Source organism: Parasteatoda tepidariorum, chromosome 10, assembly GCF_982258835.1.
Source record: "Parasteatoda tepidariorum strain Cologne lab strain chromosome 10, Ptep-v5.0, whole genome shotgun sequence".
NCBI classification, from domain to species: domain Eukaryota; kingdom Metazoa; phylum Arthropoda; class Arachnida; order Araneae; family Theridiidae; genus Parasteatoda; species Parasteatoda tepidariorum.
The window spans coordinates 71,136,732-71,388,568 of record NC_141764.1 but is presented as its reverse complement, the minus strand read 5'-3'; the positions used below and the strand labels follow the sequence as shown (position 1 = coordinate 71,388,568).

The 251,837-nt window shown below is 29.7% G+C and overlaps 8 protein-coding genes and 1 long non-coding RNA gene across 10 annotated transcripts; 5 read left to right on the top strand and 4 right to left on the bottom strand.

Annotated features, from left to right (window-relative positions):
• Positions 1 to 2,485: 2,485 nt before the first annotated feature.
• CRIF (growth arrest and DNA damage-inducible proteins-interacting protein CRIF) lies at positions 2,486 to 3,597 on the top strand. The gene has a single exon (XM_016052330.5). The coding sequence runs from the start codon at positions 2,708 to 2,710 to the stop codon at positions 3,500 to 3,502; it is 795 nt and encodes a 264-aa protein (XP_015907816.2). The 5' UTR covers positions 2,486 to 2,707; the 3' UTR covers positions 3,503 to 3,597.
• Positions 3,598 to 14,008: 10,411 nt separating this feature from the next.
• aph-1 (gamma-secretase subunit Aph-1) lies at positions 14,009 to 32,047 on the bottom strand. The gene is made up of 6 exons (XM_021146416.4): positions 31,709 to 32,047; positions 28,364 to 28,507; positions 26,725 to 26,810; positions 25,448 to 25,570; positions 22,323 to 22,450; positions 14,009 to 15,166 (listed from the first exon to the last, which is right to left on the bottom strand). Exons 1-6 carry the CDS (start codon positions 31,819 to 31,821, stop codon positions 15,020 to 15,022), a joined length of 741 nt encoding a protein of 246 aa, XP_021002075.2. The 5' UTR covers positions 31,822 to 32,047; the 3' UTR covers positions 14,009 to 15,019.
• A 24,132-nt stretch (positions 32,048 to 56,179) lies between these two features.
• Positions 56,180 to 56,479, bottom strand: LOC147803019 (notch-regulated ankyrin repeat-containing protein-like). Its single transcript, XM_087152839.1, has one exon. It carries the CDS (start codon positions 56,477 to 56,479, stop codon positions 56,180 to 56,182), a length of 300 nt encoding a protein of 99 aa, XP_087008965.1.
• Positions 56,480 to 92,567: 36,088 nt separating this feature from the next.
• On the top strand, positions 92,568 to 116,448 carry LOC107439658 (uncharacterized). 2 transcript variants are annotated; one of them, XM_043052138.3, is made up of 14 exons: positions 92,568 to 92,655; positions 94,249 to 94,332; positions 96,731 to 96,940; positions 98,588 to 98,776; positions 98,876 to 99,085; positions 99,200 to 99,427; positions 99,567 to 99,776; positions 99,871 to 100,080; positions 100,204 to 100,407; positions 104,229 to 104,447; positions 107,891 to 107,926; positions 110,902 to 111,102; positions 113,055 to 113,267; positions 115,699 to 116,448. In XM_043052138.3, exons 1-14 carry the CDS (start codon positions 92,628 to 92,630, stop codon positions 116,412 to 116,414), a joined length of 2,958 nt encoding a protein of 985 aa, XP_042908072.2. In that variant the 5' UTR covers positions 92,568 to 92,627; the 3' UTR covers positions 116,415 to 116,448. The 2 variants fall into 2 exon arrangements, with proteins under 2 accessions (XP_042908072.2, XP_042908069.2); XM_043052135.3 differs by having other exon boundaries at positions 104,226 to 104,447.
• A 6,801-nt stretch (positions 116,449 to 123,249) lies between these two features.
• On the top strand, positions 123,250 to 138,740 carry LOC122271293 (uncharacterized). Its single transcript, XM_087152673.1, has 8 exons — positions 123,250 to 123,333; positions 125,590 to 125,670; positions 126,947 to 127,156; positions 130,687 to 130,917; positions 133,967 to 134,140; positions 134,242 to 134,442; positions 135,495 to 135,704; positions 137,979 to 138,740. Exons 1-8 carry the CDS (start codon positions 123,306 to 123,308, stop codon positions 138,707 to 138,709), a joined length of 1,866 nt encoding a protein of 621 aa, XP_087008799.1. The 5' UTR covers positions 123,250 to 123,305; the 3' UTR covers positions 138,710 to 138,740.
• Positions 138,741 to 140,849: 2,109 nt separating this feature from the next.
• On the top strand, positions 140,850 to 152,841 carry Tgt (tRNA-guanine transglycosylase). The gene is made up of 8 exons (XM_087152672.1): positions 140,850 to 141,112; positions 141,353 to 141,421; positions 143,725 to 143,942; positions 145,236 to 145,351; positions 146,824 to 146,962; positions 148,356 to 148,431; positions 150,147 to 150,341; positions 152,496 to 152,841. The coding sequence occupies exons 1-8, from the start codon at positions 140,888 to 140,890 to the stop codon at positions 152,646 to 152,648; spliced, it is 1,191 nt and encodes a 396-aa protein (XP_087008798.1). The 5' UTR covers positions 140,850 to 140,887; the 3' UTR covers positions 152,649 to 152,841.
• Positions 152,842 to 159,352: 6,511 nt separating this feature from the next.
• LOC107450520 (uncharacterized) lies at positions 159,353 to 178,080 on the top strand. The gene is made up of 7 exons (XM_016066332.5): positions 159,353 to 159,960; positions 163,314 to 163,397; positions 166,312 to 166,453; positions 170,278 to 170,393; positions 173,036 to 174,205; positions 175,740 to 175,999; positions 177,735 to 178,080. The coding sequence occupies exons 1-7, from the start codon at positions 159,808 to 159,810 to the stop codon at positions 177,736 to 177,738; spliced, it is 1,929 nt and encodes a 642-aa protein (XP_015921818.2). The 5' UTR covers positions 159,353 to 159,807; the 3' UTR covers positions 177,739 to 178,080.
• Positions 178,081 to 184,534: 6,454 nt separating this feature from the next.
• Positions 184,535 to 251,557, bottom strand: N (neurogenic locus Notch protein). Its single transcript, XM_016066331.4, has 32 exons — positions 251,153 to 251,557; positions 239,239 to 239,317; positions 207,408 to 207,682; positions 206,528 to 206,723; positions 206,316 to 206,449; positions 206,005 to 206,127; positions 205,683 to 205,916; positions 205,378 to 205,533; positions 204,845 to 205,027; positions 201,621 to 201,848; positions 199,918 to 200,265; positions 199,565 to 199,783; positions 198,875 to 199,231; positions 198,157 to 198,312; positions 197,808 to 198,036; positions 196,690 to 196,891; positions 196,433 to 196,586; positions 195,649 to 195,852; positions 195,289 to 195,523; positions 194,281 to 194,500; positions 193,190 to 193,394; positions 192,262 to 192,489; positions 191,059 to 191,197; positions 190,774 to 190,933; positions 190,492 to 190,652; positions 190,305 to 190,383; positions 189,883 to 190,184; positions 188,425 to 188,747; positions 187,759 to 187,914; positions 187,497 to 187,648; positions 186,670 to 186,817; positions 184,535 to 186,550 (listed from the first exon to the last, which is right to left on the bottom strand). The coding sequence occupies exons 1-32, from the start codon at positions 251,220 to 251,222 to the stop codon at positions 185,151 to 185,153; spliced, it is 7,455 nt and encodes a 2,484-aa protein (XP_015921817.1). The 5' UTR covers positions 251,223 to 251,557; the 3' UTR covers positions 184,535 to 185,150.
• LOC147803018 (uncharacterized) lies at positions 224,066 to 226,665 on the bottom strand. The gene is made up of 2 exons (XR_015429563.1): positions 224,915 to 226,665; positions 224,066 to 224,879 (listed from the first exon to the last, which is right to left on the bottom strand). It is a non-coding gene; the product is annotated as an uncharacterized LOC147803018 (long non-coding RNA).
• Positions 251,558 to 251,837: the final 280 nt, after the last annotated feature.

Sequence of the window (251,837 nt, the reverse complement as noted above, 5' to 3'; positions counted from 1 at the left end):
GGTTGATGTTTACGAAGTGAACAGTAAATAAAATTTATTACACTGATCAGAAATAATTATATATATATATATATAAATTCATGTAAAAATGGAAAAAATATTCGTGATCGCAACGTTAAAATGCTCTATCTGGGGAGTATTGACCCTCCCTCTCCTCCTCTTCTCAGTTGTAAATGAATGTTAACTGCGATATTTTACCCTTTCTTAATATTTTAATATTTAATTGTGAAAAATATTTTTTTTAAATTTCCATAATGCTTTTTCTTTGAACTATGTTCAATGCAGTTTTCAGTTCCACATAGTTTCCTTCCTTAAACGTTTTTAATCTATTTGAAAATCAAGACAGAATCTAACGTTCTTCCTCCTAATGGTGTAACTGCGAAGTGCTGCCAGAGGTAGAGTGTTCTGCTCATGGATCCTGGTTCTGCTCTACGCCACCTACAGCCCATTTCGATCGCCAATCTTTCTCGTACCGTGAACTTTCACTAACCGAAAAAAAGTATAATTGCAAATATTTCGACAACTCTTTTAAATATTTACTATAAATTATTTTATTTTCTGTTTGAAGATTTAATATAGAATAACTTCTTTTCACCATAAAGGTTTACAACTTCTAGTGTTTAAAAAAATGTCTGATCTCTTTATTATTATTATTACTATTATTATTCTGCTCCATTCCTCTCTTTCTTTTCCAAAAAATGCTAACTTAATGATTAGTGAGTTGCATAAAAAGTAATAATCTTTAAAGTGAAAACAAGAAACTTTTAGATTTCTAAACTATCACTAGATGGCAGCAACAGTTGACTCGGCTCTTTTCTTTCAAACTAACATTCATCTTCAAACCCCAACTATAGTTAACTATATACTATAGTTATAACTCCCAACTACAGTTATAATTCCCTGTAAACACCTTAATTAAAAATACGTAGCATCATAAATATGCAATTCACTCATCATTTTAATAGTTTTACTTTTCTGTGAGAAAGATTAAAAAAATAGAATATTAAAAAAAAAAGTTTCAATATTTTTTACAAATTAGAAAGATTAAAATAAATCTGTTATGATAAACAGAAGTTACTCTCTGCTAAATCTTCAAACATAAGAAAAGGTACCTAGGGTAACTACTTAAAACCTTTGTCGGAATATTTATAACTACATATTTTCCAGAAGTAATTATAATTGCACGCCAAAAATCCTTTTTTTATTTCAATTTAAATTTGCTTTTTATAAAAAAAATAGATTTGTGCTTAGCAAAAAAAGTTTTACTTACTCTTCTACTTTTGATTATAAGCCTGCATTATTCGAAAAACAAAAAGTATAAGATATGAAATAAAATTTTGATTTTACAAAAATTTAAAAAAACAAAAATAGTTAACAACTAATTATTTTTGCATCATTTTTTTAAATACCTCAATCTCCGTTTTATCATCCCATTAAAAATCACATTTAAAGCGAGTTTTACATTATTAAGACTAGATTCCATGGTCAAAAAAATAAATAAAATAAAAACATGATAGTTAGAGTACGAAGTCGCAATATATTACCATTAGGGAGTTCTATTTGAATAAATCATTTTTAAATTTTATAAATCAATTTTTATTGATTTTTTTTTGATTTTTTAAAATTTTTAAAATAAAGAATAACTTATGAAAGTGCAAAAATACATCATAAGTACTAAATATAGATCAAAAAGTGCTTCATTTAAAAATATTTCGCTTATCTTCAATTTAAATTAAAAGTACTTTTTCAAATAAATAGCTAAATACAAATTGCAATAAAAAAAATTTAAATAAATAAATATAAAATAAGTGTTTAATGCATGAATTATAAGTTTAAAGTATGATTTAAAAGAGCGTACGAAATAAATGTTCCCGGCTCACCACTGAGGGGTCCCACAGTGGACTGATCGTTGAGACACGGTTCCCAGCAGATCACCGAAGTCAAGCATCACTGGATGCGGTCAGTCAGCGGGTGGGTGACCACTTATATCACTCTGCGTATGGACCGAGGGTGTGCTGTATTGGTCCTCGTTAAACTGTGCTACCGTAAAGTGCTCGACTTCGCTCGCAGGTCGTCGGACTACCGAAGCGGGGGTGTCATCCCCTCCGCAGAGGATCAAAATTGTGATGGCATGTCTTCGGATCATCCTCCGGGATATTTCCCAGACAGTCGCCAATAGCTCATGGTGCAGCTCTAGTGCAACGTAAAGGAACTAGAACTGCAACAACTCACCACTGAGGGTCGAACAACTGACCTCCAGATCAGGAGGTTCGATTTTAATTAGTTTTGAATTACTTGTACTATCTCAAAAAAATACTTTATATGGTATTTTTAGAAAAGGCATACTACTCGTAACTTGCGCATTTAAATATTCAACTCAAATATTATTTACTTAATTTTTAAATGAAGATATTAGGCAGTACAAGTCTAATTGCTACGTTAAGAATATGAAAATTCCGCGAAAACTCAGCCTGCTCCTACCATTAGCGCCACCACTGGAGGAGTGTAGCAATGGCGCATCACGTTTTGGAACTATTTTGGCGCGAGTAGTTTGCTGCTCTCAGCCAGTCTATTTTATTTCATCAATCAAACAATTTTTTTTGATATATTGATATTTAACCCGACTGTGTTTACCTTTTGTTTTGAAGGTAAAAAAAAAAAACTTTAAATACTGTGTTTTGCCCAAATTGTTTTAATTAATTGAACTATGAATTATTTGAAATTGCACTCCGTTCCTGCTTCTAAAATTTTTATCAGAAATACCTTGAAAATATATATATCTGAACCTTTTCAACAAGAATTTCATTCTTCAACATCAAAATTCGACGAATCCACATCCAAAGAAAAAGCTCCCGAAGACATTCGTGTTCTGGATGTGTTGGATGATTTGAAAGAACCAGAATTAACTGAAGAAGAGATACTGCAGAAACGTTTTAAATCTCGCCTCCCTGAAAGAATACATAAAATGTTCATTCAGAAACAATCTCTTCCCTTAGAAAACAAATCTGATTTTCAGATGTATCGACTACGTTCGCAATGGGCCAAATTTGGTAGCCAAACTAATATAAATCCCGGCATATGCTGGCCAACAAGAAAGCAAATAATGGAGACCATTGACTACGACAAAACTTTTGAACCATCCCTTCAAGAACGTTTGCGAAGAGTGAATGAAGAACGTATGGCAAAAGAGAAAGAAAAGCAGGAATATGAAGCAGAAGTTGATCAAAACATGGCCAATTTAGACAAATGGATTGCAGAATATCATGGCAGAATTGTTAAACAAGAAGAGAAGGTACGTCAGTTGAGGGATAAGAGGGAAAAACTTGTTGAAGAAATAAGTGAGTATCTAGGATACGAAATTGATCCTAAAGATCCAAGATTTAAAGAAGCTGTTGAACAAAGAGATAAAGCGAAGAAGAAAGAGATGAAAGCACAGAAACAAAAAGAAAGCTATGATAAAATGCTTGAGAAATTAAAAAAGATTGCTCAGCAAAAAACATGAATGTTATGAAATTATTTAATGTAACACATGCTTGTTCGAAATGTTGAAAAAAACTTTTCCCGATTTTACTACGATTAAATCATTGTTTCATGCTAGATTCATTTTTTTAATTTCAAATATTAATGACTAATGTCAATAAATTTACAAGATAGGTGGAATCTAGAGATTGTGTCTCCAATTCCAGGAAATGAGTAATATTAGTTTTGAATAATGATTTTAAATAAGGTGACATTCCCATATATCTATCCCTGTTTGTGTATATGAAGTTGACCTGTGCAACTGCTTAGTTTTTGTATTAGCATTAAAGTAAATATATATATATACATAATGAAACGTTACAAATTTTACACTTCAAATTTTAATGACATTTTGAGATTACCTAAATTTTGCCTTAAAATAATTTTAATTTTCCATTTTGTGATAAGAATGTGTGTGATTATGCCATATTAAATTCAATTTGAGTATAAAAGATGTTTAATACAAAATGTATATATTAATAACTGAATAAGTTTTTAATATTAAAGCAAAATCCAAAAGTCCTGCATCTTGGCTTTAATCTAAAGATTATAATAATTCTCCCTGTGTTAGAATCGTGGCGACATTGTCGTAGAACGTTACAAAGTTCTTTCAGGAATAAAAAAATTAGGTTTTCTTTTCTGCTTAAATTTACACGTAAAATTTGAATTTCTCATTTAAATAATCCCATTTTCTCACGTTCAATTTACGCCCGTGGTATCGTTTATTCATATAGTGTTTCTATTGTATTTTCTGCAGTTATTGAATTTCATGCGGTTTTTAATTATTCCGACATATTTCAGGCGATATAGGAAATTCGAATAGAGTATTTACTTTTTAAGGCAACAATTCTGTCTTCTTTTTTTTTTTTTGGCAATTATTGCTTTACTTTTTGCTATTATTGCTACAGTTTTTAAAATCCAACATTTATTACAGCTGTCAAATCTTGAAATGAAACACGCATTTGAGTAACCCTTTTAAGAGTCAGATTTACTTGATTTTGTCATTCGTCTGTTTTCCGGTAACTAATGCTATGGGTTTCATTATTTTTAATTATTTTTTTTTAATGTAATGATGATTTACAAAATGCAATAGGTAATGATTAGTGTGTTTTTATCCCAAACAAATGCCAGAATATCTCCTATAATATGAGAATAAAAAAATATTAGGTACATGTTCAATAAAAATAATAATGTTTCTTTTTTTTTGTAAATACAGTGTTTCTGTTACTTTAAATCAGTAACATGCATCTTTGTTATTATTGAAAGTACCTTGCCGAAAGATATTAGTGCTAGAGTTTTGTTGCAGAAAGCCCGAAAAAATTCTGCCAAAAAGGCAGTTCTATGTGGAATATCTTTCCGATAACTCCTTAATGTATGTGCTCTTAAGTTAATTCATCTATACTAAACAGGACGAACTGTGCGCACTCGATAATTCGAGAAGAGCTGTATTTTATGCTTTGGTAATTTTCACATTCAAATTTAATCAATAATCAAAATTAACAATATGGAAGCTAATAAAAAAATCATTATATATTGATATTTATCGTTTACATAGGATTTATAGAAATTGTAACATTGCAAAGGCAAGTTGCAACTGTTTTGAAGGCCAAAGGGAATGAATGCGTTATTGAGTAGATGGTCATGTTTTGGCTTTTCAATGTATAATCACTCTTTATCCAAAGAAATGTCATAATTTGTACTTAGTTTCAAACACACCTCTGTCTATATGGAAATATTTTTATTTAGTGTTTTATTAAATATAAATTGATTTAAAGTAATATAACATGCGATTCTCGCAGACAATATCTGTCATGCACCTACCATATGTTAACCATCTCTGATGTAGGCTGTTTTATATAATGGAAATTATGCTTATTAATATGTTAACTAATTAATTAAAACATTGTACACACATCATATGACTCCCAAATGCAACAATTTTACCTTTTAGTGGGGAATTAGATAAAAACCTAAAAAATCTGAAAATAGAAATCCGAAAATGTCACATGCAAAGCATATTTTAAATGACAAAAAATACCTAAAATTTGTTCAAGAGAAAAGTGTATGCTGGAAGCATATATCCATAGAATATTATCAACCTTTTAAGAAAAATATCTATGTGAGATATTTTTCTTTTAAATTGTTTGAATACGAATCTGGATGTATGATTTTTTAAGTAAGGTGAATAAGAGTCCCAATGTGAGATTTTTGTGAATTACGACATGTAGTTGTAAATAGCATGAATATAGATCACAATGTGTAATTTTAAATAACGTGAGTAAAGATCACAATGTTTGATTTAAAATTGTGTGAATACGAATCCCGATGTTAGACTTTAAGTTTTGTGAATGTCATCGTGTGAATCAAATCGCCTTTGCATATGGTTTATCCTCGTGCAAAAAATACATTTCTTTTTGGGGGAATTCAGAAAAAACAAACTTGAAAGGGACATAATTTTATTTTTATTAAATTGAAAAGTAGATAAAACTCATTCCTGTCAATCATAACAATCAATACATAAAAGCCCTGCAGCTATTCCATGCATAGAATTTTATTTTAATGCTCAATATATTGAGAGAATTTTCTATTGTTGCGTCCAAGCTTAATTTCTGATATTTCTACCCTTCTGAAATGGAAAAAAAATATTTAATAATGAGCAATATAAAATGACTCATTTTTAATAATCAGTCATTTTATATTGCTTTTGTTCAAAGAAATTTTTTAGGCCACTATTTAGTTTGATGTTACGAACTCAATGAACTCGAAAAATCTTATTTACTCTTTAAATAAAGGTAATGTGGCCTACTTTTACAGTTGAACTTCATTTTCCCTCATGTATCTTCTTGTTTTACCAGTCCCTTTACGAATGCTGTCCAAATAATGGTAATAGTGTTCCAACCTTGTTTAGATTCTTTCTGAAACTAAAAGATTCTTGCCTCTATTGTACAGAAAATTTACGGACATTAGAAAAAATGAAGTTATTTCATTTTGATAACTTCTGATGCTGATAATGAAGAAATAGAGGTTTTTTCACAGTTTAGAGAAAACACCTCAAATATCACATTTATTTATTATATGTTTATGAAAATGTTATTACGTATGGTATGACATTGGTTGAAAAAAAAATAGTTGTAAAGGTAAACAAGTGCTAAGTGATACCGATGAAACTCTACGGAAACCAGTGCCGAAATTTGTAGAAGTCTTCAAAGCCTTTCAAAAAAATTTTCTCTATTGTCACTAAGTTACAGAAAAAGAATAGTTACAAATGTTGAAAAATTATTGTATGGGTTTTAACGAAAGGAGTGTTTTCAAACTAAAATTTTTATGCATTTTGCTTAAATAAATGTGTTTATTAATATTTCATTTGCATTGTAAATGTTGCAGGAAATAGATATTTTTTTCATTGAAACTTTCTTATACTCAATGTAAATTTATTAATTTTGAAGTTTAATACCTCCTTATTACTTTTCATATATTTTTCAAGTAATTATTTGATATTTTACGTTGACCCGTATTCATCACATTCCCTTATCTATCGTACGCAACAAACGGTCCCTTAAAAAACTATTCATCGAAATTCTACTACATATTATTGATAAAAATAATATAGATAAGAATATCAATTGCAAGGTATACAGGGTTGGGTTTTTGACACGATACAAAGAAATCTGAAAAAAACCTCAGACAAGTTCATTTTTTGTCATTGGGAGCATTTTATAAGATATTAATCAGGATCAGGCACAATACTTACATGAAATATTACTACTGAAATTATGATTTGTATTTATGGCGCAACTCGGATAGTCAAAGACAGAATCCTGACTGTCTTAGTGTGCATCAAAAAGAGCTTCTTATGTTAAAAAAGAACAGTTTGAGGAAGATCATTGGTCTTCTCACTGGACACAGCACCCTCAGGAGACACCTATGCATAATGGGTGTTGTATCTTGAGAAGGAGACTTCACGACATATACTTAGTGATTGAGAGGTCTATTCTGCTCAAAAGATTTTAGCATTTAGGGTAACATTGTATTAAGGCATGGGAATTACAAGATATTCCTGTCAGGTGTTTGCTGAACTTTATTTCAGCTATAAAGCTTTGTTGTTAATCATGATTTAGGGTTTGGGTAGAACAGATCTCTGGTAGATGTGCCCTGTTCTTTGGAGCTGCCCAACCTCTAGGTCTAGGTTTATGATTTGTATTATGTATCATACATAAAATATATAGCCAAAATTATTGTAACTATTAATTGGTTTTTCTAAAAATATGGTACTTGTAATACTTCAAGATTAATATTTTTTTTTCAATGCCCACCTGTGTTAACATCCGTCAATTCAGACATATATAGGGCGATTTTGTCGGTCTTTCAGGAGCACGATATTAGGTGGGCCAACGTTGCTCCCACAGTGAGGACAGAGAAGGAAAGAACATCCATGCCTTGCCCGAGATTTGAACCCAGAATCAAGATCAATATTATTTGCTATAATTTAGCAATTCAGTTTATATTGTAGATGACTATGAGTTGTTTATTGTCAATCTAAATATTGATTTTAATTCTTTAATTGATCAATTTAGGTAGAGTTTTTAGATTAAGTAAAACTAAAGTGGTTAACAATAATTGTCTAATCTCAAATTTTTTTTTTAATTAATATTTGTTATTGCTTATATTCAGGGAAGCAGGATATGTTTGACCGCACGAACAAGGCTTTGGAGGAAATTCAGGCAGCATGGGTAAATTTTTGATCTTAAAGACTTCCTACAAAATTTTTTGTCAAAAAATGTGTCCCTTTGCAAAACTTTTTCTTGTTAAAAAAACGAATGTCAATTTGTGTATTTATTAGTTGCAATTCCTTCAGTTAATGATCCAGGAGTTTCTTTGTCTTCTGGATTGATTTAAAGTTACAAGACTACAGAGTTGAACATTAGTAGTCGTAAACCCAAAATTAGGTCGGCTGTTCAATGACGGTTATAAAAAATAACATATCCTTTTTACCTATTTTTTTGGAAGTAAATTACTTTTAAATGTAATAAGCGAGTGATAAAATCTGTGGCGTAAGTCATGTGTAGGCTGTAAGGTGCTTAAACTCGGCTGATGTTAAAATTATTGGATATAAATCAATATGACTTGGTTAAAATTAGAACTAAATTGAATTTCAAAACTTGGTATCTTTGAACTTATTAAAAAAAAGGCACAATTTTTACATAAAAGCTAGTTTTAAATCATGGAATAACATCATGTCCTGTAGAAAAGAGAAGATATTTGTAAGGAGTTTGTCCCCTTTCAAATTTGATAAAATTTGCATTTTGGCTTTTAGCCAAAATAGATTTGCTAAGTTTGCATTTTGGCTGCGCAAAAATGTTTCTTGAGTTCAAATTTTTGCACCACTGTCAGTCTCATTATGAGTTAAGCATATTGAAACTGGTTCTTTTAATAGATGTAAACTTGTTAAATTTTAGTACTCTATCATTACTAATGAAATTGTGCACATAAAAAAATAGCCGTATAAAAAAATATTTTAACTTTTTCAAAAAGAAAGTCATATAAATCATTTTAAGTCCATGTCAGAATTAAGGGGGGATGTCTTTGAAAAATACATGATGTTAGACTTAGATTAAAGCATTTCATGAACAACGCTTAGATTGAGTATTTCCATTAGTTGTTCTAATTATGGAGAAAGGACATCAAATTTTCTTCTTCCTTGAGCGGTGATTACATGATAAACTAAATTATTGAGCTTAAAAATATAAATGATTATTAAGTTTTCCAATGTTTGGCTCCGCTAAAGGAATTGGCATGATTAAAATTAAAATATTTTTCTTCTGATGTAGAAGAATGTTACTCTAACCCCATATTGCAGATAAAACTGCATGCAGTAGCAACAATGAAAAAAAGTTGCACAAATAAAAATATAAGATTTTCGTCTCATTTTTAAAGGCTTCCCAGCAAAAAATACATGTTTAATAATCCCTTAGTTTAAATATGTATAAGTTCATATAAAACAAGAATTAACGATAAACCAATCCAATTTTGTTAAAACCTAACGGAGCTGAAACTTTCTCCTCCTTTGACCAGGCTAAAACTGGGTCTAATTGATCATAGTGAATTAAATACTTAAGCCTACAATCCACCTTATTATCCAGGCTATAACCCTTAATCTTAGAAAATATCTGTGTAGGGAATATTAGGCAATAACAAATGCATACCTGCCAACTTTTAATCCTTTGAAGGGTGATTTTCCCCAGTGGTAGTAAAATGGAATTTAAATTACAATTTTAGGCAGAACCATGCGCTATATTTTGGACAAGCTCATACGGAGTATGAAACAGTATTACATATTAATATATATGCTTTATTTCTTTTAAAATAGTGGTGAATCAAAGAGATTATAAATTAAGTTTATAAATGCAAGGAATATATAGAAATCATACATTTTACTACCACTTTAAATATAGAAATAAAATTTTACGCCAAATGCGTAAAATTTGGCAGGTATGCAAATGAGACGTGTTGGCACTATATTGGGAAAGTCCAATGATATAATACTCAATTATATACTGCTTTACCAACATATATTATGAAACTTAGGGCTTTAATGGAGTTAAATCAATAGACCTAACCTTTGAAGGTAAAAATTTTGAAGACTCTGCAAAGTTTAACCAAAAACAATTGGTCAACCCTCCTCCATTAACACAAAGGTTTATCCTTTCATTTTCAATTAAGTGCTTATGCATATATATAGATGTATAATATAAGGCTTTTTGAAAATGCGTAATGGAAACCAGAGATCAAAAAAACTTATAAATTTTTTCATAATGTACTACATTTCCTTTTAACAAACAAAAAAGATTTATTTTCTTTTTTTCAAAATCTTTATTGATTTTAAAAGTATCAAGATGTTTTATTTTATAAATTCATAAACATAAATCACATGAATACATAAAAATTGCATAAATAATACATTATGAAACACACTATGTAATTGTATATAAATTTAAATCATTACATTTATGACAAGAAACACTTATGTAGCTCACGATAAAATAACCAAATTTAAGACAGTTCATTCTCACTTGTCTAAAAAATGTTTTGGGCAAAAAAAATCAGAATCTCTAGAACTTTATTATTTTAGACATAAAAATAGGATTTTAAAGTGGCAATCATACTAAAATTTGATATAAGCGTTTCAAAAATCATAAGAACAGTGACATGCTTTTTTTTCCCTTTTTTTTTTCATGGCGCATGCCTTCTCATCTGTCAAAGTAATTTCATAAGTGATTTTGTTTCATAATTTTTAAACAAGGTAAAGCAATAGTAAACTTTAATTATTATCCAATGGTAGGATTACTAATTCCTTTTAGTACTTCTCTAAGTAATAGAACACAGTAATAATTATGAAACTTAGAAACAATCTTTTAGTTATAATAGAAAAATAATAAAAATTACACCGGTGAATTTAAATGGAATAACAATAGTTACAAGAATTTATATAACCAAATAATGTTCTGTACAGATACCACAATGAAGACACAAAGTTATAGAGAATATAAATTAAGAAAATAAATTGAGTAAATAAGAAACTCTCATACTATATTCATCTGTTATTTTAGTATTGATTTGATTTCTATATGTTAATAATATAAAATAAAAGAAAAATTAATATGGCAATTAGTTTTTCTTATACAAGGAACTGATTTTTAATGACAAAAATTTTAAAAAAGCTTTGAGTTCATGAAAATTTTTTCCTTCAACAAAATTTAGTAGTCCATAAAGTTTAATTTTTTTTAACTTATAAATTTTTATTTTAAATGCATGTTAATAAGCAAAAATAATAATTTATTCAGAAAAAGTGCAATCCAATTGTTAAGAGAATGTTGGGGAAAAAAAGATTAATTTCTCTAATATCATAATCTTCTAGTCATTAATCCCGCCTTTACAACATAAAACTGCTCCCATTTTGTATTTTCAAAATTTTTGAGACGATCGTTTAGTTTTCCTTGTCCTTCAGCTAAACTGAGTTATGCAGGGGGGAAAATCCAAGAATGATCCTAATAGAAATTACGAAAAAAAAATTTTAATTTTAGTTTTGTTAACATTAATCTGATTCTTTTTCTATGTTTATTATATTCTATTAAAATATACAAGGGAATAAAAAAATTTAGTGGTATCAATATTAAAGAAATTTCATTTCCAGGAATGCATGAACTGAAACTACTTGACATTTCCTATTTTAAATGTACTGATCATGGTTGGTAACAATTTATAGTTTTTATCAAAATTTTCTAACTTAATTCAAAACTTGAAATGCTGCTAACTAGATACTGCAACAAATAATGTAAACAAGCTTGTAGAAATACTTATCGAATAATACCAATTTACTCCTTTGAGGTATAATGAAATTTAAAGAATGACAAAAATAACTCTAATATTGTCAGAGAAACAAACATTTTCAAATACTTTTATGGCAGTGGCATAAATAAACCCTGTAGAATGAAGGGTGTCTCCGTGGGGTTAAATGTTGGTGTGTAGAACGGAAGGGCACACAAGGTTTGAGGGTACACACTTTAAGAAAAAAAAAATATTGAGTTATCTTAAAAACATTTTTTAAATAATAACCTTTATACAAACAGTGATAATTGTTATTGTAATTAATGGTTACTTATTTTTCTCATTTTAATGAAAAAAGTTAAATTTTAATGTAGTAAGTGTACAATGTTTGAATTCAGTACCTTTTTATTACAAATGAGATTTTTCTTATCTTAAATTATTAATGATTACAAATATCTCTTCATTATAGTATTTCTTATAATTATTTAAATTTCTTGAGGTAAATATAGAATTTATAAATCTTACGGGGAAGGGACAACCTAAGTCTTTGTACGTCACTGCTACATGATATGCTATACCTCGTTTTTATGTGTTAAAATAAAATATTCAATATTTAATTTCAGGTAGTTTTAAAAAATTTAAGTAATCCCAATCTAAATTTGATTGCAATGAATTACAAACTTTCTAATATATAGAAGAAATTATTCAAGAGTAATTTTGTTTGTAGCATTGAAGAAAAAAAATTTTTAATAACTTTTTGGTTGATAGAAGAAAAACATTTTAATACAACTTTAACTAAACATTCCATATCTTTTAATAGAATCAATTTTGAAGACATGAATATTTTTGTTAAAAATTTTGTAACTAAGTAAATATAATAGATACATGCATTACAAAATATAAAATGCTAGTCATTATTATTTCCAGATTACCAATTACTTATTAAATTAATTATTAAGCTCTTTATTACTATACGCCGGAACTGTTAAATAATATCTCTGAATTTTTTTAATTTCAACTTGAAGTTATTTTTATCATTACAGCTATGTGCATTACTATTTGTCATTTCTTTTTTGTTTGCATGCAGAATTAAACTGTAAAACTTACATTTACCTAAATGTAATTTTTAAATTACTTTATTCTAAATTCCTTTATGATATACTAATACACTTTATATAAAAGTACAGTATGAATCTAAGTCCCAATTACATTCTAATGATTGTCCACTTATACTCATATTTTTAAACATTACATTTAATTTTATGGACTTAAAAATATTGGTAACTTTTTTAAACATATAAGCAACAACTTTTTTCTAGCTGCAAAAAAAATTAATCTATTTACAGATGAAGCACTCAGTTAATTTAAAAACAAAATTTTTCTATCTCAAAAAAAAAAATTTAAAAAAATCTAAAATGTTGAATTTTGTTCAATCTTTTTGCGATTGTCATGTCTAATAAATTATGAGTTTTAAACATTTGCAAAAAATAAAAAATGACATTTTTGAATTAATGTAGCAAAAATTTTTTAATTTTTTTTAAACTTAATTTAGATAAAAACCTTAAAACTAATAATAAGATTCAATAATTATAAACTATTTTTTCCTCTTGACATAATTTTTTTTTGGTCATTAGATTGAATGAAACACAAATACAACACTGAATACTTCAAAAAAAAAAAAAAAAATACATAATCGATCATACATTAAAATGGAATAAATCTTGTATGTTCTCCATAGTATAATAAAAATTCTAATTATACTATATACTAAAAAAAACTGTTACCAATGAAATTCGGTTAAAATATAATTATTTCAGTGCAAACCAATAAAGATATGTAATTGAATACTTATTTGTACACCTATGACATTTTGTAGATTTTACATGTTAATCGCTAACACCATTGAATAAAAATTCTTTAGTAACTTTAAAAACGAGAAAACTGTCCGAAATGTAAAGTCTAAAATTAATTTTTTATAATTTAAAATAATTAGTATAATATTTCAGTTATTAAATGTTACAAGCTATTTTATTTTAATGCGTGCAGTCAGTCAATTATTATTTGATTTTCGTTCAAAATTATGTATTAATCTAACTACAGATTTATTAATATTACACATAATGTACTTAGACATTTATTGCAAATTTATTAATCTTTGATACAATTTATTATTTTTTTTAAAAAAAATAAGTTGTCTTATCTAAATAAAAACTTTAAGCAGTTTCATTCCAAGAGCCATCTTTGATACACAATGAAAAAAAAAAAAAAGAGAGATAGCTAGTTTGGATTTAATTGCTCAAAACTAGATGTAATATTCATTAAGAGAGTTAAGCACTCCAGCAAAGGCCAATTCAACAACAGCTCAAGGTTATTACCACTGTGCCTTTGTAGCATTTAAGTATGTTGTTTTTAACTTATGTATTAAATATATAATATTAACACGTTGAATGCCATGGGGGTCACCGGTGACCGGCACTGAGTTTGTTCGTAGTGCCACAGGGGTCGCCGGCGAAGCCAAGATTATTAGAAACAAATAATTTGAGTAAATTTTTAATGCTTTTAATTTTTTTATATTATTATGGTTACTAAAATGGTTTGAAGAAATTAATGCAATACATACGGCAAGCCATGTAATATTATCGTGGCATTCAACGTGTTAAAAATACAATAATTGCTGAATGTCACTTGTTATAAATTTTGATAACTTTTCCTCAATTTAGGACATTAAAATGTCAACTCAACCCTGATTTCTAAGCAAATGTCAAAGGTCTACTAAGTATGCATTTATATATCAAATTAACACATTGGAGTCAATTCAGACCACTCTGAAACAAGCATTTTATCTTATCTTATGGTGCTCAACACCTAAAAGCTACAACTCTGCACACAAAAAGTAAAACAGTCACACAAGACACTTTTACAATGTCAGCCTTTGAGCCCAGCTCAGCGCAAACTTGCAAATGTGGCAGGAATACAAAAATTGTGAATGGGAGACTCCATTCTTCTATGAATCATCGGTTTGATGTCTCACTTCCATTTTATCTTTTAAAAAATAAGTTTCTGACCTAAATGAAACACTAGAAAATATGAGCTTAGTGATGATTAATCCCAATGTCACATTGGAAATTTTTTAAGTTTGGCTCGAACATTATCATAAATAAAGAGAGGATAAACATCAATTGTTATTGCGGGCAGATAATGAGGTCATTAGGCTCTGCCAACTTCCACCTGCTGACTGGTAGGCTAAAATTGCACTCACGATGGTAATGACGTAAGCTGGAATGATCGAAACGAGATAAAGACGCAGAGGGTTCAGCAAAGTCTGAAATATAAAAATAGTTTTAAATCAAAACCTAGGAAAAATAATTAAAGCATGCTTTACAAAATAAATTCAAACAGCCAAACCGCTTCGACTTATCGCAATTGTTTCTTCAACTAGAGTGGGAATTTTGATCACAAAATATTACTAAATTTTAACTCTGCACCAGAAAAAGAAAGCTAACTACTTAAAAGACTTCATAAAAATTTATAAGAAAGAATTTATATTGAAGAATTTATAGAAAAAAAAGACACACTTTTATGGCTTGTTGGGCTGAAAAAGACAAAGGTCTTCCAAAAAGTAAGTTTCCCAAAGAAATAAATGACAATTAGCTGGAAAGATACAGCAACATTTCAGCTGCTTCTCGCAGAGTTCCCACTTAATTTTAAGAATAAAAAATTACAGAGTTCCCACCTAATTTAAGAATAAAGTCTAGACATTTCAGAAAAATTTCAATGTAAATCCAGATCATATTTTATCTATACCATGCAATTTTTCGCTGAAAAACTTATATCTTTTTTGTGAGCAAAAAAAATATCATTGAATGAGGATGGAAACATGGAAAAGTTTCACTAAAATTTGAATTTTTTATAACAAATAATTATGATAGTGTAAATCGGAACTCAATAACTGACTACTGTTACTGGTTATTTTTCAGGTATAATGTAGAAATTTCCAGATTTTAGTACAGTAGGGAACCGAGGACCATCGCTATTCCGGATAACTGATTTTTCCTGTTTTCTGAATCGCTACAAAAAGCCGTTTTTTTTTTAATTGTCAAACCCAACTACGGGTTCTGTACTGGTAGGGAACTGATTATCCGGAATGATCAGGACCATCGCTATTCCGGATAACTAATTTTTCCGGTTTTCTGAATCGCTACAAAAAGCTGTTTTTCTATTGTTAAACTCAACTAAAAAAAAATATTTGGAAATAATCTTAAAACGAAGAAAAAACGAAGTAATACACTAATGATTATTTCCAAAATGATGGTGAGGTAAAAAAATTTTCAAAAAAGAGCGAAAAATCCTGAAATCTTATGAGGAAAATTTTTTTTCTTTTTAAAAAATGGCGGGAAAATTTATCAAATTTCGTTCCGGTTTTCCGATTTCCGGATGTATTAATATGTAGTTGATGCAACTTTCCCTGACTGTTCCCTGTTTTCTTAGAGGCAAAATAAAATTCCCTAAAAATTCCAGGTTTCACTTGTTTTCCCCACAGAAATTGGAACACTTATCATGCTAATTTTAAAAAGGCAAATTTTATAACAGAAGAATAATAAAATATACTACTTAAAATTTCAAAGTTAGTTTTCAAAACAGAAAATTCTAACAGTTTACAGTATAAGTGCACTGATCAACTTGTAATAGCTTAAGATTAATATATAGAATATTTTAGTACTTTTATGTTAAAAAAACTAACTTTCCAATTACTTAATATTCCCTCACCTTAATATTTCATCCAGTTCAAGAGTTCCATAATCAAATCATTTTAGATTTAGGTTTCAATAACCTTGAAATGACAACATGGTAAATATGCCTTTTAACACCTTTTTTATTTAGTGGATGATACTACAATTCACCATTTAAACATTCTATAATATATTACCATATTGTTGATTAAAATAGATCATTTTAAAAATCAGATAAATGAGAAGAATCAATAATTTTGAAACCACGAAAAGTCTACCCTCAATATTTATTACTGCATTGCTGAAAATAATAAAATAAATAAGCAACCCCTAAAAAGCATCTATATAAAATTGCTTTTTGCCTGAACAGAGATTTTGGTGTCAATTTTTGAGCAAAACTTTTTCTTAAAGAATATTCTGTAGTTATTTTTTATTTTGTTTTTCAAGATAAGCAACTCAAACCTTTATTTAGAAACTGCTCTTAAGTTTAAGAACATGTATGTGCTTAGGTACGCACAAATGCCTGCTAAAGGATTACCATACATATTCAAATGTATGTATGAAACCTTGCAGATACAAGTAAAAGGTATATTGATTAGTATCATCTGTTCTGATACATCAAACCCAATCAATTATAGAAACTGTACAAAAAGTTATTTAGTTTTATGCAAACGATAAATAGAGCAATAAATTTACCATTAGATATAAGAATTAAGTATGAGTTGTACTTACATTGTTATTAATTTTTAATGCCATATTTACATTATAATTAAAATGAGTGATTTTTAACTCACAATGGCAAGTTCAAAAATGTGACAAAAGACACTGATCTCCCCGTTCCAAGCGGAAACAGAGAACAATTTAAATTTAAAGAAGCTACTTAATGAAAAACAAAATCCTTATTTTATTATTGTATAATTTATAAGTTTCAGTATTTATAATTGTTATCATTAACAAATATATATTCATCCTGAAGAATTAATGTCTGACTGACACCCAAGTAAAAAAATGCAAGTTAATTTTACATCATATTTTACTAATTAAGAACAGTCTAGAATGTTTTATTAAAATGACAGCTTTTAAATTCAATCAAATTTACATTAAATTACAAACAAATTCAGAGTTTAGACAATTTGTAAATGAGTAATTATTTTTTGCTTTTGTGTGATTCACGTCCGACACAAACAATTTAGTCTATTTAATTTTAACTTATCATTAGTTTTTATAAAACAGTGTTTTTTTTTATTGATCATGATGTACTAAATATTTGATATAAAAAGTTGATAATTTCAAATTTAACTTAAATTTTTTGAGATGTTGTTACTGAGATAGTTATGTTCATTTTTTACATCTAACACCAAGGAATTGCTCAATTCCATTGTCTTTAAAAAAAAACTTTAACAGGGTTCCCACTCTATGATGAGATTGAAATTCAAGGACTTTCCAAGGACCTCAACAAAATTTTCAAGGACCTTAATCTAAGACCAATTTTAAAAATTATTCTCTTCTATTTTACTAGAAGCAACAATGCTTGTTGTGGCAATAATTAATTTCAAATATAATACCTAAATGCTTTGCCTATATAGAGAGAAGAGAGTATATGTATTATGGACTAAAATTTATATTTTTTTAAAAACAACCCTACTGATTTTACATATTAATTCACAAAATCATTTTCAGCACAATCTATAACTAATGGTAATGAGGTGTTAATGGTGAAATCCTTTAATCCTGTGTATTTCCATGTGAAGGCTGCATGAAAGACAGAGCTAAATCTTAGGCATTCCATATTCCATGACTATTCCATAACCCCCTCCTCTCCTCTATTAAACATCGTTTTTGAAATTATTCATCCATAATTTACACAACCTTCTCTAAATGTTATGCAGCAACAATTCTTTCTGAAAATAAAAATTAGAAGGAACATATCCCATTTTCATCATGTTTAAAAGCATTATTCGTTATGTGTAATCCACAACTGCCAATGAATATGACCTGGTGGGAATATTTCTCTTTTAATTCACACTGAAGCTTCTAATAGAATTTCCAATTGACATAGGGTCCATCCATGGATAATTGAAGTATTTTAGAGAGCTTTTAACCATCATCCATGCATTTGTAAAAAGAGGACAAAATATTTTCTGCAGTTCCATGACCCATAAATTGGGAGGTAAGATACTTAGTGCAAACTTTATTATCAATTCCTTACCATAATGTCCATCTGCTTAGATTGTAGAGACTGATTTAACGTCTCATCAAAGAGTACAGTGTAGCAATCAACATTCTTCAGCTCATTTATAAGAATCCCTTTGAAGTATAGTGCCAATCCAAAGGAGCCCAAATAGGCTCACTTTGCGGCACTACAAAAAAATTGTCTCGCTATACAGCTATCAGCAAACATTTTGGAGAACAATTTACTAATCCCTTCACAGGAGTTACATGAATAATTACTAATGATGCACTTCAGACTCCAGAGAATTTCAGCATCAAGCACATTCCTTTTGAGCAGATAAGAAGACAATTTTACCTCGGCCACTAGTTTCTGTTTCACATGCGGCACACGATGTTGAAGGAGTATTTACACCAGATTAATTAGATGTTGATGTCTTTGGAAAAAGAGAACTCAGGGCATGAGACTGCTTTTTTGTTTCACCTTTCTTTGATGCGTGATTTCAGAGCAGATTCTTCCATTTTCGCGATATCGATCTCCTTCATGCATAATCGGCACTTGGCTCTGAACTTCTTTTCGGGCATCGATAAAATCCATTCTTTATAAGCTTGATTATCCATCCATTGGGGATTAAAATAGCACTTCCCACGCATAACTAGTCTAAACTACATCACACAAATACGAAGCCGTGCCTTTGCGAATACGCTTTACAATAAAGTTTTGAAATGATGCAAACGTAAGGACAAGTGCGGATGGTAAAACGGGAAATTTATTGAAAACTACAAGGTACATATTGTTACGAAATTCGAGAGTATTCCAGTTTTGATAAGAAAAAAGAAGATCTAAGCATATGCGACAGAAGATGAAGTGGAGTCTCGCCCCGAACGCATTGATTGTCTGCTGTGCTCCGCGCGCTTGGCAGACACCAAGACGCTAGGCCCGGTTAGAAACGGTGGCGTTAAAAACCACGTGATAGAGCTCGGGAACAAAACAGAAAGAACGAGAAAGATCCGCGGGTGTTTTATAAAAAGGGCCGTCGGCAGTATTGGACAAATTCAAGGACCTATCAAGTTTTTCAAGGACCTAAGACGTTTTTCAAGCACTTTCAAGGACCTAAATTTAGCAAAAAAAAATTCAAGGACTTTCAAGGACTCTCAAGGACCGTGGGAACCCTGTTTAATATTCACAAGTTTCTTTTTAAAAAATCTATATCAGATTTTATATCTTTTGAACTATTTTATGATTAATTTTTGCACATCCATTTACATATAATGATCTATAATTTAATAACAGAATGATTAGTAAATAATTCAATTTAGCACTTCAAAATCTCTACACTTGGTAGAATAAAATAAATCATGAATTTTTTTTCTCCACTATGGATAGACTTTACCTTTAATTTAATCTTTTCATAGGGTGAGAAAAAAAATAGAATATTATAGACTTAGCTGGGCAGAATATAAATGGAGTAAGTAATGTTCTTTGGTCATTATAAAGTTTAAAAACAGGAAAACCTGTCAATACTTTTCTATATAAAAGTTTCCCTGAAAGAAAAAGCTTTGGTCTTGTTTCCATAGAAACTGAAAACATGAGATCTCAGTCTGGAGGAATTCTAGTGATAGCAAAACAATGACACTCATTCAAATCAGGGTTGGCAGGTTTTTGACATGTGACAGTTTTTGACAGTTTAAACCGTCCATGGTTTAAACCGTCACGTCAAAAACCTCACTGTCAAAAATGTCGAAAATGTCAAAAACCTATATTCATATGTGAAATTTAATTAATACATAAAATTTATACATTTTTTTTATAAAGGATAGTGTTTCTAAATATGTTCTAGAAAAAATAATTTTAAAATTTTGAAGAACCATTTATATTTTGAAAAGTAACCAAAATCTTGTACTTTTGAAAGCTCACATCTTTTGTAATATTATGTTTTCATTTTCACATGTTATTGAAAATCTGCAGTGATATTATTAAGAAATTTATTTAAAACCAAATTTAGTGTATAATATAGATTATACTAAAAATTAGACATTTTTAAAGATAAACATTAGCAGTTTTGTACATTAAAAGATTTTTCAAACAGGTTGGGCACATGCAACATTCACAATCAGGGAATTTTTAGCTCTTCTAAAGTAAACTGGGGGGAGGGGGATTAGTGAACCGCTTTCAACATACTTTGTTTGGTGGTGGAAAAATTTTTAAAACTAGTTATGTGCTTCCGTATGCTGCGAGGAGCAAATGAACTAGACTATTGAATTTTGAATTAAATTTCTACTTCCATCATTTTCATTTTGATTATGTAGTGTGATGGATGTTCTAATTTTTAAAATTTTGTATTTAATTAGGGATTAGGGTAATTAAAAAATTTCCATAATAATTTGTTTACATATTTCATGGATCAGTGACTGTAATGTTCTTCTGTTTCGTTTGACTTTTGTGATTGGTTGTTAGTTTTTCAGAAAAATCAGTAATTCTGAATTTTAAATCTTAAATTTTTTTTAATTCATAGTTAACATAAGACAATACAAGTTTAAGTGCTTTCTGTTAAATACACAGAGCAGTTAGCGTCGATTTACAGTATATTCAGCCTATTCATTTACTATACTGAAAATTTAGTTTATCCAAATACTTGTGAATTTCATTTTGCTGAATACTATATAGTTTTGTTGAATATCTAAATGTTCAGCAGTTGAATAATTACTTCTTACTTTCAAGATATACATTATTTGTATTCTTAATACAAGTGGAGAAAAAAAAATTAAGAGATGAAAATTGTTTTAAAATGATAAGTGTAATAATTATAAATAAATATAATAAGCAATATGAATTATATTTATCATTATTCATAAATATAACTACTTTTAAATTCAAATTAACATACTGGATAATAAAGATATTCAGTCTAACATTAAAAAAAAATTTTATACACTTGTATCAAGTTTGTATTTATACAACATAACTTGTAAGTTCCTTATAAATATAAATATTAGTTAAATGTTCCTTATATGTCAAAAATGCATGGTAATAAACTTTTAATTTTCTTAAATATCAAAAAAAAATTTTTTTTTCAAAATATAAATATTTAAACAATTTTTGTGCAAAATTTTTCTGCACATGCATTTGAATATAAATTTCTGAGATTTTAAATCTGTTATTTTACCTTAATTTTAATAAAAAAATATTTTAAAACCTGCTGATTACCTATAGTATAATTAAATTTCCATATAATGCATGGCAACTGTTGGTAGTTTTGAAGTTTATATATTTTCTTGGCAAACTTCAGTTTTTGACGTTTTCGACGGGTTTTTGACGGTTTAAACCAGTATTATACCCTTGTCATGTCAAAAACCACTTTTTGACGTCAAAAACCCAACCCTGATTCAAATACATAAACATTAATTCATTTATCCGTACAATATCGCTTTTTTAGTTTCATGAAAACTGGAATATATCGTAATATAGAATATTGGCCATGTTCAGATGCTACAAATGGCAAACTTTATTAGAGAAGTGGAACTTATGAGATAAAAATAAACTTTAAGACAGTTGATAATTAAATAAAATAAACATACCAAAGAAGATACTATGAGATGAGACAAGCAGACAAAGGCAATCTTTAAGTAACTATTGTTATCCAGAGCATGGAAAAAAATCACTCCCCAAAATGTATGGAGCAAAGTAAAAGCAAGAGTAGTAAATGCTGCAAGAAAAATATAATTTTTATAAAAAAAAAGTTAATAAATACTCTAAAGCATACATGGTGGTCATAAAATAAATTGCCCCGTACATGAATCGTTCGAAGCCAATTGAAATAAATTTTTAGATTATATTAACTAAAGAAAAGTATGGACTCGAGATCAGGATGATTTATAATGATATAGTTCTTAGAGACATCGTGAACAAATTTCGGAATTTTGAAAAGGCAAAACTCTTTTTTGCAGTTCATCTAAACCTAATACTCAGATTAACAACAAACTTAAAATGGAGTTGGAAGTTATTTTTACCATCAAAAATGGCAATAAGAATTAGAAGCACAATACAAATGTACATGCTTCCATTTTTTATCTCATTGTCATAGTGTATTCAATAGAAGTTAATAGCTGACAGGGTTCAGCCTACCATTTTTAATGCAAAACACATGATTTCAACTCCATTTTATGTTTTTTATAATGAGGATCATATTTGACAATGGGGATATAAGAAAAAAGTGGATGTTGCCATTAAAAAAAATCACACTAACTGCAAACTTTGTTCACTCTAACTAAACATAGAAGAGCTTTATTGTTAGAAATCATCATCATCTGAAGCCTGTATTTTCTAACAAAACAATCTGAAGTTTGTTTTTTTTATTTTGATTGATTACATGAATAGGTCAATAGGGATTAATAAATCAATTGAAATATTTTTATGATCACCCGTTACTAAGAAATCGTCCAATAGGAAAACCTTATTAGCACCATTCAAAAGTATTTTTCTTTTAGTGAAAATAAAATCTTGAACAGAAGCTACAATTCACTGCTACTTCACAATCCAGTAAAAAAATCTGGATGAGAGAGCTGGATGACTCAAGCTTTACAATGAAAAGAATCCTCCTCAAACATTTCAGAAAATTTAATTGGTAAACTTATAAAAATAATAAATATGTAATTAAGAGATATAAATATAGATATAATTTTTTTCAAGGAATGAAAGTAGTTCTTGGGGAGGGGAGGAAGGAGTGAGATATAAAACAGGTAAAAACATTTACATTTTAGATTGACAATACTATTTTCATGAAAATACTGATGAAGTGACAGAAAATTAATTATTAACATTTAGCAAAATCATCATATTTTCCAACAAAAAAAACAAACATTTAAATGAAATATTTTGTTAAAAAAATGCTATTTTGTTATGACCAGTATAATAAAATCCCAAAAGTTTCCAATTTGTTCTTTAAATTCAGATTCTAGCTCAAATATATTTAATATTTCTAATTATTTTTTTTAATTACTCTACTTTTTTTAATGACACAAAAGAATTTAAGCCAGTGCAGCAAAGCCAAGATTTATGGAACACAATCCAAAAATAAGAAATACTCTGCTGGAATTTAAACTCCTTTGTAGTGGTTCAAGAGATTTGGGCTATTTGGTCCCAGAAATTTCTTCCTGATACACAACTTGATTATAAATAATAAAAAGGAAAAATGGCTTTTTTGAGTAAAAAAGCAATAGGAGAAAAGATATTTTTATGTAATGTAACGGATCAGTTAGTTAAAACAGAACATTTCATAGCATAGTCATTTCTATTGTCAAGATACATGTTGACAAATTTCCTTGATGAAGATTTTTCAATTATTTAACATTCATCAACTTTACACTAAAAGAAGTCCTTATTTGCAGTTTTTTTTACCTATATATAAAACTTAGTTTTCTAAGTTAATTTATTTAAGTAATTTAACAGTAATCTTATTTTCCCTTTGAAAATCTACTCAGAATTAAACTATAGTAAACAAGCTACCAATTAATTAAAATGCATACACAACCTAAATAGAACTATGGGAGATTCAGAGATGGCAAGGTTTAGAACAGAATGGATTGATCCACGGTTTAAACCGTACTGTCCAGAACAGTCGTAAACTATCCAAAACCCTTTTATTCAAATTATGTCACAATTTAAAAAAAAATATTGTGAAAAATAAAAGTTTAATTTTTGAACAAGAAAAGTTTTTGTGAAAAATGAAGAAAAGTTTTTGTTTTATTAAAAATAGCTTATTATTTTTAATATTGCATTAATTATCCTTATGTAAAAACATAATTATCAGTATTAAAAGCATATTTAAAGAATAAGGTATTCAATTTTGTTATTCAATGAATTGTGCAGCTTCAAAAGTTATTAATCTTTCCCTTTCAAAAGTTATTAATCTTTCCCTATTATATTATATTCCTTTAATAGGTTAAAGTAAATTCTATAAAAAGTATCATTTATTAATTTATGTAATTATTCTGTATACAATGGTTACACATATAGAATTTTGACCTATTACCAATGTTCAAGGTTTTAAACTATTTAAGACAGTTTAGAACTGTTTAAAACAGTAAAACGAATGTGTTTTGTCCAAATCCAGTTTAGGATGTCCAAAACCTTAACCCCGAGATCTTTATAATACCAACCTTGAAATGTAATGATTTGCGTCATATGGAACTTAAAATTACATAAATTTCACAAAACATTAAGCTTACCAGCTAAACATCGCACAATATATAAGTGAAACAGATCAATATTAATGTTTTTAAATAATTTTTAAACACAAATACTTAACAACTCAAAAATATTTTCCAGAAAAAATTTAAATTATTAAGAGCATTAGAAATAAAATCCAATAAACTAAACAATTTCGGTTTGCTTCAGAGATTGTAAGATTAATGGAGTTTATAGAAAATGAATAAAAAGATGTGAGGAATATCTAATACCTATAATAATACTAAAATCTCAAATTATAAAAATAAAAATTAGAAAGTAACAAACATTTACCTACCAATGTCGTGAAAATTTATTAGCAGCATTTCAAAAACAGAAATTATAAAACAAGAATATGAGTTGAAAGTATACTACCGAGATATACCGTCCGACGGAGATCTTATGTATACATAACACAATATCACACATAAAGATATAATAAAGTTCACTTGATTGTGAAATAAAAATCTTTTATTACCTGATGTTATAAAAAAGTAGTGAGAATCACCATTCAATCCAACTGTCCCAGGCCCAACTGAATCAGCCAAAACATTGATGAGGGAAAACAAACCACTCATTAAACCAAAACCTAAACCGGCCACTAAAAAATAAATAAATATAAGATTATTTTTTATTTTAAACTTCTAATAATCTATAAATATTAAAATATTTCTCACAATAATTTGAACATTAATTTTGTCAAATTAATGATAAATAGGTTATCTTGAGGTGAGGTATTTATCTTGGCACAAAATTGACATTTTAGGTTCAATTTTTGAAGATTGCAGACAGGTGTTAGGTTCAATTTTTGAAGATTGCAGATAGGTGTTAGGTTCAACATTTAGATAGGCTAATTAGTTATCATTATACCCCTGTGGCTGAGTGACGGTGTTTCTCGATTTCACGCCACAGGTCCTGGGTTCAATCCTCAGACAGGGCAAAGTTGACTCAGCCTTTCTTCCCTTTGGTGGGTGGACATAATGAGTACCAAGCATGCTTGGGAGCTAAACACTGGGGGTTCGGCATTCGGATGTCCATCCAATTGGAACATCTGATGTGCACCCCAGAGCTCAAGAAAACTGAGATGGGCACGGTAGGCCTAGGGACTGAGTTTAGTAGTTTAGTTTTAATTAATTAGTTATTAGTTTTGATGAGAGCAGATATTAAGAAAAAGTTATGAAACTCTTTGTTTGTGATGTATGCTTGTCCAACTTACCTTAATCATTTTGATCTATTCACTTTCGCTATCAGTCCTGTTACTTTTTAAATTCTGAAGTCTGATTTTACTATTATTTTTGATATTATGAAACATTTTTCAAAGCTTGCCCCAGATTATCTAGTTAGGTCAGGAGACACCCTAGGGATCCCGCTATATAAAACCTTGCTCTAAATTATAGTTATTCAAAACAATTTCAGTATAAGTACTAACCTAACTAAATAATGCAGTGCCACTACACAAACAAACTTAGCCTTTCTATGGAAGTAAATTACACAATTATGTCTCAGTACTTCATGTGGATGCATTCTGTTATTTAAAAGCCCTATATTGATCAGTATAGAACTTTAAAACTATCAGTGTTTAATTTTAAGTGTTCCAAAATTAAAAGTAACTGCAGAAAATTATATGTCATAAGTCAACAATACCAATTTTTACATCGTTATATAAAAATTATAATTTGAAATAAACTTAACAATGAAAATTAATTTTAAAGAACAGTAAAAACAATTTTTAGGTTTGTGTAATTTAAAATTTACCATAAGCTAAAGTGCTCCGATTACTGGATACCACAGCACCATCTGCACCAACTTCTTGTACTTTTTTTAATCCAACTTCAGCTTTCCTGTAAATTATATTTAATTATTGAAAAAGATATCATTCATTTAAAGGCAAAATAAAAAAATTTAATATTAACTGTGATACAAAAATTATTATATTCCCCGTCAAAGAAATTTTTAGCATTTCATTTTATAATTGAGGTATGTACCAAAAAAAAATTATTTTTTTTTTATTAAAGTAAAATAGAAAACATTTTCAAATAAATTCAATAGTATTAATTATAATTTTTTATTTAATCTAATTTTACTTTTATAATGAAAATTCAGGTCATTACTATAAAAAGTAGGAATTATTTTACTTCGTTTTTAATCTTAATTACTATTATGCTCATATAAATATTTGGAACTTTTTTTTTATTGTTAAGCAAAAATAGGGTGGATGAAATTTTTTTGAGAACTTTTTTAATTCTAGGAATTAGAGCTTTCCTAATTATATTAATTTAACTAGTAAATTTTTAATAGTATAAGGACACCAAGAGCCTTGATAGTTCAGTAGAAAATCCGGTATAGTTGGCAGTTATACTGTAAATTCATAGCAAACCAACACACTTAATACAAGAACAAATTGAATAATATAAGAAAGCTTATTCAGTTTTCAAAAAAATAATACCTGGCCTTTTTAATTAGACACACAAAACACATTAATACATTTTTCAACCATTAAATATTTAAATTTGAACAATATGTAAAGTTTTCAAAGTTTAGGAGCAGGAGCCATGATGGTTCCAGCAGACAGACCGTTCGCCTTCCAACAAGTTTGAATCCCAGCGATGGCTGGTCAATACGATTCTGCACCCGGCTCGCACCAACCACAGTGCTGATGTAAAATATCCTCAATGGAAGACGGATCATAGGTTAGAATCCCCTTGCCATCAGGCAAACCATGGGAGGTTTTCGTGGTTTATGAGGTTCTGTGGTTCTCGGTGTAACACAAATGCGGGTTAGTTTCATCAAAAAGTTCTCCTCAAAGTCAAATTTCTACCAATACTTGATCCAGGAGTTCCCTTGTCTTCTGGATTAGGTTGAAAATTACAAGACTACGGAGTTGAACATTAGTACCCAAAATCTGAAGTTTGGGTCGGCTGTTCAACAATGATTATAAAATAAAAAGTTTCAGGGCAGATTATTGTTTTGCATACAAGGATGTTCTTTTTTTGCAATAAAAAATTTTAACTAAGGGGGAAGGGGGAAAGATAGGAAATTTTTTTCCAGAACACAATGAGGATTTACATTTAACCCAAGCTCACTTACAAAATAAATAAACCCTTAATGGTCCATAAGAATTTCCAGTTAACTTTCCAATAGGTATAATTGTAATAATTAAATCAATTGTTAGTATGACAACAATTAGGTTGATGTAAATAATAAAAGGACTTTTGCATCATTAGAATTAGACTCAGTAAGTAAAAGCGCCATGGTGCTTAAATGGCAGCATTGATCATTAAGGGTTAACAAGTTAAAAATCTTTAAATACAAAAGGCACATTTGGAAGTTGTATATTAAAAAGACACAAAAAAAAATGTTATAAAACAAAGAGAACAAGAGTATGAAAAATTACCTAAGAAGTTTGTAAAAAAATAATCTAAATGTTTCTTGAAATATCACTGAGAAGACTAAGCCAAAAGAAAGATTTCTCTTTAAAGGTGTAACTACATTCCATAAAATTGACGATAGTAACAATGATAGTAGCCAAAAGAACGCTCTGGAATAGAAAAGGCATAATGATTAAATAGTAAAAATACTTCTTTAACTGATACAGTGCTACAGACTAGGTTGAGGAAAATATATTAAGTAAACTAAAATAACTTTTGCTATAAAAATTAACAATAACTTTCTTTTAAAATTAGAACAATAGGAAATACTAATAGTTAACATACACGAAAAATAGAATTTTTAGAACATTTTTCTGGAATTTCAATAACTTTTTCTTTTGAAAAACAAAAAGACATGGCATCTATATTCTATGAAACTTTTCATTATAATTTGTCTTAGTGAGAGAAAACTCTGAAGCAATTCAGAACCAAGGCTACCACTGTAGGTCAACTCTAAAAATAGTCCCTTTAAATGCTTCAAATATAATAAAGTCTCCAAAATACTTTCTACACGTACATAAAATAGTTTCTACACATACAGTAAATAGTTACCAAATTAGTCTCCCTTCTCTAACATATTTTTACAATATCTTAGCTTTTATAATATTAAATAACCTAAATAATGTTAATTATTCTTTTAGAAGCTTGCAGCATGACTGAATATGTGAATATTCATATATATATATAAGAAATGTATGTGATATATATAAAAAAATTTTATACATATATATATACAGTAGGGAACCGATTATCCGGAACGATCGGGACCCAACTAAAAAAAAAATTTTTTTTTTGGGAAATAATCTTAAAAAGAAGAAAAAAACGATGAAGTGATACACTAATGATTATTTCCAAAATGATGGGAAGGTGAACATCTTTCAAAAAAGAAAAATCCTAAAATCTTATGAGGAAAAAAATATATTTTTTTTTAAATGGCGAAAAAATTTATCGAATTTCGTTCCGGTTTTTTGGTTTTCTGATTTCCGGTTAACGGGTTCTGTACTGTATATGTATAAATATATGTTTATAAGTTTGCATGTATAAATAACTCATAGAATAAGTTAATAATATAAAGGAAACATGGAATAAAGATTAATGAAAAAGAGAAGAAAAAAAAATTTTATTAAAATATTTAAAAAAAATTCTTTATTAATATAAAAAAAAGAAAATTAGTAAAAAGCCGGAAATCAGCTCACACTATCCACAAAAAGGAGTGATTTTTTCTTAAATAAAAAAAATTAAATATTTTATTTTTCTTCTTCTTTTTTCATTATAATTTTTATTAATATTATTCTTATTTTATAATATTAAAGGAGTGTTTCCTCAATATTCTTAACTTATAAACATATATTCTCAATTTTGGAAGTAAGACCTAAGACACTTATAACAGAGCATCCAAGTGCTTTAAGTATATCTACTAATTAATGAAAAATGACTTCACTGGAAAAGATTTAAGCAGTTATTTTCAGGGATGAGAGTAGTCAGAAAGTAAAAAAGAGGAAATCCTAAAATATATATATATATACGAAAATTTGACAAAAAAAGTGCGATTTTTAAACTTGTAAACCATGTGATTATAAATCCCGATATGAGGCTTTTAAACCACGAGAATATTAAACTCTACATCGAATTTAAAAACTACGAAAATACAAATCATGATGCGTAATTTTTAGATTTTTAGAATCATAATTTAAAAATCGTGCGATATTACAACCGCAAAAACGAATCACGACATTGGATTTTAAGCTCGCGTAGCTACATTAGGTTTTAAAACCTCGTAACTTCGTGAAAGGGAAAAAAATCTCATCCCTGTATAAAGGTCAACCAGTTTTATCCCAAGGAATTGATTTTTAGAGAAACTTCAGGGGGAGGAATGAGAACTTCAATTATTTCGATCCGCAGAAAATTAAATTCCTCATAAAATATTTTAACTTGTACAAAAAAAAATTTCAGCGGAAATTAGCGGGAAAAATGGAAAAATCTGAAAAAAAGCGGAAATTCGCTAATGCGCGGAAGAATCTCATCCCTGTATTTTTGCAATTGATTTCAGTCAACTCTGGACAGTCTGCAAGGATTAGAATTAAATATAAAACAAAATATATACTTTGGCTAATAAGGAACTCTGTCAGACGATTTTGTTTCTCAAAGGTGGATTTCCATCCTAAGAGAAGAAAGGCACTCATTGCACAAATTTTTATTATTTAATAATTAAATGGGCCGCAATGTTGCGCATCTTTTATCCCTTTTTTAAAAAAAAATTAAAATAAGTTAGAAGTGAATGTTCAGCATTGGGGACAGAAAAGGAGAGTAATCAAAGTCTATTACTAGAGATGAAGAGTAATTAATAATTGATATTCATACTGATTTATCTCAATTATTTTAATTCAATAAAACTATAATTTAAAATACATTTATTTAACCAATTAAGAATATACAGACAGATTTCTCAAGAAATACCTATTAACACATACAATTGCCAAGTGGATTTTAAACTTGCAGAAATTTTAAAAATATATCGAGAGAAATTTGCCTAAAGGTTGTAATGAGTTATAACCCTTCAAACTGATCAACTACCTGATGTATTTTTAGGGGAGATTTCCATATCGTGATCTGTGGCAGAATGATCGCCGAGTTTTGTCAATTTCCAGCCAGCGGATTGTGAGACAATAAAAAAAAACATCATAAAAAGGACCAACTCGAAAGGTACAACTCATAGGCATCACACGGCAAACATCAAGACGTTTTGTTTATTTTTAAAATTGCAAGTTTAAAATCTATTTGGCACCTTGGCTGTGGTAGTTAAAAAGAAATATAACAAATTTTTATGTATTACGTGGACTATTGCTTGGAAGTCATTAAAACTGGGTTATAATTTTGACACACCTATGGATACGGAAATCGTTCCCAAGCTTTTCACTGAACTTTTATTCACAAATTGAAAAAATCATAATTTATATGAAAATTTCATGTAAGCACCTATTATTAAGTCAAACAAAAAGTAATGATATTGAATGTCATTGAAGATTACAACCAATGTAAATAGAACTAGGGTGAGGAAATACAAATTTTTATGTAGTAACTCTGCCAATAATAATAATCTAAATTCGTAACAGATATATATCAAAATTAAAATCACGAAGTAACAATAATAAAATTAAATAGGTGATGTTTGATTTGTACATATTTATGAGCTAGATTTCGAATATAAAGCCAACTTTAAAAACAATCTTGAGATAATTATCTGTGACACATGCAGGACAATGCTTCAAAAATATACTGGAAATGTGTACATTAGTTCAAGTAATACATACGCTGATATTAATATAATTATTCGTATAGGATCCCGTGCTATAGTTATAGCTAGCATAGCAGCACATGGTCCAAACGCTATCATAGCGCAGCCAAAAAACTCCATTACAGTCATTTTATTTATTTATTTATGTTTCTTGGTGCTAGAAAATTTTAAATTTCCGCCACAATCAAGCAAAGATCATATTAGCACACTTAAAAGACAAATTTTAAAATTTCAAAATAAATATAGACAAACAGAAACAAAGAAATACTGATAAATTATCTTTGTTTGTTGAAATAACAGAAGAAATATTGACAGGTCCCAAAGTCTACTCTATGAAATCTCTTCGCTGTTGCCATCCAAATATGTATAAATCCTTCTAAAAGAAGAAAACATGAGCATGAAATTAAAATAAACTTTAACTTTAATTGAAGCCTTCACTCGGAATTCACATTATTTGTTCTCAAAAATGACCTACAGATGGCGCCATAAAAGAATTCTTAATCTATGGCAATACAGCATATTTTCGAAATAAGAGTAGGAAGTAAAATCTTATTAATTAATAAAATAAGAGTAGGAAGTAATCTTAGTTTTTTGAGTTTGTAAGCTATATGAACCTTACAACTGCATTCAACATAGTGTATAAAGTAAGCATTGCGAAAATTTCAAAATATTTTTTGGACTTCCTGAAAAACCAAAATGTATAGTGGAAAATAAACAGCATCGTAACACATTCACGACTTGACCAACAAATGAACAAAAGAAGAAAGAGGGGATGATCTAAACCCAGAACCAGTGTTAGATAAATGTGTTTTTTGTCATTGCGATCATAGACGTTGCGCAAAAGAAAAAAATTTGAAAGGGCACTCGCTTTTTTTATTTCATTTTTTTTAGAAAATGTATACTAAATTTAAGCTATGAAAAATTTTTATGTATGTCTTTTGTTTTAAGATTACTTTTCTGTACTTACAGGAGAAGTTAATGACTGTTATATTGGCAATAGTTAAAAACTTTCGTCTAACATGACGAATTCTGTAATGTATTCCGGGTATATTATGAAATCATGATCACTTTGAATTTTGATGTTTTATTTTCTTAAAATTGAAAAAAATACCAAGGTAAAATTCCTTTTTTATAACCACTTCCTGTCAAGGTTAAGATTGATGTTCAAACCTATTTCAAAGGGTGATAATATGCAAATTCGATTTTTTTTTTCTGTCCCTAAATGTATTTTTAAACAATAATTATTAAGTAACTTTCATGTATTGATTTTTAAAGTTTTTTCATCCTAGATTTTTTTTTTAATATTTACTTTCTTAAATAAATATTAGGAAATTCTTTTATAGAAATTATACTCCATTTTAAATTTCAAAAATATAGTTGCTTTTTGAAAAAAGTACTCAATCCTAATTGTCACAAAATATAGTTTTAATACAAGAACAGCATAAATAAATTTATTATGGGCTTGAAATAAGATATATGATCGCTTTACACACAGTGTCAAAAAAAAATTTACCGACTTAGTTCTTTTTTAACTCTTATCACGTAGATTATGAGAAAATCAGATTCATCATATTGTAATTTATTTATAATTTAACAGCACAATTCCTTAATTCCCTTAAAATGTAAAGGAATAACATTCTCAAAATGTGCAATTATGCATCACCTTTTCATATTTTTTTGCATTTAGTGCAATTTCTTCCAAGTCCTGTTCTAGGGTCTCAAGAGTTATGTGATAATCAAATCAAATAGCCTACTACATATTCTATTGAAACATATAAAAAATTTGAATGCTAGATTTAATATATCATTAATGAAAAAAGGATATTGCGAATGGAAATGAAACTTATTGGTTAAAAATTAAAATAATATTAAGTATTCTATCAATTTGTACCTAGAAATTTATACTTGAAACAAATCAGAATATAACTATAAAAGTCCAACCAACTGGAAGTTGTTTAATAGAAGAAAATAAAATTAATTGAAACGATATTAAAATTTTTTAGTAGTTACGAAATGTAAATAATATGCTCAAAAATGTAACACTATATTAATAATAATTAATTGCATTTTAAAAAAATATCGAACATAAATTTAAATATTGTAATTTGTAATCACTAATATAAATTAATGCAGTTTGTTTTGTATTTATTTTAATACATTGTTTTAATTTTATAAATATTTTTTTCTAAGATGTCGTCTTATAATTTTGTTTTCATTTCTTATTAAGTATAAACAGTTGCGCATTATACTGTTATAACTTTTATTCTAAAATTATAGTAAAATAAACAGCAGCTGTATGCCCATTTAATTTAACAGCCAAGCCTAATTTAACAGCTAATTGGTTTATCACGCGGCGTCACCTATCGTGAAAGATGGATAAAACGAAACTTTTTTTCAAATTGATGATCTCTGTAATGGAAAAATCTATGCATGAATGAGAGTTTCATATTCCAACTGTCCAGAATCACCAATTCAGGAGTGCATGGCATTGGAAACTCCTCGTGTGTTAAAGAAATGGAGGAAATATTGTGGTGTCATGCCAACGCTGAAATTTGAACGGGTTCAGCCGGTTATGAGACTGACAGATTAACCCTCTAGGCTAAAGTATGCCCACAGCTACCAGGAACTAAGTGGCTTCAATAAGGTGCTCACCACATATTTATTATTATAAGATTGTACCGCTTTCGTTGTTGTGTTAGGGCATCAGATGAGGTGAAAACACAATTATGAATTCTTAATTCTCAGGGGCGCAGCGAATGTATATTTTTTGTAAGGGGAAATTCCCATTTTGCCGAATGAAGTTCTTAATGTAACCGAAGCATTATAACCACCAGCAATAATTCCTACTTGTGAGTCGTGATGACTCAGGGGATAGAGCGTTCGAATTACATTGAGATGAACCGGATTTGAATCCCAGAGATCTCTGATCGATTCGAATTCCGCATCCGGCTTGCACGGACCACAGTGCTGACTTAAAATATCCTCAGTGGTAGACGGATCATGGGTTAGAGCCCCCTTGTCGTCATGCTGACCGTGGGAGTTTTTCGTAGTTTTCCTCTCCATGTAACGCAAATGCGGGTTAGTTTAAACAAAAAGTCTTCCACGAAGGCAAATTTCCCTTTACACTTGATTCTAAGAGTTCCCTTGTCTGCTGGAGTGGGTTTAAAGTTACAAAGTTACGGAGTTGAACATTAGTAGGCGTAAACCTAAAATATTGGATCAGCTGTTCAATGACGGTTATAAAAAAATACAATAAAAATTCTTACATGCAATAAAGTAGCATCAAGAACGGCTCCTAAAGAAGTATAAACTATAAATTGCCAACATTTTCTATTTCGCTTGGAAGATATTATATTTGAAGTGGTACCAGACTTATACTTTGATATTTTATTCTTTATTTAATAAATATAATTTAAAGCGCTCTTGATCCTTCATTATACATAATTAATTTAAACATTTTCAAATTTTCTGATAATCGTTGATGTGGTTTTAGGTGTTGATGAAATGTAAGAAATTGCTACCTACAGCTATTGCAACAATTTTCATTTCACTATCAGTCAAAAAAGAAACAAGTCAAAAAAGAAGTCAAAAGAGAAGTCAAAAAAGAAATAAAATGCAAGTGTTGGCAGTTAAGTATGATATGTCTAATATAATATCTACAAACAAGCATATTTTTTATAATCTAATTAATCTATTATAAAATCAAGCTTGCTCACAGCTAAGGAAATAGATTTGTAATAGCCTAAATGAAACCATTTTTCGTTTCTTGATTATTCGAAACACTAAAAATGCGATGTTTAATTCACCAAACGTTGCCAAATATTGAATAAAAATTCTTCTGAAATATTTTTAAAATACATTTATTTGTCAAATTCGAAAAAGTAAGGGGAAAAGTCATGAACTTAACGAAATAATTTATATGTAAGGATGTTATTTATTTTTTCATCAATAAAAGAATTACATTTGGTTGCTAGTATTTTAACAACATATTAGCTTTTTCCTTCCACCAATATATTATTGATTTAACAACTCTAAACTTAATTATTCTAAACAATAAGTAAAACTATTAAAGAGACATTTTATAAATAAATACATTTTTTTTTTAAAAAAAGAGGGGTAAATTGATTTCCTGCTGAGATGAAAGCATCATTTTTCACTATCCCGCGAACCAGATAACAAATAATTTGGTGATCAGCAAATCTCGTCGAATGTCGAATAGAAATAGATTATTTTGGTGAAAAAAAACCATCTCATTAAAAAATGCTTTAAAAAAAAAATAAAGGAGAATATTTGACATTCATTGTGTCCAAACAATGTTTAAAAAAATAAATTTAAAAAAATGCTCATCTCTGGTAAGTTATCAGGATTGTATAGAAAACACCAAAATTTTTAGAATATAATTACTCCGAAACTAATTCGAAATTTCATAAAAAGGCGAGCAGTTATTTCAGTCATGAGTACAAAATAGTAAGAACTTTTATTTTACAGCGCTTAGTTTTTCTAAAAATTTAAAAAAAACTATCACTATAAACCATTTAATTAATTCAAAATGAGTTCGAAATTTAAACAAAGTGAAACGAGTTACTAATTTACAGACACAAGAGTACGTGGACAAGAGAACATGGCTGAAAAAAAATTATAATTTCCTTGCTACAGTAATAGTTTCTACTATACTGAATTACGTGGCGTAAGAAGGATATCTTTGGCGTAAAATAAGCGCATCAATAACACTTTGATAGCAGAATGTTCAATTATGCTTTGACATCAGACTCAGTTCTCTAGAATTGTGCATAATCTCATATTGCTTCATCGAACAGTGTTTGGGTTATGACAGTGAGAAGCGTGCAGGTCAAAAAATTTCTGAAATAGTGGTGATGGTAACTGTAGCTTTTTTTTTTATTATAGTGAGATAATAAAAAAAAACTTCCACAATTTAAACATTTAACGTAATGTCATTTAATCTTTCAATCGTAGAAGTTTTTAAAAAATAAGATAAGTTTTTGCAGTATGTATTTAAAATTATAATTTAATTTTCAACTTCATGCAATATTTGCTGATATGACTAATTAAAATGCATATACCTATTCACTCTTACACTGTGAATTTTTCATTATCCGAAAAGAAAGGCGATAATTCTTTTTCTGATAATTTATAAATAAAGAATTCTGATAATTTTTTCAGAATTTTTTCTCAACAAGATCTTGTTGAGAAAATTAGAATAGATTTCATATTTTCTTCACTTTTCATATTAGAATAGTATGAGAAGAATTGTAAAATAGATATCTGAATTAATACTTGTGCATATTTTTTTTTCATCTATATTAAATTTTTTTTAATGAAGGTGAAATATTGACCAATTTACTTTCTGCCTTCTAAAAAAAGAAAATTTGCGTAAATATGCTGAATGTCCAGAAGAAATTTGCGGAATAATGAAAATCTGATGGGTGGTCACAACGACCTCCCGTGACATCCTAATCGCATTCCAGACTTTGAAGAACCTGCAATCGATTCTCATTGGCTGTTGGCCTAGTTCAGTGGTCGGCAAACTTATTAGCCAAAGAGCCAAATATGAACATTACAACAATTTAAAAAAAAATTGGGAGCCAAATGTGCATGTTTAGTAAACTTTTATTACACTGAATAAGTAGTACACTAAATAAAACTAAATTCCATACTTAATAAATATTTATTAATGCGAACAATGTGCTTGCATCTCCTTGGAAAGTTTAAGTAAGTCAGGTTTGTATGTTGTTGTTTTTAATTTTAGGCATTATTACAAGTTCTCATCAGACGACTTCTCAGTTTACTCTTGATAATGTTCATGCTTGAAAAAGAATGTTCGCATATATATGTAGAACCGAAAAGGGAAAGAACAGCAAACGCGAGCTTTTTTAGCTGATCGTAAGAGTCAGGAATACCATTCCAAGCGTTGAAAATGATCATGTCTTCCTTCTCCATGTCATTCAAAGCAGACCACTTGCGTTGTGAACTAAGATCAAATTTTTTCTTCTCCAATATTTCCAATTAATCACAAAGACGTTCGAATTTAGAGCGCCATATCTCCTTGTTTTTTAAATCCAGCAATTGTATTTAAAAGCTACCAATTTCAATTTCAAAAGGAGAAAATTTCAACTCGGTTATCGTAGCATTAAGAGGATTCTGACAAATGCTAAAGTTGCTCTGCTGTTTTTAAATTCCTGAAACCTGCTGAGAAATGCTTCCCTCATATTTAAAATTATTGTTTTAAAATGGTGTTTATCAATAGAGGAATTATTTTCTTGGCGATGCTTCATCAGGCTCGGAAAGTGAAACAATGTTTCCCTTTCAAAATTCTGAGCAAAAATGGATAATTTATTTTTGAATGTTATTACTTCTTCTAACATCGAAAAAATTAAGTTTCCTTTCCCTTGTAGTTTACGATTTAGCTGATTTAGATTAGACGCAACGTCTACCGTGAAATTAAAGTTTTGAATCCACTGATCGTCTGTTAGTTCTGGATAGTTCCCTTCTCAAGGAGAAATGCTTTAATTTCCGGAAAAAGGGACACGAAACGTTCTAAAACGTTCCCTCTTGATAACCAACGTACCTTGTTATGAAGCAGAAGATCAGCGTACTCACTCTCCATTTCAAATAAAAATTCTTTGAATTGGCGATGATTAAGAACTTTAGCTAAAATGGAGTTGATAACGGTAATCACTAATTCCATAACTTTACAAATTTCATCCGGAAATTTTTGCGCATGAGTGAATGAGACAATGGTAAACAAGTATCTCGTGATTAATTTTTTCTTTCAATATAGCAACAAACCCTTTGCTTACGCCGATCATACTTCTGGCCTCATCTGTTGAAATCGACACAATTTTATCGAGGGGAATATGATGTTTTTCCATACACTCAATATCTTCTCCACCGTGATATCTTCTCCACCCGTCTGACCTTTGAGTGACAATAATCCTAAAAGTTCTTCTTTAGGGCCAGAATGAGACATAAATCTTACAGAAAGTGAAACTTGCGTATCATTATATCACAAGACTCGTCAACTGCAATTGATTAGGCCGAAATAAATTTCAGATCTTCGATATGCTGGGTGGTTATATTCGAATACATTTTAATTGTTCTATCTTTAATGGTTTTGGCAGACAATGGTACCTCTTTAGCTGTTTTCAGAATATCTGCTTTCTTTTTAAAATCCCGAAATAGCTCTTCGGATTAATTTATCAAAATGAGATGTAATTTTTTTCTTACCAATTTTTTTTTAAAATGAAAATATTATTGCGCCTTCCGTGGATATTTGTGCCAGAGCCGCACTTAAGGAGCCAAAGAGCCACATGCGGCTCTGGAGCCGCACTTTGCCGACCACTGGCCTAGTTGAACTGGTTAAAATTGTGGTTGTTTAAACATATTAGATGAAAATAATCAATGAACAATTTTTTTTTTTTTCAGTTAACAGTTTCAAAACCATCTTTTTTCGTGGTTATTTAATGTTTCGTTTGAATAGGGTAAAACAACAATTAAACAAATTGTTATTTAACCATTTATTCGAAAAATTTCTAACCGAGCAAGAAAACTATACCTAATAACCATTTTCTACGAAATTTTATTGTTTTCTTATTTTTTTATAACAGATTACGCAGGAAGTTTGCCAATTTCCTTCGAAATTAATAAGTGGCTCGAAGAAAAAAAAGTTTAAAAACTAGGAAAAGTGAAAAAAACAAAGAAAGAGAGAGTGAGAGAAGGAGGTATTAGGACTCAATTAAATGGCATTTTTATCTATTCAAACATTATACATTTCCATAAAAACTTATATAAAAACTGTACTTTTTACTGAATATTACTTTTATCACCATTAAATGCATTAAAGTCGTATTATAATGCGAGTTGTTTTCTAAAACTTTATTTTATATTTCAAAAAAAGAAAAAATGAAATTGATTTATGTGTTTAAATGGATTTTTAGAGACTTTAGATTGATTTGCATGAAATGACCTTTCAATTTTATCCACTCAATTAAAAAAAAAAAAGATTTATGATTTTTCTCTTCAATATTTTACTAACCACTTTGCTATGACGGCCCTCCTCTGCAACTCAATCTATTTCAAATAGTCATTCATCACTGTAATTCAGTTCCCAAAAGATTTTTTTATGAAATCATTATTCAACGTCTGCGTTCTAGCATCAAGCTCTCTTTTACTAAATCTGTTTCATGTTTTAAAATAGACAGGGGAAATTGTGTACCTAGCAGATGTTTGTTACCTCTTTCTATTTTTTTTTTCTTTTAAAAAAATTTGAGGGGAAAAAACTTTTATTTAGAGGAGACATCTGTTATTTGTTTTATTTACTTATGTAAGGAATAATTTAGTTCAATTTCAAAGAAGGATTCATTTAACGTTGTTGAATTATTTTAAGAAAGAATAAATAAATTCAGAATTTTTCTGTGAATTAAAAAAAGAATTTCTCTTTCTTTAAAAGAAAATAAATGAATGTAAATCTATGTTCCTAAGAGTTGAGTTCGTTGCTTATAACAGTAAATTAATTTTTTTTTAAAAATTTCCTCTTTGAAAAATTTATTTCTTTTCTTTGCAGAAAAAGTAAATGAATTAATCTACTTACTATGATTTATGAATCTAATTTATTATAAATAAAAGTAAATAAAACTAGGAATTTTTTTTCGAAAATTTATTTCCTAATTACATAACAAATTAAAATAAATAGAAAAAAAAATCGTTTTAGCAACATTTTACAAGAAGTTTTGAACGAAAAATCACAGAATATAATTTAAATATTTTATTCATTTTCTCCCACGTAAAATAAATTTCAATTAAAGTTGTGGCACGTTGTTGTAATTTACTTTAAAATATATATGTATATAAATAAATACAATTTCAAAGTATTATAATTAAATAATTCCCTTTTAGCTTCAAGCTGCAAATAAAGTCTATTTACACTTGAGAGTTTAAAAAGTTTTACAATTCATTATTTTTTATAAGTGAATCGACATAATATTTGTACAGTAATGAACACAAAAAGATATTTTCATTAAAATCTGGAATATCACATTTCTCATTAATTCTTCGGAAAGAAATATAACAGTAATTTTGCTTTCAAATTGCAATTTCGTAAAAATGTAATAAGTCTACTTACAAATTATACTTTAAAGAGCTTTATGACTTATTAGACATTTTAAGTGAATGAAAAAAATTCATTTAAAATATTTTCATTAAAATCTGCGTTTTTAGATACAAATAAATTTCTACAATCCAAGCGGAATAAAAAGAATTTCCTTGTAACATAATTATTTCTTGAAAATGTTTTTTTATACAAATTAATAAAGTGATATTTCAGGTCTCTTTACATTAATTAGGGAATTCGGAATAATTGAATAAGAGTAATACGAGATAGTAAAAATGACTGACTTTTTAATTATAAATGTTACAAATCAAATAGCAGAAACCCTCCACCATTATTACAGCAACTGCATATTTTTTTTCTTCCACGTATTTTTTTTAAAAAAATAAATTGCTAGGAAAAAAAACTGAGAATAACTAAAAATCTATCTATATTATATAAAACGCTAATACGTACGTATGTATCAATAAAACCGATGATATTTCTTTTCTCGTGCTGGCAACAGTTTTCATTTTTAATTGATAGGCTTCGGCGCGCAAGAGCACGTACATCATATGTCTAATCGGGTGAATTCTCACCGAATTATCAAAAAAATTCTCACAAAATTATCTTCATCGAAGCCGATGCCTTACATCCGGCGTTCAGTACTATTTCATATTGTTTTACAACACATGGTTTTAGCCCTCTGGTGGGAAAGACTTTAAAACAAAACTTACAACAGTTACTTTTCTCAACAACTGAAATTTAGAATAGTGTGATTAAGAAAAATATGTGAATTGAATTTCAAATTAATATTGAAATGCACAGGTATAGAATTTTCTACAGTGAAAAGTTTTTGGAACTTCAGTGTTCAAAAAATTATACAAAAGCTAGACGTTAAGAACGTATCCAATGAGCGAGCGTCGGATTGCGAAGCAATCCGAAATGAACTGCGAAAGCAGTTGCGGGGGTTGGCGAGCGCCAACGAGCAGGGTGCGAAGCCTCCTAGTTAAAGATAAAACGAAGAGGAAAAGATTTTTCTAACTTCATTTATGAAAAATAAGGAATAGTTTTCTGTTTTCTTCCTTCTTTTTTTTTATTTGATTCCGAAAAAAAAAGACTATGTTAATTCTTCTGATTATTCTTTAATTTATCTGCAAAGTATCTGTGGTAAAATAATAAATTTCATTTGAAGAAACTTTAAATGGACACAAAAAAGAATTAAATTTAAATTCTTTACTGAGCTTAGTATAAGCATCTGTTTTTTCTCCTTTTGGGCATAGCTAAAGTATGATTGTATAAATTTAAATTAAATTTAAACAACATAAACTTATTTTTGTATAACATTGCTGACACAGGTGGACAATCTATGCACAATTTTCAATTGTGCGGTTGCAAATTGTGCTAATTACAATCAATAATTCCAATTTTCAATATTTAATGCTTGTAAATTGTGCTAAATATATTTTAAAATTCCAAAAGAGTAATAAAATATATATATATTTTTTTTTTTACCCTGAAATAACAATGAAGACTTTTTGGATCAAATAGAAGACTGTTTATTTATTAATTTATTTAGTACACACACTAATGGTATATTTATAATTAAAATTTTCAAAACTTTGTGCATGACATTTATTTTTAAATGCGTACGACTTATATTCATATTTGAAATATCGTTTGCATGATTTAAAATGTGCAGACGATGAGATAATATATGGTAGTATTTTAAATATCGTTTGCATGATTTAAAATATGCAAGTGACGAGACAATTTAAAAGTATTCTTCATAAATTGCTAATGGCAAATGGTAGTTAATGTTTGAGGTAATACAGCTATGCATTTCCAATAAAGAACTTACAAAGACATTCGGAGTCGTATGGTGCACTTTGCAAACATACATACAAAAACAGGTACACCACATGCTATAAAATCTGTCAGTTTACCAAATAAAAGAAAGATTTAACTGGTCTATTCATCATTTCTCAATATGCTAATTTAGAATGAAAAGGTAGAGGAGGAGGGCAGACGGTTTTGAGGCAGGTGAGAGAATTTCACAAATGTTAAAAAAGAGGAAAATCGGAGATTATACAAATCCTATTTTCGGACATGTTCCCTGAAACTGCTACGCGGAAACAGATGTAGCCTGATTTTCTTTCCCTGTTTTGTTTAGAATTACCCAAAGATTACATAGATTGACACACTATCGAATTGTATAAAACGAGTATAACTGTCATTGTTATTGCCGTTTTTTTGCTCCATATGTTATATCATAGCGCACATGTTCGGTTTAAAACGAGAAAGTTTAATAGAATGAGTGTAATACATAGTTAGAGCCCCACCGTTTCAGCAAAAGAAATTAAAAAGTGCGAGAAAATTAAAATACGTTTTGTATTTTTCAAGACTTTGAAATAACGCGAATTATCTTAGGAAAAAATCATTCTTGGAAAATTATTAAAAAAAAATAATAAAAAGGAGAGAAAGAAAAAAGAAAAAACCTCTACGAAAGCAAATTTATCCCAATACTTTTCCATTGTCTTCTGGATTGGGTTAAAAATTACAAGGTTACGGAGTTGAACATTAGTAGTTGTAAAGACGAAAATTCGGTCGGCTGTTCAACGACTGTTATAAAATAAAATTTAAAAAAAAAAACTCGAAAAAGATTATAAATGGTTATTGATATTTAACAAATTATCTTAGCTTTTCTATTTTATTAATTTATAATATAAGGCAATTATTATTTTTTATTACATAATTTTTCTCGTGTGCGTTTAATCTATTCTTAGACCATGAGTACAGATGTGAACAGCTTATGATCATAAAAACTTATACTTGCCTTTATACTTAAAAAAAACAACTTGTTTTTGTTTGTAAAAATTGGGAAAAACTATCATTTTAGCAGTATATGGGTGATTCTCACATCGGATATATATTTAAATTAAACTTAAAAAAGAGAAGAAAAATATTCAATTGGGTATAATATAGCCTACGTCACAGGTTGTGTTGTTCCTACTAAATTTAACCCATGAACGGCATTTTCTGCGAGCCTAACTTCAAGCCACAAATAAACAAACGAAGTGTTCGATCGTTTAAATAGCTGCTCGCCAGATTTTATTGCATTATAAAGAAAAGTTATTGAAACTAAATACAACTAAATAAACAACAACAACTAAAACAAATAACAACAACTACTAATTACAATAACTAAATAAACAACAACTAAATTCCATTCGTTTAGCATTGCGTCATATGTTGTTCCTACTAAATCGAAGTAGTTGTGTTTTTTTCATATTATACCCAATTATTTAAAAAAAAATTAAATTTTTACCTAAATTTTTAATTGTAACTTTTCCAGTTTTGAATCAGAGATGATCTAAGAATCTGGTTTGATATTCAAATTTAATTTTATATCTAGAATAATCTGATATGGTATTTCAAAACTTTAACTATAGATTTATTTAATTTTAAACATTATTATGAAAGCTTAAAACTAAATTTTAAAATTATAAATTTTGGCAAATTTTTTTTATTCAAATTTTAGCTAGATAAAAAAAATTTTCATTTCATTTATTTAGATGATTTTGACTACAATTTTATTTCATCTTTCTACTAAGCATTATTTCTGTATAAGTTTCAAATTAAATTTAAACACATTTCTTGCATTTAATTTTATCTGATATTTGCAAATTCATATTTTGGTCTAAGTTTAGACAAGCCTAATTTCACCAATTTAAATAAAAATACCGAATTGCGTTTGGATCGAATTACTCCACTTAATAGGATTGCAGACAAATTTTGATTGTAAGATTGGCTCAGAAAAAACTGCTTTCGGGATTTTCACTAAATATGGCAATTAACTGGAACTGCAACTGTTGTTTCTTATCTTAATACTGTTACTGTTAGTTTTTCAGAATGATTTAACACTGGTTTTAAAAAGTAACTTTTAGATGATTTTTATGCTTCAAACAATCATTTTTCTACCACTTCACCAACGTTATTTTCAATAAATGCTTGCTTTCTGGAGTTTGTGCACAAGAAATGATTTCCAAAATATTTTGGAAAAAAAAAAATGATTTTTAATTAAAAATTTTCCTCTTCGTGTTTATGTCATGCTCTTTTCCGTACTGCGATTTGTCAGATTGCGATAGTTTTTTTCCCTCTGTAAAATATTAATTTGCGATCCCTAATATGTATACTCTTTATTTTCATTTTTGATTTGGATTCTAAAAATACATATTAAGAGTGGTCTTTTCGGAACACCCTGTATAGTCGCAGCAGATACTTAGATGCCTATTTCTGGATATAGTGACGCGTTTTAATATAAGTTACATGAATTTTTCTTGTTTTCGGATATAGTGTTGAATTTTACAACCGAAAGTAAATTGCGTACTAATTTTTGAATAAAGTGACACGTGGGTTACGTTGAAAACATGTAGCGGGTTAAGAAACGAAATTAAGTTATGTGCCTACTTATTTTAGGCGGAAGTTATGCACTTTTCTAAACACTCCTTTTAGAAATCAAATTTTTTATGTTCAGTTGACCATAAATTATTTTCAAAGTCGAAATTTTTAGCTTTTTTTTTTCTTTTTTCAGTATATCATTTGGTACTTTTTCTCTATGCCTAATTTAATAAAATTTCATTAAAAGAATAATGCAAAATTGAATCAACATTTACCCATGAATCGAGTTTTCTAATGAGGAGGTGGGGATATTTTTTCAGGGCTGAAGGGTATGCATGAGACAAGGAAATGAAAACAACCATATCTTTCTATCATACCCTCCAAAAAGCATTTTATATGTTAATATAGGAGTGAACAATTTTTTTTCGGCGGGGGTGGTGGCAGGAAAAAATACTTTGACTTGAAGCCGTAGTGAATTTGGTTCTACAATTAACATCAACTTCATTATTTCTTTTCGTAAGGACAATATCAATTTATCTGAAAATTAAAAGGAAAAATACAGCAGACTATGTATATATACAAAGTACGCGATTTGCAATTTCGCTTACGTTTTCTTCGTAAATTAAATTAAATTGCAATAAAACTTTTCATTGTGAAAAAAATTAAGTTATTATTTCTGGTATATTTATATTAATTTAATTTCAAAATAAAACTTTAAGCTCAACACATTTTGAATTTGTTTTCATTTATTTTTTTAAATTATTTTATTTAATTTTTAAATAAATTCTTATTCTAGATATTTTTAGATCAGGTTTTAGCTCAAAATAAAATAAAAATTCTCCAAAAACAAAAAAATACATTGTATTTGATTTTTTGTGAGCCCAGCCGGCTTACTCGTATACTTTTTTTTTTTTTTTAACGTTTAGTTTAGAGGTTAATTATATTATATTTTGTTTAAAGGTGAGGATCACACATTGATCATTCAAGGACCCAATGAGATCTATGAGCTCTACAGGTTGCGCACTCCTACGTTTAAACACAACACAAACACGGCGCTTTGGTGGCTCAGGGGATAGAGAGTTCGCCTTCCAATGAGGTGAACCGGGGTTCGATCCCGGCGATGGCTGGTCGATACGAATTCCGCATCCGGCTTGCGCCGATCACAGCGCTGACGCGAAATATCCTCAGTGGTAGACGGATCATGGGTTAGAGTCCCCTTGCCGTCAGGCTAATCATGGGAGGTTCTCGTAGTCTTCTTTCCCTTGTAACGCAAATGTTCTATCAAAAAGTCCTCCAAGAAGGCAAATTTCTCCCGATACTCGATCCAGAAGTTCCCTTGTCCTCTGGATTGGGTTCAAAATTACAAGGCTACGGCGTTGAACATTAGTAGTCGTAAAACCAAAAATTAAGTCGGCTGTTCAACGACGGTTATAATATTATAATTATAATATAATACTTGATACAGGAGTTCCCTTGTCTTCCAGATTGGGTTCAAAATTACAAGACTATGGAGTTATAGATTGGTAGTCGTAAACTTAGTGCCGAGTCGGCTATTCAACGAATGTTATAAAATAAGATACAAACAAGACTTTTTTTTCTTCTTCTTCTGAAATACCGGATTTTTAAATAATAAATCAACACCACTATTCACGCTTTCGAACTTCCCTTAAGCAACCTTAAGTATCTGAAACAATTACTATAAATGGAATAGATAACTAACGTTTTAACGTTTAAAAAATCATTTGAGAATGGAGAGGTCAAAAAAAAGGCCTGGAAAAAAAAAAGAACTTTCCACGAAAGCTTGCTGACCCTCTCTCGCTACTGATTTTATTGTTCCCACTTCGTTCCAAGGCTTCCCATTCACAATGGTCGTTTGGCCATTCGCCAAGGAATTCCATTCAATCTCCACCGGGTCATTCGATCTCTTGGTCATCTTAATATGCACTGCCAAATAATAACAGAAGAACGTGCGATTGAAATAATTAGGCAGCCTTTAAAAAATTAATAATGAGGGCCGTGCAAAATACGTGGGAAAATTTTCTGGCTGATAATTATGTGGGGAATATTTTGAGAAATGACGATGCTTTCGTAGAATAAGTTACAGGTTGAATAACTTAGAATAATACAAGGGAAAAAAAAGTTTTACGCTCTGATATTACAACGAATTGTAAATAAAATTCTCTCTTGTTAGTTTAATTTCATGCCGGCCATTTCAGCTTTCCACAATTCCAACATTTTCATCTTGCGTTACATTTGCTGTTTAATATTTTAGATTTAAAATATTTAGTAAAGAAGAGGCATCTATGCTTGAAAATTTTTTATACAAAATAAAATTACATAAAAATAGTTTTATTAATATTCATAAAAAAATTCCAACAAATTATTAGAACTGCCAGATACACCATATATCTGACAATTCCAAACTTAACACGGTATTATAGAATATGTAATATTTTTTATACTGATACAAATTCCATATGAAATACAATAATTGCAAAGAAAATATGCAGTTTTTTTGCTGTTTAATATTTTAGATTAAAAATATTTAGTGAAGATGAGGCATATATGCCTGAAAAATATTTATACAAAATAAAATTACATAAAAATAGTTTTATTAATATTCGTAAAAAAAATTCTAACATATTATAATTTCTGTCAGTTCCAAACACTTAACGCAGTATTATAGAATATATTATATTTTTAATACTGATACAAATTCCATATCTTACTATATATAAAATTCTAATGATGGTGTCGCAGTTTTCCATTGTTGTCGGTGCATTTTTATTGGCCAGAAAATCACGTGGTGTGATCCAGTTTTTCCTCATTCGTCTCCTTATTGTTTTGGTTGTAGTCAGCATAAAATTAATAAAAGTCATGCTTTTCTATAAATATTTTTGATTCCCTAACTTAAAGTTATTTTCCTGTACTGCTATTATTACGCTTTTAATTCAAGAGTTTAAAACTAAGAGAATTGCTGTTTTTTTATTAGTATTATAATGTAAATCTGCCTTACATTTTAAGATAAAGTTATTTTAGAAAGGTGGTCTAACAATTATTATTTTTGAACAAATAACATTAATATACTGTTATAAATTACAGTTAAAGAGATCTGTTAAATGATTTAGAACTTAAGGATCAGCTTCATGCACAATGAGATGCAGGCAAAAAAAAAAGTATTTAATATATCCTACCGTTTGGTAAGTGAAAATATTAAATTAAGGATGTGAACTCATCAAATTTGTTTCAACAATATAACGTTATAACAACATAAATGTTATTTAAAAAAATGATTACTTAGAAAAATCACTTCTGTTTACCAATAGCTCTAAATATCTAATATATATAATTCTCTTACGTCGCTCCCAAATTTTGGCTGTATTTCTTTTCCGCCGGTGGCAACGTTTGCTTTGTTTTGCTTACGCTACTATTTCTGTTACACGGCGAATCGACCCATGATTGCCGCTAAAAATGTCACATGCCAAATCTATCTGAGGTGACTCAACAACGCTTTTAAAAACGGAAACTGAAATAACCAGAGAGCATCAGCTGCGGCAATCTCATACTATTAAGCTAGGCAGAAGTGAGTAGTCTTCGTCGATAGATCTCTATTTTAGTATTTTGTCGAAAGCGCTTTTTTTCACGAATTTATACATTACGAATTTATTTGACGATTTTTGATTTACATCACGAATTATACTATAGCACATTTCTAATAGGTTTAACGAATTACATGTCATTTATTTGAATTCAAATTTATTTTAATGACTTAGTATTTACTAAAAAGATGTAATTTTTTTATATGGATTTGAATGATTGTTTTGAATTCTTAGAATTGTGTGCATTTGCAATGTACCTAAGTTAGTAGCGAGCGAAGCGATCTTGGTACGCGAAGCAAACCATATAAGATTCCGTAGCAATTTTCGGGGGTTGGCGAGCGTTAACGAGCAGGGGGCGCAGCCCACTAGTAAAATATAATAATTGCAAAAGGAAATTTAGTTTTAATGTTACTATTTTGAAATTTTCATGCGATCTTTATTAAACTACATAATAGATAATTATTTACAAAATTTTGTAAGGAATTATTTTGATGGAAGCAAATTTTATAAAGAAGTGCGAAATAAAATTTGTGTGTCCGACTATTTATTCTAGAAAATATGATAAAAACATTCGGCACCGTTCTTGACCGTATTTACCAGATTATCATTACCACTTATATATTTGAGCGTAAATAAATATAAATAATAATATTCTTTAGACAAAAAATATGCAGGATGTTCCGTAATCAATCTTAATATTTATTTTTGTATATCTTTATAAAGGATGAATCCAAAGATATCACAATTTATAAATTTTAATATTTAAGAGAGGGAAAAATGAATACGATCAAATATTAAAATCTAAACAATGTTTTGGTCTATCGAATCATTAGTAGGAAAGTTGGATATTGAGAAATAACAAAACCAGTTTGACTGCAGGATGAAGTAGGTGTTTCGAATAATCGCCTTTAAACTCAATTTCTGTTTTCTTCGGCAGTCAAACAAGTTTTGATGCCAAACAGTCATACAGTTTCGCCTTTCTCAAAAGTAATTCGTTAGATTTAGACATCGTTTTTGTTTTTTCTCCACTTAGATGCTAACTGGCGACCTTTAAAGTGTTTTTATTTCGCCATTTTTGAGAAAAATTTAATATATATATATATATAACTAGGTATATTTTATTTATTTTATAACCGGCGCTGAACAACAGACCCAAACTTGAGTTTAAGACTACAAAGTTTCAGCTCCGTAGCCTTGAAATTTTGAACATAGCCCAGAAGACAAGGGAACTCCTGAAACAATTACTGGTATGAACTAGCCTATGTAGAGGACTTTTCGATGTAACTAATTTACATTTTTATTAGAAAACTTCCCAGAGTTAGCCCGACCGTTCAGAGACTATGACCCACGATCTGTCGACCACTGAGGATATTGTACATCAGCACTGTAGTCGGGGTGAGCTGAGGGCAGCATTTGTACCGACCAGCCATTGCTGGGATTTGAACCTGGTCACTCCATTGAGATTCGAATGCTCTATCTCCTGAGCCACCGAGACCCTATCACCAGGGATAGTCATTAAGAAACTTTTGCACATGGAACTTAAGAAAAACGATTGAGGGTGAGATATTTCTTCGCTATCCAGATAAAAACCTCCAATTTTTTTATTTATCCGTATAGATACTTAAAAAAATCATTATTCTTGTAATTTTTGATAAAAAAAATGTTAAGGAAAGCTAATAATTACTTTTTAAATTCACATTAAATAGCAAAAGGCTATCTGAAGTTATCTGATAGTATTAAATTTATTTTATATTATTCTATAACCGACGCTGAACAGTCGTCCCCATTCTGAATTTACGAACAATCAATGCGCAATGCAACCTTGCAATTTTTAACCCAACTCAGAAGACAAGTAATCTCCCGGACAAAGTATCCTTCGTCAAGGCCTTTTTGGTGGAATTAACACGAATTTACGTTACATGAAGAAGAAAACTGCGAAATCCTTCCTCGGTTAATCGCGACGGGTTGTGAGGGGTCCGTTAACGGACCCTTCACAAAATATCTTTCCATAAAAACGGACCCTTCACAAAATACCCTAACTTGTAATCGGATCCTTCACAAATTTGTTTATCTTCATTATTGTTTTGTTAATCGAATAAACCCTTCCCGGGAAGAAGAAAAAAATAAGACAGTTCAAAACGAACTAAGTTTCCAAGTTCTCTTAAGTTTAAATTCCAAATGTAGTATTCTAAGAAAATATTTCTACTTTTACAAACATCGTGTGCACATTCTTATTGATATTAAATGATAATTTTGCTTTTTTGTAAATTAATAATTGACCAATTTATATTTATTCATAAAATTAATTAATAGAATATTATGTAAATAAAAATTAATTTCTGGCAATTTCTTAAATAAAATATTATAAATTTAAGAATTGTTTAAGTTTACTTAATGCGTAACACATTGGAAGTGATACATAACTAAGTTGGGTTATTTAAAATATGTCAATTGAAATTATTAAAAATGTGAGTGATTTTGTTTCTATTATTCGTCCGAAATGAATATTCTACGTTAAATACCAAATAGTTTTATGTTGCCTCTCTAATTTAGTAGCAGCAATTGTTGAGCATAATCTTGTATCTATTTACAACTTAAAAATTTCTTGGAAAGGTTTCTAGCAATTTTTACAATAACAGGACCCTATTTGCACAAATTCACAAAAGCAAGACCCTGGTAGAAAGAATGTGACTTAACGCTTATTATATGTTCACAAATTAAGAGAAGTTTTTTCACAATTTTACAAAAACAGGATCTTTCACAAAATGTCTGGACAGACCCCTGACTTTATACAAAGGGAATATTAATAAACCATGATTTGAAGACAAATCAGTGGTGCGTCCTTGAAAAATTTTACGATTTGAATACACCATATATTTATGAGAAATATTAATTTGTGTGTGCAACATAGATTTTTTTTAAAATTAATAACTAATATTAGGTGTCATCTTCATCACACGCTTTGAAAAATCAAATAATATTCTGTATTTGAACATAAGTAAAATGAATGAGTTTATGATTATTAAAGTTTGTTTATATTTTGTAGAAATTATTTTAAGATGAGTATGACGTTTTCAACTATTACAATGGTGCTTTTTTCCTTTTAGTTTGTACTCTTTGTAAGACAAAACTATATTGCTTAATAGAGAAAAAAAAAACATGCGCATTCACTATCCACTGGAGATAAAAAAGATTTAAGCTCTTTAAATTTTAATTTGATATCACATATTTTTTTAAAAATATCCAGTAAAATCATATAATTTATTAAATATAAATTATTATTATGAAAGAATACTAGTGTTTATTACAAATCTTTTAAGTGTCATTAAATTATTTTTTTCTGACTTACCTTTGAAGTTTAGTCTGGTTTCGTTGAAGCTTATAAAAGTGTGAAACAAAATCTTCAAATGACTTCTCATTAAAATAAAGTATTGTTTAATAAATGTTTCAAATTCTAGCATTAACTAATTCAAAGTTACCAAAGTGGAATCTAGAGGAATGTAGAGAAATCTACAAAAAGAAATATAATTTCAATACCTTTTAATTTAAATTTAATTTCAATACTTTTTCTTGTTATAAAAACTAATAAATATTTAACGTATGGAAATTAAATATTTTAATATAGTAATTCTAAGATTATCATACTTAACCACAGAAGTTCTAATAAATCATTTTATGGTAAATCTTTCTTTAAATGTCTGATAAAAAAAAAAATCAATAACTTAATTACTTTGACTGATGAAAATTTAAATACAAGAATACTAAATACTAAATGTCTTTGCACCAATTTTTTTTCTAAGAATAAAATTTTAAAAAATTATGGAAACATGTGATAAAAAGTCCTTTCAATAAAATATTAAGTAAGTTTTAAAAGCAATAATTTAATTCAAGTTTTTATTAACATTAGCATTAACAGAAGAATTATTAAACTATATTTATTGCGTATTATATATAAATCTATATTAATTTTAAAAACTCATAGGCATTAAATTTATATTTAAAGTAACTATGCCCAATACATTTTTTTTATATATTTATAAAAACATTTATATTATTTTTAAAAACTTATAAGCATTAAAATTACATTTTAAGTAATTATATGAATAATACATTTTTTATAAATATAAAAAAAACATCTATATTATTTTTAAAAACTTGCATGCATTAAAATTCAAAATTCATTAAAATTTAAGTTCAAAATGCAGAGAAAACAGCTTTTTGAACTTATTTTATGAGTTCTATTTACTTGCAGGTTATGCACAGTAAATAAAACTTATTGTTTTTCTCAATTTCATTTTTTTCTTTTTGTATTTATTTATTATGCTATATATATATGTAAACATATATATTATTTTTAAAAACTGACATGTATTAAAATTATATTTTAAGTAATTATATGCCTAATACATTTCTACTTAAAATAAAATGATAGTGAAATAAAATTCATATTAAAAAAAAATTTCTTCAATATCTACACATCTAATATTCTGGATATGCATGCAGCAATGAATTCATACTATAACACCTACTGAGAGTAAAATGTTTTTATAAATATTCTTACTCTTCGGTCATGATGTAATTGAACTTAAACTACCTTAATTTCAATGATCACGATGTTTTTCACATCAATTTTTTTTATAAATTAATTTCAATTATTTTAAAAACACATCAAATATTTTATTAATTTGATAAACATTTAAAAAAAAAAATGGGATTAACAGTCAATAACTTAATTGAAGCTGTTTAAAATTCAATAATAAACAATGTAAATAAGAATCTTTTAAATTCATAAACTATAAAAAAAATTAAAAATTATAAATTAAAAAATTCAGTCAATAAAATTTTAAATGCATTTTTAAATATTAATTCAATTTAAAATTTTAAACATTTTAATACAGTTTACTTATTTTTTGCTTATAGAAAAACATTTTTGATCATAAGATTTTAAAATCTCATGAACATCACAATTACAATTTAAGTAATTAGATGATTAATATACCTGTACAATTTATAAAATAATATTGTAATACTTCTTTTTTTTGTAAAATTTAAACAACCAATTAAGTTGATAGGTATGTATTAATAAATCACTTCATTAAATTCCATATGTGAAATGCAGGAAATATTTCAAAAGAAAGCAACTGCAGTTAAAATGAAAAAAAAATACTGTTAAAATGTATGTAATATAAATGTAACACAGGATAGTAAAGAAGATATAAAATAAAGCTGGATCAAAAAACAATCTAAATAAACTAATTAAATAAATTTTTTTCACAAGTAAATTACATTACTTTTAAAGCATTTTTTACCTAACAAATCTAAGCAAATTTAACACTTTCATAATATAACTATTAAAATATACTAAATTTTTAGCTATTATATTAAAACCTTAATATTTCAGTGCTGATTTCTTCAAAATAAATTTCAATTTTCTGAAAGTGTAAAAACTAAAAAAGACAAAATTCTTTCAAATTTGTATTCATTTAATAAATAGTTCTCTATAATACACAAATAATATACAAAGTGGCACATATTTGAAATAGTTATATAACTCCATATTTCAACTTTCTAAAAAGAATTATTTATCATGAGAATGAGGTAGTAAATATTGTTATAAACAAGATAGTAAATATTCCAAGAAAACAGAGATGAAATTTCATATTGATACACTTAGTAAAGACAAATAGTGTATCTATGCAATATATACAGTGTTTTATTCTAAGTTTTTTACTTTACAATTAAAAGAATGCTACTGTTATAACTTCATTATAGATCATTTTTAATGTTGGTATAATATTGCAATTTTTAAAGTTATTAAAGTTTTTTACTATTATAATTTTTAGTCCATTAACTTTTCCAATAACTGTTTATATTCTTGACCTTTGACAATTTAGTTTCAAAAAGTTTAATCAAATTCGTAAAAAAAACCCTTTTAATTTGTTAACATGTAATATTATTAACTAATACTGATATTAAAAAAGAATTAATAAATTTAATGATTGTGAAAATGTCAATGATTTTTAAATGGACTTTAATTATTTAACAATACAATTCTAAACAAAATTATACAAAGTGATAAATCCTTTTCTTAAAGAAAGAAAAACTTACAAATTTTAAAAGCAATTTTTGAAATGGGCTTGTACTGAACTTAGATGAAATATTGCTCGTTAATTAAAAAAAAAAAAGTTTAAGAAAATTAAAAAGAAATAATTTGTTTCAATTTATATTCAGTGAATTACTTTAAAAACACATGAAAATTTCAATAAAACACACTTGTAACTACTATTAATGCAAAGAAATATTGTTATCAATAAAAATCCAACAAATCTCTTAATGTAAACTTAAATAACATTTGAGAGAATCAATAGAAAATGACGTTTCATAATTTTATTCAATTTATTTCTAGATATATCTCCTATTTAGAGAGCAAAGAATTCATCATTCTAATTTGGGAGTCATACCTAAAAATTGGAAGGATAAAGCCTATAAAAATCATACTCGAAATTTAAACATGCATTAATTTAATTTTAATAATAAAACTAGCATAAAAAAGAATAATTTTTTTGAAGAAAAAAAATTTATAATTTTTAATATTAGAACTTCCTAAGATTTTTAAACATGCATTTACATAATTTTTGCAATAAAAATTATGTGATGAATAATTTTTAGAAACATTTTATAAATTTTCATTCTCCCACTGGATGTTTATTTTTTAATTAACTTAATTTTTGCAATAAATCTGGCATATATATTGAATATTTAGCAACATAATATAAATATTTTTACATAAAAGTTTTTTCACTGGATATCCAACTTTGAATTAATCTAATTTTTGCAATAAATCTGGCACATAAAGAATATTTTTTGGAAAAAAATATTTAAATTTTCACATTGGAATCTTATCACTGAATATTTAAAAAAGCATTAATTTAATTTATGTAATAAAACTGAAAAAAATATGAATATATATTTTTAAAGATATAAATATATATATATATAATTACACACTTTGAAAATTTTTACCAATATGGTTAATCCATCATACATAATTTAATTATACACAGATAAAATGCTTTTTAGTGATATTTGCTGTGGAAATAATCATTCACAGGTCTTGCGTAGATATTTGGTTTAAAATATAAAACACATTCATTTAAAAACACTGAATTCCTCAGATTCACTAATCTTTGGTTTTAACTTCTATAACTGTAATTAGTCCATCACAGATGACTGAAAACACACAAAGTTTATCAATCATTCTCTTCCTCGCAGCACAATCCACACACAAAAATGGAAAATAAAATGTACACCTATGCATGCTTTGAGCACTGTAGAATAAGGAAAAATAAAAAGTACTATTCACACTAAAAGAAGAATAAATATGTTATCTTGTAGAATTCGCAATGAGATACAGGGCTATGTCTTGGTGTCCACCATACACAGCAATGTGCAGGGCGCTCCATCCGTCTTTGTTAGCAAGTCGAACGTCAGCTCCAAACTTAACTAGTAATTTAACTAGTTCTAGATTGCCATCCATGCAACTCAAATGCAGAGGAGTCTGCCCTTCGTGGTCGTAATAGTTTAAATTCACAAATCCTTCCCATCTTTGGAGAATTTTATGCAATTCTATATGATCTCCATCCCTTACTGCTTTGATGAAATCATCTTGGCACGATTGGTTCATGTTGCACAGGAATTGGGAGAATAGCTTCGGAAAAATTGCACTAGAATTGATTGCAGAGGACTAGACTTTGGTAGCGATCATTCGTGGTAGAGATGGGAATTGCGATTGACTGCTGATCAAGAGATGTTGAAGATGAATATGATGAGATGAGTTTTTCTCTCACCCCTCCTGGATGTTTAATTCGTAGGGTTGTTAGTTTACACCCTACATAAACGGAACTCGCAGGGAGAATAGCATCGCAAGTTTCGCGCGCGCCTCTTTTTACCCAATGAAGTTACTCTTGTATGATAAGTTTGCCAGATACTGGTGGTTATCTATAAACGGAAATTGGCGCTCGCCAAAGTAAGAAACCGTCAGAATCAGCAACAAGTGTTTTTTAGTTCATTTTTGAAGGTCAGATTTTAAAATAAATTTTTTTTTAATACTTTCAAACAGATTGTTTTTAACGCAAAATTTCATTTTATCTATATAAATACTTGAAACTTCTTAAATTATATTTTTTAAAAATTAAAATTTAAATGATGTGTAATTAATTTAATAAAACAATATTTTTATTAATTTTTCAGATGTTTCATTCATTTCTTTTTCAACATATACACACAGTGCACAAATACTATTATTTATACTAAATAAATTCTTTTTAAAAGGTCATGTTGCTTTTATAACTTAATTTTCTTCATTTTATAGATACATTTTAAATCCATATGTTTATTAAAATATAATATATTTATTAACCATGTATTTTAAAGTGCTACGAAAAAAGAAATTTTACCCAAATAATTAATGTGAGAAAATGCACACATACAATGTAATTGTAAAATTGTGTATATTTTATTAATAACTTTTTTTAATTGAATGGTATGGAAAGAAAATTATTCATTTAAAAACACTAAATGCCAAATAAATAAAAAATAGTGATAATTTGCAATTCTAAAATTTCCACGTTCATTTACGATTACGTCTGTTTACTCGTTTTGATATTTTTTTTTTCGTTATTTATGTTTGTTTACAGAATAATATTCACTTATTTCTAAAGCCTCGATTTCAGAAATATACTTATTTATAATAGTTATATAATTTCAAATATAAAAAATAATCTTGGTTTATTTAAAGTTACATAATAGCAAACCGACCATTTTACGCAATCGCTATTTTTAAAAACAAATAATTTGATGCAACTTGACTTCGTAGTTTCGAAATTTTTAATAATTTGTTTAGAAAAAAAAATGAACTTAGAGCTATCTTAAGAATAGATATTATATAGGGATTTTGCTATTAAGATTAGAATTTATGAACTATTTTCGTAAAGTCATTAATTTATGAACTGCAATAAATTCAACTATAACTTTTCTTTAAACTCTCAAATAATTTTTTTAACTTCTTGCGCTTAAATATTGCTTGAAATTTTTTTAAACTTATATTTAAAATCTAATAATTTAATTAAATGGATCAAATAGATAACATATTTTTACAAACAACTAAAAATCTTAAGCAACTGCGAAACTAAATTTATCTTAACGAACATAATGTTCAATTAGAAATTTTTTCACTATAATTAAACAATGATAAATTTTCCAAAAATAAATCTAAATGTATAAAACATCAACAATAGCCCTTTCTAAATCAAAATTCTCCAAATTCATTTTCATAGCATTTTTTGCAGCATATATTTTGGCGAAGTAAAGTTATTTATTGGCGCTTTTTTATTATCGCCAAGATGGCTTCAATGGCTCCTCCTCCTATTGATGATTGACGAGCTGTGAATGTATGTATGCTTTGAGATGTGGCATTTGACATGGCACTGCTTTAGAAATAAACAGTGTCCGTGGGAAATCTTTAAGATTCCCAGTTGAGGGGAAAGTATTTTTTTACTCTTTTTTCTCAAGAATATCATTTTATTTAGCCGAAAAATGCTTGGGAAAAAACTTACGCAATAAACAATTTTTAAAGGAATATTTATATAGCTTCTTTTTTTTAATTTTTTTTTTACTAAAGTAAATGTGAGACTAAAATAATAATTGAAATATTATCAGAATAAATGTTCAAATCTTATTTAATTTTATACAAGCAAACAAAATTATACAAAAAACGTTTTTTTAAAAAAAAAAAATAAATACTGCATCCGAATTGGCGAATTTATTGTTTTTAATCAGCAAAGAATAGAATAAACAGACAGTGGAAAAATGGAGGAAATGGGTAAATTTTAAAGCATGACTAATTTGATGCAAACACCATAAGTTTTGTCTCACGTGAAAAAAAATTCAATTTAGAAGATTTTAATATCGTTGATATTTTTAAAACATTGCCATAATTGAAAAATATTTTTACTATTTTTTAATGTAAAATTAAAAAAAAAATAAGAAGAAGACTGAATTGTAAATCAAAACATACTATAATTCTTTATTTTACGAGAAAAAAATCTGACATTTTGGCTTCATCGCAAACATATTATGTAAGTCAATGTTATTAAACATTGTCATTCTCATATTTTTTATTCCTTTCTTAAAATTAAAAAAAATTCTCTAGTGTTATTAATTAATTTTAAATTACTTGCATCTGACTTTAATGAGCAAATGCAAAAGACAACGTGAATATATTAACTTTTAGGATTTATGAAGAATAATTCATTCAACTATTAAAAGTATACAAACTCTAAATAATGTAACATATTGAACCTTGTAGGTTATTGTCAATCAGTAGCAAAATATTAACAAGTTTTGAATTCAAAAGAACTTTGCAAATTCTTAGTGCTAGGCATTTTAATACTTCTCTAAACGGTAACACAATAGCTCTATTTTCAAAGCTTGAATTGCACTAAATTGCTAAAAATGCAAAGAAATTTTTTTTACTGTAAACAAACTAAAATTTCTATTTAAATAATATTCTGAACTTAAAAGTAAAATAAATGATTACTATTATATTATAAATTAAAACATACATAAAATTAGAGAACTGGTTTTGAGCTTTAAAAAAATTAATGAATAAAAAAATAAAATAAAATAATAAACAAGGTTCGAAGTACTAATATTATACTGATCAAAAGTGTACTGTTTTTGCAGTTCTCTAACGTAAAATCATTCTTTATTTTGATTTAGAGAATGCAGACCAATTTATTTTCGGCTCAGATGAAAATGCCAATTTAAATGATCTACCTTCTGATCTACGTAGCTCTCATGTGTTTTTAATCTCTTTAGCTCTTTTTATTTATTTATTTTCTTTATGTTTTACATGTACATCTGTGATGTTTCTCTAAATATCATAAAATATAACTGTCAATTTATGGTTTCGAGCATTCCCACAGGAAATAAATCTTCATAGTTTGATCATTAATATACAAAAAATATCCAGATGTTTTTGGCTGTCAACAGTCAAAAATTAAATAAGTAATAGCAGTACTTACATGTAAATCATTTGATTACTTCTTAATAATGTTATTTTCCAGATTATATTTGTTCATTATCCCTTCTAAATATTGTTCTCTCTTATCAATGTATTTTTAATTTTGATTATTATTCGAAATTCAAGGCTTAAAACTAAAAGCGTCGTTTCTTTCATCATAAATTAAACAATTTGAGATAAGATAATTAATTATCGTTACAGAATTATTAAACTGCAAATATGTCCGATTTATTTTTATTATAAAATTTTATGTAATACTTCGTCCAGTCAATATGTGCTTTTAAAATAGTGAATGCAAAATAACTATTTAAATTTATGAACTGCAAGAAATAAATCGTAGATTTTTCGATTCAGAAGTCAATCAGGTTCGACACACACAAGTGACTTCGCTTACGGGTATCGAATTAAATCTGATTTAAATCACGTGGATAGTCATAATCACTTTCTCTCGTGTTGTAAGTACACGATTTTGTATTTTTTTCTACGATTTTTTTTATTACGATTTTAAAGTTTTCTTGAATAATGACATAAAATGCCTAATTGGGTATAATATAAAAAAAACGCAACTACTTCCATTTAGTAGGAATAACATTTACCATGACGCAATGCTAAATTCTATGCCACTATCCACATAAATGCCACTATCCACATAAATCAATTATTAATCAAAAATCGAATATCAATTACTTTTCTTTATAATGCAATAAAATCTGGCGAGCAGCTATTTAAACGATCAAACACTTCGTTTGTTTATTTGTGGCTTGAAGTTAGGCTCGCAGAAAATGCCGTTCATGGGTTAAATTTAGTAGGAATAACACAACCTGTGACGTAGGCTATAGTATACCCAATTACAAAACGAAAAAAAAAAGTACGTCAGAAAAATCAATTTTCCTCAGCAGGTCCAAATTGGTTCCTGTGCCTCAATGCAAATGCTGCATATTTATTATTACCTTTGGAACAACAAATAGTGCCACAATGGGATACTTGCAAGTGACGTAGTGCGGGTATCTCTATCCTTACTGGTTGTTGAAACGTGGCATTTGTTTACGCTAGCTATTGTTCTTTCTATTCTATTTCGAGTAAGCCATGCCCGTCAGGTATTAATTCTCTTAAGTAACATAATCTATATTCCTTCACAAAGATTTCAATTCTTTATATTTGTTATTTAACACAAAGACATGCATGAAGTCATGTAGAACATAAACAAACTAATTATGCGAAATTGCCAGGTACACAAAACAAAAATATATCATGGTTACAATAAAATACATAAACGAATAATATATCTAAGCTAAATAAAAGATGTAGACGAGAAAGAATTATATTTCAACGAATTCGAGGTGCGACACGGCACTGCATATAATTAATTTCACGTTATATTAACATTCTAACTTATGTGGAGAAACTTAGCTCAACTTTAACACGCCATTTTACTTATAATATGTCACATGTGTGCGTATCTGAGATCTTCTGCTTCTTGGAATGCAAGTACTCAATTAAATAATCGTCGACTTATTGAGTTTTGCTTAACGGCAGTTTTAAAATATTTATTAGTTTTTTGTATTTTTATCATTTATAAATCGTCTGCAATATTAACCCTCTGGATAATCATTTTAAAATAAAAATAAGGAAATTTATCGTCTGATTTTATGATTACTAATTTCGCCTCATAGAATCTCACAAATATTTAGTAAAATAGAACTTCTTCTTCTTCTTCAGGAGCGCAACAGCCCTTTGCAGGCCTTGGCTGTCTCAACAGCACGCCTTCTCCAGCTCCCTCTGTCCATGGCAACTCCCCTCCAGTTCTTAAGTTTGAGGACTTTGAGGTCGTTTTCAGTGTCTTTGAGCCATCGAGTAGGTGGTCTACCTCTAGAGCGGGACCCCTGAGGGTTCTTGAAGGTGGCAATTTTTACAGTTCTATTTTTTTACATTTTTTTTACAGCCCTGTAAAAAATAGAACTATACTTTAAAAATACTTTCTCTTCTTTCAGTTAAATTGTAAACGTCCTTCATTAATGTTAGAATGCTTGAGACTGTAACTAAAGAAAAATTAGTAAGTATTTTCTTATAAAAATTTCGCATTCAATCTAAAACCTAAAACATTTTATATCCTTTTCCTGATAAAAATTTGAACTCGTAAGATTGTCCATTATTTTTTTGAGCTAGGTAAATGGAGTAAAAAAAGAAAAATGCTGCTGAGAAATTTTAAGTTAGAATTTCTCTATCTTAAATGTGAACTAAAAAATTCCTTTATTTCTAGGAAAAAAATATTGTTAATTTATAAACACATAAATATAATTTATATACGAAACTTACATTCAACGATTCCATGAGATAAATTAATTTCATTTTAAATTCATTTTTTTCAAACTACCGAATACGTTTTCCTTTATTTAACGAAGTTGGTTTAAATATAGTCCGAACTCATTTAACTGATAAACGTGTAAAAATTTTAAGTTTTAGAACAAAACAGAATTTTATTATAATCTATAACTAAATTCTTTTTATGTCACTTAACACGATGTTTACATTTTCTTACTCCTGATTTTTTTTATTCAAATAGAAAGAAAAACAAAACTGTTCCTATGAAATAAGTTTTGATGCCACCAGTACGTAAACTAAACTAAATGCGCAAACAGACAATAAGAAAAAAATATCTTAAGACTTCAGTAAGTTTTTCAAAATTTTTAACTAATTTTTACACATTTCAAATAGAAAAAAAAATGAATGATATTTTTGTAACGCTTACATATTAGTGGATATCTGCCATGATAAATAAGATAGTTATTGATAACCAGAAATTAAGCTATCAATTTTATCCACAACATTTATTCATTGACAAGCTTAACTAGTCTTTAATTATTCATTTTTATTTATTTATTTTCAACCTAAACATAATATGCATATGCTGTTAACTTTGAATTTAAAACTTCTCACTTAAAAATATTTTCCTTCTTTCTTTAAAAAATGGGATATTTTAATTATTAATTAACTTTCAGCATAAACTAATATTGCTTCATTTAATATATGGGTAAATAGATTTTATTAAGGATACAAACAAAAGAATAAAGTGTAGATGCGCTAAGAGTCATCGTTTGCCTAATTCATATCAATGTAGTTGTTCCCTCATGCTCAACAGTGTTTGGTAAGAATGTCTTATTTTCATATATAAATAAGCTTGCTACTATTAATATTGCTAAGTCTATAATAGAAGTTTTATTATATTAGTTTATGTTTTGCCATTTTGCCTTGGATAATAGACTAGCAAAGAAGAAAATACAAAGTAAATTATTTACAGACTATAATCACTTGTGCACTCGTCAATGTTTAGTTTCAGAAACTGACATTAAAAATCACAATTTCCTGATTAACAATGTTTGCGTTATTTCTTTAAGGAGGATTGCTAAATTATATATAAATAAAAGTTAAATTAGTGAGTGAATAAACAAGAAAATGGATAGTTGAGATAGTGAGTATCATCAACTTTTAAGTTCATTTCAAGGCTATTGTCCCCTAATATTAAAGAGAGCATATTAAGAATTCTTTCTTTATATTAAAATATATTAAAATAATTTAAAATTTGACTAAATATTAAAAGAAGTTTATATCTTTAATTGTTTTGCAATTCCCACGGATAATCTGCTGGAACAAAATTATTTACAGACTATTACCACTTGTTAGTGCACTGGCTGAGAAACTGACATTAAAAATTGCATAGGAAACCGGGAAAAAAATCATCCCTCTCATAGGAGGTGAAAGTAGATACAGTAAAGTTAGGGGAAAATGCTTTTTTTCCCACCATCTATCACAGAATACGCCACTTTTGCACTTCCTCCACAGATATTACTTCCTTTCAACAGTGCAACGGAACCACTGGCGATCACCACTTCTCACGAACAGTTACTACCACTTGTTTGTACCAAGGGGTTTCTTTTTGATAGTGGAAGTTTTTTGATGGGAAAAATGGAGGGGAGGACATATCTTCTTTGGGAAGAACAGATAGGGTGCTTTCCCTAAAGATTCTCTGACGAAATCAAGTTATTTAGATTTATAAAAAGGGAGGGGAATAGGGAAAGTAAACATCACTTCCTTCTTAAAAAAGAATTTTTAAAAAAAGAAGCAAGTGCATTATTCACATACAGAAATCAACAAAAAAATTACATTTCATTCCAATGTATATTTTGTAATGGAGCAAACAAAATGGCTTAACAAAATTAAAACCATATTTTGAAAAAGCCAAACGATTTAGAATACTTTAGCGCGATAGCTATAGCAACCTTATCTCTTAAAGAAAAGGAAACTATTTCAGACGTTTTTCTTTCATTAATTTCTTGCCAGATCGAAAATGAGTGAGGATACTATTAATTTCTGGGGCTAGAGTGATCCTATAAAATATTCTTACAGATATGAATAAAAAATAAAAACTTTTTTTCTTTGTTCGCACGATGTTTTTATCTATTTTTTTCTCCATTAAAAAATCAGTATTCATAGACTAGACTTCACAGTCTAAAAGAATAATTTTTACAGGTAGCTACAACTTTATCAAATATCGCTTTCGCTAGCATTCTTTATGCGGCAAAGTTTAAAGCAGTACATCCACGCATAGTTATTATTATTTTTTTGATAAACTATTTAAGTTTGAAATTGAAATTTACAGTGCATATTCACACAGAACAGTTTAGCAATGTTCTAACTAGTGTTCACCTTTTAACTGATCACCTTAATTATTTTTAATTTAATCTGAATGTTTTGAAGTGTTGACCAATCGGAGGAGTTCCCAGTTGTGAGGAGTTAGTCAGTCAGATTCTACTTACGTTACAGAAACAGTAAACCAGTCGTGCTGTTACTTTTAGTAAACAATCATTGCAGAAAAAGTTAAATTGGACAACACATAAAAAATTATTAGTCTGGTAAAACACAAAAAAAAAAAAAAAATTCAATCAAAATAAATTATTGAGATAACAACTAAGCAATGACTTTTAAATGTTTCATTGCTGATTTGAAAGTGTAATGAAAATTAGAGCTCTTTATATTTGTGAGAGCAAGAATTTCATCATAAAAGTTTTTCAAAAGGTAAAATCAGAACAAAAATTGTAACGCTATTCAGTTTTTAACATAAATTTATTTATAACATTATTTATTAATTAAAACTACTCCCTTTTTTTAAAAAAATTGTATCAAGTTTTATAATTCGCACTCGATTATAATATATTTAATAATTAATGATACAGATTTCTACATTTGTTTCAATTAATAAACCAACTAAATATTGTTGCAATTTTTATGTGACTGATGCTTCGAATGCAAATTATGTTAAAATTTTCATAAACTTTTTATTATTATTATTGCAAAATATTAATTACTACAATTTTTGATTCTGTACTAAAAGAAGTAATTAAAAAACTAAGAAATTTGTTAATGGAGGTTTAAATGTTTATATTTTCGTTATGTTGTACTTTATATTACTCGTATGCCCTAAATAAGGGCGGGTCGGGGTAAATTCTTCCATGTTGTACTTTATATCGTGGAATTTCCCATTTCAGTTACTAGTATAGTAAGAGTAATTGGCGATAAAAATTACACTTCATTTTAAAGTTCAATTTCTAAAATTAGTAATAGAAATGCGTAATATTAAAAAGAAAACTTGGAGAGCAGAATTTGCTGAATCAATCTGGGGCTCTATCTTCATAAATTCAAATTTACTTGCAATTCTGACAGAGACCATTATACTACAAAATCAGTGGATAAAAATTATACACCAAAAAATTTTAAGAATTTGTAATTTAAATTAAAATTTTTTGTACACTTTTAAATGAATGGAATAATTGAAATTTAATAAATGAGATAGAATTCATTTTTTTGATTTTTTCTTGTCTTTTAAATTGTTTATTTTTTAAAACTTCAGGTAATTAAATTACATTATTTTAAATTTTTGAAAGGCATTACATTTCTTTTGCTAATATATCTGTAGATTGACAAAATTTTGTTAAGGGCCTGAAACAAATACAGGATGAGTTCAGGAATTAAAAATCAATTTTATGTTTCCTCCTCTTAATAATTTCCTAGACCTATTTTATAAATCTGAGATGAAACATAATTTTCAAGTGCTGTGATACTTTTTTTTTTCAAAATCTGAGATAAAAAATTAAATTACAGCTCCATTAATAATAAGTTTAAAGTAATAATAATAATAATGATAAGTTTAGGAATTAAAAATTATTATTCTAATTCTCCTCTCATTAATTTTCAAGGCTTGTTCTATAAATCTGGGAGCGAAAATAATTTTCAGGTGTTGTAATCAAAAATAATCTGCAAATATTCTGAGAATAATAAGTTTATAATAATAATAATAATACTAATAATGATAACAATAATGATACATTTAGGAATTAAAAATTATTTTTCTATTTCTTTTCTCTCAGTAATTTTCTATGCTTGTTTTATAAATCTGCGATGAAAATTAATTTTCAAGTTTCGTGAAACTTTTTTGAAATCTGAGGTAAAAAAATAAACTGCAGATGCTCTGATTATCTGCAGCACCCGCTGCCGTGCTGAAGGATTTCTTCTACAGCAGTGTTTCCCAAAGTGTGGTACGCGTACCCCAGGGGTACGGGAACAGTTTAGTGTGGGTACCTATTCTTATGCGAAATATCTCGCAACAAACGAAAATTTCAAAACATTTTATTTAAAAACAAAGCTAGCCATGAAAATTTACGATTATGTATTTTTCTATTGGCTTTTTTAGCAGATTTAACAGTTAATAATTAATGGTGTCAACAGTCAGTTGTGGTTTTTAACTTTTGTGCAATTTTTTTATAGTAAAAAATACATTCATTTTTTTATTAGTGGTACACAGCGTTGAGAAAAATTTAGAAAGGGTACAGAAAAGTCATAAGTTTGGGAAACACTGTTCTACGGGTTTCATGCAAAACTTTTATTTTTTAATTTCATTTTTTATTTTAATTATTTATTTACTTATTATTATTTTTTATTGTAAAAATTTTCACAAGTTTGAAACTTGCATTTCATGTATTTCGCTTCATTCACAACAAGTACGAATAACATTTTTTGAATTACACTGGTCACTGCATTTTCCCACGATTTCGGAAGAAGGGGAGGAATGGTTGTACATAAAACGATATCAAAATTCTAACGAACTCGCTAACGGTCCTGTAAACTCTCTCCAAATGAGTCGTTATTCCTACAATCGAAAGCAGCATCAGAATCTCCCATCCGTCTATTCACAATTCGTTGGCACGTGGCTAAATAATAGACCGGATTTTTGATCCAACACCCTCTCTCCCTGAAACAGCTGGAAACGAGGACCGTTGGATTCCGTTCTCCCTCATCCCTTCAAAATTCCGTGGGAAAACTGATCTACTTCCGAATAAAAACGAATCTAACACGTATCGGAATAAATTATGTGAATACAGAAACCGAAACTAATACAGTGGAGTCATAGTAGTGATGAGATTCAAATTATGTAAGAAAATTTCTTCGGTACAATTTGGAATGTTTCGAATTTTAGAAACGTACGGGTTCACTCAGAAAACTATTATTATTATAGTTTTTGTAATATCAAACAATATAGTTTTGTTAATTACACTTTAACTGATACTTAATTTAGTTGAATCAAAGATGAAAATTTCACAGCATCTACTTTATTTTATAACAGTCGTTGAACAGTCGACCCAATTTTGGGTTTACGACAACCAATGTTCAACTCCGTAGTCGTGTAATTTTGAACCCAATCCAGAAGACAATGAAACTCATGGATCAAGTACAAGGAGAAATTTGCCTTCGTGGAGGACTTTTTGATGGAACTAATCCGCATTTGCGTTACATGGAGAGGAAGACCACAAAAACCTTCCACGGTTAGCCCTACGGAAAGGGAACTCTAATCCATGATCCGTCTACCACTGAGGATATTTTATGTCAGCATTGTGGTCGGTGCGAGCCGGGTGTGGAATTCGTATCGACTTACCATTGCTGGGATTCGAACCCGGTTCATCCCAATGAAAGGCGAACGCTCTATCTCTTGAGCCACCACTGCTCTCTTGTCATCTATTGAAATTGATGTAAATAAGAGGGATCTATTTAAGTAACTATGGTCACTTATCGTATATTTCTGAGTATAAGCTCATCCGTGTATAAGCCGAAAAATACACTTTTTATTTAGAAATTCATCCAAAATTCAGAACTCCTATGCAAGCCGACGTAAAAAATAAATAAATAAATAAAATAAATAAGGCATGCTACGATTGGAAATAAAAAGTAACTCTTGTTGTGTAGTGGTTGCATAGTCGGTAAAAAAGCAAGGACCTTTTGAATTCATAATTAGAAGATAAAAAAAATATTAGTATTCCCTTCAAATCGTCCTCTTTATGTTTTTCTTTTTCAATTTTTATAACTAGGCATTCCGTTTTCAACTTTAATTTCATGTATTTCTATGTCTTGAATGTGCGTTTCGTGATATTTACTGATTATCGCTATAATGTTCGGCGAGTTGTGGATCCGATTATAAACCGACCCCCACTTTTAACTTTATAAAAAGTTTCGACTTATATTCCGAACTACACGGTGCTTTTTCATTATCATTAACTTCTATTAATTTGAAATTTGTCGAGTTTAATTGCATGCCATACCGACTTATTAAATTATCTGTATTTAATTTTAATTGTAGGTAATATAATATAAAAATTGAAAACTTATAAAAAATTTTAATTTAATAGCCTGTATGCGCATAAAAGAATCCGCGCATAAAATCCCAACACTGACTCTTAGTAATCTGACTTGAAAATCTCGAATTAAATTATAAAGTTTGAAGTAATAAAAATATACATTGAGGAAAAGATAATAATGAACACTGATTTCTATTTAAAAGTGGATATTTAATGTGAAAAAAAACATTCCTGGAATTACTTTATTTTAAATGTATTTATTTATTTATGTACGTATTATTTCTTTCCATTTCATATTTTTATTTATTTACGCAAACAAACAAATGAGCAAACAAACAAGAAATATCTCGGGTTCTGGGAACACATGGTCCAAAACACCCGTTTCTGGGGAAAACGACCTCGATTTATTTGTAGTGGCTACGATAGTTATGAAATCTGCGATTTCAAAATTAATTGATGGTTATAACTAAATGATTTTAGAAGGCAATTAAGTATTTTTTTAAATCTATTTTGGCCCATTCCTCGAATCAACCTAAATTGCGGAGAAATTTTCGAATTCAAGATTGTTGTTACGTTGGTACAAATACAAAATTCTAGAGAAATTAATGTCCCCTCAGTTAGAATAAAGGAGCAAAAATATTGAATAAAAAGCACCGTTAAAAAAAAAAGAGCTTCGGAGAAAAAAGCATCGGAATTAAAAGTCCCTCTCTAACTTCAATTTAAATTTAAACTCCAATTCGATTTAGGCGGTAGAATCCATATTTAATATAATTGCGCGCAATTTCGAACTTAATATTTTTTTTAATGAATTAAGATGCAAAATTTAGTTGAAGTCGAAAGGTACTTTTAATTTCTTATTTATTTTTAATTGTAAACACAATTATATATAAAAGCATTATTCTAAATAATTATACAGTATGTATATGTAGTATTGATATGAATAATGTATTAAATAATTCAAGGTTATTCTTTTAATAAGTTTTAATTAATTACAGAAATTATTAATTAGTTTATTGTAATACAATTTTTATTAGAAAATAACTAATTGAAAAAGTATTCGCATTGAAAAAAAGAATCGAGAAATCACACTGAAAAAAGATCTTAAGTAGAACGCAAATTACATCAAAAAGCGTGAAACGTGCTCCAGCTCAAAAGAAGCAATGCATTTTAACCATAAATTAATGTTAGATTAAAAAAAAGAAAGAAAAAAAGGGGGAAAAAACACTAAACATGTCTTGATACCTCTATTAAATCAATATACAACTATATATACATAAATAGTGGCCTTGAGGAGTTATAAAATTAAATCAGTCAAAAACATCTTATTTTTTTTATTTCTATAATTCAGATTTAGACGTAATTTCTTAGTGCGATTTTTAATAGACTATTTACTTTCTACTTCATTTTTATGATAAAATAGAAAAAAAAGTTTTTTTGACTTTCAATACTAAAATTAAACTTTTAAAAATTAAATTTTTATAATTATAAAAATATTTATAATTATGAAACATCACCAAGGCGGGACCATCAAGAATTGCTGAGCCTCGATCAGAGAATTGCTGATCCTCTATTGCTGAGTCTCGACTCTTATGACGGCTCTACTATCAAACATTAATGCTACAAAAAAATTTAAAACTTAAAAAAAAAAAAAAAAAAAAAGAATTTTAAAGACTCAAATAAGGTATCGTAGCAAGCAAGGGACAATTTCCTATCGAAAAAATGAGGTTTGAATTTAGATTGCAGTTTCACTATTATTTACGAATTTTTTAAAATCTGACGATGCCTTGAAAATTATTAGAAATTATTTAGAAGAAATTTTTATCCAAAATTCGAAAATCTTGTTTTGAGATGCATTATGAGGGATGCTCTACGAACATAATTCCGCGCCTGTAAGTGCAATTCTTTTTCCACAACTCGAGCTTACACCAGTGTTTCCCAAACTTATGACTTTTGTGTACCCTTTCTAAATTTTTCGTAACGCTGTGTACCACTAATAAAAGAAAATGAATGTATTTTTGCTATAAAAATAATACACAAAAGTTAAAAATCACAACTGGCTATTGACACCACTAATTATTAACTGTTAACTCCGCAAAAAATAGCTAATAGAAAAATACGTAAGGGGCCGTTCAAAAAGTACGTACATCCCGAAGGGGGAGGGGATTTGCTATTTTGTACGGTTTCGTACGATGGGGAGGGGGGCAGGTATTATACAAAGTACGTACATTATAAGCATACACCAAATTTAAATTTGACTTTTTCCTACACACTCCTTAAATAAATATTTAATTTTATTTAAAGCATAATTATTTAAATTTTTATGAAAAAGGGGGGTAGACTAATAAAATGTACGTACTCTAGGGGGGGGAGTGAGACCTTATGTACGGTAATGTACGAGGGGGGGGGGGTAAAATTTCACCATTTTTGTGTAATTTCACCATTTTGTGTTTACATTTTGTTTCTCAAAATGTGGTACGCGTACCACATTTTGAGAAACGCTTGCTTACACAGACACGCATCGAAGTCCTTCTCAATAAAATAGTTGGAATAATTTATCCATTTGAAATACAAATTTCAGATGGATAAAAAGGAAGAAAAAAATACTCATTAAAAAAAATCTCAGTTCTAGTAAGTTATCGAACGATGATGATTAAAAAAGCACTCGAGGAATTTCAATGGAGGATAACCTAAGAGCGAATTTGTAGAAACGAGGTTATGGAATAAAACGCATCGTCAGTTGAAGGAAGGAACCAGCGGTTAATCGAAAGTGAAGGGGGTTCCCTTTGACCCTTTTCTGAAAGAATGAATGACGATGAGCAGGAACTCCCGTCACGAATTCCAGTCTGGTTGTGCGTGATTTCGGGTCACTCACGAAAGGGGGTCGTCTTCACGTCCCTCTGTTTGGAAGAAGTGAATAAAATTATTATATATTTTTTTTCCCTGAGAAGTTTAGTTGGGCAATGGGTAAATCCATTGATACTCTAAGAAAAGTAATTCTTATTTGCGGTTCTTTGGAGAAAATTTAAAAAGGATATTCATCTTCTAAAACGTTTAGGCGGAATGTTTCAACAATTACAGAGCAAATACTAAGACTAAGAATGAAATCAGCATTGGTAAAATTGCATCAGGTGGTTGCAAGCGGTCTAGCGGAATTTAAAACCTGGGAAAAGCCGTTCAGATGCTTCATAAATCAGATGATAATAATAAATAAAAATAAATAAATAAATATAAAAACAAATATAAAGTTATTGTTTATTTTATTTCAGACTCTCATAGCTGAATTTTAATATCTTATAAGCCTTCATTAATAAGACATATGTTTTACCAACACAAACCAGTAGATATTATACTTCTTATTTCTTGTACTTATTAAATATATTTTTAGATAACACTCATTTTTAATTAATTGAAAACGGTTTTATAATTTGATAGTGATTATATTTTTGAATTAAATGAGTGTTCTTATTTCTTTACTAATACTCTAAACTTAATCTTCATAATGAATAATGCACCATTTCTCTGCATTTCCATGCAATTCCATGCATAGAAGTTAAAAAAATAAAAATTGTTTTTTAGTATAAGTATCAAAGATAAAATACAGTCTACGTAAGATATCAAATCAAGAACTTAATAATCAAACGTTTAAATTTTTTATAACTGCTTGTAAAGTAAAAACAAAAGTATTCGTATTGATATATATTTTTCTTGGTGTGTTTTTTTTTAAAGTATCTATGATAATGTTAGTATGCATATTTCAGAAAAATTATAAAAAGTCGGCTCTTTAAAAATTAATTTTTAATTAACTTCCATAATTAATTCCTTCCAATAGGTATATGAAATTTAATGTGAGCAAAACCAAATTGATAAAAACATCCAAGAAAATTCTTTTAAATAATTCCTCTTTAAAATTGTTATCTAGTAGATAGATGTTTAATTGAACTTTTTTTTTTAAAAAAAAAAGGTTGAAGAATGTGGAAAATTACACACTAACCGCACTACACACTGCTAAACAGCAATTTTGTAATTCCCGCACCTGTCTAAAAATTGTTATTAGTAGCGCTTTTATTAAAGAATATAACAGGTTGCTATTTCCATTAAAGATTTTATTATCCATGTGACCTTCATAATCTTTTTCTGAGAGGCTTATTTACGATTTGAGGACGGTGTATTTTTTTTATACATTTTGCAGTGGTACGAAAAGAAAAAAAATAAAAGCAGTAAAACTAAATTCCGTTTTTTTCCCTTTTCTTTTTTCACCCCTCTTTTGATTCTGTGGTTTTATATTTCTGTAATTTTCTATTTTTTCTTCTTCTTTCATCAGCATCGTGTCACTTGAATTGCGACTTCTTTTTTATCAGAGAGATAGTTTCACTTTTTTTTCTTCTCTCCCTCAGTTGTTGACGTATCTGGTGGGGAGGGGAGATATTAAACCAAGACATAGTAGCAGGTGGGTGTTACATTCATCACTAAAATATTTTTTTTTCTTCAGATTTTTTCGGGAAATCATAAAAAAAAAATCACATTCGTACCACCCACCACGTTTTTATTATGAAGTAGTTTTTTTTTTTTTAGCGTATTTGTAGCAAAACAAGATGTTTCTGTAATACTTGATTACAATTGAAATCTTTTAATAATTTAATCCAAAAATGTTAATCTTTAATAAAAAAAATAAAAGAACTGCATATTCTAATTTTTTTCATAAAAAAATTCAAAGATTGAATCTTTTGCGAAATTTATGATGATATTAATTAGTAAATAATAACTGTAATACTTGATTACAAGTGAAATCTTATAGTAATTAAATCTAAAAATATTAATCTTTAATGAAAAAAATAAAAGAACTGCATATTCTAATTATTTTCATAAAAACATCCAAGGATTGAATCTTTTGCGAAAGTTATGATGATACTAATTAGTAAATAATAATAGTTAAATAATTGGTTATAAAAATTAGGAATGGAAAAAATCAATTGAGGGTCTCGCTTTCTTTATCTTTTCCACTAATTGAGTCTAATTTAATCTAAATGACTAATTTAATCTAAAAATGTTAATTTTTAATAAAAAAACATAAAAGAACTGCATATTCTAATTTTTTTCATAAAAAAATTCAAAGATTGAATCTTTTGCGAAAGTAGTGATGATACTAATTAGTAAATAATAGTAGTTAAATAATTCGTTATAAGAATTAGGAATGGAAAAAATCAATTGAGGGTCTCGCTTTTTTTATCTTTTCCACTAATTGAGTCTCAATTCTCAATAGTTTTGATAAGTATCGTTTCTATTGGCAATGTTAATTAATACAACATAATAATTATGTTGTATTAATTAACACTGCAGGCACTGCATTGATAAGTCACATTGTTACGAAATGAAGGGGAGTCAGTGAGGCATATATCAATAGTGATAAAATCGACCTTTTTCGATGTATCTTTTCTTATGATATCACTTAGAAATTTATTTGGGATATTTGAAATTATATCAGTTGTATGCTGTAATAATGGTTAAGCGTTTACAAGAATACCTTTTGAGTTATGAAATATTTTTGCTCAAAAATGACGAAGCTTCTTAAAAAATTAAAAGTTCTCAGTACATAATTTTTAAAAAAACATTTCGGCCAAAGATATGTATTAACAGTTATCACAGTGTAAACATGTATAGGTAAATATTCTGCGGGAAAAAAAAAACTGAAGCAATATCTTGTTTAGATGTTGAGAAAAAGGTCAGTTTTAGCATTATTGGTATATGCCCTACCGACTCCCCATAACCTCTTCACATCAAACTTTTCATTTGTATTGTCTCCAGTTAAATACTTTACACGTTTCTTGTATGTTTACTAGATAACAGTACTCTACACAGAATCATCTCATTGCTTACTTTAAAGGCGGAAATTTTTTCTTTCGAAAAATTTGTAAATGAAGCTTATCATTATTTGAATTCACGTCTTTCAATTAATTCAAAACCATTTTTTTATTTTTTTTTATCCAGAACAAAATAAATAGTGACAGTTAAATTTTAGCTAAGTATAATTATTTCATCTTTTATTTTAGCCCTTAAAAATTATGCCAGGTCAACTCCTTTTCTAATTGTCTAGAAATGAGATTTTTTTAAAATCATCCTGAACTCTCCTCCAGGTTAAAAGCAGTTCAGTTAATTTATTGTTAACCATTCTCTTTGCCTTCCTCTATTCGTTTTTGAGTTTGGTGAAAATTTTTGTCTTCTTTTTCAAATCTGTCTAAAACCATTCTTTTTCAGCCCTATGAAAAATTCAGAAAAAAAAAATTAATTTGAAAATTATTGCAAAATGCAATCCCAACAGTTCTATTCAACTTTCACAGTCAATTAAGCGAGAGAAGTGGTCCAGACTTATTTCAATAGAAGGCCATGGTAGTTTTCTTTTTATCCGCAATGATGTCACAACCAATTTTCTTAACATATTTTCGCAAGTTTTAAAACAATCCGCATTATGCGACGGGATGGTACAGGCTATTGTGTATTAGTTTTATAAATAGCTTCCCTGGTCTCGAATCCTGAATGGTCATTCACTCAGCCTTTTTCATCATAATCATCGTAAATATTTAACAATAATCGTAAATAGTTAAAATAATTAAATCATTATTTGAACTATCTACGATGATTAATTGATGATCATCGATTACGATGATTATCAATTATGATGATTACGATGATTGATGATACATAGTCAAATAATTAAAATATGGTAGTAAATTTTATGGCAAATATGTTAATTAACTGTAAAGTACTGTCACTTTTAGTGCCGGTATATTTTATTGTACTGTCTAAATGCGGTAAATCATCAAGATTTTTTTTTAACATAGGAGATGGTGACGATTTCTGACGTTTTGTTAATGTTTCTGTTTATTATTATTATTATTAAGGAGGAGATATGCTTTCATTATACTCTAAAAGTGGCAAACCCCATCAAATGAGCCACGATGGCTCAGGGATGAGGCAAATTGGGTTCGAATCCCAGTCGATACGAATTCCGCGTCCGGCTTGCACCGACCACAGTGCTGACGTGAAATATCCTCAGTGGTAGACGGATCATGGGTTAGAGTCTCCTAGCCGTCAAGCTAACCGTGGGATGTTCTCGTGGTCTTCCTCTCCATGTAACAAAATGCGGGTTAGCTCCATCAGAAAGTCCTCCAGGAAGGCAAATTTCTCCCAATACTCGATCCAGGAGTTCCCTTGTCATCTGGATTGGGTTCAAAATTACAAGGCTACGGAGTTGAACATCAGTAGTCGTAAACCCATAAAATTGGGTCGGCTGTTCAACGACGGTTATGAAATATAAAATAAAACCACATCAAGTAATTAAGAACCACTTGATAGCACTCCCTCCTTTGTGAATCTGTTTCTGTTACACCTGCCAGCCTTTACAAGTTCTTTTTTTTATCAGAAAACCAAATGTCAGCAAAAAAAAATCTTTTTAAGTTAGAAGTCACACTTAATTCTTAGACATAAAAATTGATTTTCACTAGTTATTTAGATACAATCATAATAGTGCTGAGGACGACACCCCCAAGAGATGGAAGGATTTTCAGAGGAGGGAGTTTGTAGGAATGCGACTCTACTGTTTGACACAGGACGAAAAAGGGGGTTTGATCTTCACTTCTGACGGAGAGGTTAACTTTTTCCCACAGCAGCGGGGTCACATTCTGACCTCTCCTGCCGTTTCGCCACCCTCCCAGCTTATTACAGACTTGACTCGACGGGGAAACCACCACCTCCAAGCCGAAATATTCTTCATTTAGACAGGGTTAAAAAGAAGTCTGGATTCCCCGCTTAATTGAGCAGGGACTCTTCAAATCGACAGTGGGAGATCACAGAATGTGATAAATTATGTCAATCAGGAACGATAATTCAGTATTAAGAATAATACGCGTTATGAATGCTCTTGTGAAAGGCTGCAGTGTTTTTTTTTTTTTTTTTTTTTTTTTTTTTTTTTTTTTTTTTTGCTTTAATCTTATCACACTATCATCAAATATTTTTTTTATGAGAGTTCTTAATTAGAGACTCAGAAAAGTACTCAGAATTTTGTCACTACTGGTTTATAAAACGCTATAAATAAAGTAAAATATTAGTTGGAACGAAATGGCATTATCAAATTAATTTTCATTATGATGTCATGTCAGATTCCAGAGTGCAAAATTAAAGAGAATCTCTTAAATAACTTTTGGTTCAGTGGTCGGTCTTTCTTATACATAATAACTACATAAGCTTGGCAAGCGGAAAAAAAAGAACACCGGAGAAAAGAGCACAAAGAAAGGAACCCCGGAAAAAACATCGGAAAATCACTTTCTATCATTATTAAATTACGATATCATAACTAAATTAGTTTATTTGCTAAATTAGATTAATATCATTATCATTACTTTATATCATTACTAAATTAGATTAATTTTGTTAAAGAAGAGAATTTCTTTGCAATCTTTTTCCATAATTGCATAAATAATTTCTATAAATGCCTGTACAATGAAACATTTACATAATACTAATGTTTTAAAACATTTAATAATAATAAATCAAAAAAATAATTACCTGAGGAATTTTATTTATTTTATTGTATTTATAAAAATTAGTATGTATTAGTATGAAATGCTATTATTGTTTCTTAGGTGACATTTAATATTAATTTGTGAAATATAGTTCATAAAGTAAAGATAAACTTCGGCAGAAATAATTAAAAAAATAATAATTTTTTTCTCAAATAAATATTTAAAATACAATTGTCATTAGAGCAATTTTTTTAAGTTCACTTATTAATTATAAATTAATAATTATTTGGCCGTAACATTAGTTAAAATAAAAAATGTTAAGATTATTTACTTCAGACTGTGTTTTTCCTGTATTTGTGTATCCCTACAATAATGAAAGATACGCTCTCAGTCTTTGAAATTTTTTTAAATTTTCTCAAAAAATACTTAAAGAATTATTTTATAACTTTAGATATGTTTAGTTAGTGTAATGTTTCGTAATGAGTAATAATATTTTAAGCTTTCAGAAGTTTCGGTGACCGATAATAAATTAAGAAAGAAGCCAAGTATTTTTGTCAGAAAATCAAACAATAAACTTGTAACTTGAATCAATTGCATTTTATTTTTAATAACTGCGTAAAATTTCGTAAACCTAGAGTAAATATTAATGGAAATAGGGACATTTTTAGATTTTTCTTTTTTTTAATCTTACGTGTTTTGCTATAACGTTATAAATTTTTAATATAACTAAACAAAATTTCTGGAGAAAAATTTAAATTAATTTTATTTTTGGAATTAATTTAATTTTTGGAACAAAATTTAAAATTAGTTTCAAAATTATTGATTTAAAATTTAAAAAAATTTTTTAAAAACTGTGCAAGATGTAAGTATTTAAAGTAGTTCTTTTATACTGTGCATGCGCAAAGAAAAATTAAAAAAAAAGATTTTTCATAATTTTGTAGTGAATCGTATTTGGCAACTAATAAAAAGTTTGTGTGTTTTTAAATTTTTAACGCTATGTAATTGAATCAAATTTGTGTTACGTAATGCCAATGCAAAAAAATAATAATAATAATATTGAATAAATCTTCATAAATAATATTGCTTGAAGAGGACATAATTTTATTTTTTTCCTGAACCTCATTCTCAGGCTTTTCTATGCATACTTATTGTTTGATATGTTTTTTAATTTTTTTCTTTTTCAAATTTGTTATAAGGCACTTTAGAATACTATGCCATGTTTATTCAAATTCGCTTAGCTTATGTGCGAAAAATTTGTCTTTAATAAATTTTAAAAAATAATTGCGCAGAGTAAGAATGATTATCTTTTATTTTTTTTCCATTGAAGACTTATTTTATTCATTATTAAGTCCTTTTTTAAATATTAAAGAAAAAACAACGCTATTAAATACCATTCATCTTTCAAAATTACTGCTGCATATGTTTTTGTTATATGTCCAACGTGTCCGTGAGATGGACCACGATATTTCAACCCCGGCGTGCGTTGGTCTATTGTTCGAAGAAAAAGAAAGCTCGTTTTTTTAGAAAAAATTCAATAATTTTTTTTCTGACAAAACAGTTAAAAAATAAATAATGAGTGGTCAGAAGTCACCAATTTGATATGTTGGGAAAAAAATAAAACTATACACATCATTTTAATAAAATAAATAATAAAAAGTGCACTAACTAACCTCGATCTCCCCTACATATTAAGAACTTTTATTTGGTTAGATTGGGATTGTTGGTTCAAAAGGTACACAGTAAAAAATTCGGATATAACTACTGTATGAAATGACGGCGATTTGGGTGCAACATCCTTAAAATTCATTTTACCTCAATATCCATATTTTTACCATAAAATATTCTATCGTAATTTTTTATAAATTGAACCGTAATTTAAATATTATACGCAATTTTTTACCGTAATTTATTATACCGTAAAAAGTACCGACAACCTGAGTGCCGATACTTATTGCTGTAATTTGATCCGGAAATTTTTACAATGTAGAAAAGGCGATGTATTACACAAGATTCTTTTAGACATTTCGATTTTTGCTCCTTGTCATCAATGGAGAATCCGATTACTACTGTCGGAGAGAAGGAATCTGTGGATGTATTGTTTTCTCGGTGTGATTTTGTGGTTTCAACCTCACCACATTTCTTGAAACATTGTTTGATCCCAAAAGCACCTCTGCAAATTTTGTTATACATTTAAAAATAAAAATTATTTAAGGGGATCAAGGCATTTATTTTTTATTTAGTTTGTAGGTCAAGGAATCATTTAAACAGCAGTCCGTTCAAAATGTGCCTGGTTGTTGAGAAGTGATTGATTACAGACTGATCAATCTTCTGAAGAGCTTTTACTAACTGTGGCATGATCTTCACAAAAAAGAAGTTTTTTCTTTTTCTTCATTTAGGTTAAATTTAGCTCAATAGGGGCTCATCGCTGTTTAGATGCTTTAACAGTGATTTTTACCTTAAATTCAAAACATGTCGGTAAAATTGATGGATGGTCTTTACTTCATGGCTCTCAGGGGAGACGGGGCAGAGATTCACAGAGAGGATTTTAGGGCACACTTGATATTATGATCGTTGTTTCTTTTTTGAGCCATAAGCTATTACACCCATGGGCTTCAACAGGTGGGGGAAAAGATCTTTTAACATTCTCTCTTTTGTCCCCCTGTCCCTAGATATAACTTCTTTGCTTAGTATTATAATTTAATAAATATAAGAATTTTCATAAATATAAGAATTTTCATAACTATAACAATTGTGAAACGATAGATACCGTTTCAAATATGAATGGCATAAAATGTTGCTTAATACGATAACTTTATAAGATACTACTATATTTTACTATAAAGTAACACCGCTCTTAGTTCTAAGTCATTAATTTAGAATGATAATCAAATTTCTCAACTTTATCAAAATCTTAACTTTATCTTACCTAACTTAACTAACTATTATCTTAACTAGCAATCAAAATCTTAGCTCTAAACTTTTTTTTTTTTTTTTTTGAATAAAATGAGAAAGCTTATAATGTTGGATGCATTTTTATTAGAAACATGTAAGATTTTAAGAGGAAAAATTTTCCTATATTTTAATAGTTTAGTATTTTAAAGTACAATACAAGTTATATATTTGCATTACATATTTCTTCTCAACATTTTAGAACTAATTTCCTAAGGAATTATAAAACAAAAAATGAAGTAGAAACAATGGAGTAAATAGAACAAAAAAAGTATTTTTTGGCTGGCAATCATGATTTTTATTTGGTATAATTTCATGAGAAATGGGGTGCAATTTTATCATAAATATAACGATAAATAGGACTTAAAGTTCACATATATTTAATTTTATAAACTCAACTATGTTAAAATATTTGTATCAGATCTTTCCCAAACACTTTATAGCTATTAAAAAAAGTATTTAAAGAAAAATAGTCATAGAAACAAATAAATAAATGAAACAAATGCAATGTTTTTTTTGACTAGCAGCCATTTCATTTGTAATAATTCCGTAACAAATGAAATGTAAAAGTTTATCTACATTATAACATTATCCAGAACGGAACTGTTAAAATGTTTGCATCAGATCTTTTCTAAACACTTTAGATTCGTTTTCTAAGAAATTATTTTTAAAAAATTAGTTGAAGAAACAAATAAATAAATAAAACAAATACATTGATATTTTTGACCAACTTCCATTTCATTTGTTATAATTTCGTAACAAATGAGATGCAAAAGTTTTCAAACATTATCGAGAACCGCTCTGTTAAAATGTTTGCATCAGATCTTTTCTAAACACTTTAGATTTATTTTTCTAAGAAACTATTTTTACAAAAAATTAGTCTAAAAACAAATAAATAAAAGAAATCCAATGATATTTTTGATTAGCAGTCATGACCTTCATTTGCAATAATTTCGCAATTATTGGAATGCAATTTTTATCAGTAACATGAAAGAGTTTAACGGACTTGCATGTGAAACGAAGAGAGACAAAATGCTCTCAACAACATTATTGCCAGATTCCCCCTTTAAATAAAATAAAATAATCGAAAAAAAATTCCCATACTCTTTCGAAATTAGTGTGCTGGACGTTCAGATTATTTCCATTGTCTTTGGGTAATTTTCCACTGCTCCGTTGACATTTTTCGGAGAGAAATACGAAAAAGACCTTTTTTTCTTCTTTCTTTCTTTTTTAACATAAAATAAGTGGATGAGAAAAATCCCGCGGTGTTGATTCTGTGGGAAAAACACGCCAATCGGCGTTGATAATAACGAGTGAAGAAGCCATTTTCTAAAATCGTAATTTTGAGTGAGAAAATGTACGACAATTTCTAAGCAATTTACTTGTATTACGGGACATTTTCTTTTCGACTTGGGGGCCATATTTTTAATTTATCTTTTTTTCGCTTTTTTGTTAAACAGCTGAATTTTTGCGCCAACTTTTGAAGGATCGGGTATTTTATTTGAATTTATACATCGGATTCATAACTGTGTGATCACATCATAGCAATAGAATAATAGCTATTTTATTTTTAATTATTTTTCTTTAAAATGGCTAAATACGACAATATCACAGATTCCTTTTGAATCATAAGGTTGTTGTTTTTTTTTTTGTTAAAAATATTTTTTTCTTTTTTGACGAAATAATTTTTAATTTAACTTCTTTACCCTTTTTATTAAACCGAAGAATGTTGTTAGGAGACATCCTCTGAAAATTCACGTTAATTTAAGATATATTAAAAAATTTATAACTTTTTTTCGAAATTGCACAATTAATAGAATGTTGGTACTTTCTTTTTTTTTAAATCTAAATAAAAATTTTTTTAAAAACCTACGAATTTTGAAGCATAATATAAAGATAAAAAAGTGTTCTTAATCATTTGAAATTAAAATTTTATTTAGGAAATTATAAGTTGTATTTTTTTATGTGTTTTTTGTCTCATTTCAACAAAATTAATAAATTAAATGAGAAATTTTACGTAATTTTTAATATTCTGCAACAAATATTTTTTTAATTAAAACCTTGAATTAGAAAAACTAATAAAACTGAATTGAAATTCTAAGGAAATTTTATAACTGAAGTTATAATTCGCGATCGCAACGCTCGAGTACGCCGTCTAGCGGGAGCCTGTAAATATCGGACATTAATTTATCACGTTTTCATTTAGTTCCATCAAAGTCATTGACTGAATCAGACGCCATTTTTTAGCAGCAAATAAGAAACAAAATTTCTCTAAGGAAAAGGCCGAAGAACTTGAAAAAAATCTCCAGAATATTAGTAAATCTTTCAGGAACATAACACGCCAAACATTTGAAGAAAAATTCCTCAATAATTTTTAATTTCTATAATCAACAAACTTGCAACTGATGACTTCCGATTTCGGATACTGTTACAGATGTGTATATTAAGGTAAAATGCATTTCTTCTGTTTTCAATTCATTACGAATTAAAGTGAAGTCAACATTGCTTTCGTCATTCCAGTGAATAAATATGAATTCAGAACATACAGAATTGTAATAGTTATAGCATATTCTTTTTCGTTATAGAATAGTATATATTTCTGTATCCATATAATTCGGAAAACAACAATAAAAAATTATCCAAGTTACTTGAAATAGTGCTATTTGTGCTGATTCTTAATTAATTTAAATCGTTTTCTTGGTAAGTTTTTTTTAATTTTGAAAGAATAAGTTCAACTAGAATTCAGCTATTCTGTTTTTAGCTACATATTCAAATTCATATCAATTATAAAATTTTGCTGTGTAGTATGTTATCTAAAAGTAATGAAGGTATAAACTATGTATCTATTATTTGAGAATAAAGTTTTCAAACAAGGAACTTATCATTTTGGAATTCTCCGGGAATCATAAATCAGGTAAGTGCAATGATTTTTACAATAAAAAATTTGCTTGTAAATATTTTTTTTTCATTTGATGATAGTTCTCTACAGAATGGTTTTTTACGTCTGATTAAGAACTATAAGAATAATAAAAAAAGAAACAATATGAAAGTTTTTATTTCAATGTTAATAATTCTTAAAATCGTTTTTTTATCCTAAGAATTCTTTATTTTCCGTTTTTTAGTTTATAATTTTTTGATAAAAATTGTTCTCAAAATACTTTTGAAAAATTAAATGGTATTACATTATGTGTTTATGTATACTTCTTGTATATTCCAATGTTTGAAATAATATGATTCAGAAAAGTATGGAATAAAAATTCGGTACTTACGACGTATTAACGCCACCGCCGCTACAGATTTGGCGGTTTTTAAGTGCCGCCAATCTACACTTAAAATTTTTGCGACAGTTCATAAAATAAAAAACTTTATTTAAAATCAAAATAGTTAATTGGATTTCGGTGGAAAATGAGCCGATATAGAGTTTAGCATAGATTCAAAACAATCATATCTCCATATGAACTCTGATGAATAAGATTCCAAATGAAATAACATTTCCAAAACGTACGTTTACCAAGATAAAGTTTTATGTTGTGGGAATTGGTACATTTTCGTTTTTTCGGTAAAATATTTCCCTCCTGAAAAAATAAAATTGCATCTTGTTTTGTTTTTGGCAAATCCCAAAGACGAATATTCGTAGCACTAAAAATGGCGACAAAAAAGAATTTTTTTTTTTTTGTTTTTGTTTCGTCAGCATTCTTTATTTTACGTTTCTTAGTTTCTAAATAATGATTTTTATTGAAACTTGAAATTTTTTGATAAAAATTGTTGTCAAAAAACGTTGTTTACAAAATTAAATTTCATAAAATTATGAGGCTTATGTATACTTTTTGTTCATTTTAATTTTTGAACTAATATGATTCTTAAAACTATAGAATGTAAAGTTTAAATGGGCCTTTCATGTTATATCATTACATTTAGTAATACTATTTCTCGGGCATTAGGTTTTAACTCTTATAAGAATATACATATTTTTTTCTGTTAATGTACAAATATTTTTCCGATGTGTTTTGGATATTCCTTCTCTAATAAAAAGATATACCATTTTGTTTTCGGTTGTACAAGAAAGAAGATCAAGCATTTTTCTTTTTTAAATTTAATTAGCCAAGATAAAGAAGGAATGTTGCAATGCTACACGCTACATTAACGACGTCTCCAGAGTAACTGAATGACGGTTCATATGGAAATCGCAGGTAAGCGTCTCATACAACAACGCCCCCTATAGTTCGTTGCGATCGCGAATTGCTTAATTGCAGTTAATTTTGAGAATCACGAGCTAGCCTTTCTCATGAGTTGCTACATGATGCTGTTTACAGTTAATTTTCATTTTGGTAGAATGAACTTTTAAAAAAGTTTTAATTAATCTAATGACATAAAGTCGCTGAAAAGAGCAATAAATTAAAAGAAAAAAATGGGAATATTTCAGCTTTATTAATTTTGTCAGTATATGTCTTTCAGCTTTGTGCATAATTTTGGGAAGTTGATCTGAACTGTCAAGTCGATGTTTGAAATATCCGATTCCAGGTTTTCCTGAGAGAGCTCGGCTCCGATTTAAATTCAAGTAAAATTTCCTCCGATTCCCAGGAACGAGAGTTGGTGGTTTTTGAATAAAAATAATAACATCAAATAAATCACCAACTTTCACCTACTTTCTTCAAAAATCTTATAAGAAATCTTTGCAATACTTTTTTAAATAAGCTTTGTATAAAATGAACGCTATATCCGTAAAATTAAATTAGACTATATAAACGCGATTCTTATTAGTTACACTCAATATTTTATTTCTTATTTTTTTGTGAAAAACTATAGAAAAATTGTTGTTTTTTTTAAACATTTTAAAATTATTTTATTCCTTCTTTTTTATGAATAAAAAATTAATCAACGTATTGCTATTGTACTGAATTTCCAATTACAAAACATGCATATACAGTGTGTTTAACACAAAAAAGTAAGATCAAATATATGATCAAATACATTACCTTTAACATACATTTTTATAACTCTTGACAAAAATAAAGTAAGAAATATGCACGCATAGCATTGAAATTTAATGCTTATGACAGGAAAAAAAAAACTTTATTCCATTCTGGCTGTTTATGATTAAGGACGAAAGAATTAGAATATCAAAACTTGTTTAATTGCCTCCAGATGAAACTTAAATATGTTTCGAATTTGTGACTCCTAATTTAAATACTTTTCTTTTTATTTCATTTTAGACAAGAATTCTAAGAATATATATTAAGAGCGGTGGTTAAGGAGTGCACATGCAGTATTAACAACATAGTAAATATCGATTTGTATAAAAAATTAAAAAACAAAATATTGATTATAAACATAACAAAATATTGATTATAAACATAAGAAATATAAAAAATTTAAATTGACTAAGTGTGAACAAATATAAAAATTAATAACATAACCAATTTTAGTAAAGAAAGTCAAATTACAAAACTTAAAATTTTTTGTATAAAAAAATGAATCAAGTGCAACGATTTGAATTTTATTTCAAAGACTTATCACATTATAACCGAAAAATCAAAACAAAAAGGCGTTTTCAAGACTTTCCAAATAGTTGTGAGAACTGTCCTTGGTGCGGTTGTCTATTCGTTGCTTCAACGGTTTTCTCAGTTTTAACTTTCAGTTTCTTTAAAACAAGTCTATAATCAAATTATCCTATCTTCGCGCATCGTTAGCCATGAGTGATGCTTTTCGTGTTGAAAAAAAAAATTGATAAATCGAGACAATCATATCAATTAAAGTTATAGTGTTTCTAAAATGTGTCCCGTTGTTCCCAGATGCTTAAGAAAGTCATACAAACTTAATTGCTGGTACAACACAGAAAAGTGAAGCTTAAAACGCCTAAAAATTATTAAATAGTAGTATTGTGTAACAAAAGGTATGTTAATTCAGAAGAAAAGTTTGTTTTTAAGTTAAATTTTGTAGTTCAGTTATTAAAAATGTTTTTTAAGAAAAACTTATGTTTTTTAACAATGAGAAAAAGCAGGAATTCTTAACTCAATTTGACTTTACAATCTGAAGTTTATTTTTTAAGCTGTTTAAATCAGATTGATGAACGATCTTGCAAAGTTATTTAAAAAATTAAAAAGTTGCGATGAAATTTTCATTTTACTCTTTTCAACTAAATTCAACTTCTTTAGCAGGTGCGTTAGTTGGTTTCAAGGGTTAGGGGAAATATAATTATAAGCCACAATTTTAAATTGTTCAGGAGAGAGCGTTTTTGATGATAAACATAACAATTTCCATGTAAGCAATAAAAACAACAATATCAGATGTTTCATAGTGAATTGTGTGTAAATTTCAGAAAATTGTAAAGTACGTATCCGAAAACTAAGGAAAAGTTTGAAGCAAAATTTGAAATTCTAGAAAGTGTGGCATTATATTATGTTTATTATATTGCCCAAACCATAAAGTAACCCTTCTTTCTCCAACCACAAGTACTTATAGTATTTGAGACCGAGAGATTCTTGAGACAGAACTGTTTCAGTTTAGTGAAAGTTTATTAGTGTGAAAAAATTCATTTGTAAACTGGTTGTTGAGTAAGCAATTTGAGTACGTTAGCAACTATAATCCATGAAACCGTAGCAATAGCTAAGTTTTCTATCTTAATTCTATTTGTGTCACATGTAATAACCCTAAGTGTAATAATCCGTAGTTCTATCCTTTAACCCTTTGGCTACTAACGGGACTCATTTGTCCCAACAAATGTTTAAAAATTACTAATGGGGTGAAGAGCACTTAGAAACTCATTGTAATTTGTCCCAGTCGTAGAATCGAACCAAGTATACATGTTTCATGTGTCAAATATCCCCTAGATGGCGATAAAGAGTTTTTTTTGCATGAAATAGCATTGTGATTTTGCGCTGGGACAGATATATCCCACTAGTATTCTTCATTGGGACAGATATATCCCACTCGTATTCTTCATTGCATTAGGATTGTTATGTCCATTCATATTTTATTCGTCCCGCAGTGGACTGATCGTTAAGACACGGTTCCCAGCAGATCACCGAAGTCAAGCATCACTGGCTACGGTCAGTGTGCGGGTGGGTGACCACTTGGATCAGTCTGCGTAGGGACCGAGGGTGTGCGGTATTAGTCCTCGTTAAACTGTGCTACCGTAAAGTGCTCGACTTCGCGCGCAGGTCATCGGGCTACCGAAGCGGGGGTGCCATCCCCTCCACAGAGGATCAAAATTGTGATGGCATGTCTTCGGATCATCCTCCGGGATGTTACCCAGACCGTCGCCAATAGCCCATTGTGCAGCTCTAGTGCGACGTAAATTAGCAAAAAAAAACATCATATTTTATTCATATTTTCTCAAATGAACATAGAAAAAACAAGTTAAAGTTAAAATGAAAGAAAAATCAATTCTGTTGCATTAAACAGAAACATATTGATGCGACCTCTTTATGATATATTCCCTGATTTTTAAATACTCATGAAAATCTACCTTACCTACTTCACCCACTAAGCTCTTTTTTTTTTATGATTTCTAATAGTTACCTACTAAAATTCTTTTAATCGAATCTAACTATTTAACGAGTCTTCAGTACAGATACCTATATTAAATAAAAATAATAAATAAGAATAAGTAATTTTTTGTACATTTGTGCTCAAGTATATTGCTCAATTCATCCCCTCTAAGAAAACATTTTCAAAAAATAGACTTTCAAGACAGTTTTTATTATAAAAATCTGGTGGCCAAAATTACCCCGGTTGTAAGGGTAATTTTTGTTTTTGTTTGGTCACACTGGGAATGTTGGTTCAAAAGACACACCGTAAAAAATTCCGGTGCAAAGTAACTACGGTATAAAGTAACAGCACTTTGGGTACACTATCCATAAAATCCATTTTACTGCAATATCCATTTTTACAGTAAAATATTATACGTAGTTTTCTAACGGTCATTTGTTATACCGTAATTTAATCCGGAATTTGTTGCAGTGAGTAACCATACAGTTGCCGATTATCTTTAGAAAAACCCTTTTATGACCGAAAATTAAAACACTAGTAAGATATAATGTGTACTTTCTATTGTTAACGCAAAAACATTAAATCTAATTTATTCAATTTCACTAAAATTTCAATTCATACACTTTGTTCATCAATCACATACTTCCCAGAATGCCAGTTTATAAATTTAAATTTTCAGGGAGAGAAAAAAAAAATCCTCTACTCTTATCACAGTGTGACACTCCTGGAACTGTTCAGAGTACAAACCACACAAAAAATCGCTCAGAATCTTCAAGCACTACAACACCACTCGTGGGCTTGACCCGAAGTCAACAATGCCTTCCAAAATTAATAGCCTACCTAAAAAAAAATTTTTTTTTCGTCGTATGAAAATGTTTTAGTCTCTGTGATGCTTCAAAACTCATTGTTGCTTTCGATTCTCAAGCAACTAAAAGAAGAGGGGGAAAAAACACTCTGTACACATAAATCTCGCAATACTGCTCAACCTTGAATCTGCATCTACCGAACCATCTGGGCTGGGCCATAGGAAGGTCTACAGAAAATAGGCAGACACCTTATAGTTATAAAGAGTCCCTATATACAAATAAATATCACTGGGAGTGGTCCTCGATAAGGGGGGGGGGGGTTCAAAGACCCTTCCACTAACACAGGTGAAGGGACAAAGGCAAAGAGGACTTTTCGAGCTTAAAAGGTAGGTCTTTCGAATTTTTTTTTTTTTTCTCTCCCATTTATTTATTTCTCGCCAACTTTTTCTCACCCTTCCGCTTTTATGATCCACATTGAAGAAAAGAGTAAATTCCTTTCATAGGAAAAATTACTAGTAATAAAATTCTGATGAAAATTGTGCAGATTAGTGGGAATAAGCCTGGATTAATACATCAAACCAAGCAATAAATTTCATTTTTCAACACGTTTTTTGAATGAAAACTGTATAAATCTACAGGAATAAGGTGCAATGCAGTACTGTGAAGATCAGTTCTGGGTATAAGAGGGAATAAAGTACCATGAAGGGAAAGAACAGTTTTTTTATAGCCTTTTAAAAAAAATATACAATTCTATTAAATTTAAATGAACAATTTTATCATTCATTGGTGCAATAATACATTCTCTTGTTGAACGCGAGAAGATAAGTCAAGTTAATTTGATGAGATCTATTTTAGTATTTTCTTCTGCAAAGTTATTCAGTAATGCTGCTCTATATGCAGCAATATTACAAATACAGCAAACATTGATTTTTTATTACTTTCTATATTTTACCAATATGGCCGACCGGTCTGTGTAGGGGGCAGGGAACTGTACTTGCATCAGAAAGGTTCTGGATTCGAATCCCGGGCAAGGCATGGATCCTCACTGTGGGAGAGATGTTGGCCTACCTAATATGGTGCCCCTGAAAGAGAGGTCAACAAAATCCCCCTGTAAATGCCTGGAATGACGGATGTTAACACAGGTGGGCATTGGAAAAAAGAATATTTTAGCAACATACATAAATTTAGCATAATACAAATTACATAAAATTCACTCAAGTTATTCGAATTTTACGAAATAAATAAGGATAATTTAAAAATATGGGAGAAAATTTGGCAAAACCGGGTCGTAAAGGTTTTTTTTTCCTCCTAAAAATTTCCTTAAACAGAATTACTTTAATTTTTATTAGAATGAAAAAATTACCCTTTACTTCTAGAAATAAACAAAATATATTTATTTGATGTAAAAAAAAACTATGTTTTGGAGGTTGAATTAATTATTTTTTGAAAGTGGCCTAAAACCCTAACCATCAAGTATGCAGAGTATAATATACATGTATAATATAAAAAATTGTATATTCCGACCAAATTATAATAATAACAAATAATAACGATAGTAACAAATTAATATTCCGATCCTCCTACACAGTGAAGCATACAGAATTTTAAAAATCAAGAAACTGGGTCTTAATATTAAGAAAATAAAAGTTTTTAATAGCAAAAATCTTTCATTTAGGCTAAAGTTTAAGATTAATAGTGACCGACCCACCCCCGGAGGAGTAACGGTTCGACCCGTCGCCAGGATAAGCCCCTCTGGCTTAAGTCTAACTTATAGCAACTTAAAGTCCATTTTAATTACTAATTAAACGGGTCAAATAAATGTTACGATTAATGTCGCCTTTATAACGCAAATACTAGTTTACTTGGTTATGCTGTCATTTAATTCTTGAGCAACACCAATAAAAAACTAAATTATTTTTTTTGAAAGTTTATTTTTTGCTGTCAAAATGTATTATTGTTTATTAGTTTAGATTTGTGTATTCTTTATAACAGTTAAATTTCGTTTCGTTTTGGCCAAAAACGGCGGACCAGCTGGTCGCCAGGGGTTAACTGATCAAAATCTTATATATGTGTACTCATATAATATATGGGGCATATGTTGGTACCCAACCTTTCATCTTCTACTTATCGGATAAAAGGACCATGTGTTGGCGACTGCCTTTTCCAATTGTCACTTAAACAAAAATTAATACTCATTACTAATGAGTGAAATTTTAATACTGCGATCCATTGTCAAAAATATATCATGATATTTTCGCAATTAATATTATTTCTACATTGTTATCAATATTTGTGATTGCCAAATAAAATTTAGTAACGTTCACAATAATATCATATTTAATAATTATCGCTTAGTATAATATTCAAAATCTCATATTTAATTCTTTTATTTGTATTATCGGTAATCGGTAACCTGTGTAAATCAGAACCTGGCGTTGTCTTACTAGGCTTTTTGGAACCTATTACCGATAAGCCCTGATTTTTTTTTTATAAAGTTTATTATGATTTCATTTAAAAGAATAATAATATAAAGTTAGAAAATTTAAAATTCGTGATAAAGAAAGGCGTGAACAATTAACTGTTAATGTTAACAGTTGGTATTAAGATATTTCAGCATTAGAATTTTATAAACAGTAAGAGATTCAAAAATTAACACAAGAGGAACTTTTTTTTTTAAAGCCCGCCTGGGGAATGACCGACGTCGCATCAGAAGAGCAGATTTGTTGGCCACTTCTCCAGGGGTACCATACTAGGTGGGTCAACGTTGCTCCCACAGTAGGGACAGATAGTACAGAGAATGAAATCCATGTCTTGATCTGGGTTCCGTCAAAATTGGGAACCGTTGCTTTCGATATATTATCTATGCGTCAAATATTTGAATACGTTGGTAAAGTCTCACTTGCGTGTGTATCCATATCCATATTGTAATATTTTTAGGCCGATTTTACAATATAGGTTGCAGACGAATTCAGTAAATGATGCAAGCTATTACAGCAAGCCCTGAAACTTAATATTGCTTTATTCAATTTAATTTAGAAACTTTTCTTTGAATTACATAATAAATTAATTCAACTTTATTATCAAAATTATATCCTTTATTTGTCCCTGTCTATTGTAAAACGAGCTTAATATAACTTTACCTCATTAAAGTTGGTATCCGTTGGTTATTGTTCCAGTGCATTATAAAATAAACTTTACTGTTCTTTATTTCATTTAAGTCTGTATTAGTTTTTATTGTTCCAATCGATTATAAGATAAGCTTGATTGAATTTTACCTCATTAAAGTTTGTATTCGTTTTTATTGTTCCAGCTTATTATAAAATAAGCTTGATTGAACTTTACCTCATTAAAGTTTGTATTAGTTTTTATTGCCCAATTTATTATAAAATAAGCTTGATTGAACTTTACCTCATTAAAATTTGTATTCGTTTTTATTGTTCCAGCGTATTATAAAATAAGCTTGATTGAACTTTACCGCATTAAAGTTTGTATTCGTTTTTATTGTTACAGTATATTATAAAATAAGGTTGATTGAGCTTTACCTAATTAAAGATTGCAGGATTGTATCCATTGTAAACTGTTTTAGTGTATTTTGAAACAACTTTCGCTGATTTTTATCGTATTGTATCCATTTTTCCTACTCCAATATATATTTTAAAATAAATTTGATTGAACTTTGTCTCTTTAAGACTGCGTCCGCTTATTTTTTGTTACAATTTATTTTGAAGTAATCTTAATTGAATTTTACTTTACTAAAGATTGTATCTTTTGTTTACAGTTCCAATGAATTTCAAAATAAGCTTTATTTAGCTTTTCTTCATTGAAGATTGTGTCTGTTAATTATTGTTCCAAAAAAAAAAGAGTTCGGGGAATAAGTCTAAAAAAGTAATGAAAAAGTCATTTTGTAAACGTAAAACATCATTAATTTTTTACTCTTTTTAATTAAATATAAAAGGGAGGGGAAATAATTAAAACATTTATCATTTAAGCTATTTTGTTATAATGAAATCAAGTTGAAAAACAAAGTAAATTATGTTAAACACTCGTTAGTTTAATTAATATTTCCATGATCAAGCAAAATGCAAATGTGATTTTAAATTAGATAAGCTGTATGAAAATTATTATACATTTAGTCGAATAGAATTATCGGAAAAAATGCAGGTGATTGTAGAATAAAAAACTGAACAGGTGTTAATTTTTTCAATCCAGTAAGGATAAGCTCTCTCTTATCTTATCCCAAAGGTCGCCCTTTTAAAAACGAAATCAATCACTGCATCAGATCTTTTCAGTTTTGGAATTTGGGATAATGGGGACGGCAAATATCTTTTTGTTCGGTAAGTACATACTTTTTCAACGCGATGCAGAACTTTCGCTATACATATAATTGTATCTATGTAATACTATTTAAAAATTACAATGCATATTCGAGAAACGCAAACAATCACACTACAAAGGACTGATTATCCAATTTGTGTTTTCACCCTACAATCAAACAACTATTTATTATACACTCAGAAAAAAAATTGCCCGAAGCTATCAGAATATGGTAAAATGTGCCATGTTTTTAGCTCTATGGGAATACCAAAAAGCTCGGCACCAGAAAACTTTGGAAGAGATTTTGGTAAAATAAACAATAAAATATGAAATTTCGTTTTCTATGTCTTTATAGTACTTTTCCCCCTCCCAGGTTATTGTGTCATTTAGAATTGTGCTTACAGCCATACACCAATTCCATTTAAGCAGCCGGAGGGCTTAAATGAAGAAAGGCTAGTGTTATTCAATTTTGAGGTCCACCGTAAATAAATTAAGGAAGATTTCGTTTTCTATTCAATGAATTTATATTCTAATAAAATTAAGATATTTACAATAGTTACAACTTAAATTTGAATTCATCAGATAATCAGATTAAACCGTGACGTGGAGAAATAGTTCTTGTATAATTTCATACTAAAGTAGATTTGTTCGTTTTCTATTAAATTAGGAATTTATTATTCTAATAAAATTAACTTTGCAATATTTATAAAACAAATTTGAATGAATCAAAAAATCAGATTAAACTGTGATGTGGAGAAATAGTTCTTGTATAATTTCATACTAAAGTAGATTTGTTCGTTTTCTATTAAATTAGGAATTTATTATTCTAATAAAATTAGCATTGCAATATTTACAAATTAAATTTGAATGAATCAAAAAATCAGATTAAACCGCGACGTGGAGAAATAGTTTTTGTACAATTTCATAATAACGTCGCTTTTTTCGTTTCCTATTAAATTAAGAATTTATTATTCTAATAAAACTAAAATTCAATATTTACAAATAAAATTTGAATGAATCAAAAAATCAAATTAAACCGTGACGTGGAGAAATAGTTTTTGTATAATTTCATAATAAAGTCGCTTTTTTCGTTTTCTATTAAATTAAGAATTTATTATTCCAATAAAATTAACATAGCAATATTTACAAATTAAATTTGAATTCATCGGAAAATCAGATTAAACCGTGACGAGGAGAAATAGTTTTTGTACAATTTCATAATAAAGTCGCTTTTTTCGTTTTCCATTAAATTAAGAATTTATTATTCTAATAAAACTAACATTGCAATACAAATTAAATTTGAATTAATCAAAAAATCAGATTAAATCCTTACGTGGAGAAATAGTTTTTGTATAATTTCATTCTAAAGTAGCTTTTATCATTGGAAAAAGTTGATTTGTGTGTACACTTAGCACATTGAAACATGTGACTGGAAGCTTACTGTCTGCCTCGTCCTCACTGAAAATCCTTCTCAGGCTATCATTTCATGACTGTCAGTAGCTATTCTTGAGTTGGCTTAAAAGATTTTATAGACATTTTTAGGAAGAAAAATTATAACATCAAATTTAAGTCATATTTGAAAAAAAAATATTTACTTATTTATTTTTTTGTAGTTTTCATGACAACGTTCTCTATTTATTGTCATGCTGAAAATCATGAAGAGGCTGATTCCAAGGACTTGGAATTAACCCCACAGCGTAAGTACTTTCAAGCTTGTAATTACAATAGATTATTTTGGAGAACAATTTTTTTCTGATGCATGAGATTTTTTAACAGATCCTAGATACTTTCGTACGCTGAACGTAATAACAATGGATTGTGTATATGTTGAGAAACACTTTTAAAAGAGTTAGGGCACATTATCAGGGCACAAATCGCCTTGTGTTGTTTACACTCACGGCAACACATAGGAAATCATCCCCGGAAATGTCGTCATACGACGCTAGGGGTACTTTCCGATTACAAACTGTTTTTTCGTACTCTTCTTAACAGGTTATGATAAGGAAGTGCCCCTATCCACGTGCGACGACGTTTCAGGAGATAGTTTCCTATGTGTTTCCACCAGTGTAAACACATAGGAAACGTTTTGTCGTTCACTTCTGAGGTAATAATAAGGAAGCGCCCCTAGCCACGTACGATGACATTTCCTTGGATGATTTTATATGTGTTGCCACCAGTGTAAACACCAGTTTCAACTCAGTTATATTTCGCCAAAATATATAGACTAAAAATGTCAGTTCAAAGGAATTATTTGTGGCTTTAGAAGCAAAATTTAAATTTCGAAGTTTATTAATGTTATTGTCAATCACATTAGCTATCACAGAAAAAAAAAAGAAAATTTTAATTTTTTTAAAGATTAATGTATCAAAAAGTGTCAAACACTAAATAATTTCAGTATCAAAAGTTTACAAAATTAATATGCTTTTTCGACACAAGAGTATTACAAAAAGGTCAGCTATGACTATTGCTTGTTTTTTACTAAATTTGTGAATTTTAACAGTCGTTTGGTGATCCGAATTCAACTTGTTTAATAAAAATATCATTGTGAAGTGTTAAATATGAACTGTAAAGCGTTAGTAATAAAAACAATTATTATTAAATTTTACTGTTAAATATTAAAAATATTTTCACTCTTACTGTTGGTTACAACTGATTTCCGCACTTTAATGATACCACTATGGATAATATAATGTATGAATAATATAATGTTAATTAAAGCGTACAGAAACGTTAATGTCGTTTCAGCAAAGATCTTATTTTCTCAAGTGCCTAGTTGATGTATGCTATCTATGTAACTTGCAAATTACCTAGGTAATTGGAGAAATGAAATAATTTTCTGCTCTTTAACAGATTACTCTAGTTAATCTGTACCTTACCTACATAATCTGTAGAACAACTGATTTCCGCACTTTAGTGATACCACTATGGATAATATAATGTATGAATAATATAATGTTAATTAAAGCGTTCAGAAACGTTAGTGTCGTTTCAAAGATCTTATTTTCTCCTTGACGATTGCCTAGTGGATAATGTGAATACTATCTAAGCAACTTGCGAACTACCTAGGTAATTTGAAAAATAAAACAACTTTCTGCTCTTTAACAGAATACTCTAGTTAATCTGTAAGTTACCTAGATAATCTGTAGAATAACTGATTTCTGCACTTTAGAGATACCACAATGAATATAGATATGGATAATATAATGTTAATTAAAGCGTACATAAACTTTGTCGTTTCAGCAAAGATCTTATTTTCTCTTTGATTAATGCTTAGTTGATAATATGTATGCTATCTAAGTAACTTTCAAATTACCTTGTTAATAGGAAAAATGAAATAATTTTCTGCTCTTTAACAGATTACTCTAGTTAATCTGCACCTTACCTAAATAATATGTACCTTGCCTAGATAATCTGTAGAACAACTGATTTCTACACTTTAATGATACCGCTATAGATAATATAATGTATGGATAATATAATATTAATTAAAGCGTACAGAAACGTTAGTATCGTTTCAGCGAAGATCTTATTTTCTCTTTAACGATCGCCTAATTATTAATTCGTATACTATCTAAGTAACTAGCAAATTGCCTTGGTAATTTGAAGAATAAAGCAATTTTATGCTCTTTAACAGATTACTCTAGTTAATCTGTAAGTTACCTAGATAATCAGTAGAATAACTGATATCTGCACTTTAGAGGTACCACTATGAATATAGATATGGATAATGTAATGAATATAGATATGGATATGGATAACGTTTCGTTTCAGCAAAGATTTTGTATTCTCTTTAACGAGTGCCAAGTTGATAACGTGTATACTATCTAAATAACTTGCAAATTACCTAGGTAATTGAAGAAATGAAATAATTTTCTGCTCTTTAACAGATTACTCTAGTTAATCTGTACCTTACCTAGATAATCTGTAGAATAACTGATATCTGCACTTTAGTGATAACATATATTCTATTTTCTGCTTGCATTGTGGTTTCTTAAAATACTTCCACCATTCCCAAAGATTAAATATAGCACTTTAACAACAACGTTTAATTTTTTTTCTAATCTTGAGTTATAATCGAGATTGTTTTAAATTTAGGTACCTTCTGGAAGCCCACTAAAGTTAATTTCAGGTGCCCTGCTATCTACGGCCGTTATGCACACCCAACAGATTGTGAGTATTTTTATTTATGCAGATTTGGTTGGCCGACTTTGATGCACTGCAACAGAGGCTATTTGTACGACGAGCCTAGAGAGCAATGTCGACCCAGGAATCAGGTCAAGTGCCGTAAACATGATGACGATGGAGGTACAGTTCTTTGTTGTCCATGTTATCATTTTCTCAGCATCTAACAAACTAAAGAAAAATGCAAAAATTTTGCAAACTTCTAAGAATTTTAAATTTTTTTTTATTTAGCACTAAAAATTTATTTCTTTATTTAGCACTTAAAATTTAAAATTTTTAGATTCTAGCACTAAAAATTTTAATTTTAAGATAAATGTTACTAAATACAATGTTACTAAAAATTTTAATTTTAAGTGCTAGACGCAAACAAAATTCAACTATATTTCTTCAGTTGGAGTGTGTGCTATGGACCTCAAAACTTTTTTGCACAAAAACAGACAGTAATCTGTCACATTAATCACAAATATTTACTTTTAAAAAAAACAACTCGCTGTTTACAAACAATTCCAGTTGCCTACAGTGACCTAAGTTGCCTAAATGTGACATTTTGTAACATTGTAGCATTGATCTTTGCCCTAATAACCCGTTGTTAGCGACTAAGTTGGTAACCCTCTCTATTGACTAAATATACTTTAGCTGTGTTTCTAAATCCGATGAATATTAAACACAGCTTTTTTTCACACCACTTAACATTCATCCCTGTTCTACAGCATGGCCAATGTCCAAGTTGGCAACTCTATTTTGAAATAAATATAGCTACCTTTGCCCATTTCTAAAACTGATTAATGTTAAACACGGCCTTTTTTTTTCGCTACATAACATGAAACCCCATTGGCATCTGGGTTAGCGACTAAGTTGGTAAAACCCTCAACTACCTAAACATACCTCTTTTTCCCGCTTTTCAAAAACTGCTATATTTTAAAATTTAAGTGTTTTCCACAATCACGAAACAAATCTCCGTCCTTCATTGGGGTCAGCGTCTAAGTTGGTTCCTCTTTCTTTTAAATAAATACAGTCCTTTAGTTTGCATTTAAAACTGACAAATGCCTAACACATTCCGTGTTTTCACAGCGTAACGTTGATTTTCATCCTACATTGAAGTCAGCGTCTAAGTTGGTAACTAACTCCCTCTCTCTCTCTTTTAACTTATCAGACCTTTTTGTGTTTTTTGAATGGCACGAGAACCAACAAATTTTCAACAAGTAGCAAATATTCATTGCCATATTTTTTGTAATAAAAAGTCTCTTTAAAACGCCTAACATCAGACAAATATCTCACCTACCCTTTGTACCTACCTACAAGGGTTCAGAAAATAGTTATGGGATGTTTAAAAAATTATCGGTTCCAAAGAGAATTAATACAATTTTCCAAATGCAATACAATACCAAATTTTCTATGCTGATTTTAGCACACGAACCTAATTAAAGTAGAGCTTCAAATAAATGTATTATAACAGAAAATATAATTTTTCGAATTTTGGTCATTTAACCCTTAAAAACTGTCTAGCGACTGAGCTCTAAATTTCTAAAAAATGAAGAGAAATTACGCATTAACTAGTAATGCTTACGATTATAAGCGCATAAATGGATAAGAAGAAACAAAAATATACCATTACATTGAGCTTTGAGCTTTTTAATTAACCGTTAGCATGGAATATTCTGTGTAGATTAGAGTATTGTGCATATTTTTTGTCATTATGAAATTGAAGAAAATACATTCACACATTTAAAGAAAACTTTTGAATCATAACTTAGAATGCTCTAAATTTAGGTGAATGGAAGCTTTCGTTTCAATGCCCTACTTCCTACGGCCGGTATCCACATCCAACAGATTGTGCCTATTATTATGAATGTCAAGCTGGTTTGCCATATCTGATACAATGCAGTACAGGTTACTTGTACGACGAGAAACAGAAACAATGTCGGGACAAGAATTACGTTAAATGCATTCACGATAAAGGTATGCAATCCAGTCAACCTCTTATTTGACTTAATTGAGAAAAATACATTCTCATAATGCATCCACTGAATTTATAAACTATGAATATTCTAAATTTAGGTGAATGGATACCCAAAAAGGGCAAGTTTGTATGTCCTCAGGCTTTCGGACGTTACCAGCATCCTACAGACTGCGCATATTTTTATGACTGCTATTATGGTGTGCCATACTTGATGCACTGCAATAGAGGCTACTTGTACGATGTTAATTATAAACAATGCCGAGACAGGAATACCGTTAAGTGCCTCATCCCTGATAAAGACGATAGAGGTATGTCATTGTCATCAATTTTTAAGAACCTCTTTTGCCTGATATCAAATTCAGAAAAATTTATTCTTTCATGCAAAAAATCTTGAATTATAATTTTGAATACTCTGAATTTAGGAGAGTGGAGACCCAATAAAGTTCAGTTTGTTTGTCCTGATTATAACGGACGTTATCCACATCCTACAGACTGCGCATATTTCTTTGAATGTCAATCTGGTGTGCCATACTTAATGCACTGCAATGAAGGATACTTGTATGACGTGAACTATAAACAGTGCCGAGAGAAGAATACCGTTAAGTGCCTCATCCATGATAAAGATGATAAAGGGGATAAAGGTGATAAAGGTATGTCATCTCTGAAATTAATCCTACATTTATTAAATTTTAAAAAAAATATTTTTACCTTTATCAAGTTGATGAAAATATATTCATATATTTCGCCTTTTAATGGAAAACCATTTGAAATAAATTATCCTAAATTTAGGTGGATGGAAACCAAGCAGAGACCAATTTGTTTGTCCTCAGGCTTTCGGACGTTATGCTCATCCTACATATTGTGCATATTTTTATGAATGTTACTACGGAGTGCCATACTTGTTGCATTGTTATGCTGGCTACTTGTACGATGATAGATATAAACAGTGTCGAAGCAAGGATACCGTTAAGTGCCTCATTGATGATAAAGACGATAAAGGTATGAAATCTGTCATACATTTGAAGGCAAATATTTTGCCCTTCTTTAAAGTTGAAGAAAATACATTAATATATCTTGAATACTTTAAACTTAGGGGAATGGAGACCCAAAAAAGACCAGTTTGTCTGTCCTGATTACAACGGTCGTTATGCACATCCAACAGACTGCGCATACTTTTATGAATGTGAGTCTGGCTTGCCGTCTTTGATGCACTGCAATGTTGGCTACTTGTATGACGTGAATGCGAAGCAGTGCCGAGACAAGAATACTGTGAAGTGCCTCAATCCTGATGAAGATGACAAAGGTATGCCATCTCTGATACTGCCCTATTTTTAAACATTTTTCAAATTGTAGAAATGCCATCACATTTTTCTTCTAATGATTTAACAAGACTCTTGAAATATAATTTTGAATGTTCTAAATTTAGGTGAATTGATACCAGATAAAGGTAATTTTACCTGTCCTGCCTATTATGGGCGTTATCCACACCCGACAGAATGCGACTATTTTTACGAATGCAGATATGGCTTGCCATATTTGAGGCGCTGTAACATAGGCTTCTCGTACGACAAGAAGAGGGAATATTGTAGGGACAAGAGAGTTGTCAAGTGCAAAATTCCTCGTGATATTGGTAAGGATAGTTTGAGATGCTTAATCTTATTTTTAATATTCTTAATAATTAAGAAGGTTTAGAAATAAAAGAAAGAGAGAGAGAGAGTGAGAAAAAAATAACCGAATTATGCGAATAGAGAGGGTTACTAACTGTTGCGAATTTAAAACAACGAACAAAAGTGAATATTTTTTTTAAAAAATTAAAACATTCATAAAAAAAACTAATTGAGGTTGAAATGATAGAGAGATTTCGCTCTCTCACATAACCTCTCCCATGCTCAAGCACGAAAGACCAGTGCAGTTATCACAAAACCACCTCGGTTCTCTTAAGACTTTGAGCAGAACATACGTACGGGAACGTGCAGAATGCTATGTGAGAATGCGAAATATCTCTAATGTCTCAATTTGAGCCTTTCGGTAACAAACACTGGATCCATTAGTGAATTTGCTGATGGTGTTCCATAAAACACTAACAAGAACAGGGAGTGAATCGGAATGAAGTTCGATTGAAGAATAAGCAATTCCCTGTTATTCAAACAAAAAAAAATATTTCCTTCCCATTGTTTTTTTAGTTAACTAACAGGAAAAGTGTGATGTGGTCGGTGACACTGGATATTTCTCTGCAGGAGTTGAAAGAACATGAAACAAAAATGCCTAACTTTAACCTATTCAAAACTAAATTATTAAAAGCTACAATTATTATAGACTAGCCACCTAAGGCGGCCAGCTGTCCGCCACGCTGAAGATTTTCACAAATAAAGTTTTTTAAAACATAGCAGGAAATCTGAAGATTAGTGGACAATTAAAGTGTTCCTGTCCAGCAATTTTGTCTTCATATCCAGTTCTGCTGCAGATGTGTTATAGCTCTTGAGGATGTTTGAAATTATATAGCTACAACGCTTAAGAAAAAAAAACTAAAATGCTAAATACATGAAAAGAACACGAAAACGAATAAATTTTTTATGGTATCAATTTCTATTTCTATATAATTTTTTATGGTATCAAATTCTATTTCTATATCTGTTACGTCAAGCACTCAGGTATTATAATTTGATCTAGTTGTGCTTGTATAATTCTGATCTAGTTGCGCTTTCTACGTCATTTTGTTAACATCGTTTGGTTTGTTATTTAACATCGTTTGGTTTGTTATTTCTAAGTTAACTTTCAAAAAATTGGCTGGCATCAGCATTTTTATTCTTTAAGTTGTTTATTTTTTCTTTTGAAATTCGTTCCTTTTTAGCGAAATGTTTTTCAACCTAATCGAATTCTTTGCCGACTGTTCTCTGTATATATAAAGAAAATAAAGTAAATATTTTTAAAGTGTTGTGAAAAGAATTTTTAGTTGTACAAAGTACTACAATATCGCTATAAAAATTATCGTCTTCGCTTAAGAAAAAAAAATAGAGCGTGGAAAGAAGAAGAAAAACTTATTATAACAATTATGAACAGCGACAAATATATCAAAGCGAAGCGTTCTATTTACGTATCGAATATGTTGCCACATTTTTAATACAAAAGTTAAACTTTTCTTCACTTTAATAAATGTAAACTAATGCGAACTTTACAATTAAATTATTAATTCCTTCGTTTATTATTGGTTTAAGTTGTCGAAAATTAATATTTCAATTGTGAGGTTCGCATTAGCATACATTTATAAGAGTGGGGAAAAGTATATGCATTTTTTAATAGTTTTTTGAATATGGCTCTTTGAAGACGAAAAAGCAGACGAAAAGCATAGACTTACAAAATGACTGATAACTAAATAACTAATCAAAATTTTTGAAAAAGAAAAAAAATACTTCTTCATTATGTCAAAACATAATTATGGGCCGAGTTTCGTGCCCGGGCGAGGCTTCTGGGGCGATATATTGTGATTACAGACACACACACACACAGCCGCGTTTATTATTATGTATAGATTTAATTTTGTTTTTAATATAGACCCATACAACATTATTTATAATACTTTATTTCACTAACTGCTTGAAATCTTCATTAAAAATTTTTTATTACTGCTAATATATGTGGTAAGAATCTGACCATTTCTTTTAGCGCAGTGAAACCCCAGAGGGTCAAAAAATTAGTTGAAAAATAGACAGAAAACAACTCACACACAGAAAATAACTCTCCTCATAAATTGATAGATCTCTCACTCCCACTAATTCCGAAAATTATAAAGATTTCCGATCTAGATTCTCTAATTATTCTAACTAGAAATCAGAATTTATAAAGGACCCCAATGTAAGTACCAGGATGTAAATTTGCTGTCTTTACGCATATGAAAAAATAAAAACCATATATACAATCAAAATTAGAACTTTTTTGTACTGTGAATGTGTTACTAATATTGTTTATAATTTAACTAAGAAAAGTTTTTTTTTCAAAAAACGTAAAACGAGGAAACTCTAGAAGCAAACAGAGATGTTTTAATATTCGAACACATTTACCGATTGCTGACGACCGCAGTTTTCTAAATTATGATGATATTTCATAAACATAATTATGTAAAAATTAGAATACTGAATACAATTAAAGAATAATCATAAAACATTTTAAGTGTTCTAATTCATTCCTATCAATACTGTATGAAATGGAATACTGTGAAGAAGAAAAAATCTTAAAAAGTTGTTTTGCTTTACATTAAAAGATGAAGATAGAACCCATATTTCTTATGCAAATTTTTAATTTTGCTAGAATGTATTCTGTCTCAATCTATTTTACCGCTTCAATTGCATGTGCCATAGTACTTAAAGTTTAAAATAGTTCCGGACTTTTAAAAATTTAAATTTAAAAGTTTATTAACTTTACTTACAAAATTATTATAGTCAAGGTTTTGTAGAGTATCGTTCTTTAAAAGCTAGTTCATAAGTATTGTGTCAGTATAGCAAACTAGTAAATAAAGTCAGTAAATAGTAATAAGTAAATAAAGACATTTAACAAAAAATAAAGCCTTCTCCAAAAAATAAAGTTAACTGATAATGGAACTGAATATTAAATGTCGAGTAGCTTTTGGTAATTTGAAACCTGACAGTAACACTGAATTGTACTCAAATCTGGCTTAATACGGACAAATAAAAATCAACCTTGGTTAAAAACTTCTTTGGCTTCAAAATATGAAAACGGGGTCACAAAAGTCAACTTGCTTCAAACTCCAAAAAATAGGCACCCATTCTCAAGACTTGCGAAACTTGAATATCGAATTGCTAAATATATGTTGAACATTGACCTATTAAATGTCGAATTTATGATACTAACAACTACACTTAATTGAATTCAGGATCAGTTTCTGGTCAATTCAGGTAACTGAACAATAACCTATTAATTGTCAAATTACTTTGGCAAATTTACTACTCTGGATTGAGTTTATGCTCACTAATTCAAAGAAATGAATAGTAAACTTCTAATTGTCCTGTTACTAGAACAGAGATGACGAACTTATTTTTCGATTAGTAGGCCAGTATAATTACGTCTTATTATTTTCTCTTTTCTTTTTCTTAAAAAAAATGCTACCATCAGTGAATTTAATTGTTTAAAAATAATTTAACACTAGAAACTGAACATTGTTGTATACCTTAGAAAGTGGACAACCAAAACCGCTATATAACACGAATACACATTAGGTCGAAAGTTTTTGCTAGTTTAAAAGTAAATGAATTGAAACTTTAATGCTGCATATTTTACCCAAACAGATTAGGTGCCAGGTATGTACCCTATCCGAAAACTTTTTATAAACTCCTCTACTTATTTACATTTATATTTTCAATATTGAAGTGAAATATTAAAAGATAAAACAATTAATTATGTATGATTGTTAAATAATCTTGTTTGATCTTCCAGAAGACGACGACGACGACGATGGTGATGAAGAGATCGGTCCTTTCAAGTGTCCTTACATATGGGGTACTTTCGCTCATCCAAAGGAGTGCAACAAGTACTACGTCTGCATATATGATGTACCCACACTGTACACGTGCTCCGGAACTGATTTGTACGACGTTAAGCTTAGAAGATGCATAGACAAAAGTAAAGTCAACTGCGGAAAGAGAATCGGCAAAGATGGTAAGACATTTTACCTTCTTATAAGAGCTTCTAGATTCTTCATTTTATGATCAGGAGAAGTGTATATATATATATATATATATATATATATATATATATATATATATATATATATATATATATATATATATATATATATATATATATATATATATATATATATATATATATATATATATATATATATATATATATATATATATATGGGTCATTCTCACAAAAACAGTCATTTTCATGTCCCCAGTATATTTTATGTTTGTTTTACAACTTACGAAAAAAAATTTTTCAGGGAAAGTGTCCCTCAGAATGCAAGCTAACAAAAGAATAAAAATAAAATTATCAATTTTTATTTTTTATTAATTTTAGGTAATAAAAATATACCAATATGTCATTCCCTCACTTGTCCCCACTGCTGATTTAAAAAAAGAAAAAAATTGTTTCTGAAATAATTTTTTTTTTTTACAAATTTGTGTTTTTTATTTGAGAATATTGAAATATAGAATTCAGAAAATAAATTTTAAATTTAATTTCTGATAAAAATATTAACACAGCACTATTTTAAACTTTGTCCCCAGTGTTTCGCGTCATTCCCTCACAACAATGTTCTTATCACCTGCAATCTTCTTAGAATAAAAATATTTTAATAAAAACTTCAGAAGTTAACAACTGGCATCATAGAACAAAATTGCAGTATGTTTCCATCTTCAACTTAAAGAAGCTTTGCTGTGGAATAAATTTGAATGAATCAAACCAGGTAAAATTTTTTACATTTGTCATTCCCTCATGTCGTTTTTTAGAGTAAAATAAAATACAACTTCATCGAGAAAGTGGATAATTATATGTTGCTTTCTTGTATGAATATAATTGTATGTGATTGACTTCAGAAATTAATAAAGCCTAACTGTTATTTTTAAATTTTATTGAATTCGTCATTCCCTCACTAGTGTATAAAGTGAGGGAATGACGCTGAAGTGAGGGAATGATTCAAGATGAGTATATTATTACATTTTTTTTGTTCAATCGTGCCAGCCAATTTTATTTCCCAAACCTGTAAAAACTATTAAATATATAAGACTAAATTATAATAAATATTAGATATACTTAGTATGTTATCATTTTCAAACTTTAGGTAGATGTAACTTAGATAAAAACATGTATTTAAATAAAATATCATTCCCTCACTATTAGTGTCAGTCCCTCACTTTTTAAATAGTGAAAATAATTAATTTACTTATTAATTAATTTGAAAAATAAATTAATAAATTGATTTATTAAACTAATTAATTTATTTATTAAATTAATTAATTAATTATTAATTATTATAAATTAATAATTATAAATTAATTATTTAAAAAATTAATTAATTTAAATATTAAGCATAATTTATAGGATATATACTTTCTTTATAATGCCATTACATATTTCTATTAATATAGAAAGTTTCAGAGCTTTTTATTCACTTTACTTTTTTGGGATTTTATGAACTGAAAAATGACAGTTTTCGTGAGAATGACCCATATATATATATATATATATATATATATATATATATATATATATATATATATATATATATATATATATATATATATATATATATATATATATATATATATATATTATATATATATATATATATATATATATATATATATATATATATATATATATATATATATATATATATATATATATATATATATATATTTATATATATATATATACTGAAGAGCCAAAAAAACTGGTATACCTACCTAATATCGTGTAGGGCCCCCGCGAGCACGCGGAAGTGCCGCTATACGACGTGGCATGGATTCGATCAATGTGTGAAGTAGTGCTGGAGATAATTGACACCATGAATCCTGCAGGACTGTCCATCAAACTAGTGGGAGTAAGAAGGGGTGGGGATATCTTCTGAACATCACTTTGCAAAGCATCTTAAATATGTTCAATAATGTTCATGTCTGGGGATTTTGGTGACTAGCGGAAGTGTCTAAATTCGGAAGAGTGCTCTTGGATTCACTCCCAGACATGAACATTATTGAACATATTTGGGATATTGTTAAAATTACCGAGAAAACATGGAAAATAATAAAGATTAATGAAAAGAAAAGAAGAAAAATTATTAAAATAAAATATTTTTAAAAAAATATTTTTTTTTTTAAATTAAAAAGCCGGAAAACAGAATAATGAAAAAATATAATATCTTCATTAGCTCATACGATTATAACCGCAAAAAGGAGTGCTTGTTATTGTATCAATATATCGGAAGCAAAATGTATCAATAAAATAGTGTGAGGAGCATTCAAAAAATTGAAATGAAAATAGAACACATTAAGAGAAAGAAAAAAACATATCAAGCCAAAAAACAGAAAATAAAATTTAAAGAAAATAAAGAACAAAACACAAAATGAAGTCTGTAAAGCGAGTAGCAAATTCAAATGAACTTACGCGTACCGGAATCTTTCAAGAATGATTTAAAATATTTTCGTAATAAGATTGCCAGATAACAAAATATGAAAACAGAAGCGCAAATAGAGATAAGAAGCTAAAATAGAGAGATCTTTTATTGTGCATTCTTACCGCAGAAACGAAGCTTGTTTGATATGTTAGTTACCTTGGATTTGCCCGAAAATGGATGTGCTGAAGGTAATAATATTATATTGGATAATTTAAAGTTTAAAATCAATAAGGTTGATATTTAATTATATAATTTTTATGATCACGCTACCAATATTTATTTCCCATAGTAAACTCCAGATTCAAGTGATGGGGCAAACTTATTCTCGTAAGTGATTTTTTTAAGGAACTTCCGTTGTATGCAAGAGAAAACTACGAAAGCCTCCGTCTGTTTGCACGACATAGCAAGAAGATTCTATCCAATAATCTGTCTATTACTGGGTTTTTTTTTACATCAGTGCTATAGTCAGCCGGGAGTAGTACATAAATGAATTAGCATAGTCGAGATTCAAAACTAAGTCTTGCTTCGTTGCAAGCGTAAAAAGTCAAAAACAAAAAAAAAAGTTAGGCCTCTGTAGGATTTCAGAAAGAAAAAAAAAATATTTTAATTTTCTGTATTTATTTAATTTCTCCAAAAAGCTCCTTAATATTTCAAAATTATGCATTCAAAAGTTTCGAAGTGGGAGAAATATTAAATTTTTCATTTTTGTGCAGTGTTTCAACTTGTATTTCCAAAGAAACGTTCAACATATACTACTCTAAACTAGATTATTAAGCTATATTATTTAAAATTTAAATTGCATATTTAAGATTATATTGTTTCCAAAAGTATGTTTGATTCATTTTATTGCACAGTTTTTTCCTATTTAATTTAACTTAATAAACAATTTTCATAAACACAATTTTTTGTTCTTTTCATAATAATTCGGGACATTTTTCTTCCCTTCAAAACACGAATTTTTTTCTCTTTCTTTTCTTTTCAGAAATCACTACGACAACTCCAGTAACGGAACCAGAAGGTAATTATAAAATGTTACTTACATTTAAATCTATAATATTTTTGACTAGATTTTGAGAAAAAAAAATCCCTCACAATTGTTTTTCCTTATTTCTATAACGTCCGGTGGCTGGGTGGCGCAGTTGGTTTGTCGTCGGCCTTCTGAGCCCAAGTCTGCGGGTTCGATCCCCGGCCCAGACACCGGATTTTCAGGATGCAGAAAATCCTCAGCGGCCATGTCGTATGATTATGCGGCCCCTCCCCGGAGTGACTTATTGGTTCTTGGCATTTCCGGCAAAATTAAATTCCTAGTGCACTTTAGCATCCAAATAGAGTCTCAGTGCTGCCATCTAGTGTGGCAGAAACTAGACGTCCAAATTAACATGATCAATGGTATCTCACCCATTGTGGTGGTCCTGAAAGAGTGGATACCATCTCTGGAGAACGCACTAGGTCTGCTCATCGGCAAGACCGATATTGCAGCTCATTGGAAATAATATCTCAAAACGTTGATCAAAAAGTCCCCAAACCAGCTCACAAATGATGCAATTATATTCAAATTGATACGTGTGTTGGATATTGCAGACTTTCAAACGGTGTTCATCATTTGTCAGGATATTTTCATTATGATTCACTGATATATCAAAATTTTAGTTAAAATTTTTGAGCAGACAAAAGTTTCTGATTAAAAACTTTATTTACACACAAATCCACCGTTCAAAATCAGAAATGGCGCAAAAAGTATTACTAAAGAATTGGTTTTGTCTGGAGCAATTATCTGTAATTAGTTTTCAGAGTGCTTGGTGATTGCGTCAAAAAACTTAGCCCTTTGAGGTCGCATTAAATTTATACATGGGTGTTATGCTGGTCGGAATAAATTTTCGTTGAACGAACAGTAATAGGGTAAACTAACCAGTGAAGGAACACTTAAGCTTCGCTTGCCTTTTAAAAAATCATATTCGTTTCGAAATTCGTGATTTCAGTTAAATGACAGTGTCAACATATTTGTTACAAATTGCAAATTATGTAAAAAAATTGTAGAGAACTTACATAATATTGTTTTAAAGTTTTGGAGGTTCAAATGACAAGTAGTAAGAAGAACAAGTGAAGGAACAGCTCTTACAAGTGAATGAACACCCAGTAAAGAAACACTTAATTTTGGTTATTTTTTAATGCTCTTTATGAATTTATAAGTCATACAAATATTTAAAAACAAGCCTATTCTTGAAATTATAACATATAAATACTTGGAAAATGTTAACTTTTTTTTGTAATCATGGATTGAAAATTAAAGTGTCAACATATTAACACATACTGTTCATTCACTGCGAAATCTGCGCCCAGTATAAGAACATGCCTGTTCCCTCACTGGTTAGAAGTTGTTTGTCGTAATTTTAACATACTTTTGATGCGGAACATCACTAAAGGTACAAGAAAATTGAAGTTTATCTTTCATTTTCATTAACTTAGAAAAAAATCAGTAAAGGAGCACTTGTTCCTTCACTGGTTTTTCATCGTTTGGTCATCCAGTGAATAAACACCCCCTTATCTCAGTACTTTATTATGCTATGATGCTTAAAAAAATAAAACGTAACTTCAATAACTATATTTTGAATTCTCTTTTTCACAGTGAGAAAAATAAAACTATTACATGCAATTAATTCCACTTCAAACACATAAATACAAACACTCACCTTATAATTTTTTCAAAGAAACAAGGTGATAATAACAAATTCAAAAATTTTTCCAGAGAAGTCTATTTGACCAGGTAATCCAAAACATTGCTAGATGACTTCCTATTGTTTGGCAGTAAGCTATCGTTACCAATCAATCTAAAGAAAAACTTTCAAATTCTTATTTTTTAACAATATATATGAAATGCTCCTGCACTGGTTGGTTTACCCTATAGAATATACAAAATTATGGAGGAATAATAAAATTTATTAATTTTTTTTAAAACTTTAGATACATGTAACGCAATAATATGTTTTAAATTGTATGTAAAAATTATATTTTATTTTTCTCTATCGAATGGTATCTTTCAAAGCTGTCTCCAATATGAAGCCCTGGTTTTCGAGAACATGTGCATTAGTCTGGCATCTTTCGCCTTTAATTTTTCTGTTTGAACAAACAGAACAATCTTGACTCTTTACATCTTCACCAGTGCCGCAATATATGCAGTTTGTCATTAAGCTGTGGCTTAACATCTTTGCTGTGGTGGCTGAGAGTAGACATACGACTGTGACGGTAAAAAAGCGTTGGTGGCTGAAAGTAGACATACTACCGCAGAGGGTTAAAAAAGATCCTAAAATATGTATCGGACAACCGTAAAATGTAGCTGCAGGAGAGATCTAACACACTAAAAGTATCAAAAGACAGTCTTTATAATATTTTGAATGGATATAAATTTTTTTTTCTCGATATGGATGCCACGTTTGCTGACAGTGGAACAAAAACAACAGCGTGTAGCTTGCCTATTCATCCATTTTTCCATATAGGCGATCTTCCATATAGGCGTTATTAATCTGTGATTGACGGTCTTGTATGAATCCTGAATGCTCTGAGTGCGTACTAGGCATGATTCTTTATCGCCTTCAAGAGATCATTGCCAAACAAGACCACTTTTTTTAATACTCATTCAAAAATGCATCAGAAGATTTCCGATTTCTGTTTGGATGCTGGTTTCTATTGGATCGTAAAACTAGTTAATTAAACTGATTCTTCTTTTACCTGACATGGTAACCTCGAAAACCTGACATTCGCTTATCTGACATGACATTTAAAAATATTTTTATCAGCAAATAAGATTTCTCAGTTCAACCTAACACTTAATTGCTAGTTCTTACTCCCCATATCATTATCTCACCCATCAAAGATTCAGCTTCTTAGAGGGGTGGTGGCTGAAATCCAGGTGCATCTAAACGTGGATGAATCTCCCAAGATACCCTTTGTTATAGATAGATTGACATGTATTAACGCTTTGTTTCTATGTAACAGATGAAGGCAAATTCCACTGTCCATTCCCCCATGGGCGCTATCCTGATCCTGAAGACTGTTCACAATTCTATTCATGTAGTTTCTCCAAAGCGACACTTGAGAAGTGTGATAATGGCACTCTCTACGATGAAAGGAAAGAGCAGTGTATCGAAGCTAAATACGTAAAATGTGGTGACAGACCTGGTGGTATTGATGAAGGTGGTGAGTAAATTTTATTGACGTCTAATTCTCTAAAATTCCTTTTTTTTTTTCCTTAAAACTTTTTCAAATGGTTGTGCTTTTAAAAGCATACTGTACGTTCAAACTGCTTCGGAAAATCTATTATAACATCCCTTACAAAAATGTAAGGTGTTTTTGAGGTTTATTTCAGGTTTTTTTAAGGGAACACAGAACGCTCAAAATAAAAAAAGTGCAATTCTCTAATTGCAATTGACGTCTAATTCTCTACAATTGCTTTTTTTTTCATTAAATTTTTTCAATTGGTTATGTTTTTAAAAACATACTGTATGTTCAAACTGCTTCGGAAACTCTATTTATGACATTCCTTACGAAAATGTAAGGTGTTTATGAAGTTTATTTCAGGTGTTTTAGGGACACAACAGATTGCAGTTTCAACACAACAGATTGCATAAGTGCAATTCTCTTATTGCAATTGACGTCAAAAGTGCAATTGGCGTCTAATTCTCTACAATTGCTTTTTTTCATTAAACGTTTTTAAAATATTGTGTTTTTAAAAACATACTGTATGTTCAAAACTGCTTCGAAAAATCAATTTATGACATTTCTTACCAAAATGTAAAGTGTTTTTGAGGTTTATTTCAGGTTGTTTTAAGAGGACACAGGACGCTCAAAACAAAAAAAAATGCAATTCTTATTAGATCATTTTCAAATTTTATTGGTAACTTTAATAGAAGTCTGTGTACAATGTTTTAAAAAAAATAAATATCAGTTTTAAAGTTACAGTTAAAAGTGTGATTTTTAATTGTTGATAAGTAAAAAGTTCCTTGCGAACGAATTACATTTTCGCCTAAATATGCTATTTATAGGTCTTAAAATAAATTTAAGTTTTTATGGTAACCGTATAAAAATATAACGTACCTAGGTGTTAAATCTTTATTTTGTCCCCAAGAATTTCTCCTAAAAATAAACTTCAATTATGTTTGTTCAATCATTGAAAAATAAAATTAAGATATTTAGTTAATCAAATGCATTTGAAAATTAAACAAGACATGCTGAAGAGTTTCTGAAATTTTTCTTTATAAAAATAGAACAAAATCTGATGCGTAAGAAACTTTCTGCAGTTGTGAGAACATTGAAAAATTTAATTACGAAAAAAGGCAACTGTCTTAACGAGAACTACATATTCATGTATAGATTTTAACAAATTCGTGTTTTTATAACTCGATAAGAAAAACTCAGATTGAAGAAAAACTCAGATTTTTAAAGTATTTTTCTTCTTCTGAAGATCTAGTGTCACCTCAAGGTTGATTTGAGGTTTATTTAAAGTTGACTTCAAAAAAGAACATAAAATAATCGACCTCCCAAGGTGTATGAAATTGTTTTATTCACATTTAAAATTGATTTGAGACGTATAAAAATCTACCTCAGAGCAACCAGCTTAAAGAAGTTATTTTTGAGGTTATTTTTAACACTTCAAGCAAACAAGTATATTAGAGGTGTGAATAATTTCACCCAATTTCGACTAAAAGTATTACCGAGTTATATGAGGGTCAAAATCGTGATGGCATGTCTTCAGATCATCCTCAGGGATGTTTCCCAAACCGTCGCCAATAGCCCACTGTTCAGCTCTAGTGTGACGTAAATAAAGTACCTACCGACCTACAAAAAAGTTATTGATAAATTTTTGTTTATGAATGAAAAAAATATGTTTCAAACTACTTATTTTTGACTTTGGAACAAATAAAATTCCAATAATCCAACAGATTTTTTTAGTAATTTTTAGACTGTTTTTGTAATCAAAAAATATCAAATTTTTTTTTTGTTTGTAATTACAGCGTTGAAAAAAATGCATATAGAAGGGACGCTGGCGTCCCATCTGCGTCAAAGGGTTAAATATTAATAAATTTTACATTTTATAAAATTAAAAATACATTGCTAAACAATTCTCATTGAGAGTTTGTTTTTTGTTTCAGGTGACGACGAAACTAAAGAAAAGAAGGAAGAATTCCGATGCCCGTATGTATGGGGAACATTCCCCCATCCAGACGATTGCTCCAAGTACATCATTTGCATTTTTGACGTTCCCACCGTCTTCAGCTGCAAGAAAACAGAACTCTTCCATGCAAAGTACAGAAGATGTTTCCCATCTGAGATGGTCACTTGCGACTACAGAATCAACCCTGATGGTAGTTTAACCTTTGTCGCTAAATTGTAATGTTTATCAAATCAATAACCGACATGATACAGATTTTTGTTTCAAATTGTCGACCCTTGGTTATCCAACTATAAACGATCTTAACTTTCTTCAGCTCTTTTAGTGCGAAGAATACTATAAACAAGGAAGGAAGAAAAAAAACAAGTCTTTATAGACTGATAAATATTAAGTTTTTGATTAAACAAAGAGAAATTCTTCAGATAACAGGATTCAAATGGAAAACAAAAAAACCTCTCCTGAGCCTGTGGTACATGCAATAAATGAAAACATGTAGTTTTGGGGGGGGGATCCTGAATAGGGGGGGGGAGGCTGATCGTACTCAATTAGTTTTTCAACCGCTTCCATGTTTCTCATAGACAAGTATAGTGTGACTTTGAGGAGAACTCCTCCAGACTAAGAGTCTCGGGCTGTCTGCTGCTATGGTAACAAGCGAGAGCACATTTCTAATGCGGGATAAATGGAGGAAAGAGGGTACGGATTGGTTTACTAACGAGTACCTACTCTAAGATTACGACAAAACGGCGCGACGCGACGCGAGACGGGTGTCTGGAAGAATTCTCCTTAAAGCTGCACTATATTTTGTTGCTGATTACACTAGGGAATAAGTTTTTCTTCTGTTTCATGAGACTTTTCAACGGATGTTCGATATTTTCACGTCACTGATTTCAAATCTGCAATCGATTTCTCCCTAAAAGATACAGCTTTTTTTCTTTACTTTAAAAAAAAAGAGCTACATTTTTTAGACTATTTCTTGTCTAAATGTACAACTTCGTTTTATATAACAGGGGGTCGTATCAGTGTTACAACAAATTTCTAGGGGAGTTAGGGAGCAACATCAGGATTAAAATTGCATTGAAACTCATGCATGCAAATGTCGTCATGCGCCACTAGGAGCTCTTTAATTTGAATTCGAAATTAGTTATGGAAGTAAAATAGAATTTAATATGAACATTTTAACCCGCTCTATAGCATGCTCTTAGTGGTTCAGGGGGTTGACCTATAATATGCTAACAAATTAGTGCAGACGATATTTTAAGTTACAAAATTAGACACAAAAACATGCGTTGAATAAATATATATTTTTTTGACGAACTTGGATTTCTGATCTTCAAAATATAGGGGGTAGTTCTAATAGTTTAGTCAAGAGCACAATCCAAAGTTTGGATTCGTAATGTAAATTTTGGTTTTTGCGTATTTCGCTACATTTCGAGAATGTATTATAGGAATTGAAAAATTCTTACACGCAATTTTAAAATTCGTTTATTCACAGATAATTCCATACAAAAAATAAGCTTTAATAATTTTTTAATGTTTTATTTTTATTAAGTAATAGTCGAAACAATTTTAAATTGCTAGGTATACAATTATTTTAAATTAATGAATGTAATTTTAAGTTGCAAAATACAAAATTAGAGCAAAATTCGAATAGTAAGTGAGAAATTGAATTTGAAATGTACGACTTTTATAAAATTCGATTTCTTTGGAACTATTCGTTCGGTTTTGCTGAGGTTTTGTATTTTGCAACTTCAAATTATATTTCTTTAAAATGGTGAAAAGAAATTTTATACCTTCAAATTTGTTCGACTATTATTAAATAAAATAATAAATAGTCATTAAAAATTATATTTTGCATGGAATTATCTTTGAATCAATTTTATAATTGAGTGCAAAAATCGGATTAATAGATCAAAATTTATTCAGAATGATTCGTATTTTTCCCATTGACAAATACTTAAGGTATTAACCGAAGATTTTATAATGCTTAGCACATAAGTCTACTTGCACTACTGAACATGAAAATTGTGTTTGTGGAATTACTTTTTACAATTTTCAACAGGTAAAGGGAGCAAAATTATCTTTTCAGAAACATTTGATGCTCTCTTTCTAATCTTAGACTAAAGAGAAATTAAACAAAAAAAAACTTGCTTATTTTATTAGTTTATGGTGACACTGGAAAATGCACATCAATCGTTGAGAAACATCATCGCTCTTTATCTTTAAATAAACTGGTTCTTAATTTTCTAACCCATCTCTCTTTTAATCTGATAGATGTTTTTTCCCATTCATCAACTTTTAAAAATTTTGTATATTTTTTTTCTTCCCTTAAATACTACTATGCGACCATTCATTCATATACATAGTATTTTACTCCATTTTTTTAAAAAGTGGTGCGGCTGTTTAACACTAGTTATCAAATAATATATAAGTAGTAGTAGCATTGGTAAAAAATTTTAATGTAGAAAAGTATGAACATATTTAAGAACTGCTTAGAAAGCATAGCTATATCAAAATACAAAAGCGATGTATTAAAAATTAGGCTTTTCAAAATTCTTGAATATTGTGTTTTATAAGAAAGCATAATGTTCTAAAATATTATAAATTCAAACCTTATTCCTTTTTAGACCTAATCCTTCCACCAAAGCTGTCAACTCAAGAAATGACGAGCCCTACAACTCCACCAACCACCACTCCGACTACAACTACAACGCCAACAACAACTACTACACCCACTACAACTACCACTCCGACTACAACAACTACTCCGACTACAACAACCACTCCGACTACGACAACTACTCCAATTACTACTACAACTACTCCAATTACTACAACAACTACTCCAATTACTACAACAACTACTCCTACTACAACAACCACTCCTACTACAACAACCACTCCTACTACAACAACCACTCCTACTACAACAACCACTCCTACTACAACAACCACTCCTACTACAACAACCACTCCTACTACAACAACCACTCCTACTACAACAACCACTCCTACAACAACAACTACTCCTACTACGACTACCACTCCAATTCCGACCACTACTCCTTTCATTAGCACTAAAAAACCGAATACTCCACCACCCACTGACTGTGACGAAGACGATGTTGACTGTATACATGACAAAACAAAAGATGTGAAAGGTTGGTTTGACTGTCCTGAACGTTACGGTCACTTCCCTCATGGTGCGAGTCATCAGCTCTTCATTCACTGTGATAACTGGACACCGTTCATCAAGAGGTGTAATGAAAACACTGCATTCTCCCCAAAATATCTTGTCTGTATGTGGATTGGAAAACCTCTTCCTACCCGTCCACCAAAATAGATGGTGAATAAAATATTTATAATTTGAAATAAAATTTATCTCGTTTCTTTTAATCACACCATTTAAACTTCCAAAACAAAGGTTACTATTTCAAAGTCTAAGTACTCTATCACTTAGAATAAGTAAAATACTCCCGCTATAGACCATTGTGGGCTAACTACAGTGGTTAAGGCTCCCCAATTTCGTGACCAATGGCATTATTGTGGCAATGTGGTCAACATTGGCAAAGACCATTTTTACTTCCCAGAGGAGCTGAAATTCTCTCGTCTCTTTTAAACGCACAATTTAAATTTCCAAAACAAAGGCTACTATTTCTAAGTCTAAGATTTTGTTGTTAATTTACGTCGCACTAGAGCTGCACAATGGGCTATTGACGACGGTCTGGGAAACACCCCGGAGAATGATCCGAAGACATTCCATCACAATTTTGATCCTCTGCAGAGGGGATGGCACCCCCGCTTCGGCAGCCCGACAACCTGCGCGTGAAGTCGAGCACTTTACGGTAGCACAGTTTAACGAGGACCAATACCGCACACCCTCGGTCTCTAAACAGACTGATCCAAGTGGTCACCCACCCGCACACTGACCGTAGCCAGTGATGCTTGACATCGGTGATCTGCTGGGAACCTTGTCTTAACGATCAGTCCACTGTGGGACTTCTAAGTCTAAGAATTCTATTACTTAGAATAAGTAAAGCATTCCCGCAGCAGACCATTGTGGGTTAACTGTAACTTACGGCTCCACAATATCGTGAACCAACGGCATGATTGTGGCAATGTGTTCAGTATTCACACAGATCGTTTTTACTTCCCAGGCAAGCTAGTATCCATCGATATGAAGCTGGGTGAGCTTCAAGCTACCACAAGGGACCGAACCCAGTTCTTGACAATGAGAGTTCAGTGCCTCAACCACTGAGCCATCACTGCTTATTGGAGTATTTCGCATTTTTATGCCAAACGTAGCTCCTAGTTTTATGCATGCTATTTGGTCCAAAGTGTGTCAGTTTTAATTGTAGTGTACTGAAATTTGATTTGTAAGCTTGTTCCGGGTAGAAAAATTCCAGTAGCTGGTAAATAACTGTTACCTCTACACATCCCTAGTTGTAACCATATTAACTTAAAGAGGATAAAAATATTGCAATAAAAGCATTACTTTTTATAGTGGAAATATTAGATTAATTTTTAAACTCTGTGTTAAAAGTTAATGAAAGTAATTAAGTTATATTTAAAATTATTAAACAGTATTTTCTATTTTACTTCATCTATAAAGACAACGCATCTGGAATAAAATAAATTTGTCAAAAGAGTGGTCGGAAGTTTGGGTCCCTTAATGTTTATTTCAGTTTTTGCATAATTGGCAATATCTAGGAGAAATTTTTAGATAAATACAAAGTTCGTTTATTCGAAGATAATTATTTCCATGCAAGAATAACTATTTATGATTATTCATTATTTTTTAAGGAATAGTTCTGAATTGTTAGGTTACAAATTTTTACAAAATTCGAGTGAAATGTGTCTAATAATTTCCAAGAAAGGAAATTTAAAAAACATGGCCTTTTCCACAATCTTGTAACACAGAAGCTATTCGACTGATTTCACTCATTCTTTAAAAAAAAATTACAAAGAGAAAGTCGAGAAAAAATTTATAAACCTCGATATTCAAACATTTTTACTATTACCAAATAAAATCATAAAAAGTAATAAATAATTGTTACATTAGATCTAAAGTTAATCAGGTTGATCCATTTTTTTGCACACTGCTCAGTGAATAAAAAAATGGGAAAAAAAGGGTGGGGGGAAAGATAACACCCAGAAAAAAAAATTTCTAATAAAAACCAATCCTAAAAACCAATCTTAATTTTTCAAAGGGTTTATCTCAAATATGCTAATTAAATAGTACTTATTACTAATAAAGTTCCAGAATCATACGCAAAAACGTATTTTCCCTGAATAAACACACCTTTATTGATGAGTTTGGTTTTTTAATTACCAAAATATGGAGAATTGTTGAAATTTGGAAAATATAGTCCCAATGATCAGAAAATTTACGGAATGTTTATGCCCCTGTTAATCTTAATTTCCCCTTTAATGAATTTCGCCATGGCTCAAAAACTATTCGAACGAGTGTGGAATTTTTGGCAAATAAAAATCATGAAAAAAAAGTTTTTCCCAAGAATATAATTTTACGTAAAAAATGAAATTTTTTATAATTATTTATTATTTTCTTTCATAACAATCAAAAATTTTGAAATTTTTGGGTACACAAATTTATACATCATTTTAATGAATGTAATTTTAAATGTCAAATTTCCAAATTTAAACGAAATCTGTAGAAAAACAATTGAAAAATGAAAAGTTGAAAATACATTTTTTTAGTTTCATAATTCATGTTCATTAAACTATTCGACCAATTTCGCTTAAGTTTTGCATTTTTTTCTTTCTTCAAAATTACGTATTTTATAATGAGGCTAAATCTTGTGTACTTAACAATTCCTATTTTTTTCCGAATGCTGGTCCGTTTTTGAAAAATTGTGAAAAAATGACTCGTAATTTGTGAATATAAAATAAGCGTTCAGTCACATTCTTTCAACCAGGGTCCGCTTCTGTGAATTTGTGCAAATAGGGTCCGTTATTGCAAAAAAACTTTTTCAAGGAGTTTTTAAATTGTAAAGACATACAAGATTATGCTCAACACTGTAAAATTATAATTAAAAAAATAAAATTTTAAAAAATAAACAGCAATTGCAGCTACTAAATTAACGATGCAACATACAAATATTTGGTATTTAGCCTATAATGCTAAATGCAGAATATTCATTTCGGATGAATAAAGGAGGATGCGTCTGCCGAAGACAAAATTTAGTTCGTTTACATCTGCCTTTCTTCCCCCCCCCCACTCCCTGGGAAGGGTTTATTCGATTAACAAAACAATAATGAAGATAACAAATTTGTGTAGGGTCCGATTAAAAGATAAATTATTTTGTGAAGGGTCCGTTTTTATGAAAAGATATTTTGTGTTAACGGACCCAAATTTCTTCCAAACAGGCCCCTGGAATGTTATTAAATAATTTTTTTGGAGGGGGGTTAATGGGTCTACTTCCCATTGGCCTCAGAAATGCCAGAATTGCTACTCTCTTATCGTTACCCAGTGAGCACCTATGGCTGAGCTACGGCGGTGGAGTAGCGTCGCCCACGTCATACAACCACAAACCCGTTTATAGGGCGGGTTACATTCACACAATCACACACAGAAGAAAGGACATACAACACAGAGAGAGAAAGAAACACCCATGTCCTGAGTGGGATTCGAACCCGAAACCATCGAATCCACAGTGAGGCACGCTAACCATTCGGCCACCTGGTCGACATGTTATTAAATATAGGAATAATAATAATAAATAATCATCAAAAAATTTTTATTTCATGTGTAAATTTCTTCAGTTAAATGAATTTTTTAAATGCGTGGGAAAATGTTTGGTTCACTTAAAAAGTTTCCGACACATGGCAAAATATGCAAAAAGGGAAAACTTTTTATACTTTCTCCTAATTAAACTATTTAAACCGTATTTCACAGATTGCATCATTTGATGGTCAAATATCCATCGAAAAAAAAGGGCATGTTTATTTAGAGACTTGTTCTTGTAACTGATTCCAGGGCTTCTACCTTCAACTAAATATACGTCTAAAATGACTGTTTTGAAGAAAAAACAACTATGGCGACAAATTTCGCCGAAATATAGGTAAAAACGGCTATTGTGCAATCAATTACTAAATATCTGCAACATTTTTTACCAATTCGCTAATAAATAAGAATCGATACATTTTTGCTATGTCCATTCCAGATACTATTTATCCACCTTTAATTTTTTTCATTTTTTCCCACTCTATTTGACCAATGCAATTACAATGGAATGTTTCATGCCACTGAAAGAGTGCTACAGCAGTGGATTTCAATAGGAAGGAATAATCTTCGGAACTACTGGAGTTTGCTTTATACACTTGCAAATTAATGTAAAATGTAACGAATTTAATTTAAAGCTAGAAAAAAAGTATAGTTGAATCTTCACAGGATTTTTTTTCCGTTCTTGTAAATAGGAGGTTTAGCACATATAAGTGTTCTTAGCCTGTTGTTTTTAATAAGGTAGTAAAATTTTAAGAATCGTTTTTAAAAAAAAATTGTTCATTTAATAATAATGCTATTTAAAACTTTGTTGCTTTAATGATTACATGTGAAATTTATTAGAACATATCTATCTATCTATCTTATTATATAAAACGCTAATACGTACGTATGTATGTATGTATCAATAAAACCGATGATATTTCTTTTCTCGCGCTGGCAACAGTTTTCATTTTTAATTGATTGGATTCGGCGCGCAAGAGCACGTAGTGAGCAACCAGATAACAATAACCAGAGTGAGCATTATCAGGTTGTTCAATTCAGATTCATGCACTAAAAACATGACAATATTTAATTTAAACTCAGTTAGGAATTAATTAAGTAATTGAAGTGAGAATGCTTTAAAAGGCCGCTGTTGAATTGATATTTTTCTACTGGGAGCTACCTAAATGTCTAAAAAACGTTGTAAGTGTTTGTATTGAATGCATTGAATTTTTTTATATTTCGCGTTTATTTATGCATTGAATTTTCACGCTTTAAAATGCAGAATATTAGTGAAGCAATATTTGATAATTTATTTTACTAATATGTTTCTTATTTAGCTAATGTTTTGATTTTTTCACCATGCACAATCTAAATAGCTAATATACTTTTTTAAAAGCCAATAGGAACATTGGTAGAATTCTTCTACATAAGTACAATACTATGTCTTTGATGATAAAATACTATGTCTTTGATGATAATATATTATGTCTTTGTGCTAGAACATTGTGTTCATTGGCGAGCGAGCGCAGCGAGCCATGGTTCATTGCGTGAACCACATAGGATTGCGTAGCAATTCTCGGGGGTTGGCGAGCGTTAGCGAGCAGGGGGCGGAGCCTCCTAGTATTATATAAAACGCTAATACGTATGTATCAATAAAACCGATGATATTTCTTTTCTCACGTTGGCAACAGTTTTCCTTTTTAATTGATAGGCTTCGGCGCGCAAGAGCACGTAGTGAGCATCGTATGGCTAATCTATATTATATAAAACGCTAATACGTTTTAATTGATAGGCTTCGGCACGCAAGAGCACGTAGTGAGCATCATATGTCTAATCGGGTGAATTCTCACCGAATTATCAAAAAAATTCTCGCAAAATTATATTCATCGAAGCCGATGCTTTACATCTGGCGCTCAGTACTATTTCATATTGTTTTACAACACATGGTTTTAGCCCTCTGGTGGGAAAGACTTTAAAACAAAACTTACAACAGTTACTTTTCTCAACAACTGAAATTTAGAATAGTGTGATTAAGAAAAATATGTGAACTGTTTGCAATTTCAAATTAATATTGAAATGCACAGGTTTAGAATTTTCTACAGTGAAAAGTTTTCGGAACTTCAGTGTTCAAAAAAGTATACAAAAGCTAGACGTTAAGAACTTATCCAATGAGCGAGAAAAGCAAGCATCGGATTGCGAAGCAATCCGAAATGAACTGCGAAAGCAGTTCGGGGGGTTGGCGAGCGCCAGCGAGCAGGGGGCGAAGCCCCCTAGTTAAATTATAAATCATCAAGTAAAACATATCAAATATTTTTTTAGTTCTATCATATTTTTGTTCTTGAGAATTAATATTACGTAACTTCGACAGATCTCACTTCTCTGTCACGTTCAATTTGGAGAAGATTTTAGGTCTGATTTTCAACAAAATACCAATTATTTTATTTTTATTAATTTATAGCTATTTTTTTAGTTCTTAATAATATTTATCTAAAAGTTTATTTAAATTGAATAGTTTACTATTCATACAGGGCCTATTGTATTCTCAGGTTTGGGCAAAAATGTATTCGATTACATTAATCAATTTCTCATAATCAAGATTAATACAACGTTCATAGTTTTGATTATAACCGTAATCGTGATTGCAATAATCAAGTACAGCAACTAACTCCTCGTAATCGTGATTATAAGTATAATGGAAATAAATGATTACAAGTAATCAAAATATATCATTACAAGTAAAGGTGATTGTATACTGTATATATGATTATAATGTACAATTCAAATTATATGATGTATTGTATAATCCCAAAAATTGAAAGATAAATCCTGACTTTTCAGACATTTTTTGTCATTTGGATTAAAATATTTTTATGTAAAGTTTTATTTATCACGAAAACAAAATCTATAACATATAAATGTAGCTAATTTTTAGTCTCTGTAGTATGTGTCCAAAAAAATTTTCAATACATTATTTGCGATTCTTTTAAATTTCGCTTACAGTTTTTGATCCATTAAAAAATGAAATCTTTCTCTTAAGGCATTTTTCATTCCTTTGGTCTCTGCTTGAACAAAAATATTTTTTAAAAGAAATGATTTGATCTTGGCGATATTGATTTTTTAAATGAATTATGTGAAATTATTGATTCCATCATAAAAATTATCTTATGCCAGTGACCATTCATGAGCCGAGTGCAAAAGGAGAATGCACATTATGGCAGAATGCAAAATTTATTTATTTATATATTCAATTTTGGAGGCAAAAAAACAAAATAACTGAACAATATCTAATTTTAAATTATATAAACTGCGTGAAAATATACGTTTACTGTATTTCAAATATCTGGAAAAAAATACAGGTGATTTTCGGAAGAAAAAAAATTCAAACAGGTGTTAATTTTTTCAACATAGAATGGATAATCTCTCCTTTATCTTATCCCAAAGTTCATCCTTTATAGAAACTCAATCAATCACTGTAATCAGATCTTTTTACTTCTTGAGTTTGTGACAATGGGTACGGTGTATGTCTTCTTGTTAGGTAAGTATCTGTTTTCGGTACTTACAACAGATAAAACGTTCACTTTTTGAATCTGTTCACAAAATTATTTAGAACTAGTCACTTTTGGTGACCAGCTTGGTCACCTTCCAAAATGATCTTGTACAACATGTAAACTGCTGTGGTAGTAACAAAGCCGAAAGCGCTGCACTAACTCTTTAGCTCTTCTTCCAATAATAACACCTTAATTAGTTTTAAACAGTACATATTAATCAAATTTCTTTCACCTTCTAGCTTTTGTTTGCACGGAAGTACATTGATTTCAGTTTTAACTATTTTCGAGAGATGTCTTTGATATTGTAAAAATTCTGTATGTACTGAATTTTAGTAATAATTTAATATTTGTCAACCAGACAATTAAATCGCTCAAACCACCATAAGTACAAGTTAAGGACATTTCAGCATAGTATATATATATATATATATATATATATATATATATATATATATATATATATATATATATATATACTAGAGGGTTCCGCCGCCTGCTCACTACCGCTCGCCAACCCCCGATAATTGCTAAGCAATTACACTTTCGTTCTCTTCGCTAACAAACTTAAAGTCGTTTTCCTGGAGATTAGCTGGCAATTTTTCTGCACCAGCATCACACAGAGAGAATATGATAGGATTGTAAAATGTCAGAGGAACTTATTATCAACGTTATAAACTTATATAAAAATACAAACAAACAAATTCAATACAAACAATATTATTAACTTATATAAAGCAAGGAAGCAATATTATTTAATACATTACTATAGGGCATTAGCCGGAGATTAATCTCCGTATCCGAAGCACGCGTGGTAGAGCCTAACTCAAATCATTGTTGATCTTATAGGATGCCGGACGCTCCCAATATGGTGCTTTATCTCCCCCTCCAGTAATTTAAATTTTAAACTGAAAACAATTAAAACATGATGAAAAATAACTTTACAAAAATTACAAACAAAATAAAACATGTAATATTAATAAGTTGATTCTAAGTAATATTTCAAAAGCAAATACCATTGCAAGTAATTGCTCAATTAACTTCAATACTGTCAACTGACAAAATATTTTAGTTTCAATCAGAAGTATTCGTAAGTACACGAAGGTATTCGTTGTTATTTTAACGTCTTGACTTCGCAACGTTTCTTCGCCGCGCATTCCGCCATCGCGTACTAATAGCAGTACGATTATTTTCCAGTTAATTTTGTGTAGCTAAATCATGTTCAGCTCTATGCCGTTGTTGATATCGCCTAAGATATTCACGGCGATCCATTTTTTATAAAAGATATAAGTATTTTAAAGTAAACTCTGTTCAATATATTGTGATAATTTAGAATGTAAATAGTTTTTTGAGAGAGTGTTGATTCGTGCTACTAATAACTCTACCCGATTTATCAAAGCTATTAAAATATATTGGAATTCTAAGATAAATAACTGCGTTCTATGAAAACAAACATTTTGTTATAAAACTTTAGAACCACTATCTTTTTACATTGCCACTCAAAATTATTAATAAACACTGGATAATATTGCGTTAATGACACTTTTATCTAACGACGTCATAAACAATCGTTTGCATAAAGTTTAGTTCCTAATAATCATATATAATCGTTTGCATAAATAATCGTTCGGTCTTTTTATAGCTTTACTTAACAAGTGTGAAAGTTTTTTTTTTTTTTTTTTTTTTTTTTTTTTTTTTTTGAATGGCGATGTTATAATTTTGTTGTTGAGTTAATAAATCTTTCCTTTTCATAAACGTAATAGTAGAGTTTTCTTAATTATTTGATTCGAAGTCCTCTGAGTTTTATTTGAGGTCAGTTTGTATTTTGTATTTTTTGACAGCATTATTAAAAATTATTACCTTTACACATACATGCGTTCTCAATTTTGATTGGCTGTTTTGTGCGTTTACTAACCAGAAGTCTTCTGTGATTGGCTATGTGTTATCATTCCACTCTCTTCTTTTATATATATATATATATATATATATATATATATATATATATATATATATATATATATATATATATATATATATATATATATATATATATATATATATATATATATATATATATATATATATATATATATATATATATATATATATATATATATATATATATATATATATATATATATATATATATATATATATATATATATATATATATATATATACATTAAATAAATATTAACACTTTAGCGTATTTTTTAATCAACATACTTTTTTTCCTTGTCTTTAAGTTTTTGTGGCAGCATTTTCTTTGAGTCTCTGCGACGAATCTGAATACGAAGATTCATATGAACTGGATTTAAACCCACAAGGTAGGTATTTTAAATTTATATTACTGCTTTTAGCAATTTATTTTATTATAGACTTTCAGGTATGGATTCATGACAAAGCATTTGACTTCACTTTTCTCCAGAAGCCCACAAAACTTTTCAATACTGCAATTTTCCGTCAATACTTTTATTTTATTAATTTATTTTATCACCAACATTGTTCAACACAACTCTTAATGTCGGGTGTGTCTTTTTAAAGCCTAACATTTCCACTGATTTGTAATAAAACGGCATATTTTCATTTCACTATTTAGTTACGCTTATACAAATAAAATTAAAGGAATCATGCAAATTACTTATTGTACTTATTGCTAACACAAATAATAGAGCTAGGTTGCGGAGGATAAATTCTTTTTCTTTTTCTTTTTTTCATGTTTTTTCGGGTTTTTTTTAAGTTTTGCATTATTTATTCTTCTTGTAACAATCTTAATGAATTTTAAATATTTTTCTTTTTATTATCATTTTATAATGAATAAATTTTTTCTGCATAAAAAGCAAATTTTGCATAGAATCTTCTTATTTTAACTCTAATAACCAATACTAAGCAGCAGAGTTTTTCAAATTATAAGCACTTGTTTTTGGACAATCAATCGTTCAATTTTATAAATGTTAAAAACACTTGAAAATAAAACGCAATTTTGATATTTTTTGAGATTGCAACTAAATTTTTGGTAACTCTAAATGTTATTTATCACGCATTTATTTAGAATTTAATTTATTTAGAATTAATTTTTACTTTGGTTATATATATTATCAAAGTTGGTTATATATATTATCAAAGTATGTTATATATATTGTCATCTTTTATTATATATATATATATATATATATATATATATATATATATATATATATATATATATATATATATATATATATATATATATATATATATATATATATATATAAGCAACTCCTGAAAAAGTACGGAAAAAAAGTACTAGCACTCAAAATTTCAGTACTTTTTATGGTAAAATCCATTTTACAGTAACACTTTACGGAGCAAAAAAAATCTGATATACTGTTATTTTAATAATAATATTTAATTTAATGAACTACTGGAATTCAGTAATACTGTAAAATTACGGTATGAGATTTCACCGTAATTCAAATGTCTTTTCTGAAATACTAATGTATTTGATTCTTCAGTTGATATTTCAAAACTTTATATTACGATTAAATTGAAGTTGACACATCGACATATTTTATTTTTTGAAGTGCATGTAAACGGATAAAATATTTTAATCAATATAATTAGGTTCAAGGAAACCAAAGAAAGATGATTTTGTTTGTCCTGCTATCTACGGCCGTTATCCACATCCTATAGATTGCGAATATTACTATGAATGTAAATATGGCTGGCCACATTTAGAACACTGTCACAGGGGCAACTTGTACGACGAGAAAAAAGAGCAATGTCGTGACAAGAGAAAAGTAAAGTGTCACAAGCATGACAAGGAAGATGAAGGTATGATTTTGCATTTTATCCTGGTTTTTGCATGTAGTTTCAGTCAGAAACTCTAGACGCTAAGTTTTGTTCTTAAACTTTTGCGTTATTTTTTATTCGAGTGTTATTAATTTATAATTATATTAATTTACATGTAAACTAAATTGTAAATTAACACCTTCGAATACATAAATAAATGTAGACTATTCCAGGGTTTCATAATTTCTTTGGTGTGAGGATCCCATAATATTTAGCAAAATTTTCCTGGACCCCATAAACATTTCGTAAATTCGACAAAAGCGTGAGGGAAATGGACAGTCTCTTCGCTCATACTGTAATATACTATTGCAGTTTTAGGGCTTATATTTTTAATTTCAAAACAAAAAACAATGCGAAAATTTCAATTCAACAGCAAATTTGAAAATATAATGCAATAATAAAATTTAAACGTGAAAAGTTTATTTTTTCTCTTTAAATGTACCCTAATTTACTTTAATTGTGTACAAATATTTGGTAATTTTAGAAGTATTATAATATTAAAGAAATGTCAAAATTGCTAAATTCTTTGATGACCCCTTTTGCAGCTCTTGCAACCCCAAATAATATCAGGGACCTACAGTTTAAGATATTCAAGTTTGGAAAGTTCTATATAACTTGGATGCTTACAAACATTAGTGAAGACTATGCTATAAAACTTATATATTTGTTGGCATAAATGGGAACTATACTATATAACTCGTATGAAAATAAAGAAGTACATGAGAATATACCTCATTCATTTATTCATTATCCAATTAAGAAAGAATAAAAATAATTAAAAACATGACGCATGGTATACGTTTCTCTCGCGTATCCCAAATGGAAATTGGTAATTATAAATCGAGAAATTTTGGCGACTTTTAATGTTATATCTCTCATTATATAGTGAGTTAAAAAAAAAGGGGGGGGGGGGAAGAAGAAAAAAAAAACCTGAATTACTTTCGATCGGATCATCGCGTTTTAGGACTCAATCTTAATAGTTTAAGGGAGTGACCTCAAATAGGATAATTAATTAGTACAGACTTCTTTCGAACTTTAAATGATCGTCTTCTTTAAAATTATATTTCTCAAGAACTTTTCTACCGATTTCACTCAAATTTTGCATTTTGCTATGTAAAGTTACATTCTTTAATGAGTTGTAAAAAATTTTTTTTGACTACTATTACGCAAAATAATATATATTTAGTAAAATTTTATTTTTAAATGGAATTTTCTTTGGATAAACGAATTTTATAATTGTCTGCAAAAATTCGCTTTAAATGTTCTTAAGATATGGCGAAATACGCAAAAAGTGAAATTAACATTAAAGTGTCCAAAATTTGGATTGCTTACCTGACCAAACTATAGGGACCCAACTTCTCAGATTGTGGCTACCCCCTATATTTTGTGGATCAGAAATCCAAATCCATTGAAAAAAACTATGTTTATCTAGAAAAAGTACGTTTTTGTGTCTGATTTCGAGATTTAAAATATTGTCTGAATAAATTAATTTGCATATTTGAGGACATCCCCTTGAACCAAATGAAATATCGTCTGCTTTTGGTGCAGTGTACTTTGACAATCAACAAAATAATTCTACAAATTCCTCAAAAAAATATTTACAAAAAAAAAAGGTTTTAAAGAGGTGCATACCATCTAGCAAAATGATAACTCTATGGAGAGAATGCGAATTAAGTTATGAACAGATTTTGACGTAGTATGTAACATTAGTTTCCGAATTGAACGTTTATGGGTGAAATATTTAAATATCATAACTAAAAATGTTATTATCTTTATTTTTTGTCCATTTATACAATTGAAAAGCATTCTACTTACAAAAACAAAACTATGAAACAAGATATAATCGACAATATTAAACAAAATCCCGTATTCAAATCAATTAACTTTCTGAACATATTTGTACCAGAAACTTTCTTATTTTCCTAAAAAGATACGTAGTGTTAGTTATTCGAATCAAAAATCGAATCACTAAAAGGAATCAAGTAATCCGTATCTTCGATTCCACATATTCAAATGACTCAATTAAATTGATAATAATATCAATAAATGTCCGATTTGTCCCGCAGTGGACTGATCGTTAAGACACGGTTCCCAGCAGATCACCGAGGGCAAGCATCACTGGCTGCGGTCAGTGTGTGGATGGGTGACCACTTGGATCAGCCTGCGTAGGGAACGAGGGTGTGCAGTATTGGTCCTCGTTAAACTGTTCTACCGTAAAGTGCTCGACTTCACGTGCAGGTCATCGAGCTACTGAAGCGGGGGTGCCATCTCCTCCGCAGAGGATCAAAATTGTGATGGCATGTCTTCAGATCATCCTCATGGATGTTTTCCAGACCGTCGCCAATAGTCCATTGTGCAGCTCTAGTGCGACGTAAAAGAACAACAGCAACAACAAATGTCCGATTTATTAATTATTTCTATTCATTTCGATTGATTATTATTTAATCTAATTCCAATCAACTTGCAAAAAACGCATATTCAAGTATACAAATAGCTTTATTTATAGTTGTGATAGTTAGTAATTTGAATCCGAAACGGAATCGCTGATCAGAATCAATTAATCCACTTCTTCGAATTCCTAGATTCAAATTATTCAGTTCCATAACAATTCGATTCAATAATTATCAGATATTAACAGATATCCGATTTTTTTTAATTACACTGTAAGTTATTCACTGTAAGTCCAAGCCAAAAGAGACTACTACTTTACACCAAAGTAGCCATACATAATTCTCATTCTTGTGTTTCACTACACCAATATTCTTTTACACAACTTGTTATAAACCCCACAATTTTGTTATTCAATAACATTCAACTTATAATTACAGTAAGATAAAATTTATATAATAGTCAGTAAAGTTATTTTCACAATACAATATTAAGTAAGAATCATTAATTTAGAATGCATCTCTACACTCATTATTAAAATAAAATTAACTTGCAAATCTGCAATCCGCGAAGCGCAGTTAGAATTTTGAGATAAACTCAAACTAGTCTTAACAGAACAGAAACCGATATAAATTGAACATTATAAAATCAATTAATGCAGTTTTCAGAGATTTGAAAATTAAAATATAATTATCCTTATTACACAACTAAAAATATACATACATATTTTAATGGCGAATTTCTGCTTTTATTGATGAATATCAACGTTGAAAACGGCAACAAACTCTCGCCAGCTCATTTCAGATAGTTAACTCGCGATATTCCACTTGGCATTTCTTGATATTCAGAACACGCCAACATAGGTGTTTAAGAAAGTGAAAATAACTCTCATGTAGTGTGAAAGCGTGAGAGTTTTGGTGTAAGATTATTCGATTTTAAGTGTTCAAGTTTAAATTAACCCTTAAAATCGCATAAAGGGTTTTTCACACAATTTTTTGGGAAACTCAAGATTATAAATAGAGCGATATTGCATCGTAGTTTTAACAATATATAGAATGTCAAATTAACAAATGCTGATCAACATATTCTAAACACTTATTTGATTATTCCAATTGATCTTCTAGGTAAGACTACTACCCCAGATGATACAGATGATGAGGAAGAAGATTTAGTTTTCAAGTGTCCCTACATATGGGGTTCCTTCCCTCATCCCATAGAATGTTCGAAATATTATGTGTGCGTGTACAGCATACCTACACTGTACCAATGCCGGGGAAGTGATTTGTATGACGAGAAAAACAGGAAATGTAAAGATAAAAGAAGAGTTAAATGTGGAAAGAGATTAGACAGAGACCGTAAGATATTTTACTTTTAGATCTTCTAAAATTTTAATTTGTACAAAGTCTGATAGATATAGAACTCAAAGTAATAATTTAGAAAAATGGAGGGGGGGAATAACAAAATATACAATAGGATGTTTTAATATCCCAAAGAAGCAATTCTTAGGGCGCTTTTTCATTACACGACACGATACCGACAAAATCGGACGACAAATGTGTGAACGACAATGTCGTTGCCGGATCGTTCAAGCAATTGTTTTTTCACTTGTCCGATATCGTTAGTCCGAGAAGTAGAAATTCTTGTTCATTCAATGTATTGAGTTTGAGTGTGTAGAGACATAAAATTTCAATAATTTATTTGAACGTGTTTTGAAAAATTATAAGTTTTAGTTTTGAATTCGTTTTGGCAACGGAGTTAGATATATAATAAATGTTGTTGTGTTCTAAAATGCTTAAGAAATAAAATATGTTATTTTTTTGATAAAATTATTTGTAGTATAGTAAATTGGCATTCATTTAATTCAGTTGGCACAAAGACCCAACAAGTGAGCAGTTGCTTGTGTTCTGCTGTGATTTTTTTCGGCAAACTTTAAATATGCCGGATGATAATCGTCGTCTCAAACTTCTTACTTTATTTTAGAAGAAAAAAGCTAGCAGTGCAGAAACGTTTTTGGGTGCACGAAATGGTACTTACGTATTAACGCCACCGCAGCTACAGATTTGGCGGTTTTTAAGTGCCGCTAATCTACAGCCTTTATTGGCGCAACTTCTGCAACAACGTAAGTACGCACGAAATAAATGAGGCAAGATATGTTGAAGAAGATTTTTATGTGCTTTTCCATAAGCTACAAAAAGTCCCAAATAAATTTTTTAATTACGTCCGAATGAGAGAAACCAAGAACAAGAATGATGTTAATGAGGAATAATTTTTATATGGCTTTTGAGTTGGCGTCTGCTCGCCAACTTACGTCTGTAATCACTTAACATTACTTAAATTCTTTAAATGTTTTAAAGTATTAACGTTTTTTTAAAAATCGAATTAAAATATTAGTTTCATTTAGAATAATCTTTTTAGATGATTGTTTAAATGAGCTTTATCAAATTTATCTTATGAAGCCGCTCTACCATGTTTCAAATAAATGTTTCACTTGAATCAGGGAGCAGACGTTTTATTATTCAATCAAGCAGAAACCAGTAGTTAGATCGAGTTCTGTTTGAAATGCATAATGGTCTTTATTTGCCTTCTTATCAAACCATTACTATTATACAAAATACCATCTCTTCATTAAAGCATATAATGAATTTATAAAAATTTTCAATGAAACTTTTATGATTGTTTAAGTCTTTCAACCTCACTATAATGTAAAAAATGCAACTTCATAAAATTAAAAATTTATAACCAGACATGAGAATAAATTATATTAAACTTTTATTTTCAAATTTTACATTTGACATGATCTAATAAAAGATTAAAATTGATTAAAAGAATAAAATAATGATATCAAAAGAGGAGATAAAACAGGAAAGATGCACAACAACTAATAAAATCGCCACGATTTGAGGAGAAATTTGCTTGCCTAACCGACATTCAATTCCGACAAACGATATCGCCTTGTCGGATACGACATAATCGTTATCGTATCGATGAGTGAAAAAGCGCTCCGTTGCTGACCATGTATTTTACTTGACCCTCTGTCGTTCGCCGACAATCGGATCCGTTTTGTCGTTATCGTGTCGTGTAATGAAAAAGCGCCCTTACTATTTCTATTTAATCGAAAGCAAATATTTTTCATGATAAAGTGGACATTTGTTTTAACATATTTTCGTCTATCAAATGACACATCATAATCATAAAATTTAGTTTTCTATATTGATGGATTTAACTTTTTGATTTCCTTGCTCATCCCCAAACTAAGGGTGTAATAGAATTTCAAGATTCTGCAACATATTTTTAAGTGATGTTGCATTGAATATTTTTACTATTATATAGAAGCTTTCTTCTGGAAATGTCATCATATGCCACCAGTGGAATTTCCCTATTATGGACTGGCTGTTCGTGCGTATTACAACAGGTCCTTTTAATTTTATTATAATATTATATAACCATTAGAAAGTATGAAATTAAGATAATTCATGAATTATCTTAATTTTATATTTTCTAATGGTTATAGTAAAAAATCACAATCAAATTTTCCCATAGATAGCTATTTTATCGATGTTTAATCATTGGCAAACATTGCAAATCAGCCTCCAAATCACTATACTATAGTGCAGCTGTTTTTGGACCTACTTGAAGGTAATGTACGACAATCATTTTTTTTATAACCGGCGTTGAAAAGCCGGCTCAATTCTGAGTTTAAGACTATCAGTGTTCAACTTTATAACCTTGTAATGTTGAATCCAACCCGGAAGGCAAAAGAACTCCTAGATCTAGCGTTGGGACAAACTAGCCTTCAAGGAAGACTCTTTGATAGAATTCACCCACATTCGCGTTACACGGATAGAAAAACTAAGAAAACCTCGCCCAGTTTGTCCTACAGCAACGGGATTCTAATCCATTATCCGTCGACCATTGAAGATATTATCCGTCAGCACTGCACTCAGTGCAAACTGGGAGAAAAATTCGTATCAACCCACCACCGATGAGATTCGAACCTGATTCACTTTATTTGAAGGCAAACGCTCTATCATCTGAGCCACCGCGGCTCCTTACGGCAATAATTATTAGGAGAATAAAATTAAGATAATTTACACAAATATATGTACCTATTCAAATGCGCAGGAAGATCCTGTCCATAATTAGGAATCTCTCTGAGCGACCTACTGTTTCATTTCCAGCCACACGTCGCTATACATGCAATCCTTATATTGTATCTTATGTACCTCCCTTCCATTTCTGTAATCGCTATACTGAATCATCTAGTATAAAAAAGGACATCTGTCATAAATAAAATTCGGTTCACCTTATTTAAAGATACTGATTTTAACATATGAAGTATAGGTAATTAATTAATAGAATAAGTAAGGTAATTAATTGCTTGATTTTTCTAACTCTTATTTACAGAAATGAAGACTAGTAAAAGGCCTACTACCAAATATTTGACAACTCCAACTACTCCAATAACACAACCGGAAACGTCAACAGAGCCAGAAACAAGAACAGAACCAGAAACAGGAACAGAGCCAGAAACAAGAACAGAACCAGAAACACCAACAGAACCAGAAGTTACAACTGAAGGTAAACACAAGACATTAGTTATATAAAAAAAAATAATTTTGCAAACCGAAGAAAAATATCTTTAGAACAAAATCATAACTACTGTGTTTTGTATTGAACAGAAGAAGGCAGATTCCATTGCCCATTCCCTAATGGAAGTTATCCAGATCCTCTTGACTGTTCACAATTCTATTTGTGCCATTTCTCTAAATCAACCCATGAGAGATGTATAAATGGCACCCTCTACGATGAAAGGAAAGAACAATGTATCGATGCCAAATATGTGAAATGTGGAGACAGACCTGGTGGCATTGACGAGGATGGCAAGTAGCTATTATTTTATTCTAAATTTAAGTTAATTCACTGTTAAAAATTTTGCAACGCAAAATCCAGAATTTTTCACGATGTGGAACAGGGGTTTCCAACTGGCGGCCCGGGGGCTGCATCCAGCCCGCGGAGCCTTTTTTTGTGGCCCACGAACTAAAATATATTTGTTGTCACTTTTTGTGTGGATTTAATAGAAACCCAATTTCTTCGTTTCTGTGAAATTCAACATACCAACGGCTCAAAAAAAAATTTTCTCGGGTTTTGCATCTAAGAAAATATTTATTCAAATACAAAAATAATCTTGTATGTTGCTCATTTTTATTTAGTTTTTTTGTATTTTGTGAATATAATTCAGCATGTGTGTGTCAGAAATTTTCTCGAAGAAATTCTCCAATTTAAGTTTTTCAAACCACTCATTTTGGACGAAAATATTTACACACACATTTGTAAATTTTAAAGGTAAATATCTATTCTCTGGTGGTTGCAGCAGACAAACCTCAATTTTCTCATTGAACATTTTGTGTAGTGCTATGTATGTTTTAATACCAATCTTTTTAAAGTTTTATATCTTAACAATTAGATATCTGTTGCGCATTAATTGTTTCATAAATAGGTGCATATTAAAGTTATTATAGCCCGAAATTTTATTATTTATTTAATATTTTTAAAATATTATTAGTAACAATTAAGTATTTTTAAAAATCTACTTATTTTAATTTATAATTCAATACTTTTGTTTTGTACTACTTGATAAAAATCTGACAGTAATATTTAATGTTCCTTCAAACATAAGAGTCCTACATAAAATTTTGATAAAGTTGCGGCCCGCCATTTGATTTGCGTTTTTAATTGTGGCCCCCGGCCTCATGTAAGTTGGAAACCCCTGATGTAGAAGCTCCTTTTAAGCGTATCAGACGATTGTTATTTACCAACAGAATAAAGAATCTCGCACAATATGGATTTAGTGATAAAAAATTTTTTTTAAATGCTTAGCAATATTATACAAGTTGAAGACGTTTTCTTTTTTTACTCTTTCCTTGTGTTTCAGATGAGGAAGAGAAAGAAAAGAAAGAAGAATTTCATTGCCCATATGTATGGGGATTATTTCCACATCCGGATGATTGTTCTAAATACATCATTTGCATATACAACGTACCCACCGTATTCAGCTGCAAGAAGACGGAACTTTTTCAAGCCTACTACAGAAGATGTTTCCCATCCGAACTTGTCACTTGCGACTACAGACTCAACCCTGATGGTAACATTTTTTAAAAATTTTGTCACTAACAAGCAAGAAATGAACTCAATGTGTCACTCTCAAAGCATAATAAATTTTGTTACACTATCTGGCCAAAAGTATCCGGACACCCGGTAGTTATGGTAGTGGAAGCATAACACTATCTGGCCAAAAGTATCCGGACACTCGGTTGTTATGGTAGTGGAAGCATAACGCTATCTGGCCAAAAGTATCCGGATACCCCGGTTGTTATGGTAGTGAAAGCATAACACTATCTGGCCAAAGGTATCCGGACACCCGGTTGTTATGCTGGTGGAAGCATAACGATGTGGATATTTTGGTAAAGGCCCATTTCTCCTCCAGCAGGATAACTGCTTCGTACAACAAGTCGAGGCTTACACAGACGTGGTTTAACAAAATGGGTGTTCAAAAACTGGACTGACCTTCTCAGAGCCCCGGTCTAAATCCCATAGAACACCTTTGGGACGAATTAGTGAGCAGATTAGGTAGCCAGCCAAATCGACCCTCCTCACTGCAAGCACTCACTCCAGCTGTGAAGGAAGTCAATTCCTATGATCCACCTATCAAAAACTGGTGTAAAGTTTTCCCAGATGTGTGCAGGCTGTCATCGATGCAAAAGGGGGAGCAACATCATAGGTATTAATATGTGCCTCAGTACCAATGGGTGTCTGGATGCTTTTGGCCAGATAGTGCAGATAAAATATTGTCCAGCATAGGATGTTAATCTTTTAAAGCAGATGGGACACCGGCGTCTCCTTTATATAAATATTTTTATGACTCTCTAATTACGAGCAAAAATATATTTTGTGACTGCTAATTATAAAAAAGTCTAATAGTTACTGAAAACAATTTGCAAGATTATCGGAATTATATTTGTATTAAAATATAAAATCGAAAAAAACAGTAGTTCGAAAAAAAGATTTCATTCCTAATACATTATTCATTCGTAACACAAAGAATATCTCATTCTCATTAGGAATTGAAGCGACCAATTTGTTCTACAATCTGAATTGTAGAGGAGTAGTGAGCACACGTTCGAACATTGCCTTCAAATCATCACCGAGAATGAATCCCAAACCAAAAGCTCATTAATGTAGCTCTGGTGCTAAATTAACATCAAAACTAACCTATAACATACATATTACACTTAAATTACTTTAACTATAGATTTAAATTCTCGACAACATAGCCATAGATTAATTGCAGCGTTCTGTAATTTAGGGTTAATGTGCAGTACCCAAAAGCAAATTTGCTATCATTTTATCGAACAATTTTGAAATCAACAGATTTGCTTTCTCTCAGTTCCGGGATTAATTTGGTGACGTTCTTATTGTAGAAATATTATAGCACATATCGAATCAAATCTTTAATTGATATTAGAAGATTTAGGCTCGGAATTGGTACCATCATGAAAAAAGAAATTAAGCGTATGATACTTTAGGTACCTTACTAATAAATTCTAATGTGAGTTAAAAATTTATATAACACAAATTTGGAATAGATTATTTTTATGCATGCTATGCTATGCTAACACACCACATATTTTTAATCAATAAAATAGAAAATTTAATTTAATAATTAACTGTCTCAGAGGAAATTACCATTTAAGCAAGATTTATGAAAAATAGTTATTAGAGCTTTAATTTAACATTTCAAACTGTAAATTTCTCTTTACTTCATTTTTACAAAGCAAAATTAAAATCAGCGACGATTATACATCTCATAAATTCCTAACATAATTCTCATAAATTCCTTTAAGCGGACCCAGCTCAGTCTCCTAAAATCTTTGCCAAGCTATCTCTGCCATATATATTATTTTTATAACCTTCGTTGAACAGCAGACCAAATTTCAGGTTCACGACTAATGTTCAACTCCGTAGCCTTGTAATTTTGAAACTTATCCGGTAGACAAATAAAATCCTGAATCAAGTATTGGGAGAAATTTGTCTTCGTGGAGGACTTCTTGATGGAACTCTCCTGCATTTGCATTACATGGAGAGAAATACCACAAAAACTTTCCATAATTATCCTGACGTCGAGGGAACTCTAACCCAGTATCCGTCTAGAACTGACGATATTTTATGTCAGCACTGTGATCGGTGAGCGCCAGGTGCGAAATTCGTATCAACCAGTCATCACTGGGATTCCAACTCGGTTCACCTCATTGGAAGGCGAGCGCTCTATCCCCTGAGCCAACACGGCTCTAATAATAGCGTGTTTGTGCGATAGCCTAATGTTCTGTAGAAAAATAAATAGTTTTTTGCTGCTTTTCAGATCTAACTCTTCCACCAAGACTATCAACTCGGCCCATAACCACTCCGACAACTACACCAACAACTACTACTACACCTACGACTACTACTACTCCTACAACAACCACAACACCGACAACTACTACTACTCTAACTACTACCCCGACTCCAACTACTACCACGACTCCAACTACTACCACGACTCCGACTACTACCACGACTCCAACTACTACCACGACTCCAACTACTACCACTACTCCAACTACAACAACGACTCCAACTACAACAACGACTCCAACTACAACAACGACTCCAACTACAACAACGACTCCAACTACAACAACGACTCCAACTACAACAACGACTCCAACTACAACAACGACTCCAACTACAACGACCACACCAACTACGACCACCACTCCAACTACGACCACCACTCCGACTACAACCACCACTCCAACAACCCCAATCCCAACCTCCACTCAGAATATCAGCACGAAAATTCCAAAGCCTAACACACCGCCACCTACAGACTGCGATGAAGACGATGTTGATTGTATATATGACGAAACAAAAGATGTGAAAGGTTGGTTTGACTGTCCTGAACGTTACGGTCACTTCCCTCATGCCGGAAGTTATCAGCTCTTCATCCACTGTGATAACTGGAGACCGTTCATCAAGAGGTGTGCTGAAGACACAGCATTCTCACCAAAATATCTTGTTTGTATGTGGATTGCTAAAGATCCAAACTAACAAATAAAGTATTAATAATTTGACATGAAAATCTTAAGTTTTCTTAAAAAAGGAAAAACTGTTCTTTGTCTAAAACTGCTATTCCTTTATCAGTCAACTGAGTTTATGTAAACTTTAAAAAAAAGTGCATTGAAAAAAGTTTAAATTATATTTTAATACACTATACTACTTATTGATAAATATGAAAAATTATAATATCTTTCCAATTTTGTCCAAAGGATCCTAACTAGTGACCTGTTCAACCGAAATCAAGTGTTTAATAGTACTGGAGAAAAGAAGCAGTGAATCACAGAGAGCTAAAGAAAAGTCGCTTACTTGAATGGTTTTAGCTCATATTTGGTTTAAGGTTACAATTCAAACTTTATTTAACAATTCAATAATTTAAACCTGCACTTTCTATCAGCCTCTATGGTGAATATTTATATTAAAAAAATATATAAACATTCGAACTACAAATATAGGGTGAGTTTAAAATAGCGCCGTCGCAAACATCATAATTAAACGGTCCAAAAAAGTTCTAATTTGAGTACAGAGGTGTAGCAGACAAAACACACAGAGAAACATATCCCCACTAGTTTTTCGCTAAAAAAAATTTCTTAAATTTTAGTACACACAATATCATTTCAATTTAGTTTGAATAAAATTCATTGTATATTGAGGATGTTTTTGTTGTGTTATTTTGAATCAGCATTAAATTATGTCAGGAATTTAAATTAAAAGGAAAAATACTTACTTTCACATGGTTATAATTAAGAGAATTTTTAACAAAATGCAGTTAAAAAAATAGTTAAAATAGTTATGTAAAACTTTTGCAAGTTTTTTTTAGCAAAAAATTTACATAATGTTAGAATTTTCAGCGCTTCTTTTCTAAAAAACTTGCCATTACAGCAGTGTTTGATGTGTAAAATATATCACAGAGATTAATTGAAATGTTGGCGTACATTTTTATCAGACAAATATCTGGTGTTTCAGTAAATGTTCAAAAAGCCGTTATCGCGAATACCAAAGATTATTCATGGTACAAGATTTTTAGAAAATAAACTGTAAGTATAATATTAAATATTCAAAAATCAAAATGCCCTTTTTTAAAATAAATATTTAAAAATCAAAATGCGCTTTTCTTCTTCCGTTCTTTTGCCATTTTTTTCGTACTCTTGTCTGAGGAGCGCAAAAACTTTGTTTCAACTTCCCTCAGTTTTTCATTATCCTATATGTAGAACTCTTTATCAGTTACTGCTTCAATTATTTTGTAGCGATGAATTAGTTTGTTGCACGTCTCCGTTTAAAAGTTAGTAAGTGCAGCAACAAGCAATTTAATTCAAGACTCTTTAATAAGGTGAGAGCATGACTTCCGAAGAAAATTACACTCCAAATGTTCAAAGTAAGAAAAAACCTGTCACTTGGCTTGGGTAAGAGGTCGTGAGTTCGAACCCTCCGATCGGAAACTGTCACCGCAAACCAGTCACCGTGTACAAAATGGTGACTAGTGCATGGTAAATTTGTCGGGGTCACAAAGTCTTTCAAGTTCCCTTAAGAAATCAATACCTTTGGAAGTACTGGATCAGAAATTGATCGTGCTCTGGTTCAGGTCAAAATTACGATTTCCGGCAAGTGGTTGGTGTGTGAATGTGTCCTTCCTGTGAAAAGGGATATGTTGTATCCGGATCATCCTCAGGGATGTTTCCCAGACCATCGCCAATACCCCATTGTGTAGCTCTAGTGCTGCGTAAATAAAAAGTACCAAGAACACAAATAAAAGTAAATGGAACTTGTTGTGTTTTTTTCAAACTTAGCTATTTTTCTCTAAATAGTTACAATAAATATTTTCAATATTTCAAATAGGATAAAGTAGTAAAAGTTATATAAAATTATTGTAAAATGGAAAACTACAAATGCAAGGCGAAATCCTTAGAATTAAAGATTATTATTTAAAATTAATTAGAATTCATTTACTATACATACGAAAAAAATCACATCCGTGAATTTTTTACATACAATGTGAACGGCCCTATTAGGCATTATGCTCTGCCCAACACCATGTGATTAAATAGTTATCTTGAAAAGAGCTCATTGATTCGACATGGGTTTTCAGACTAACAGAAATAGGCACTTAAAATCGTTTTAAATAAAAACTTTTTTTTTCACTATGGCAACACTTATTTGTTTACATCAGTCAACATGTCGCCGTCCAGCGAATTTGCTCTAACGTTTAATATTTTAAAAACATGCTCAACTACAAAAGCCAGGGCATCTATTTTGACGTTGCCTCATGCAGCAGTCAAAACGCCGGTCTTCATGCCGGTTGGAACTCAAGGTACTCTAAAAGGATTGCTCCCGGAACAATTAGAAGAATTAAACTGCAACATGATGTTATCAAATACATACCATCTTGGTATGAGGCCGGTAGGCGCAAAACAATATTAATTTTATTTTCCTTTTTATGTTCGGTGAACTAACCTAAGTATATAATCACTTTTTATTCTGTTTAATTTTATCTGTAAATAAGTTCTTTTTAAATATTTACCATTATATTATGTTGATATTAAAGTTTGAATTAATGACAGAAATATGTGCTTCTTATATTATTTCTTAGTTGATATTTTTCAATTACCTTCGCAATGAAAAATTTTTATTTGATTTTAGGGACAAGATGTTATTGATAAAGCTGGAGGACTTCATAAATTTATCAACTGGAAAAATGGACTTTTGACAGTAATATTCTTGATTTGTTATTAATTATTTCCACAATTAATATGTTTTCTCTAGGTCTTTCATTACTTGTTACTTATTTTACTAGCTTGAAAAATTGCATTTTTTATTTGAAAGCATCAGTTTTATAGATTTTGTTTTGCGATGGTTTCATAGTTTTTGAATTTTTATGTGCTCTCATTTCTAAATTTAAACATACAATATTAGTGATAGTGATGCAACTGAACTCCAAGAATTTATCATAATCGCCGATTGATTGCTCAAAAATTGCAATTAACATGAGATTTTCAAGCTGTCAAATTGCTGTGACATGTTTGCTCAACATTTTAAACTGTTAAGTGTTTTGCCCACATTCGGTAACCAATTAAAAAAGTAGCTTATCACATGTAAAAGTAACTTAGTATCACCTTGAAATTGTAATAGGGATTAATAACAAGTTCCAGCCTGTGTAACATGATATGTAAATTATTGGAAAATTGGTAAGTCAATACGCGTTATACGTAAAATTGGCATAATAATGACGGAATGATATTACCATTTAGATGTTTGGTAAAAAGCTTTGGTACATTTTATGTAATATTAACAGAATGGATTTTACCAACTGCTCTTCGGTAAAATTGTTTGGTATATTTTAAGAAAGATGGACCAATTATCTTCTATTTAGATGTACCTATTAAAAATAATTTTGCGTACTATTGACAAAGCAAATTACCCTTTAAATTTCAATAAATTTCGGTTTGAATTTATTATTCGGTTCGAATTTATTATATATTTATAAAGTTTCACTTTATGTAAATTTTGACGTAAATAATATGTAAAAATAATGTACTCCTTCTTGCCTAGTAAAAAGTTGTGGGAAAAATATTCTTAAAATAAACTAATTTGTTTACGTAAATTTTAAATTTTTTTAGGCAACCATTTTTTGCTATATTTCACCATTTCAACCAACGTAAATTTTGGAGTATTATTGACATAAATATTGTGTAAAATATTATTCTACTAATTACTTATTCTTTCTTAGTAAAAAGTAGTTGGTAAAATATTCCTAAAAGAAATTAGTTTATTTACGTAAATTTTACGCTTTTCGGATAATTTTTGCTATATATCGACTTTGCAGTTTTACGTAAATTTCACGAATGCTTAGTAAAATTTAAAGGTGAAATATGTGCACTTGTGAAGTAAAATTAATGATTCTTTGCTACCTGGGAGATACGTAAAAAATGCACACGTCTGAAAATTATTTGCGAAGCAAATTTATTGAACACTTTTCAACACCTGCCTCAACAACACTTGTCTGCATATGTGTGGAATTTCAATTTTTTACTAAAGGACAATTTTCAATTTTTTACTACCAGAGATGCCACCTTGCTCCGCAGTATTTTCTACTGGTAACGAAATAAGTTAATTTTAGTTTAGTATTTTTCATTTTAAGTGATTTTGCACCACTACATATCAAAAATTTAAAGTATGATATGAAATACAACTTTATTACATACATCTCACGGTTACTCTTTTAAAGAGTAAGCGTTACTATCCTTATTCTACAAGCTTTGCTATTTAATTTGCTACCAATTGATTAAAGCTTTTGCAGAAAGTGGAGCAGTTGGCATCGTTGTCTTACTTTTGAAATGTATGCTTTCCTCCAAGAGTTTGTAAAAATTATTCTGCTAACGAATTGTAGCCTTGAAACTTGTGGTTTGAATTTGCAGAATTACATTTATATTAGTCCTCTTCTACTTTTAGTTTATTTAAATTTACGCATGTATTTTAAAATTATTAGTAACCTGTGGTGTGTATTTTACAAAGTAATGCTGTAAAAAGGTATTTAATATATAATAGGTACTATATCAGTTTGAATCTGTCACATAGGCAAATAATAGATTTGTACTTTTAATGTCAAGCTGACAACATTTTATGGAAAGGCTTTTGTGCAATTTTATGTTTCTAATCTATTCCAGTTATGTTACTATTAATTAGCTATGAAAGCAACTTATAAACTTAATGATGCAGAATGAATTTGTCGAAAGAAATTAATCTCCATTCTGAACTTTTATATTATAATTAACTATAATATAGTTATAAGATATCAATATAGAACTATGATATAGTTTTAATTAAAAAGACTGTCTATTTGGCAACAGATTTACAAACCAGGTCAACTGTGATATGGTGAATGTTATTAATTTTCCATGTACCCTCAATTGCTAATCGATATGACAAGTATATTTTTCTTGCTTTGATTTGTAATTTTTTCTTGAGTTGCCAGCGAAGCAGTCAGTTGAATAATGAAATATTTTACCTTTCAGGACAGTGGTGGATTTCAGATGGTGTCGCTTGTAAAGTTATCAGAAGTAACAGAAGATGGTGTCAACTTTTCCTCACCTTATGATGGCAGACAAATTCTTTTGACTCCAGAAAAGTCTATTGACATCCAAAATAGCATAGGAGCTGACATTATAATGCAACTGGATGATGTAGTGAGCAGTACAATATCTGGACCTAGAGTAGAAGAAGCAATGCATAGGTTATTTTTTATTGTTTTTTTTTTCCTATATTAATTGTGTTGCAATTAAAAAGCTTATTGGCAAAAAACATATTTAGTTAAAATTCATTAACACTTAAATTTCCAAGTTTCTGAGCATCTTGTTGTTGGCTATGGATTAATGAAAATATGATAACCTTCCTGATACTTTCTATGCATTCTAATACAAATTTTTAATTTATTAAAATATCATCATATTCAGTTCTCATAATCACTGTGTTAAAATTGCGAAAAAGCATTTTTTTTTTAAAACATTGCACCCCTGGAAGAAAAGTGTCACAATTCAAAAAATAGCAATTTTGTGGTTATGTCAATAAAAAATATATATGAAGTGCCCCTTCAAGAGTGCCGCCACACTATTGAGTTTAAAGGAATTTACCACCATTAAATACTTAACTGAAATTTATAAAAAGATTGTGCTATTTCAGAATAAGTTTTATAGTATTCTTCAAGTTGATTTTTCTCAAATGCTGCATTTTAGAGTTATGACACTGTTCTTGCTGGTGTGCGATATATTTACTTGTATTAGTTTATATATGTTTTTAGCTATATTACTACTCTATTAAAATTCTGTCTGAGTGTTTTATAAAAGAATCATTTATGTTTTATAGTGAAAAAAATTTAAAACATTATATTGTTCCATATTCTATTTATTTTAACTAACCTAAGTATGGTTTAGTCTGTTTATAACCAATTAATATTAGATTACTTGTATTTAGTATGTGATGAATAATTATTTACACTTTTCTATTTAAATTTTTCGTTGTACACAATGGATCCTTGATTATCCCAACTTCTTTTATCTTTAATGCTTTGTTAATGGAAGTCAGCTCCAAATTTATTTCAATATCTGCACTTAGTTTTATTTTTTTTTTTTTATTTTTTGATAATATGCTGTCATACTTAGCCCCACAAAAATCTTTGTCTTTCTATAATCATTCTTTCCGGCTTCTTAAGAGTTGTGCCTATTATACTTTACTAAAGTTGGACCCTGGTGGTGAAATTGATAACTAATTTAAGAATTGAGAGGGAGGCTGTTTAACACAAATTTTTAAAAATAAACAATCTCCGTACTGCATGACTGCGAAAAATTTATTATTATATAGGAGTAACAAATAAATGTTGTGTTGTTTGTTCAAACACTATCACCTATCACTACACTATTACTTATTTTATTATTTAGAGTTTAATATAGAATATAGTTTTGTTTAAATTGTTCTATAAAAATATTTTATCATCAATTGCAGATGCTTACTTTATTTTTTTAAATTATAGGACTTACAGATGGCTTGATAGATGTATTAAATATCACAAAAAAGCTGGTACTCAGAATCTATTTCCGATTGTACAAGGTGGCCTCGATCCCAAATTAAGAGAACAATGTGTCGAAGGTAACTTATTTTAAACATCAGTAAAACACTAACTATTTTTTCATTCATTTAATAATTTAGTCTTAGTATTCATTTTTTTCTTTCTAAAATGTTTGTTTTTAAAATGATTAAAAGTGATTCTTTGAACAAATATTAACTTTGCAATTTATTTCTCATAGAAGTTGAGTTATATGGTTTTAAATGATTGAATTATTTTACCTATATTCTATATTTAAATAAAAACTAGAGGTTGTCTTATTTTTTTCCATTTATTTTTTATCTGTTAGATCCAACGAAAGGACAGTTCTCACTGTTCAAAGAATTTTCTTTTTTCCTGATTTACTTCTGTGATTCTACTATAAATTAAATATCATAGAAATGAACTTTCATAAGGTGGCCAGATTAATAATATTATGAATGAGAATGATTATTCTTGGCGTACATAAACAATTTTTATACTAGGGTAACTTGAAATGTATGTTTTTTTTTTCATTAGTTTCAATGGTACAGTGTTAAGATTTTTTTTGTGAAGTCAAATTTAATATGTCTTCTATGTTATTTTATTTGATTGTCTAACAATATTTTCATTTTTTTTTTTATATTTAGCTTTTTTTTTTTATAACCACTGCTTTACTTATTTCTCTTTAGTTTGATTTTTTAACTTTAGTTTTTGACTACAAGATTTAAAAAATTAAAGCAAATTATTTAAAATTAAATTTATTATGAAATGTTTCTCCAGCCTGTATAACTGCAATTTTATTTTCATAGCATGTATCAATATTTAATTTCTAAACCGTTATTGAATGTCCAACCCAATGTTTACGAATACTAATGTACAATTCTGTAGCCTTGTAATTTTGAACCCAATCCAGAAGACAAGGGAACTCCTGGATCAAGTATCAGGAGAAATTTGCCTGTGTGGAGGACTTTTTGAGGGAACTAACCAGCATTTGCATTACCTGGTGGGGGGAACCTCCCACAGTTAGCCGGACAGTAAGGGGACTGTAACCCATGATCTACCACTAAGGATATTTTGCATCAGCACTGTGGTCTGTGTGAGCTGCATGTGGAAGTTAACCAGCTATCTCTGTTGTTCCAGCCCGGTTCGCCTCATTGGAAGGCTGACGCTCTATTCCCTAAGCCACCATGGCTCATGTATCTGTGTTGATCATTAACTATTTTTACAATCTGGACGAAAAATTTCTTCGTCAACTTTCTTGACTTTTCCTCCTAATTTTAAATGCTTGTGTATTTCTCGATTTTTCTTACTGAATTGCTGTTGAAATATTACTGCCAAAAATATTAAATAGTGTGATGCTACAATTTTATCCCCAGCTTCATTTCTTTTTTAATTATTATTAACTTGTTTGTGAAAAACAACATGACCAAACTTTAGAGAGACCGGAAAATTTTTATTTCTCTTAATTCAAATTTATTTGCAAGATCTTTTCAAATTATTTATTAATAATTCTTTCGCCTTGTTTTTTCTACAGAACTATTAAAGAGAAGAGTTGCGGGCTATGCAATAGGAGGTCTAAGTGGTGGCGAATCTAAAGATGATTTTTGGAAAATGGTACATCTTAGCACTGACCTACTACCTAAAGATAAGCCAAGATACCTAATGGGTGTTGGGTATGCATATTCATTTATTTAAACCATTTGTATTTCAGGGTTGTGAATTATACCTTTCTTGAACTTGCACAAGATTATTATATATGATTTGATTTTTTCCGTTGTTGAATTTATATGTTTAAAACTCATGCTTCCTATTGGTTCATATCTCTCTGAATGTTGTATTCAAAGTAAAATATTTCATAATTACTAAGAGAAAAACATCAGGTACTTTTTGTTCAAAAATTATCTACATAATTTAGTCTTGGATAACTATGAAGGAATTAGCTCGATTTCTAAATGTTGGTAGTTATCAACTTGGGATTAACTGATGACCTATTTATAGACCTCAAACCGCTATGTCAAGGTTGGCAGAATAACATATTTTTTAATAAGTGTTTAGAGCCGTGATGGCTCAAGGAATAAAGCTTTTGCTTCTCAATAAGGTGACCCATGTTCGAATAGCTGGTTGATATTAATTCTGCTCCCGGCTTACACTGACTGCAGTTCTGACTTAAAATATCATCAATGGTAGATAGTTTGACCATAGGTGGTTTTCATCACCCTGTAAGACAAATGTAGATTAGTTCCATTAAAAGGTATTCCACAATGGTTAGTTTATCCCATCACTTGATCTAGGAGTTCCCTTGTCTTCTAGATTGGGTTCAAAATTACAAGGCTATGGAGTTGAACTTTGATAGTCATAAACTCAAAATTGGGTCAGCTGTTAAATACCTGTTATATAATAACTTTGTTTAGTTTATTAAGTTACAGTTTAAATAAATATTATTTTTATTGTTTCAGTTTGTTTCCGTTTTTAATGTTGAATGGTTTCCCCCCCCCCTCTCTTCTCTTTGCTTTTCAATTGAATTGCTTTCAGTGTATAAGCTCTTGTCAATTTATTGATTTTCTATGATAAATGAATAATTTCTGAAAATATTATTATAAGAGCGTATAATTATTTTTATAATTTTCTTTGATGAAATAAACATATATAATGGGTGGTCCTAAAATATATGTCAAAAATGTAAAGGTAGGTAGAGGGGACAGCATATTTCGTATAGGATTGTGAGTGCGGTAATGCCGCCTTGAGTCGGTAGTATTTTTGTTTTCTTTTGTCTTTTAAGTATCCTTTGATTCATACTGTTTTACAAGCTAGTGCTTTAATGTGCAATTACTGCACACACATTCCTATCGAAATATGCTTATTTATGTCCCTTCTATCTAGCTTTACATTTTTGACATATATTTTAGGACCACCCTGTATATATATATATATGTTAAAGAATTTTTTTATTCTTGTGAATACTAATTTCTTTTTTTTTTTCTATGCAAAGTGTAAAATATATTTAAACTGAATGTCTGTACTGTTTAATGTAGCAGATGAATTTATTTTATTGTTAATGTTTTCCAGATTTGCTGTTGATTTAGTTGTATGTTCTGCATTGGGCTGTGATATGTTTGACTGTGTTTATCCAACAAGGACAGCTGTAAGTTTTTTTTTGTTGTTGCACTTATCCTACATAAACTCTTATTATTTCATTTCGTCAGAAAACTAGTGCTTGTTACTACAGTTTTTGGTAATTTTCTTCTTGGCTCTACAACCCAGAGCAAGCCTTGGTCATCCCAACAAGTTTCTTTCTTTAATTGGAGTCTGTCGAATAATTTTTTTTCTTTGTCCAATTAATTACTTTTAATATTTTTAAATCTTTTTCCGAGTTACAATTACTTACAGGATAGAGGGCTTGCCTCCCAATGAGGTGGGCTATGTTCAAATCCCCGTGATGATTAGTCAATACAAATTCTGTTTCCACCTTAAATCGACCATAGTGCTGACATAAAGTGGTAGGCGGTTCATGGTTTAGAATTCCCTTGCTGCCAAGCTAACTTTGAGAGATTTTCCTATCCATGTAACACAAATGCAGGTTAATTCTATCAAAAAGTTCTCCATGAAGACTGTCTCTATACTTGTTTGAGGAGTTCCCTTCTGAATTGGAAAATTACTCAGGGACAAAGTTGAACATTGATAGTCAAAAATACAAAGTTTTATTTGTTTTTGAAAACCAGTTATAAAATAAAACATAAAATGCATTCTTAGTGGTGGTCTCCCCCTTGTAGATTAATTACTTTGTGACATCGCAGTTGTTCATATAAGTGATCAAGACATTTATGACTTTTAGCATGAAATTTATATTATTTTGTAAGATCTACTGGATTTTTTCCTATCCATGCAGTAAATTCTTCAAGCTAATCATTCTACCAATTTTTATTCAAGAAATATTTTATCTTAAAAACGTGATTATTTGGAACAATTAGTCTGATTTAACTAACAAACTAATTTTGCCCAAACTCAGTTTTACCATTCATTTCAAACATAATTAGGGTAGTTTACTTTTACTTTATTTCGGTAAGAAATTAGAGTTTTAATTGTTCAGTCAAACCACTATCCATCATTCACGCATCTTTCTCTTTCCCATATACATCACATTGCTTTAATGATTTCGTCACCAATTTTTGAAACTAGCAAACTCCTGTGTCTGTCACACAGAAATTCTGCCTGCATTAAAAAGAGATATTGAAGATATTTTGTTTTGAGAAGAAAAACTGCTACTTTTGATGCTAAAGATCGAGAAAATAAGGATTTGTTACAGTTAGGAGAAAATGCCTCATACCTGTACTAGTTGATAAAAGATCTTGAAATTTGTGGGGTTGTCAGTTCATGAAATGGTGGTAGGAGCTGAAGAAGCCGCAAGTCATGTGAACATCATGAAGTAGAACCACAGCCAGTGCCAACATTTGCAGAAGACCTCAAAACTTTTGAAACGAGGAATAACTTTTTATATTCCATGCGGACTTACATACAAAAATTACTGTTTGTGCTAAAAATTGAATGTATTCTAACCAAAATTTTCAAATAGTTTAAATAAATGTGGTTATTCATCTTTCTTCTGAATCCTAAATATTTTTGCCGTAAGTATATATATATATATTTTTTTTCCAATGAAAATCTTCAATACTCATTGTAAATTAGTTAATTTCCCAGTCCATTATTTCTCTATTACCTTTCATACATTTTAAAGTCATTATTTCCTGTATCTATCAATCTTAATGAATGGTCCCTAGATAAATAATGGGTCTAGGTTCTAATATGATGCTATAAATGTGATTAATTATTCTTTTATTATTTTTAATTTGAAAATTTCAGAGGTTTGGAACAGCCCTAGTCCCTGGTGGAGAAATAAATTTGAAACATAAGGAATTCTCTAAAGATTTTAGACCTATAGATGAAAATTGCAAGTGTCCTACGTGTGTACGATATTGTAGAGCCTACATTTATGAAACAATTAGAAAAGAAACTGTTGCTTGTCATCTAATAACTACTCATAATATTACCTATCAGGTATAATTTTATGGCATTTTTTTGTTTTGGTGGGGGTAGAATTGTACAACTTTGAAATGCTTTGATTTGAAGTTCTTTCATGCTCTGATTTTTATCGTCTTTTTTAGGATGATAAATCAATAATTTTTAAGCTTTGTTAGTTTATTCTTACATTCTGACGAACTAGATGTTCAAAGATAAATAGTGACTTTTTAATTTATTTATTTAAGTACTTTATTTAGACGGTCATTGATAATTACTGTTACTATTTGCTGAAGATAAGCATTTTATAATCACTTTTTACTGCTAAATTATATTTTTGATTCTGTCATATCGAGAAAAGGAAAACTGAGAACTTAATTTTGCACCATACAAGAATTCATCCATGCTATGATAAAATATAAAGAAAGACTTGGCATAATTCAATATATGTCCTTGAAACCTGCTAAAAGAGGTTTGAAAGTGGAAATGATATCCTAACTATAGTATGTTTTAAATTTTGACCTTTACTGTGGCAAACACGACAAAATTAAAATAAGTGGGAAAATAATCAGTTACCTCCCCTTTTGTTGAACTTTCAGCATTCACTGTAAGTTCTTGCCAAAAGAGTTAAACTAAACTCAGTGCTGCGGCAGCCCATAGAGGGCCCAGGCCTACTGTGCCCATCTCAGTTTTCTTCACCTTGGACTCTGGGAATCAAGAGCAGATCTTTCGGTTAGATGGACAGCCGAATGCGAAACCCCCCAGTGTTTAATTCCCAGCTCGAAGATCCTGTGGCACGGGAGCTCAAAGCGCTACCACTCGGCCACCGGGCCCAAAAGAGTTAAAGAGCTGTAAATTTAACAATGCTATAGAAACTCAAAAGGTTTTTCAAAACATTATTATCCACAAACTATTATGTACATTCTGGAAAGACATATCTTTGCTTTACACAACCAAATAAGTGACAAAAACAACTACCAGCAGAAGAATCCACGATACAGTTAAAACATTTGATTGCCACTCAGTGTTTTCCAATTACAAGTTTATGGATGTTGGTGAACTAGCTGATCAAAAGAGTAAGAATTATAAGTTCGATCTGAAATTATGAAGGTGGTGGTTGCATCTCTTTTGAACACTACTATCTAAAATCCTTAATTTTCCTTTAATGAAATCATCAGTCTGCTTTGGAAAAAAAATGTAAGATCATCAAATACTTATAAAACTTTGTTACAAAGTTACAAAGCCATTAACATAACATAATTGTTTTCATAAAATAGTAGTATTTCAAACTTTGAAAAGATGGATTCTTAGTGATTTGGGCATTTACAATGAACTATTTCAAAAGTTGTTTATTTTTTAAATTTAAATTCTGTTCTATTTTAAACTTTTTATGATCGTACATATCTAATCTAACCTTTCTAGCTAGATGACATCTAAAACTTTGATGATTGGATTCAGGTGCAGATTTTAAAACTATCAGGATATTGAACTGTTAAGCAACTATCAATAGTGAGAATGATTCGGATAAATTTTTCAGAGAAGGTGAAGCCCTCCCCCCCTTCTTGAGCTGTTGTACTGCTGCTGTTAAGTACTCATTTAAAAAATGATTAAATTGTTCCATCCTGATAAGATTTTTTAATAGTAATCTCAATTGAGATTATTTGTGGATAACTCGAAAACTTATGGAATTTTTTCTAGAAATTAAATATGAGTGTTGGTTATATGGCCTATTTAACCTAGATACTTTATAACCCGCTTATAAAGTACTTACTGAAACTCATTTATCTAAATTCTTTTGTGTAAAAGTTTTTAAAAAAAGTGACCACCCTATCAAGATGGCCTAGAACTATACTAAAAGTTTTTGTTATGATTAGTTTCCTTTTTTTTCTTCTTGTGGTTTTCAACGTTTTGAATGAATTCTTAAAACGGTTGGTTTAGTATTGAAGAAATGGTGGGCAAGCTTGTAACAAGAAAAAACTTTTTAAAAAAGGACGTCTTAAACAGATTTTTCTATATATATTCTGTTTTAACTTCTAAGGTAGTACAAAAAGGTAAAACAAAACAAATTAATGCTGTATTTATTAAGTTATACAATATTCTTTTTTATGAAACAATGCTAGTAAATTTTGTGTAATGTAACTTTTGGTGAAGTGAAATAAACTTGAATACTATATATTTTGATATCCTTTGTAGATGAATTTAATGAAGTCGATCCGAGAAAGTATTCTTGCAGACAAGTTTCCTAAATTTATTGAGGATTTTATGCTGCAAATGTATCCTTCTAAAGAATATCCCAGATGGGCTGAGGATGCCTTGAAAGCTGTAAACATTCATCTTCCAGCTTAAAAAAGACCATTGTTATTAAATATCATATTTTTTCTACTGTCAAAGACAAGAACATAATGCATTTTTGAAAAATGTTATGCTGTTTTTTAGAATTTTTTATACATTTTATATCATTGTTTATGTTGCACATTACTTAATATATGTTAATAACTTCAAATTTGCATATTGACCAATAAAAAGAAGGCAAATATCATGGTGTGAATTATTTAGAAGTTTTTTTTTAAATTAACTACTTAATGCTTTGCATTATAAATATAATGTTAAATTATTTCTCATATTGATAATTAGGTGATATTATGCTTCCTTGAATGGTTTTTGGACCAAGCTTATGTTTTGAAGCGAATTGAAAAAGAACTGAATTAGTATTTAGATTTTTAGCCTGAGCTTCTTCCAATCTTTGCGAAAACATTCATAAAACACTTTTTTCATGTTATCAGACTGTCTGAAATAATTGTTAAATGTAAAATAATTGTTATAATTTGAAGCTAAGCAGCTGTTTCCAGTTATTCTTTTCAGTCCACTCAAATATTGTTTTAATATTATGATTTGATATTATTTATTACTATATATATATCTAAACCACTAGTCATTAAAAGTACTACTCCAAGAAAGTAGCACTCCACACATTTGAAATTTTCATGACAAATGAAACAAGTTGGGATATGCAAACTTTTAGATTTTAAGCACATTCACTTAGACGGCAGTGATGACACATGCAATTCTTAAAAATGTTCGACAGCAAATTTTCTCATATTCTATTTGAAATTGAACATTGATTTCAGCTAAGAAAATTGTTGTAGTGCCTCGTGTCAGAAAAAAAAAATAACTAGCAGTTTGACTACAATTAAGGGATTTCGCATACCCGGTAAAGTTTTAGTTTATTACCGGGCCGAGTATTATTACATTTATGCAAAATAATATAAAAATGGCATAACTTTCTATCAAACAAATATTTTAACAAAATAAAGCTCTAAAAAATTTCTGCTCGTCTCTACATATAAAAACATGCTTAGAAAAAGTTTCTAATTAATCTTCAATGATATCTAAATTAGTTAAAGCATTAGAATAATTAAAGACATTTGTAGGAAAATATTTCTGTTTGCTTGCTATCATTGTCCATTATACTTCTGTAAAATGCTTTGTTTACAAACCCTAATAATAAAAACATGTTATCGCATAATCTCATTTGTTGAAAGCAAACTTAGAATGAAAATAAGACAAATATATTGTATTTATCTCCAGTTATTTTTACATTTTATTAATTATGAGTTTTTGCATTAAGTTTAAATAAATATCAATGTATTTACAGATTTCAAATTATCTATTCATCTATCATGTTAATTTAGATAAAGTAATTTTCAGCATTATAGATTTCTGAATTTGCATGTTTTTCTCCTAAACAAAATCTCTCTATAGCGAACATATTTCTCTGTAACAAAGATATCTACTTTGTAGAATTTTCCCTGAATTTAAATTCTGTACAAGTATATAATATGTCGTGCATGAACAAGTTATTTCAATTTGATTTTTAAGAACTCATTTAGTGATGGATTTCCAAAACTTCAACTGCTATTGTGAATGGTTTTATGGTTAATTTTAATCTGAATATGGTCGATAATGTGTGTTACCAGGATCTAGATGCTCGATAAAATTGGGTGGGTGCAGATACTCCGCTATAATGAACCCAGGATAATGTATACACTGTTGTACTGAACATTTTTAGTGCTCCCATCTAAACTATTATTTAATGAAACTTATTTCATACACTTATAGTAGACAACTAAGAAATTGGTACTTCAATTATAGTGGACTCGAATTTCCCCTTTGCAGATATTTGAATAAATGTGGCAAAGTTTTTGTAAATATGATAAGTTAAAAAAAAAAAACAGATGAAAATTATGACTTTAGATTAAAAACGAATGAATGGAAGTTATAAAGGAGTGTTTAAAATGAGACAGGGGAACCGCAAACTTAGATTTTTGGGTGGAAATTCCCATTTTGCCGAATAAAATTACTAATTTTACAGAAACTTATCGTTCGTATTCTTCTTTATTTACTAAATTTCATTTAAAATGTTCTTGATCATCATAAATACATAATTAATTTAAACATACAGTCGGATTTCTATTTAACGAACTTCCATTTTGCGAATTTTTTAGAGGAACCAAGAACATTTGGAAATTTCTTCGTAAAATACCTTCTAAATAGAGAAGTGAATTTTATATTTAACAAACTTTTCTTTGAGATCCACTTTCCTTATTTCCCAAAATATTTCAGAACATTTTTAACTTGTTAACGCATTTTATGGTGGAAATGACCTTGAATTGATTTTTGAGAAACTACTTTTAGCAAAAGCAGTGAAATCCCTTTCCCTTTTTATTCAAACGAAAAATTCAGACAAAATTAACGGATTTTATCAGTAGCATTAAACATATGAGCGCATGTGGTAATGTATGTTTAAAATTAATTCTATGATAAATGCAGTTATAATTTTATACATAAATTTAGCTTTTTTTTAGATGAAAATGTATGTAGCATGATAATGTAATACTGGATAATGTTTTGCTCTATTCTTGCTTTTCATGCCGCTTTCTTTAATGGTTAAGATTTATAAAATAAGTAGTAGATACTAGTTTATGAATTTAAAACCTGTTTTGTGACATTTAAGTATTTCAAAAGGTGATTTTCTTTTTAACGAATTTTCCATATAACGAACTTATCAGGATTTAGCGACTTTGTTAAATAGAGGTCCGACTGTATTGAAACCTATCTGACAATCATTGATGTGGTTTTAGGGGCAACATTTGTTTAAAAACATTCATTATGTAGAAAATATTTTCAATGTTCCTATTAAAAATTTTGCTATAGAAAAAAATTTGCTGTAAAGAAGCTATGTTGTAGAAAGACTCTACATATTTAGTTAATAATTTATTATACAGCAAATTATGAGCTATTGAAGTCACTATTTCAAACAATACTATTGCAATATGCAAAAAAAAATTTTTATAGAGTTTGGAATATGTCATTTATAAGTGAACTCATTGTTGCATCCACAAGCGGTTCATTATAGTGGTATCCGACTGTAATATGTTTAAATTACCCATTATTCACTTTCCTTTAGACCTGAAAATAAACCTGCATGTCAACAAAAGAAAGAAAAAAAAAAAGTTTTTGTCTTAAACAGCAGTCAGTTTTTTCCATCATTTTATTTATTCATTTATTTTCAAATTTTTTGCTGCAAGATGAATTCTCTTGCACAGTGAAGTCAAGTCAGTATGTTCAATTAAATTTTGTCACATATTTAAATTTTTATTGCTGAATTTACTTTTTTTTATAGCCGTAGATTATTTCTAATATTAATATGTTTTAAACAAATATTCATATTATATTTAAATAATTAACATAATATGAATATTACATTAAATACATAATATGAAAAATATTCATTTTAGCTATGTTTAACTAAATTTAGTGATGTTTGTATTATCTTTCCTCTTCTATTTTTGAGGATAAGATTGTTTTTGAGATGACGCTATTAAATCACCGCCATTTTACAACAGCGATCATATTATAGTAATAGTGCTTTTTTTTTACGTATCACTAAAACTGTATAATTGTACGTTAGCAACGATCTGGAAATGATCTGAAGACATGCCATCACAATTTTGATTCTCTTTAGAGGGGATGGTTCCCTTACTTTGGTAGCCTAACGAACTGCGTGGGGAGTCGAGCAATGGTATAACAGTTGATCTTATTGTAACTAACATATTGATGATGTAAAGTAAACATTTTAGAATTATTGATTAAATATTTAACTAAAGCACGCTTCCAATTTTTTTTACCCTATTTACAGGTTTAATAAAAATAAGGGTTTCTAAAAAAACGTATTAATAAATTATATTGAATTTAAATATTTTAGGTTTTTTTTCTTTTTGGTTCCACAATTTTACAACCTGCTAAAACGGAACACTAGAATTCGAGTCCGAAATTTTATAACTCGAATCTACACCATGACTTTGAATATTAATATTTCGATCACCTCTTCCTCTTTCACGTGTCCCGCAGTGGAGTCGAATTTAGATCACCGAAGTCAAGCATCACTGGCTACGGTCAGTGTGTGGGTGGGTGACCACTTGGATCAGTTTGGGTAGGGATTGAGGGTGTGCGGTTTTAGTCCTCGTTAAACTGTTCTACCGTAAAGTGCGCCGGTCGTCGGGCTACCGAAGCGGGGTGCCATCCCCTCTGCAGAGGATCAAAATTGTGGTGGCATGTCTTTGGATCATCCTCAGGGATGTTTCCTGGACCGTCGCCAATAGCCCATTGTGCAGCTCTAGTGCGACGTAAGTGAACTACAACAACAACAATCCTCTTTCACGTTGCTAGCATTGAGCTTTTTATTACTAAAAAAATGGCTACGATCAGTGTGCGGGTGGGTGACCACTTGGATCAGTCTGCGTAGGGACCGAGGGTGTGCGATATTGGTCCTCGTTAAATTGTGCTACCGTAAAGTGCTCGACTTCGCGCGCAGGTAGTCGGGCTACCGAAGCGGGGGTGCCATCCCCTCCGCAGAGGATCAAAATTGTAATGGCATGTCTTCGGATCATCCTCCTGGATGTTTCCCAGACCACCGACAATAGCCCATTGTGCAGCTCTAGTGCGACGTAAATTAACAACAACATTACTAAAAAAATGAAATTAAAAGGAAGAAACTATCGGTAAAATTTCAGATTGAGGTATAAAAAATCTGAGGTTCGGGCCGTGAAGTCACCGAAAGAACTCCGTTCATCATTCCACATCGAAATTTATTTGGACGGCTTATGGCCCTTTTCCCATCCATCTTGAAATTTTAACTTTTAAGTGGCTCTTTCTTAAATGCAAATTGGAATGGAAAAGAAAAAAAAAAAAATTTTGTAATTTAGATAAAGATGCGTCGCTACGAAAATAAGCTGCCATTTGAATAAGGTCTTCTCTCAAGTTTTATTAAAAGTAAAAGTTTCATTAAATCCTGCGTCATCACAGTTTATGACTTTTTCAAAAACTTGGCAATATCATGGTCTGGAGGCCGGGATAACTTGGTTGATAGGGCACTGCGCCTATGTCTATAAGATAAGTTCGTGGATTCGATCCCTGCCGGTCGAAGACTCCCCGTGTAGTAAATGGTTAATGATACACGTTAAATCTGTCGAGACGCAAAGTCCTCCATGTTCCCATAACAAATCAATACTTGATCCAGGAGTTTCCTTGTCTTCTGGATTGGTTCAAAATTACAAGGCTACGGAGTTGAACATTAGTAGTCTTAAACCCAAAATTGGGTCTGCCGTTCAACGACGGACGTATTTACGATGATCTAAAAACTCGGTGTTGAGATCACGATATATGTTCTTATTTCGGATAAACCATCTTGCTTGTGTTATTTTTCGGAGTAGTATTTTATTTTGGCATCTTTTGAGTTTCTCTAGAAGAGATGGGAGAAATGTTATACCAGGCTGGAGACGCGGAAGTTAGGATAGGACGTATCATTGAAATGTAGAGTAAGCGTTTAAGTTTGAGTTTTGAAGAAGAATTTGTAATTTGTGACAGGCTGCTTGTGTTTTATTGATAATTGATTTGACGTGAACTTTAAAATTGAATTTACTCTTTATGACTAGACCAAGATATGTTGGTCTTTTAACAATGGGGATAAGTTTCGTTAAAGAAAGAGAACAGCTTGGATTTTTGAGGGGATGGTTTTACTTTTATGCTGGACAATTAGTAGTTGTGATTTTTGTGCGTTAACTTTAAACTTCCAGTCTAGACACCAGGTTTCTATTTCCTTCAGTTTTTCTAGGAGTTTCTCTAGGGCAATGGTGAGGTTTTTGGACTGCTCCTCTCATCTGGTCTTAATAGTTTCTATTTATACAACTGTGTTATTTGTGTAAACGTCCAACAGCTGAATGACTGATCATAAGATATAGTCTCAGTAGATTTCCGAAGTCAATCCTCACAGATACAGAGAGCGGGTGGGTGACCACTTTGATCGGCTTGCGAAAGAATCGAGGGTGCGCGCTATCGGTTCTATTTTAACTTTTCTACCATAAGCTGCTCGAAGTTCGTTAGGCTACTAAAGCTTTAGAACCATCCCTTCTGCAGATGATCAAAATTGTGATGTCTTATTTTCGAATTATCCTCAGGGCTAATCCTCGGATAGTTACCTATAGCCTGTTGCGTAGCTCTGGTGTGATTTAAGTAAAGTACTATCACTACTGTTTGTGTAAACGTTGATTTTTTTGATGAAATCGAGGTACGAACCACTGTCCTATTATATCATACTCCTGGGGCCGGAATAGCCAGTCTGATAGGTCGTTGGGTCCATGGCTGAAGGTCGTGAGCTCGATTATTGCTGACCGAAGGCTCCCCGTGTACAAATTGGTGACTGGAGCACGCTGAATCTGTCGGTGTCTCAAAGTCCTCCAAGTTCCCATAAAAAATCATTACCTCTGGAGGTACTGAATCAAAGATTGAACCTGCTATGGTTCAAGTTCAATTTCGATTTGCGGATGGTTGGTGTGTGAATGTGTCCTCCCAGTAAAACGAGGTGGATGTGACGTATGTATATTGTCTCCGGATCGTCCACAGGGATGTTTCCCAGACAGTCACCAATGGTCCATTGTGCAGCTCTAGTGCGGCGTAAATGAATGCATCTACCTATCATATTCCTATACCTCAATGCTTCAACTTCATCAAGTGAGCAGTATACAGATGCATAGCTGTTAAGATGTCGACCCTATTTCAATCAAGTGCTTTTTTGCTGTTCTTTTTTTAGTGATGAGATTTTTTCCTAGCACGAACCTGAGTCGTTATCTAGGGTCTTAACCTCTCGGCAGTTTCGGCCTAATTGTATTTAACCAAAATGACGTATCCGATGTTGCTGCTAAATGGGAAGTAGTTTCAATGCGTGCGATTCTATAACCTATAGACGATCAGGATTTTAATTACAACCGTTATGTTGAATTCCTTGTGTATTGAACAAACTTCAAGTGTAAATTGTAAACAAAGAAATCGTGTAGAAATTACTATTTAAGCATAAATTAACTATCTGGAGGATTAATTTCTGAGCTTGTGCTGGTCCGCAAGCAAAGTTTACTATTAATTTTTGAATATTCATGATTTGTTTTAATAAATGGCGAGGTGTTGTCCTAGAGCGTGCGGACGTTTGGCCGCTGCAGCAGTCTTCATATCTGTTGGAATTGTACAAGTAATAGCTGCTATCGTTCTCTTGAAATCAAAGTATGCCTATTTGCTGTTTGGGCCCAATATTTTGTCTGCCTTATGTGTAAGTTATTAATTATTATTTTATAATTTAAGTTTTTTTCGAATTATTTTAACTTTATTTTGAATGATAATTATAATAGGATCAGTTTTCTAAATTGATGTGTCACGAAAGAAAGATTAAAAACATTTGCAAATTTCGAAGAGTTATAGGACGAAAATTTTAAGTGATATTATTGCAATTACATGTTTTGTCAGGTTTCTTAAACACGTTATGAAATGCAGCTAATGAACAAGATTTTATTCTGCCAAGTTTTTACGGTCACCTCAGATAGTTTACTTTTTCCAGACAAGTACAAAGTCCACGATCTTTTGTCAACCAAATTGATTTATTCTTCGTTACTTGAGTTAATCTTATTTATAGCTCAAATTTTGATTTTTCTCTAAATCAGGTCCATCATATCCCGATTTTCAACATTTTTTTTGTGCTATTACCCACAATATACCATTCAGGCTTTCAAATTTTTTCTCAAAAATCTATTTAATTTCTCAGGAATAACGACTCTACAAAGTTTAAATTTGACGAGCTGAAAAAGACAGTTTTGTTTATGAACTTAACGCAAATTTCTTTTTTTTTTTTAATTTTAACTTGCTTAAAAATTATTGTAATTTAAAATGCTTTTCTCGCGATTTTTTTTTTCTTTCTTAAATTACCTTGTGTTTAGCTACGCCAGAATTATAAGAAATGATGGACTAAAACAGGTTTAGCATTCGACAATTATTTCAAGAATTATTTAGTTTTTTTCACTTTCTTTTTTCTTACGTTGCCTTTTGTTCTGCTGCGCGAAAACTATAAGAAATGATGGACTAAAGCAGGTTTAACATTCGACAATTAGTTCCAGAATTATTAATTGCTAAATTTGTGGTAAGGGGGGAACCTTGTTTTGTCGATCTGTACCAATTAGAACGCAACTACTGAGTTAAACTCTGGCGTGCTGAAAGAGCCATTTTTATTTGCGAACAGAATGCGAATTTTGTTTTAAAAATTTTAATTTATTTGATAGTTATTGCAAGTTTAAATACTTTTTCGTGATTTTTTCTGCCCAGTTTTTCAGACGAAGAAAACCCTCATGGAAAATTGGTTTACCAATTGTCAATCGAAAATTTTAAAGAGAAAAAAAGCGAGTTCATTTAAACTAAATAAAGGACAAATTTCAAATGCTGAATTTTTTAAAAAAAATGCAAACAAAATATTTCTAGATTACTTCCACACTGCGTAATCCTGATTAATCCTGCTATAATTTATTTGCGTTTTGGTACATTGAAAACACCTTTTCCAGCATTTGAATTGTTTATTGTAAGTTTACCTGAATACACTTTATATCTTTACTTAAAATATAAAGTTACCAATGGAGGTAAAACAGAATTTAAAATAAAAAGTTTCACCAGCGATATAGAATGCTCTTAAGGATCAATGAAAGAAATGACACTTAATTTTTTTTAATTACTTTTTCAGAACTACACATCAATTTCTTTCTTTTTTTTAAAAAAAATTTTCGGTCTTACTGCACTTGAGTAAATTTGTAAATTAGCGCAAGTTATTAAATTTTTTTCTCACAAAATAAGGGATGATTACTGCGAAATTGAAAATGTGGTCCAAATAACTAAGACTGGTCGAAAGTTTGGAACTTTTAATGTTAAATCATTGCCTATTTTGCTCTAGAACTATTTGGGCGAATCAAAAAGAAAAAAAAATTGCCCAAATTTCTATTCTTATTTATCGAATGATAGTTTCTCGCAAACTGCTATTTGTTGGGTTTTTTTTTAAGATTTTTTTTTTATCAATTTGAAACATATTTCTTACTTTATTTGAAAGTAGTCTTAAAAGAAAATAAACTAAATTTAAACGAAATCGATCGACTCGTTTCTGAGTAATGAAATTTTTAAAAAAGGTTTTATTTAAAAAAAATTTAATTTCTTGCCGGATTTTGGATATTATTTAAAATAACATAATTTAAAATGAAGTTATCTTGAAATAAAAAAATTCAATCGCTATCTGGTAAAATAAAAAAATTATATTGAAACCAGTTTTAACGAAACAAATGGAATCAAATTTTCCAGATTTTGCCTATTCCCGATATTAGGTTCTAAAAAGAAATCAGATTAAGCGGAACCCTTTGGTTCCGTGAAAGGGTTACAAAAATTCCGAGTGTTGGAACTTCTTTCACCAGAAAAAAATTTCAAAACCTGTAATTATATTTATATCCAATTAATAACCCATTGATGATCTTTCGGTTCTTTTTACAAAACTATTTGAGTAATATACCATCAAAAAGTTAAAACATTTTTAAAATTCTGACAATTACCTAATAAATTATGAAAAGGTTTATACATTTATAAAAGTTTGCATTAGCATTCTCTTTCGAATGTTTCAGTCAAAATAAAATAACCAAATTCAAAAACAATGTAAATTATTTCTCTTAACGTTCTCATAAATTCTTTGTTTTCCTTCCAACAAAACCTTAAGTTTTTTGTAATAATTTTAAACTTACGCATAGACCAAAAACAGTTTCGAAACTCTTCTAATTGCCGCTTCAGACCAGCAAATTCCGTTGCCAGTCATAAAACCTAATTTTAAGATAATTATTGATGAGATCATGAAAAAATTTCGTTCTTCACATTGACTAATTTCAAAGATTTCTTTCTTTGATTTATATGTTCAGAATTCTTAAATAAACAGTCCTGCAAAGGACAAACAAGGTTCCCAGCATCACTGGCTGCGGTCAGTAAGCGGGTGGGTGACCACTCTGATCAGCCTGCGTAAGGACCGAGGGTGCGCGGTATCGGTCTTCGTTAAACTGTTCTACCGTAAAGTACTCGACTTCGCTTGCAGGTCATCGGGCTACCAAAGCAGAGGTGCCATCCCTCCTGCAGGGGATCAATATTGCCATAGCATGTCTTCGGATCAGGAATGTTTCCCAGACCGTCACCAATAGCCCATTGTGCAGCTCTAGTGCGACGTAAATAAAATATCTACCTATCTATCTTAAATAAACTTAATCTAAAAATCTGCTTTCCGTTAAAAGATCTAGCACCTGGGGTTTCATAGTCTGAAAAAAAATTTGAAATCACTGGTCAAGAATTCAAATTCGTCAAAAATAAAAAGTTATTCGAGAAAGTGCGCTTTTATCTGATTTTTATTACTCTTAAGTATATCATAAATAAGTGCATGTAAGTTATTCCGTCGAATCATTAAGCTTGATAGTTAGTACCTAAAATTCATTTATTCGATAAGTTCAGTTTTTATTTTGCGCGCTGTTAACAATTTTGTATACAAACTGTTTTGCTAAGATACCTCTTAGTTATTCTCAAAATGATCCAATAAGTTCATTCTAAAACTTGTGTATTTACTTTTAGAATATAACAGTTGGTATACTTCTTGGAATAGCGTCAACTGTCTGGAAGAGAATAAACAAAAATTCAAACAAGCATTCGAATCGTGTGAGTTTTTTTATTTGAATTTTATACCAGTAATGCGTAATATGAATTCATTGATTTATTCCAAAATTAGTAATTTATGCTTGCCATGCAATATGTTCTTATATTGTCAGCAAATATCATTTGCACACCTGGAAGTGACGTCATGATTGGAAAATCGTATCATTTGTCGATTCAGAAGCCAATCAGTTTCAAGTATACGCATGACGTCGCTTACAGATATCCAATTAAATTTGATTGAAATCACATGGTTAGGCTTAACCACTTCACTTCTTCTTGAATTACAAGTACCAAATTATAATAACAAAGCAAATATTATTATTACTTACATTTCTCTTTCTCGTTTACATTTTTTAAATGTGCATGTATTTAATAAAGTCCTTCTCAATAAATTTTATAGACATATTGATGCACATTAGCAAGCTGTCAACTATTACGCTTTTTGCAAAATACTTTATAGATTGGTAAACAAAGACTACAGCTTTCAGAATTTTGGTTTATTTCGTCAACATTTTAAAAGCGAGAATTTTTAATGAAGTGGCTTTTTATTTTAACCTGTAAATTATTCGCATGTATTGATAAGGAAAATAACTGTTAACCATTCGGATGTATTACTAAGAAAAATAACTTCAAAAATTAAATTTTGTAATTAAAAAATTTATCAATTAAAAACTCTTATTACTGGAATTTTCTCAGAAAGCATAAAAAGTTGGCAATCCTGCATTAGGGGTTACAAATTAATATTTCAGCGAGGCAGAAATAAATACTGCCACAATATATAAAGAATCAAAACTTAAGGAGGAGAGGTTGAAAACCTCAAAATTTGTTTGATTATCGGAGGAAATATTTGGAAGTTTAATTAAAACAATCCATTTTTCCGTTCTGCCTTTCTCAATTGTGATTTGTCATATACGCGTCATTTTGCTTTCATTTTATTCTTTTAAAACTTGCTTTTGAAGATTGTCACAGCTAATTACTTGAACTTACTAAATATAATAAACACATAGTTTCATTCATTTATTTTATAGTAAATGCTTAGTTTTATTTTTTTATAATTGTTACAATTTTATATGTATTTTATTAACTTAAATGGACTCTTTATGACTCATTGTCAGCTGCGTACTTTCTTTTAATTATACTTTTTCGCATGCTGTCTTTAATTATCTTGAATCTCTTTTTCCTTAGTTCGACTTTTAAAAAAAAAAGCGTGTACTTACTTTCGAAAGAATTTTTGAATTAAAATAGATTAACAGACAATTACTACATATTCGGCAACATCTATATTTTAAATACAGTTAAATTATTTATTTATTTTTAAAAATTAATTTTAAATTTTAATAAATAATTACGTGCTTTTCAATGCTACTTATACTTTTGGAATTAGAACGGTCGTTCATCTCAATATTATACGAATCCATCATTCTCTACACTTATCCCCTCTCCGAAACCATAGTTTCGAAAAATCTACTTTTTCCCCACGTCAGTATTCTAATTTCTTACTGAAATGTAGGGTAAACTAACCAGTGAAGGAACACTTTAAGCTTCGCTTGCCTTTTAAAAAATAATATTAATTTCAAAATTTGTAAGTTTAGTTAAATGACAGTGTCAACATATTTGCTACTAATTGCAAATTATGTAAAAAAATTGTAGAGAGCTTACATAATATTGTTTTCAAGTTTCGGAGATTCAAATAACAAGTAGTAAGAAGACCAAGTGGAGGAGCAACTCTTGCCAGTGAAGGAACACAAAATTTCCCAGTAAAGGAACACTTAATTTTGGTTATTTTTTAATGTTCTTTATGAATTTATATGCCATACAAATATCTAAAAACAAGCCTATTCTTGAAATTATAACATACAAATATTTGGAAAATGTTAACTTTTTTTTGTAATCATGAATTGAAAAGTGTTAACATATTAACACATACTGTTCATTTACTGGGAAGTCTATGCCTAGTAAAGGAACATGCCTGTTCCTTTATTGGTTAGAAGTTGTTTTTTGTATTTTTAACATACTTTTGATGCAAAACATCACTAAAGGTACAAGAAAATTAAAGTTTATCTTTCATTTTCATTAATTTAGAAAAAATCCAGTTAAGGAACACTTGTTCCTTCACTGGTTTTTCATCGTTTGGTGATCCAGTGAATGAACACCCCCTTATCTCACTACTTTATAATGCTATGATGCTTAAAAAAATAAAACGGAGCTTCAATAACTATATTTTGAATTCTTATTTTCACAGTGAGAAAAATAAAGCTATTACATGCAATTAATTCCACTTCAAACATATAAATACAATCACTCACCTTATAATTTTTTCAAAGAAACAAGGTGTTACAGAGATAATAACAAATTTAAAATTTTTTCTAGAGAAGTCTAATTGACCAGGCAATTCAAAACATTGCTAGATGGCTTCCTATTGTTTGGCAGTAAGCTATTGTTACCAATGAATCTAAAGAAAAACTTTCGAATTTTTATTTTTAATCAATATATATGAAATGTTCCTTCACTGGGTAGTGTTCCTTCACTGGTTGGTTTACCCTACTGTCTTAGGAAAAAAAATTTGCTGAAACTATGGTAACATAAACGGGAAAAGTGTAGAGAGTAGGGAAATCGGGTAACCGTGCGACGTGCAAAGAATTGAAGTTTTACATTCCTTGATACTCTAGAAATCCAAACTGCTCAAGAGTGAAGTCCTTATTGGCCAGTTGGAGATAGCGCAGTAACGATCTATTTACGTGGAAAAGTTAACTGGACTAGAAGGGGTATACAATTTCTATCAACATTGTTGCCCTCAAAAATTTGTGAGAAAAAAAGAATTTTATAATAAAAAAAATAGAATATATTTATTTTTAAAAAAAATGTGGTTTTTAATATACATTTTTCAAAAAAAGAAAAAATCTTTGTTTCATTTTAGAGGAAGTTCCTAGCAAGTTTGGTGGGCTCGATATTATTGCTAAACTCAACAACTGCCACGATGCTGATTATTGGTGAAAGCAATAGTCTTCTAGCCATTAACCTGGAAAACCTTGGAGTCAAAGATGAAATTCTTGCTTATGGTAAGCTGTAACTATTTTAATTATCAGTAAATTCCGTATGCCTAATTTTTCAATTTAAAAAATCAGGAAAACGGGTCGAAAATTTAGTCTCCTTAAGGTTTATTTAACTGTTTGGGCATTTGTCTAATTCTTAAATGAATCGAATTAAAATTTGCGAAAATTATAAAATTCATTTATCAGAAGTTAATAAAATTTATGATTCTTGCAACAGATAAATAATCATTCCATATAAAGATAATTTTTAATTTATTTTATTTACGATAAGATATGAAAAAACTGAATTGTAAAATAGAAAGATTTAAACTGTGTATTATGATCGAAATTAAACCTGTTGAAAAAGTCTAGAGAAAGGGAAATTCAAAAATATTATTTTTTTTTTAAATGTTATATCAGAAACTATTCGACCGATTTCATTCCAATTTCGTTTTTTTAAATTTCAAATTGCTTTGTTCAAAATGTTTTTTAAAATTTGTATACATTTAAATTCTGTCTTTTGCTGATGAATCTTTCCGTTCCGATATTTTAAGCAGCTGAATAAGAAATTTAGGTGCATGGATAAAACTTTTCTTATGTGTGACATTACGTAAACACCTAGAGGAGGGGGTTTGTGATTTGCTTATTTTTACTGAAAAGGAGTAGAATTGCGTTATGATATTAAAATCCTCTTATTTTCAAAATTTTCTTAAAACGCAAACGAAAAACGCAACAAAAAAGTGCATGTGAAGAAATTTTAAATGTGGAATAAAAGTTGAATTTGGGAAGAAAAAAAATTATTCAAAGAATTTCAGGGGGCTATAGTTTTGAACACAAGATTCTCAAAGAATATTCTACATCAAATGTTTTATACCATGAATTAAAACCTTAACTTTTGGTGTAATGTTAAAGTTCTTTATTTGATTTTATTCCTAAAACTAGATTAGGGTAAACCAACCAGTGAAGGAACATTTCATATATATTGATTAAAAATAAGAATTTGAAAGTTTTTCTTTAGATTGATTGGTAACAATAGCTTACTGCCAAACAATAGGAAGTTATCTAGCAATGTTTTGGATTACCTGGTCACATACACTTCTCTGAAGAAAAAAATTTAAATTTGTTATTATCTCTGCAACACCCTGTTTCTTTGAAAAAATTATAAGGTGGGTGTTTGTATTTATATGTTTGAAGTGGAATTAAATGTATGTAATAGTTTTATTTTGAAGTGTAGGAACAAGTGTTCCTTCACTTCAAACCCAGAAAAACTCAGAAACTCAGAAAAAACCCAGTGAAGGAACAAGTGTTCCTTCACTGGGTTTTTTTCCAAGTTAATGAAAATGAAAGAAAAACTTTAATTTTCTTGTACCTTTAGTGATGTTTTGCATCGAAAGTATGTTGAAAATACAAAAAACAACTTCTAACCAGTGAAGGGACAGGCATGTTCCTTTACTGGGCATAGTTTTCCCAGTGAATGAACAGTATGTGTAAATATGTTGACACTTTCCTTTTCAATTCATGATTACAAAAAAAAGTTAGCATTTTCCAAGTATTTGTATGTTATAATTTCAAGAATATGCTTGTTTTTAGATACTTGTATGGCATATAAATTCATAAAGAGCATTAAAAAATAACCAAAATTAAGTGTTCCTTTACTGGGAAATTTTGTGTTCCTTCACTAGTAAGAGCTGTTCCTTCACTTGGTCTTCTTACTACTTGTTATTTGAACCTCCAAAACTTTAAAACAATATTATGTAAGTTCTCTACAATTTTTTTTTACATAATTTGCAATTAGTAACAAACACTTTCATCCAACTAAAATTACGAATTTTGAAATTAATATGATTTTTTAAAAGGCAAGCGAAGCTTAAGTGTTCCTTCACTGGTTAGTTTTCCCTACTACAGCAAAAATCAGTTAAAGCTAAAACCAGAGGGGCTGGTTGTAACTTTCTTATATAAACTGGGGAGGGGGATTTTGCTTATTTTACTGACAAGGGGGTCCAAACTTGCCAAAAATATGCTTGCATAATGTTTGAACGGCCCCAAAAGGAAAATGCTTCCGCAACCATTTAAACACCTCATCAAACCTCCTCAAAATTCTTCACCATCTTCTGCAAATAAGACATTGAGCTAACCTGAACATTCTTCTCTTCTCAGAAAGTTGCGACTTACAAAGCGAAATCAGCCAGTATTTATAATAAATTAGGTATTAAATATAAATTGGTCAATAAATTAGTCATTTGATATTTGCACTTCAAGAAGACCACAGAAACCTACACACGTGAAAGATGACGTCAGCACCAGCTGATCGCTTATAAACAAAATGGCGTGTTACAGTTGAGGTAAGTTTCTCCATATAAGTTAGAATGTTATTTAACGAAGTCAAATACAGCGCCGTATAGCACATCGAATTCGTGGAAATATAATTTTTTTTCTCGTCTACGTCTTTTAACTTAGAATTATTATTCATGTATTTTATTGTAACCGTGATAAATTTTTATTTGAGTACCTAGCAACTTTGATGCGTATTTAGTTTATGTTCCCACATGGCTTCGCGCATGTCTTTGTGTTAAGTAAGAAATATACAGTGAAAGAATTGAAATCTTTGTGAAAGAGTATAGAATGTGTCTCTTAAGAGAATTGATACTTGACAGGCTTACTCGAAATAGAATGAATGGAAAGAAGAGTTGATAACGTAAACAAATGCACTTTCGAACTACCAATGAGGATGAGATACACACACTACGTCACTTGTAGGTAACCCATTGGGTACTTGCAATTCGAGAAGACGATAACAGATACAGACACGTGACTTTAAACCTCAGCGCCTGCTGATCGCTTATAAACAAGATGGTATGTTAATGTCGAGCTAAGTTTCTTAACATAAGTTAGAACTTTGTGAAGACGACAAATTTGATGCATAATTAGTTTATGATCTACACGGCTTCGTTTGCAGGAAATATGTGGTGAGAGAATTGAAATCTTTGTGAAAGAATATAGAATGTGTCACTTGAGAGAATCGAGATATGACGAGCTTTGCTTACTCGAAATAGAATGGAAAGAACAGTTACTAACGTAAACAAATGCCACGTTTCAACGACCAATTAGAATTGAGATACCCGCACTACGTTCCTTGCAGGTACTCCATTGTAATCAGTAGAATTTTCTACAGTCGCCACTTTTTCAAAAATTGAAAATTTTAAACCACGAAAAAAGCTACTGATATTAATAATGCAAGGCATTTCTAAAAATGGAGAATGTTACGAATCAAGCGAGAAATGAAGTAATTTTCAAAATATTGCAAAATATTCATAATTCTATATTTTTGGAGAAAAAAAATAATATTAATGAAATACACATGGGCTGCATTTTTGAATACTAAAAAGTGGGGGGTCGAGTGGCGACTTTTCTAATCGTCATCTGTTATATTGAGTCGCCAGTTCTATTGTGGCCAGTTTCGCCTGTTAATTATGCCCTGTTATCAATAACTTTAAAAAACTATTTCTAAGTGACACCAATAGTGTACTATGCTATTTTTCAGTTTCTCATTATTTCTTATGCTAGTCCAGGCATCAAAACTTATTTCTGTCGTTAATTCAGAGAAAAATTGAAAAAATTGTTCGCTAAAAGCGTATACTCTCTCCCTACATTATAACATCTGACCAAACAAAACATTCTATTTCGCCCTTTTAAATCCTGAGTCTCGTTAAATGCGAGGGCATGTTACAAGTCGGTTCTACAGTAATATAAATTGCTATTTCAGTTGTTACAGAGAAGATACATTATTTCTTAAATTAATAATTGTATTCCTTTTTAAAATGTTTTCGATAATTCGATTTTTTCTTTTCTAGCCTATTCGGCATCTGTGTGTTCACCTATTGTTTGCGTAGTTATTTCAATTGCTTTCTTAACTGGGATTTGTTTCCGACAAAAACCCAAAACTATAAAAACATTGGACTTCAGAAATGTAAGTTTATAAACAAGTTTCAATTAAATTTACAGAGATTCTAACTATTTAAGGCTATTTTTTTTTTCAGTGTAAGTTGACTAAAGCAGACTTTCTTAAAACTATATTTTTTTTAAACGTAATAGTCCAGTAATATATCTCATAAATATATATATATATATTTAAATTAGAGTTTAGTCAGGAACAAAATTCTTTTAATTTTAAATTATTAAAATGCGAATAGATTACATAGCTACCGTTTAGTCAAATATGCTCTGAAGCTTTTCTAACTGTCTGTATTAAAAAAATTACAAACTATTCAAAAAATATAAGAATATCAGTAATATCTCATGCAATGTGCACCAGATTAAAAATATAAAAATATAATATATATATTTTGAGACTAACTAATATTGATTGCGCCTAAACGACATTACTTTCCGGTCCCCTAATACTAATTTTTTTATTCCATCGTATTCCCTGCACATTGACATATATGCAATGCATATATATAATTATTAGGCAATGCTTCGTAATTCTGTGTTTTTAAGACTTATAGTTTTTGCGCAGTAAAACAAAATGTAACTCTAAGTTAAAAACCCAAAACAGTGTCTGCTTCTGCTCTTACGATATTTTAATACAGAGAAATATCAAAATATTTTAGTTTAAAAAGAAATTAAACTTCAAGCCCGTCTTGGAAGTTTCTCAGAAAAACTACCTCAAATTTAGCCATGTAATAAATATAAATACAATTCTTCCCTTAATATCCACTAATTTAATTTCTGACAATGAATCCGAGAAAAAGTAACTACTCTCCAAAAAAGTTTACTCTAATTTATATTTTAACAATGTTTCTACCAAAAAAAAAAAAACGTAAAATCTGGAATTTTGTTAAATGCGATATTATTATAAATGAATATGAAGGCTTTTGTCTGACTCATTTTTATTAGTGTAGACTTTTGTTCGGATACCTCTATGAATACATATGTTTCCACTAAAGTTCAAAAGCTTTTAACACTAGAAAAAGAAACTAAGTATATATCTATATTGCCCAAAAGCAGTCAAAATGACTGCAATGTGAAAGAATAACTAATGTATAAAGAAATTTGTTGAATTTTTAATATTTACAGTTATAAAACAAGTTATTAGTAAATATTAACAATAAAAAAAAATTTTACTTCACTTGGAAAGAAAATATTAATTTATGCATTATTACGTATTTGCACATTTTTAGCAAATGAAAAATCAGTCAAAATGACTTCCATTAGGCAACCCAGTGTTAATACGCACTTTACTTAGCTAATCCGCAAATTAACTAGGATAATCCGTTAAATTGCAAGCTCAAGAGTTTTTCGCAATTAACTCCGACAATGTGAGTTAGCGGTTTTCGTATTAAGTTCAAAAGATTGTTTTTCTCTTTCTTATTGATTGTTGTATTGTAATTGACTCGGTTCCTTAGATTTTGAAAATAAATGTTTTGTTCATTTCCTTAATTGTAGTATTTTAAACAGTTTGATTCTTTGTATTTAAATTTTTAAAGTGATTCATCGCTGATTCTATTAACTAATGTGTGGATTGTTTGATTGTAATAACTAGTAGCTTGTTTATTTTTAGATAACGAAAAAATAAGTAACATTGCTTTAATTCAAGCATACGTTGCTATTCCAAAGATCTCACTTTCCCTTTAATGTATACCTATTAGGTAATGTGTAGCTTATCTAGTTAGTTCTCAGATTGCCTAGTTAATGTAAAAAAATAAAACAATTTTTTGTCTTTTTGACAGATCGCCTTTATTAATCTGCACATTATCTAGATAATCTGCAGAATAACTGGTTTCTACATTTTAGCAATGACACACTTGCAAGGGCGCCGGCAGAATAATATAAAAGGGGGTGCAACCCTCTAACAAACTACTCTCCCCTCCCCCCGAAAAAAATTTAAAATATTCTGCTACTACATTTTGTTTTGTTATTACATATACTTTCATCTGTTCATTTTTTCAAGATACATTTCTTCATTGTTAGCAAGATATTTAAAAAAAAGTACGAATTTCTTGTACTTGCAAATTTTGCCCAGAAGCGATCGCGCTGGCATAGCTACTGACTTTGAAACACAAATAACTACAAACAGTAGTTTCGTATACTAACGTGTTTGTGCACGCTTAACATTATTTATTGTGTTGATGAAGTTTTACAGTTGCGAGAAGTCAGATTGTGTTATACACCTTTGCTAAACTGAATAACTAATAGAAAATATAATATTATTTACATTTTATTAAATGAAATTTAAAAATGTAGCTTAGATATCTGCCAAGTTTGTGAATGCTCAGTGTGCATAAGAAAAGAATCAAAGATGATTCAGAATTCATTGAGAAAGTTAAAAACAGATTTGGACATCAAACAAGACGATTACAATTCTTGTTTGATTAAACAATTTTTTAATTGTTATGTATCAATAATTACTTAATTATTTGTTTTTCCATAAAAAGAAGTTTAATAAAAAAATTTATAACAAAATTTTTCTGTATCTCTTTAATTGTTTTTTAAAAAAAAAGCCAGGGGGGTGCAAGTGCACCCCCTTGCACCCCGCGGCCGGCGCCCTTGCACACTTGTAAAACTCATCTTTGTAACGCAAATAACGATAATTATATTTTAATCTTTCAGATTTTAAATGCAGACGACGCCCAGTTATACGATTGGGTTTATACATCAAACCTCCCTAAACCAGATCCAGAAATATTGAAATCTGCACTTTCTTCATCTGAATCAACATCGAGCGAAAGCGAGTCGGACAGTTCTGCAGATCTCCCAGTTCCCTTGCACCTGCGATCTCGCTCTTCACTAAGCGATATTAAAAATTCAAAACATGGCTCTCTCAAGAGTGGCTCTCTCCAATTTAGCGCTGGCAGAAGTTCAGCGGATCCTGATTCTCCTGATTTTCTTAAAACTAGACTTATTCCTCGCCTGAAACACACATCCCTGATTAAAACTCCAGTACGCTCGTACGATGAATCCATTAACTCCTGTGGAAATCTAGGTTCCAGTAACAGACCAATGGTAGCCTACAAAAGCGAATGCAAGCCAGGCACACCAGTCAGAATCTGGTCTCCTAACGTCTTTGAGAAATCTACCTATTCGCAAAACTTACAATTTAATTCTAGTTTGACTCAGTGTCCCACCAAAGCCAAACTTACGTTTTCACCTATGAGTCAAGGTACAGCAAGGCGATTGCAAATGATAAAAAGAGCCAAAGGTGAAAGCATGGATGAACAATCAACTAGTCTCCAATCGTCCATGGAAAACTCTACTGACTTTCCAGATCCAGCTCTTGGAGTGATAGATTTATCTTCCAAAAGAAGTATTTATTCTCCAAATCCTCATTCAGAAATTCGTCGAACATCTACTACAGACCACACAAAAGTTCTCCGAGAATTAGAAAACCTTGACAACTCTGCTATTCACGTTGACGCTGCAGTTACTGACTTCAAGGAAATCTACATGGATGAAACTTTGCCTGATGTGAATGACAAAGATAAGTCAACTTCGTCAAGCCGTTTAACGGACAGCGGGTTTGAAGAAAAGAACTGCAGTTTCCGTTCTGGAGGGGATTTGTCAATAATTGTTAGAAATTCCAATTTTCGAAAGAAATTATCTTCAAAATTGGTTCCAGCTTCTGGACCAGTTATATCGGATAGTTGCAAACTTTATAAAACAGCCAATAGAAAATCTATTAGGAATGGCAGAATGAAGCCTTACTCAAAATCAAAAAATAGCTATGACAAGTATCTACAAACGGGGTTTTCTTCTTTTAAGGTTAAAGGACAAGTAGACGAAGTAAGAAAACGTTCTAATATTCATAAATTTTCTTAAAGGGTAAAGACCACTAGGTCTATATAGGAAAAAATAAACTTCTTTATTATATGAAGATAAAATGCAAAATGTGGTTTCGTTTTGAATAATAATTAAAAAAAATTCCGGAAATTTTTTTAAAAATCTTTATAATGTTTGACATAATTGCAGACGATATATAATCTACAAAATTTTTGATTGTCAAATTAGGAAAAAAATTGTTTCAAATTATCACAGTGGTGTTACTCGTTTGTTTCTTGTCAATTTTAAATTTGACACATTGATATTATGATAAATGACTAATTTACGCGAGAAACCATTTAAAAAATTTGGCAAAACTTTTGCTAGTTTTTTTCTTCAATTTTTATATTCAAGAGAATTTTTTTTATTATTAAATTAGCCGTAATTGAAATTCTAAGATTTTTATCGTAATGATTTTTTTAAAATTTAACACCAGCATTTACTTAATAAATTATGCATTTATATATGTAAAAAAAAAGTTTAGTTAAAACACGTACTACATGAAAACTAAAATGCTAATGGTAAAACTTAGTTTTTCAGGTAAATTTAGTATGCTTTTAATTCATTGAGGTTCATTTTTTGAAGAAGAAAAATCTTTTATCCCCTGGTATAATTATTTTTTAACAAATCACTAATAAAACTAATTTCACTTCAGAAATTAATAATGCGGTACAATGTCGGACTGTCCGACATAGGAGAGCAACGGATGTATGTATGTTGTCAGACACACCCCGATATTCGACCTCAAGGGCAAATTTATGCTGTCAGACTAAGTACAACCGGGAACAAACTAAAATATTTCAATAAAAGAAAGTTGTACGAGCTAGCTTGAGCTTATAAAATTCACGTTTTTTAACTTAAGTGGTCCCGCAGTGGGCTGATCGTTAAGACACGGTTCCCAGCAGATCACCGAAGTCAAGCATCACTGGCTGGGGTCAGTGTGCGGGTGGGTGACCACTTGGATTAGGCTGCGTAGGGACCGAGGGTGTGCGGTATTGGTCCTGGTTAAACTGTTCTACCGTAAAGTGCTCGACTTCGCGTGCAGGTCGTCGGGCTACCGAAGCGGGGGTGCCATCCCCTCTGCAGAGGATCTAAATTGTGATGGTATGTCTCCGGATCATCCTCAGGGGTGTTTCCCAGACCGTCGCCAATAGCCAATTGTGCAGCTCTAGTGCGACGTAAATTAACTACAACAACAACAATTAACAACAACAATAAGTAATTTTGCGGATGTTTGCCTGTCAGATTTGTGCATAATTTCAGAGTGTGCAGTCGGTAGTTGAAATGTTCGAACCCAACTTCAGCTCTGGACTTGTCTGGGAGCTCGACTTTACGTACTTTCATTTGTGCTTTAATCACGTTTTTTGCTTCCGACTATTTTACTAATCCTTATTTTTGCACCATTTGAGGATTTCACTTGTTTACTGAACTTGCTCTATCAGTAATGATTAAAAATATATTTGCTTTTAACTTTTAAAGAAGCGACACTATATTCCAGGTGGATACGACAATGCATACCTCAAAAATGTCTCCCATGACGTCAATATCCGAAAAACCCACGGAAGAAGAGGATTCTTTTTCGCCTTCTACATCAGCCCACACTTCCGGATACATGTCTGCTGCATCCTATGAAGAGAGCGAAGATGAGGGACACTCTATTTCAAGACCTTCGCCTGCTCAGAAACTGATGGCCGAAGAAATACGAGAAAGATACCGAAAGAGAAAAGAGAGAGTGACCTTCGAACTAGATGGTGACAGGTATGTGTCGTAGAATTAGCATAAAAATTACTATAAGGGGTCTGTCAAGTGTTCATAGGCATCAAACGGGGGGAGAGGTTTTGCTGAATATGGGGGTGTAAGGTGACCAGACATCCTCGAATCTTGAGGACAGTTTTCTAATATCAGTAGTTCGCAAACACTTTGATTCTTCTTAAAAATTCTCCTTTAGGTATAAACAATGTTTACGGAAGACATTTGATGTCACCCCTTAATTTAAGTTTTTTTTTAATTTAAAAAAAATAAATACATGTGGTAACATTTTAAATTTGAAATCCCGGTTGTATTGTTGAAAACGCTTTAAATTGAACTTATAAGATAGCTCTCTATCATAATTGCAAGGAATTGATTTCTTTTAATCAAAAACGTTTAGCTAAACTCTGTTATTTAATAATTCCTCTCAGGGCGTTTGCTTTCTTTCAGTAATAAAGGCATCAACTCGAGATCTCATATCTTTCTTCGTCAGACTTAGTTTCTAACCTCTGATCTTCTTGATTTAGGTACGCAGTACTTTTTAAACCTGTAAGAACAATCCCAGGTTTTTTTTTAAAAAAAGGCTATAGTGTTGATAAAGCGATTGAAATCAAACTTTGACGAGTACTATTAAAAAATTCGCTGTTCTTAAGGACAAAACGTATGAATATCATATAAATAAAAACATCAGAAACCCTAAAACATTAGGAATGAAACTGTTGCTTATCATCTAATCACCTCTCATAATATTGCTTATCAAGTAGAAATTAAGGTCAGTCGTATATAGTTTATACTTTCTGCAACTGACCTAGATTCTGAACTGACGCAACATAGACCTAACATTTCATATTTTGATTTAGTTGATGAATTTTTCAATATTTCATTCTTTCTAAATATTCTGAAATATCTTTCCGTTTTAGCATCCTTTAAAATCTGGGGTTTTCAATCTACCTCATCACAATTGTTTTTAAATCTCCCTTCTATTTTCTGATCATCTTCTCTGATCTTACTCCTCTTATACTATTAGACAATTCCCTTTTCCTTTGTTATAACTTGTTTGTAATTTTCTTCTGACTCTCTGTGTCACTCACTTATTCTTGGTTTCGATTCTGAAGGCTTTTCACTTCTGACGATCTGTTTTCGCATTGTTTTAACTTTATTTAGAAGCTTAAAGGTTTTACCACCGCTTTTACCACTTTTTCAGGGTGATTCGAGGGCCTAGTCTCATCAAAAACTTACCCAAAAACACCCATTGGAATTTTTGAGATCGATATATTACATGCTTTTTAATCGAAAGTTCTATCTTATGTAAAAATGACTAATTTGAGGTGTTTTTGAAAAACTTTTGAATCAATATTAAAAAACTGTTTGTAATTATCTTTTACGCCTCTAAAATAGTTTCGACAAAAAAAAAATTTTTTTTAATTGAAAAAAGAAATTGTTTTAAACGCAAATTAAAAAAATTAATGACCATAAATTTAAAAAAAATCTTCCCTGTTAAATTGTGCACCATGTCAATATGAAAAAGCAAAAATAAGTTTCAAAGTTCAGCCGTTTTTAAAGTTTCTCACAGGCTTCATTGCGATTCTTATAAGAAATCAACCACTTTTTGAATCCAGGTCCAATATTATTGCATGATTATTGTTCGACATGTGCACATATATTTTGCCTTTTTTGATTGTGCGTGTTGATTGTGTAAAATTTCAAACGATAATTATTTTACTACTAATATTGAATATTTTAGATGATCTTGGTGTTGAAAAGTAAATGCTGAAAAATCATTGAAAGAAGTAGTCTGCAACTTAAAAAGATATTTTGGGTAAAATGTGCTCAATACTTTGCAATGATATAAATATTTAGTTGTCCTATGTAAAATTATTTTGAAATGTCTAATGTATAGTTAAATTCAAAGTAATGTTAATATTGTTAGAAAGCTGTGCTTTAAAAAAATTTTAAAAAAAATAATAATAATAATAAAAAAAAATTTGAAAATTTTGAGTAGTGAGACAGAGTATGAATATCATGTTTGTAAGTGTATTTTCTATAAAGAAAGAGTTTACAATAAATAATAAATTATTACTTGTTTTCTATTTCTTTTTCTTGTATGATTTTTAAAATTGCTAGATATCATCGAATAATTTATTTTCAAAATAGTTTGTTCTTTTGCCAATGTACCAAACTTTAGCGAACTTAAACATAATTTACCACTAACGATGATTCCAAATTGCTAATCACCAAGCATAATAAAATCCATTTAACATTCTTATCGCCAGAGGCAAAATTTTGAAATTTTTAATTTAAATACTTTTTATTTAGATTTATGTGTGTAATATATACTAAAACATAGAATGAATATTAAAAGGTTTAAGAATTTCTTTTTAGAAATTATGGGGAAAAGCTGGTCAAAAAAAACAAATCGATCTCTTTTTCAAAATCACATAGCTTTGATGAAATTTATTATTTCTTAAATATTCTTGCTTCATTATACTCATATTAAGAAATAGATTAAGCGCTTGACATATTACTTAGATATTTTGCAGCAATTATCGAAACTTATTTTACAGAAAAGATCAAAACTTGTGATCAGTTATTTTTATATTAGCTTTAAAATATGAAATAGTTTAATCCACTAGTCCGTAGTCTATTCCCTAGACTTGTATAGAAAACATTCATGAAAAATTTTAAGTAAATCAAACTAAAATATTTTGAGACATTGAATTTAAAATGACGGAAAATTTTTATCTCTGACAATATAATTCACAGTGAAGTTTTTAGACTTTATAATTCTGTCTAGTGAAAGGAATTAGCATAAATCATTGCGAAAATTCTATGCATATATTTCAATTTTATTTATTACCCATAGGGAAATTGGGTGTTTCAAGTTCTTAATGTCCGGGAGACTTTTCGACTAGATAAACGTCAACATCCTAATCATAAACAAAGAGTTGTAAGAGTCATAAAAAATCAAGCTAACATAAGCTTTAATAAAATAAAAAGCACAAGCAGATCAAATAAAAAAAAAGCAGACGATAATTTTTGAACTTCTTGGAGTTGACTGTTTTTTTATTTATAATTAACTTATTTATAATTCGTGTCTAATCTTAATATAAATTTGAAAATTAATTTTTGAAAGTCTGTCCATTTAACAAAAGAAAGAAAAAAAAATGACCAGTGGTTAACTAGTGATCGCAATAATGCGCTCACAATTTTCTCTTTTGCAATTTATCGTCATTATATATTTATTTACCATTTTTTTAAACAAGTCTAACTTACGACAGCAGTATTAATTTCTGAACCAATGTATCATATGCATGCACACGCCAAAGAACTTATACGCTTCGCGTAAAGAAGGGAAACTTCCTATACTACTATCAATGTTAAGTCGTAAGGATCTTTCCCCCAACTTGGGCGCTGAAGGTGTAATGCAGGAAAGCCACCGTTAAGAGCGATTGAAGAACGGGCGCAGATCATTTGATTTTAACCCAATGCACTCATATTTTCTCCGTTAATTATTATCGGATTCGATTTTGCTTTTAAATTTTTTTCCGTTCACAAATTTAGCAGGATTATAATTTATTTTAAAGTAGTAAATATTTATTTAACTAAAGTAATTTATATTAAAAAATAAAAATTCATTAAAACTTTAAAAAACTTATACACTTATACAATCTTTGCACACGCTCACACACGAAAAGTTTCTAGATATTTACAAAATAAATAAATAACATAATAGAATTACAAAATAAATAAAATAATAGAATAAAGTCTCAATGGGACGATTACTTGATATTCTTAATGAAAGACAACACTAGATAATTATTTTTATTGCGTGAAAGAGTTTTAGAAAAAAAGTTATCTATTGTTTAATGGAGTTTCCAAATGTAAAGATCAATATCTTATTTTGACAGAAAATAGAATAAAGTAAGTACTTTAAACTTATTTATTCATCCTTAAAATAGTTTTTCAAACATTTTAAAGTATTTTCTTAGGTTTCAATTGAATATTTTTGCAACAAATTACCATTTTCTTGCATATAAAATAGCGAATAGTCCGAATCGCATAACGATAGTTTTTCCCATAAATTTGTTACAATATAATCTGATGGCTGAAAATTTAATAATTTTTTTTTTAATCTAATGTTTCCTTTTTCTATATATAAAATGCTCTTAACATTTAAAACTAGCTGTACTCAACATTGTCTTTTGAGAACTGCCCTGGAAAAGCGCAATTTAAATTTAAAACTTCTACGGGTTAATTATTCTTGAATGCGCATGTACTGTAGGGTAATATTAAAATTAGAACAAGAAAAATACATTTAAAAAATTACGCAGTGGTATATTAGTACTTACATATCGGCTCAAAGAACATCAAGGCTTCGTCGAAAACTAAGAGCTCCACTATCCACCACATTGAAGGCTGAAGATTCCATTTTTTTTATCCTCTTATCCATAAATGTATTTTCAGTTATTGACTTAGATTTTTGGGCGAGTTACTACATCATCCAAAACTTAATTGTTAATGACCTTACTATTGAACTATATTTGGAAGTCATTAATTTTTTTGGCTCTTTTTAACTGTACATTTACCTCTTAGTACAACGCAACCTCTGAAACCCTCAGTTTTGCCACTGTTCTGTATTGTTAATTCTTTTAAATGAATTCCTATTTATATCTACGAAAATAAGTTTAGTTGATCAGCAGACGATAATTCAAAACTTGATTTTATTTATTTTACAACTTTGGAACTATGTTAAAATCCAATCAAATTTGTAGGTGAAAAATATGAGGGTTGCTATTGTATTTCTTTACTTCTTTAAGAATTTCATTAAATTTTTAATTGGTTCTTAATTGGTTTATAAAAACTATGAAAGAAAAGTGTTAAATCTTCGTGATCTTATTGAAAAAAGCATTGAAGTTTATAGGTATTTCATAGAAAACAAGAAACAAAATTGTGAGGACAAACAAGATTAATTACTGCTAAACTTAAACATTTTTAGGTCTTTATATTTTTGATTCTATGTTAAGTTCATTTATTTTATGCAATTTAAAAAAATGTATGCGAGTATAATTAATTGCAGTAATTTCAGCTTTCATCACTGCCCTTGTAGATAACTCAGAAAAATATCGAAACATAGGAAATTCAAGCATTCATTGATGAAGATTTTTTATTAAATGCGATTGTAAGGTAAATATAAAAAAAAGTTTTAACCATGCATTTCTGGACAAATCAACAGACTGTACATTTGATAATGTTGTTCTAAAAGTTATAAGTAAAAATTCATGTAAATGAAAGAAACCTAGCTGTTGGTTTTGTTGAAATAAGCTTTAAATGGCACTTTTCGAAAAAAAATTTCAGACTCATTCAATTTGCATAAAAAGTGTCTAATTAAATTAACTTCTTAACCACTTAACGTATTATTGCAACGTTTTCTTGCTTTTCTTTCAAGTAGGATTTTTTTTCATCTTTTTCATGGATTACGAAAAATATTCTGGAACAAAATGGGTGCATTTTTAATTCAACTTCTTGAAAAGCAAAGTTATTGTGCCTGTGGGTATGAGAAATCGTCAGTCAGATATCACAGAAGCTTAATTTTTTACATGTATACGTCAATACATAAATGGACATATTTTTCTTATTTAAAATGCGATTAAATTTATACTTTTAGGACTTTTTACATGTGCATACACTGTGAAAAGAATAAACTATATTTATAAAAAAAAAACTTCTTTAAAGGAAAAAGAAAATTTTTCCTTTAATGTTAAGGAAGTCCCACAGATTATAAAACCTTGTTTTTAAAAAAGTTTGAGTAGTAATGGTTTATTTTCAGGTACAGATTATAACAGCTGTGGGTTTCATAGCTTTTGAAACACTTCTTTAAATTTTACTTACTCAATTTTTCCTTATGTTATGGTACAGCAAACAATTTTTTTAGAATATTTTCTTTACAATGAACTATTTTGCCTTTATATACACATTTACGTAACTATTGAGACTTAGACTTTGAGTACATTTACTTAACTTTAACTATTATATACACATTTACTTGCATAATTACTTTAATATGCAATTAAATATAAATTTTTTATAAATCTAGGGCTACAAAAATGCATCCCTTTCCCCACCTTACATTAGATTGAAATTAGAATTTTTTTAAATGTAATGCATGAAATGTTTAAAAAATTAATAATGAAGTAGGTATAATGAAAAAAAAACCTATACTTGTAGACAATTTATACAAATATATTTATTTCATTTAAGAGAGTGGTCTAAGACCCCCGAGCCGTGGACAAGGAACATGTATTTAAATTGTTTCCATTTTATTTACTGGTGTATTTCTTTCTGGTCTGTATGAGATTCTATAGACCAATACCTGGCATGTAATTGTATTTTATTTTGAAGACTTGTTTAAATACAATTAAATTAAAATTATTAAACATAAACAATCTAAAATATAAACAGTCAAACGTTTCTCCCTCCTCAGCAGGTCAGGGTAAAATTATCAAACGTTGACGAGTCTGTAAGTGCTAAAAAGATTGAGTACTTGAAATTCTGACATATTCATATTTGGAAAATACATAATCAAGCTTTTATAAATAATCTTAAGTAATGTTTTGCTAAATATCTATTATAAGTTTTGTGCTTTGAGAATTGAAAAATACATTTTATTTCAATTAATTGAAATAAAAGAAAAATGTCATCAAAATCTGGGTTTCTAACGTTTTTGACATGACTGTAACAACAATCATGAATCAAAAAATCAATTCCGAAATAAAGGCAAGGCAAATCTTTATTTACAGCTATCAACAAAAAATTTTTTAATTTTATTTACATGGATGTCATTTAGAACTTTCATTCATCTCGTCTAATGTAAAAATACCTTTCTTTTCATGCAATATCATATATTTTTAGATATTTCTTTCCGCTTTTTATACACTATCTGATTAATCTTAAAGCAATATTCAATTTAAACAGGTTAGATGCAGGAGTTTTAGAAATTTTAAATTGATGTCCTTGGTTAAGTTATGCAATGGCATTCTATTTTAATATACGAAATATTTATAAATAAGTTGCAATTTAGGCATTGAAGTGTTAATAAAAGTGTATGAAGACTTAATGTGCTGGATAGTATAAAAATAAAATCACATTCATAAAATGATTTTTATTAAAAAATTGTATATTAACATAGATGCAGATAAGAATTTTTGTAGAATAAAATTACTAATGCACAATTCTGTGGAATATATAATGCCATGTACAAATTTATCAAAAATCTCACAGCTCATAGGTATAAAGGTCAAAAAAATGTGGTCATGAATTATTTATTACAAAATGAATTGAGAAAAAAATAACATGGAAGACTTGTTGAATTTTTACAGCAAAATTAATTTACAAAATTTAATACTGCTTTTTATAATGGATAGTTTTTCTTATCAGAATAGTTAAAATATAAAAGATTACAAATTTCATATTTATTGTCAGGAATATTTTCTGGCCATTAGAACAATGTGGCACGCCAAAGAACTATTAAATTTTCTGTGAGTTGCACCCCTTACTTCGATTAAAAATTTATATTTTTTGCCACCAAATTGTAGAAAAATCTATAAGTCAATGAATAGCACAAGAAATAAAAATTTTATAATTCAAAAGTGTCTACAATTGTCATGTTCACTTGGTTAAAAAAGAAAATTTCGCTCTTTATAAATAAATACAACAAAAACATGTACACGAATGAGCAATATAAATATGTTACATTCAAAATAATACAAGATGTACAAACATGCATAATTCCTCTGCTACAACACAAATATGTACATTAAAACAAACTGTACAATCATCGGTATCTGAGAGAATTGCATAACATTTAATTAACATAATCAAAATTATTACTGTTAAAACTTCTTTTAACTATCACAATTTTTAAAAGAATGTTTATAGATTGAAGTAGGACGATAAAGCTTTCGTGAAACATGTGATCAACTAAATAAACACACAATGAATACCTGAACATGGATGCCAATCTTTAGTGCTGTTTTTTTTTCATAGTCATTAAGCTATTTTTAGATTATGGAGAGAGGTAGAAAGATTCATTTGACCCTTTGACGCAGATTGAACACTGTTGTTCCTTTTATGCATATATATTTTCCTGACACTCTAAATACGAGCAAAAATGCATTTTGATATTTTTTAATCAACAAAAACAGTCTAATGGTTAATTAAAAAATTTGTTAGATTATCAAAATTATACTTATTTAAAAAAAAAAAAACTAGTTTGTTTTTGAGAGGTAAAAGAAGTTTGAAATTTTTTTCATTCAAAAATTTATCAATAATTGATTTTGTAAATAAAAGAAATTTCGATGATGTTTAACTGTTTTTCTTAGATTTAAATAACTGCACATTTTAAAAATTATTGCTTGAAAGTGACCAGTGTTTGGATGATTTATCTTTAACGCAAAAAATGACACTAGTGTTTCATGCTGTATTTCATAACTTATTATATTCATAAATTATTAAAATAATAAATATAATATTTTTCACTTATTTTGATTTTGCAAAAATAAAATAATGAAGTATGGAAAATATGTTTAATAAAAATTCGTCATCAAAGGGGCAATGAACTTTCCAGAACCTAATTTTTTTTTTAAACTTCAAGATTCACTAGATTAATATTCATTAATTTAATGTTTAGAATTGTCATTTACATCAATATACTAAAATGATTGTTTTGAATTTAATAGCAGGACCAAAAAGTTAGCCCTTGCATGCAGCAAATTAAGGTAACTAATTGTAACAGATTACTAAAACTGATGATTTTTTACAAATTTAAAAAAAATTTAAAATAAGGAATTGAGAAATTATTTTTTAAAATCTTCTCAAAATTCCCTTAGTTTGAAACAAAATATGTAGTGTCTGACATTCCCATATGAAGTAAAATAATGCATTTCTGAGGTAAAAATTATTGCTAAAAATATGCTGATTTATAAACCACTTCATATGAGAAAACAATGTTTCACTCAGAAGAACTTCATTTCAATCCTACCGGTGCAATAGTTTATGTACACAAACACCATCAAATTTCTCTCATATGACATCGAGTGTAATTTAAATATGTATGTATAATATAAATGACTTAATCTCAATATTCTATACAGCTATTACATTTTCAAATAAAAACAGCTTCAGGTCCTAAATGAGATTGCTGTACAGCTTGCTGTTGTGACTTTTGCTGCTCACTAACTGACAAAGAGGGGTGCATGCCAGTGGGTCCCATTGGGCTTGAAATGCCCTCCGACCAGTCCGATTGAGCAGAGTGAGGTGAAGAACTGGACCACTGCCCGGGTGATTCCGGGGAGGGTGTTAGGTAAGTTTCAGGTCCTAAAAGGTATGGTTGTGGTGTAGCGTCAGCTTGACTGTGTTGAGATGGAGGGGTGGGGTAATGATACGATTGTTGATGGTTAATATGCATGTTTGAGTTGGCCACTGAAGTTTTTGGTGCGGTTAGCATAGAATGAAGGTCAGTCAATGGTGGGTAGTCGTACGTGTTACCGACATTAGGATGAGACTGCATTTGCACTGTCTTCTGGTGATGAGCTGCACGCATGGCTGCCATGTGCGTTGGAGACGTAGGCAAAGAGGGTCGTTGTTTGTTCATAGTGTTTGACATGGTATATGCGAGGGAGGTAGGTACAGTGAGGTTCTGGGACATGCTGCTTGGCATGGAATTCTGCCTGGGATGATTTGGCTTCAAATTCTTTTGCTGCATTTGCTGGTTGCTTAATAAACCATTGTTGCCAAAGTTATTGCCCAGACCCATTGTGAGAGCATCCATGCCCATCATGTCATAAATATGAGTAGCTGCACTAATACAGTCTTCATAAGAGGGAGGTTGTTTGTTGGACATGGTGCAATTTCCATCCACATTCAAAAGATTGGGATGTGACATTCCCATGTGTCCATTGAAGATGGAATCACGAGGTGAAGGGGTGCCTTCCATATAAGAAACTGCCGAAGGGGATTCTAGAGAATTCACAGGGGATAGTGTAATAGAACCATCACTATTTTTTATAAGCATGGGTGGTGGTTCTTTCCTCTTTTTCATTGACGGCTTCCTTCGGACGCTGGCCTCAGCACACAACATTTCTTGTTCTTTAATAGGTAGACCAGCAATTGTATTTAACTTGGGTCTTTTCTTTGGTTTGACTGACTTAGTTGATCCGAGCATATTATTTGGACCCATTAGCCCAGGAGAACCCATTGGACCATTTGGTGGGATATTAATTGGAGGACTAGAAGGCATGTAATCGTCGAGTAATCTGACAATGTCTTTATGCCTCCTTTCTACGGCAACATCTCTCGGTAATCGATCCATGTGATCAGTTATGTCTCTATTGGCAAAATGTTCCAAAAGAATTTTCACAGCCTGATAGCTTCCTTCTCTTGCGGCCAAAAATAAGGGAGTTTCTTCTTTGGCATCTTGTGCGTCTCGGTTTGCTCCATGAGATAACAGTACTTGTACAGCTTCTATATTGTTTACAGCTGCTGCCCAGTGTAAAGCAGTTTTTCCTATAAAAAAATAATGCGCATTGAATAAAACGTTCTTGGCCTTGATTTAAGCTATATTAAGAGTTTAAAATTCACATTTATTTAATTTATTTGGATTTTTTAAAAAAAGGGATTCTTACCAAGATCATCAGCTGCATTGATATCAGCTTCAGCATTTATTAAAATTTCAACCATTCCTTCAATAGCCAATCTTGCTGCAAGTATCAGAGGTGTGGTACCATCGTGCATTTTTGCATTGAGGTTGGTGGCTCTATTCCGTAATAATATCTAAATAAAAAGTAAAACTTATTACAAATGGGGCTAAAAAAGTTTATATGTATGTGTAAAAATGCTAAAAATTGCACTATTTTGTTTTTGTTATGCATAAGCAAATAGAGAGAGAGAGAGAGAGAGAGAGAGAAAGAAGCATTACACAAGTTTAAATTTCTATTATAATTAGCATTTCACATTAAATATTAGTTTAAAAAATTATTAGAGTATGCTTAAATTATGTTTTATTTATTTATATTTGTGGCCTGACTCCTAAGGACTTACATCTAAATAGTTAATGTCATTTTAATCTTCTAGATAAGGGCAAAGAGTAAATTAATTTTTGAAATTGGTCTTAAAACCAAAATGGATAAAGTAAGAGGTCCACAAAATAATCAATGAATATTTACCCACAATTACAAATATACAAACACACAAAAATGAAGTTGTTGTTATAGTACGTACTATAGTCTGAAGTATCAAGAATCTCATCTCTCTTCTGACAGATGATGCTAGTTGTTATGTTATAGCATATATTATGTGATAGGATTATGTTATAGGCAAGAATTACATGTTCAAAAATTAAAAGTTTGAATATATTAAAACAAAGCTCTCTGGTAACTAAAAGTTTTAAATTTTTATTTACTACACCATTCATTAACTTAGTCATAGAGAAATATAAGCTCAAAATACAAACCTGGAACACTCCTTGTGCATCTGCAGCAACAGCGGCGTGCAAAGGTGTACGACCCGTATTATCTTGAGCATTTGCGTCTGCACCAGCATCCAAAAGTTTCTTAGCAGCATCAGCTCTAGCATACCGGGCAGCCAAATGTAAAGGTGTTTCTCCTAAAATATTAAAAACATATTAATTTTCAGGGTTCTTTTAAACATAAAACAAAATTACACTATCCTTAATTACTATTAAGTGCTTTCATTAATTATTTCATAGTTCTTACCTGTCCTTTCCGTAGAAATATTTATGTCAGCTCCTTGCATAATCAAGTCTGTCAGAATATTGCCCGAGCCATTGTCTTCATCGAATTCATCTTTCATGTCAGCAAATCCATTTACCCCACTTCTAAATGATGCCAACATCAATGGAGTTAAGCCACCTGCCGGAAAAGAATACATTAATTCTCAAAAAATGAAATAAATTTATATTCTGGAGGAAATTCTAAAAAATATATTAACAGAGTAATTACTTAATGATTTTATGTAAAAAATATCTTAACTTTAATTTATACCTAGGAAACCTAAATAGCCAAGTAATGAGTTTATTTGTCTATAGAGATTTATTTGTATTTCTAACCTAGTTTGGCTCTGGAATTGTATCGACTCTGGAATAGAGAATGTATCATTTCTGAAATATTTCCTTAAAAGTCAGATATATTTCATTTGATATATTTTCGTTACATTAAGTAAGGAATGGCAAATTAAAGGGGGGGAAATAAAAGGAAATTATAAATTAAAATTAAGTTACTTGATGCCACGAGGAGAAAAAAAAAATGAAGCCCAGTTTAAGGTTATTCATTCATTAAATTTTAATTGTTGATATTTTAAAATCACAATACAGGTGTAAAAGAATTTCGTACAGTTGTAACCATAAGTAATATTTTACGTACCAGGTCCTCTGACATCCACATCAACACAATTGGGATCTAAATCATTGTCGCCTTGAGGGGGTGTTAGGGCTAAAATATCTGGATTTCGAATGTCTGCAGCATCAAGATGTTGTTGAGTCCATGGACGAGGATCATTGTCATCATAATCATCAGTGGTCATTACTGTGTGAGTATCACCATAGCTGGGATTGGGTGACCTATCACTTCTCATTCTCTTCATTGGGGGGTGGTCCATGTCATCATCACTCCATTGACTTTCAGGGGGTCCCAAGCCATTATCCATTATTTCTAGATGGTTAATGGAGCACTGTTTGTGTAAGTTCCTGAAATTAATATAAAAGGGTTTTAGGAAAAAATTGAATCAGCTTCAATTTAATTTGTGAAACTAAAATCAATATATTGGTGTTGAATATTTTTATTGTTGAATTTAGGATTTTGAATGCCAAATTTAATATACTTATAAATTAAATCAATGTATAATAAAGAAAGCAATTTAAAAACCAAAATTTATAATTGTTATAATGCATAAAATTTTTCAGAATGTAAGTCAAATATACAGTTATATACACCTGATAATTTGGCATATAACATTAATAATAAAGTTAAATATAAATGTCTTGTTATAAATATGTTAATAATTGTTAATTCAATTCTTATTCTGCAGAACGTTAATTAAAGCAAGTTCTACAAGAACATGTAAGGTTTAAGTAATTAATGCCATCATTATCAAAAAGCTCTGTACAAAATATATTTTTTCTTATGAGAATTGCCTTATTTAATAACTTGATCAAATGGATTAACATTTTATACTTGGAGTTATGGCCATAATATGCTCTAAAACTGAAATCTAGCATGCTTATATGGTATCACTTAACATCCTTGACTAAGCGTTTCAATTATAACTTTTTGAAAATTAATCCCAAACAATTAAATTACATATTCTTAGAAAATAATAAACTAGAGGAGGTAAACAGAGGAGGGAGTATAACTAACAACGAAAAAGAAAGATGTACTAAATAAATTAAATAAAGTCCAAAGCAGTTACGCTATTCTCAATAAATTATGTTATACTAATGTTAAATATGTCCTACTATGTGGATCTGAAACATGGCACAGCAATAAAAGTAACGCAAAAAAAATTTCAAGTATTTAACAACTGTTTAAGAAAAATATTGCGTATCAAGTGGTCCCATAAAATTTGTAATACAGAAATCCTTAGAAAGGCAAAACAGAAACCGCTTGATCTGGAAATAAAAAACGTAAATGGAAATGGATTCGTTATATTCTACGTAAACCAAAAAAATTTAAAGTTAAACAAGTTTTTGATTTGAACCCTCAGGGCAATATAGAAAAAGAGGAAGATCTAAAAAATACTTGGCACAGTGCATCACTTAATTGTTACATCACTTAACATCATTCTTTAAGCTCTCCAATTATAACTAAAAATTTTATACTAACCTCATTTCCTGGCCATCGGGTCCACGCCTGTGAGAACGTCTCCTTTGGCCACTATTGTTTCTTAGGAAGCCTTCGGGAAACCATGTTATTCCTCTGGCACGTTTGCGGTTAGAACCAACCAATACTCCCAAGACCAAAATGGTAAAAAGAACAACTCCACCTCCAATCCAGAAATAAGTCAATTTAGAGTAATCTTCAAACACTGGCCCATCACGATCATCAGATGATTCTTGAATTTGTGAAATGGGGAAGGCAGTAGACAAAGCATGTCTCGAATGTGCTGCAGCAAGGAACTGTGCAGCCTGGAATAAAAGGATGAAATTATAAAAACTATGTAATAATTAAAAAAATTACAACAGAAAAAAATTTGCTATTTGTTGAAATAAAAAATGATTTAATCTACATATTTATGGCTTTATTACCTTTTTGGCACTAACAAAGCACTCTCCATCATTAAGCCTAGAACAACGTCTATTGTCGATTTCCAGATATATTTGGGTTCTATAAGAAGAAGAAAAAGTTTAATAACTCATAAATTACATTAAAAATTTTTGTAAAAAAAAACTGGTAATAATTTTTCTATTTTAAGTATGATTCTAATAAACCTACCCAGTACTTCTAAAAGGTCTCAAAATTGATGATGGGTCAAATTCAGAAGATCTCCACTGGTATACCATGGGTCGGTTATTTTCATCCATTTTTAGTCTGACATTAGTCCTTAAAGCATGGCCCATTTCTCTTAAAAATGATATACTATTGTTCAAAAATACCTGTAAATAAGGATGAGTCATTTTTAGTTTTGTCATTTTATTTAAATATATGCTTAAATGTGATAAAAACTCAATGACACTGACAGTTTTGTAAATATTCAAAAATACAAACTAAACTTACCTCTGGTTCCATGAGCACAACAAGGACTAAAGATCCAGCAGCCAATACAGGAGGATCAGGTTCACAATCCAAACCATCCCAGTTACATTCCTCATTGTTACATCCATTGTCACAATAGCCATTGCCATAGTTCCTCAGACAATAAGTATCATAATGCTCACTAGAATAATAATAAAACATTAATAAATTTTTTTTATCAAGATTATTAATTTTATGAATTAATTTTTAATTAATTAAGAAATTTTATTGAAATATTATGAACTAGTGAATTTTCAATATACTTACTTGCAAGGCATTAACAATTGATCACAGTCGAATCCATCGTAAAGGCAGTCAATGTTGTTGCATTCAATGTTACACTGCTTGTCTTGGAAGACATCCCAACATTTGATACCAGCTTTGCAGTTTTTCCAAGGGTTTATGCCTAAAAGAAAAATATACATATAAAATTTATTGAGTTCAAGATTAGAATGTTTACATTTATGTGTGGCTTAATGCAAGATCAAAGAAAGTTAATTATTAGAAACGGGCAAATTGACTAAAAGGGTTTTAATTTAGATGAGCGAGAAACACCAACATCACACTTCATTTCTGCCATCATGAATATCATCAATCTATCACAACTTTACTATCATATACACCAGTTTCAAAATCGCATAAACTATACTATAAGACTATTAAGATTTGCTAGAATTTTCAAACTTCATTCTGTAAGTCATAACTGATTTTTGTAACAAGCAATAGATGAGACAACTATTATGGTTCTAACTAATATTTTATTGCAGAGCGCTAAACTTGGAAACTTGGCAGAGCGCTAAAACCGAAAATTGCTCAGTTATTGTATTATAGTTTATTGGGGTTAAATTGCTCCAATTTATGTATAAGGATTAGAATGGGTATTATTAAATTGATTTCCTGAATTCTAAAACTATAACTAGCAGTTAGCAAATTCAAAAAGTAGATCTTGAGAGAAACTTAATAAAAAGTTCTTAATTTAAAATAAAAATCCATAAAAAGAATGAAGTCATTTTAAACAACATTAATACACAAAAGGAACTAATTATATATTTTCTAGATACACGACTTTATATTTTTATTTAAAATTTTTGGCTGAGATCATTAAAATAAATTTCTAAAATCCTTGAAAAATTAGAAGGAAAAAAAAACTATATGCATAAGGTGTTGTAAATTGATATTTCATTGTGGGGGGGGGGGAACCTTTTCTGAGGTTAAAAATGGTAATGAAAGGATTAAAATCTTCAAAAATCAATTTTTTTTAGTGAGGCTGGAAGACACTCATCTTTAGTTTGAAACAGCTTTTTGAATTTTCAAACAAGCTGGTTTTCGATTTATTGAATTTTTTTTTCATTTTACGAATCTCAATAGTGATTGGTATAAGTTTCTTAGTGTGCATAGTTTTTTTTTCCCATCATTTTTATAAAGATTTATAAAATAAATTGCAAAGTAATTTATAATCCATAGAAATACCTAGCGAACAGTCTCCTCCATCAAAGTTGCAAGCATAGCTGTTACATTCCTCATCGCAAATATTATTCTTTTCTTTGTCCTCACATCGATTAATCACACAGAGTTTCCTCTCTTCCTCCAAAGACTTTTGGATTGGATTCTCAGCTGGTATTCCACCACCAAATGTTGCATCGTAGATATCGCATCGCAAGCCATTCCATTCTGGGGGACAGTCACATTCAAATTTACCTATAAAATAGATTAAAAATTACATTCTGAAACACAATATAAAAAAGTAAGTAAAAAGCAAAATCTGAACGGAAAAAAAATTCAATTTATGAAAGGGGAATAAAAACAAATTAAAAAAATATGTATCGAAATATTTGCTACTGTTGGATGAAATGTAGAATTTACATTAAAAAAACTTGGAGATATCATTTGAATTTCCTACTTTTACTGCATCTAATCAAAAATGATTTTCAGGACTTAAACTGCTTGTACCACTTTAAAATGTACAAATTTAAAACTAAATAAACCCTGACAGTTTTGTAGTTGACTTCAAAATATACTCTATTATTACTCCTGCTTGAAGTTTTTTCTTAGTCAGAAAGTTCGAAGCATAAACCACATAAGTATGGTTTTTCATAATAAAACCTTTAAATATGTTTCGGTATTTTGTAATAAAAATATCAAATAAAAAGAATTTGTTTAGATTTCACTTTTTGTAAATAAACCAAAATTATATAATAATGATGTGATTACATAACATTTGTCATAAATTGACAAATTTTAGAAAATTTCATGTAGGATATGGACTGCTAACTTTATCTTTCTTTCTTCCTTTTTTTGCTAGCCTATTTTTCAATAGGCAAATGTTTACAAAATTCTTGTGTATTTTGAGCAATAAATGAAGAATTCAAATGTTAATTGGTGCGTGAGCCATTCTTACCTATGCGATCAATGCAGTCACCTCCATGCAAACAGGGAGAGGATAAGCAATCATCAATTAAATCATTTTCACAGTGCTTGCCACCCATACCTTGAGGACAAACGCATGTATAACCATGACTCTTTGGCTTACATTGACCACCATTCTTACATGGATAGCTAGCACATGTTGTGTTGGTATGAGTACAAGTCTCACCCCAAAATCCCTGCAAAAAATAAAATAAATATTATAATACCACACAATTATTTATTTGTTCATTTATTTTTGACATAAAAAGGGGTGATCATATCTCATTCAAATTGCTTTCATTTTTGATAATTCACACAGTATATTCTTTTTAAGGAGAAAATAAAAGTATCGCTTCTCCTCATACAAAATTAAGCTTCTTTGAATAAAATAATTAATTTTAATCACAAAAACTGTTTTTATATTTTTCTTAAGAAATAATAAGAAATTGTTAAAATTATAAGTTAAATTTGGCAGGACTTACAAACTATTGCTATAGAATAATTTATTACCCAAAAGGTGTAATGTATTGGCATGAGTTACTTTTATTATAAAATGAAAGTGATAAAATTAAAAACTATTAAAAAATTTCTGTTTTTGAAGAATTATTTGTTCAAAAAAAATTTTGTTTTTCGATTTTTATCACTTTAAAAGCATAATTTCTTAATAAAATAATGCATGTATTCATTTATTGTTTAAAAGATTAGACTTTTTTGTTGTTTAAAGGCATTTTAAAGTTATGGTAAACATAATAATGAGAAAATCATAATAAAAAATACTGTGAAATTAAAATTAATTAATATAAATTGAAAGCTAAATGTGTAAAATTTGAAAGTTAAATTTAACACAGTTCTTATAGAAAAATATGAATGCATAAATTTTTCAATTGTTTACATTTCCAAACAATTCTCGGTAACTTAAAATTTTTACTTTATAACATAATATAAATAAGTTTTTTTTAAAATATATTTTTTTACACTAATTGAGACTCATTCATTTTTTAATTATATAATACATTTATTTTTGCTCATGATATGGACACTTTTAAAATTTCGAAACAAAGTGTAGTAAACAATAAAATTTACCTCTGGACAAATGCATACTGGAGATCCATTTGGACTATAACTGCAAACTCCGCCGTTTGCGCATGGATTGGTAGCACAGAAATTAACTTTCATCTCGCAATGCCTACCCATGTAGCCTGGTTTACAATCACATCTGTAATCATTCACCAACTGAACACAATCTTGTGTACCAGGCCATTTGCAAGGATCAGCAAGGCATTCATTGACATCACCTTCACACCTGAAGATCAAAATAACAATTTTCAATATCAATTAAGAAATAAATCTTTTTTATTTATTTATGTAAAGCATGAGTAGTTAACCTTTTTTTATCCTCCTTCCTATGTTGGCACAGTGAAAATTGTATAAGAGGAACACTTGTGGAACCACAATTTCATAGTCTAAATAGTGGTCAATTTATAAAGGGGATTTAACTGTCTTAGCCAGCTTGGAACTTGATCATTAGAATCACTTTTAACAGAAGGTCAACTTAACAAGCTACAATACAGTAGGATTTTCTAATTGTTCACTCATTTCACAGTAATTAAATTTAGAAATACATGACCCGAATGATCAACCTCTTCAGTTTAGTATATTTTTATTTACAGTTATAAAGATTTGAGTAATTTTGATAGTTTGAACTATTTGCATTTATCATTTTAACGTGTTTGTGTAATTAAGTAACAAATTAATTTAGGCTGACTGCACACAAACTTTGATTCCACCAACCAAATTTAACTCACACTAAAATTTGTATCTACAAATCATTTGTGGTTGCCCCCCTTTAACATGATGGATGCTACAGGATGGGGTCTGGAAGGTAGTTTGCTCACATGTACGGTCAACAAAGGGGGTTAAGTATTGATAGATTTATGAAGAATTAGAATGCAGTAAGCCCTGTCTTTCAATTTGTTTTCTTGTGAAATATAACATTTCTTTTGTGGCGTACCTATTTCATTGAGAAACGAAAAACTTGCGTGTACGCAGACCTAGTTTGACTACCACTGGATTGCAATAAGTTTAACTTACCTTGGCCCAACAAATCCAGGCTGGCATTGGCATTCATAATGGCCAATTTTATCAATGCAGACACCATCATGGTGGCAAGCTCCTTCAAAGCATTCATTGGTGTTTATTTCACATAAGATGCCAAGAGTACCATGAGGACAAGAGCACACAAATTTGTTCACAAAGTCATGGCAAATGCCTCCATTTCGACAAGGGTTTGGATCACAATCATTGATGTTAAACTCACAATTCAATCCTGTATGGAGATAAATATATCATATATTATTGGTGGATGTAAATATAAGCATAGATGAAATCTCTTAAAATCTCATCAATCATCAAAATTCTATTCTTATCATATTTGCAACAACAAAAAAATACCTTGAAATCCAGGAGGACAATCGCAAGAATACTGGCCAACTAAATCGTTGCAAGTGGCACCATTTTGGCATGGTTGAGAACTGCATTCATTTATCTCATGCTGACAGTAGCTGCCTTCATAACCGCTGCTGCAAATGCAATGATGACTATTTCCTCGATTCTCACAAGTTCCTCCATTTTTGCACAAATCTTGTACATCAATACCTGATTGTAAAAAAAAAGCACTAATTAGCCAAGAACCAAAAAATAATTCTAAGAGCATAGAAACGAATTAATGTCCAAATTAAAATTTTGCTGATAAATTGTCACCTATGTATAGTAGTAATGTTTGACCTAAGTACTATTAAAATCATTAGAAAAAAATGCGAGATGAAGAAAAATCAAATACACATAAAGTATAATTTCAAACGTATTCGAATATCTCAGTTTATAAGTAATTTTTTGTCTGTCACAAATATGGATGCCAGACCAGTTGGCACACGAAAAAGAGGCAGGCCGAATTTGAGATGGATAGATGGCCTAGAGAAAGACCTTTTGGTCTCAAAAACTAAAAATTGGAAAACACTAGCAAAAAAAAAAAAAAGGTTAGTCTGGAAAAAGCTTCTTGAGAAGGCCAAGACCCACCTTGGGCTGTCAAGCCATTGATGATGATGATTAATATGGATTATTAATTTATTACAATTGTATACTAAATAAGATAATATTTTACGGAAAGCAGTGCCTGATGCTTCAACACATTTTAAAATAGAATTTTGTCAAACCAGATCATGTTTAACTAAGTTACCTTTTTGTGCTGCAGCATCTGAACAAGACACCATAGAAACATCACAAAGCATTCCAGTCCATCCAGGCTGGCAAGTGCACCCATAGGTATTATTTAACTGCATGCATGTAGCACCATTCAAGCAGGGACTTGTGCTGCACCAATCAACAAAAGTCTAAAAAAGAAAGTAATAAGATATATCATATGTGAACACATTGAATTTTGTACACTTTTTAACCTGATATCAAAATGTTAACTGATAGCAGAATCTAACTTACATCACAGTGTATTCCTGTGTAACCAAAAGGGCAGAGGCAAGAATAATATCCAACATGGTCAATACATGTAGCACCACTATGGCAGGGCTGAGAATCGCATTCATTGATGTGGAATTGGCAATTTGATCCAGTATATCCAGGAGTGCACTGGCACACGTAGCTGTTGATACTATCAATGCATGTTCCTCCATTCATACAAGAACTGTATACAATGAAATGAAGTGGAAAAAAAATAATAAGTACAAGTGAAATCTATTTCAAGAAAATCAAAATATAATAAAAAACAAGAATGAATCTTCCAAAAGCTAAAAACAAGCTTCATAACAATGAGACACGTTTCGGAAAAACTAGGCAGTTGAGGCCTATTATTTAAGTATTGAAAAACTCAGGATTCACATTTTGTATATGAAATACTTTAAATTAACTTTAAACAACTAGCAAACTATTGTTGCAGAATGCTGTGCTACATAAAGAGTGTTTATAAGTCTTATTTTATTCCATCATAAAATTCTAAAAGGGCTTGGGACAATACAAGGATATGTCACACTTTTTCCAAAGCTAACATCTTTACAAATTAATCCTTAGTATTGTTTTCAGCCAGTAACTTAAAAATTGAGATATTTCAACTAGATAACAGCCCAATAACTAACTGGAAGACCATGGCACAGAATAGATTAAGATGGTAAAAATTTATTGGGACAGCCATGGCCTGTCATAGGCTGTAGTGCCCAAGAAGAAGAAGAACAGCACAATACCACAAAATCAATTAGGATTCCCCCAAAAATGCGTTCTTGAACAATTTGCAAACAATGCTTATTACATGTTCCTAAGTCTTTCAACAGAAAAGGATTTCCTCTTCAATAGGTAACATAGATGTGTTACGTAGGCTTTAAATAAATATTTATTTAATGACATATATTTATTTAAAAAAGGAAACTCTTTTTTACAAATGACTCACAATATTAGCAGGATACCTAGCTTGTCTTTAATTAGTTTCTTAATTTTAATTTTTTTAAAATTAGTTTGTCTTTAATTAGTTTTAATCAACACATAACTATGAGTACTAGCCATCAAATGTTAAACGAAAAAGAATGGACTATATATTCAAATAACTATACCTGGAAGTGCAGTCTTCATCATTAGTTTGGCATTTAGTTCCACTAAATCCAAGAGGACATGTGCAAGTGTAGCTGTTGACATAATCATTACAAGTTGCACCATTTAGACAAGGAAAGTTAGCACACTCATTCACATCGACTTCACAATGTTTTCCTCCAAATCCATCCACGCATAAACAGTTGTATTCCCCAATCCCGTCTAAGCATGTACCACCATTTTGACAAGGAACTAAAAATAGATATAGCAAGTATTAAAATAGAATAAAAATTGCAAACATTTAAAAATATAATTTCTAGCTTCACTCAAAAATGCGAAGTTGTCAAGCTTGTGCTTATCATTTATGCTTACATTTAGCACAATCATCAGTATTTATCAAACAGTCTCTGCCTTCATAGCCTTTAGCACAAACACATGTATATGACCCATTTGTATTGACACAAGTAGCACCATTGCGGCAAGGGGATGATACTGCACATTCATCGATGTCTTCATTACAGAGATGACCTGGATATATTAAATGAACTTAGATGTGATTCTTTCGTCAACATTTATAACTCATGTATACAAATATTAAAATAACTTCAATTAATGATGCAAAAAAATGTAATTTACAATTTTTTATATGTATTCAATAATGGCAAGCTTATGATAATAAATACAAGATGATTCAATGATGTGTTATAGTCATATGATTTTGGCTATAGATGCAACTTATTTATTAACAAATATTATAATTAATACTGAGATGAATTACAAATGATGTTATTTATAATTAAGATATGTAAAGTTACAACATGTAATTAAGTTAATATAAAATTTGTCAAATAATTGGGTACAGCTTTCACTTTTGCCAAATATTATTTTTAATTCATTACAATAGTCATGTAATTAATTTCAAAGCTATTTTCTTAAACCTCTTCATTAATTTATTGCTTCAAATGTAATTATATATTAGCAATGCCTGTATGGATAATTCCTTTCATTATATTACTATTAAACAAAACTTTAAATGCTGTCAAAAAATTTCCCATCAGAAATTAGCAAAAAAAGTGTATCTCTCTTTTACCTGTGTATCCTAATTCACATGAGCAAGCAAAGTCAAGATAATTTGATGATGGACTGCATTTGGCATTGTTTTTGCATTTGTTAGGTGAACATGGATTCAGCTCATTGTCACATCTCAAGCCAGTAAATGGTACTTCACAAACACACTGATAGGCATTCACTAGATCAATGCAGGATCCCCCATTCAAGCAAGGACTGCTTTCACAATCGTCCACATTAGATTCACAGTTCTGACCACTGTATCCTGGCAAGCAAGAGCATTCGTAAGACGCCAATCGATCGTGACAAATACCTCCGTGTTGACAGGGGTTTGACTGACACTCGTCAATTTCAATTTCACAACGATGTCCACCATAACCTAAAATGCAGGAGGAGAAAAACTTTAAATTATCCAATTAACAAATTAATTATTTAGGTCTATATTTGAGAATATAATCCTGCTTTTGTACAATCTAAACCAAATGGTTAAATCTATTACCTATTAGATACATCGATAAAAAAAAGTACTTAAAGCGAGGATCAATTGAAAACAGACAAAACATGAAATAAAAAGAAGTTGTTTTAAATGTTGCATCAATTTTTATAATATCAATGACTTCAGAGCTGAAAATACTTAATTGATAAGACTTCATAAATAATGAATTAAACATGCAAAGTGCAACACTGATTTCAATTACTGAAAACAACTTACCACTAATGCAATGGCATTTAAATTTGTTGACTTCATCTTCACACGTTCCTCCGTTGAGACAAGGGTTACTGGCACACTCGTTGACATCAGACAAACAGCGAGCATCATAATATCCTCTGGGACACTCACATTTGAAGCCATTGACCATATCTGTACAGATGCCGCCATTAGCACATGGATTGCTAGCACATTCATTAATGTTTGTTTCACAATGTAGACCTACAAACAACATAATCATTAAATATTAAATAATACAAAACTATATTATGGTTTTAAAAGCAAAAACTACCCATTAAGCTTTTAAATTTGAATCAATAATTATAGTTATTAAAACTGATTTTAAATTCACTTACCAGTGAAACCAGGGACACACTGGCAGTTGTAGGTATTAATTCCATCGACGCATACAGCTCCATTACGGCATGGATTGCTGGAGCACTCGTTGATGTTGTATTCACAGTTTGTGCCCGATGTTCCAGGGCGACATCTGCATTGGTATCCATTGACAAGATCCTCACAAATACCGCCATGTTGACAAGGCTTGCTGAGGCATTCGTCTATCTGTGTTTGGCACAACAGACCTTTATAACCAGGGTCACACATGCACACAAAAGAGTTTGTTCCATCAATGCATTGCCCATGATGACAAGGAGAAGACAGACAATCATTTATGTTTGTTTCACAGTTTGTACCAGAGAAACCTGCAATGAAGCAAAAGTCATTAATTTATTGCGCTGGCTAATGCAGGGGTGATTGTGAGCCCAACTCAAAAATCCGGAAAATTTCTTGAGTAAAATCATTAAAGACGCATAATGTCTTTATAAATTTAAATCATTGATATTTTCAAAACATTGAATTCTAAATAAATTATATACAGCATAATTTAAATGAATAATTATGTATAAGTTTATTTTTATCTCTCATCACATTTATTATTCTACCAGAAAAAATATTTGCGAATGAAAAATGCCTAGTATAAATTCCAGTTCCTCTTCTTGGGCACTACAGCCTATGACAGGCCAAGGCCGTCCCAATAAGTTGTTGCTATCTTGATCTATTCTGTGCCATGGCCTAGTTCTAATATTTTTAAATAAAATATAAAGAATTTTTATACATAAATGTGATCGATGATTTCTTAAAATTTCTGGACCTGAAATTTCCAGAAACTTCCGGAGTGCAGTTAAGGAAAAATCTGAAAATCCGGATTTTTTCTGGAGCACAATCACCTCTGCTAATGCTTAAAATTTTTACATCAAGTCAATTTTTATCCTCTTAGATATCGTATCATTTTTGTAAAAATTGTGAACAAGCTGGAATATTTAATTTCAAAAAAACTTTCCTTAAATAATTATTTCCTAATCAAATCAAAAATTAAATATTTTATAACTGTATTGTTTCTGTTTCTAATAAACTGTAGAATAAAAAATAATGTATTAGCCTTCTTAATTCAATGAGAAAACTAAAGCTGCACGATATATCGACAAACAATAATTAAAAAAATGATTATCGATAATTTTTTAATTATCGCGATATTTGAAATATATTCTGATGATGTATCTATCGTCCATGAATATGACATTGAGTACATGATAATTAACGAAGATACTACAGCGATATCGATTAGGGTAATGTTGCGATTTTTACGATATTATCGTGAATATCGATAAATATCGTGTGGCAAAATTTCAAACAACGTTTCACTAAATTTTGAAATGAAAAAGATTTTTTTCTTCATTTGGGGTAACATTCCACAATATAAAATCCATAGATATTGAAAATTCATTAATTAAAAAAACTACATTCGATATAGATCGCGAAATAACGATATTTTCTGACGATGAATCGCGATATTGCTTAATTCAGTGGGAAATATAAAGTTGGGCGATATATCGACAAACAATAATTAAAAAATCAATCATCGATAATCTTTTAATTATCGCGATATTTGAAATATATTCATTCTGACGATGTTTCTGAAAAGAAAAAAAAAGTTAAAAAGGAATTAAAGTTAAAGGAAACTATTCCTGTAAACAACTTAACAAACTTTAGAAATTACCAGGATTGCAGTGACAAGTATAGCTTGCAATGTCATCAGTGCAGTTTCCACCATTCTGGCATGGATGGGACATGCAGTCATCTTCATTGATCTCGCACTTTCTACCTGAAAATCCGATTGGACAGAGACACTTAAAAGCGTTGATTCTGTCACTGCACATTCCTCCATTGAGACAAGGATTCGGCGAACACTCATCGATATCTTCCTCGCAATGGGAACCACTGTAACCTAAATAAATGCAACAACATTAAATCGATATCAAGATACAATTTTTTTTTATAATATACATTAATTAAAGATCCTTATATCCCAAGTAGCACAGGGATATTGTAACAGCTTTAGTCTACATCGACCGACATTGTCAATATTGACGAAAATCGACATTGTGTGTACGATATTGTACGATTCCCGTCGATTTCACATTAAAGTCTGTTTGTAAAACTTTTATTGTGTTCTTAAATCAAAATTAATCATTTAAAAGACAAAAAATGAAGTCAAATTGTTATAATTCCAAAAAATAAATTTAAAATATAAATTTAGAGATATCCGAAATGCTGAGAGATATCGATCGACGTTCCCCATCTTTTTTACAATATCGATCAATATTGTTTCGCGATATTGAATATATGTTATAAAAGGGATCCATTTTTATATAGTACAATGTTTTGCTGCGATATTGTACAATGTTCAAAACTAAGTTTTTACGATATCGTTTTAGTGAATTGTGCTATTTGGGATAGGTTTTTAACATTTTGTTAATAAAAAAAAATTTTAAAAGAAATATACATATTGAGGGTCGTAAATCAATGATTAAACAGTACGCTACCAAAATCTGACGAATTACTATTGAGAAGGGCATAATTAAAAACAACAAAGCCTATTCCGTTGCTATAGCCCTCTTCAAAAGTGATTCGTTATCTTTCGACAATTTTTTGATCTTGTATATATATATATATATATATATATATATATATATATATATATATATATATATATATATATATATATTAAAAAAATCGAAATAATTATTTAACCTTAAGTTGAAATAATTTAATCTTAAATAATTACCTGCAATTATTTACCACGTTACTAATTTACCTACGATAATTCAGCATTTAATCGCATACGATAAACGTGACGATTATTTGAGATTTTTGAAGAAATGTTAAAAATAATACTACAATAGATAATTATTTAAAATGCGTAAACAAATTTCAGAGTAGTAATTGAAATGTAAGATTAAAAAAAAAATGTAGTCGAAATATATGTGGTTTATGGAATAAAGTTTAGTTCATTTACTTGAAAAAGAAAAGAACAAAAATAAAAATCAAATATGCCAGACGAATAATTTTTATTTTACAAAGGTAATTCAAATAAGATAAAAATAATAAAATGAAAAACAAAATCAGTAATCGCAGAGGCCCATAAGCAAAATAGATAATAGTTGAAGTTAAGAAAAATAAAAGCCAGTAGCAAAATATACAGGGTGGTTCCCGTTTCTTTGACCTATGTTGAACTCCCGCTACCAGTTTCTTTGGGTAGACACCGCAATTTTATGGTTGCCGAAATATACCAGAAGAAAAGTTAACCAAATTCATCCAATTTATTTTGAGAATTCAAATGATCCAAATAACTATCCACGAAAATTTCAATGAATCATTATTTAGAGAAACGAAAAAGTTATTCCAATTTTAACATAATTGTAAAAATGTCACTTAATCTTTTCTTGGCGATCGCCAAAATGAGCGATAAAGGAGTATAAAAGGTGTTGTCGATCGGCTTGTCTTATAGAAAAATAACTTTCTCAGCAAGACAAGTAAGGGGGTGTAGTTTTATGGGGGTTTATAAGACAGGTTTTTCGATGAGACCTTTGATCTACTGCAGACAGCAGGGGTAATCAAAGCCATCTGCTGTTTAGGAAAATCATCGTATAAGAAGATAACCAGAAGTTGAACTTGGCCTATTTTAAAAGAATTCCTTTGATTGAATATAGCATTTATTACGTTAGACTACTTACAATCGACGCGCTTTTTTTGAATTGCGTCACTAAAATTATAAGCATAAAAAATAAAAATGCTAAACAGGAATATAAAGAAAAAAAAATGATTTGTAAATATTTATGATTTTTTCTCCTTGTTATATAGAATTTAATAATGTGTATCTTTAAACAATTTTTAGTTAGATATTAAATAATTGAAACATTTACATCTATAAATGATTCATGATAATTTACTTGCTTCTTACAGTATAATTTTCAGTTTGTTACAATAAAGATTAACTTTAAAAATAATCAAATGCCAGAATTCAATTTTTATTTTGCTATTTTTTACCTCGTCATAAAAATTATAAATAATTTTTTTTTAAAAAATAGACAGATGAAAAGGAATTAACAAGGTTTTTCCCCTGTTTATAAAAGTTTTGATGAATATTTCTCGTTCTTACCAATTTTTCCATTGATAATCTAGGAATATTTAAACTATTTTTAAATATATTTCTTGGAATAAAGAGAGTTTCAAAAAAAATTTTTACGGTTTATTCTTAAACTAAATATAAATCAAACGCTTTCTTTAAACATATTAAAATTCATTTATAATAAAATAGAAGCATCTCCCAAGAAGCACAGGGATATTGTAACAGCTTTAGTCTACATCGACCGCCATTGTCAATATTGGCAAAAATCGACATTGTGTGTACGATATTGTACGATTCCCGTCGATTTCACATTAAAAGTCTGTTTGTAAAACTTTCCATTTTAAACTTTATTGTGTTCTTAAATCAAAATTAATCATTTAAAAGACAAAAAATGACGTCAAATTGTTATCATTCCAAAAAATAAATCTAAAATATAAATTTAGAGACATCCGAAATGCTGAGAGATATCGATCGACGTTCCCCAATGTTTTTACAATATCGAACAATATCGTTTCGCGATATTGAATATACTTTATAAAAGGGGTCCATTTTTATATAGTACAGTGTTTCGCTACGATATTGTACAATGTTCAAAGCTAAGTTTTTACGATATCGTTTTTGTGAATTACGATACTTGGGCTGCGCAAATTTATCATAAGAACAATAATTATCATTGGCAAAAAATTTTATTGTTTAAGTTTGTCTAAAAGTTGATCCCTATATTTAACCGTAAATCATTCCAATTCAGGTATTAATTAAAACTAAATTGAAGTCTTACAAAAAAAAAAAAAAAAGTGGAAGTAAATGTATACCTGGCATGCAAACGCATCGAAATCCTCCACGCTCGTCCAGACATGTTCCTTCATTTTTGCATGGATTTGAATCGCATTCATTGATGTTGATTTCACATCTTGGTCCAGTGAAACCTTTCGTGCAATCACAATGAAATGATCCGGGAGTGTTGACACAAATTCCACCATGCTCACAAGGAGATCCTAAGAATAAAAACGGAAAACATGGAATAAAAAAAAGATTCAAATTGCAATTTCAATACCAAAGGGTAGTTTTAATTGGTTTATCCGAACCACTTTACTTCAATTTCTTATTTCTAATTCGTTGTTCTTCATCTAAATTATTGACTCGTATCAGCACTGCTGTGCATCTGAGGAGAAAATATAAGTGCTTAGCGAACTTACTTCTTCAATCGCACAGCAGGTACGCGTAATTTAATTAACTCACTGATTCATTTTGTACAATTATTTTTAGCGATCCATTTTGCGAAAATAAAATGTACTAATAATATATATTCAGGTAAATTTTTATATAAAATTGCACCGATATGTACCTTCTTCACATTCGTCAACATCTTGTGTGCAGTCTACCCCTTTGAATCCACTAGGGCACGAGCATATGTATGTTCCATCAATAGGGCTGGTATCACAAATAGCCCCAACATGACAGGGATTGCTAGCACATGCATCATCCAAATGGCATAGGAGACCTTGAAATCGAAAAGAAATTCACACATTAGAATGTAGTTTTATAATTTAGTAGGATCAGATACAAGAACATCTTTCATATAAGATCAAATTAAATAGTATGAAGATATGGACATCGTAAGCTATTTAAGTTACTAAAAAATTTTTTTACCTGTTTTACCAGGAGCACATTGGCAGTAAAAAGACCCTACGCGGTCATGACATGTTGCACCGTTGAAGCAAGCAGCACCAGCACAATCATCGATATTTTCACTGCAATCCACTCCGGACCATCCATTGACGCAAATGCAAGAATAACCACCAATAGTATTCGAGCAAGTTGCACCGTTTTTGCATACGCTAGGACGAACAGAACATTCATCCACATCCTTACTACAGTAAGAGCCTAAAAAAAATTTACGTTTTAAATTTAAGTATTCGAACTATAAATTTAAATATTCGAACAGTAAACTATTTTAACAGCTCGAACTTACCGGTATAGGTTGGAGGACACTGGCAAGTATAACTGTTGATGCCATCAATGCATTTTGCTTGATTTTGACAAATGTTCCCGGGGCAATCATCTATGTTTTCTTCACAGTTTGTACCAGTAAAACCTGAAATTAATATTTCATTTAGCATAACTATAAAATAAATGGAAGATGAAAACCTAAACCAGTGGCGGCGATAAACCCTTGAATCTTGCAGACATTTCGTTCAAGCATAAAGCTGGATTTACCACCAACACTGATTTCATCTCCCTTAATATGATCATTGATGTACTATTAAAATGTAAATTATTTACCTTCGGGGCAAAAGCACTGATAGTTTAGAGAATCAATAGCCTTGCACGTTCCGCCATTTTCACATGGACTAGGTTCACAGGGGATATATTGAGATTCACAATTCTGTCCAGTGTAGCCAGTTTCACAGGTACATCTAATCATTAAAAATACCAATTTAGTTTTTAAAAATTGTTGATTTAACTAAATGTTAAATGATCGTTACAATATTTACCTATAAGAACCGACAGTATTCACGCAATTGCCATGCATGCAAGGTTCTTTAACGCATTCGTCAATATCATTTGTACAGGTGTTACCAGTGAATCCTTCAGCACACGTACATTTGTAGTTGTCTTGTTTGGATAGGCAAGTAGCGCCATTGCGGCATGGTCGAGATGAGCAATGATCGACTTCTTCGCAATGATGCCCTGGAAGTAACAAGGACGATTATCATGAATAACAGTTCAATAACATAGAGAAAAAAGTGCAATGTCAAACAGAAATTTTACATTAACAAATACTTTTGTGCACGTGTTTCATTCGTAAATAACGATTAAAAACAACCATTCCAAAAAGAATCGCATTCACCGATCTTGATGATGAAACGAGTTATTTTTGTAACGGAAATAACGATAATAATTGTTTGTTTTTTTTTAAGTAAGAAAAACGATATTTTTGCATACGATTTTCTAGAATGAAATCAAGAAAAATATTTTTGCAAACGATAATTATTTTTCTAAACAAAATTAATGAATGATTGGTGGTATAAAATAGACAAAGAAAGAAAAAGACAGGATAAGTATTCGGAAAACAATAATTGTTTTTAAATAAAAAAAAAAAACATTAACTTATAATAATAAATAGTTTTGGAACAAGTGTAAGTACCGACCATTGCTGAGAAAAATAGGCTTTCTTTTATTTACCTGCCTTATAATTGATCGAAAATTTATTTAAAATCAACTTTACAACAAAACATTAGATAATCTATCTAATGTAATTTTTAAAAAAATAGCAAGAAAGAAGATATGGAAGAAAAAAAGAGTCTTTGTAACATTATGAAAATAGGAAGAAAAAAAGAAGAAAAAAAACAGGTAAGATAATTGTAATCTTACCTCTGTATCCAACAGCGCAGGTACAAGTGTAGTTATCGAGTTGGTGTAGGTTGCAAATTCCTCCATTGTGACATGGATTGCTGTCACAACTGTTGGGAACAGCTATTTCACAGAGTGAGGCCGAATAACCAATTGGGCATACACAAGAGAAGGTTGGCACATTTTTAGGCGACAATCCGACTTTGCAGGTACCACCGTTTTGACATCGAGGTCCAGGTCCAGTGTGGCAGGGGTTCAAATGCTGACAATACTGTCCAACATGGAATGGTGAACAACTGCAAATTAAAAATATATATATAATTTACAGACTAACTCACTTTTATAATATATTCAAATGCATTATGTTACATATAAAAGGTAAACACCATATAAATTTAAGTAGGATTTAGTTAAGAATATATTGCGCACAGAAATATTTTTTTAATTAACTTTACAATTTGTTTTAAAAATTATATTAATTTTCTATATAAATGCTTCAATCAGTCACAAAAAAAAGTCTAAATGATAAAAAATAATTGAACTTATTTTTAAAAGTGAATCCGTCCAATCAGGCACTGGGAATTAGGACTATTTGGTCACATAATAAAAATTGATAGAATTTTTTATCGCAATAAGAATTTAAAAAAAATTTTTTAAGTGTTTTTAACAAACAACATACCATGAAATAATTTATTAAAAAGGTTATAAATAATAAAACTTAACATATAAATACACTGCATTAGAAATAAACATAAAACACGAAAAATATTAGTACTACATTACATTCATTTTTGTCTATATTTATTTATTTATAATTTAAATTTATTTCTTCTTTTTCTTCTTTTTTTCTAATAAAAAAAAATTTCAAACATAATTACAGTTTTAAATGAAACCTATCGTTGAATGTAATATAACAGATGGGGTATAGAAGTTGAAAGTTCGGGCATCGGTAAAAAATTATTTTTTAAAATTTAGAATGATTGAAATGACACCTGTTGAAACACCCTCTCCCTCAAAAAAAATATATCATTTCTAATTCATTCTCCATCAAGATTCCCACTCCAAAATCCGATTTGACAAAGAAGCTAAACAAAGTCCTCTAAATTTCCCGGATCTTTGAAAAATGGATTATATATAACACCAAAACCCCATTTACAAGTTATCCTTCTGTTTATTATATACACTTCAGCAAAGAGAGAAGTTAATTTTGCCCCCATCCACAAGTGGTACCAAGAACAGGTGCTTGAACATTCATAGAAAAGAAACACAGTACCATAAGCGGGATCATGTATTAAAATAATTTTTTTACGCCCAATCTGGCTAAGAAAAGTCATCGAAACCGTAACCGCTAACAATAGCGACATCGATAGTTCCGGTTGAGAGCGCGGGAAAACCGCTAGGAGACGCCATTGTTACGTGAAGTTAGGTGCCCAGGAATAGTAGGGTGCAATGACGACTATTATTGGGTGTCACGAACGCCCCTTGCTCACCCATCTGGCCAATATTAATGTATATTGCCATATGGTTCACAAGTTCATATTTTAAAAATTTAGTTGCCATTTTCAATTAAAAGTTCGACAATTTAACTTATATTAACTTATATCTAACTTATATTTATATCTTTAAGCTGAAATAGCAATGGCAAGTAATGATAATAAGATAAAGAATAAAAATATTTATCAAAGATATTAGTTAATCATAACATATTTTAAGTTTAGTTATTTAATTGAAAAAAAAAAAAAAAAAAAACCTTTAAGTATGAAGTTAAAGCAAGGGCGAGAAATGATAATTAGATGAAGAATAAAAGGTTTAGAAAAAAGTTTAGTCTTCCATTTCCAACTGAAAGTTCAATTATTTAATTAAAAACAATCTTAATTTGAGATTAAAAAAAAGAAAAGGCAAGTAAAAATATCAAATTAGTTTTCAAAAATCATAAGTAAGCTAGTAGTATACGAGTACATAAGTAACGAATTTAAAAATATCAATCCAAGTATACAAAATTTATACCATATCATATACAAAAAAATTAATTGAAAATAATTTACAAGCAACAAAATGAATTTTTAAATGTACTATTATCTAAACTATTAACTACCTAAAATTCTCAATAAGTTTGGAAAATTTTAAAGAATGCATCAATTTGGATTTATTTTTGCATAAAATGCAAAAAAAAATTTAGTTCTCTAAAAGAGATAAGCGTTGATTGAATTAATATATTGGATATATATCACCTTTAAAATAGAATCTAAATCAATAGAGGAACAAAATACAAATAAACAAAATCTAAATTTCTTTATTTTACCTTGCCTTTAACACGTAGACACTATCGATGCATTTATGGTAGTGTTGCTTAAAATATGGTACGCGTATCCAAAGTATGGTATGTGTGCCAAAAATATGGTACGCACACGTATGTTATTTCTCGGGGTATACGTGTCAACGGGACATAAAAAATAAATTTAAAAAAAAAAGTACGTTTAATACAAGTGATATATGAAAGCTCAAAACCATAAAACTTTAGAACCGCTGTTTCATGACAAGGGAAAACGATAGTTAAATTGATAAAATAGATGGAACTTTAAAGATATTGTAATATTATTTGCAAAAAAGAACTAAGGAATTAAAAAAAACAACAGAGTATTGAGAAGATAACTTGTGTTTAAAGAACCACAAACAAATGAAAACATCTGTCCGAGCTATTACGGAAACATCTGCTCAGCAGGCATTTAAAATAGCCACATATTTCACAAAGCGAAGAAATCGGACACTAGAACATGAGAATCTTTTGTTGCAGAAATATATTAAATTTCCGCTTTAATTTAGAACCGGAAGAAAAAAATTATAAATCTGAAAAATAAAGCGGAAAGGCGTAAAATAAATATTCCATCAACGTTCAAGAATAACTGTTCACATAACTATTGTGAACATGGCCCACCCTGCTTTCGCATGCTCTGTTGACATTTATGTCGTTACATTTGTAATATGGCACGTAACATTTAGAAAGGATTTGCACAAGTGGGCACGCTATTTTCTATTTCTGTTGATTGTTACAAAGGAACAAACATATAATGTGAATTTGCTAATGATTTTGTTGCAAAATAATCAATTGCCATAGAAGGTTATGTTGTTCTATTAAGAAAAAGTTCAATGATTGTTAGTGGTTTTTGGTTTTACTTATATATCTATAGCAAAAATCGATTATTATAGGCATTTTCACATTTTTTGTCCAAACGTGGCCCTTGCTCAGAATTCCTTAGAGGAGAGGAATACATCAAAGGCTGTTTTACGAAGTCTGTCGCCACAGAAAATAGATTTTTTTGCGAATAATAGGCTATTTTCATAACTGCTGTGAGTTTACAACAATTATTCATGACTTAACCTCAAGTTTAGCTCATCTTTAACCGGTGCGCTATTTGCTAATTCTGAAAATAGTGCAAAACGTCCGAAAAGCCACAATTTTGTGAAAATAAAAAGCGCTTGTGGTGTAATATTTTAGTATTAGAAAATTTATTCCAACGTTGCATTACATGGGCTTATTAAAATTTACAAAAAGGGAGAATTATTTATTGATAAGGAAAATTTTCCTCGAGGTGGGAAAATGTCGCCAAATGAGCGATTTTTAAAAAAGCTTAATATTTTTTTTTAATATTAAGTCGAGTATAATATAAATATTAAGCCTTTCTTAATATTAAACGACTTAATACCGTTTAATATTAAGTCGTTCTTAAGCCGAGATAATTCTCTACGGGAAGATGTTATATATAGCTTAGAATTACAGATTTTTCTCAAGTGTAAGTCCCTTAAATTGTGGCTCTTTTAATTTCATTGGCAAAATAGCATGGAAAAACATTGTTAAAGGATTTCATAAATAACTATCGAAGCCAATAATTGGAAATGATTTTCAATTAATTATGCGCTAAAATTATAAATATGTATTTTTCCTATATTGTACGGCCAAACAGGGCATTTGTTTATAACTTCAGATATATAGAGTTAAGGAGCTTAGTAGAAGAACATGTTAAACAACATTCTGAAAAAGCTGAAAAAAATAATTACAATGGTTTAAGTTCACACGACCAGCTCAATAGGATCTAAATTTATTTTGTCAAAGTAATATGACGATTTTAAATTACTATAGACCGCGTCTTGATGTTTCTGTGCATTTTTTTAAAATGATTTTCTCAATTTACTAAAATGTCACTGAACATACTACTATAGAAAAACTTAATAAGGGGTTTCAATTGAAACCATTAATAACACTAGCACCAATCATTGTGTTAATGTAAGAACAAAAAAAGATATGCAGATGGTGCTATTTTGAAATATTTATATTTTGCATGCAAATTTTTTCATTTCGTTAATTCTACAATCAGTTTAGAAGGTATTATTTCGTAAACTCATTATAATCATCAGTTTAGGTAAATCATTAAAAAAAATTTCATAAAAAGGGATTTAAAGTTTTAAACAAGAATGCTTTTAAAATTGCTCCAACTCGTAAACAGAAACATTTTTTTTCTTCCTAAATTATCACACAAAAGCGAACGCCTATAATAGCAATATTGCATAAGAAAACGTTAAATTTCACTGAATAAGCCTGTGATTTTTAACTCATTAATACGGCATTTGAATTTAATTAAGTTGATATAATGATGCTCAGTCAAATCAATCAGTCGCGCTTTGCATCTTAATTAAAAGGTCCCATTCAAAATCATTTCTTTTTTATCGGATAGATGGCGTTACCATAGATAATGTGAGGAGATAGTAGAAAGGAGGAGGGAGGTCACATACCGATGCACACAGGCGACTTCCTGCCGAAGTTTTTCTCTTGGGAACGGCGGTTGCTTCACTGCTTATTGCACCTGCTCTCGCCGGCTCATATCGTCATCCGCATCCCTCACATCTAGCACTTGCACTTTTTTTCTTCGAAAAACTGACACTATATGAGATGTGATCCTTCAGCGCTAGATTAATTTTTTTCTCCCCTTTATGACGTTTCTCACTCTCTGTGATTACAGTTATGAATTATAACCATTCATTTTTTCTTTCATATTTAAAGTAGAGACATCATTAGTAGTTACAACCAAAGAAATAAGGATTAAAAAAGAATTTAAATACTTGTCTTTTTCTTGAAGGTGCTTTAGTTTTGAGTGTCTTGATTCTCTACTTATTTTAAGCAATTTTTTTTTCTTCTTTCAAATTGTAATTAAAATACTTCTTACTACATGTATTTGTCTTATCTAATGTCTACTTTGCGCAGTTATATCAACTTACGTGTTAAAATCGTCCTTACAAAATTTTTTGCTTCTATTCCTCAAGGTTGTTTTTCGTCTATGAAATAAAGGTTTTTGGCTAATAATAAGCTAGTTTTATAACTGTTATTGGTTCGTAACAGCTACTTATGACTGTTCAGCTAAGTTTTGTCCCTTGCAGAATGTCAATATAAACAAAAATCAGTTTTTCAAAATTGAGCCAATTTTTATACATTCGAAAATCTATTCCAATCTTACGCAATTACGAAATAATTTTATGCAAATATGGCGCTTAAAATCGGTGAAACTATGTTAACAGTCCAACTCTTCCACAAATTTTTATTATATAAAAGAAATCTTCTAGATTTTTTTTACCAAAAAATAATAATCAAAATTCACGATTTAATCATTTTAAATGATTTGTAGAAACAAGAGATATCGAAACTATCAAAACAGACGAAAAATAAATCAGGAGCAATTTCGAGAATTCAATCCATCAACGAGAAATCATTACTCAAAAAATGTTACGCAGACGATAATGCATAGAAATAATAAAAAAAAGAAGAGTAATAATAATAGCTAGGCTTAATTTTTAATAATCGCATTCTGTAAGAAAATATTCTGAAACTAGTTTTTCTTAACGATAAATAACACGATTGGCAAAGGGAGTGAACTCGTTGCGTAACAAAAAGCGATAAAAAAGAATAATAAAACGCCGGGGGTGCCCATTCATTCCAAACTTCGTGAGAAGGAACTATCTTCGAAAAATACCTTTAGCTACTTCATCCTAACCCACGAGCACTGTCATGACGAAATAGTCTATAATCATTATAGCAATCAATTTTTTTCATTAAGTTCAGTACCCGATTGGGGATTATTGAGTTCTGCTATTGAAATTAGAGAGAAACCATCGAACTCAATTGAGATTAGAAAAATAAGCGATGATCAATAGAATAATAATATTCTAATCTATATTATAGAGAAATGCAATAGACTTAAGCATTATTCTGTCATTTACAATATCAGATTAGGAAAAAATATATATATAAAATGAAAAAAATCAATATAAATAGGAGTGGATGCTTAACATCAGTTACTAATAATAATGAAAAAAAATTAATCATGCTTAGGATAGCGAAAAAAGTGGCAGAACTGGGGAAATCAATTTAGTATCTTTTGAGATCAAAAAAATAGATGATTCAAAATTGCCTATTACGTCTATTCCATCAAAGGTCTATTACACTAAATATTTGTTTCTAAGTTTTGTTAATGAATGGAATCTGCAAAGCGATTCTAGTACGAAAAAAATTTAACATGGGAACAATGAATGGAAAAGGCAACACGACATTAGTACAAAAAAAAAAAAACATTTAACATGGGTTTAAATCTAGGCACACACACAAAAAAAGAAAAATAACAGAAACTCTAAATGCACAGAATCGCAAAAAATTGGTATAGTAAAAAGAATCCAAAACTCCATCCCTTAAGATCAATTAGTTACTAACATTAGCCTGCCTATTGCGGCTAGTCCAGAAAAAGTCTATAGCACTTAATAATTAAGTTTCAATTTTAATACATGTAGAAATAATTCTGAAAACCGAAAATGGGTAATCTCGCAATATGAGTTTAACTGAGTTGAAATTAACTAATTACTTTTGTTAACATCTGAATAATTAACCTTAATACCATTTTACATTAGATCACTGATTATATTAATATAATCACCATTTTACACAAAATCAACACGATTGCAATAATGTGATCACCATTTGATAAAAAATGACCATGATTACGTGAGTCATTAATGTAATCATCATTTTACCTAAAATCACCATGATTACAGTAGTCATTAATGTTATCACCATGATTAAACGAGTTTGTAATGTGATTACCATTTTACATTAAAGGTCTCGTAAAAAGAGATGAAGAAAGTTATAAATTTACTTAAAAAGCGTGAAAACAACTTTTCTTTAATAGAATGTAATTGTAGCAACAAAACACATTCGACAGTAGGGGTAAATTTGAAATCCCGCGGGGGTCAGGCGTAACAAATCAGCAAATATCCACGTTCCACTATCACACAATAAATTCTTTTTATAGGCCAAGAAACTCCTTTTTCTGAAAAGAAGATAATAGAAATTCTTTTCCTTTAACAAAGCAGTAACTGGGGTGGGGGGTACCCTTAAAAAATTTCAGGGTGATGGCGAAAAATATGCACCACCTTTCCCGTCTACAAATGACCTCAGCCTAGCCACGCGCAGGCTATCTAGGGTTGGAGGTCATCAAACAAAACGATTCGGAGAAGGAAAAGAAAAACAGGAGGTCTAGGAAAACAGGGACATAAGTAGTTGTAAAATCCCTTGTAGGTTTCTTATTTACCACCCACCGAGATGAGAACCCCTCTATTCCAAGAAAGTGTGTTTCCGGGTGCTTGGCGCCAAGGAAATTGCCCCCTGTAGGACAGCAGGGAAAGAACAGATTATCAATTAGTTTAATAATTAGACACAGTTATGGTGAATAAATTTGTTGATCTTAATCTAGTTTTGCCTTAACTGGTAAAATTTTTTAATTTTCTGATGTTACAAAGATAAACATATCAGAATTGGATACTTGCAACTTAAGAAGAAGGGAAGTGATTATGCCTTAGGACAGTGCTTCCCAAAGTGTGGTACGCGTACCCCCAGGGGTACGGGAACAGTTTAGCGGGGGTACGCGTTCTTATGCGAAATATCTTGCAACACACGAAAAATTCAGAAATTTATATTTCAAAACAAAGCTAGTCATGAAAATTTATGATTATGTATTTTTCTATCGACTATTTTTTGCAGAGTTATCAGTTAATAATTAGTGGTGTCAACAGCCAGTTGTTATTTTAACTTTTGTGCAATTTCTTACAGTAAAAATTACATAAATTTTTTATTAGTGGTACACAGCTTTACGAAAAATTTAGAAAGAGTACGCAAAAGTCAAAAGTTTGGGAAACACTGCCTTAGGAAGTAATTTAAATCAGATTTGATTGGATATCTGTAAGCGACGTCACACGTGTATGTCGAGTATGATTGGTTTCTGAATGAGCAAATGCCACGATTTACCTCGATGACGTCGCTTGCAGGTATCCAATTAGAAAATTAAATTAATATTGAATATTTATGGTCATATTTAGTCGGTGCAATTCAATTAATTACAGTTGCGGTTAACATAAATTTATGTTTATCTGAATCTAGTTTTGCCTCATTCCCTGGTTGCGAAGATCAACATAGAATGCTATTTTGGGAGATGTTCTAATAAAATAACTGGCATTAAATTAGAAATGAAAATTTATCGCATATTTAACAATTCAAATCGATTATATATTGTTTACTTGTTAGCAGCTATGATGACAACAATGGTGTGAAAAATGATTAAATAATAATTTGGAATGTTTCAGATTTTTTTTTTTTTTTTTTTTTAAATTTCTTTTACTAACTGTGGAATTTTTTTTTAGAGAAAACCTCTCTTACTGAAATACAGGTTATAAGATAAATCCTCAAATCAGATTTTTTTTTCTTTTTAATTAAGAAAGATTAAATTGAATTAAAGAACACCTTAGGTCTTTTTATTTTCCCCATTTTTTCTTTATTCAACTCGAATTATTAAAAGCCTTAGCATAAATTTCTGAAAAATTCATTTGGTAAATTTATCGTACTGCTATAAAGCAGGAACCCCTTAAGGAGATTTTCTTCTTACTACCCTCAGTCTTACAAGGGAGAATGGAACAAATAATAACTTGTTTCAAATTGATAGTTTTGAAGTGGCTATTTTGTTAATTTTCGCCATCTAGCTTTCTAAGTTAGATCGTAATTTTCGCCATCTAGCTTTCTAAGTTAGGTCGTACAAAAGTAAAAAATTCGATACCTTTCAATTAATTTTCTAAAAAGACAAATAGAGCAAAATATTCCGATAACAAAATATTTTTGTAGGTGGGGGGGGGGGGATTTTTAGATTCTTTCATTTAATACGCAGGTGTGCGTAAAGACTCCAACCATGAAATCCACAGCAGAATCAATAGCGCGCAACGAATGAGTCTCATAATTTAGAGGACCTCACGGCCAAAATTACCGCCAAAACGTTTTTCTTAGACTTATTTTTTCTTTTTTCTTAAAAAAAAAAAATTAAATAAAAGGGGGGAACGCATTCTTTATTGCATTGCATTCAAAGAAGTAAGCACTTCAGAAAGGTAGCTCGATCAGTATACCAATGAATTAGGTTTTATAGCATTTTCATTCAAAACAGCTTCATAAGTTCGATGAATTGATTACGATCGACAAAATAGTCATTCAGCGTTTTTTTATTGAAATTGTGCAAATAAAATAATAAGCACTGGAATGCAGCAATAACTTTTTCAACATAAAACAATTTTTTTTATATTTGATCAAATGTAGTAAACTTTATAAGCGCCAATAATTTTCAATAAATATATTGGCGCACACATTTGCACACATGATTTTTAATAATTTCGAATAAACACAAGATTTAAAAAAAATAAATTAATAATGACATAAAAATTTTTGTAAATCAAACTATTGCTTTGCACAAATGTTTGATAATGTTCATTGATTTTATTATTAAGTTTTTTTTTTTTTAATATTGCCTTTTTTATGATAAATATATTTCATGTTGTAAAACAGTAAAGAAGGCTATAATTTATGAAGAAGAAGAAAGACGGAAACCTCCTTCAGTCATCTGCAAATCTAGTTTTTAAATTAATTTCCCATTCGAAATTGATTATCCCCTTAACTAATTTTTAAAAGAGGCTGTTTTCGCAGTCGCATGAAATGATACTTTTGTGAGAATAATATGCTATTTTCATAACCAATGTGACATTGTAAGACTCACAAATGACTTTTAGTTCAAGTTAAGCCTATCTTTAGCCGGAGCCATCTTTGTTGTTTCTGAAAATGGCTTTAACTTCAATATGGAGAAAAGAAACAATTGTGAGAAAATGAAAAGCTAACGCTTGGTCTAATTTTTGATTTAATCTTGGTCTAATCATGGTCTAATTTTTTTTAATATTTGAAAGCATACTCCATACCTTTTTTAATATTTGAAAACATACTCCATAAAAAAGTTGCAAAAAATGGGAATAAAGTATTGATTTTGATAATTTTCATCCAGAAAAAAGAAATGTCACGTCGTCTAATTGGCGATTTTTAAAGATGTTTAATAACTTTTAAAATATTTTAATAATTTGTCCGTTCTATATCCCAAATAATTCTTCACGATACGATGGCATTTATTGTTTAGAACTCAAGCTTGACTTCAAGTATAAAGAACTTAAAATGTGGTCTTTTCATTTTCTTTGGCGAAAGATGTTAGGAAAACCATGTTAAAAAAATTTCACACCACATAGCTACAAAGAGTTAAAAATCGCATTTAATCCGGCTGAAGAGTTACATTTCTTTTAAATCACATCTTCAAGTATAAGTTTTGGGAATATCCATGGACGCAGATGCTGACAAGAAGAAAAGAAAATAAGAAATCAGAAACCTGGCGCAACAAGTTCAGCGCAGACGCCAGGTGTTCGAAAGCAGCTGCTTCAGAAATTCTTCACGACCTTCTTACTAGCCTTGCCAATGTTGGCTCTTTTCGAGACTGGGGGGCAGGTGATGATCAATCCCAATAATGTCCACAATTTAAACGTAATTCACAAACTAATTAGATACAAAGTACTACTTATTTGAATCTACATATTGCTAAGTGGTATAAAATGTATATCGAAGAAAAGATATTTCTCGACAAGGGGCTTTTCGTATGGCCGAAATAGTGACAAAATAATACACATCTACAATTTAAACGTAATTTACCATTTGCTAATTAGAAACAAAATGTCTTAATCTACTTTTACAAAAAGCTAAATAGCATAAAATATGTATTGAAAAAAAATATATTTTTGTTTCTTTGGGGCGTAATAAAATTTCAATGATACAATTATGTCCAAAGTATAAATTATTATTTACTAACTTATTAGATTCTAACTTATCTTAATCTAGAAAGCTAAATATGTACAAAAAAATATGTTTTTCTTCAAGAGCATACCATATAGCCATAATAAAATCTCCATGATATTATAATTTCTACGACATAGAAACAATTAACAATTTACTAATTAATAATGAACTAGAATCACAGATAAATAATCGGTTTATTAAAGAAAATATGTTTTTCGTCTTAGTGTTAATGACTTAATAGTCCAGTGTCTAAATTACTATAGTTTCTCAATGATACAATATCCAAAATTTATACGAAATTAACAATTTACTAATTAATTAAATTAGATACAGGGTGTGCCAAAAAATCACAGATACTTAATCGGTTCATTAAAGAAAAGATGCTTTTCTTCAAGAACAACTTAGTGTTAATGACTTAATAGTCCAGTGCCTTAATTACTACTGTTTCAATGATACAATAATATCCAAAATTTAAACGTAATCAACAATTTATTAATTAATTAATTAGACACTAAGTGTGACACTTAATATAATCTAGAATCACAGATAGTTTTAATTGGTTTATTGAAGAAAATATGTTTTTTTTTTCCCCGAGAAAATTTAGTATTAATAACTTAATTGTCTAGTGCCATAAATTACTATAATGTATCGATGATACAATAATGTCCAAAATGTTAACGTTATTACATGCAAACTCACTAATTAAATACTGTTTTAAAAAACAATCACACATAGCTGGTAAATGGTACGTTAAAAAAAAGACACGCTCTTACACAATGACTAAGGAAATTAACAATTTAGGGTAGGTAATTAGAGAACTAATTCAGCTTCTTTACGTAATAGCATTGAAAATTTTTTTTAATAAAACCAACTATTACTGAATTGTAAACAAAGTGACCAAAAAAGTCAATTGTTAAATATTTGTAAATCGTTCATAATTTTTTTTTATCACTATGTAAGAAACAACTTGAAAAGCACAACCTATTTTTAATATATTAATTGGAAAGGGTCCTTGAAGAAATGTAGTGATTATTATTGTTACGAAATACAAGAAATACTTGATTTACAGAAATTTCGTTTACATTTGCTATTTATTAAAACAATGAAAGAAATCGAAGAAATTCTTTATCACTGATTCAACGTGAATAAAAACCACTTCGAATCGGAATTACAATTAATTACTTTTAGAAGTAATTCTTATTCCCATGCATAAAGAAAAGGTTACCTGTTTTCAATAAAAGATATTTAAAATTAAATTTTTAAAAAAGACTGAGCAATACATTATTCATACCACTAATTGTAGTACCAAATAGTTTTACAATTACAAGAAACTACCGGTTTCGGCATCACTCAAGGGTAGCAGAAGCAGGTGGGAAATAATGAAAGAGTGAAATTGAATCACAACAGGTAATTTGAATGAAATTAAAGCAGATGTTTTCAGTGCAGGAACAAGTGCGCGGGTATAAGAAATTCGAATGAATTACACTTTAACTAGGCCTACTTTCATTTGTTTAATTAAACGGGTATAGCAATTTAAAAGTAGCTTTGAGAATCGGAACTGGAGACATCATTTACATTTACTAAAAGTTTAGGAAGGGTACAGCCCCAAAAGTTATAAAATAAAGATGGAAAAAAGTTTTTCTCCTTCACATCACCTGCACCTCTTTCGCAGAAAATGATTTAGTAATAAAATAAGAGCAACAGAAAAAAATATGGTGGGTAACTTTTCCCACGATGTATATACGCGTGTCTTGGAAACCTGGAAAAGGGGATGGGAGAAATGCAGTTTCCAATGGAAGAAATATAACATCTGCCTTTCAAGTAATATTTGTATATTTTACTTACAGAATTGAAAAAAATATTATTTTTAATATTATCATTCGCTCGTCATCTGATAGATTTTATTACTATATTTTTACTTAATAAAAAATAATTTGATTTATGTTCTCGGAAAATAAAGGAAAAATAAATAAATAAAAATACTTAATAAACAAATAATTTCATGTTTTAATTCAGAAGAAAAATTGAAGTGAGAAAGAAAAGTATCAAATATCGTTTTAATTTTCAGGCGAACGATGAAAAAACTCATTTTTGAAAACTTGAAATTTTGTTTTCAAGTCATTTTAGTCATTTAGGAGTTTTCAAGATTATATTCGAAATTAAATAATAATAAATTGGATATAAATTATTCCATAATAATTCTGAAAAAAATTAAGAATTAAAAAGAAAAAGTCAAATATCGTTTGAACTTTCTAGCAAACGATTTAAGCGGTCATTTTGGAAAGGGAGTTTTCAACTTTTAAAATATCTTTTACATCTGAGATAGAGGACTTATCATAAACAATCTGTTTATCATTTTATTTGATTTTTTTAACAGCATAAATATATATTACGATTACGAAATACTTCAAAACATTTACACTATATATAACCTAACACATTACATCAAATTTATGTGCGATATTTATTCTTGTGGTACATGAAACGAAAAAGTTACACCTCATTCTTTCCATCATCAAATATCAATTCATCATTTATATTTATCTTTTAACGTCATCGATTGTAGAATACGCTTTACTTTGTCCTTATGATCTTAAGGCAAGATCGCTTTTCTCATGACCTGTGCAAAGAGCGGGGTCAGTTAACTTTCTTTTGAATGAAGCGCCCGGTTAATCAAGTTAGTAGAGATATTCCATTTTATTTGTCGTTTAATTCTTTTTATCAGCCTCAAGCAAATTGTATGCAGACGTGATTTTGTCTAATTTTTTGCTAACAATATTTAAAAAACTGAGAAATGTTCTTTTTGAACTAGAAATCAGGGATCAAAATACCAATTTTTAATTATTCTCATTTTTAATTTTTTTTCCTCTTATTTTTTTTGCGTATTATTTTATTTGTATGTGATCTCAATCTTATAGGCATTTGAGAAAATCTTGTCTTTGTCTAAATAATTAGGCTGCCTAAATAATTAACTAGGCTTTGTGTTCGAATTTTTTTATTATTATCGTGCTTCTCTATATTTTGAATTGCGTGAAGGGGATATTATCATAACGGACATAAAAAATATTCTTAAAAAAATAATAAAATGCTAAAATGAATAAAATATTATGGTTCTATTGGTTTTCTATTAAACCTTTCCGTTTAATAGAAAACGAATTAAATACCTAAATTAAAATCATTACTTACAATAAATACAAAATAGTTTGTACAGCTAATATGAATTCCAAGCATAGAATGTCTAACATTTCAGTCCAAAAACAATACAGGTTTAATTATTTTCTTCAATTCAATAGTTTCAAACATAAAGCGTAATAAAATGATTAAAAAATCCGAAAATTCGAAATTTTTAAAAAAATTAGAATTAAAATACAATAATAGTTTTTAACTTTTAATATAAGCGTTTAAAATAATTGCTAACATATCAGACAGTCCGTTAAATTTTGCGCCCTAAATTAATGACAGCGATCTTAGATCTCCAGAAACGAAATACCTAAAAATCAAAATGGTGGAACAAAAAAAAAAAAAAAAAAAAAAAAAAAAAAAATTTAAAATTCCAAAATTTTTCAGTTGTTAATAAAAAAATATTAACATCGATTTGTTTTTAAAAAAAATTGCAACATGAATGTGCGCTAAATCGAATTCCAAAAAGAATTATTACGATTTTAAGTCTCCAACGAAAAAATTCAAATATTTTATGCAGTTTCAGCGGTTAATGTAAAATGTTAACATCGATTTGTATGAAATAGTTTACCACATTTATATATCAGATTGTCAATTGTCCGCTAAATTTTGAGTCCAAAAACAATGATAGCGATTTTTAGCCTCCTAACTCGGGGTCTCTGAACAAAAATAGAATGAAGCAACAAAAAAAAAATGAAGGGAACCAACAGTGGAATCTAAATGTGAAAGATAAAGATAATTGGAGGATGAATAAAACAATGTCGAAATCCGGGGTGCGGAGGATGAAGGGGTACGCTATAGTGTCCCAAACGATTACACAAGTCCCGCTTCAATGCGCATTTAAACAATGGCTATGATGTGTTTCACTGTTCTGAAAGCAGGGATTATCCCCTAAGTGATCTATTGATTTTTACAGGTTTAATAACAATTGTTTCTGTGGTCTGGATAACTGATTTTAAGCACTCAACTGTCCGTTTTTCTTCTACAAACAACGAAAATTGTATGTTATTTCTCTAATTTATGAGATATTAACAAACAACGGAATTCACTTCTGATAGATTACAATAATATTAATATTTGTACTTTATTTTTAAAATTATTAATTTAATTTTCAAAAATAAGGAAAGGAAAAAGAAAAAAAATGACTTTTCTAAATCAACAATTACCAATTATTAATTTAATTTAAAAAAAATTATTTAAAATAACCAATTTAATTTCAAAAAAGGAAAGGAGAAAAAAAAGAGAAAAGAAAATTGCATGAAGGAAAAACTAAATCTCTCGAATCAAAAGTAAGAAATCATTCAGGCATATTAATTCATATTTTGTTAATCATATCATAATCTGAAAAATAGAAGATACGAAATTTTATGTTAATTAAATATTTTTACTTTTGCAACTTTACAAAATTTTACTTCAAATTCATACAAATGTATACATAATCAGGTCCATGGAATAGAAAACATCATAAGTACAAATATAATAATATTTATATTTATAATTTCTATAATTTTGGCTTTAAAGAACTCATTTCGTTATAATTCACAAATATTTGTTTGAATAAATTTTTAAAGTTCAGTAAATACTTAAAAACGTGATAAAAAAGAATTTAACCTAATAAAAATATCTTGCTTTCTTCTTATTTTATAGTCGTAAAATAAAGTTACGGTTGAAAAAAAAAAAATATTCTACGCGTAATTTCTTTTATTTCATTTTTAAAATGCATTCCACTGTTGTTAATGCGTATTTATAAGTTTTTTTGGTTACACGCACTTCAAATAGGAAGCAGCAAGAGGCAAAGTCATTTGTGAACTTTTTGTGAAATCCTCCACGTGCAGGTGAACGAAAATTGAACAATTACCTTGATAGTGGGAGTCTCGATAACTAGGAAACTTCAATCGGTCAAATCACATAGTTAACGTACAAAAAATAACCTGTCCGTCTCTAATGATGTTCCTAAATCTTCGTGAGAGATTTGAAACGTTTATGCTCGGGGCGTTATATGATTTTCCGAACACTTAAATCCTTTAATAGCATATGTAAGTCGCAATTTCAGGATCTTTACGAACGACACAAGGCAACTTGCAATCAAGTACCAAAATGAAAAAAACTTCTACGGAATATGTAATATCGTTCGGCAACGCAGAAGATAATAAGTACTGGTGTGACACATACCTGAGATATCAACAACTGATTGTTATAAAATCGTCTGCGGATGAGGTTTCTTTCTTCATTCAAAGCTGTTGCCAACTACTGAAGTGTAACATTTTATTTTTTCGAACTTTCTTCTAGATTTTTCAAAGTGTCCGCAAATTGTTATTTTTTTGCGTTATCATAGGATTACAAAAAAATAAATAAATAAATAACATTTGCCGCCTAAGGGAATTTTATGTATTTATTCTGAATTTAAAGATGGTAATTTTGTCATTTTTGTTGTGGAATATCATTCACTGTTATCATATATCATTAGCTGCATTGGTTTGATTATTTTTGGACGCATATTTCCTTGCTTGTGGAATCAATAACCATACATAAAAATAATTTTATTTTGGACAAAAACACTCTCTAAAAGATTTGTTAATAATAAATGGCAAATTTTAAAATATTTTTTTACGAATTTCAATTACATTCTTAAAACAAAACTTTCATTTTAATTTCAATGGCATTGTAACAAACACATTTTTTTTTATAATTTTGTGTATTCTCTAAAAATTAAATGAATAATATTTTAACTATTGTTTTTTCCGCTCAAAATTAAAGTAATCTCTTTATATCGATATTTCTTTTGACTTTGAAAAAATATCGTTTTCATTTTCTTTATAATAAATAGGTATGTTCCATGACACAAAGCTTTTTGAGCCCGATCCAAATTTCTTCAACTTTTGAGAAATCTATAGTTTGACGGTTATTGGTTGTTAATCGCTTAACTGTGATTTTTCGATTGATTTAATTCATAATTTTTAAGTGAGTCAATAGTTTAAATATTTCTTTCAGAAAATCAAACAGCAATAGAGAAGTTCAAATCATAAAGAATAACAAAATACAATCCAAGATTCTCAGAAACTTAGGGAACATTCTTACTGAATGTAGTTTGATCTTTCTACTTTAAAAGCACCAATCGAATTCTCGATTGCTAAATGAATATTTTCTATGAATTTTTATGAAAAAATATATTTCAAAAATTATTAATAGTGTCGGTTCAGCGTTGGATAATATTTTGTATTAAAACGAAAAGTTTGCTTTCAAAACATTTGAATTCCACACAAGATCGTTTATTTATAACGAAAAGAGGAGGAAAGAATACCGCTACTCCTCTTATAAAGGTGAAAAGCGATTAAACTTTTGAATTTGTTAGAATGGCATCGTCAGAACAGTTTGAAGCGGGCTCCAAAAGCGCGTTCAATGTTTATTGAATTCTTATTATTGAAACTTCTACTACTATTGGATTATGGTTAAAATGTAAGAACGCATTCTTCTACACTCCAATCAGGAGTCTGTCCAGACATTTTGTAAAAGGGTCCGTTTTTGTAAAATTGTGAAAAAATTACTCATAATTTGTGAATGTAAAATAAACGCTAAGTCACATTCTTTCAACAAGGGTCCGCTTTTGTGAATTTGTGCAAATAGGGTCCGTTACTGCAAAAAAACTTTTTCAAGGAATTTTAAAATTGTAAAGACATACAAGATTATGCTCAACACTGCAAAATTATAATTAAAAGAATTACATTTTAAAAAATAAACAGCTATTGCAGCTACTAAATTTGCAATGCAACATATAAATATTTGGTATTTAGTCTATATTGCTGAACGCAGAATATTCATTTCGGACGAATAAAGGAAGAAGCGTCTGCCGAAGACAAAATTTAGTTTGTTTACATGTTTTTCCTTCCCCCACCCTTCCTGGGAAGGATTTATTCGATTAACAAAATAATAATGAAGATAAACAAATTTGTGAAGGGTCCGATTAAAAGCTAAGTTATTTTGTGAAGGGTCCGTTAACGGACCCAAATTTCTTCTAAACAGACCTTATACCTTATTTTATAAATTGTTATTTTCAACTTATCGCATAGAACAATATATTGAGTATAATAATTATTTAAAAAAAAGTTGGTAGAAAAAAATATCAATTACAATAGTTTATATAAATATAATATGATATAAAAAGTATTTCATCAAAGAGAAAACCGCAAAATATACTTCTATAATGTATAAGAGAGTTTTAATAATTTCTCAATACTTTTGGAGGAAAAAGGGTTAATCGCAATTTAATTCTACAAGGACATGAGTATAGATGGCATAAAAGCGTAAATGTTAAAAGAAGATGGTGTCAAAAATAAAAGAGAGAAATGTGGTCAACAAAGTAACATCGAGGACTTCCGGTTCATACCCATCGCTCCACTTCCGTTAGGATGGATCGTACAACTCCATTCAACAAAAACCGCCTACACCAGGGTCACGTGACATAATCTGTTTGGTAAAGACACGTCCTTCCTTTCATTCATAAACAAAAGGGAACATGGAATTTCTAAGCAAGGCGCTCTTTATAAATGGATTTGTTAAAGCTACGTTTCATGAAGAAGAAAAAAAGCGTAGAAACGGTTATTTTATTTCTTTTCTATCCGTGAATTGTTTCATAACAATAAATAGAATAAGTAAATACAACAAGGCTAGAGTTAAAGTAGTTTTTTTTTTTTTTTTTTTTTGTCAGTTAACGCCAGTTTTACAAAATTTACTCCATATTTGTTAATTAAATTGATTCTTATTTCAGGTCGAACATTAATATTGGTGTTTTTTAAAACTATGGTTCAACCACCGCAAAATTTGTTTCAAATTCACTAAGTTGAACCATGTTTGCGTCTTATAATTCCATCTTATAATACTATCTTATAATTAAGAAAATTATGAATGACAGAAAAAAAGCACCAGAAACGAGCATACCACTAAAAACATGCAATACCACTAAAAACAGAATAATTTTTGATGTGAAGAATTTAAAAAAAAATTACGACATGCGAATTCAATGTCTGATTAATGGTCATGACATGATCTCACGATCGATATACATGCATTTTAATATTTTTGATCTTAAGTGAGTATGTGTGTGAACAAGTAATAAAATTGGTTATTTAAACTATTGCTTTTAAAAGGAGCAAGTATAATCAACACAATAGAACCGATTTCAACCTAAAAAATACTGTCTGAAGTAAATAATCTTAACGTCTTTTTAGTTTTAATTAATGTTAAGGTCTAATAAGTACTGATTTATGATTAACAAGTGACCTTAAAATTATTTTAAATAATTTGTTTGGAAAAAAAATTTTTTTTTTTTACTTAAATTGAATTTGATTATTATTTTATTAAGTGAAACTTAGCAAATTAATAGTAAATGTCAGCTGAGAAGCAATAATATCATTTCTGAAGTAACAATTTTAAAAATACAATAAAACAAATTATATACCACAGGTAATTTTGATTTATTAATATTATTGAAATGTGTCAATTAAAATGTGTTTCTTATAAATTTTTCTTAGTACAAACATTAAGTTAAATTATTTATGAAAGTACGGAAAAAAGATTGCAAGGAAGTACTACAGTTGAACAAAATTCGGGTGCTTTTTGGGTGCTCTTTTTTCGCACACCGTATATTATTACGTCAACATGAATGCGACAACACCAAATACTTATGAGTACCTATAATTAAATTTTACAGTTGAAAATGCAGCAAATATGTTCGTTATTTAATTATGATCATTATCATGTTCGCCATTACGTCATTTAAAACTTAAAGCGCTGTTATCGCTCAAAGCGTAATCTAAAATAAGTTGTCCTTATGAATTGAAAAATAGTATAAAAAACAATTCTCAAATAAAAAAGTATTAAAAAAAACACAATTCACTAATTAAAACGTGATCTAAGAGACATATTATTAATTGATAAGGGGTATGAAAATAATTCAATTCTACTACCAATTCACTTTTTAAAATTAGATTTAAAAAAAAATAATTCAATAATTATAAAAGTTGTGTAAAAACACATCCTTAAGTAAAAAATAAAACGACAAATAAGTCATTAAAGGTAATATTGACGAATAAATATTTATAATTTAAAACTACAGCTACCAAGAAAATTTTAAATTGCAAGTTAGAAACATATATTATTAGACAGTTTTAACACATAATTTTATTAATAAATCACTCAATAAGGTTCTAAAATAATAATTTCAATTTATGTTTAGAAAGAATTCGCCTCCAATATCTTCGGGAAGTCAGATTAACTAGATGTATATTATAGCATTTCATTTATTTACAACATATTTATTCAGAAGTATTTTTGTTCTATTTTCATTCTCATAAAAAGCAATTTGGTATTAACTCCTGTTTGTTTTCATTTATAAATGGAATGTCTGCAGATTTACATGATGTTATGTAATAGCTACTCTTAAATTAGGAAAAATAAAAACGTTTCAAGAAGACAATTAAGGTATAATAAAGAGTTGTTTTGATAGTTGAAACAGAAAGACGTTGTGATAATTTGTGTTGGGTTGGATAATATGATTGAATCAGGGATTGTCGCCAATTGGTTAAATATTCCATCGCCAGTTTTAATTGGAGTATCTATAGATAACTCATTTTACTTTCTTACCAGTTAACATTCAGTAAGTTCTATTGGATAGAATTATTCAGAAGGGTGGTGATAGCGATTGCCGCCAATAGTTTTGAAATTACGGCGCTGCTTTTAATTGGCTTATGTCTGAATTGAACTTTTGCAACTAATACATTCTTGCAAACGCTATAACCCCTTTTGATTAACACTTTGACTAATATGGATATTTCCGTATCGTGATTTCTCGGGCCAACTACAATCGCCAAGGTGCTTAATAGATTTTAAATTTGCAATTAAAAAGAAAAAAAAGCATGTACATGTTTGCTTGTGGGGTGGGGTTTCGAGTTGGTCCCTTTCTGAAGTTTTTTTTTCTCTCGGGGGGGGGGGAGGGGCAGCTGCCCGGAAGTTGCCAAGACACGGAGATTTTTCTGCCACAGACCAACTATTAGTTGTAATAATGTTAAATTGTTTCTATTTAATTAAGTTGCAAAACCTGCAAACTATTTCATGGACAAATAATAGAAATGAACTAGATATAATAATAAAACATCAAAGCTCGTCAAAATCATTACAGTACTGTATTTAAAATTTATCTACTTTACATAGTCATTGCCTATAGATTTGAAATTATATCGGCATTTTCTATTCGTTCAGGAATGAATCGTCTGCGGGTCGTTACATATTCGTTCGTGTATAGACCGAACTCTTAAAACTGATTTTGCAAACATTATTTCCGCCGTTGGTTGCAATCATCGAAAACATTCTTAAACACTACGAATTTCAGTTCGGTGCGCAGCTAAAAGAAAGAAAAAAAATGATGGGAGGGAGGAGAAAATCACATTCCTAACCTTGCTTGTAACAGAAACAAACCTCTCGTGCAGGTAAACCACGATTCCAACTGATCACGAATTTACCAGAGGTTGCTAAAAGGCAGCTGATATTAGAAACATTCCTTCTTTTACGCAGAAAACCCCTCCTACCAACGTCCAGTATAAAATAAAATGAAAACGATAGTTTAATAAGAAGACGACAACCATTAAACTTAACCCTGACAATTCCATTTATATTATAGAAACAATGGTAAAATAATTCATTATAAAACAGAGTTAATACAATGGAATTTATGAGAAACAGTATGCAAATACCTTGATATTTTAATAAAAACTATGGAAACGAAATTTGTTAGAGAACATTATTTTGTCTTTTAGCAATCTTAGGTCTATTAATTCTCAACCACGAAGCTTTTTAATCATTAAAGCCACGTGTTTACGCCATAATACGGAGAAACTTTTCGTCAAAAATTTTCTTTCGCCTCCATTACAAATTTAAAAGTAAGAAAAAAAATGAGCTTAGGCTAAGCTAGAGTTAACAATGAAGTTTCACAGGAAAAAAATTCGAAATATCAAAATGCAAACAAATTATTGGAAGATAACTTCTCCATTGCGTAATCCTCAAGTTATCTTATCATAATTTATTTTCATTTTTGATAATTTAAAAAATTTCTTTTCAGTATTTGAAACTTTATCACTTACTTTAGGTTAGTCTGAACGCACTTTTTCTATACATTAATTTGAAATTCGTTAAGAAAGTGAAGAAGAAATTGTGACAAACAGTTTAAATTCGTGAAGAAAGTGAAAAAGAAATTGTGACAAACAGTTTCTCCCGTAGTATGGCGTCCTCTTAATACTTAAAAAACTATCAAAACACAGATTTCTCAAAACAGTGGAATAAAAAGTATTCTCAAAATTACATAACAAGTTTCAACTGTGAATTTTCTCCAATATTTTTCAATTTCTTGAGTTCTACAATTTAAAAAAAAAAAAAAAAATGCAATAAATACCGATTTTTTTTTAAATGTTTATGTGTGTATATGTTATTTAAATGTTTATGTATCAAATGGTTATGTATATTATGTTTATGTTATGTAAATGTTATGTAATGTTTACGATGTGGTAAAAAAAAATTAACATTGAGTTAATCTCAAATTTTCAAATTAACCTTAAATATTTCAATTTTTTAGCAAAAATCTTTTGATTGTTAAAATTTAACTATTAAAAAAAGCATTAAATAGAGATTTTCATGTTTTATTAAACGAATATCTCTTACGCTTCTAAATCAAATTTAAATATCAGTAAACAATTTAAATAACCGATGAAGCGAGAGTAAACCGAAAGATCGGACATTTGAAGATCTTATATTATTTTAAATATTAAATAGAATAAAAAGGAACGAGATCAGTATCAAAAAGACTAGAGCTTGTATAACTATCATATCCTAAACCAACCATAAAAAGGGTAGTTTTTTTTTCCTTATCTTCCCTGCAACCACTCCCGATATAAGAAAGAAGGGGGAGGGGGGATAAAAGAAGTGACATAGGAAGGGGAGAGGGGGGTTCAGGATCTAGAGAGAAGGCCAGATGGCTGACGAGGCATCGTCTTTGTTTGGCAGAAGTCGTTCCCACGGTGGTTCTGGTAGAAGTTTTCTTCGCCTGCAAGCAAGACCCTGATCCGAATCCACGGGCCTCTCTTCCCAAACAGGCCCTGAAGCCTGTTTCTCTGCCTTCTTCATTGGGAGAGGCCAAAAAGGGGTGACCAAGATATTGCGGTTTTGTTTATTTGGATAGGAATCGGAGGTGTTGAGATTACTGGTTTTTAGAGTTAAAAGCCCAAAAAGGGTTATCGAATTTCATGGCGTAATTTCTTTAATGAAACTGAACAGCTTTTATTTCGATTTTAAAAATATTTTTTTAAAACAATTTAAGAATACATTATATTTAAAATATTCTAATCGTTAATTTATTCTATAAGTAAATTAAATCTTTTATGTATTATAGATTAAATGTACTATTTCTTTAGCAGTAATCATAAGTACTAAATACAATATTCTAAGCTTGGAAAAGTAGATTATTTCGAACAAATGACGCAATTAAAATACATAATTCAATCGCCAACTAATGAAGTAAAAAATTGACGCCTATTTTGAGTCTATGAGCGAAATAAGAGAACTTCTAAATAACTATTTAGATATCATGAAATTTCAAACTAACAGCTTATCTATCAGTTAGTTAAATAACTTTTATTATTTCTATTTCTACTTTACTTTAATATCATTACTAACTGTTATATTTCGCTTTTTAGTATGATAGAGCTATAATGACTCTTCTAGTTAAAGTTACAGTTAATTCAATCCTCTATTTGAAAAACAATAACAGTAATAAATTAATAAAAAAGTGAATTTCATTCATTCACTTATTCTTGGCGAATTACATTGAGAAAAGCTCTCTATATTTGCTAAATATCTTTATTTGCTCAACCCAAGAATATATTTTTTAAATTAACCTTGTTTATTTAGTAAACCGTAAAGTGCAACACAATTTGAGTTCTTTTTAATAATAACAATACATAAGAACAAATAGGAGTAACTGGATTAAAAATTGGCCGAATTATGTTATTCTAAATTAATTTTCATTTAATAATTCGCTGTTAGAAATTTTAGAGCTTTTTCAGCCATATTAGATCAAGTTTGCTGTAACCTTATTATGATAGAACCATATTATCATACTTTCTCATTTGATTATACAATACCTTTATTCAATTTGAACAGAAATACGATTCAATTTATCACTTTATTAAGGTTTAAATAAACTTGAAATATATTAAACCATATTATCATAACCTAATTATACAATAGTTTCGTACAATTTGAACTGTTCAATTTATCACTTTATTAAGGTAGCAACAAACTTGCAATACATTGAAAAATATTATCACAATTTGCAATATATTGCGGTTTTAGGTACTTCTCAACATAAAAAAAATATCTAATTTTTTAAGCCTCGATAATATACATTTAAAAAAAAAAACATTTATTCCAAGTTCTTGTTGCAATCCTGGTATTTTATTTCATAACAGAAATCTGCAAAATGTTCTTGTTCACTTTCTAAAAAATCTTTCTATATACAATGTGGCTATTTTAATTGGTCATCTGGAAAAAAGCTGTGATCACTACAAAGTACTACATTTAACCCTATCAAAACTGATTATCAAAATGCCATCTTATTCAAAAATATAAACACAAAAAGGGCCACGTGTCCGTGATCTGTCACGATTAAGCCATGCATCTAATGAAGATTAAAAAAAAACATCTACATCCTTCTTGGAGCTGATTAATAAAGAAACCATCCACACGACAAAAACCTCAAAACAGATGCCCATTTCTGTTTTGTTTTTAGATGGGGGGTTACGGTTGCGAAATTGGCGAGAAAAGAAGCTCAGCCCCCTTTCATACCTTATGTAAGAAAGTCACGAAATTATTGAAGATCGAGTCACGACGAGCCAAGTAATCGTCCCAACTCCCTGAAGAAAAAATCTCAAGGTGAAAGTCAGCCCCATTTCTTTTTTGGAGGGTTCATGTTGTAATTTTGCATGAACGTCGAACACGAATGTATTTACTTATTAAAATGATCTATACGTTTTTTGTTTAAACAAAAATTCCTCCACTTGGTTTATTGCAGGTGTGTTTTTTTACCTTGAGTAACATCGTGACAACTACTGAGATCACGAGAGGTTTTATGCATTTCTCAAAATATTAAAAAGTGGCGAGTGCATCAGAGAATTCGAGAAAAATCGAATTCCAGAGAGATGTTTGCGAACGTGTTTTTACGACAAAAACTACCTTTATTTGAAGATCTGGAAGCATTACATTTTAACATCAAATGTATAAAAAAAGAGTCTATTGGAAGAATATGTTACTGAAAATGATCAGAAAATATATAATGGAAGAATATGCTACTGAAAAAGATCAGAATGTGCATAGTGGAAGAATATGTTACTGAAAAAGATCAGAATGCGCATGGTGGAAGAATATGTTATTGAAAAGGATCAGAATGCATATAATAGAAGAGTATGTTACGGAAAAGAATAAGCAAATATATAGTGGAAGAATGTGTTCCTGCAAAGGATCAGAATGCATATAGTGGAAGAGTTTGTTACTGAAAAGGATCAGGAAATATATAGTGGAAGAATATGTTCATGAAAAGGATCAGGAAATATATAGTGGAAGAATATGTTCCAGAAAAGGATTAGGAGGCATGTATTGGAAGAGCATGTTAGACAACATTTTAATGACGTGAATAAATCAACGTCGCAATGTATAGAAACAACAGGAAAGTACTACTACAAACACATTCTCCAGTTTTTTTTTAAAGTTTTTTTTAAAGAAAACAGCTCATTAGAAGAACATTTAACTGAAAAGGATTAGAAAGTATAAAGTAGAAGACCAAGTTAAATGACATTTCAAAAATTTCAGTAATACATCGAAACACCAGGAAACTTTCATGGCGATTTTTAATGGAAAAATATGCCTGTAGAAAATTATCTGGTGTAAAAGCATTATTTAAATTTTTAATTTATCACTTGGCATGCCTTCCCTCATTTATTTTCTTTACACATTGTGTAACAATATATGTTAATTGATATTTCGATGAGTGAGAGTTAGAAATTCATTCAAACATCAAGAAACTGTTTTATGTCATATTTTATCCTTAACAACCGCCTTATTTAAAGGGACAAGGTTTATTAGTGTTCTATACTGACTGACAGTAGACCTTAACATTCTTAAAATCAAGAAATGTTTTTTTTTAAATGCAACTAAATGTATTTTGCTACTAAAAATACAAACGTTGTAACAAATTTCAGAGATTAGAAATTGAGAAAGATACATGGATTAGCAATTAAAGTTTGGCACACTGTAAAAACATGTTTTTATGAGAGATTTGATTTTAAATTATAAATATTTTTAAATAGTAAAAAATTCCTTTTTAAATAACTAATTTTTATTTAAATGATTGACATAAATATCATCTCTATTCCCAATAATAAATGATATTGATTATTTTTTTTCAACGTTCATGAAATTCTATAATTAGTGATTGATCCCCAAGACAATGACGGCGTAAGAAAAACTTGTTTGTGAATCTTACATTGCTACCAAATACCCAGAAGCCGCAAAATGAAGGCGGGGCCGATGGGAAGTCTGTGATTGGAACAAAGCTTGCAAAAATTAATAATTCCTATAATCATGGGTAAAAAGAGATGAAAAAAATATATCTTAAGGAAATACGAGATAAACACAAACTACTCTCTTCAGAACGTTTTATTAACAAATAAGACAAGTTCTTATAAATATGTTTAATTATGGGGAAAATATGTTTAAAAAATTACACAGTTAAAAGAATTATCTTAACTAATTATTTTTTATATAACTAACATGACATTTTAACTGCTAAATTAGATTTTTCAGGTATTTTAAGAACATTGCAAAATTTCATTTACGCTTGGAAAATATTAAGTTGAAATATTTTAAGAGTAAATGTAATCTTTGGAGAATAATTAAAATCTGTAATGTGGTTTATTGTTAAATTAATGTTACTAACTTATTTTTTTTTTTTAAAAAAATAGTATTTTAAGAATGCTTTAGTTATTGATATTTCCTTTAAAAAGGAAAAGAGGAAAGAAAAAAAAATATGTTTTGAAGTAGAATTTTTTTTTTTTTTTTTTTTTGCAAAAATAAATTTTATTTACTATTTTTTACATATCTGGTTAAAAAGTATGAAACATTGCGCAGTAAACTTAAAATATTACACCTCTTTACCAGAATTACATTTAGAAAATGAAGAAAAAAAAACTAGATTGAAGTAATTATTCAACTGACAAATGTATGAAAAAAATCTAGTTAGAATTTTGAAATACTTCCTCTGACAAAAATAAATATAAAAAAAAAATAAATAAACCCAAAAGTTTTTATTTTTTCATTTTGTAAAATTTTAATATATACCGGATTAAAATTTTTCTTATTTTCAACAAAAATAATTCCATACTGGATCAAATATAGATATTTCAACTATTTGATTTTACGTTTTACGCAGATCTAGCATATTCTTAGATTTATTTGAAATTGAATCCTTTCCATATTGTGCAATAACTGGCACAATAGTCTGCTTGCAATCAATAAAAAGAAATAAATTAATCTAATAAATTTAATTTGAACTCTATAATTTACATATTATTTTAGAATTTATGCTAAATGAACAAATAAAAAGAAACGGATATTCTTATTCAATCTACTAAGTAACGGGTGAATTGATGAATGAAGAATAACTAAAAAAAAAAAAAAACTTACAGGTGATATGGTTAGAACAGCTTGGAAAAGGGGGAAAGAATAAAGTAACTTCTCCCATTTATTCGTTTCTTAGTTCTGTACTTGTTATCACCTGTTCAAACAGGTAGATTCAAAGAATAAAAGAAACTTTTTTTTTTTATTCTATACTTTCTTCTTTTTAATCACAACAATGGGAATCAAGTTGCTTATTTATACAAACTAATTTTTTTCACCTCAATTTCTAATTTATATTCAATTTTTCAGTTGCGAAAACATAAACAAAACGTTACTTTTTGTAATTAAATTAAATACAATAGCCTTGAATGTGGCATTTTAATTTTATATTTTTTTCTTGTAATTGAATTTCGTGAAATGTAATCTAATATTAAATGTAACAATGCATTTAAAAAGTACAAGTTTAGAATCTCAAAGCCTTATTTTTGCGAAACAAAATAAAACATTTACGAATGTTTACTTTTTAGCGAGCAACTTTTTATTTTATTTTTCGATACGAAATCTTAATTATATTTTAATCTTAATAAAATTTAGATTTATTTAAAATTAGTAATGGAAAAAACAAACAAACTAAAGCTGAGTTTTGAAATACGGCAATAACAACTCAGCTTTTACGTTTTCTTTTTGTGGAAGAGGGAAAAATATGATTTTTAATTACATCTTAAAATTTACAAAACAGTTTCATAATGATTATTTTCATCTCTTTGTACTTAAAACTCTCCAATATTCATTAGGCGATAGATCCCTGCAAAAACATTAAAACTTCATCTATTATTGAAAGCTCTTTCATTGGATTATAGATTTATATAAAAACATAGAACACTTTTTATCGTGTGAGTGTAACGGTCGCGTACACGTAACGACTCGTGGCCTTATGCTTGTCACCTGCGCAAATTATTGAATCATGCAGTGGGGAAGAGTTCTGCTAATTGACAAGGGAGAAAAGCTATTTACGAAAATGATTACGATGTTGGAGTTAAATTAAGTAAATTTAAAGAAAGATAGTTACGTTAAAAAAGACATGATTCAAAATTGATGTTAAGTGGCTCATATCAGTTTTTTGAAATGGAATTGTAAGATAAATGTCAATTTAGAATGTTTATTTACTCGTTTAATAATTACTTAAAATGTCGCGTTAGGACAGTTTATGTACTAGACAGTTTATTTTGCCTAAAACCAGTTTAATAGTAACTCAAAATATCACGCCGAAACGTTTATTTTGCATAAAACTCGAATAATATTAGCTCAAATTACTATCATACTAAAAAGTTTATTTTGCCAAAACCCAGTTTAATAGTAACTCAAAATATCATGCCGTAACGCTCATTTTGCATGAAACTCTTTTAATATTAGCTCAAATTACCGTCATACTAAAAAGTTCATTCTGTTCCAAACCAGTTTAATAGTCACTCTAAAATATCACTCTGAAAAGTTTATTTTACTCAAAAACTTATTTAATGATAGCTCAAATTATTTATAAAAATAGAAAGTTTATTTTGCTCAAAACCAGTTTAATAATAACTCAAAATATCAAGCTAAAAAGTTAATTTTACACAAAACCCGTTGCTGAAATTAATAATTCAAAATACCGAAATAAAAAATACACAAAACTCATTCAGTAAACTCATTACGGAATTATTTTTAATAGTGAAGAAAAGTTTAACTCTTCAAAATTCAACCTTTTCATAAGATCGTGCATGAGCCATGAATGCGATTAGTTCTATAGTATAAAATTTAATTTCGATAAAAAGAAAATACAAATAAACATTGTCTGAATATAAATAAAAGAAATCTAGTATATTACGAAAGGAATAACAAAAAAAAATATTGGACAAGCTCAATTTTTATCAAAATATTATTATTAATAACATTATTTTTGCATTAATTATTAAAAAATATTATTATTAATATTTGTCTATAAAAATTTAATTAATTATGACTTAGAATTTATTAAATAATGATTAAAAGTTCAAAGTATTATTTTCATTATGATTTTATGTATTTTTATTTTTTTAATACATTAACACCTCAATAAAAAGGTTTATTAATTAAAAACTTCCTTCGACTTATTTAAAGAATAATTTTATAATTACTGCCAATGCAATTCAGTACGTATTAGTTTAAAATTATATTTCAATCTAAAAACAATCGATAAAACATATTTGCCAGAAAAAGGTCCTGAATGTACAGAAAAACCGTTAAAGAACTAACAAAAGCCATGGCGTCACGTGATCTGCAACGGAATCGTTTGATGCGATCCGGCAGATGGGCCCCTTCAGAAGCCGATTTAAAAGGCCCGCATGACTAACATTCCCCGAGAACTCTTCTCGCTATTATTTCTGCACAACCAGTATGAAGAAAGGACAAAAGAGAATGTGAAAATAATCTCTAAAATATTTTTTTCTTCACTTCTTAATATATTTTAACTTCGATTTTACTTTTCTTTTTTCCAAATGAAAAAAAAAATGAATATCCAAACGACATCGACAGTTCTATTCCTGTTCTTCGAGGGCTTTTAAGCGAAGAATATGTTTTTCCAAACGTGGTGATTTAGGATATGGAAAGATGTTAAGCTCTCGCAATTTAATTAATTAATATTTGAAAAAATACTAAAACATTGAATTGTTTATGCTTATTAAAATATGCTAAAAATTTAGAATTATTTATGATTTTTATATCTAGGAGAAAAATCTCTCCCAATTGGAGATACACTTTAAAGAATTTACTAAAAAATATTCAAATTACGCATTCGTTTTAGTGTAAAAATATTTTTCTTCAGAAAGGAAATAAAAACGATAATTAATAAGAATGATTTTTCAATTTTTTTAGGGCTTTTTTTTTCGAAGGCTCCGTTGTCATATAAATTAATGCTTTTTTGAGAATAATGCCATTTTCATGACTGCTGTGAGTTTGCAACAGTTACTCATGACTGTATGGTCAAGTTTAGCCTATCTTTAGCCAGCGCCCTCTATACTCATTCTGAAAATGGTGCAAAACGTCAATATGGGGTAAAGTCACAGTTTTGTAAAAATGAAAAGCGTTTGCGGTCTAATCTTCTAATATTTAAAAACTCACTCCAATGTTGCATAGTCTGAGCTCAAAAAAATTTTCAAAAACTGAGGATAAGGCAGTAATTTTGATAATTTTCTTCTATGGGGTAAAATATCGCCAAATTGGCGATTTTTATAAAAGTTTAATAACTTTTAAAATATTTTAGTTATTTGTCCGTTCTAAAGCCCATATAATTTTTCACGGCAAGATGACATATATAGTTTAAAACCATCGCTTTCAGTAAAAGGCACTTAAATTGTTGTTTTTTTAAACTTTTATTTTCCTTAGCGACAGATCTTCGAAAAACCATGTTAATGATTTTTACCAAAGAGAAAAACCTTGCCAAATTGCAGATATTAAAAAAAATGTACTAATTCTTTGGAAAAAAAAAAATTCAAACTATACGTTTTAATGTAAAAATATTTTTCTACAGAAAAAAAAATTATTAATTAATAAGAATGATTTTTTAATTATCAATGATTTTATTCGCAGAACAATAATTCTATACAATAATAATTTATTTATTATATAAATTAACGTGTCAAGTTAAAGTAATGGTGTTTACACTAGGAAATATTAGAACTAAAATATGTAATTATTTTTATTACTTACTTGCAATAAAATTCTCCTTTTGGGTTGGCAACGCAAGAGGCACCGTTTTGACAGGGGTTTGGGGAGCATGAAGCAAGACCTGAAACAAATCAAACATACATTATAATAAGATTTATTGAAAATTGTGTTAAAAATATTTTTTTCTTTTTGTTCATGTTATTACAATGAAGTTTTTCACATTTTCTAAAATTTCGCTTCACTTTGACATTTTATAAGAAGAAAAAAAAGAAGGAAAGAAAGAAAGGAAAAAGAAGAAAAAACTTTCAAAATATGTACAAAGTTTTAAAATATGTAAATAAATGTGGTAATTATATTTGCCATACTAAAAATTGTAGATTTAAGATTATAATAACGTTTTTTTTAAATCTGGTAACAAAACAGATTAGACCCATCTAAGATAGGCTAATTTGCCCAATGATTGATTCGCCCAATCAATGATTCACCAGTAAAGCCGATTCAGTAATGCACTTTCTCTCTTTCCTTTTCTCTTCAATCTTTTATTGGCCATATCTGCGATGATAATGGTTTATTAAAAAAAAATTAACAATAAAAAATAACAACGCGTCAAGCAAATTAAATAAACACATAAAAAGCTAAAAAAAATTACTTTAAATATCACGCGCATTGTTTAATGATGCATGACTAAAGTTAATTCGATAATGAATTGAAAAGAAGAAAAAAATTTAAAAATTACAAAAAGACGTTGAAAAAAGTCAATTCATGGTTGAACTAGAATAACAATATAAAAAAGGTTTTTAAATCTATAAAAAAAAAAGCGTTTTTTCCCGTTTTTAAAATATTACCGATAAAATTTTTCATAAAATAAAAGTTCACGTTAGTTCATGCTACAGAAGTTTATTTTGTACCTTTTCTCAGAAATTGCTGATACTTTTTAAAATATATTGAAAACTTTTGTAAAGAAAAAATCTTTCGTAAACATATTTTTTGAATAGTGGAAAATGTTTCTTCTAAAATTAAAATAAGCGCAATTTCTTTGTTTAACCATTAAACGTAAATAACGAACGAACTAGCTATTGACCAAAAATAATAATTTTTATTCTTAAATGTTGAACTATAACAAGAAAAACAAACGAAAAGTTTGAAAAAAATCGATTCTAAATTTTTAGGAAAAATAAAATGAGAAGACTTTTTCTTTACCATCAGTCATTTCCTAATATCATGCATGATAAAAAATAAATCACACACATTGACCAATAAAGGTAAACTCTTTAAGTTTTTCTTCTTCTTAGGTATTAGACGACGGAAAAGATGAAAGAAAAAAGAAACCTAAGACCACTGAAAAGAGATTTTAACTTACATTGTCTATCAGAAAGAAAAATAAATAAATAAAAGTTCGAAACAATAATCTGGCGCATTTTTTGAGATCACTATCAATTATGGAGCAGGCGATAATTAATAATTTGTTACGCGTGCATTGTTCTTTAACTGGGTTATCTGAGCCAGTCAATCGATGTCTAAGAAAATGCATTTTAAAACAATAATTAAAATAAACAAATATAAGATTTTTGTTATTTTAGTAATTGTTTTAGCTTTCAGGTAATTTATGAATATCTTAAACAATTTTGTCACAAGAATATAAAAAATAAAAGAATACGTGCATCTATTTATTTTATTCGAAGAGAAGATTTTGAGAATTTATTCGAAGCTGATTGGAAAATTAATGTTATGACTCTTTATTTCTGATAAATTATAATGACACGATCTAGCAGTTAATGAAAAGTTATAGTAATTAACTCCCTACAATATATGAAAAAATTTTTTAAAGCCTTCATAGTGTGTTATTAAACTCACTTATATTTAAGAATATAAATTAAGAAACAGATTAAAAATAAAATAAAATGAACTTTTTTTATTTCTTGTTTTTAATCTGAAAATTTTTTTTCTCTTCTCAATATTTTGTTGGGAAAACTTAGTGAAAGAACATGCTAAGTAAGAATCTAGTTTAATGGGAGAACATGTTAAGGTAAGAAGCTAGTTTAGTGGAAGAATATGTTGAATAAGATGCTCAAGCTCGGCGAAAAACATGTTGAATAAGTTTAGCGGAGAAACAAGTTAGTGGAAAAACATATTAAGTTATTTCGAAATTCCTTAAACTCCAAAAAAAAAAAAAAAATTTTACATTTCAACGCGAAAAAAATATTTAAATTTTACTATTAAGCCTTTTTCCATAAACACACCCTACGTATTTTGAACAACTTATACTCTTTTTTAAAGATATCCCATGTCAAGTAAGAATGGATATACAAGTTCATCATGGGGAAGGTCAACAGCTGAAAAATTTAAAACAGCTTATCGGACCTCCTAAAAGAGAGCAAATGATACTGAACCACCTCACTAATTATTGTAATAAGCAACTGGAGATCGAAGTAATTATTACGATACAACCAATCCATGGACACTTTTACTCGCAGAGGAAGTTGAGTGATTCATTATCACATTGCCTTATCAGGTTTCAAATTGAGAACACATTTTCCAACTTGTGTTCCGCTCGTCCCACGAAAAAACAACCTCTTGATGGAAGTTCAACAGCTGGGGCTCTTCTTCTCCCATCCACTTGTGTCATCTTCTTTTGCACCTCTCTCTCTCTTTACCACAGATGGAGATGAGGGAAAAAAACTCAATCCCATAAACAAAGATATGGAAGGGACGTTAAAATAATCCTTTTCATAAGCATCCTCTACTGGTGTAACATAAGACACCCATCAGCACAAAAAATTAGGATAAAAGCCTTTAGATTCCACGGTGACAAAATTTTTCGAGTAACTTACTTATTCTTCTATTTCTTAGTCATTAAATAATTCGATACGTAAAATCTTGTGAAGAAGAAAAAATTGACTTTTAATTCTGCATTAAAAGAAATAATTAAACATAATAACATATTTTTGTCTTGAGTTTAATGTTTTAAAAGTGTTATTTCAACTGAAATAAAAGATTTACAAATTTTAATTCTCATTTTTCAATTTCCTTTTGTTTAATTCATTATCATAAATAATTTAAACTTAATCATTTAAATTTAGAATTAAAAATTACTACCAAGATATGTCACGTGTCACCTAGTGGCACACGTACCATAGGATTGCCATCTCTGATACAGCCCCTTGTGCGTGCCTTACAGAAAGAAAAAAAAATATTTAAAGTTCGTTTTTAGCATGGCATTATAAACTCCCTTGAAAATTAATTTCAAATAATTCCTATTTTCACAAATTTCTACCTTACTAATTTATCAACTCGAAACTTATGCGTTTTATTAGACAAACTATTGATATCATTTATAAAATGTAACAGTATGCATTTATTTTACGGTGTTAAAAAACACAGACAACTGTTCTATTTTACTATACTACTATATACAGACTGAAAAACACACGCTAACAGACTACAAGTCAAAATAGTGTAGGTTATTATTATTTCTTTAAATACGCTTAAATATATTAAAATTGAATGCAAATTGCTCTTTCAAGGTAATGCCAAAGACAATGACCCTGGGAACTATCTCAACCATTTGAAAGATTGGAATCTTATGATGAACCAATTAAATTTTGGTTCTCTAGGCCAAAGAAAGGAATCGCGACATAATGAATCACGTAATTGGAAGTAAGACAATAGAATATATTTGTAAGTTATTTATTTTAAAAATAGTAATAAGAAACTTGACTAATTTTGATGAGAAATGTTTCTCAGGTTTTAGAATGTATATTTACAAAAAATAGTATTTATGTGTGTGTACTTTAAAAAATTCCAGATACCTATTTATTACGATACGGATTGCTTTTTGCTTTTGTTGAAATATGTAATTTAGATTTAGAGTTCTGGGTGCTAAGGAAAATTCAACACTTCCTTTTATTATCATTATTAGTAGTATTTAAAATATTATTATTATCATTATTCAGAGTCAAATCCCTGTTCTACTATTTTATTATTTAGGAGCATACAAAATTATGTTCCTTTTAAACTCTATCTAAAATTGCTATCACATGCAGTTCCATTTTCGAAAATGTATTTGCCGATTTTGAAATTACATGTAACTCAGTTAACGAAAGAAAAAAATCTCGAGCAATTCTAATAATTAAATTTTCTTTTTTTTTTTTTTTTTAAAAAATTAAATTTTTGAGAGTTTTAAAACATTGAAGTGAAAATGATAAATAGACTTACTATCAAAATAATTAGAACTGCGAGAATTTTTTTAAATTGAGTTCTATGATTTTATTGTATTTTATAACCGTTGTTGAACAGATGACCCAATTTTCTTGGGTTTACAACTACTAACGCGTGTAATTCTGAGCCCAATTCAGAAGATAAGAGAACTCCAGGATCAAGTATAGAGAGAAATTTGCCTGCGTGGAGGACTTTTCGATGGAACTAACCCGCATTTGCGTTACATGGAGAGGAAAACCGCGAAAACCTTCCGAGGCTAGCTTGTCAGCAAGAGGACTTTAATCCCTGATCCATCTACCACTGAGGATATTATAAATCAGCACTGTGGTCGGTGCAAGCAGGATGCGGAATTCGTCATTCCATGATTTTAAAGTTTGCAAATACGACATTCAAAGATCAAGGTGGGGTGGGGGGAGAACGGTTTAAATTCATTTTTCACAAAACTGACAATTGAAACGCCATCTTGTGCATTTTGAGGAATACTAAGTTTTGATAAATCAACACGTAGAAAATGGGCTCTCCTAGAGAGTTATTATGCAGTGAAGATGAGCCGCACAGGGGAAAAACAGTTTATGTCCACGCGTAGAAAAGAACAGAGAGAAGTACAGTAAAGAAAATTATACAAATAAGAAAGTAGTGATGGGGGAAGAATTTTTAGGATCCAATCCGATTTTTAACATCAAAAATTATAAATTTTATATTGAAATTTTTAGGAGATGCAAAAAATGCTTGTGACGTTCGCTTTTATTTTTACCATTTCAATTGAATGCTCGCTTCTGGGAATTCTCAAACCGACAAATGCCTTTTTCTCAGAATTATCTTTCATGACATAAACCGTTTTCTCACCTTAATCTTCATTTGTAAATGGTGGGATTGTACTTAAGTCGAGAATAAATGCCATTCAATTAACTAACTAACGTTTCCTGTTTAGCATCGTTTGCAGGAAGTTTAATTATGGGATTAGCTAACACAAGGAAAAAGCTCTTTCAAATCAGGTTACTTTGGTTGAAGAAAATATTCCCCAGAGAAGAATCATCTTCTTATGAATAAAGTGAGACCATTAGAACTGCTATCATAATATTATTACTATTCTTCACAAGCATAAAATACTTTTTTTATTTGCACAACCTCCGAAAGAATAAATAAACCCATCTGTTTTGAAAAGAGCCGCCTCATTGCTCTTACCAACATTATCTTTTCTTACACTAACATAAATACAATGGTCTGAATGATTATTTCAAATAGTCTGAAGTGATTATTTTTATTCCAATAGAGTATCCCTACAATGAATTTCTTCCTAAAAGGAAATTTTTCAGTGTTAAATATTTTCCATCTAGTCTCCAATATAAGGAATTTTCTCGATATTTTTTAATTCGATTTTCGTCACTTAAGAATTTTCAGTTATTTTACTCTTTGTTTATCTTTTGTTTGTCTTTTCTTGGAATTTTTTAGACATATATTCTTTTCAGTTTTTTGCAATTGAAAACCGGGGTTGCAAAAAACCCACCTACCCATTAAAACCCGGGTGGGTTTTATAGGGTAAAACCCACTCTGAAAAATCCAGTAAAACCACCCGAAAGTGGGTTTTTCTAGAATTGATTATATTAAAGAGCTATTCTATTTAAATATATATGTAGTCTAGCTTAAAAAAATGAAGCTATGGTGAAAAAGCTGTGTTTGGAGACTGGAGAGTCACCTTGCTGGCTATATTTGACTGTACGGTCATTGATTAGACAGTGCCTCTTTTAAAAAAAAACCTAATGAAACATGAAAAACCCAGAAAAGCCTAATAAAACCCACCCGGGTTGGATTTTTCTGGAAAAACTCAGGTTTTTTGCAATCCTGTTGAAAACTGGAATGTCTCTATAATGTTTGAGCCGTTTATTTATGCGATAAAATTAATGATTTTAATAAATTTGCATTGTGTATTATTTCATTAATTAATTTAAGTGTCATAATTATCATCATCACATACTACTGACTTATAGATTTATCACATTAACGAGAAATTTCGTATCGTTTAATTACATAACTGCAAAAACCTATAACTTCTGTAAATGGAATTTTTCCGATAGCGAATTTTTTAATCGATTTCAATATAGAGCAACTTCTCTGCATTTTAGATGAAACTTGAGCCAACTTCTTCTAAATTCGGCACGGTTTGATTAAAAAAAGAGAGCTTAATTCTGTTAGAATAATAATATTACTCTACCTGTAATGAAAAGATTATTTTTAAAGCAGCGTAAGTGATATATAAATGACGCAATTCGAACTAAAATCTACAGATTTATCTAATACTCTTTTAAGTAATACATTAGGATAAATTTTAAAGACGTCACTTTTGAAACAAATGTAGCATTCTCTAATTAACTATACTAAATATATATATAAAATAACTTGTAAAAGATCACTGATAACTAAATTTTAGTACTTTTTTTTTTTAAATGCTTATTTGGTTCAATAAAACAAGTTCAGCAATAATAAATCAATATCAAAAGCTCTGGAACTTTTAACTCAAACTAAAAAATTTTTAAAATTTTACTATAGATTTTTTCATTATGTGTTTAAGTCGTGTTTAAGTATTTAACAGAAATGCAATTTTTATAAAAGGATATATGTAATTCAATAAATATTATAATATCATTTTAAAATTGTAAATATTTTTATCAGTAAGTATTTTATGACATTTAGAAATAATGATATCTTCAGTTCTCTTTTATCAGAAACCATGCATTGTATACCTTTTACAAGACAATTTTAAAGCAATTATGCATAAAACCTAATATACAAATCTGTTTTTAATAAGTTTCGTCTGTTTTCTGAATGAAGTATTAAATTAAACGATTTTCGTTAATTTAAGAATTGATCAAACCTATTTTCATCACTTTAAAACTAATTTGAATTGTAACTCACTAATTTAAGGCTTAAGATTAACCTATTCTCACTAATTTAATCCAATTAAGTTAAAACCTGATTTAATTGCTACTAAATAAATCCGTTAATAAGAAGAGATTAAATTAAATTAATACTTGAATTACAGTAACAAAAGATGCTAGGTTATGCTAAATTTAACAGCATGAATTACATTTTTAGAACTTCTTTTTCAGGAAAGTTATGCAACAACTCAGCTGATATCATCGAACAAATAAGTTTTGGTGCCGGTCTATTTTCTAAATAATGTCTGTATTTCTAAATAATAAAGTTAAAAATTGATTTAATCGCTACTTACTAACTAAATCCGTTAATAAGAAGAGATTGAATTAAATTAATTCTTGGATCATAACAAAAGATGCTAGGTTATGCTAAATTTAACAGCATGAATTAAACTTTTAGAATTTACTTTTTTTTTCAATTCGGGAAAGTTATGAAACAACTCAACTGTTATGGAACAGCATCGATCAAAAAATTTTGGTGCCGGTCTGTTTTCTAAATAATGTCTGTATGTTTCTAAATAATCAAGTTAAAACTTGATTTAATTGCTAGTTACTAACTAAATCCGTTAATAAGAGATTAAATAATACTTGAATCATGGTAACAAAAGATGCTAGGTTAGGCTAAATTTAACAGCATGAATTAAATTTTTAGAATTTACTTTTTTTTTTTTGAATTCGGAAAAGTTATGGAACAACTCAACTCATATCATCGATCAAAAGTCTTGGTGCAGGTCTGTATTTCTAAATATTAATCCAAAAAAGGTGCCCCTACCACCTGAACTTCACACAGCGGAAATGCTACAGTTTTCTTAACACATGGTATAGTTTGATGAAGGGAAGAAAAAGGGGAGGGGGGCGACAAACGAAATGTCGAAGAGGGGAGAGAACCAGTAGTGCAGAGCAAAATGCAGACATTGCATGACTCGGAGAGAGAACCGTGGGAAAGGGTCCGGCTCTCTTAGCAAACCCCACACCCCTTACCCCTCCCGCTCGTTACACACACATTCAAAATCCTTGTTCCTTTTCTCGGTGTTCCTAATTCAGTCTTTTATAGAATTTTTTGATACAGCACCTTTATCTTCTTATTTGCGCCTTCGTTTTTTAGACGGTGGTAAAAAATGAGGGCTGTTTTTCTGTTGTTATATCGTTGAGAAAAAGATTGAAGGGGGGTCACGAATGTGGAAAAACTTACTTTTTAGAATAGGGAGAAAAGTACTGATTTACAAATGTATACAAAAGTGTGCAAACAAGCTCGGAAACCACTGCTTCAAATGTTTTTTTTATAACGGACACATTTGAGATTTCTTGCACTCTCCCGTATTTAAAGAGCAATCAGATTCTATTCTTAAAAATATTGCAGTTTTAGAAAGAAAATTAATTCATGTTCTCAAAGTTAACTTTTCCTATTTTGTTTCAAACCATTGAACCATCCTTGACTACCATCTCAGTAAATTCAGTAAAACTTTGGAAAAAAAAATTTTTTTTTTAGCAACTGCAACTTTATGGTTTACTCTAGGTTAATCTGAACTGGCTTATTCTTTCTTTTAAATTTGTCATAGAGGTTCAATATTGAATCATAAAATTGAGCAAGTTAGTCTGAATTTAACTTTACATCATGTTTTTGAAACCTTAATATAACCCTTAACTTCACTCTTAATTAAATCAGTTCAGCATTGAATCACAATATCGAGCAAGTTTACTGCAATGTAATAAAGTAATAATAAATAAGAAGAAAAAGGTGAAATTAACTAATACTGAAATTATAATATTAAATTAATAATTTTGTATAGTTTGATATAAGATTCCTCAAAATTCTTAACTTCTTATATATACTAGTTCGATATAAGATTCCTCAAAATTCTTAACCTTTTCTATAGTTCGATGTAAGATTCCTCAAAATTCTTAACCTTTTATATAGTCCGATATAAGATTCCTCAAAAATTCTTAACCTTTTATATAATTCAATATATGATTCCTCAAAAATTCTTAACCATTTATATAGCTCGATATAAGATTCCTCAAAATTCTTACGGCTAAATTGTGTTATTATTGTGCTATCAAAACCACCATATAATATAAAAACCACGTTGTCATATAAAAGTTGACACACATAAACGCTTTTGAAGCCCCATCGTTTTTTACAGAGTGGAAGTGGTTAACGAGACCACATGACTGAAATTAATTGGTCAACAATTAGGTCGACCTCGGCGTCAATCCGGCTAGAAGCTCACACTTGTCTGTAAATGAAAGCGATCCTATCCGGCCAATTAAAGAATTACACCCTCATCTCTCACAGCCCTATCAATCATAACAGAATTCGCACTGTTTTGAATCAAATAAAGATTTTATCTCATCAATTTGTTGAAATTATAATTTGTTGAAAAATAAATTTCTAAACAAATTTGCTTTGATATGAAATTGACTCATTTGCTTTGAAAAATTGGCTTATCGAACAAAATTAACAACTTTCACCGCTAAATTGTTTGGCTTATGTTTAAAACTAATGCTGAATTACAAAATCGATTAATCAATGTATTAAAAGTAATTATGGGTTTATAGTGAAACAAGTCTAGTGTTTTTTTTTTTCACTCTAATTTTGAAATTATTTTAACAGTAACAATCTAACAATCAAACCACTGTTTTAATAATGTAAAAAGCTACTTTTTTCTCCGTAAGTTTTTGATACTAAAGAGATTCGTTCCATCCTGACTTTTGAATCACAATTCCTTCACATGTCTTGCATTGTTCCCCAAACTCTTCAGTTCAAACATAACCGGCTGGCAAAATAACTTGAGCCCACATTGGACCAATAATCAAGAATCTCGGCTCAATAAGGGTTCAAAGGGCCATTATTTTTCTGATATCGGTCCTATATAGAATTATCCGATTCACCCGATATTTTACAGCCATTTTGCAACCGATGTCGGCCCTATACAAAATTGTCTGATTTACAAAATATTTTACAGCCACTTAACAACCAATATCGGTCCTATATATAATTGCCCGATTCGCCCGATATTTTACAACTAATATCGACCCGGCCCTATATAGAATTATCCGATTCACAAAATATTTTACAGTCAGTTAACAACCAGTGCCAGATTCACCCGATATTTTACAGTCATTTTGCAACCAATATCGGCCCTATACAAAATTGTCTGATTCACAAAATATTTTACAACCAATATCGGTCCTATATAAAATTGCCCGATTCACCCGATATTTTATAACTAATATCGGTCCGGCCCTATATAGAATTATCAGATTCACCCGATATTTTATATTCATTAGTGATTCAAAATAGGCCATTCTAGGACCATATTAAAAATCTAGACATTCCGATATAGGACCCATATCAAGCCAATTTTGAGCTTAACTGGGGGCGAAGGTTGTTGCTAAGATACATATAATAAAGAACTTTTAAGAATAACTCAACCATATATTATTAGAATAAACTTATTAGGATATTACATATTTATAATACAATTATATGAATCTATCCATATTGTCCCTAAATATCTTTCAAATCTACATCCGCATTCTAGAATATCCTAAATATTAATAAATTTATCTAAATACACAATTATCGATTTTATAATACATTTAAAAATCTTAGAATACGGTAAATTTGAATTAATTTAGCGCATTTAAAAACAATTTAGTTTTAACCAATGACAAAAGTGAATTATTAGCACATGGACGATGCCTTTAATTTCTATAAAAATGGATAATTTATAATTTCCTTATGCTTTGTAAACAATGTGACGAAATTTTTTCTATAACTTTATGAGTTTGACCTGCAAACGCAGCCTACTATTAAAGATATAAAAATCTTAGCCTTAAATTTTTCTTATAGTTGAGAAATCTTAGTTATTAGAAATTAATAGAAATTAATCTTAGAAATTAATAGTTGAGAAAGCTTAGGAGGCTTTCTGGATGCTTTAGTTTCTAATAATGAAAATATTCATTAACGTTTAAGGATAATTTTTTTTTTATCTAAAAATAATTAATAATAAAAGGAATAAATTAGAGTCATTAAATGCAGCGAAGATTGCTAATATGAAATCATTAAAATTTGACGTATTTGTTCAAATAAAAGCAATATTCTGCGACAATATTGCTTTTAAGAATAAAAAGAATAGTTAAGAATATAAAAAATAATCATAAATTTATAAAGCTTACCTAATTATTGAAAAAAATTCATTATGGTTAGTAATTTAAACAAAGCAGTTGGTTAACTAATATCTCATCATTTTAAAACAATCACTTAAGGAATCCTTATTTATCAAACTATTTGTATAATATCAATACATTAAAAATTTAGCTGTTTGAGTTTTTGAAAGTGACTATTTTTCATACGTTCTTTATTATAGATTAGATCAATAAATCACATAAGAAATAATTATAATTAATTATGAATATATTATTAATTAACTATTGCAATTTAATTAAATTATTAATAATTAATTTATAAATTAATTATTTTTCTATTGAATATTAATTTCTCTTGCTTAGTCAATGTGAAACTTTTTCATTCCAATATTTACTTAGAAGTATTGCGCTTGTTAAAATGTATCATATATAATTTATAAACAGTAATTAATTATTTATATACTCATTGCAAATACAATTAATCAGAAATTTAAAAATTTAATTTAATTAAGTAAGGCAACGGATTGAAAAAAAAGGAACACTAGAATATTGTCTACCAGTATATTTTCAATACCTAAATGACAATAATACTTAAACACTTGGATAACAAAATATATTCAGATAAATACTTAGAAAAATAGCATAAAAATTACCTTGAATTTCAACAATCGAAACAACCACCGTCAAAATTGTACCCCAAAACAATCCAGCACGGTACCCCATCTTTCTCCTATAAATAGGCACTCGCCGACACCGGTTCGTTTCTAAGTCCGACAGAAATTCATGGAATAGTTGTTTTAATAATCCCGTAATCCAACAATGTAAAAGTAATCCAAGTGCAGAAGATGACACAACACTTAATTAATTAGCGTTCATTTATAAATCACTGTTAATTAATTTTTAATTTTTTTTTTTAAAATCTCTATAGCACCACCGACACTACCTCCTCGTTGCACTCCACAATCTCTTATGACTAAGTTTGACCTGTTGTTAAAAAGTTGAATCCAGTCAGCGTCCCTCTCTTAGGGTTGCTAATCTATCAGACGAGGATGGGGAATATTTATCTTTTCATCCCTAATCCCATTGATACGGTTTTGGCGAGTTGGCGACGTTTGGTGAGATTCCCATCTGGATGAAGAAAGCATAATTTTTAACGGTTTTAATTTTGCGTTTGAGCTTTCTCACGGACGCAGATAGGGTTGTTATCCTCTCCGAAACTAATTAAGTACTAATGTATCATATTTATATACATGACTAATTCAATATTTAAATCCTCTTCTTATGTTTAGTACAATAAATTAATAATTATTTTATTTTCTTTATTTAATTTTATGTGAT

Coding starts and splice junctions, on each gene's coding strand:
- CRIF (XM_016052330.5), top strand. CDS start 2,708: ATGAATTATTTGAAATTGCACTCCGTTCCTGCTTCTAAAATTTTTATC.
- aph-1 (XM_021146416.4), bottom strand. CDS start 31,821: ATGACTGTAATGGAGTTTTTTGGCTGCGCTATGATAGCGTTTGGACCA. Junction 26,811..28,363: donor TTTTTTTACAAACTTCTTAG/GTAATTTTTCAT, acceptor TATAATTTACAG/GAAAGCTGAAGTTGGATTAA. Junction 15,167..22,322: donor ATCTCATAGTATCTTCTTTG/GTATGTTTATTT, acceptor TTTATATTTCAG/ACTTTGCTGAACCCTCTGCG.
- LOC147803019 (XM_087152839.1), bottom strand. CDS start 56,479: ATGAACCAATCGTGCCAAGATGATTTCATCAAAGCAGTAAGGGATGGA.
- LOC107439658 (XM_043052135.3), top strand. CDS start 92,628: ATGGGGACGGCAAATATCTTTTTGTTCG. Junction 98,777..98,875: donor TAAATGCATTCACGATAAAG/GTATGCAATCCA, acceptor TTCTAAATTTAG/GTGAATGGATACCCAAAAAG. Junction 111,103..113,054: donor TGGTGGTATTGATGAAGGTG/GTGAGTAAATTT, acceptor TTTTTGTTTCAG/GTGACGACGAAACTAAAGAA.
- LOC122271293 (XM_087152673.1), top strand. CDS start 123,306: ATGGGTACGGTGTATGTCTTCTTGTTAG. Junction 125,671..126,946: donor ACTGGATTTAAACCCACAAG/GTAGGTATTTTA, acceptor CAATATAATTAG/GTTCAAGGAAACCAAAGAAA. Junction 134,141..134,241: donor ACCAGAAGTTACAACTGAAG/GTAAACACAAGA, acceptor TGTATTGAACAG/AAGAAGGCAGATTCCATTGC.
- Tgt (XM_087152672.1), top strand. CDS start 140,888: ATGTCGCCGTCCAGCGAATTTGCTCTAACGTTTAATATTTTAAAAACA. Junction 141,113..141,352: donor ACCATCTTGGTATGAGGCCG/GTAGGCGCAAAA, acceptor ATTTGATTTTAG/GGACAAGATGTTATTGATAA. Junction 145,352..146,823: donor AAGAGAACAATGTGTCGAAG/GTAACTTATTTT, acceptor TTTTTTCTACAG/AACTATTAAAGAGAAGAGTT.
- LOC107450520 (XM_016066332.5), top strand. CDS start 159,808: ATGGCGAGGTGTTGTCCTAGAGCGTGCGGACGTTTGGCCGCTGCAGCA. Junction 159,961..163,313: donor ATATTTTGTCTGCCTTATGT/GTAAGTTATTAA, acceptor ATTTACTTTTAG/AATATAACAGTTGGTATACT. Junction 166,454..170,277: donor AGATGAAATTCTTGCTTATG/GTAAGCTGTAAC, acceptor TTTCTTTTCTAG/CCTATTCGGCATCTGTGTGT.
- N (XM_016066331.4), bottom strand. CDS start 251,222: ATGGGGTACCGTGCTGGATTGTTTTGGGGTACAATTTTGACGGTGGTT. Junction 199,232..199,564: donor TAAATGCCATTGCATTAGTG/GTAAGTTGTTTT, acceptor CCTGCATTTTAG/GTTATGGTGGACATCGTTGT. Junction 195,524..195,648: donor TTGTCCTCCTGGATTTCAAG/GTATTTTTTTGT, acceptor ATCTCCATACAG/GATTGAATTGTGAGTTTAAC.